Genomic DNA, 208,111 nt, shown 5'->3' on the forward strand with positions numbered 1-208,111 from the left:
CTACTCATGAGCCATGAATCTGATCATTAGCCTGCAGTGATGTGAAAGTAGAGATCTTTCTGCAAATCTCCCTTTCTGAGAGGATGAGCAGGAGGCAGAAAGCTGCATAGATGAGGTTGATTCTTTCTATACTTCTAGCTCAAAGGCAGAATCCCAAATCGCAGTGATTGCCTTGCACCTCATGCAGATATTTATGCTGGTGCAAAGCTGGTGTCAGAATCAGATGTAGTAGGAGTTATACTCGTGGGAAGTTCTCCTGTAAACAAGCACGAGACGATTAAAATCAGTCGAATGTGAATCACGTTTTAAAGAAACAATGCAGAGAACTCAAGTTTTCAACTCACTACACTGCAGTGCAGCTGGAAACATTTCTACAGCAAAGTGGAGACAGACAGGAAAGCTTTGAGGAGCCATTGCAGAGTGTTTGTGGGAGTCTCCATTCCCCCACTTCATTTGTAAAGTGCTGATCATGCCATTTAGCAAGGTTTTCGTAGTGACAGGGAATTCATCAGAAATTCATGAGCCTTTGTGACTTGCCTGCATTGTAATTCCCCATGACAGACCCACTCAAATCTAGCAGGAGCCAGCGGTGCTTCACAGCTCTGATAAGGAAGCATGGCCAAGCAGCAAGGTACAAGAGTGCAGGGATTCTGGATGCCCCAGCTCTGACAGCCCACCAAACCCTACTGCTGTCACCAGAGCTGCTGTGGGCATTTCAGCCAGCAGCATTACGGCTCCATCAGGACTAACTTATAGAGCTGATGAGCACAGACATTTGTTCATCTTGCAGCATGAGGGAAATAATGGGACTGCAATCATCTTTCTGCAAATGCATTGGGTGAAAAACAGATGTGTTTGAGCCAAAGAAAAAAGGCTTATTTTTGAGCAGTTGGTGTCCGGGATTCAAGTCCTGTCCTCAAAGAACAAATGAAAGAGGATGTGGCTCTTCTGGAGCTGCCTGCTACCCAAAGATAAAGGAAGATGGAATGCAGCACTCTGTCCATGCAGCACAGGGTGAGAGTCACTGAGATAACTGTGAGAATTACTGTGGTGAGGGCACCTTGTTTGATGTAAGGGGAGAAGAACTGGGAGCATGCTGTGGATTTCTGTGTATGTATGAGTTTTCCCAGTTCCGTTGAGAGAAGCCTCTCTGCGATCGTAATTGGAATGAACTCATGAATAGTGCATGTGAGCAGAAAGCAAATCCAAAGCTGCAAGCTGTTAGCTCACTCTGCTGCATGGCGAGTAAGGAGACGTGTTGCATACTCAAGATATAGGGCAGGGAAAGACATGTTCATCTTATCAAACAGGCAGAACACACACTAGAAAATTCCCAAGTTTTTTGAGACCCCACTTTCCCCAGGTAGCTCAGTCTTTCAGGCAGCTGGAGGTACCTACCTATTCATCGCTGGTTGGGAGGTAAATGTCTGCTGCAAGAAAGTGGTGGTGACCCATGGCAGCTATGTGCATGTCATTGTCAATGATATATGGACAGAGACAGCAGGGGAAAACTTACAGTTCTCCACTGGCCTATTTTACTTTGTGTTCTGAACTGAAAGGAACTTATTACTCTTTAGCGAATACCATTTTTTAGGAAGGTAGAGTGATATACCACAAAAGGACATGTGGTTGCAGCCAGTACCAACAAGGGATGCTAGAAGATGTCAAAGTGAGGCTCGGGGGCTGTCAAGAGGCATGTATTCCTGCTAGAAGAAGGAGGAACAAGTCAGTGTGAAAAGAGACCTCTCTCAAACACAGCTCTGGAGAGATGGAGGCAGAGCCTCGGTCCCATGTCTGCCCTGGGGACACAGCCCTGCATGCCTGCAGCTCCCAGGGAGAGGTGTCAAACAGATGTCATTCTGTCAGATCATTACTGGAACTTACAGAAATATTTTCTATTTGCTACAAAGACTGCTAGGTTAACTTGTCTGCAATACCGTGCTATTACTTGCTCTTTGTAATACACCAAAATTAAACACAGAGGGATTTTTTTAAGGGATAAATGTTTTAGAAGATTTAATGAACTGGTTATCCAGTGACTGTGGGCTTCTTCTGTGAATCATGAGCCACATCAGCACATTCCTCATGCACCCAAGCTCCACAACCCCCTACATACACTTTATATTCTTCCCCTTGTGCTTGCCTTTATGAGCTTCCCTGCTACCATCACTCATCTCCTATAACTCCATACCCAAACTTTGGGCATTAAAATACACCTATGGACAAGAATTGACAGGAGACAACTTTACCTGAAGTAACTGCTCTAGCTCACCCATGACCTTCCACCCCTGCTCCTCTTCCTGTAAGACAGACATCAAGAAGAATCTTCCTCTCAGAAAGAGCAGTGCAATGGCATAGGCTGCTCAGGGAGGTGATGGGATCACCGCCCCTTACAGTGTGTAAGAACCATGGAGATGTGTCAGTTAGGGACATGGGTTAGTTGACATAGGGGCAATGGATCTACAGCTGACCTAGATGACCTTCAAAATCTTTTGCAATCTTAATAATTCCATGGAGACAAGAGTTGTGGAGGTATGTCATATTTGCCCTAATTTTCTGCTCATGCCTGAGGCTGTGTTCATGCCCCATTTTCCTGGTTTACAGCGGCTCATCTTCTGCTTCCAAGCTCTTAACCCCAGGTTCTGCAGGCAGTGGTCATAGTCAAAGTGGACAGTTGGCTGGGAACAGAGTTAGCCAAAGCAGAAACACAAATGTCAGCATGTCTATGAGTGTAGGCTTCTCTCTGTGGGCTCCTAACTCTGCTGAACTTTGATGCACAGCTACAAGTCAGACCTCCCCCAGCCCATCTGCACTAAATCAGAATTTGTGACAGTTCAGTATGACACACAGAAATACTCTTTGGGATGGAGATGTAACGAAAGGTAGGTCTGGCCTTGTTTGTTTTATTTCTTTGGGGTTTTGTTCAAGAATATATTTACCTTTTAACTGACAGGAAATCATTTGTTGTGGACTAAAATAACTTGCCACTAATAAAAACAAGTTTCTTTCTCTGCTTTCTGTAGCAGGGAGAAGCTGAAGGAGTGATTCTGCATTTGGAGATCTCTGCTGAATTCATCGATCTCAGCTCAAACCAGTGTGCAGCACAGCCACTGTGGGAGAAGCAGAACAAGCAGTCAGACCATCTGTGAGGCTCACGGTGTGCCACCAGGGCGCTGCACAACATCTCCAGAAGAGTAGGCTTGGAAAGGCCACAACTGCGTCGTAATCTGCTCCATGTGAAGCATCCATCTGCTGTCAAACTTTGGGGAAATTCTTTGCCTGGATTGGCTTCAGACATTACAAACAGGGCCTCTTTTGAGGCATGACCTACTCTCCAGGGTAAGCTGCATGGTCTTTGAAAAATAGTAGATTTAGCAATGTATGCTTTTAGCTAGATTTAACTATCTGTGACTGAAGGTCACAGGGGCTCCTAGCCATCTTCCTCCCTTTGAGCCAATCTTCGGCAGTAAGGACTAATTGGATGGACCTCCTGGGGCCCCTTCCAGCTCTGTTTCCTGAGATATATTTGTATCCTGCAAGGGGGAAGGCTCAAGCTGATTGCTTTTACTACAGTTTCAACTGGAGAAATTTGCATTAGAAACAATAGGAAAAAAAGAGACCTGGCATCTAGAAAGGTCTCTTCTAATTCTGGCATATTGTTCACTTCATTCTCTGCCAGAAAAAGAACATTTTCCTGCTGTGTGTTTTCTGATGAAATGACCACTGCCCTCCATAAGTAGGCAGTGAAACTCACTGCGTAAGCATCTCTCAAGAAATTATAATAAAATAGCTATTTTGAATATATCTTTACTTTTTACTCATATTGGATAAATATTCATTCTAATGATTTGGACATGCCTTCTGAGCTGACAATCTTTGCTTCAAGAATGTTCCTTCGAACGTTTACTACTTGTAGGAGCCATTCTGAAGAAATATATTAGTGCAGTCCATTACTGTTGCTTAACCACATAGTACGTTAATCTGACCAGCCTCACCTCTGCTAAAGAGAGCTGAACAACTCCACTCTTCTCTTTATCTAGGAGATGAAACACTTCTGAAAAGTAGAAAAGGTTAAAAAGAATAATTATATGTAAAACAGAGAGATCAGCAAGTCAGACAAAATGTAGAGGACTGGCCTTTTGCCATGATCTACTGGAAATCTAGACTGGTTCTGTGAGAGCATACTACAGCTGTTCTTTTCTCTTACAAGTGATCTGTATGTCACTTCATGGGGCAGAATAGTTACATCTATAGCAGCAAATTGAGAGTTGGCAGCAGGACAGCTACAGCATCCAATGCAATAGTATCTGATCTGATACGGCAACAAAGCTGTAAATCGGGCCTGAGTAAGGACTCTAAGTGATAAATGAAACCATTTAGATGGTACAGGTTGGTGGCCAGAGCACTGAACATAGAGTGAAGATAACTGTAAAGTAGAGGAGTACCCCCTCACTCAGTGGTCATTCAGACAGAAGACATTTGCTATTCCTCTTCTGGTTTCTCAAACAGACACATTTTTAATGACACCCTCCCATTTCCAAGCGAGCTGCTACATTCACAGTTAAAAGACACCGAATATTTAATGACACCCCAACATTTTCAGGAATTCTCCTTGATTCATAAACAAAGACACTTACTGAACAGGGTCTCTAAGCGGATCATGCAGGCCACAAATCCATCAAAGTCAATGGTCATCTTGCTGCAGGCGTAGCGGATGGCAATGCTCTGCTGCACCTGGTTGTTGAGCACAAAACCTGAAGGCATAGGAAGAACACAAATCATTGACGCAGCTGTTACTAAGCCAAGTTCTCCCACAGCATTTTGTCAGGCTGCATATTTCACATTGTTTCACAACATAAGCAATCCTATATTCCCCAGATAAATCGCTAATTAGCGAGTCTCGGTGCTGTAGCTGAATAGCAGCAATTGCAGTAGAGCCAATTTCTCTCATAACATACTGGGCTGTATTCAGGCCCGTATCAGTGCTATTTCTGCCTCTGAATCATTCACATAGACTCCATCATGAAGAAGAGAGATTAAAAAAACCCACAGTGCTCCTGTAGATAGGCCTGAGCTGGCAAGCACTGCTTCAAAAGTGAATAGCACACAGCAGAGAGGATCTGGCTGGGGAATGTCTGGATCAGTTTTGCTCTTTCTCCACTGTAGAGATCAGTGGTAGAAGGAAATGCAGGAAAAAGAAGGTTTGGACATAACTCTGAAGGGAACAATTAGATTAGGAAATAATGAGGACAGAAATGCAGCAAGTAATAATCAGAAAAATAAGAAATAACCACAACATGGACAAAAATGTCAGTGGTTTTGAATGCAGAACATTTGAGTTTTGATGTGTATAACAGCATAAAGGACTGCTGGGGCAGGAGAACAGCACTTGCAATGCTCTGATTTAGGAGATGGGAGGGAAGCAAAGCCATGAAAAGTCCCTACTGCACTCCTGGTGCTTTTGAGTGGAGAACTGCACCAGTCCAATGGCAACCCTAAGTCTCACCTGCCTCGCTGAGAGCATTTCGCATCTCATGGGAGTCAATGGTACCCGAGTAGTCTCTGTCCACCTTCCTATAAATTACCTGCAGTAGAGGAAATTAGGAACATGGGAGCTCTTAAGTAACATGCACACAACCTACAACCTCAGGTTTCTGATGGCTGGGATACACTGCCTTTTCCAGCTGAAGCTCTTGAAACATTAATGAGTGAGGAAAGTGTTTCAAGTAGCTACTGGTAAGTAGGGTAAACTGGGATACACATTCCCGTGGGCTGGCAGCTTGCCTGCTTCTGTGTTATGTGATCACAGACAGGCCACTGAGGAAAATATCCTATCACTTGGCAAACACTGCAACAGATAAAGTCCATTTTTCTTCATATTTCAGATAAGATGACAGATGCTTCCTATTGCCAGCGGGTTTGTTATCCAGAATTAGAAATCACCCAGACCTACAGCACAGACTGAAATTGGCTCTCAGGTCTGCTCTGCCAACAGCAGCCCCAGCATGGAGGAGAGCTCTCCTTAAGGACCTCTGGGACAGATCCTCTGAGCTAACCAGCATCAATCAGAGTAGCAGCAGGTACCAACTTGACCTTCCTTTAGACTGCTTGATTCTGGGTGAAATTCTTGGGATACTGTATCTTCTGTCAGAAAGAAAATAATTCAGCATGTGTATAGAACTTAAAAATACAAAGACAGGTTTTTGATAGGTCCTAAAATACTTCTTCTGCATGCTGTTGCTCATAGTAAAGTTGCATACCTTAGTGGTGTGGAGACAAGCTCAAATGAGCTTTAATGCAGCAGGCAGCAGAGAGAGGTGCCTTTGCCAACAAGAAGACAGAGTTGATCTGGTTTTCCAGGTTTTGCGAATTATGGAGAATGGTGGGGCTAACGTGAAAGAGGATCTGCTTGTGCCCTTGTAAATCAGAGATATTTCTTTGGCCCCAGAACAAACTCCAACTATATGAGAAGGAAATCTTCCATGTATGTCTTTACCCCACCCATATTTCTGTATCTTTACTTTAGAGCTGTGAGAGAAGGAGAGACAGTCAGAAATATTACATTACCAAATACATCTGAATCTTCATCCAAAGCGTCTTGAATTCTGTAAGTCCCAAGGAGCCGGTCCCATTAGTCTTGAAATGTTAAGTAATGATTCAAAAATCAGGATTCCTCTATCCTCACCAAAACTGGAGAGTAACCAGTGATTAAAAATAGCTCACCCAACACAGTATGGTCTTGATGCAATAGAAGTTCTCATTTATAATGCATCTCCATCTCACACAGACATGCCTACAGCTTTATATTTGCTTAGCTAAATGTATGCCAAGAATTTCCAGGATACCTGCATTCTTGAGGAATGGTATATGGGATTGCCAAATACACAAACACAATTTTGTGCTGCTAAGAACAGGTTGAAGTCTTTTGGGAAACAAACAGTTGGCCTTGTGGTGGACAAGCATTAGAAACCAGAGGAAGGAACTGCAAGTGAACCGTAGCAATAAGCTACAGAGCACTCATCTGTGACCTTCAGGGTCCTGAACATCCCTTCCTATGGGAAATTATGGATAAATGAGGAGTTAGTCCCTATGATGCTGAACTTACCGAGCTGCTCTTACGGCTTTAGGAGGTTGCAGAGTGTAGGGCAAAGGCATAAGTTCTCCTAAGAGCCAGTGCACCACATTTAATCCCTTCTGACCTCAGCGTGACAATGTCATGAGACCAGCGCTAGTGCAACCCTGTCAACATGGCTCTTGGCCCTACTACTTGGCTCTCGGCCATCAGGGCAGTGCTGGCCAAAAGAGCTGACTACTTTCCCTTGGCTGTGCAAAGCTCATCAGCTCCCACATGTCCTACAAATTATACAGAATTGGGAAGGCCCTCCAGTTTGTTTCTGCTGCTTTGGGCTCTGTGTTCTAGGAGCAGTACCTGATTTAGAGGTGGAAGCTGAGCTGTGCTTAAAATCTGCCTCCTGCCAAGCATGCTGTACATGTATCTGAGACTGCACTGGTGGTGTGTCCAGGCAGAACGTTCCTGCTTCTCTTCCTTGCTGTTTTTAGGGAAAGGTTTAAACAAGGAAAGATACAGAGCAGGTGAGAGAAGCAGCTGACTATGAGATGATTCAGGTTTCTGCCACTCTAAGCTGATAGAGCAGCTTGGCTGAACTTTATGTGCCAGGACAACAGAAACGTAACCTTGGCCTTATCTGATCAAGAAGTTTTGCAAAGGAGTTCCAGAAACTTTAAAGGCGATGACATCCAAAGGATACATCTAAAAGGCTGATCATCTCCCTGCAAGTGTTAATGTTGAATCCATCACTTCTTATATCCTTTCCTGTTGAAAAGAGAAGAAAAAGTCAAAGTCGGGAATACTTCTTAGACAAAATTCTTTTCTGTAGACCATGCTGGAGTTGCTATTTGCCTTCAAATCTTGATAGCAAAGTGAATGTTCTGCAGTTTCTTCCACCATTTCCTTCCAGCTGATTAACATTACATTTTTAAGAGGGAATGCACTGGATTTTGGGACTGGTGAGCCTCTATCTGTCTACAGAAGATATACAGCAAAATAAAACTATTTTCATACAGTGAAAGCAGATGAAGATCTCCTGTGCTCAGGCTGAACACTGGTGGTACTTCTGAAAGGGCAGAAGGAACGTGGTGCCTCTGCAGGACAGTGGCAAGCAGCTGTTGGAAGTAGAGCACCAGGTGATGTTTTGCCCTTTGCTGTAGAGGTTCAACAAGCCAGGAGAAATTCAGCTGGGACAAAACTTCATTTTTCCATCACCCTTAGCTGACAGAGCTGGGTTTTGTCAGCACAGATCCTACTTGTGTGCTGAGAGATTGATGTGCAGGTGTCAGTTTGGACCAAAGGCAAACTTTGTGACTCATCATTTCAGCCCATACCTCTGAGCTGCATTCAGTGTGAATCAAATAATGGTACTTACTCTTCGCCAAGACCCTGTTTAGAATAGTTTGAAGTTCAGTTGCAGTCACTTCACAGTCCTGGACAGAAAACATGTTTAAAATGTTAAGATGAAAAGCATTTGAAGCAGACTATATTCATTCACTGTCACCCTACTCTAGGGCAAAATCTTTGATTTTTTCCTAACTCTGCATTTACCTGCTGACATCACATGAAGGAGATCCTCAGAAACCACAAATATTTCCTAGCATTTCAAGTGGGAAACAAGTGGTTTGTTGGGTGCCACGGGAACGTGGCCCAGTAAATGTTAACTTTTTTATCAGATTTGACTGAGTGGGATCATTGCTCTTGTTCCTTTCTCAGCTAAAAAGATTCAGGAGAGCATTTGATATTTTTTAGGCTTATGGATACTGCAGTCAAACAAGACTAAAATTGCCAACTCAAAACTCACAAATGCTTTTCTAACTAACAAGCTGTTTTCCCCCCCAGCTGCCACTGGCCACCTGTTTATTAAGAGCGCATCTGAAGAGGCAGCCACAGGCTGGCACAGCAGGTTTTGTAGATACAAAAATACAATAACAGAGAGAAAGTTCAGCCATCAGCTCTCTGTTTCCTGGGGCTTCTAAACAAAAAGGAAGCAATTGAACAAATAGCCAATTGTTGGATTTATATGCTAACTCCGCAGGCAATTTATTTCACCATGGAATAATATTTTCATAGTCCTCACTCCCATCACCCATTCAGTCATTCCATACCTAGTATTGCTGAGTGAACAAATCGCATTTTGCACCAATAAGAGGAAAAAAGGTAGTAGAACTGTTCTATTGTAAAATAAATTGAATTGAAGCTGTGAGTTAATAAAAGGGGAGAACTGCCTGTTTTTTGAAGACCAGGCAGAAAGAGGAATTGGCAGGCCAAATATTTGCATAATCATAACAGCTAAAGGTCCCATTTTTTTTCCTTTCATTTTAATCCACTTACCTCTCCAGAGAGCTTTTGAAAGAGAGTCTTGAACTCATCATCTATATCTTTGTTATCAACGTGAGGCTAGAGGAAAGAGATGACCGAGTTTGTGGTTTACAACATGGTTCTTAAAAGGGAGATGTGGATATCATAAAGGAGCTTTACGATGGATTTGTTAGAGAAAGGGGAAAAGAGAGCTTGCTCTACATAAATATCAAGAGAGAAGCATTCCATAAATCCTTAGATCACTCAGTGCCCTCCCCATCTTCTGCCTGTACTGGATGAAAGATCAGTTTCACGTGTTTCAACCAAGCCTGGATGTATGCAGTTTTTGTGCCACATGAGCCCAGGTACATGAAAATGGATGTGAAGCTAAGCCATAGGGGCAAGTAAAGAATCTCTGTAACCAAACTCCATTTTTCCTGAGCACAAAGTACACAGTAGGTATTTACCTACCATGATCTCAGCTCAGGAGAGAAACAAAAATCTCACATCTGTTTTTCCCCACTACGTGGAAGCAAAGTCTATTACAAAAATAAGTCTGTCTAGTTGGGGTGTTTACCTCATATGGTTTTGCAGCCACCATGTCACCAATCATCCTAAGAAAAACAAACAAATAAATTAAATAACTAGAAATTATGACTCTATTTCTTCAAACTGTTAGCAAAATAGGATTTTTTAATACAAACAATGTACTAAATGTACAGAACAAGCCTCTAGGTTCCCTGTTTCCTATGTTTGCAATCCCTCCTCTGTCTGTCCAACTTTGTCAATATTTTTCTTGGGAAATCCAGCCTTGTTCTTATCTTGTATCCAGACTCCCGGTTTTTCATTCAGTGGCTGCTGTTGATACCATCACTTTTAAAACCATTTTACTTTCAGAACATTAATCTGCAGTCTTTAATTGTGGGAACTTCTGCTACATCTCACGCACCTGAGGGATCTAGTTACTACTTAAGTGCTTGCTAGAGGCCACTTGAAGGGCTGTGTCTTTCTAACATGGATGTGCATGTCACATATGGTAGACTGTAGAAGAAAACAGGTCCTAGAAATCAGCCTATTTTGCTGATAAATTGCTTGTAGATAGAGCATAGAACTTTACCTGTATGGGTCTCACCAGCAGAAGAGAAAGCTTTACATAGAAGATACTCACTGAGTTTTAACCTTTTTCTCAGAAAAAACTCGAAGGCAGAACTCTCCATTTTTGTAAGGCTCAAATGTGGATGGCACAATGAGATACTCTCCTTTGGGCAATTTAATGCGGCTGGAGACTTCACGCAGGTTGATGTAAGTCTCAGATCGGGCTACTGGTTGGTTCCTTGTGAAGAAAGCACGGTTCAGATGAATGTCTCTGTTATTTTCCAGCTGTGGGAAACATGTTTTTGTTAGAAAACTTTTGACAATTCACTGTCAAGCCAGCACTTCTATTTAAATTTCAATGCTTAAAATCCATCTCAAGCTTTTCTTAGCATAAAATAATAAATGTGTGAGTGATGGCGTAAGAGGTAGCCACCAGGGTCCTGTCATGTGAGACAGGAAGGCAGGTATTTAGAAGGGGAAAGTACCCTTTTCTATAAATATTTTTCACATGCCTCTTTACAGTGATATAGAATACAAGTTACAGTGGTATGGAATAACTAAAAGGAACATAATGGTCACTCAAATCTGGTCAAACTATTAACTACTTGAGTTGTCCGTGTGATGAGTAATTTTTGGTTTCATAGGCTGCTCTTGGACTAATTTAAATTTCAGAATGCCTTTCAGCATTTGATGGCATGAGATAGACCTCCTAATTACACAGGAGTTACAGTTTCTGATTTCTTTAGACAAGCAGAAAAGAACAGCAAACAGAACAAAGTGGTAGTAGACAGAAGGGTAAGGCTTATGGGGCCAAATTAGATGATTTAACCAATTTCTGTCAGTAATACTAAAGCCGTTCCTTTGGAATATGGCAAAAATTGTACTTAATTTTTCCATCATATCAGTATTTCATTAAATATGAAATGTTGTATAGCTCACAAAACATAATACTGATATAACAAGAAACGGCAGTGTATGAATAACGTCTCTTCTTTAAACCTCCTCTTTGTGACTTTTGCTTCACAGAAATATGTTTCAAAACATATGATTCAGTGATCCATAATAACTGCTAAATAGTTGTCACGAGGTGTGGAACATCAGATGCAGATAAGATTTCTGCCTAAGACCGGAACATAAAATGATGTTATCAAAAGCCTTAAAGTAATTCGGTATTTTTGTCATAAACTGTAGAATAAAATGCTTTTTTCCCCCTACTTTGTTCAAAAGATAAGATTGGATTTGTTATTTATTCAACAACGGTGTTCTTTCTCCCCATCTATCTTAAGCTAGGATTAGACTGCAAAGATTAAGAAGTCAGATCCCATATCTTTTTCAACATATAAAGCGCATTTTCCCTTTGCATCTGCAAGGCTGTTAAAAGAACACAGTTAATTGCTACACGACCACACATTCATTAACTGAGGAGGAAGAAAAGGGCTAAAAAGCCTAGGAAAAATTGGCAGTGCAGAGTGCTGGGCCTCAGTAATGAGTATAGGCTATTCCTGCTGCCAGACACCCCTGGGGTCTCTTTCTTTAAGAATGAAATTCTCTTTAACTTGTTATTGACATCTAGGAGGATTTGGGAAGGCTGAGCTGTGTTGTTGTTGTTGTTGTTTTTCATTACCAGAAGCTGTAGCTCAGAACTATAAAAGGAATGGATCCACAGAGTCTGGCATTTCTTCTAAAAAATATTAGCTACATTTTCTAAGTTTTAGAGTGCAGAGACTCTGCCTCCAGCTGTACTAAGCAGACAAATTCTGACCTCTGTTGTACAAAATAAGTGGGAATCAAATTTCAAGAGGTATAAATAGGATTCAAACATCTGTAGTAAAGCTTTGTGCCCCAGTCCCTTGGAACTGGTTGTTTAGATGGTGAGATTGTTGTCCAGTGATAAAGATGAACTGTCATTAGCAAGCAGCAAATCCTCCTGGTAGCTAGACTGGCACAAGAAGTGCCCATCTGGAAGGAAGAAGTCTTCAGCAGCAATTACATACCTCCTGTGGAATCTGAAAGCAAAAAAAGAGCTGATGTCCAAGGGTTGCTACATAGGCATTTCTATCATTAGGTAAAAAGAGTAAGATAACGTCTTCTTTGGGCACTTAGTTTTCATTTCCACTTACTACCACACATTGTAGTATCAGTTAACATGAAGATCTAGCTTTTGCCAGAGCAGTACCAAAAGACAAATGGGACCTTCATCCAGAGGAATCAACACAATACAATTGCTTTTCTCCAGATATGGTGCTGTGAATGATACTATCAGTTGGAAATATTACAGTAAGCTTTGAAATGTTCAGCCAGGAAAGTCAACGGGTTGGCCCTACTTTGCTAAGATGAAAATGAACAGACCTAAATCTACCAGCCTGCTGTTACAGGAATGCTGATGAAAGTGCAAGGCTGCTGTCACCAGCAAGAAGCCTGAGGATGACTAGGCTGTTGTAAGGCACGTAAAATAAGTAGCTAATTTCAGTGTTTGGCCTTTCCTATATTAACTAAACATGTGTACATTTGTACCTCTGAATATAAGGTAGGTTTTTCAAGATCAAATAGCAGTCTCAGGGGTACAGTTCCCAGCAAAAGCCAAAGAGACTGTGCTCGCAAAGCCAGGAAAAGCTGTTTAAAGTACCACCTATACAATGCTTCTGAACTGCCCGAGATGGCCCTTTGGGTCTTGTTTGTTTTATCCAACATACTAGAGGGTCAGAAGCTCAGTGACAAGCTACACAACATAAAAAAGCTTTGCAAGGCAGGTAGGGCTGGGCACACACATTTTTACCCCATATAATACAGACAACGGCTATGTCCTTGGCTGCAGCATCAACTGCAGTGATATAAATCTACAGCAGTTCATGACCTGAGAACTTGGATCATAGCTGTGTGCCTACATGAGATGATTTAGCATCCATTTCTTTTAAAAGAAAAGCCTCATCTTGCTAAGAGTCACCAAGCCTACTCTATGAAAAAGATCACATAGGAGGCAGATGGCATGAAATATATATAAAGCAAAAATGCATTGCTATCTTCTACGGGGCTGTTCTCAGAGATAAGAACAGACAAACACCCTTCAGGTGGAAATCCTAGGATGCCAGTAGGCTAGGATACTTGACAATCAACAGCAACTCGAAAGTACAAGGCGAGAACAAATAATATATACAAACACTTCGGCCCTAGAGAATATCCTTCCTAGTTTTGAATCATCCCTTACCAAATATATTAACAAACATCAGTGACTCCCAGTCTGTGATGGCTAATAATCTTTATCCAGAGAAATCTATGGGACACTGAATTTCACCCAAATACGATGTTGGGAAGTATAACACTGGTTGGAAATTCTTGTATTTGCTTCTCTGCCCTTACACCACAAAAGTTAGAGACAGCACTACAGACTTTTTCCCTATGTTATATCTATGGAGACAGAAGCAATCCTGGGAGGAAAAAAAAAGACCAAAAAAAACCCCAAAGCTGAATCAGAACAATAACATTGTAGACAATGGATCAAAACAATTTTCAAATAAGAGGGCGAAAAATAAAGAAAATGGTACTGAGAACTGGTGATAAGCTGTAATCAGAACCACTTATCTGGAACTGCCAGGCACCCTGATCCTATCCCCATTCTGATTTTGAAAGAGAAGGCTCCCATTGAGCCTGTTGCTAAATTAATTGTCTCCAGTTTTACACCTGTTCCCTGTTAAAATAAGACAAATACTGAGCAATTTTTTTTTTCCTGAATCTTCCCATATTATGTTGGTCAGAAAGAGGAGAGAGAAGGTTTTCAGCCATCTTGCAAAATCTAGTTCTTACTGAAATGTAGTGTTGAATGTCAGGATGAGCACATGACTAATTTCTGCCAGGGTAACAGTGAATAAAACCTTCAATGAGGAACAAACTGTACCTGATAGAGTGAATAACCAATACTAAGCAGACCTTCTCCCATTCTCTTCTGTCTCCTGCGGTTCTTCTGCATCAAGCCCACCAATATAGTACAGCACGGCTCATTCAAACTCCCTTCATGATCATCATCCGGCTCATCCAGCTGGATTTTAAACTGGGGATTGATCCAGTATGTTGCTAAAAAGCCCCAAGGCAAAACAAAAAGGAGGAGATTTTGTTGTCATTGAAGCCAGAATGGTTGTCACTACAATTACAGAGAAAATCTCTTTGGATGGACAGTTGCCTGGAGTTTATCCAGACCTTTCCAGTACATTCCATGGTTTTTATGTGTTTCGTGGCAATGCTGTATATCAGTTGGAGCCACAGCAAATCAAAACACTGCAGTATTTCCTAGGGTGTAAGGACAAAGAGGGAGGAGCTGATACCATTCATTCCCGCTAGTCATTTATCTTCAGGAAATGTCCTTGGCTAAGGATAGTTTTGTTTCAAGAGGACCAAATATCAGGCATTCTCTCCAGAGGCCTAACCTGAAAATGAATGTGAGGCAGCGCTACTATTGATCTATGACACTTTCTGGCTTACCCAGCCCTTTGGGGAATTACTCCAGTAAGCAGCAAAAGCCATGTAAGTAGGGAAAGCACACAAAGGGAAAAAATATAAAAAGAATGTGGCCATGAATTAACTGCTCAGTGGGCTGATAATCCCTGACAAGGAAATGAGTGTAAATTAGGTCTTGGTTTAGACTGCCAAACTTTGGTTTACTCTCTAAACCACACAGAGAGATCTGTACCTCCAAACCCTTCCCAACTATGGCCACCCCCAGTTAACAGGCAGTTATTTTTGTGGTTTTGTAGTTTATTTCACCAAATGGCCACTTGGCTGGGTGTCCACCTGGGTAGTTCTGGCAACCTCCAGCTGTTGAACCCCGTATCCACTGTCCATTGAACATGGTCAGGTCCCACTTGTTGACCTGGTTGCTTGTCAGTGTGTCAGGAGTCAGGTTGCAGATCTCCAAGCGGGTGAACTGTCTTTGAAAATCAGAAAATGCCATCCTGGAGCACAGAAAGACCATGGTTAGTTCATCAGTCCATAACAGTCAAAGCAACTGCATGTGGGTGCCTCTCCCAATGAGGAAGTAAATGTTGGTACTAAAGAGATGCCCAAAGCTCTATTTAATCAAACTCTGAGTCTTAGGACTGGCTTTGGGGAAGCAAAATTTCCTGCTTCCTGAATGAATGCTATTTCATGAAGACAACTGTTCTCAAAAGCTGTTATGTATTATGGGATCAGTGGTAACATTTTCTGTCATCTTCAGTTATGTTCAGCCCCTCATGGGTTGTGCTTTCTAAGTAAACTCAATAAAAATGCTGTACCAAAACATGCAGCAAAATGCTATTAAGTGGGAGCAAGAATTGATCCTTAGGAAAGAGTCACTCTGCAGAAAAATCATCTCAGTTTGGTATATTGATTTAAAACTTTTGTATATGTTTATTTTTACCATTTCTAGTAGGTGTGTGTGAGTAACAGACCTCCATCACTTCATGCTGCAAGCAGAGGTCTGTTCTCAGCCCTCATCACTTTATGTCCCACACAGCTGATTGTCCTGAAAGATGGCAGGCATTTTTCTTTCTGCTCTAGGACAGTGATATGGCTTCAGCACTGATCCACAGAATCACCTAGCTTACACCGTATTTCCATCAGGTTTGGGTAAACAGATTCTTCCCCTGTTGACAATCTAAACCTTTTCATTAGTGAGTAGCATTCAGGCAAAAAACAAGACTCAAAATATAAAGTATGTGAGGCTCGTTCCTGCCACATCATTAATTTTATTACCATCTGGTCTCTATATTTTGAGTAAGCACTGAATTATTCAAGCTCTAATAAAAGGTAATATTTAAATGGGAAGGGAGATAAACAAGAGGCTAACCACCTACACGAGTTAACTCAGTGCTAGCAGTTTCTCTCCATCCAACTGAAAGCACTGCTTAAAAACCACATTTGCACATACAGCATCCAAACGATTGCACTAATTAATGATGCTCACCAAAATTCTCCATCATCTACTTGCTTATCCAGAGCCTGTTTTTGTTTGGGATCAATATAATTCCATTCAGGAGCACTGTAGACAAAGCACAAAAGCAACCTGCTCAGTTGTATTTCATTCTGCAATGAGGTCAGAGAGTGAGCTTCTGTCTTCAGTCACAGTTGGCAAACATCTATGTATTTCTACAACAGTTAGACCTTCTGCCCCTTCCAGCGGAGCTACACACTGCAACATAGCACATAGGACTGGAATCAGACTGCAACCAAAACTGCAACAAATAAGCCTTGAACTGAGGTGGCAGAAAATGTAAATATTGCAGGCTGGCTGGACTGAGTAACACGCAGCCCAAAAAGCAGGGGAAAAACTTTACAGGTATAAGAACAATAGAGAAGACTGATATTCTCCCTAGGGAAATGACATAAGCTCAGCTGCTGGGGTTATCAAAAATAAGAAAGCAATAAGGTGGAATTAGAACAAAATCCTGCAAAAAGCATCATTCCTTCATTCCCACTCCAATGTCACTGTGCAGCAAGCCAGATTCTGACTTCATCTGCTCCCATGTGGCTGTGCAGTTCAGTACCTGTCTCAGTAGGATTGTCCCATAGTAAAGCAGGTGCAGCAAGACCAGGATATGGTGTGTGGGGACAGAGACACATTATCTTAGGGCTGAGCAAAGCAGCTCTGATAAAGATAGGAATAATTACAACGTTTAACCATATCTTCTATATCAGCACCAGTACTGTGGTCAAGCAAGGAACCTGAGAACTCAAAAAAGTGCTCACAAAAGATACATCGAGGCCCAAATAAAAGTAGAACACATACCATTATGAAAATAAAAATAAGTGATTTGTTGTTTTTGCCATTCCTGTGAGAATCCAAGCACTGACAGCTTCTGACAGCTATTCAAGCTTCTGGTCCTCAGTTGAGTCATCATCTTTTTTATTAGAATTCTCCAGTGTGAATCACATACTGGTCAAATATAGAACTCCAAAACCTCAAAGCTGACATAGGGGCACAGCAGTGTAGCCTTGCTTTGTTTTCCAGCCATGGAATTGGTTTGCCTGTCCTGCTAAGGTCTTGGTAGCACCAGTGGGATCTTCTGAGAAAAGTCATCTTGAGAAATGGCATGAATAAAGCTTACTTTGGACTACCCATGGTTAAAACATGGCCTGTCCTCTCTTATTAGAAAGCTCCGCCTGAGGCAGGGAAGAATGTCCACTGGGCAGAACAGATCAATATCTAGCCTTGCTAACGAATTAATAGTGCTTACCGTCTTTCCTAAATGTGCTTTGTGATTTGATTAAACTGCATAATCTCAATTTAATTTTCAAAGGATACCAAAATACATAGAAGAGGGAAAGGCAGGGGCATATAGACACCTACTTATCACTCCACGCTCCAGTCCATTCTACTTCACCCCAGGGATTCCTAAGCCTCACAAGTTTCTCTGGCCGTCCTCGGTAATAGACCTAAAAGATCGACAACAAACAGAACTTCTGCACTCCCATTACTCCAGTCATCATGGAGCAATTACTTTTCAGTTGAGGATAAAACACAATTTGTACTTGAGTGATGCAGTCCATTACAATTTACAATAGTTAAAAGACATCTAGATGTCTTCCACTCTTATTTTTACATTATCCTGTGCCACCAAGTGAGCCATTAGCTGCAACACTCATCATTTCATATAATGAAAGCAACCTGCAAGGAAAAACATCAGCAATAGAACAGCAAAATATCTTCATCCTCAAAAGGCACTGCACTACACAGCAAGGTTGTAAAGAGATTATTTATCAGAGACATCTCTGTAATGATTCCAGTTCCAGAGAAGTATGAATATCTAGGGCAGGTTAGGCAGGTGAGACTGATGGAGCTGTTTACTAAAGAGGCTTTGAGTCCTTTTCCATTTGAGCTGATCAGCAAAGCACACACTCCCATCCCATGTGGCACAAGAATTTGCAACATTTTAATTTGGTCAGTCACAGAAAGACATCAGAAATCTGAAGCATTGCAGGTTGTTCTGTATAATGGCAGCTAGAAACTCTACAGACAAGCTAGATGAGTTGTGGAGAAGCTGGCTTACCTCTTCTGTCCCAGTCACAGAATAAGCATGTCCCTTCACCAGTTTCAGACTTGTGATTGCTTCTGTTTCAGATGCACGAGTTATCTGAGACAAGAAAAATATACTGACTTAAAGCTACATATTGTGTATTGACACAGCTTTCATGAGCAGATTAATATGGGAGTAGACACCTAAGGTGATAATGCACAATGAATATCAACATTCCCAATACAAAGTATATAAAATAGAGGTAGGAATCATGGCAAGAGTTCACCTCCAGAGATTCCTGCCTTGAACACACAGTCCTAGCACAGCAGAGACTCAAGGATGTACCATGAAACTTAAATCTAGAGCCAATTCCCAGCTTAGGTGACAGACCCAGTCACCTGCAGAGATGTGTTCACATCAACTCAGCTCCAACCTGCCTTGCTTGAACTGGGATTTGAAATGAGATTATACAATAGGATATGAAAGGTATCGAGTTTCCAAAACATATACAAACTGGTCAGTAACATAGGAGATCTTGTATGATAGGCGTCAATTATATTTTTAATTGGAAAACAAAGCCAAACCTTCACACCTATGCCTACATGAATCCAAGTATGATGTGGACAAAACCCTGGAGGAGCAAGGAAAGTAAAGCAGTGGCAGCCTCTTACATCAATGGAACAGCCAAGCAGTGATCCAGCCCTCAGGGCCTTCTGGACAATTTGGTACAGGTTTGCTGGAGCTCTCCGCAGGTCATAGGATTCAGAGATGCCTCCAGTAAAATCCTCAAACCCCTCTATAGTGGACCCTCCAGCTAGAGCTTCATAAGAACCATTCAGCCTGCAGGAGAGATAACAGAGCTGTGTGAGGCCATTTCCACTTGCAAGGATAGAATCACAGAAGCCTTAGAGTTGGAAAGGACCCTCAAATGTCATCTAGTCCAACTCACCTGCAATAAACAGGGACACCTACAGCAGATCAGGTTGCTCAGAGCCCTATCAGCCTGACCTTGAGTGTCTCCAGGAACAGGGCACCAACTACCTATCAGGACAACCTGTGCCACTAATTTTGTTGTGAAAATTTTTCCTTATAGCCAACCTAATTTTACCCTCTTTAAGTTCAAAACCATTTTGCCTTATTACCACAAACTCTTGCATCTGTCCAGATCTTTCCTGTAGCAGCCCTTTAAATACTGAAAGGAAAACATGCGTGCTGCAGAAATAAGGGCTTATAGTGTAATACCTATTGGTACATCTGATCAGTGTTGTGACCTGGGGCCCCTTGAAACAGAAGCTTGGCGATATCCTGTCTGAACCTAGAGGAAACTGTAAAAAAGGAATAGTGGAACAGGTAATGCTTTTAAGTGTTGTCTCTAATCCCATCCACTTCTGCACACTCAGGTTGGCTGTCTCCCATCTAGCCACATACTTGGCATAGGCCTTCTCCAGCAGTGCACTCCAAAACTCATTGCCTTCCTCTGAATGTACAAAGAGCAGCTCTCCATTCTTGGTGGGCAGCCGGTCGTCTACCACAACATCCACCCACTCTCCATACTGCCAGAACTGATGAGAAAAAGAGAGGAAGAGGTGGTCAGAGCTGGTGTGCACATTGCTACTTCATGCTACTACCTTCCTCTGCTGTGTCATTGAGGCAAGTTCTTCCTAGTCCTGTGAAATGCTGAGTAGGCTCCTTAACACTGTGTCATGCCACTCTAAAAATGTTGCAAGGAGAAATCACCCAAAAGAGGAAGAACTTGGTACTGCTGGTCCCTTCTGAAAGTACTGGGAAATGTATGAAACACTGCTAATAATCATTTTTGCCTGGGCATTTAAAGCATTTTCTCCAGAATTTGTTGCAGTCATGGAGGGAAAGGAAAGAGAATAATTTAGATGACATTCTCTCTGCCGAGGTGAGCACAAGAATGAGTGGGAAAATGCAGATCATGGCTTGAACAGGCATCTAGTCTATGAGAAAGAGCCTGTGTTAGCCTGGGAAAACAGGGAAACTGCCTCTAGCTGCTGCATGTAGAAGAAACTTTTGTGAGAACATGCTGTATACTCTGTTCTGCTTTTCTCCCCTCCATCAATGTCATTTACATGTTGTAATTATTAATACTCAGCTTGTGGGGGGGTGGGGGTAGGGAGAGGAGGAGGGAATACTATGGCTTTCCTCTTTTATTCTCAATACCCTGACCAGACAGTTACCTGGAAATGAAAGATCCCAGCATAGTCCTCCTGGAAACTCTGAGCCTTAGGAACAACACGGTGCAGAACATCTGGATTCAAAGTCAGAGATGCAATGGCAGCCAGGAGCCAGCAGTCACCTGCAAACACACATGATCCACAGTGGAAAAGTTTATTAATGAATAGCGTCTTGTTGAGCTGTTCCCTACACCAGTATATCATGCTCCCACACAGATCAAAGCACCAGCATTAAGTGCTCTGCAAGGTCCTACCAGATTCAGCATTGGTTCAGCAGTTCATTCTTGTTGTGTTGTTTCTCTTGCTCAGTTTCCACTCACCCAGACCACATAGGTATTGCAGGGCCTCTGACGGTGATCACAGTGGTAATTTTAGTGGTCTGAATTGAGCTTTGCCGTTTTGATTTTTTAATGAGCCTCTGAAAGCAGGCTCTTTTAGCTGAGATTTTTAATACCTTCAGGAGTCCAACAGCAGAGCCAAGACAAAGGAAATTTCAGTCTGTGGGTTGCAAAGCCTGGCTGAGAAGCACAGAGTTAATGACCTGTGCTACCTCAACTAGCCCCAAGCCAACGCACCTGGGGGAAGCAGATGCATACACGTGTGTGTGTGTTAGCCCTTTTTCTGGACTTGAACCAGCTCTTAGGATTATTACTTCAACTCTACTTGTGAGTCAGATGGAAACAGAAGTGCAGTGGGAACTCTAGAAGCAGGTGAGCCCTCAATTTGGCTCACTGCTTATCCTGGAAAGTAGGGGCATGGGCCCTTACTGGAGACTGGCTGTCTTACAGCTGTTTGCTGTGTAGCTTGCTTGTTGTGTTGGGTAGGTGAAAGCCTTCACTTGCTACTGGGAAACTCAGAGACCCATGGATTTCTTAGTATATTTGCTTATCACAAAGAGCAGGAAGCACTTTTGTGGCTTCGGTGTTAATTTCTGAGGCCTGCACAAAGCCTTGGAAAAAAAATTGCTCGGAGGTTGATAAATCTGTCCTGATTCCCCACTGGTTATCTGTGCTAAGACACAGTTTCTTTGCATAGATGCATAATATGCTGCAGAATGAACTGGCATAACAACTCTTACTTTATTGAAAGCAAACTAATCAAGAAACCAGAGAAAGTTTAATCTGTATAATGAATTAGTATCTTAAAGCAATAGTTAACTATTCATATTGACTTGGGCGTTTTGTTTTAATACCACAATTACTCTAAATCCTAAGATGATATTCTAGAACTTACCCAGTGCTGGATGGTTTTTGTTGCCTATGTACCCCGCTGGGAGATACACAGGTGCCTCCTATGAGCTGAACCAGAGGCAGCTGCTCCCAGTCAGAGACTGGAGAAACACCCATGAAGAAGTTCCCTCCTTCTGTAATGACCTGTAGCCACCTGAGCTGGCTAATTCAATAGAGGTGCAAAACCCTCAACCAACCAATATGTGTAGTACAGGCATTTCCAAAGGGAAATGTAGCATTAGTAGGTAAAAACTCCACAGTCTTCCCTGGCACGGCCCTGTGCCATCCTGGCTACCACTCAGGCAATAACATTTAAGCTGGAAGGGGTAGAAGATGGCTGGGCTGCTTGCTTATCCTAACCACCTGCATTTCCTATCAGAAGAGGCTAAAAAACCTGTGCTACTCCTCTTATGCAAGCAAAGTTTGAAGAAGAACTGAGAAAGAATAAATGCCACTTAGAGGGGAAAAAAGAGGAAGGCTAAATCAGAATAAAAAGGGTTATGAAATGTTTAAAGTGGAATTTGTAAAATGTGGCTGCTGTGCATATAGAAAAGTCCAATAGCATCAGCCTCTAAAATGACCACAGCCTAAAAACTTTTGACATTCCTTTTCAACCCAATTATTTTGCTTTCTGTAGGAGAGGACTCAATTCACTGGCTTGGGAGGTTCCCCCATAGCCCTAGGTACCCTCATATGAAACAAATAAAACTGTTGCTGTTTTAATTTCTACATTTCCCTGTAAATGTAGAAATAGCATTGTAAGTCTGAGGAGTGGGTCATCAAAGAAGGAAGATGAAAAGTCTTATAAGGTTAGGCCAGCAGACCTAATTTTTCCCGCTTCCTCAAGCTTCTTTTTCTGCACAGAAGGCTGCTACCAGGTAGAGTAGAGCAGGATTCCTGGTGTCCCCTGTTGTGTCCCTCTGCCCCATGTAAGACCAGAGGAGCTCTGTAGCAAGGAGTTGGTGCTTTCCCAAAATGTAACTGGAAGGCTTACTTCTTCCTGGTTTCAATTTTTTTCCAGCTGGTGGAAAGGGAACTGCCGTGGGCTTTGCTGAGGAGGGTGTATGTTTGATGCATAATTAGAAGAGTCAGTGAAATGAGAGGGGTTTCCTTAAATGCGTTATTTACTTCCCTGACTCAGAACTGAACACTTTTAGAATCTCATTCCTGTGAGATGCCAAATGCAGCATGAAATCCTTCACAGCTTTCCTACGGTATATGAATTAACTTCCTAGCATCTGAGAGGTTGAAAGACATTGGCCTGCCACAAACACACCATGCAATCTGACTTCCTGGGAAGCATTAGGGGCAAGCTGGCTTGGGAAGAATTCTAAGTGGGAAACATGGCCTTAAAAATTGCTTTACCTGCCCTGAGCAATTCAAAGTCCTATCTCTAAGCCTTACTCAGGGTCCTAATACCTTTTGCTAAGACTGTGGCAGAACAGCTATTAACTGTGTCCCCTGAAGGGAGTCAGCTGGGAATTAGCCGCTGTGCAGTAACTTGGTAAAACAGGAAGGGATGCTCCGATACAGATGGTTTGGAACCATTTTATACACAGGCAATGCATTACATTCAGGTTCCAGTGATGCTGGCTTTAACACAAATTAAAGAGGATAGAAGAAGCTGTCCATATTAAAGAGCAACCAAGATGAAACCTAAATTGCACAAACCGTTTCTTCTCATACACCTCAATGGGATTTGTCCTTATTAGTAAGTTTTCTCAGCCCTTCTCAATGACAAATCCACAGGTTTTTTGTTGTCTGGTGTTTTTTCATTGTTCTTGTTTTAAGTACAAGTTTCCATTAAGTGTTCCTTTTTTTCCCCAAAGTTCAGCATTGTTTTGCTGACAGCAGCTTTAATAGTTCAGTTTGCAGCTGTGCCTGCAGTGTAGCATGGCAGTACGGTGTCCCCAGAAAGGCAGATAATATAGGACAGCAAAAACCTGTCCTGGTAATAGCTACAGGTTATAAGTCATTTTATATAAGCCCAATTCCTGGATCCAAAGCCATCCGTAATGCTTGTGAAGTCCAATTTTATTTAATTTGAAACGAGCAATTATGACCTTGAATTTGTGGTATAGAGGTTGAATTTGAAAACCAGCTGTGCATGCCTAAACATATACATTTATATACACACAAACACATGCATATCCCACTTTGAAACACCACTTTGACTATTGGGGTAATTGAACTAGAACCTCTCCTTACTCACACATGCACTGCTTTGCCTCTCTTCTCAGCACTGCAAATGTGCTTTGTGGTTTACAGACAACCAAGTCACTGCAGTGGACATTGAATCCTTGCTGGCTTGGGAGCTGTGCAGCTCCTCTATGTTGATGTTTACCCAAGCACACTGCAAGCACAGGAGCCATAAAATTAATGAGGAATCTGATTAGTTTCAGTTGCTGCAGAGCAGCACTTGGTTTCTGTTTAGTTACTAACAAAGCATCCGCAATCAGAGCATTTGCACTCTTCATTTGAGTTACTGATAGAGTACGTTAAGCCAACAGTCTGGGTGCCTCCAAGATAGACCAGACAGCACAGGAGCATTTCTGGGCTGAATGTATTCTGGCTTGTTGCTGATTCATCAATTCCAGATTTCATATTGGTCTCCAGCCTACCTGTAACCTCCTCAATCTGCTTGTGAGATAAGACACGGACAAGGCACCCATGGGGGATCCTCAGCTGGAGTGCCTTGGTGGCAGCCATATTGGCTCTGCAGGATCTGTACTGGCAGTCCAGAACTATTGAGCTGGTTCAAAGACTTCAGAACAAGAGCTGCTCCATGAATGTAACTGGTCCAGATCTGGAAAACTATATTTAATGAAGAAGCTTTTGAATAAGCTTTATGTTAATTTAAGTTTATGCCACTTCCTTCTCAAGGGCTTCTGCAAATAGATCTGTGGTTAACTTATCCACATAGCTGCAAGGAAACTTCATAAGTCACCTCTAACAATGAAGTCTATGAGTGCATTTCAAGTTATTACTAGGCTATCACAAAGCTATGGTTCAAAGTACGTTTAAAATATTTCAGGTCTTTCAAGTTCCCATCAAACTTCCCAAGCTGATATTCATCTAGCCTATGCTGTTGTCAAAGAAATAAGTTTAATGGAGTGAGACTGACTCTGGGTTTTCTTGTTCCTTTTGTTCACATAAACCCAGACCTGCAGTGTTATTTTTAAAAGAAAAGGAACATGTCACAGAAAATTATTAAAAATAGGCTCTATTTCCCTAAAGGACTTGTTAACAGGTCACATACGAGGCTTATGTAAATATGTAATCAGGGTCTGTTTCAATAGAAGGGTTTCACATGACAGCTTTAATAACAAGCACTTTGATATTCGAGGTATTGGATCAAATTAAAAAAAAAAATAAAAAACCATAATATGCCTCTGAGATGTAAAGCAAACACCTGGCACTGCATTCAGACTGAGTTAAGTCCCATGCCTCTGTTCTGAAGTTTATTTTTGTAAAGGGTCAGCAGGCAGAAGTGACTGTAAACTGCCTTTCAGAACCAAAGGGGGGTTATATTTGCCCCCTCATTGCTTTTTCTGCCTTCATGAGAATATTATTTCTTAAAATGGTTTTCAGAGTCAAAAGGAAGCTCATAACAAAAGCAGAATCAGATTATGGGTCTTTTTGTCCAGGCTTGGGAGGTACGTTTCAGGACACACACTTGGGGTCAGGCAGCCAGCTCCCTCCTCAGGGGCATAGGAGCCACTCTGTCCCAGACCCACCACCACCATTATTTGGTGAGTTTGGTACTGCCTTGTGAAATGAAAGTCCATTTAGCACAGAGGGCTGGGAATCCACAGAGTCATTCAGGAGATGACGGATAAAAGGGTCAGAAGATATTTGCATCCAGTTTCCAGGCTTAACACAAATACTCATAGACTCATTAAGGTTGGAAAAGTCCTCCAAGATTATATAGTCTAACTGCTGGCCAATTGATCACCACCATGCCCATCAAAGCATGTCCCTAAACACCATGTCTACACACTCATCGAGCACCTCCAGGAACGACGACTCTACCACCTCCCTGGGCAGCCTGAGAGCAGGCAATGTTCTTCAGTCCTTTAGCTTGTAAGCTGTCAAGGTTTTATTTCAGGTGGATGGTTGTCGTGGAGATTTTTTCTGCTATTATAGGAACTTTCTAAATTAGAAGTGACACGAAATGTCACTTTTATTACTTATCTGAACAATTCCTCTAAAATACGGTGAGTGATTCCCTGTACTCTGCTCAGACATCCACCAAATAAATATCCTGAAGCACGTGTACAATTGGGCATCTTATTTCCAGCAGCTGGAATATAGACCAGGGAATTTCTTAGTGATCACTTTAATAGTGCTATGTTTACAGGACCAGCACTAGTATTATTTATTACCAGAAACTTGCAGAAATTGTTTGAATCTCATCTGCAAAGTGGATGGGATGGAAGAGCAGAGAGGTCAGGAGTGCTGCAGTAAGCAGCACAGAAGAGAGACAAGCTGATTTTTCCATGTCTCATCTATCAAATTCTCATTACAAGAGTTTCAGCCTTTTTGCCTCTAGATGCAGTCAGGAGAGGCTGCTGCTGCTGCCTTCTGCAGCTGGATCATATCAGCTGGGTGGACAGGGAAGAGGCCAATGCATCAGCTACCAGAGAGAGGACAAAAGATATTTGCATAGCAGCTTTGCTTAAATGATGGCAAGCACTAGAGAAAAATAGGTAGAAAGGAATATTCAGCAAGAAGGGCTTGGAGAAAGTTGCCTGTGATGGATTTTTTGCTATAAGTGTTGTGAGGTGCTGGCACAGTCTGCCCAGAACAGTTGTGGATGCCCTATCCACAACTGGTTCAAGGCCAGGTTGGACAAGGCCCTGGGCAGCCTGGTCTAGTGACTGATTTAGGGGCTGTCAACCCTGCCTGCAGTGGGGGCTTGGAACTAGATGATCTCTGAAGTCCTTTCCCACACAAGCTGTTCTATGATCACACGAATGATGCACATCAAGTTTGTAGTATTTTTTTCATGTATTCCTTACTCGTCTTGGCACAAAATGGCAAATCACAATCCCAGTCCCTGTGCCAAACCAGTTCCTACTCTGTTCCTTGGTATATGGCAAAAGATGATGATGACAGCTCCTCCAGATGGGACACAGGCACTGCAGAGCAATAATAGGTAATAAAAAAGGAAAATTGACTCACCTCTTCCAACAATAACTTAAGAGGAGTGCAGTCTATCCAGAAAGATACTGCTCCCTTGGCTGCTAGCCCTTAAATGAGGGTGAGAAGGGGTGGATCCAGGTTCTATCCATTCTGCTCACACAGGTGCACTGCTTGCACCTAACTTTCCTGTGTTAGGAATGCCTTCTCACCTGGTGCTCAACCACTGGCTCAGGCTGTGTGACCTGGCAATTGCTCTGCACTTGGGGACCAGGTATTTCCTTTGTGTGAAACTCAGTCTTGCTCAGCTTCCCAAGTAAAAGTCCTCTATGGTCAGGTTAGAGGATAAAACTTTGCTCAGTGTCCCTTGACTCTTAGGAGAGATTTTACTGGGATGAGGAATTTTTACATTAAGCTTCTTGTCTTGGAATAAAAATAAATAAATAAATAAATAAATAGGTGAAAAACAAAACGCAGAAGTGTTGTACTTACCCAGCTCTCCTTGGCAAACATCTGTCCGAGTAGCTCCTCCGACTATGAACTGAGGATTGTCACATAACTCCTGAAAAGAAATGTTTTCAAAGTGTGCATCACCCTTCATGGGAAAGTGCAAAAAATATTAAACATACGTAGATGTATTAAAGTTTTATTAAGGAGAAGCTTCCCCTTTCTCCCAAACATTCCCCAAGGGGCAGCAATAGGCAGCCTCTAGGGAGCCCAAAATTCATGCCTGCTTTCCCAGTAGCTGCCAGTTCTGAGCAGCCTGTGCCACTGGGCCATGGAAGCAGGGGCAGTCCAGGACTTCTCATGTGTGCATGAAGAAGAGTCAGACTGTCAATCTCTTCTTGCAGAAGGTGTTATTTCAGCAAGATACCTCTTGCTTCTGTGGTTTTCCAGCTGTTGGTTGCCTCACAGCTATCCTGGTAGTTTTTTGGGTAGATAGGGAGAAAAAAAATAGGCCATAAAATTTTCCCTCTTGTTGCCTTCCCCACATCAGAGGAAGGCAAGTTATTTGTGTGTTTTCATCTTCTTTTTCTCCTTTTTTTCCTTCTTTAGAATCATTAAGTTTGGAAAAGACCTCTATGAAGTCCAACCACTGATCGATCACCACCTTGATGTTTCAGGGGGAGGTAAAATAATGGAGGAGGAGTAAAACACTTACAGAAATAAACGACTGAAAAATGAAAGGACAGAAAAACCTCTGAAGCTGTGATTGATTTACATATTCTGGTTTTAAGGCTTTCAATGCCCTTTTTATTTTATTTTTTTTTTCCCTGATGAAAATGATTATTTTCAATGAAAGGCCATTTGTGCAATGTGTATATTTGAGCTTTAAGAAGAGCTTACGTAAGGCAGGATAGACTCAAAAGTGAACCAGACATAAAGGAATAGCAGGCATTCAGCACCGCCTTTTTAGCATGGATGTGCTCAGGTGAATGCTAACAACCCAGACCCAGCCAAGAATGCCATGACACAGTGTTCTTACCGTGGGCCTCTTCCAGACTACTCCCTGGGTTTTGAAGGAGTAAGGTCCCAGGTCCTGGTATCCCAGTGCAGATGGGCAGGCAGGGAACTCTTCATCCTTGAACAGAGTCCCAGCCTGAAGGCACTTCTGCCTCAGTGTCTCATAGTCCTGGCCCAAGTAGCTGAGGGCCTTCCTGCAGGAACCCAGCCCCTCAGCAGCCGCTCGCTCTTGGCACAGTCTGGTTGCCAGCCCAGCCATACTGCCTCTGTCTGTGGGGCTGAAGGAGGTGTATGGAGCAGGTAACCAGGGTGGGGCACGATGGGAGGAGGCTCAACAAGTGCAAATATGTACCTGGGACAGCAGGAGGCCAGTGAGTGTGGGCACTGGATTATGCCACTGCCGTCTTATTTGCTCAAAAGCTTGTGGACTCCAAGCTCATTTCTAAAGCACATTTCTAGTGGGGATGAGGGAAAGCAGTGGCTTTACAGCCACACCTGTTTGCACATGGAAACCCATTCTGTGCTGGGAGTCAGAATCAGGAGCCAGCTCCAAGTGACCAGGTAAAGATGCTTCAGACTTTTCCTTCCTTCCAAAATCCATCTTGACACTGCTGGAGGGCAGAGCATCCACAAAACCTAGAGATGATATCAGCTACATGATAAGGGAGTGCCAAAGGCGGGGAAAAGTTGAGCAGTATCAGCACTAGGAACTGGCTTCTGGCCTTGAGGATCTCCCTGGGGAAATTAATAATAATAACTATATATATTTAAACAGAAGTTGTCTTTGATACTCTTTGATACTTTGATACTGAAAACAGTGCATGCAAATGAATTAATTCATCAGCAACAAAGGGTGTGAAGCTGATAGAACTAGAGATAGTTGTTTGGCCAAACAACCTGCAGAGGGCAAGGATCCCATCCAGTTCATGTCCTTGGCCAAAAGTGGACAACTGTGTGGCACCATGCATCACCAAATGGAGGCAAGCTGGTGTCTTTCTCAGCAATAAAAAATTGGGTCTTCTCTACTGTACTTCCAAACTTTTGGTGCTTCCTTGATATAAAATGTTTAGAACAATAAATGAAAAAGCCTCAGGTGCAGAAGGCTTTTTGGACATTAAAAAGCAGTGATTTCTGTTCTCACTGTTCATCTTGTGCTGACACGTGTGTGCACACCTACCTGGTGCAGTGGCTGCAGAAGTTTGTAGGCTGGAGAAGAGAAGCAGGAGCAGCTTTGTGCAGAGCAGAGCCCAGCTGCTTTCCAGCTCAATAATCAGGTTTCCCAAGGAAGGGCCACTGCTTGCTTACCCAGAGCTGGGCAAACAGTTGCTTTGTTTGCAAGAGGACATGGCTGATGACTACCCCTTGGTACATTTAGACAGAAGGTGTGGGGAAGGGAAGAGAGAATTTCTAAGGAAAGAAGGCAGCTGAGATAAAGAACCCAAACAGAGGCTAGCCGGATTACTTGTCTGCAAATATTTGAAAAGCAAGAATGTAAAAGAGGAAATGAAATTACCCGGTCAGTCCCAGGTGGGTGCTGGTAGGGAAAGCTGAGCTGTGGGGATTAATATACTCTGTCTATACAAAAATGAAATTAGATACTGTTGTAATTGAGTAAAGAAGAGTGGTCAGAATTTCATCTCTGTGTATTGAATCAGAATGAAGGTTTGAATAATAAGGGGCTGAAGGGAGGAGTTTTTGCTTTCCAGAATGTCTTTTTTTTTCCTTAAAAATAGACCCATTCGGATGTACCCTCTTTCTCTGATGGTAGGGCAGAATACTTGTTTCATTCTCTCTGCAACATTCTTATGCAACATTCTTACCCCCTGTTCCTTTGGCCCTGAGCTTCTCTTTCTCAGTGACTGCCATAAGCTTTGGCAATGTTGTTCCTGAAAAGCAAGGTGCTTTGGCATTTGGGAGTTCCCAATTTGATCCAGAATCCTTTGTCTCCCGTGCATGGTTTTGGATGTACCTTTGATATGCTGTGTGCTCTATAACTCCAGTTGCCACTGGACATGAGCAGGAACTGAAGGGGTGAAACCTTGCGCATCCCCAGCATGCTGTAGTATGAAGTGGAGGAAATATGTTAACATTTTATCTCTGTAAATTGCAGTAAAATGTGCTATAGGATTTTTTCCTGTCCTTTGTCTTACGTTTGGGAAGAGGCTGAGGACATTTTCTCTGATGGAGGCCTGGACCAGGTAACCACCCAGTGTGCCCGCCACAAATCACTGCTCCCACTGATCTGTAGGAGAGCACTTGAAATCCATTTCCAAGCTTGATTAGCCTCAGCATGACCTGTTTTGTGTACAAAGTGATGCTCAAGCACCACCTAGAGGATATAAAGAAGAGGCTGTACGGTTCACTACACTGACATAATGCTATGGGGGGAAAGGGAGGCTAGGTTTTTCATAGCCTTCAAAATTGCTACTAGAGTGGTGTTATCCCCTAAGGGAAATACAAATAAGAAAAAAAAGAAAGATAAAACTGAATCTGATTTCTGTTGCTTCTGAGACTTACATATTTTTCTTCATCTCTTCATGATTTCTTCTGTCTTTCTTGATGATGGCAAGAGGGTGAGATAAATGGAGAAGAATAGAACCAACCTGGAAAAGGCATCGTCTTGGTTGAAAGGAAGATTCTTCCTATTATATGAAATCATAACTGCTCTATGTCTGTGGGAATCCTTAGAAGAAAACTGCCAGTAATCAAATGGCTCTGACCATTTTTGCTGTGCTGCATTAGAAGGAAATGAAATAGCCCTCCTGCACTGCAGCACTCTGCTAATGAGAATTAAAGCTGCTTATCTGTATTGTAGACCGTAAGCTGTGAAAAGGGATTAGCTTGACTTAAAGAGAGCTCACATTTTTGCTGTTCTGGATGTACAGGCTTCTAGGCACCCTATTATTCTGAAAATTGAGGAGCTATTACTATGCAGACCAGTGTGAGCTGTGACATGCCTTCAGTGTCTGTCCATAACATTATTCTTTAGAAGTCATTGCTCCAGATATGAAGCCTCACAATACAGTGGGGCTGGCCCAGGGGATGAGGAGCTGGGAAGAGCATTTCACAAGATGGCTGAGACCTTGCCAATACCCCTCACTGCCTTGGCTGGGCTTCGTGCTGGTGAGGAAACCTCCAGCCCCAAAGGGGAAAGCAAATCCCTTTGTTGTGTAACACCACCACTGCTGCCAGCCTTCTCCTTTAGGAAGCCATCTCTATCTGGGGGTGCTCTTGGGGAGGAGAGCAGCATGGCCCCCTGCTCCACTCCCTGGACCATTGGGCAGACTTTATCTTCCATCCCCACAATATGTGTGTGTTGTGTAGGGCAGAAAGAATATCAGGAAGGCAAATGAGAAGAGAATCATAGAATCATTTGGGTTGGAAGGGACCCCAAAGTTCATCTGGTCCAACTGCCCTGCAATGAATGGCGACAGCTACAGCTTAGTCAGGTGCTCAGAGCCCTGTCCAGCCTGACCTAGAGTGTTTCCAGGGATGGGGCACCCACCATCTCTCTGGGCAACTTGTGTCAGTGCCTCGCCACTCTCATTTGTTAAGAACTTCTTCCTTATACCACATCTAAATCTCCCATCTTTTGGTTTGAAACCATTTCCCCTTGTCCTATCACAACAATCCCTGCTAATGAGTCTGTCTCCTTCTATCTTATAGCCCCCCTTTAGAAGGGAGACAGATGCTGTGAGGTGTGTGGAGAAGCCCTCTTTTCTAGGCTAGTGAAAACCACTGCTTTAAACTGACATTAGTTTCCTTCTACTGTGGCTGTTGAAAATGAGGTTAGTCTGATGTGCGGCAGCTGTACAGCTCTGATCCACTGTGTGGAGCCAAACCAGTGCCTTTGGAGCAGCTCTGTGGTTACGTGGCTCCCCGCAGCTTACATTACAGGGCTAAGGCGGTGTTTATGAAAGGTTTCTCCCACTGATCAGCTGAAAATGTTTTTATTGCTTTTATTGCACCCAGTGCTGCTCACACACGTTGTCTGCAGACCCTTCACCGTCTTTGCTGCTCACTTTTGGATGCCCTATGACACAGTGATGTCTGTCTTATGTTGTGGCATAAGACCCAGTGCAGGAGGAGAGGCCGTGCAGCTCAGAGCAGTGGGACAAGCCCTCCCCTCCATCCAGCTGGAGGCATCCAGGCTGTGACTGGCCTCTGGGGGTCCCAGGGCACACTAGGAGTTCAGTCTAAACTAGGAGTCCAGTCCAACAGGACGGCTCCAAACGAGCCCTACGTGCTCTCAGAGCCCGAGATCCGCTACCCCAAACGCGGTGCCTCCCCGTTCTGCCGTGCAGTGCAGTGAGTCAGCCACGAAGCACGGCACGAACAGCCCGAGCTCTCGCAGTGCGGACAGCCCCGCTCGTAGCGATGCCAGCGGCGCCGGGGCAGGATAAGGAGGCACGGGGGGCTCCGCACGGACAGATGCCATCCTCGGACACGTGCGGGGCTTTGCTTCCCTGCAACCCCACGAGGGATTTTTGGTCGGGATGAGCCTCGCCGTTCCCCTCCCACGACCCGCGGGGTGCGGCACGCCCGGGGCGGCCCCGTGACGGAGAGGCGTGTCTGCGGGGCGGCGGGGCGATGGCGGGGATGGCGGCGGCGCTGGCGAAGGAGCGAGCGGCGGCGGCGGGTGCGGGGCGGCACGAGCAGGCGGTGCCGTACCTGGGGCAGAACTTTGGGGCGCTGCGCAGGGAGTGCCTGCAGGACGGCCGCCTCTTCCAGGACCCCTCCTTCCCCGCCTGCCCCGCCGCTCTCGGTTATCGCGAGCTGGGGCCCAACTCTTACAAAACGAAGGGCGTCGTCTGGCTTAGACCTACGGTAGGTGCCCAGCTCGGGGTGCCCGAGATGCGCGGTGCACGCCGGCTCCATCCCCGCCGTTGTGTCTCTCTCGGCTCCCTCCTCCTCCTCCCGTAACTCGGGCTCGTTCTGTTCCAGGAGCTGTGTTCCTCCCCCCGGTTCATCTCCGGCGGAGCCACGCGCACCGACATCTGCCAAGGAGCGCTGGGTAAGCGCTGCGCCGTGCGGGTTCGCACTGTGCTGTACCCTCCCTTTCCCATCGTATCGCCCTGTGTCATATTGGAGCAGGAAGGATGCGGGCAGGTTTTCCATTTCCCGATTGCTGCCTGCCTTTGTGCGCTCCTCAGCCTGACTCACGGTTGCCGTTAGCAGCACGGCAGCGCATAAAGGATGTGCATGTTTTGGAGCGGGTCCAGAGGAGGATGCTCAGAGAACTGGAGCACCGTTGCCATAGCTGAGCAGTCAGATGTTCTCCTCAGGTTATGTGGTACCTCCAAAGAGCATGAACTGAGTCACAGCCTGTATTCCTTTCCCTACCGAAATAATATTTGAATAGGAGGCTGTTAGCATTCAGGTTTGTTCTCAGCATGACTAACTGCTGCTGTGACTGGCCTCGCTATCTTCTTACCAATCTGTGTGAGGGAGTTGTCTTCTCTGTCACTTACTGATGAACTAATTCAATGCTATGGGGTTTTCTTCTGTAGCCGCTGAGTTACTAAGACCCTGCTTTGAATCTATGTTCTTTCTCACAGATGTCCTATATAAATGCTTCTTTTCTTTGCCTTTGCCTCCTCTGACACATTTGCACTGAGAGATTTACCTAAGCTTCCATTTACTTGAACTTTACTTGCTGACACTGATGTCACATCATGTTTTGTGAGGTTCCAAAAAACATTGCACTAGAATACATCAGGTGCTCTTGGAAATCTGCATTTTATATTACTATATTGCTGTTTGTCCATAGAAAACTAGTGGCCTATTTATCACCCAAAAAGCTTAATCAGAAAGCAACAGGCCTGTGCCCATGCAGAGTTTTACAGCTGGTGCTCACCCATTTGGAGTATCTTAGAGTAGGTATCCAAAGCACATGCACCTGTCACTGCTGGGACACACTTCTTGGCATGGATTGCTAGCACAGAAAAGCTCACTGGGTTCTCAGGACAACAAAGCTCTTCCCTTTTGGCTTTGGGTTAGCCATTATTCTGCTTTACAATTGTTATTCAGAAGCTTTTTAGGACAAGTATTCAGAATCAATTGCAGTATCAGGTCTGCAGTTAATTATGGGCTTTGGTACAGAGCTGTAGCAAATGGGATGTGGTGACTCATCACAGCAGAAGAACCAAAGCAAATACAGAGGAAGTTATTCACCCTTAACCACATTCTTTGGAGGGATGTCACCATGGTATCACAACACTGAGGTGTACAGGGCGCAGTATCTTTTATACGCTGTTTAATCATAGATGTATCCTCCTAGAATACAGAGTTGTGGAAAAGTGATAAAGTGAGTAGGATGAATGTAGAAAATGAGATGCATGGTTTTCCCACGCTGAAAACCACTCTATTATGAGTGAGTTGGCACAGCCTCTTGTCTCCAACCAGAAAATTTCTGGGGGGGTCACACATTATTAATATAAATACATTCAGCCACTGACATAGTTGGTTAGCCCAGCCTGGCTGTCAGCCCTTTCAAATATTCCCTATACAGAACCTATACAAGCCTGAGATGCCAGACTTGCTTTGTGCACATCTGCAAAGCCTTGCAGGGAGGGGGGATGTGTGTCAGCACTGCTCAGATGGGCAGGCTGTGGGCAGCCCAGCAGGGATGGAAAGGGAAGGGTGGGTGCTCTGTGGGACAGCGAGCTTCCTGCACACCCCTGCCACCATGACCAGCACTGCAGTTTCTGAGAGTGAATCTTTGTTTTACTGTGTTGGTTTAGTTGTCTGGTTATAAAGTTTGGAAATGGAAGCTCACATACGGCCAAACCAAATGTACAGTCCTACAGATAAACTCAGTCTTTTGACTCTGTGATCAATGATAGGTTATTTGGCCTATGTGCTGATGCCTGATAACCCACCAGCCTGTGATTTTTGCACGTCTCATGCCTGATCCTAGTGTTAAGGATGCTTTGAGATTGTTTCCTAGAAATTAAACATAACCCTAGTGGTCTTTTCCTACCATAATGATTCTATGATTCTTCTAAGGAGGAGTTCTGAAATGCCATTTCTTCCTATGGGTTGCAGGAGTCAGGGGGTCGCTGGGTCCTTACATCTGTAACCACTTAGTTAATGAGCTTAACTGGTAAGTGACCACTCTGTTAAAACAACATTTGTTTCTGAAAATAAATGCAATAGTTGCAGTCTCCTGCTTGGAGAGCGATGGTGTGGAAAAGTACTGTCCAAACAGCCTGGACCCAGCCTGGCATGGTGTGTGTTGGCTCCATCTCAGGAATAGTGAAGAGGTATGTAGGCCTGAAAAACAGTGCATGCCTTCAGGTCTTTTCTGCCTTTCTGGTGACCAGCTCCAGACTGGATGTTGCACAGGACAAAGAGGCCTCTAACAAGCCTCCAGAGGTGTATAAGGTCAAAGGAACTCCTGTTTGGCAGGAGATTGCAAGGGAACTTTAACAGGAACTCAGCCCTAGGTTAGACGTCTGGGTGGCAAGTCAATAAGCATTGGTGAAATGCAGAAGAGGGAAAAGAAAGCAGCCTATTCTTGAGAAACGTGAGCCCTTTGAGGAGAAATTGCACCCCAGGGAACCTATATGCTCTTTGACTTTTCTCCATGCTGTTTTCTAACCTCTGCTACATACTCAATTGAGTATTAATTTCTTCTTCAAATAGTCCCAGCATGGGTGATAATTATTGCTTTTACTTTTTTTTTTTTTTTTTTCACTTCTTCTATTTTTTTTAATGTTGGGAAAACACCACATCTGCTTGGAAATGGCACATGTTTGTGTACATACATTAGATGTGTCCTGGAGGTAAAGTGATGAGTGGCATCTTCTCATCACAGCTAAGGTGATTCATTTCTGAGCCGTGAGCTATCACCTCAGCAGGCACAGTGATCTCCATGCTGGTTATAATGCACAGTCCTTATTCAGTACAAAAGTTAAAGAATAACTCTGAGGAATGAGTGCTGCCTTCTTTTTACAGGGGACTGCTGGCTCTTGGCAGCTATTGCCTCCCTCACTCTGAATGAAGAAATTCTGGCCCGTGTTGTTCCCAGAGACCAGAGCTTCCAGGATGAATATGCAGGAATCTTCCACTTCCAGGTATGTGGAAATCTGGCTCTTGCCTTCTCCTGAGTGTTGTTTGCCAGGAAATCTGTGTGGTTGGCCATGTCTATGTGCGAGATGTCTCTTGGAACATCTTGGGGGACATCAAAAAAACAGGCTGAAATCCAAGGAGAGTGATGGCGATGGAGGGAAGAAGGCCAATGACCAAAGAGCCAGGAGCAGGGGCTCTCTTTGCTGGTGGACAAGGGCCAATGATGAGATATTTGTGTTCTCTCCCAGTTCTGGCAGTATGGAGAGTGGGTGGACGTCGTGGTGGATGACCGACTGCCCACCAAGAACGGGGAGCTGCTCTTTGTGCACTCGGCAGAGGGCAGCGAATTCTGGAGTGCACTGCTAGAGAAGGCCTACGCCAAGTGAGTACAGGCCTGGGTGGCCACCTGGGGCAAGAGAATTCTTGTTCTCTCTTTTTGCCTCTGTTTCCCCATAGCACCCCCCACAGTGCAGATACACATTAGAAATGTCAGTCTCATTATCACAGTGGCTGCCTTAGTGAAACTGTGCTGACAGGTGCTACTGACAGCAGCCAAAAGTACTGTTTTTGCTGCTAGCCAAGAAAAACATCCCCTGGCAAGCCTGTTCTTCAAGTGTCATCTCCTGTTACTAGGGTCTGGGAGCTCCATTTCATGTGCTCAGAGCACCTGTGAGGGTTTACAGCTGCAGTGCTGTGGTATGCGAAGCATGCCAGTCCACCTGCCTGGATCTGTCTTAAGGGTGAAGATGCTCAAAGGTGAATTTCCAGTTTGGGAGGGCATCAGAGAGGAATTCTGCCATATAACATTACCATTTTTAAATTGACTTAAGAAATGGAGCTATTTTAGAGCAGCTGAAAATCAGTCCCATGATTGTTCAAAGGAGTGAAAGACTATGAAGAACAAGTATGTGGTTGGTTCCTGGGGGTTGGTTTTTTTGTTTGAATAATGTCCAAGTTTTTTGGTGTTTTTTGGGTTTTTTTTTGTCATTGATATGACTGAACTTGCAAATGATCACATTCATCCTTACTCTAAAGAGGTGTAAGAAGGAAAGCTGAAGGAAGGAGACTACCTTTGTAGCTGCCATGGTGCTGTTGAAAGCAGAAGTGCTGTGACAGTTTGCACAACCGAGTGCCAGTCTCCAGGAGAAGAGAAGAATAGGGAACCTGATGGTTGTGTGGGTGTGTGCTTTCACGCAGGCTGAATGGATCATACGAGGCTCTCTCCAGTGGCACCACCACTGAAGGCTTTGAGGACTTCACTGGTGGGATTGCAGAATGGTATGAGCTGCAGAAGGCACCACCCAACCTCTTCAAAATCATTCAGAAAGCCCTGCAGAAAGGCTCTCTTCTTGGCTGCTCCATCGATGTGAGTTGGTGCTTGCTGCTGTATGCTTGGCTCTTGCTCTGCATGTGGGCACATAGGAAGCGGACCTGTGTTCAGAGGATGCTTCCCTCTGCCTCTTAAAGATCAGAAGGCAGTTCCTTCTGCCTGGAGAATCTGACCCAGGAGTGTGACACAGCAATAGAGAATAGGTTGAAACACAGATCTAATTTGTTCATGTGTTAAAGTTCATTGCCTCAGTTGTTTTTCTTCCTTGAGACCCAGGAGTTGGACTCAATGATCCTTGTTAGTCCCCTCCAATTCAGTTCATAGGCTCGTGGTGAAGAATCATATGGGTAACTTGTTAGAGATCCCAGTGTACATCTTTGTTCTTCAGAAAGTCTGCGGCTTTGCAGCAGATTGTCACAGGCTTTGGGCAGAGAGCTGCTGCTAATGGCTCCTCCATTGTGTGCTCTCCATCCTGTTTGTTGTACAGGTCATACCAAAAGGTTCAAAAAAAAAACCCAACCAAACAAAACCCAGAAGCAAAAAGAACTGGAATACACTGTCCAATCAGGGAGGCTGCTATTGGTCATTTTAAAGGCTTTATCAAACAACACATTGCCAAAATCTATATCTGTGCTATAAAAAACAACGAGGAGCTTATTGTCTCTGACTACAATTCAGCATTGCTTTTAGCCTCACTGAAATGAATCTGAGTATCATTACTACAGTAACCAACGTACTCCCAAAGGAGGTAGTTGTGTCTAAACAGAAGGTAAATTGTTGTTAAGAACTGCAAATGTAATTTAAACTTGAGTGTTTCCTCCCATTTTTTTGTTTTAAAGCCCAGTCACAAGAGAGGGAAGTTTCACAGCAGGAAGAATACTTTGTTAATGTTAATGTGCAGCTCCACAGCACTTTCCAGGCTTGTTCTAGTCTACATTTAGATAAGAATCTAACATTTGGATTTTTGCTCCGGAATGATACAAACCTCATGTTTGGGGTGGGGGGAAAAACATATATTCCTTTGTTGATGAGTGCTTTATACATTATAAAGTAGTTATTAGTGAGTTTGTTCTTTGAAAAATCCTGTAAACTCTTTTCTTCTGGTCTGTCAGAGATAAAATGGAACAGAAGTTAAGCAATATAATGCCCTGTAGTAACAACAGGGCATGAAACGGCAACAGGAATTCTGTCTGCTTGATCCCACCCCCTTCCTCTTTATTTTTCTATCTCTAAGCTTCAAGTATCCTTGTTTGAAGACCACATACCTTCTGAAAAGGAGGAAGGAGAGTGACAAACATGTTTAATGGAGGTTGAAGAAGCTCTAAATCAGGATGTCAAGCAGCCACTTTCTTGCGAGAAGTGATTTTCTTTGCAGTGTTCATAGGTCAGACTACTCAAGTGTTGTAACAGCTTCTTTGCTCTTACAGATCACCAGTGCAGCTGAGACGGAGGCAGTCACATCGCAGAAGCTGGTGAAGGGACACGCGTACTCCGTCACTGGGGCAGAGGAGGTAGGTGCTGTGCCCCAACACATACTAATGCAGACAGCCCCATATGTGGTCCTCCCTGAGCTGTGGCAGCAACATAGCCAAAAATTCTTCAGTCTCTGCAGAGCCAGCTTTTTGAGTCACTTCTGTCTGAAGAAATAGCGAGTTAATCTTTCTGTTTTGGGTAAACACAAACTTAACTTCTTGGGAAAGCTCTCTGCAGAGGGCACGCTGTCCTCTGGTGGATAGCACCTTGAGTGCATGGCAAGATGTGTGAGACACACCAGGCAAAAAAATATATATTATTACGTATTAAATAACAGCAATCAGCATCTTTCAGTAGAGCACCATGTGTGAAAGCCAGGTGCTTAGCCAAGAGTAGGTGATAACAAAGGCAAGGTGAGCAAAACCAAAAGGAAGCAGACAGGTCATGGTGTCCTTCATATGTGTAAAGGACATTTGTTGACTCCAGCAATTATTTCTGAAGTATCTCTAGAATGGCAGAGTAAGGTGTGGTGAGCCCCAGCCATAGGCATGTTGCAGGGAGGTGAGCAGTGCTTGCAGGCAGGTTGGGGTGCATGCACTTGGTCCTCCTCTCATAGAAGAAGAATCAGGAGGGATTTGACGTTAATTCACAAAAAGACATAGGCAAGCTTCTCCTTCAGAGATGTTTGCAGGCTTTGTATGAAGAGTTCATTGCAGAACCCCATCCTTGAACTTTGGTGCTCTGCTGTGCCTGCTCTCCTCTGTTTCCTTGGCTGTGGGCTCTAGTAATGCCCCAGCTCCTGCCTCCAGATCTGTGTGTTCGTCATAAACAATGGCTGTTCCCTCTGGCTGTCATAGAGCTTTGTTTGTGTCAGGTTCTATGTGCACAGCAATGGGCAAATTAAAAAGAAAAAAAATGGAAGAGAACACAGAGCTGAGTCCTTGGGTGACTGTCCATGCTCGTCTGATCCCACCAGGTGAACTTCCGTGGAAGCATCCAGAAGCTCATCAGAATCCGAAATCCCTGGGGAGAAGTGGAGTGGACAGGGAGATGGAATGACAAGTGAGTCAACGGTTTGCATGTTGCCTATAGGTGTTGACTGCGGGGAAATGGTTGCGTTCCCGTTTTCCTCTGTGGTCTCCCTATTTCCAGCTTCATGTCATGTCTGCATGTGATGTTCACTCTGAGCTGGTTAAAAGAGGTATCCCACCACTGTGTCTCCCATGCTTGTAGTGCCCTCTGCACAAACACCTGCTTTTGGGCTAGATTAAGTGATTTGGTTTGTGATTCCTACAAGTCTTTTTGTAGTTTCTGCTTTTTTAACAGCCCAGATTCAGGGGTGAACTTCTGAAAACCTACTTTATATAAAGGCCATAAAAGTGCATTTCTGTTGTTAGCAGTGGAAGCTGGAGTTTATGTACTATATTTACTCTGGGTCTTCCTGCTCTGTTTCAGTCGAGGCATCAGTACTTTGTGAAAATAAAACTTCTGCCTTGCATTTTAAGAGGCCAGGTACCTAATGTCTGAATGTCCCCAGATTTCAATTCTGCTGTTGTTTGAGAGCCCTAGAGCTGCTGGGTGTCATGGAGTATTGCAATTGTGTAGAGCTGGGAGAAAAACTGAGTGGTGCCAGACCAGCTACATTAAGATTTACCTTTTTAAACTGCAGTTAATGTAGTTTTGTCTTTCAGCTGCCCAAATTGGAATGGTGTTGACCCAGATGTGCGGGAGCGGCTGACGAGGAGACATGAAGATGGGGAGTTCTGGTAAGCGAATGAGCCTCTTTCCCACACAAAGTACCCTCTCCCACCGCACTCTCCAAGATGAGTGAGCAAATTCACCCCAAATCCCAGTGCTAAGTTGCTGCAGTAGAGGGAGTAGACAGACAATGGCTGTCTGGAAACTGTGCATCATAAAGAGATGGCATTGCTTCTCCCAGGATGGCCTTCAATGACTTCCTGAGGCACTACTCCCGCCTGGAAATCTGCAATCTGACTCCAGACACTCTGGCAAGTGACAGGTACAAGAAGTGGAGCCTGCTGAAGCTAGATGGGAACTGGCGACGAGGAGCTACTGCAGGGGGCTGCAGGAATTACCCAAGTAAGAGTGTGCTCATCCACTTGTTGCTCTGGATATTCTGCAGTGTAAAGGATTGGGTTGAAGCCACAGCCCCAGTGGCACAGTGGTGAGGAACATTTCTGAGTCTGGTGTTACGTTGACTTCAGTGTTGGCTTTGGTCAGCCCTGCATGCCTTGTCCTTGATGTTTACTGGTCTGGGGTGGCTTATGACTTTCTGGAAGTATCAGGGACTGATATCCAGGAAGTGTAAGTGCATGGAAGACACGGCTCTATAATGAGGGTCTACTTGTGGATGTGAGGCTGGGAGGGAAGCAGTGGTCACAGCTTAATTTGGAAGCTGTGTCTGTCCTAGTTGGCATGTGTTTATCAAAGAAGGCTCTGAGCAGTTTTCATAAATCCCTTTTGCAGACACTTTCTGGATGAATCCACAGTATTTAATCAAGCTGGAGGAAGAAGATGAGGATCCTGACGATCCTGAGGGGGGCTGCACATTTCTCATTGGCCTAATTCAGAAGCATCGGAGGAAGCAGAGGAAGATGGGAGAGGACATGCATACCATTGGCTTTGCAATTTATGAGGCAAGTAAGATAAATGGAAGGAAAAGGAAAGGTCTCTCACTCTATTAGCCCAGCAAAGTACCCAGTTCCTTCTGTGCCCTACCTGAGTAGAGTTGGGCTTCCAACCCAAACTCATCAGAGCTGAATCAGATACCAGTAGCCTGAGTGAAAATTCCATTCAGGTGTTTAGAAAATTGTCCTCTATCAAAGCAGTGGTCAAGCACATGGACAGCCATCCAGAGAGATTACAGAAGCCTTGTTCTTGGAGACATTCACACCCAGACTGGACAAGGTTCCAAGCAGCCCCATCTAACTTCAGTATTGGCCTTGATTTGAGTGGGGGGTCTGGACCCAATGACCCATAGGGGCTTCTACCAGCTATAGTATTCTATGGTTCTACATGGAACCAAAAAAAGCTGCAAAGATGGGGACTCAGGTCAGGACTGTAGCTGCAGCCAGTGAGCAGCACTGCAGCACACAACTAAATGTGCTTTTCTCCCTGCAGGTGCCCCCAGAGGTACGTAGCATGCGGTGGCGTTGAAGGGTTCAAGGTGCAGCTCTGAGGCTGAGCTCTGTGGGCAGAAACAGTTGAGAGGATCCTCCTTCCCTGAAGGACCATTTGGGCTATGCAGAATCTGAAGTTAGTGGCTGTTTATTCTGAGGTGGGCTTGAGCCTGTGTTGCATTATCAAGATGTCCTGGGTTCGGGTAAGAGCTCGCAGTACAGCAGAAACTCATAAGGGCAGTTCCTTCATGGCTCTTCTCCCAGCACAGGCCCACACCTGCTCCTGGCCTGCAGAGGTCATGCCTGACACCATTAATACTCCACAGAGGTGTCCATTCTCATACCACAGCTTCTCTGGGCATTGCCTGTGCCTTACCACCCTCTTTGTGAAAGATTTCCCCGTAACATGTAACTTCTTTCAGATTCTGCCTTGTCCTGTCACTATCAGATCATGTTGGTCTCCAAAAAGTTGTCAGAGTTCTTCAGTCTGCTGAACATAAGCATTAGCTGAATGCTGTAGTGAGATGGTCTGTAACACAGGAGTACTGCGGTGTGAGACACTCACTCCCTTTCTCTTTTCTCTTTCATTCTGGTGGAACATACATTTTTCTCTTCACACCTCGCTAATTGCCATCTCTATTGTGTCTGTAACTTAAAAGAGAACAAATACATGCAAATGATGGGTTTTCTCTGTTTTCTTGCTTTCCATAAGTTTTCTGGCCAGACGAATATTCATCTGAGCAAAAATTTTTTCCTGACTAACAAAGCGAGAGAAAAATCCAACACCTTCATCAACCTCCGGGAAGTGCTGAACCGGTTCAAGCTCCCCGCAGGAGAATACATCGTCGTGCCCTCTACCTTTGAACCCAACTTGAATGGAGACTTCTGCCTCCGAGTCTTCTCAGAAAAGAACGCAAACTCAAAGTATGTAGCTTTGTACCAAAGAGGATTGACTGGGAATGGGATGGTTTGTTACTATTGTTGTTTATTTTACAGCAGTTTCTGTCTGGATAGATGCTTTTAGTCTTTGGACTGTAGCCAGCTGGGTCCCACAGCCCAAGCTGATCCATGGAAACTAGAAAGTCACATAAAGACGTGCTTTGCATTGGTGGTGAGCACACCGACTATGAGAAAGAGCCCACACCTCTGAAATCATGCTGGGAAATAAGCCAAGAAAATTGTTCAGTCAGCGGCTGCCTTTAAGAACACTGAGCTGGGTTTTAGTAGAGCTGGCTCAAAGCACACCATTGGCTGCAGATGTGACTTATCCTATACAGCACATGGGCTGGGGCCTTGGGAAGGGGTGGGAGATCTTTTACAGCAACTTGCCTCCTTCACTGCAAGCACAAACCTTCCTCCCCTTGCGTATTCTTTACACCAATGAGAATACTGCTATGTCAGTCTGTGGTTCACTCCACCAACCTGTCAGCTTTGAACATGCATTGTTACTTCTGTAATTCAAAGAATCTGGATCTTAATGTAACTGAATCAGAGAAGTGGCTTATTTTGTTTTTAATATCAACTTCCTTATCTCTCTAGGGTTATAGATGATGAAATAGAGGCCAATTTTGAAGAGGTATGTTTTAAATATTTTAAATTGAGATAACTTTGTCATAAATAAATGGGATTGGACCATCTTTCTCCCCGCGCATCCCAAGTAGATGACATTTTGCTGCAGGCATTACCAAAAACTTATCCCAATTTGGATAATTTTGGATATGCATAATTGAATGTCCAAAATGTGAGCAGAAACATTATAAGCAATAATGGAAACAAACGTTGCCTCTTTTCTGAGGTGGGACCTTGGGCACTCCAGGTACCCAGGATCAGGTGCTTTCTTCCCATATTCTGTATTTCTCTCTCTCTCTTCTAGACTGAGATCAGTGAAGATGACATTGAACCAAGCTTCAAAAAGCTTTTTGGGCAGCTGGCAGGAAATGTGAGTATTTCATGGTTAAGTCTTACAGGGGTGGCAGGGGTGAGTGTGCAAGAGGGACTGCTCCCAGTCACTGGTGCCAGTGGATCCAGACTTACCAAATGGGTCTCATGGTGAGGGCACACCCACATCAGACAGAAACACTGAGGGAGGCTGATCTTGACCATCAATCCCAAAAGATGAGGAGGCTGCTTATGAGACAGTGCCTGTGTCTCCCACTGAAGAACTTATTTTCTTCTTTTCTGCAGGATGCAGAGATCTCTGCCTTCGAGCTGCGCAACATCCTGAATAAAATCTTGGCTAAACGTAAGTACCTGCCCCCAGCAGTGCTTCAGGACACAGACAGGCTCCCAGAGAGGCTGTGAGAGATTCTCTCTTCACATGGCCAGGGCCACATGCCCTGCAGGCTCAGAGAGCTGCAGAAACACTTGGGCTGTGCCCACATATCACAGGGTGCATTCTCTGGTGGGGTATGTTTGCATGCCTGCTGCATACAGGTGCCTTTTATTCCAGCGTTTGAGCCTGGAGAAAAAATCCTACTTAATTTCCAAAGTGAAATCTCAGCTAGGAAGCCAGGGCTGTGCTACATGCATCAGCCAGTTAGCAATGGTGTGTTACTGGTTACCAAGCTTGATAGGATGAACGAGGCTACCCAGTGTTGACCTCCACAAGTCAAATGTCCATGTTGTCCACTATCTTTGTAAGCAGATAAGTTCAGGAAGGCTTTATCTTTGTCTCTTGTTTCTGCAGCATACCTACAAACCAGACTAACTGGACTGTTTGCTTGAGGAAATATCACAGCAAACCTTCACCCTAAAGTCTCTCTGTCAGGAAAAAGAGGGCTGTTCATTAGCATCCATTTGCCTCCTTCAGTGCCATGTCCGTCTCTTGTACAACACCAGAACTATCTCTAAGGACTAGCTTACCTTAGAAGGGGTACTAATGCAATTGCTAGATCCCAAAGGCTGAGGATGCTGTTAATAAGTCTCAGAGCAGCAGGCAGGCATTCCTGTGCTGCTTTGGCCCAGACCATGGCAGCCATATGATAGAACTCCTCTTCACAAGGGCAGATTTGAAGGAGATGCCAGATTACCACTGAGTAACCAACCTGCCACAGACAAGGCAAAGTGCTAAGCACAAATTATGGAGAAACAAAAAATGCACTGAAAAGAAAAGGTCATTTTGCCAGTTTCAAAGTAAGTCTCTAAAGAGACATGTAGTTAAGGATGGAAGTGTGTATGCTGGTTACAGAGCTCCCAGGCAATGGAGGAAAGTCCTGTGGTACAGCGTGCAGCCGTAATCCCATCTCTTGCTCTTTCTTTACAGGTCAAGATATTAAATCTGATGGCTTTAGCATCGAGACATGCAAAATAATGGTTGATCTGCTAGATGTATCCTTTAGAGCTGTTTCAGGATGCTGTTTTTCTGCCTGAAGTAGGTGAGCTGCTGCCTTTGTGAGCTCAATGCCTCCTGAGGCAGATCAGTTGTTTTTTGCACTGGTCCCCCCATATAAAAGCTGCAGTTCTTGCTTTGGTCACTGACCACGGCACACACATTCTCTCAGGCAGTGGGGAACTCCATTTCCAGACAGGCCCATCTGCTTTAAAGTCTTGTTTATTATGGTTTAGCTGATGCCAAAGAAAGGTTTGCTGGCAACAGGGTGTGGACAGCCTTGGCTGGTAGTTAAGATGCACACAGCTGGCTGTACTTACACAATTTGTTGTCTGGCTCGTGCTGCGGAAGGCATTGTAAAGCCATAAGGACTTAGTAAACAAGAAATGAAGCAAGCAAATAACGGGAACCAGGCTGAGCTTTAGGAGTGTCTACATCCAAGAATAAGCACAAAAGTGTAGGATGAAGGACTGAGGTCTAAGAATAGTCACATCCAGCTTCTCTGTTCAGTGGGAGTCAAACTGTGTACTCAGAAACAAATGGAAAATTACCAAACAAAATGATTATCTGCTCAAATTTTGTGTTAGCAGTCCATATTACTTAGTGGCTTTGGGGAGGGAAGCAATGAATGGCCAGGTACTTTTGTTAGCTGTTTGTGCAAGAGTTCTCTAAATAGCAGGCTTGGTTGTGTCTTTTCCTGTTTATACCTAGACTTACAAACTCCTGTAACTGCAGGTGTTGAACCTATGGAGAACAAAATGGCATCACATCTGCTGCTTTATGCATGTATTGAAAAGGCAGAGGAGAAGCAAGAAGGGCTTGTGAGCTGATCACAGTTTAAACAAATCAGCCACTTTATTGATTAGAAAGACAAGAAGCCCTGGAGAATAGTTTGTGTATCCAACAGGATGGGCTTGTTTAAGCAAAGGAAACAAACAGAAACATAAACTCTAGAGAGGACTTATATCCTTTTCTTAATACTTATCAAAAAATGAAATTAAGTCACAAGTGCTCGTGTTAATTAGCCCAGCACAGAGAGGGAAAAACCTTTTTCTGACTTCCAAAGAAATTACCTTGACTCCAGCAAGAATGATGGGAGTGGAAAGCTGGGGCTGAAGGAGTTCCACACACTCTGGACAAAGATTCAGAAATATCAGGTAAGACATAACTTTTTTGGGGAGGACACATAATAAAACATGGATTGTTTTGCCTCATACAATATACAGCTATTAGAGATTTTAATTGTAAACTTTGACGTGCAGCTCCTTTGTGCATGATCACTGCAAATTGTGTTGTATTTAAGTGAAACTGGTAAATGTTTCCACTCTGAGGGAGGCGAAGCCTCTTCCCTGCTGGTGATCCTCTTAGTTTCAGAGAATCAGAACAGACTGGAAAGGGAAACCCAAGAACTGCAGCTGAACATATGTACTAGGCCCAGTTACTTAATGCCCACATCAGCACTAATTGAAGCTGGTCAACTGCCTGGCAAACCCAGAGAGCAACCAAACCCCCCCCCTCTAGAGTTCTACAGAACACAAAGTAGCAGGAAAACAATCTAGTTGGCTTGAAGTGTTTTGCTTGGAAGCCCTGTGCTGTCTGCTTGAGGCCACCAGGAGTTGGGTGACAGCCATGCATCCCAGTGCTGCGACACCAGTAGAAAGGTGCACGATGTGTCTCCTGCAGCCTCTGTACATCCTCAGTTCCCCAGTTTTAGCCCTCAGCATCCACAGCTGCCAGCTTCTCTTTACTCTCTTTCGGCTGTCCAAAGCCAAAAAGCACTCTGAACTGTTGACAAGTTTTGACTTTGGGTTTTGTGTCCTGTAGAAAATTTACAGGGAAATTGACGTGGATCGATCTGGAACTATGAATTCATATGAGATGAGGAGAGCGCTGGAAGCTGCAGGTATTTGTCCTTTAAGTATTATAGCACTTCCAAGCTGGGGTGGCAGATACTCACCACACTCCAGTACATGATTTCTAAGCTCTTTTTTCACCCAATCCTTGGTGTTATATAGGGTTCAAGTTGAACTGCCAGTTACATCAAATCATTGTGGCTCGGTTTGCTGATGAAGACCTCATCATTGACTTTGATAACTTTGTCCGGTGCTTGATTCGGCTGGAAACCTTGTTCAGTGAGTACAGGTTTAAAAACCAAACTCTGTTGCTTTGCCTTTTCACTATGAGGATACTGAATGCTGAAAGCTGTTTTAAATTAACATTTGTCAATATTACAGATAGAACCACTACAACTGTCCGGTCTCTTTTTCCGCCTATTTGGCAAGTAGTTCTTGTTGTATCTGTAAGCCAGTGTACATTTCTGTCTCTAGTGGGATGGTTTAACAGTAGCACTTTTTAACTTGGGGGTGAAGCCTGTTGTCATAAACTCATCTCTGAGCTGAAGCATGGGGAAGAGGAAATCTTTCCAGCTGGTCCCTATATTCATTCTTCTCTATCATCTGTCATTCCATAGAAATGTTTAGAAAACTGGATACTGAGAAAACTGGAACAATAGAACTGAACCTCATTAACGTAAGTGCATTCAGCTCTGGAAGATTCTTTTATTTAGAAGGTGGAGGGAGTTCACAGCAAAGAGCATTCCACTCTATTCTGACTAGTTATGGCTGGGTATCTGTTCTCATATATGTTAGATTTATATCGCTCGTGTAATTGTTTTGAGAAACATCCTTTTCTAAGCTGTACCTATAGCCAGTCCCAAATAAGATGTAATTTTTTAACCAAAAGTCGCACATTTACCAGAAGTAATTCTGGCTGAAACTTGTGTAGGTCTCTTCCCTGCCTCTTCTATCAATAACAGAATCAAATATAGGCTTATGAGTACTCACAGGATGGATTACACATGCTTTCTCCACCATTATGTGTGTCCTGTAGAGAACTAGGAGAAAACAAACTATCTAAAGTGTCTTCTATTTACACTCCTCACAGTGGAAATAGAAACACACATACTTTCTCTGGGTATTTTTCATTAAACTTCAGGCCATCTTTGTTTCTCATAGTGGCTCCTCTTCACTGTCATTTGAACTACTGCCATCAGTCCAAGATGCTTCAAAAAGATGAAGATCAGGTGAAGATAAACAGAATACAAAGCAAAAAATACATATATGCTAAATGACACGTGCCTTAACTTGCAAATGGGAACTTTGCACATGCTTACAAGGAGGAAAGAGCTAATTCCACAGCAGAAGAATCTGCAACCTTGTTTAATAGGTTTAACAGTCTTTATATAATCCTATATACCCTCTGTACAGCTTTATTACTGTATAAATCCTAAGTGCAACTTTTGAAAATATTTCTTTACCAATATCTTCCTATATAGTGTGGGAAGAAAGATTATTTTGCTTGATTAAGGGCTTCTGTAATATGCGGGACCTTGTGGTGCTGCTATCTGAAAGGGGATGGTATTGCAGCCCCTCAGAACACAGGTGTTCAGGTAAGACCTGGGACCCCGCATGCTTCCTGTTAAGCTATGGTATTATTCATTCAGGTTAAATAATTTTTGAAGGACTCGAGTAGCAAGTAACACGTTTAAACAATCTGAAGACTCTGCATCTTGACCATTGATATCCCTGGAGCAGGAAAAGGCTGTTGGTAACTCAGCTCTCACCAGATAAAGCACATGCTCCCAGCTCTTGAGTTCCTGTATCTTTTTAAATCTTCCTTTGAAATACAAGTATTTAAATAAAAAGATAACAGAGAAAACAAGGCTTGCAAGATCCTTATTGTTTCTGAAAACGAGCAACATTTCTTTTCTGGGAGAGAGTCTTGCAGAATACATGCAGAGCTTCAGTTGTCCAGAACAGAACCAGCTGCCTTTTAATATGGAAAAAAAAAACACAAACCACATTCTGGAGCTGATTAGGCACTAACAGACATTGAATGTCTCTCTCTTAATGCAGTATTAGATAGCCTGACACTTTAAAAGATTAATTCTTGAAAAACTATGGTTTCAAGAAAGATGATCACTCCTATATATACCCCATACCTGACCTATTAAAACAACAAGGCTGTGAATGCAAGCAGAGTTCTCACCACAGCTGACATAACTTCATCCACTTGAGAATCTGTTTCCTTTTTACAGCTTCTTTCTCAAGTAAAAGAAACAAGAACTTACCCTTAAGAAAGCACAAGCCTGAAGGTGAGGCAGAGGTACATCACTAATGTGTTACCTTTGAGGAAAGACTTGGTACTTCCTACTACATAGCATTTATTACCAAACGATTATTCCTGAACTGATAAGCTATAAACAATATTTCCACTGGAAATTTGTATTTGGGAAATATTTTGTTCAAGGATTTTTTTTCTTAAACATGTCCCTTACAAGGGTTGTATGCAACTATCAGTTAAGGCTTAAATATAGAAAGGCAATCTTTGATTGATTGGTGGGGGGGTGTGTGTGAATAGAGAAAGTAGGTGAAAGTGACCACAACGTAGAACAGCAGTGCGTCTTATTGTCAAGCATTTTCAGATGGTCCAATAGAAGCTTTACAGGAAAGCACCCAGAGGTAAAGCTTAAGAGGAGACAAAAGTTTAATGGTATCACAGTCAAATAAAAACAAGTAAGTTATCAAGGACTACAGAAAGTTTCTACATTTAGTTTTAAAAGTAAAAAAAAAAGGCAATAAATACATGAGACTCTTTGCAAAAAGAGGAATCTAAAACTACACTGTCTGTAATAGCACATAATATTTTGAATACATAGAATTGCTAAGATGCTACAGCATTTTAGAAGTTATTGCTTACTGGATTGGTCACATTTTCCACTGCTCAGATGCACTTCAATTTCCACTTCTTCAGCAAATGTTCTGCTTCCAACGATAAGCATTTGGGTGCTGCACACGTACTTTACTAATTTCTCCCATCTGGAAAAAGCCTCAGGACAGATTTAGACAAAGCTGGTTGTCTGCCTCACCATGATTCCTTCAATGGTAAACTGAAAAGGTTCTTGCACTTAGCACAGAAAAGTGTTAAGTCTTTTCTGCCATATTTGGAGACATCACTTGGTACCTCAACACTAGGCTTGCTTAGACCACAGGCAGAATAATTCTGTTTGCTCGCAAGCATTATTTCAGCTTGTAGAATGCCCTAATCCATTTGCTAATGTATCAATCCTTCATTTGTTTTCAAAGCACATTCTTCATCATTTCAAATTACATTGTCATTGAAATAAGTATCATGATACTGGAACCAACACAGAATGAATTTTTTCTTTGTAAGTCATCCACGATTAGCGAGTACTTCAAGAATCTGCCATCCCTTCTACTTCATGCCAAGCTTCTTTGTCTGGGCTTAATCCTCGGGTACAGCTGAGGGTAAAACAGAAATGGGATTTAAAATTTTAGTGCTTAGAAAGGTTACTTTCTTTTTTAATCTCTCTTTGGTAATACAATTCCAATATAATCCTGAGTAGGAAAAGCACACCACTTACAGAAAACACTCAAAGCACTAACAAAAGTTAATTCAGCATCCTCAGGCAAGCTTAAAAACTAGTAACCTTGTCAGTATAAAAGGAAGGCATTGAAAAGCACAGACCAGCTCTGCCCAGGTGGGTGGGCAAGGAGAACTGTGTGGTTTGTAAGTCAAGAGACTTTTGTGCTCAGTGTATTATTGGATTTGATTGTCTGTTTTATAAAGGGAAATAGAGAGGTACTGAAGTGTTTTGTTTTCAGTTTCTTTATGCATATCAGCCTCTACAGGCCTACAGCTTTGGGCCATCCAGAAGCGTCTGGCTGCATAAGGACCTCAGAAATGTAAAAGCTACAAGTCAGCTAGAAGACATTGAGTAGCCACTTAAATTCACCCAATTGTCTGGCTGTTAATCAGTGTCTGCCACCCCACAGACCTTCAGCTACGTGCCATTCGCCTGTTCTGGGTACACAAATGGAATACAGAGGTTGCTCCAGTCTCAGCTACAGCATAATGATGGATGGAATGCAGTACACAGAAGAGCTGAGTGTTTGGGAAGCTCTTAGACCTCACTTGAAAAGGGCTTTGGAACAACTCCTGCTCTGCAAAGCATGACTACTGGTGTACAGAAATAGAAAGATGCACTTTGTTCAGTTAGGAAGGATGCATCCTTCATGCTCTAAGCTGTAACACATCTACATTACTGCTGTTCAAGTAAAGTTCTTGAAGATACTCTTTACCCCATTCAGAGGAAGACTCCAGCTTTCTTCTTGCTCTTAATTGAGCAAAAAGCTCAATAAGCAAATAATTGATTAATGGAAGACCAGCAAATTCACCCAAAAGATTTGTTTCAGCCTGATAACTGTGGTTTTACCCCAGTAGAAATGAAGTCAGTCTTCAAAAGATTTTATTTGGTATTAAGCAGTCAGTGTTTTGACAGTATCACCCTATTCTAATTCCATTTTAGAGCTCTTGCACAGCTTAGCAAGCTACTGAGTCACTAAGGAGGGCAGGGTACTGAGGCAGATTAATTCATCCTAGCTTTTCTTCAGTGCACCCAACTGGAAAAGGATGAAGAAGCTGTGATAAAAGTATAGCTTAATATAGTGAACTACCAAACACTTTTATCTAGGCTTAACAGCTTAGCCTGGATTTCAGCTGCAATATTAAGAGTCCAAGAGATGTTTCTTTGAGAGTAACAAAAAGAATACTCAGGTGGTGATACTAAAACAACTGAACAGGGTAGTTATTCCAAAGGTTTTGCTGGGATTGTGCTGTATGAAGAAGGGAGGAGCGATCCCCAGTCTGAGTTGTGCTGCCTTTTACTTGTCATATTTTTCATTACAGAAGCACAGATGTTCTCATTCTTAATCCAAGTGTCTGTTCTGCAGGTCTATTGTGCCTACTCATGTATCACTTCTGAAAAGAGGGGAAGCCCTGTTCACATACTTAACAAAACTTTATGTGCACATCATGTTCAGATAAAAGTTATTTCTCTTTCCTTTCAGATAACGAGATAAGGTTAGTATTACAACCTGATATGTATAGCAGGGCAGTGACGTGTGTTCTGTGTACCCATTAATATCATATAGTGGGTATCTAAACAAAGAGTGTGACTTCACTCTCCTATGGAATAAATGGGGAACTTCAACCTTTACACTTTTTAAACCACACATAACTTAGACGTGTGAGAAGAATGTTGTGAAGATCCCACATGATGTTTTGTTGTTTGTTTTAAATGGACTCCAAAAAATAATGAGGACTCACCCCAAGCAGATTGCGGGGAACGTAGCCTTCCTTGTCATTCAGCCGTGCCCACCACCACTCAATCTCATCTTCATCCTCCCGGCGCAGGATTGTCATGCAGTCTCCTTCTTTCATTGAGAGCTCATCATCATTCTGAGCCTCATAATCCCACAGTCCATAAATCACTCCTTTGTTCATTATTCCCATTTTCTCCTGGACTCCTGCAATATGAAAAATACACAGCAGCTCAACATAAAAGATATCAAAAGGCAGCTGGAAAGACTGCTGTGTTCTTATTGCAGCTTTGGGCTTCCTCAGAGGCCTCATTGGTACAGTTCCATGAGATAAACCCCCGGATAGAAGAGGGGCCTGAGAAAGCTGGTTTATATTTAAGAATCACCTCCTGCAAGCTCATAAGCAACACATCCCAAAAGAGGAAGCCAGGTAAAAATGTCAGGAGGTCTACACAGATAACAAGGACAAACTCAAACACTGGAAGGAAGCCTGTGAAGGATGGAAGCCTGGGGCAATACAGAGAAACTGTCCAAGCAGATAGAAATCAGATTAGGAAAGCTAAATCCCAGACAGAACTGAATCTGGCTAGAAACATCAAGGGCACCCAGAAAAGCTTCCATAAGTACATCAGGAATAAAAGGAAGATGAGGGAATCCTCTATGGAAAAAAGCTGGAGACCCAGTTACCTGGTATGGTAGTCATCACCTACCGTATAGGAACTGGGAACACTGTGTGTAGCCGTCTTCCATTTCCTCACACTTGTCTGCAGCTGTCTGCATGTCACTGTAGGTCGTAGCAAATACAGCCGCGCCAGACTCCACCAGGAACTTGCACACCTGCACATTATTGCAAGATGCTGCACAGTGCAATGGGGTCCTGTAAGCCAAGATGAGAAAATTATTGTTCATAACAGTGCTTTCAGGTTCCTTGCAGTAAATCACCTTCATGCGTGACTGCCAGCAATCAGTACTATATATCACTAAAGACTTCCTACCCAAAGCACTTAACCCAGGGTGGCAAGAACAATTGCTTTTCACAGTTCAGGGGTTACCACCAGGAGCTGCCCGAGCCCTAAAGGTGCATATGAATCTCTACAGTTACATTACGCTTTTCTAATCCATCAACATTTTAAGGATGGTCACCAAGGCAATAAGAAAGCAAAAAAAACAACAAAAAAGGAATGACTCACACTCAGAAACACTCCTGAAATCACAGCCTATTAGAAAATTCACCATGACTTCAAAACACGCTCTGGTGACAAGTACAGGTAACTGGAATAACTGATGAGGCCAAGGGACAACAAGCACCTCTTTTTCAGTCTTGGGCATTAGACACTTCTGTTACATAGTCAGCTGTGGGCCTGCAGACAGAACCCATTAGGTACCACTTAAAGAATGCCTTACCATCCATCACTGTCTGCAGCATTCACGTTCACACCAAACTGCACCAGGAACTTCACAATTTCTGTGTGCCCAGCACACACAGCGTTGTGCAGTGCAGTAATCCCTTCATCATTGGGCATGCTTGGATCTTCAACCTAGCCAGTTAGAAAAAGGAAACATTCAGATTCTCTCTATATAATAAATGCCTGTGCGTGTACTAAAGTGAGCGATCCTCTTCTGAAATAGGATGTTGAGCCACAATTCTACAGAGGATATCAGCAACAGGAAGAAAACTACAGCAGTAACCCATCTCACTAGAAGATTCACATTTAAGTTTTCAGCCTCCATTTAACAGTGAGAACCTAAACTGGTTCAGAGAAACAGTAAAGAGATAACACAGTAAAAGGTTTTATTATAAATTTCAAAGCCTTGCCTATTTGACTATAAGCACAATTTATCTGAATAGGAGGCAAAAATACTATGTAAGAAAATAGGTGATAAATCCTCTCCTGCACATTCACAGTCTTGGTGCTAAATACCCAACGCGGATTTAACACAGACAAACCAGCCTCCAAGTGGCCATTTCCTGCTAGAACTGCTTTTAATCCTCTCAAGGGCAGATCTCTGTTTTGCACTATCTTAGCTTCTCAACCCCATCCAGAAAAGCAGTGACATCCCAATTTGAACTGGGATTGCTATTCTTTCCATTAGAAGGCAGCACTTGAGTTGGACTAGATGACTTCAGGAGTCCTTTCCAACTCCAACAAGTCTATGATTTGTACCTCATAAATGATCCTCTGCACGAGGTCAAACTCCCCCTCCAACGATGAATCCAGCAGCAATGCAAGGGGGTTGAACTTCACTCTCATTCCATGAGCAATTCTGTCAGAGCCAGCCTTACGCAGGTTTGTCCTCTTCCCCTGTGAGAAGGTAACACAGTTATGGGACATTTTTACTGGAAGAACAAGAATACAAAATCACGCACTTGAGAACAACAGCAGAAATAAACAATTAAGGCAGCACTCAATGTGAAATAGGCTTTTTTCTACCAGCAACCCAATACATAATGAACATAGCAGGTTATGACAGATCTCTGACTTTAGGTCCAGTTAAAGTTCCTATGTTCAACTCAAAAGACATCTCGATAAAACTCCAAGTCCCAAAACTTTCAGATCCCTAAAAATCAGGGGGGAAAAACCAACCTGTTCTCAGATAATGTTAGCATTAACTCTCAGGGCTGTTACACAAAGCTAGGAACTTCTTAAAAGACTTTATGAAGTAGCACAGAGTCTCTTTGGGTTTGGCTTTTTTTAAGTTGAGATGTTAAGTTAAACAGAGGTTAACAGGAATGGAAACAGTTAAGGAAAATGATACTGGAAAGACTGTAGAACCAAACATAGAAGAGCTATAGAGGCTCCCAATGATACTGGAAAGCAAGTATTTCTATAGCTTAATTTGTACTCTTTCCCATAGAGAATATGCATACATTAGATCAGCGTTCTCCCCAGCTGGCTGTGCAGCAGCAATAAACACTATTCATAAGGCCATGCAAATTTCCAACAGATGTCCAAGCAAAGATGAATAGAAATGACTCATGTTTCGCAAGAGTAAACATGCAAAGATGAAAGTTTTATAAGAAGAGATTCCCAGAAAATACTTGTGTGTATATCAAAAGCACAGGCTTTTTAAAGCAAGACCTAGTCAGCACAAACCAGAACTTAAATACGAAGCTGAGAAGTTGGGCTGGTTTCTTCTCATCATAGCAGAATTATTACAAAGCCAACCAGAACAGAGTTTGTATGATTTAGGAAATCTACTGCTCAAGTTCCCTTGCTAAAGGGAGGAAGGATGCAGTCTCAAAGGCATGAAAACTTGCAATGACTATTCCAAGGCTAAAAAAGCATGCTAAAGCTTTTAACTCCTCAGCATTGAAGTGACAGAGGAAAAAAATGCTTTCATGTACACGGTTACTAAAATTCGATTCATAATAAATTGGAAAGAAACTCTTTAAGGAAAAGTATTAAAAATTCCTGTTCTACAAGGGTGAGATAACACCACACTACACACACAAACGTATTTCCCAAACAAATGAGACTGTAAAATGCTGCCTAACCTTAGCCCAAAGGGGCTGCATTTAACTTGAGATCTAACTAATGTCAAATTAAAGTTCCTAAATAAATTAATTAATTGGACAACATTTCAGTAGAAGAAATGCAAGCAGCTGCCTCCAAATGAGTTATTAAAGCAGAAACTAAAGGAGTCCATTTCCCCATACTTTTCAAGCAATGCACTTAAAATAAACAAATGCAATCCAGGATTAGGGGAATTAGTTTCCATCCCATATGAGCAATGAAATACATATTGCCCCAAAACCAGTTCAATTTCAATATGAAGGAAGTATAGTTCGGATGTAAATAGCAGACTTCTATAAGGAATATTTTAGAAAGCTCAGAAGAGTTCTATTTGTGTAATCAAATTCCATTTAAACTTCATCATGTCACTCATTTCAGAGATTACAGAGGCTTTTCATTACTCTCATTCAATTTGGAGATAAAAAAAACTAATACCCACAGAGACACTTTTAGCCTGTTTGCACAACAGTTCTCCTACATCCACTTAATGTCTACGATAGGAAAGACAGAATTTACAGCAGAGCTTAGGGTGATTTACAGAGCACTCAAGTTATAGGCTAGCCAACACTTACAGGAGGCAAGGAGAACTGCCCTGTAACTTCAGGAGGGCGCATGTTGAATGAGTCCTCTCCCAAACTTTCTGGCTCCCCTGATGGATATGGAGGTGGTGGATATGGAGGATACTCCTCCATGTATACTTCCAGCGGTAGTGGAGCCTCATGGCTTGGTTCTTCCATTTTTGGCTGCATGGATTCATCACTATCTGATACCCCTTCAGGTACCGGGTCTAAAACAGTGGAGGGAAGAACAGCTTCGCTCTTATCTGCTGGTATGTTTTCTGCTTCCTCAGCAATGGTTGGTTCAGGCATAGAAGAAACAGTCTCTTTCTCTGATTCTGCACTTGCATAAGGATTTGGGATTTCCACTGGGCTTTCAGGACTGACAGCTGATGCTGTCTGTTTGGAGGGATGCGATGGAGCTGAGATAGTCTCCATAGCAGCCAGAGTCGTCCTCTGATACAGAAGCTTTTGAATATTGGGGCCGTTAGGTCCTTCTGGCTCAGTAATGGAGCTACGTTTCTTCAATGGCCTGGGCGCGTTGGACAGCTTCTTCCGTAGCGCTTCCAGATCAGCATCACTCTGGTTGCGGTACGGATTAGACAGAAAAGGCAGCAACTTGGTTGGACTGAGGGGACGGGGAATTCTCTCTGTTTCATGACTCTCATGAGCAGAGGCTGTTGTTTCCATCTCGGGCTCTGGACTGCCTGGCTTGCCTTGCAGGTTTGAGTAGATGTTCTCTGTCTGCGGCAGCTGATTCTGTACACCTGCTCCTGCCATCACAGGCTTGCCATACACTAGAGAGAAGTTAGAGAATGGTAGGGAGAAAACAACTGTCAAAACCTGATCAATAAGCCTATCAAGAACATGCAACTCAATTCATCTGCCCAAGGCAGAGAAGCACAACAGCAGAATCAACCAAACAGAACTCAACCAGGCTTACCATTATCATTTAATTAACTTAAAGATGGAAGACAGATACTTTGCACTCTTTGAAAATATTTATTTACACCACGCAAGACCCACCTGAGACTCTTGCAGCTGCACTAACTTGCTGAACTGCCCCCCAAAAACAGCTCTGTATCCACTACCCACAGATTAAGTGGAAAATAGCTCTCTCTGAGGTTTATGAGAACAGAAGAGAGGTAAAGAGCTACAGGCTTACCACTAGGGAAGTGTGGTGCTCTGGTCTGTGCCCTTGTCAAAGCACTCTGCACTGCTTGCTGGAAGTTCTTCCCAGGAGTCTGCTGTTGTGTGTACATACTATAAATTGAACTTGCAGCCACAGTTTGAGGCTTTCGAAACGGAGGCAGTGAGGTCTCTTTGGATGGCTGAGGGGTAAAAGGTCTTACAGCAGCTGCTGGAGGACTCTCTTGTTTGGAGGATGGAAGAATCTGGTCCTGGCTAGAGGAAGGACCTACAGGGGGTACAGAAATCCGTTGTATCTGCTGAGAATGGGAGGGCTGCTGTGCCACTGGTTTTTGTTTGCTCCCCATAGATGCGACAGCCAAAGGCAGCTTCTGTAGGTTTCCATCCAGCTTCGGGTCAGAAAGTTGCTGGTGATTGGCTTGACCAAAATAAGGCAAGTTAATCTGTTTTGGTTTTGTGGGGACAGGAGGTGGTACCTTTGTTACATTTTTATTGGCTGTCTGAAAGGGAAAAAAAAAAGCACATTAAGAAATCTGCTCAAGAACCAAAAAACCCAAAAAACAACATAACATTGAGCACTTGTACACTGCAAAACTGTTTGCAACCTTATTAGAAACACATAAAAACTTCTCCAAGCACTACGTCATCTTAGTTATAGAAAGGAGACCCTGTTCTCCTTAATTCCTCCTGTAGCAGCCATATTCAAAACTTCAAGTAATGACTGGGCACAGTAATTACTCTAAAAGTAGCAGAGAACTTATTAGAATCTGTAGGAAAGAAGTTGTTTCCAATGGAGCACCTGACATTCTCAGTTCCTTCATGTTACTCCGCACCTACACAATCAGATCATTTCCTTGTGCCAAGGAAACACCTAAACACTGCTATCTTATGTCATAAATCAAAACGTAGGAGAAATTTTTCTCCTTAGAAGTTCTTTTTTCCAAAGAAGACTTTTCAAAGAGCTTCCTGATAGCAGTTTTCATAAAGCTGTGCAGTAATCTCCATCTGATGAAATGCAGAAAACCTTGGCAAAGTTTAGACCTGCACAGCAGTTTGTGTCCCCTGCATACCTGAGCTTCTCGCAGAAGATCTTCACTGCTCTGGTTCTTCCTTAGCATGCCCAGCCCAGCAGACTGATCCACAGAATCAAACATTGAGAACGGACGTACTTTCTTCTCTTTGTCTCGTAAATAAGCGTCTCCTTCAGCTGTTGTTAAAGAGAAAGATTTATTTTTCTTAAATAGCAACACAACTGTAGGAGTAAGAAACCTGTTCTGTGCAAAATTCAAGACCACATATGCAAGGGATGCTTTTCTGCATCCAGCTTTCTTCTGTACTAAGGTCTCAAGGGCATGCCAGCTGCAGTCTAGCTAATCAAAAAGAAGCATTTCTGAGATGTTAATATCTATTGCACAACCTGAAATAAGGTATTTTTAATAAATCCCTGCAGTCTGTATGGCAACATTCTTCGACTTTTTGTGCTCTCAATTGTACCACTAAGTGAGGCATGTTTAGGGAAAACAGATACCATTAACTGGAGTATCCATATTTTAAGATTAGCCAAGCACATGAGAACCTACCTTGACCTTCACCAGCCATGGTTCCCTTTCCTGAAGTCAAAGCAGATCCTTGACTTAAATGGTTGTCTGTATTTAAGCTACTCCACTCAGCAGACGGGGAAGGTTTTGAACTGGGGACCACAGAACCTAGGAGGAAACAAATGAAATAGTTTAAGCTATATTTTGTTTTATTATTTATTGCAGAGTGCAGTTTGGATTTCTTTGTTTGTTTTTAGGAGACAGTAAACAAGCATCATACACAGACTAACTGCTGTGGAAAACCATCTCTTTGGGTTCTAGTTCATAGAGCTATTTAAGTTACATATCTTGTTTTCTAGTCCCTTCACCAGCTTCATTGCTCCTCTGAACACGTTCCAGTAACTCAACATCATCTTGCAATGAGAGGCCCAAAAATAAACACAGTACTCAAGGCACAGTTTCACCAGAGCCAAGTACAGAGAGAAAATCACTTCCCTTGTCCCGTACCACCTGGGCACGCTGCTGGCTCACATTCAGCTGATCGCTGACCAGCACCCCAGTAGGGGTGGAAAAGATCATGCAAAGAAAAAGCACAATACATTAAAGCAGAAATAAATCCTGGTAGTGATTCAGCCTAATCAACAGGTTATCTGCATGCATGCTAAAACTGCCTCTAAAACTTGAGCAAGTGTTTTTGTATATTTAAGAGATCATCAGGATAACAAGAAAAACACATAAGATGAATCCTCCTACGTTCTATGCTGTATAACATCTCAAGATTATTCACTAAGAGGATTACTTCATATTCAACACTTTTAATCCTACAGCCTCAGTGCTCGTAAGATTCATCCACTGGGTCAGGATAACTCCAAGAAGACTTCCAGATCAAATAATACTTCATTTAAAAAGCAAAAAGTCAGGGCTGTTAAATTAGCGTAAAACAGTTCTAGAGAATAAATACTGATTGCAAGCTATTACCTGCAGGAACTTTAGCTTGTGAACTGCTCCCAGCTCGCATGTTTGGCAAAGTTTGTGTTTTCAGTGGACCATCAGATGCCTGCAAAGCTTGGGTCCCATCTGAAAATGCTGGCTTCACCAACAGTTCAGGTCTGGAAGCAATACGTGGCATAGTAGAGGACTGGATATAAGGACCTACTGCTGCCACTCGGCTTGGAGCAGAACCCACTGCCTGTGGTAAATTCCCATCGGAAGAAACCTTAAAAACAATTAAGGAAAAATGTAATGAATTGTATGCTGCACAAAGAGTCTGAATTGGAAGCCAAAGTACAAAACAAATGAAAAGTTATATTCAAGGACTGAAACAGAAGCTTTCTTAGAAGCCTCAATTGATATAAATGATGCAGTAATAACAAAACCTGAAAAAAGACATTCCAAGACAGCATAAGATGTCCTCCTGTTCATAAACAGTAAGTAGGTTAACATCAACATTCCATGAGAAGTACTTTAATAATACAAGACTTCCACCATGAATGGATAAATACTACACATCTAGCATCTGAACAGACCTCCCCAAGCAAGTTTTTACTTCAGTCCATATGTGCTACAAATAAAAGCTATTTTATTTTGTTGTGATTGAAGCATTCACCACTTACTGGTACATTCTCTTTCTGTTGCAGAGCTGCCTTTTTCTTCCACAGGCGCTCCCTCAGCTCATTAACACGCTTGTCCATGACTGCCACCTCCGAGTTGCGCTTGTTCAAACACTCCCTCTGTTGCTGCAGTTTGGCATTCTGCTCCTGGTTCAGTTTGTTCCTCAGCTGAATAAATTCACAAGGGGAGGGGAGGCAGGAAGGGGGGTTGGGGGGGAAAGAAAGCAACAACAACATCAAAACAAATTAACTTTCAGGATAGGGATAGGGGACAGAAAACCACTACAAAGAGAGAAACTTTCTGAAAAGTCTTGCTTGACTCCCAAGACCATATGCTAAAACAGACTATATTCTCCCAATATTATATTCTGAAAAAAAATGCTGGGTCATGTGCAAACTGCCCTCAAGGACAAGGCACAGTCTGAGTGTTCTGCCTCTTCTCTGCCTTGAGCCCAACACAGCCAGCCCTGCGCTCACAACACTTGGAAACTATAGAGCTCTGCCTGGAGCAAGGGCACAGGGTTTCCTCCCCATCAGGCAAGAATCCACCCAGCCAATTTTCCCTCCCTCCACACTACCTGCAGCTCCTTGTACAGGCGATCAAGCTCAGCTACGGCCGACTGGTTGTCGTGGTAGCCATCAATCCGGCCGTTCTTCAGCATCTCCAGCTGCCTGGTGAGTTCTTCTACCTTTGAGACCGCCAGCACCAGCTCACGCTGCTTTTGCTGGAACAGGCTGTTCATCTGTTCAATCTCCTCCACTGAAGAGGGCGAGAGAGCACAATAGCTGCCCTGAGAAACTGCCCAGCGTGGGCTGCTTCCAAGGCAGCATGATGAGGGCACAGAGCAGCCAGCTGCTGCAAGCCTGTGGCCCTTAGAAAAACAGCTCTTTCTTGAGGGAGCTGAACAAGCAAACTCAACAGCAGAGCAGAGGAAAGTGTCTGCTCAGAGCACACGGGCAGAGCTGCTAAATTCACATAATGCTAGAATTCCACAGGGGGATGCTCACTCAAACAAGGCAAATATATGATGCTCAAAACTCCTGAGTTTACATCAGAGGAATGACAGATGACAACGACAAAACACTCTGTTACACTAAACAAAGCCTTTTTAGGGTTTACTACACGTGGTCATCAACAGCTGTTCTCATTATTCAGAACTGTAGTATTTTAGAACAAAACCTAAAGAACAGGGAATTGTTCAGCAAGTGCCAAGAGCAGACCTGCTGGGGGTGGTACAGGGAAGCAGATACACATGCTATGTAATCTCAACTCTCATTCCTTTGTGTTACTTTGCTGTTTTTCCTTTTCCTTTAAACTGAATTGCATTATATAAAATAAATATTGAACAGAACATGTATTTTTCCCCATAGAAAATCTTTTGCTTTCTTCCATAAAGAATTATGCTTTTTTTTTTCCCTAAAAAAATTTAAAAAAACCAAACTAACAGCAACTCTAATAAAGCAAAATGTTGTTTCTGTGTGCATTCAATGAAAACAAGTTCTACATGACATGAATATAGAGGAAAGAAAAGAGGGGCAGAATGTGTATTGACATGAAGTCTGAAACAAAACATTTAATACTACAGTTCAGCGAGTTGATGCAAACACTCAGTGCCATAGAAAGCCAGACATTAGCCTGATTTTTCTGATTGAAAGTATACAGCCACTTTGGCCATTAGGTTACCTCCTCCATAAGAGGAAATGTAGGTAACAAGCCAAGCAGCTCACAGTTTTGCTGGGGGGCAAGAGGAAAGTCACAGCCTAAACATGTGGGGTTTAAACATAAAGGACAGAAAAACTTACTGTGGTACACAGAAGTATTCAAAGTAAGGAAACAATCTACACTGAAATTGAAGAACAGAAATGCGAAGCTTAAAACTGAATGGAAATAAGCTTACGTGACATTTTGAAATACAAGATGAAAAATACTTTTATTTTTTCCCCTGGGTCATTCAGGAATTCATTTGGTAAATAAGAGATATGAGAATTAAGATTAACTTTTCTTGGAATACTGCAAGTACATCTTCTGAATCACTCAAATCCCCACAGATTTCAAAGTTCCAAGAACTATGGTCTACAAAAAAAAACCCACAGGCTACCTTCCACAAGCAACAACTCACCTAACTTCCCATTGCTGAGTCTCTTTTGCTCCACATGGCCTTTCAACGCTCTTACTTTCTTAAGTTTGGCTTCCTGATTCTCAGCAATTTCCTTTAATCGCTTCAGTTTTTCCTGTTCAGCAGCCTGCTGCTGCTGTCGCTGATCTTGCTGCTTCAGGAATTTCAGGCGCTGTTCCTGTAGGGAAGACAAGGAATTTATTTATTTAAAAAATGAACTAACAGTGAAATAATGACAGGAACAGTCTTAAAACTAATGTACAACTGCCACTGTATCTCTGGTGATCAGTTACTTCAGCTGAGCATTTCGACTTCTCAGAGCATCGAGAAAAGCTTTTGAGTCCAAGCCCTCCCAGTGCCCAGTACACGTGAGCCCCAGTACAGGCATCATTACATTGTAGTGCGAGAGCACTGAAACACGGGCAGTATCCACATCTAACAGTACATTTTTCTTATATGAAATTGCTTAAAAGCCTTCTAAGAAAAAATTCAGCATTCGTGTCCCATGCTATTTGCTAATTTCTGTTAGTGACTACCTGTTCTTCAGTTGCTATAAATAAGGATTATTTCCTCTCTACCTTCTATATTCTGTTTGTACTTTACAATCTCTACCATATGACACCTTTTAATATTTTCCAGTGTGATTTCTTGTCAATTAGACATTCTCTCTATATAAGGTATTTCATAAATTATAGATCATGTCTGTCACTCTTGTACTTCTCGTTCCATTAGAACCTCCTCAAGAACAGCAATCACAGAACAGCAAAGCTTTGAAATCTTACCCTTTCTAGGCAACAATCAACATCACAACTCAAAATAATTCAAGACATAGAAAAACTTTTATATTGACCTGGCTCCAGTCATACAATGGACAGTTTCACTGGAGAGAATACTTTCACTTCTCCAAGTCCATAAGAGTAGGGTGGTGCACCAACAGTTTCCATACACAGATATCCAAAGTTTAGAGCTAAAATAAACCACTACACAGAGACTTGCTTTAAGTCAGCAGCCATTACATACAGCTTTCAGTTCTTGAGATGATATGTTATTTCAGTGTTAGGAAAGCTGCTAAGACTTTCCCAAGCATCAAAAGCCAACCTGCATGACTACTAGTGGCGACTAACATTAGAATGCAACATTTTCTCCAAAGGAAAATATACCTTAAAATTAAAAAATAAAACTAAAAATAAAAAAAATCCCCAGTCATATTTAGAAACATGGACTCCTGTGTATTTTGACTATAAAAAGAAAGAGGAAAAAAGTGAGCTTGTTTTTCAGAGAAAAACCAGGCAACACCTGCAATACATACACTAGTTTAGAGACAGTTCCATAAAGGGAAATGTAAAAAAAAAAAAAACCATTAAAAAAACCAACCACAGGTATTACAAGCTGTGACTAAAAAGAAAAATGTCCTCTTCCCTTCCAAATCTATTTTTAATACTGCGCTTGATTTCAGAAGGCAAGAAAAGAGGCAACAGCCTCTCTTCAGAACAAAGACAGCTTTCTAAACACCTTTTTAGGGAGGGCATCTTAGATGATAAATCAGGATACAACAGGATACCCACAAGGTTACTCTGCCACCAACCACAGCAAGACACCTACCTGATGAGTGGGATACAGACAAACTCCTAATTTTGTAAGTCTTATATGACTCCCCTTACAGTATATACATGAATCTTTCCTATCCGGGGCTCTCTGTAGATAGTCACCACAGTGTCAATGCTATTTATAAGACCAACATCTGTTACCATTACTTGTTAGTGAGTCAGTCAAGTGAGGGAAGGCTCCTGATAGAGGAAGAGTAGTAAGACAGGAGCCTGAGAGCAGCCTCTCTCCTCATCAAAGCACACTCTACAAGGCCCAGGAACTAATCCACTTAGATAGTCAAACCCTCCTCAGATTGGATTCACGCACAAAGATTCTCTGCCAACAGCAGTGTTGTCAGTGGTATTTTCAAGAGCTGCGCGTAACAACAATGCTAAAGTCAAACAAAAAAAATCCATGCTGCCATTCTGCAGATGTATCCAGAATACTTTTTCCCTAAACAACTCACAAGCACCCAGTGTGCCATCATTAGCTTTTCTGAACTGTTGAGCAAACATTTTATAAATCACTGTCCCAGTTATTTTATCACATGAAGGCAATCTTTTTCAGACATCTGCCCCAGGAAGCCAGGCACACTGAACAGTATCAGTAGAAAGCAAGATATCATTACAGGACAGCATTATGTCTAGAGACAAAAGCATTGTTCACTGATCAAACCGGTGAATGGCTGGTCACCACATGGAGCATAAAGAGGGCTGGCACAGATGCCAGGATAAATGACAACATTAACACTATATGCTCTATCCTTACAGTAAGCTACAGGGTCACTGCGACCACTGGTATTATTTTAGTGTTTTACTATTAGAAATGTGTATAGGCAGACTTCACATTTAAGAAGTGGCAGCTGAAGAAAGGGAGTTCTCTGTTTATGAGATGAGGAATGAAATAAATAAAAGAAGAAAAACACACAAATCCTTAACACTTCTTCCACCACGTATAACTCCTACCATCTATGTTTGCAACCATAAACAACCTTCTTCCAAGCTCACCTTGTTAGCCAGCATTTGCTGTTGAGCCTCAATTTGTTGCTGCTGACGTGATGCCATTTCCTGAAGTTCAGCCAGTGTCATATCCATCCTTGGAGCACTGACCTGCCAATGAAAATCCAAAGCATTAGCATACTAGAATTTCTAATTTGGCTAGTGCGCTATTCAACAGAGCTACTGCAGAAAACTGGGATTAAAATCTTTAAAATTGATGAAAACAGAATATTCAATAAAATAATTAGGAAGAAATAACATTTTTCTGTGATAAAGGAAATAATTACTTGGAAGCCTGTACAGATGCCTACCCCAACACAGCAACACGTGCAACTAACATTTCTTGAGAAATTAATATTTCTAGCATAGATCACAGTGGCATTTTAAAGTGGCATTTCAGAGCCCTTAATTATTAAGCTCAGCATGGTTCAGCTTGGACTGACTGAGCCCAGAATGCCCAGCACATGTCAAAGTAGATCAGTGGTTGTGGGTATGTCATTGCTACTCAAAGTATTTCAACATAAACTGAAGAAAATATAAAGTTTAAAGAAAGAAGAAGACCAAAGGAAGCACTATTTAGTTAACTGTTTGCACCTTTCCTGAATCTAGACTTAATCCTATATTAATATTTACATCTTCTGAAGCAAGAAGACATGGCAGGCAATGGATTATATTCTGAGACATTAACTGGTCTCAACTTGAAAACTGGAACTAAAAGCAGGCTACTACTCCGACATCAAACTGAATGTGGAAAGGATTGATCAATGAGCTGAAGAAAAAGGAGAGAAAGTTTAGGATGGGAGCAGAGGAAAAAAAGTAACACTGATTTTTTTTCCTCTCTCTGTGATCCTTGGTACAAACACATATATGGCAAATAACAGGTCTTGTTGAAAACTTAGGAACTGAAACTAAGAGTGATAATTGTTAGAGGCTTTGTGTCTATTTTAGAGCAGTCATGAGAAATTACTCCAAAAATCATCTCTTTGCTTCCAAGGTAGGGTTTGCACAAGCTTCTCAGAAGAAGGGAAGCCTCTGTTTCTGCTATGCTGGCTGATACACCAAAAACTTACTCCATTCTCCATTCTTCGATCACCGGGCATTTTCACACCATTTCTTTTTAAGACTGGATCTTGAGACCTTGGTCCAGTCCCTAGACAGAAATACAGGATAACACAGACGGTAAGATATATGGGGATTTTTCTTACCTCTTCAGACATAACATCCAATACTAAACAAGAAATATAATTTTTGTTAATAACCTGAATGAATTCTACCTTTTCCAAAGTACTGCCCAGATGAAACATGCTAATCTAACATAATAAAAGACATCACCAGACAGCAATTTGGTTACTAAATGCAAAGGAAAAGATCACAGTCTCTGCCTTTTAGGAAACTAATCACACATCCCTAGATATTAAACTCTGGCTAATACATTTAGCACAGGATGCTCTTAGATGTTGTGGTCATGCTGATTTAATATTTTCACATCAGATACCACACCAGGAAGATAAAGTCTTCACTAAAAGAGAAAAATGAGAGAGAGTAGCAAGTGTAGTTTTCTGTTATTAGCATTCCCTCCACATAAGAAAGCAGAGATCAGACCAGAAAGATTTGCAACACCATACTGGTTACCAGTGGTAATATATGATATATGCATGTTGTTTCCTTAAACTTGAGGAATTAAAGAAAACCTCATTTTAGCAGCTCAAACCAACACCTACCTGATTCCCGGCAGGGAGAGCGTTCATGTCTAAGAAAGAAACGAACTTCACCTCTCTGCATCCCAAAGCGCTGCAAAATATCCAGCATCCGTTCATTATCAGCTATAGGACGTTCTGAAAAGTAAAAAGCCAGTTTACAGTCACATCACTATATAGCTCAGAGATGTAACAAAACTACTTAACCAGCATCTTTCAAATGCTGTTATCATTAAGGTACAGCATGCAGACGTAACCCTCACCCTCATCCAATGCCTTTCCACATTTTCCTTAAGCTCTGCACCACCCCTTGCTTCTGAATGTGAGCCAACACCTCAGAAAAGCTGACAGAGCCCTTCAGAAGTCAAACAGAAGGAAAAGCTGAGCCCAAGGAAACACAGTCAGTTTTGAGCTTTTAGCTGGAGCATCTTAGCTTTGTGTGTGCAAATCACTGTACCAACTTGCCATCACAGGAACAGAACTGCTGGATCTGTTCACCACTGCTGTGGTACCTCAGTATAACTCACTGACCTATCATTCCCACCCCTCAAAGCCTCTTTACCCCAATTCCTACAAGGATCCCTTCAGCTTACAAGAAAGTGAACACCAGCTCCAGTCAGAACCTGCTACTTGTTTTCTGACAGTCCAGATGAAGTTTCTTAAGAAGAAAAATGCACGTGTTCAACTGAATTGCTTTTCCTGCACCTGTTCCCATGTTCAGGATTCAGTCTTGTCTCTAATTTTTAACACTTATTCTTTGCCTTTTGATATTACAAAAGCCCACTGGAAGCCTAAGCCTGCTGCCTTATTTAGTTGCTTTTCCTTATCACTGTTCTTACAAATTCCACACACTTCATAGGTAGGCCTTCACAGGCTGAATATAATCAGAATTGCTCATTGTCCTCAATCTTTGCAGTAAAGCAGTTCATTTTGTTAATCTTGACACATTAACATACATTTTTATGCTTCAGTTAAAAGTGATTGCAGCTGTGAAGTTAATAGATTGTAATCAGTCGATTCTATGTGGTTAGGACACGACCACAGTATCTTATGACAACATCTGAGGCTCACAATCAGGTTAGATCCATTTGCATGCGGTGCCAGATGAACAAGAAGCATTGAGCATTGTACGCATCCAGAGGAAGGAGGCAAGCAGACAAAGACTGAAATTAAACACCATCAGTTTGGTTTATCCCAGCAATGGTTTTGTTGGGTGTTTCCTTTCATTGTTTAGACAAGGAAGGAAAAGAAAGAAGTCAGTAGTTCATTCACATTCACTGGAAAGTCTTTCAAAGTAACTGCTTTAATATGGAACAATCATTTTGGCAACAAAATTGATGGTGTTAAGAAAAAATGTTTTCAGATTGAGAAGAAGAGGAGCTACTAAAAATGTTCTCAGCACGTGAAAAGCCTTTTTCCAGTATGAAAGGGTTTCTTTAAAACGTGAATAATGCAGCTGTGCTCAAGCAATCTAGGAAGGAAAATTTCTGGAGTCACTGTCAAAAGAGATTAACTTTAGAGAATAAGCAAGTAGGTCACTGTTACAGAAAAAGCAGCCTCTTAGCAGTTACTTGTCTAGACAGCTAAAAAAGCTCTTCATCTGCTAAACCTTTATTCCAAAAAAAAACAACAACAGACCAAAACAGTATGACTGACAAATTTCCATCTTACAGAATATAACAGTCTTATGAGGCAGCTTCGTAGCAGCAAAGCAGTACTTTAACTGAAACTACCATCAAGGGAGATGCACTCTACCCAAGGATTCAGTACCACTCAGTGACTTCAAAGGAAGGTCAACGAGATCTCCAAACATCAAACAGAACTACATTTGAAAAGCTCAAGAAGTAAAAGCAAACTATCAGACCTCAGTTTTTATTCTTTCCACTTTAGAAGATGGGGAAGAAAAAAGGGGGGGAAGAAATTAAAAGACAGCCTTTACAAATACACTCACATTTTTGGCTGCTTTCTGTGCTCAAGGTAGCCATCTAACAGAATTTTGACAATAACAGAAAGATCAAGGAAGCTTGCCCTGATACTCATCAAATTTCAAGCAAAACTGAGAGGACAGGGAGAGCAGTAAGCTTGCCCCTGTTCAGGGAGCAGAGTGCCTCAAGCTCACTTGCGGCAATGTTTCAAAGTATGTTTAATATGGTCTGACAACAGAGGCTTAAATTCCTGAGCAAGCGTCAGGAAGGGAAAGAAAGACAAGCTATCTCAGAAGAATCTTAGTAACTGAAGTCCAAGCATTCATTTTCAACATCCATCTTCTGTTTCTACCTCAGAAGGATGGCTGGCATGTGCCATGTTTATTTTAAAATCAAGTTTAACTTGCCTGGTGTAATAGAAACCATGGGGTATCTTGGAAAACAAGACAGTGAACTTTACATTCTTTTGTTTTAGATGTTAGCAAAGTAAAGAGCACCCCAATCCCCTTAAAAAAAAAAAAATCCAAACTATGCATGAAAACATTATTTTGTAAAGGGTCACTACTGGATGGTATACAAATGCTTAAAAGAGGGATATACTTTCATTAAAACAACATGCATTTACTTCTCCCAGTACTCCAGTCACTGAATAGCATATGATTCAAGACAACTGCATATTTTGTTTAAAAGTACAATTTGAAACTGTAGGGTTTTGTGTGCGCACACACACCAGTGCTTGTATATATTAGAATATAATTAGTAACCATGACAGGGTCCATGAAGGGAACAATTTAGTTTCTCAAATGATTGCCAATATTTTTACCTTACCAACAAATAATAGGGTTTTTGGTCTTCTGACAGTAACTGCCACTAACCATGAGAATAAGCCCTGCAAATACTAATCTCAGAAGAAAATGGAAACAGGAGATAAGAGCTGCTTCCCATTTATGCCATCGAAAGTTAGCCATATTTTAGCTTTTGATCTGTTTGTTGACATGTTCTCCAGTCCCAACACAGTACTGGAAGGTTATGGAGATTTGAACTTTTCCCTGTCCCACCTCATTCCTCTCACCCACCATATACCTTTATTTAGAAGCATCTAGTATCAGATGGCTCCTGCTACTTCTGGTAACATTCCATGCCTCCCAGACTCAATGAATGACAAAGGCAATATCCAAACAAGAATTGGTCACTGCAACTGAAATTAACTAAGGGATTTAGAAGATTGTTCCTTAGAATTACTGATACTTATCACTTCAAAAACCCAATATAAACCACTTGGAGGAGAAGGAATAAAAAGCAACTTCCCTATGACCTTCCAAGGCTCATTTGAGTTGGAGAAGAGCTACAGATTCATAAGAAAACTTCCATGCTTTACTCTCCTTTCTTTTTTTTTCCCCTCCCACACTTTTAATCATTTGTTGAATGTATGCACCTTCCTATTGATGCATTTTTGTACAGCAATTCTGAATAAGAGACTTAACAAAAATGTAAGGCAGAAATTCCCAGGGGGAGGACTGCATCCGTCATGTCTTTGTGCTGAAGTTTAACCTACCTGAGCCACACCACACTTCAGCCAGGTGGCACTCACTCTCACCAGGCTCCTTGCACAGCTCCACCACATCCCTGCATGTTGTCTCAGGGGTGACCGGCACCTCGGTGAAGTGCTGTTCATTGTTACTGAGGTACACTGTCAGAAACATCTGGAAAAGACAAAGACAACAGGACACACTTTAGATCACAAAAGCAGACTGTACACAGGGGGCACAAATCTCATTCATCACATTATTTTCAACATAATAGCACCATTCGTCATTAACTACTGTGTATATTGACTTTCAAAACAAACACGGATTTCTTTTAAAGGTATAAGCCAGCAAGATGCTACAGAAGTAATCCTCTGAATTCTATTACTGGAGGATTGTTTTTCAAATCTGGACATACAGATCCTTCCTTCTCTCCTCAGGTGATGTGCCAGAACTCCTTACACCTTACCATACTTACACAGTGCACTCAGCTGACGCAGCAAAACAGCCACCTAGAATTCACAGATATTCTCTATCATGGAAAAACAAGGGAAGAAACATACGTTTCTGAAATTTACTACAAAGGAAGCAGAACATTTGCACACCCATCATACTTAACACTGTGGTTTCCCACACCATACAAGCTGACTTGCCATTGTGCAACTAGGATGCATGGATGAATGTAAGGTTCCAACCCCCACAGAACACCATCAGGAGGAAAGAAAAGCTATTTACTCTGCTTTTTTGTCACAGCTATAGATGGATCTTTTATTATCACTCTGCATGAAAACACCACACAGCTGTGCTGTCTCTCTAAAGCTATCTATGTTGGAACAGGCTGTCCAGAGAACATTTGGATGGCCCATCCCTGGAGGCATACAAGCTTATGTTGGATGGGGTCCTGGGCAGCCCAAGCTGGTGTGGGGCAGCCCTGCCCACAGAGCAGTCTGGGGCTAGATGATCTTCAAGGTCCCCTCCAACCTAAGCCATTCTATGATGCCATGTTGTGCATAGGCCAGAGCCACGCTGCAGGCCTGTAGGTAGGATCAGCTTACCGCACGTGCCTATTACATGGAGAAGGCTGACACAACTGCTGCGCTGTAAACAGCACAGCATGCTGAAGTACTGACCTAAATTAGGAGACAAAGCTTTCCAAACAGCACCTCCATATGCTGCTTAAGTCTTTCATCATTGCACACTTAGGTTTTACATGAAGCATTTCTCGAGGCTGACAGTGAGGGATGTCATACGCAACCAGGTAAAAATACTATTTAATCACAAAAACTGGGGCAGAAAAGTGTAAATAAAAAACAGGCTCTCAAATAGCTTTAGACCAAGGTTACACAGGAACACAAGACACAAACTACTCTTCACATTTAATGCTGCATAATCTTATATTCATAGAATTAAATTGCACAGGTGGTGTGTCAGCAGTAAGATTTGTTAGTTTTAAAAGATGAGATCATAGATGGGAATTAAGAGCAAGTGACACAAAAACATGGTATTGCACACAAAGCAGACCTAATTTGACCCTAGCAGGGCTGTTCACTCTTCAGCGTGCCTGTTTATCTCCAGTCGTTAATCCTCTGGATTTACAGACACAGACAGCTACACAGGAAGGATCACGAGTTGTGGTCTCTATCCACAATGCTCAAGATAATTACTAACACATTAGGCTGAGAGCACTCGAACCAGTTGTGCAGGGGTCATTTCTGAGGGTTAGTGGTATGTGCATTAACTCTGTCCCCTGTGTTTTAGGCACTGGGGATGGAGGGGAAACTTCACTCCCTGCAAATTACCTAAAAACATGTCCATGCAACTGAGGTGACCTTCACAGTTACCTCCCTCCTCTTTCCCAAAGCTCCAAGGACAATTTCAAGACCACTTGGAAGTCCTCCAAGCACCAGCACATGTTGTCCAGAGAAGCTGCGAAGTCTCCTTTCCTTGGAGATCTCCAGAAGCTGCCCAGATGTGGGCCTGGGCAGCCTGCACTGAGTGCGCCTGATTGAGCAAGGGTTGGACCTGATAGACCCAAAGATCCCCACCAGCCTCAACCACCTGTGCTAAAAGATGTCCTAAAATAAAGGGAATAAAAAAACCTCTGATCTTATACTTTCTGTTACAGACAGCGTCCAGAGAGTGAAATACCTGACAATTCCATATAGTCTTGGATTATGTCTGCTAAATATTGAAGGATTGAGTTTTAGGAATGCTCAGCCTATATAGCTGAGAACTTTTAGTTAGAGACCTTACTCTGGCTAAAATTCTGAACTAAGAATCCTCCCAACCCACTCTCCCCCTCAAGACATACTCACTGTTTGTATGTGCTGAAAAGCTTTACAATGTAGAAACATCCCAGTACTGCAGCATACTTGCAGGGACCAGAGGTGTGTTGCAAAGGAACAAAGCAGTTCCTTTTAAAGCCACATCACAGATTTCAGCTGACTCTGCTGCAGCTTAGAAAATAAAATTTTGCAGTTACAGAGCCACCAAATGAGGCAGTTCGATCGGGTGCACCAAGGGCACAGCCATGACCAAGGGCACACAAACTAAAGCAGGGGATCATTTTTGCAAGGAATGGCTGTGATGAATTACTTACAAAGTACCGAGCATAAAGGAGGTCTTAAAAAAAACCTGTCAGACAAATCTAAGAAAATCCAAAGTGGTATGAACTCAAACTTGCATCCTCCCAGCATGAAATATGTCATTTTGTTCCAACCTGTATTATCTGTGCATCACTACAAATATAACCACTAAGCCTGGACTGTAACACACCCAGGAAGAGGAAAAGAAAAGCAACCAAAATAAAGGAGGACATAAGAAGGCATCAATTAAAGCAAGTCACACCCCATCCTACTCCTCCTCTCCTGTATGTCAGTTCCAAATAGCCTTACAGCTGCCTGCACACCTGACCCACATGCTGCTAAACTCATCAAGAGGATCATCTCGTATAATTACGCCAACATCACATACAGCCTTATTTATTTGCAGGTGTTGAGGTCTGTTTTCAACCCGAACCAAAATACTTGATAGCTCTACAGAAACACTGGACTGTATTCTGGCTCCTACTTGGTCATATTAAAAACAACAAAGAAAAACAAGTTTCAAAACTATTTGGAATAACAAGTCAGAACAAACACAGTAGAATTTACAACCACCTAAAAAGACACCATTTTATATCAGCATCCACCTTTAGGCAGAAGAGCTCAACTATTGATTAAAATGGGGGAGAAACAGAAATATTACTTTTCTCTTCAGCTTTGACAGTGCTTCTGTAAGGAGCAGAGATCTCCTACAATAAAACTGATATCATTACATCTCAGGCTGTTAAATTGTACCCTCCCTAATTAATACAGTAATAATAATCAATTATACTAATAAGTTTTAGCCTCAGAAGTAAATCACAGGATGCATTCAGTGGAAAACTGGATTATTCTGCATGGCATAGTTTAAAACGCTGTGAGTTCCTGAAGCTACCTTAGGTTTAAGATTGAGAGGATAAGCACAATTTTTCTTTCAACCCCCCCACCCCCAGCAGTTTCTAGTTGAAGACCTAATTCACATCACTAAACTTCAACAACAGACAACAAACTTGCAAGGAAAGTAACTTATGAAATATTACATCCAAGTAGGGAGTTTCTTAAGAATAGTAACTTACCCCTATTTTTCACTATTACCTCAACTCCTAACCTCATGCAGTCCTTTCCTGCAGACCACACAACACACAATACGAACTGCAGCATCTATTCATGAACTACTTTTCATCTTCAAAGCATCCTACAACCAGGAAGTCCTGACAAAAGCAAGCAGTTTCCGACTTTACAGACCGGGAGACTGAAGCAAAGCAGGCAGTGATAGAAACAACACTACTCACCCGCCAAACAAGCAAACGGCCTCCTGAAATCATGATTCATTACCTTACATTAGAACTAATAATATAATCCCGTGCCACATTCTGTATTCTGTGTGCTTTAAAGTGAATGCTACTGTTCTCGGATCACATAATACTCATGTCCTTGGCTGTTTGGTTTGCTTCAAAAAGCACAGCTAAATAATGGTTTTGGCTTGCATAACAAATTTGCTCAGGTGCCATTTTTAAGGAAGTGTTTAAAGTCACCGTTAAGGTTAACAAAGCAATGCTTTGCAGTTATATTCCCTCTCTTGTTACTCAGTTACACCTACTGAATTAGGCCTCAAATGGTTCAAGATAGGCAATGTATTCTCCTGCCACACAGGCAGCACACACACCTGATCTGCTGTATCAACAAGCCTCCAAGAAGGAGCTTGCTGCACGCCCTTCAATGACTGCTCCCCAGCACACAGTTACACAGCAGCAGTAGGGTTCTGTTCCAAAAAGCCATTGTTTCAAATGAGAAATGGCCTATTTTCGGAACAGTGTGTGGGACAGAGAATTACAACAACACAGTTTTGATCCCAAACTAAAGCATATTTTTAGAAGATCATCTACTCTTCATAAAAATCACGCAGTGCTAAAATTAACTCTCAAATTTTAAGTACAGATGAAAGAAATGAGAAATAACTGATTCCACCCACGGACTCGATATCTAAAGTTTTAACAATGAATGATTTTTCACTCACTCAAGGCACTCAAACAAAGAGTTCTGAAAGGAAGCAGCTTACCTAGTGGGAGCACTGACGCTGCAGCTTCCTAGGCAGACACGAAGAAATCAGACACTAAAATAGATATTTTTGCTGACTTGATGCAACTCAAACAACAGAAGACAGTCTGCGCGATGGCAGATTTTCATCTTCTAATAAACAGCATTCGAAACCGCTACACGGTTACAATAAAAAATTAAGACCTGTAAAGTATACCTCAATAAAGTCAATTAGCAAGCCTGTCACATGAAGTCCCTCAGAACCTTAAAACAGTCCTTCCGTAGGCAACACACTCACTTACTGTACCTGCAGATTAAGGTAAGCAAAAGATTAAGGGAAGCAAAAGATTATATAATAGACTTACTGGGAGACAGGCGCACAGGATGATTACTAACCCTGATTTTCCTCATAACCAGCTGCTCAATAAAGCTGCATCCAACAGAAACACAGAGTGAAGTTTAATATTTACCTATAGCCACACCCAAATACACGGAGTTAGGTTCCTTCTGTCTCATCTGCAGAGCACACTACTCCGTTTATATTGTACTGGCTCTCTGCCATAAGTGTGAGAAAGGAAGTTATGATGCAAGGTAGGTGGAGTACTGTAGGAAGCACTGTAGAATTGTTCAAATTATTCCCAGTCTACATAAAGAACGGCCCTTTTTCCTTTCAATTGTATCACATGAGTAAACAGCACTTGGCCTCTACTCTCAAAGGCACGGCAGTTTCTCCCCGCATAGATCACTTTTAAATACACAATAAACTTATCTTTGGTAAAGATGTCAGTTTTTCCAGCATTTAAAACATCTGTAAGCACTTTTGGCCAGGAAAATGAGAACGGGAAACAGCAAAGAAGAAGCTTCTCCCCTCCCCCCCTTTTTTTAATCCTCAACAGAATGAAAGCCATCTGCTTTTGGAATACAATAAATAGTACACTGGATAACAGCTATAGCACAAACCTCAGACTCTGTCATATTTCAGCTTCCCATAGACACACATCTGAATCATCATTATGGGAATTTGAAGACTTGAAAGGAAAATAGACAGTTCTGGCCAAGCACTGCCACCATCTGCAGTTAATGGATGGTTTGCGATCCACCTACTTCACAGACAGCAGCGCCAAAGACAAAACTCAATGTTCTGGATCAGGCCTACGGATGAGGAAGGTGCAATTTCAACCTTCCTGCCAAACTTCACAGACTATCATCATCACCATCCTAGCTTAGCTGTATTGTTTTTGAAGAACCCATCAGACATAACTTATGACTGGTAAGCAGAAGGTTCCCAATCTACATCCTCCTCCCTCTGCAGGGTATTATACACAAGGTCGTTAAGAAAACATCTGTCTCAGCTAAGACTTCTACTCTGCATCCAAGGTACATTTTCCTGACTCTTTTTCCCCTGTCATCCTTGGACATGAGAACAGAGCAATAGGCCCCACACAGGCCAGACAGCCTAAAGGTTCTGGGCAAACAATTCCAATTGTATATTTCAGATGAACACCAAAACTCAGGAGGGTCAAGACACAACATATCACTGAAGGCAAAGAGCATCTCAGCTCAAAGGGAACTTTTAAAGCCACATTGACAGTGCAGGTATTTATCCCAACACCAGCATTCCATAGAAGGAAATGTTCTAACAAACTGGCCCATATGTTTTAAGAGAGAAGCAAAACTGCTTTCAATAAACTTACACAGGAAACCACAGCCTTTCACTGAGCACCCTCATTAACTAACACATGGTGTATAGCTGATTCTGTTCAGACCTGAATCCACACTTGGATTTACACCAGTTTAGTCAAACAACTCTAGGAATTCAGTGTAAACAAATCCCGACAATGTTCTTCACATTGTACCACACAGCAGCATGTTCACAGGCCTCTTCCCATTACTATCTAAGCTTTCAAGTTCCTCTCCCTCCTACATTCCCCTCAAGTATTCTTCCCCTTTCCCCACTCAAAGCTTTCTCCCTACACCCCACCCCCACAGCACCAGTCCCACACTGTTAGATACTTCACAAAATCCCTGTGTAAGCTGATTGAAGAGCCAGCCCCACTCAGCGATTCCATGGCCAGGTCCTGCTTGAAGCTGCTTCTCCTTCTGGAGTCAACGACAGGAGGATCAGGTCTTTGGAGATTTGCCCCTTCAGTCAGGCTCTCTCTGAACTATTCAACACTGATACAAACACTTGGGACACATAAAGAGTATCATTTCCAGGCACACACTACCACCTAATTGCTACAAAAGCTCATACATTCTGCCTGATCCCTGTCAGCACCACCGGCTTTACAGTCCAGCCCATTCTTCAGTGTCACGACACGTGCTACACCTCGCAGAAGAGCCTAAAGACAACATCCAAGCATAACGAGTGGGGTTATGAACTCAAGACTTAAGCCTGAATCATCTCAATTTTCTGTACTTGCGTCAAACCCCAGAGGCAGTCTTTGTACTAAATAAATAAATAAAAAGAAAAAGAAACTAAGCTGCTCTTGTTGCTCTAGATATGCCCGTGCTGGGAATAAGCAACCCTGTTCTCTGAGCCTCCTGGACAGCTAAGGACCCATGAGAAGCCATACCAAGTGCTACCTGTTGGGATACTTGAGAACTGCCCCTATCAAAACAGACCTTTAAAGAGCGAGTACATCCTTATGATGAAAAAAGCAAGCCTAGTTCTGCTGGTAGCCACAGAAGCGAGCTTTGTACAAACACAGAGATAAACAAAGTTGCACCTGCACCAGGGATGAAAGCATATTAAACAACCTACACCACAGCAGCCCAGGCTGTCACAGCAACCTGGCAGCTCTACCACCCACACCACACTGCCTGCAGGGTAAGGCACCAACGTGTGTTCTCGCACTTATAAATACCAGTTTTTGATTCTTTTAGCCAACACGTAATGATCTTGCTGATGAAAAGACACTCAGCGTTCACACCCAGGAGCACTGTGCCTCAGCCCACCAGGGCACACAGGTCAAACTTGATGTTTGTCACACAACACGTGCCCGACCCACACACCAAGCTCAGTTATTACCTCCTGCTTACCAGCAGCTCCGGGAGCACCCACGAGGGAGGCACGGTATCAAAGTAGAAAGGAGGAACATTTTTTTTTATGAGATTTTATCTCAAGCAGTTAAAAAACAAACAAAAAAGAGCGAGAAATTGAGCAAGAGAACTGAAGTGCTGTGATTTCCTGTTAAAGCAAATTACGTAGCAAGTTGAGAAAAAGGCATGGAATACCAGTTTACTTCAACTTCATCGAGATGAGTGCCAAACACTTTTGAAAACACCACTCCTTCCATCGCGTTAGTCATTCCTCTAAGAGAACAACTGCCAACACCCGAGTCCTCCCTCCATGAAAGATGCCTGACAAACCACGCCATGGCTCGCAGAGGTGGCTCAGCAGCCACACTGTTTCAGGCAACTGAAACAATGACACACGTTTAAGCACCTGGTAAACATCGCCTTTATGCTGCTGCTCCAATCCAGGCTGTTCAGCCATCTACCTCCAGGACAAGCAAAAAGGGAAACAAAGAAACTTCAGGCCCCACAGCACAGTAGTCTGCATGTTTTACTGCTTTGAGAGTGAACTCTGGCTCCCTGCATACATACCTCCAGGAAGCAAAGGCTTCCTGCTGCATGAACTTCTCACTCTCATCAGAAAAAAATACATCTGCGTTATTCCAACTTCATTCCTTGTAGTGAGTGAGGATACCTAAAAATGGTGGAGAAATCCTCCCAAGACAATGTGGAACTCAAGGAAAGCATTCAGCATCATCTGACTGCTACAGCTCAGCCCACCTAAATGGTGAATCTCCACAGACAACAGTCGTGCCCTTCCCCACCAGCTCAGATGACATACACAAGCGGCAAATCACCACCATTGCACGAGCTTTCTTGTTCCTTTTTTGCCTGTAGAGTAGGTGGTTATTCCTCCAATCAGTCATCACCCAACTCCTTGCTAAATTCATTGGGAAGCTATAAGGGCACGTGGCTTTGGGTGGAGGTGGGAATCAAAAGAACAAAGGCATCCATCTGAGCAGCATCCTACTATTAAATTAATTAGGTGTAACATCACACCATATCCTTACAGTAGGGCAGCCCTTTCCAATTTACCACCAGTTCTGGGTGTGAATGTGTTTCTGTTATGATGGAAGTGTGCTCTGAAGTTCACGTGTCCAACTCAGATGACTGACAGTGCACTGAAAACAATCTGCCCACGGTAATGGAGGCTGACAACACAGCCACCAGCAGTGTCAGAGACAACCACCAGGAAATGTCCATGCTTGGTGATCAGATCTGTTTGACAACAACTAAAGATACTGTTTAAAGCCAAAAAGAACTTTTGTCCTACCACTTCTGGGCTGCAAACACACAGGAAGTCATTAGGAATCGCACAGATACTGAATAACGTTGCACTACAGTGGCATACATTCAACTGGCACAGAAGACACACTGAACTCTTGCAGCACAACAGATGGATTGCTCTTACTTTGCAAGCAAAAAGAGAATGATTAGGGCTATTCCAGTATGGGAAACAATGGTTGGTCAGATGGTCTAGTCAATCACATCATAAGAAGATATGTGCAACTTCCCCACTACAGCAGAATCAGGAGGAGAAACCCAGCCCTGCCAATTCAACACCAAGTATCCTGCTTGAACTAACCCTTGTTCCTGTAAAAGCTTGACATGCTTTAACTTTCCTCAGCAACACTCAGTTCCTGTACCAGGAGCTGCAGAAGGCTGGCAGACTGTGCAGCTGATCACTGTCTGACAGGTTTTATTTGAGTACCACCTGCTCCCAGGGGCACTTCCTAGGCAGTACCAAGCTCTATAAAGACACCAGCTGAGAAGCCAAGGAAGGGAGTTCATCAGAGCAAAGCAGCTGGCCTGCTGAGTGGCTCTGCATGCTGCCATAACCAAAGTCACGACAGAGATCCGCACAGATGGCTGCGTGTAAAATGGTAGTCACCAAGGTGATGTCACAGCTACTGGTACTGATATAAACAAAGGAAAGAGAAGCTTCATTAAAATCAACGTTTGTATTAGGCAACAGGTTTCTTTTGCCTGAAGAATTCCACAAAATGCTCCTCTCAGCCCAGTTCTATTTGGTCAGTCACTCAGCTTCCCTGGAGGTAGAATACATTTTCTCTTTCCCAACATCACTATTGGCTGCTTGCAAGAGAAGCACCCTAAGTAATGCTGGTTTTGTGCAATAATAGGAAACCACACTGTAGAAAGGCCTCGTGGGCAGGACCTATGTATGATAGCACAGGAACAATGTTGCAGAGGCAGTAGGCATGCAGTGCTGTTTCTATAGCTTCCCTGCACAAACCTTACATGTAGCAAGATCTTTCCTCAGAAAGCTGCAAGACACACCATAGAGCCACACGTGAGAGAGGAAAGAGACGCAGGCCAGGCAGACAGTGCTCACAAATCAGACAAAACTAGAGTCCAAAGGAGAGCTATGAAGATGGAGAAGGGTCTGTAGGGCAGGGTGTGTGAGGGGTGGCTAAGGTCCCTGGGTTTGCTCAGCCCAGAGCAGGAGTTGAGTCAGTGCTGCTTTGCCATTTTTGGCATCTCACAAGAAGCTTCGTGGCATTCTCCAAGAGGCCTGGAGTGTTTCACCTGGCCCCTGTACAACCTGCCTTTCACCACTTAGGAACAGCTCTTTCTCCACCCAAGCTCTTCTTTTGCAAGCAGAAATCAGCCACGTTCCCTGCTAATTCAGACAGGCTCTCCTGCAGCACTTAATGATGCTGAGAGGCAAGCTGTGGGAATCCCATCCCTGTAAGGATTTTCCCAGCCTTGGGATGCTCCAAGACTTCCTCAGAGAAGGCAGGGCAGGAGCTACGGATCACTGCGTTGTGTGACCCTGATACCAGTCTGGGTAAGGCTCTGCATACGGGGGAGTACACTCACGTGGGATGAGAGCAGAGTGAAGAGAGAGGTCTGGACACAGACAAGTCACCACTTCCAAGCAGCAAGGAAATTATCACTAATATATAACTATACACAGATATACTAGGAGCAGCCAAAGAACAGTCCCAGCTACAGGTATTAAGATCCTTTTTTTGGATGTTTTTGTATGGTTTATTGGCCCAACCAGTTTGCTCAACTTCAGCTTTTGCAAGAGGGATGCTCTGCATCAGGAGCTGTGTGTGGCCTCCCAGCTCCTGATTCACCCTGCAGCACACTCAGTGCAGTGTAAGACTCAGACGGGATAACAACAACAGAATTAAGAAAACCTCTCTGAGACTTAAGAAAACATAATTTCCCTCTTTTATAGAGCAGAAGGAAACTCAAGAAAAATACACAGCTCCTGAGAATCTGCCTTAGCTTTCAGTTTTAGGGAACAGTGCAATTCAGCGCCTCATTACAATTGAGGGAAACCGGTAATCTAAGCCAAGATCTAAATTGCTCCTTAAGCAGTTAAACCTCACAAAATAAAAGTATAAAAAGACAAGGGTAGCCTCTTAGCTTAAGAAAAAACACCAAAAGAAAAAACAAGTATAACTCCTTACACCCAAGATAGGTCTTAATCAGTGAACAGCAAATATCCACTTCATACACACACAAAAGATGTATGAACAACCTTCTATTTTAGAGTCTCTTCTCAGCGAACCACCCTCAGGCTGACTCTACAGAACCACAGCACAGGAGATGAAGGTGCTGAGGAGATACAGTTACCCTACATTAGCTCATTTAACTCTTAAACTGGGCGTGACAGAGCTGTAGTGCAGCTGGAATACCACACCACAGCATACCAGCGGGTTTGACCCTATGGGAATCCCATCTCCCAGATTCCAGGTTGAATTCACTGAATGACCTTTAACAAGCTGCTTAACCTCCCTGCAGCTCCGGTTCCCTTCAATAAATGCTCTGATCTGGCATTTTAGAGACCAGATTTTGATATTAAACAACTCAAAATAGTTACATCAGAAGCTCTTAGGTGAGCCTGGGGACTATAAACAGAGAACAATGCAGAAATATGGATAACTGCAGCATGTTCGATACTGACATTCATATGCTTTATTTTGCAAAAGTATGATAAATATAAAGAATCTAAAAGTAGGATTTACATAAAAGTGAAGAAGTACAGAGGAGTTCCCCTCATCTCCCTTTTGCTTTTAAAATAGATGCCCACGCAAGCTGGAGTGCCATACACAGCCATGCAAAAGCTCAGAAGGAAGGAAGACATGGAAGCATCGTTGCAGTAAAGAAGGAACTACTACCAAAATAATGTTACCATCTCACCATTGAAATTCTTGGCATAGATGCCACAGCATTGAAACACAAAGGGCTCATCATTTATACGTAACAGAGATTGGCTTAAACACACACATAATGGTGTGTGAACTGTGGTGAAACTGGTGAGGATGCAGGCGTGACCAATTCTAAGCACTCAAAGCAGAATATTAATGATTAACAAAAAGCAAATAGAAAAAAGCAAGTGAGAAACCACTTTTTGCATGGCCGGCATTGTGATGGTATCATGATTATCGCTCTTTCCCCAGTTCACTTAACGTGCAATCTCCATGTCCCCGAACTACAGCAAAGAGTTACCTAACAATGCTTTAAACAGCCTCTCAGGCATTTCTGGGGAATGTGAAACTTCTGAGACAGTTGAGCAACGGTGACTAAGGTAATTAGGTGCACTTCCAGTGATATCCAGGATTTCTGGTGAACTTTATACACACTATCATCTGACTCTTTAAGAATCAGAGATCAGAAAAAGACAGTTGTCTGACTCAGAAGTGACTAAGCCAGGAGAAAGCAGGCCTGGAGATAATAAAACTGAGAGCAAGGAGAGGTTTCTTTGCTCATTCCCTTGTGAGCAGGATCAGTGTTCTTAGCTCCCAGAGCACTCAAGAAGAAAGAAGCCTCCCCACACCCACCATCCCAGCCACAACAGCACATGCTGGCCCTTAAAGCAGTAAAAGCAAGAGTCCCACTCACACTCCGCTCTGTTGAGCAGATCAGAAGCAGCTGAATGAACCACCTCCCCCAGCCCCACTGCTGGTAAGAGGTTGTAATGCTGCCCTTCCTTCCATTTCCGATAAAAGCCTCACACAGAAACAGAGGTAGCCAGCACCACTTGGCACTCGCATTTTAGACGGAAGGCCACCTCAGAAAACAACAGCTTTTTATACTGCTCGTGGAAAAGATCGTGCTGTAACAACATGAAAGGAAAAAAATCTGCACGGCAGAGAACTCGAGATAATGTTTTCCTATCAGGAATAACAATTAAGGTCACAAGGCGTAAGAGAAGTGCAAAGTGAGAGAAGCACAGAGGTCAGAAAGCTGCCCCAAACAGCCTTTTTCAGCATTCCAGACAACATACTTTGAACACTGAATGCCACACTAAATCATTTAAACACGGTCACAATGCTGGAACTTCTAAAACATTAACTAGGAAATCCTTTAGAATGATACACAGCTACTACTAAATACTTCATTTAAATGAGGAGGTAAGACATGCTCAGAAGCACCCAGCCTGAAGTCCCATCCGTGCACTAAATCCATGCAGGCAGATGAGAAAAGCAGTGCTATATGGCTGATAAACCTGATCAGAGCTTCAGTAATTAACAGGCTACAAGAAACAGGACTGAGATGCCACAGATCACTTATTGCCACCATAACAAGCCACTAAAACTCCACATGTGCTCTGCAAAGCTTTGCCCCGCTGCAAACTCCATAGAGCTCTAATTGCACCCCACAGACCCCACTGCAAACCCCTTTGCATCCATCACACCGTTATAAAGCAGTGCAACCCCCACAGCTCCCATAAGAACTACTGTAAATCCCACTGTATCCATCGCAGCATTATAACCCCAATTGCAAACTCCATTTCCTCACAGCCCCCTCTACACAATTGCAATGGATTACAGACCCCTTACAAAGGCCATAGCACCATCACACACATACACGCACACACACAGCACCCATTACCTTACTCAGAAAATAACACATGGTTATTGGGAAATTTCAGTTTCAGAAATTCTCCTTATTTGCAATGACGGATGGCAAAACTAATGTAGGAATGTAAGAACTCTTTGTTTTCCCAGTTTCTCCCTAACAATGTATCTGCTTGAACTCACCATCCTGATATCAAGGCACTGAGACAAACTGTAACATGGAGCCTTGCCCAGATCTTTGTGGGGGGAGGGGGTGATCTAAAAACTTCACTGGACACTAAAAGGTAACTCCATTTGTGCCACCTCCCACTAAATATATCCAGTATGTATAATGACGCAAATTATTTCCCAATGCATGCTCATCTTTAGGGTAATAGTGTAAAATTAGGAGAGAGACCAATTATGCTGCAGAAAAATAGGCTATTTTTGAAGGTGTTTCCAGCTCCTGTTCACCGCTTAACAGAACCAGTCACACTCCCACAAGCCTATGGCAGATGAAAGGTGAGAACTTCTCCCAGCTCATCAGCGTTAACCCTGTTATTACCTTCATCAGCACAGCTACAAGCAAGTTGTCTCTTATTACGTTCTTATGCACACTTCTAATCACATTGTCTTGACATACGGTTTGAGCAGCAGTTTTTAGTGCCTAGCTGCTATTACCAGCACAAAAACACTCCAATTTCAGGGAAGTCTCCAAAGAGTGTGAGCTGTCGTGCTGTTTCAGCAGTTTCCAAGCTTTTCATTGGCAACCAGTCCAAAGGTGAATTCCTGCTGGGCTCACAACCCTTGTGTTCCCTATCTGGGGTCACCAGCCCCACAAGTCCCATCTCAAAACTCAGTTTGAGTGGGTCTGTGTTTTCATTTTAAAGGTGGTAATTAGTAAGATTTGTAATGTTTGTATTTTTAGTTCTTCTTACCAACATTCAGCTCTCACTGATCTTCCATTACTTGCAGTAAGTGTGATGTGAAAAGGCTGCAGCCACCCCCTTGTTTATGAGTTAGAAAACAGATTTGTTACTAAGATCAGTCATCAAACAAAGGAAAGCCTAAGCCAGCAAGCAGAGTGCTCCTGCCACCTGCAAGGCCCATGAGACATGGCTGCTCCCCCCTCCATTTGAGCTCAGTGACGTGGAACAGACCAGCAATAGCACCTCTGGGAGATTTTACTGCTAATTAAAATTTACTGCTCATTAAAATTGGAAAAGATCACTAAGATCATCATGGCCAACTCATCCCCACTAACCCACATCCCTCAGTGCCACATCTCCATGGTTCTTGAACACCTCCAGGGATGGTGACTCCACAGCCTCCCTGGGCAGCCTGTGCCACTGCATCCTTCCTAATATCCAACCTGAACCTCCTTTAGTGCAACTTAAGGCCATTACCTCTCAGCCTGGTGCTATTACCTGGGAGCAAGAGACTCCTACCTCAACACAACTCCTCAGGCAGTTGTAGAGAGCAGTAGGGTCTCCCCTGAGACTTCTCCATACTGAATGAGCCCAAACACCTGGATATTACTTGGCTCAGTTAAGTAATGGATTGATCTATTTACCACTTCTTTCTGTTTTCACATGTATACAGTACCACAACTGCACAACACGTTGGCTGTTCCATCTGTAGTTAAGCTTGCACGTTGCCCATTCCTCCATCATTAGTTACAGCAATAAAGTCAACCAGCCCGCGCTAACATTGGGTGCGATTAAATTATTGCTCATTACTTCCTTCTAATTGCAGGGGAAGAGCCTCACGCTGATAGAAAACAAGGCAGTCACAGCACACTCCAGCACCATCAGCCTTCCAGCACAGATCCATCCCTGCTGCCTACCAGAGCTCAGCTGGAAACGCCCCTTAAGAATCACAGAATCGTTCAGGTTGGAAAAGACCACTAAGATCATAATGGCCAACCATTGACCCACCCCCACCACACCCAGAAATCACATCCTTCAGTGCCACATCTCCACAGTCCCTGATCATCTTTAGGGACGGCGATTCCACCACCTCCCTGGGCAGCCTGTCCCAATGCATCACTACTCTTTTCTTCCTAGTAACCAACCTGAACCCTTTCTGGCACGACTTGTGGCCATTCTATCTTGTCTTAAACTGTGCTCCGCCGGGGTTCCCCATTCCCACAATAGTCTGTGCGCAGTGGGACCATGTGGAAGCTCCCTCATTAAGAAATAAGCAGGCGCTAAACTTGCTGAGCCCCCGGCCCGAAGCGGTAGGGGCCCGGCCCTAAGACACCATTTTATCCCACAGCTCCGAACAAAACCACCCCCCGCACACACGCGGCACGTTTCGAGCCAACTTAAGAGAACTTTAAAGCCATAAATCGTCACAAAAGACACGTAAAGCGGGGAGCGGAGAGGGCGGCTCGCGGGGCGGCCCCAAAGGGGCGGGGGAACGTTCGGTGGCGGTGTGGGGCCCGATCCCCCCCCGGCGCTGGCTGAGATCCAGAGAGCCCGTCTGACGGGTTGGGCCCGAAGTGAGCGAGGGAAAGCTGGGAAAGGGAAGAAAAGAAAGGAAAAGGAAAGGAAAGAATTAAGAAAGAAAAAAGAAGAAAAAAAAAAAGACGAAAAGGGAAAATAAAGAAAAAGTAGAAGGAGTGAAGGGGGATGGGAAGCCCCCACCCGCAGCCCCGTGGCCAGAAGAGGGCAGAGGAAGGCAGGCTCGCCCCCCACCCCCTCCTCGGCTCCATTTTCTCTCCCTCCCGCTGCCCCGCTCCAACTTTCCTTCCCCGGCGCTCACCGGCATCATCTTGGAGCCGAACCGCATGGGGACGGTCAGTAGCGGCCCCGCCGCCCGCAGCGGCAGCGTGCCGGGCCGGGACCTGTTGCGGAAGCTCCCGACTCAGCCCAACCTCCTCCGCTTTGTCCCCGCCGGGCGCCGCTCTCCCGCCGACTCCGCTCCGAAAGCGGCCCCGGGTCGGCGGGGAGGAGCCGCCCCGCCCCGCCCCGCTCCGCCCCCCACCCCCGGGAGGGGCCGGCGCAGCTCCCCGGGCCTGGAGCGGGGTGCGGGGTTCGGTGGGGCCGGGTCGGGCTTTGCGCTGCTCCGAAGGCGTGACGGGGCTCGAGGGGAGCGGCCCCGGTGATGAAACGGGATGGAAGGGGATGAGGAGCTCCCGGCCGAAGGGAGAACGGAACCCCGGAGCTAATTTGGACGAACGCCTCTTTGCTAAAGGGGTGAAATAAAAGTTCAGCGGCGTGGTTGAAAAGCTAGATAACTTCCTTGGGAGATCATCGAGTCGGGGTTGACGCTACGGCAGTCGGGGGGAAGTAAAAGAAAGAATATGATGATATTTAAAGAGCTGGGCAGAGCTCCTAAAGCCGTTTTTGCCAGCAAAACAAAAGGCACGTTTCTCTGCCCGGTATGACATCACCGGCCCCGACGAGCATTGCATCCCGTGACGTCACAGCCCCTCCCAGGGTGACGTCATGATGCAAGTCCCACAGCGGCCCCCCCGCTGTACCCTCCGCTGTCCCGGCTCGTGTCCCCGTCCGGGAACAAAGAAGCACAACCTCTCAGTCCTAAGAGAGAAAGGGGTTTGCCACACACGGCAAAGGGCGTGATGCAGTGGTGTTAATGAAGGGCGAAGTGCCCTATGAGGGAGCTTTAAGTTCATCGTGGGCTGTTACGGTGAGATCTCTTAATGCATTTCCCCAAATACTGACTGGTACAAACCATTTATAGGCTGTTAAAAAAAACCACGGAAACTGATAGAGAAAGATTAAGTAGAGAACGGCTTTCTGACATGTGCATAATGACATTTTGCTATCACACGCTCCTTGCAGGTCAATCCGCAGGATTCTCCATCAGCACAGCTTCTCTGTGCTCCATTTCGCACACAAAGCTGCCACCCCATCCCTGCTAAGGAAATGAAGCTTCAGGGGGTGCCCGCATTGTCCCCGTGTCAGTGCCAGGCTCTGTGCTCCCCGTGCCAGCTGGCAGCAGGTTCGGAGCAGCCTCCCTCCCTCCACCTGGTCTGTGGGTGAAGCGGGGCCACTGCTGCCCGCACCTGTGCATCCATTAGCACCATTACTTACCTCCTCGTGATGGCAGGATTTTCCCGTGCCAGTTTCTTAATCATAGGAGAGTGTTATTATGATGAACAGCATTCGTTAAAGCTCTGGTTCCCCCCAGTGGGAAGAAGCATAAGAGTTTCTGCTCGCAGGTTCAGTCTCCGGGGTTCCAACAGTTGGTGATAATAACGTAACCCACAGAAGAACTGGCCGAGGCAATGGTTCCTACTACTGCACACGCAGAGATATCACAGAAAAGGAAAGATGAGATCACAGGAATGGGAGCCAACAGCACAAAGAGCTGAAGCTCTGTACATCTCTTCTGCTTCTTGGGGGTCAAGACCATGTGCCCATGTGCAGTGCCTGCAAATCTGTCACAGCAAGGGGCCAGCTGAAGTTAATATTCATGGAACTGCTTGAAAAGCATCTGAGGGAAGGAGGGGAAAAAAAAGACAAAAATGTACCAGAATGATTCTTCTTCTCTCCCTGCGAGAGAAATCTACTTGATCTAAATTGCAACAAGTCAAGAGAATTGTTCACCTAAACTCAGTGGGTTGGGGCTTCGGATCTCTAACGTTAACCCTAAACCAAACCCTAATCCTCACCCTAAACATAGCCCTAATGCTATCACTAACCCTAAACCCTAATGCTATCACTAACCCTAAACCCTAATGCTAGCTAGAACCAGAACTCCTATCCTCTAAAACCTGACACTAGCAAGGTCAATCCTAACACTCCAGCCCTAACACTTAACCTTAATGACCCTAATCCCAACTCTAAACCTAACCCACTCACTCTAATTCTAACACTAAAACTAGCATTAACTCATAACTCTATCTGGACACTGACTAGCCCTAACCCTAACGCAAAAAATAATCCTAATACTAACCTTAACCTTAGCCATAACTCCTAACCCAAACCCTAATTCTGACCCAAACGCTTTCTGACCTGTAACACTAACTTTGGGCAAGAGCTTGGCAAGTCAAACACTTCTTTACAGAAAGGGTAGTTAAGTACTGGAATGGGCTCCCCAGGGAGGTGGTTGAGTTGCCGTCCCTAGATGTGTTTAAGAGCTGTTTGGATGTGGTGCTCAGGGATATGGTTTAGCAGAGGGTTGTTAGAGTTAGGGTACTATGGTTGTGGTTGGACTTGATGATCTTCAAGGTTTTTTCCAACCTGGGTAATTCTATGATTCTATGGAGAGTATCCAATCTCCAGTACTTCATCAGTGCTGGGAACGATGCCATGGACAAGGTTCAGCAAACTCAGCCACAGGTTCCATACCAGGCAGTTAGCCCAGGAGAATGCCAATGCTGTGCTGCTGAGTATGGAATGGATAATACATGGTGCCTGGCTGCCCTCAAGGCAGACCCCTCTGCTTGCTATGGGCAGGCTGTGCACTGCCAGGCTGTCCAATTAATATCTCCACACATAAGCATCACTCACAGTAAACAAGTCTTCCACTCTTTCCATATCAGCCAGGAATTATTTAACTGTGGTCAACTAAAGGCTCTTCAAGTTATTTGCTAGAAGAAAATTCTAATTTCCACTCTAAATTATTTTCCGTGTAATATAAATTCTGATTTTTTCCCCCCCTCAACAGAAGGGTAACCAGCCATCTAAAGCAACCCTGAAATGTGCCTCAGAGACAGGAGAAATAAGCTTCCTCTTCTGTTAGTCTCCAGCATCTCTGAAACAGGGGTAGGCTGGCAGAAATCAGAGTTTTGCATGCATCATGCACAGTTGCTATTCTCCATAATTAAATCATATTCATCAGACTCACTCTGGATCTCTGTCAATTTATCTCAGCACAAATCCTGACTGAAGACCCTCTGCAGCAGAATGTCTGCTTAAGGCAATTACTGCAGTGCAAGAAAGTTGTGCCTGCCTCAAGCTGCCCCATAAGGGAGCTGGTCAATAATGAGGAGAGGGAAAGGAATTAAACAGTATGCTAATTAAGCACATACATATTCAGCTTTTGCAAACAGGAATTTTATGATTAAAATCCCATTCCTTGCCAGCAGCCTTGGGACACTGCTTGGCCATACAGTGGAGCTGGAGCTACATTCCAGCAGGAGGTTAAGAGCATGTGGAGAGTGAAATGAATGCTTCCATTTTATTGCTCCCTTGTCCCTGTTTCTCAGCTGCCAAGAAGCCAGCCTTAGCTTGTGCTAGCAGTTCCTCCGGAGTCAAGAGAGAATGAAATCAGAAAGGTTTCAGAAAACACAAAACGATTTCAAGATCAGGCCCAACACTTTCTTTTTTGTAAGTGGACTACAGGACTGAGGAGGCTGCATCCTTGTTACCTCTCCTGGTCACTGTACACATTTTCCTTTCTCATTCTCACACGAAGCTGTGCATCAGCAATTCTAACCCTGCCTTAGATAACACCAGACAGGGCTGTATGGTCTACAAAGGACAGCTGACACTTTAGAAGCTCTCATTTTCTTCCACATCAGCACTACTGGTGTCGTGCCAGCAGTGTTTCACTGAGCTGAAATGATGAGACACTGAGGGACACTACTGATGTCTCCACCGAATTCTCTTATCTAATCGTAGTTAAAGTGTATGATAACATGCAAAAATTCAAGCAAGTTCCTTGGAACTTAAACCAAGGAGAGCAGCAGAAAAACAGAGTATCTTCTGAATCCCTTCCATAGGGCTTCTGAAGAAGAAAATGTAATACAGAACAATAGCAAAAGTCATGTAATTAAAACTTCCTTACTTTCAATATAGGTTTTTCCACTGAGCTTATGCCCGAGTACAGCTGTGTGAGGACATGTAACGTGGCCAAGGCAATGTGCTAGCCAATACATGATTCCACAGCTTACCTAATCAACATATTACTTGTCCACAAACCCTCAGTCACTTCTGGATTTGAAAACACTTACTTAAACCTTTATATATATATATATTTTAATTTAAAAACAAAAATCCTATTTAATGAGAAGCTGACTGTGCAACATGCCCAGCCTACCAAAACTACTCAATGTTAGTTTGCTCCCTGCACTTCAGCTGAGAAAATCTGCAGAGAATGTTTTCTTTTATCCTCACTGTTCTGCCTCTGAGCTTCAGTTAAAGGTTACTATCAGATACCTTACGTAGGATAATCCATATAAATTAAAAGGTAAATGGAGGTCGTAGAGGTGATTTCTCACTTGTGTGGATGTGGACTTGCACCGAGCTTTTGCAATAGCTTTAAGCCTTAGACTTTACTCTGCCTCAGCATCCAGCAGCCTGTATGAAAATACGGCTACTCAAATACAACTGTCTGCTTTCAAATTTAGCACCTTTATTTAGCATCTATATATAAAATTCATAAAGTGAGCAAACCGCCACCACCCCAGAAAAGAAAACCTGCCTTGTGGGAAGGCATTTTCTATTTTTCTCTTGATTATACTAACTTAATAAAACAAATCTGTTCTCCTCCCACCCAGCTTCTGTTCTTATCTTGAATTTCTCAGCACGTTATTTCTCTTTGCTGCTATATTCCCCACTAACCTCACAGTTCTTGGCCTAGTTACACACCTTCCTTCAGCTTCAGCTGCTGGATTTCTTTCTTTTGCTCCTGTCTTTCCAGATGTCCACTTGTCAATTCCTACACTTGTCAGTTCCTATGTAAGCACAGTTACACTATACTACTAATGTAATAAACATATAGAAAATGCAGCTTATATATTATTGGGCATAAAGGTGTGTCTTAAAACATAAAGCAGTACCTTAAAACCTCAAACTGTTCAAATTACATGACAAAACAGAAAGCATTCTTGAAACTATTTTAAATTATATATATTTAGAGGGGGGAAAAAAAACCCCACCACTTGCTTTTACAACATTAGTGGACTATCAGCACAGCCTTCCCATGCCAAGTCACAGGTTTATAAAGAGTTCTCCCAAGTGTGTTTTAAACCACTGAGAGTGCATCTGAAAGGAGATCAGCTCCTAAAACCATACCCATAAAAAACCCCTTGTTCTCTAAGACAGCCAGATCATTTTACAGCAGCACTGATGAAATGGGATGGGGAGGAGGGGAAATACACAATGTGCTCTGCTCCTAAAAAGGAAATATTAATTTCAGTGCACATTTTTGGAGTGCCATTAGGATGACACACATAAAGTCTCACCCTTACATTTTCCATCTCTTTCCTTTACCATAGAGATTCCAGGCGGTTTCCAAGGGAGAAGCTGTACATTAAAAAGGTCATGATAAACCTTTGAAGATAAGAAGTTTAGCTGAAAAAAAAATTGTACCAGGGTGCTCCAGGCAGCTACTGCTTTAGTCCTATAGTAATTAAAGCTGTACTACCTTGGCACAGGTACTATAATGAGCAGTCCCATTCTCCCCAAACATTTTATGACTTTTTCCCATAGGCTTTGTTGCTGTCATTTCTCACATTCACTGCCTTCAGTAAGGCAGTTATAAGCAGCACCATTCCCTAAGATTATATGCACACTCAACACTACTAGCTTTCAACAACTGTGCCCACTCCTATCAGAGAAAAATGGCTGTGAAGCTACAGTGCAAGTGCCAGTGACCACACTCAGAAGCATCAGGAACGTTCTAGAAACAGTTTGTTCGTCCCATTGCTCTGCACTCCCACACCAGATACAGCTACCGTGACCAAGAAACATTACAAATGTATAGGCAAATAAAAGGGCAGAATTTGATTTATTGTTCATTTTGTCTCCTCAGTTACGCCTGGCTGTGCTGGGGGATCGCTGCAGCTTTGTGGCACAGCAACTATAGGGTGGTGAGGTACTGGAACAGGTTCCCTAGGGACATGATTGATGGCCCTTCCCTGGAGACTTTCAAGGTGAGGCTGGGCAACCTGATCTAGCTGTGGTGCCCCTGGTTCATTGCAGGGGAGTTGAACTAGATGGCTGTCAGAGGTCTCTTTCAACACCAGGGATTCTATGATTCTGTGGGTGTATGTCCTGAGGATCTGTCCTGTGGTGGTTGAGGACATATCTCCTACTAGAGATACTCAAGCCTTGTCTGGATGCCTAGCTGTGCAACTTGCAGCGGGGAGTAAAGAACAGAGTAAAGAACACGCCGGATCTAGAACGCACCGTGGAATTTCTGTTTCCAAGCAGCCGTCGAACCAACTGTCGTTCAAAAGCCCACTTACGCTTTTGTCCTGCTCTATACTCCCTGACAGCACCACTTCTGCCTCTCCCCCTGACCCCACATGGACCTGTGGGACTCAGGGCAGACCCCGCCCGCCTCGCAGCACAGCGGAAGTGCCGTCAGAGGAAGGCCGGCCGCCCGCCCTCAGCGGAGGAAGGCCGGGCTGTAAGATGGCGGCGGCGGAGGAGCGGCTCCTGTCGGAGGGGGAAGGCGGCGCCCCGGGCTCGGCGCGGCTCTCCCCGCCCCCGCTCTCGCAGTCTCCCGAGGCCCCGGCGCCCTTGGAGCAGCCGCCTCAGAGCAACACGCTGATGGGGCTGCCCATCGTGGCCATCGAGAGCATCCTCAGCTTCCTGTCCTACGACGAGACGAGCCAGCTCCGCCTGGTAGGGGCTGGGGAGGGGAGGGAAAGCGGGCGAGGGGCCGTGCCGCGGCCAGCACGGGGCCGCTGGAGCGGGAACGGCGCCGGGGAGGAGGAGGTGGGAAGGCGGTTGGGCCGGGCCGGGCCGGGGCTTCTCCCTTGTGCCTGCCCCACGCCTCCCGTACGGGCGTGCAGGTGTGCGCTGTGCCCGCCGTCCTAGCGGAGCCCTGCCGCCTCTTAACGCCCTTCATCCCATTTGTACACTGTGGGGCTGCTGGACACGTAAGACCCCGAGTAAAGGAGGAGGCGAGGCCGCTGCTCCGAGGACAGAATCACAGAATCACAGAATGACCCGGGTTGGAAGGGACCTCAAGGATCATGTAGCTCCAACCCCCCTGCCTGGCAGGGCCACCAAACATACACCTTTACTAGATCAGGTTGCCCAGGGCCCTGTTTTTCCATTAGAAATAATGAAATAATGAAAGGAAGACTAAAGCCCTCTCTGCCCGAGAGGCTGCCTGCCGGGCTAACGGATCTAATAAAAGATACGAGCTCCACCTGCGAACTTCATTGTGCCCAAAAAAGCTCAAAGGTCAGCAAGGAGATCAGAATTTATCAGTCTTCAACTGCCTGTCACAGGAGCCTCGTGTAAACTGTGCCATAATATGACAGGCTGCGATCTTGCTCAATTTTGTATGAGATCACATATGGAATAATAGTGAGGGAATTAATACGCAGCTTATGTAAACCTCAGTCAACTTCCCTGTGCCGTTTCTAGTTTAAGAGCTCATTAGCTTAAACCAGATAGTATTACATGTGTATTTCTGCAGAGAATTGGACTGCATTTGTCCCAGATCAGCAACCTGATTCTAAACTGGCAGCGCTTGAAGCAGAAGCTCTGCTTTTATTCATACTGCACAAAACACACCGTGCAGTCTTTTAACTCAAGAGGCAGCGAGGCCCTGGCACTGCCCAGAGAAGCTGTGGTGCCCCATCCATGGAGGGACTCCAGGCCAGGTTGGATGAGACCCTTATCAGCCTGTATTGGGGGTGGGGGCAGCCCTGCCCACGGCTGGGGGTTGGAACTGGGAGGGCTCCAAAGTCCCATCCAACCCAAGCTGTTTTCTGATATGATACTTAATATTTCTAGCATGCTGTCAGACCTGCAAAACAGACCAGCAAAAACAAAGTGGATAAATATCAGTAGAGATGCACGTATGAGGAATAGTACTAGATGTAAAATGATCTTCTCAATTGCTATGCAAAACTAAAGGTGTTATTTTGGGAATTCACTGGAGACTGAAACAGAGGTGAGGAGACTGGATGTAACAGTATGGATGGAGAATGATGGTAGCCTTTCAAAATAACATGGTTTAGACACAAGTTCATAACGGAAATTCATCACTGTCAGGTTTTTAAGGGCACATAACTTCAGGATTACAGAATCACACACAGAATCACAGAATGACCCGGGTTGGAAAGGACCTCAAAGATCATGTAGTTCCAACCCCCCTGCCTGGCAGGGCCACCAAACATACACCTTTACTAGATCAGGTTGCCCAGGGCCCCGTCCAACCTGGTCTTGAACACCTCCAAGGACGGGGCATCCACAACCTCCCTGGGCAGCCTGTTCCAGGGCCTAACCACTCTCCTAGTGAAGAACTTCCCCCTAACATCCAACCTAAATCTTCCCTCTTTTAACTTAAAACCATTTCCCCGTGTCCTGCTATTGTCAGCCCTTTCGAAGAGTTTACTCCCCTCCTGGGAGTAAGTTCCCTTCAGGTATTGAAAGGCTGCAATGAGGTCACCCCGCAACCTTCTCCAGGCTGAACAAACCCAACTCCCTCAGCCTGTCCTCATAGGGGAGGTGCTCCAGCCCCCTGATCATCTTTGTGGCCCTCCTCTGGACCCTTTCCAAAATCTCCATGTCTTTAGACTTCTCTTTGAGAACTTACTTGAGCTGCTTCTCATAATGCATTTCATAATGAGTAACGTTCTGCTAAGGATACGTTGTGGGACCAAGTTAATTGAACGGCGGTGATTAAATTCCTCAGGTCTCGTGCTCATTAAAAGTGTGCTCTTAAACAGCCTCATTATCCCATGGAATGCCACATTGTAAGGATTAAAGCACCTAGGGGAAGGCAGGACATCAATTGGCCTAAACAAAGCTTAAACGCACTGTACACACACTGACAAAAAGCACGGATTCCCTAAACTGATAGGTTTGAATGCTGCTGGAGGGGGAGGGAACAATATTTTTCTCCCTTCTCTAAGAAGCTTTAAATTGTGAATAGGAAAATGGCAAAGCAGGAATGAAAACCTAGGGTCATTTCCCAGGAACAAGTCATTTCACTTAATTATGCCTTATTTGTATGATGCTGTACTCACTTAATTGGAGCCTGCACTTTCCTGAATAAAATGGAGTAAAATTGAGCTAATATTGCTTTCTGAAATCACTTTGAATTTTACCACTAAATATATATGTGTACCATCTATTAAACGTGGTGACATCCACATCTGGAAGAAACAAGTCTTCATTTTGGGATGCATTGATGTGACATTTGGAATGGTGAGTAGTGCTCCTAGTCAAGAGTGGTTAGTTTAGAGCATGGATGTTACATAACAGTTTACAGAAGTGGTGTCACAGTTACAAACTTTGGTCAGTTGTCCTAAAACAGTAGGATGGGCTCGTGCTGCTCTAAGTTCTCTTCCCACATGTGGTCAGCCAAGAAGATGGGAGCTGAACACTTCTGAATTGGGATAACAATGACATTCTTAGTCTGAGCTTGGAAATCCATTTCCATTCAGGCTATTGCCACAGCAAACATGACTGCAAACAAACAATCCCGCAATGAAAAGCAATCAGTTAATAAATGCCTTCCATGAAGACTCTGAAGATAAGATTACCTTGGATTCAGTTACACATCAGAAGTGTCTGCAGTAACTTTGCACCAGTGCAGAGCACAAATAAGGACAGCTCAGCTTTAATCTTCCCACAGTTTCAATAGATCTGTATTTACAGGCATTTCTATTTTAAGGCTTGCTGAAGTCATCAGCATTTTGTCACTTATTCTTCAACCTATTCTTCAACAGCATTATGAAATACTGTGTCCGTGGAGCCTCTATTGATCTTAAAAAAGAACTCACAATGAATCTAAACACTTGGAATATATTTTTACCTCCAGTTTTGATACTAGTCATCTGATAGTGAAGATGGGAAGAATTATGTGGGCTCAGAACAACTTTCTAACACTGAAATTTGAACACAGACTTGTAGTTGGGCTGGCATTTGAGTGAACTTGGGCTGATGTAGCTTTATGATTAGAGTAAGGTAATAGCCACAAAACTTGGCAGATAGGAGCAGGTTTGAACTTCTGGCTGTTACAGTCTGTTGAGATAGGAAGTATCAGGAACTGTCATGGACCAATATGAGCACTGAAAATGGTGATAGTGCAATCTGTAAGAGACATATTGTTGGAACTTCAGGTGCCATGTTTTTAAATGGTATCATCAGGAACCAGCTGAGAACTAAGAGGTGACTGCTTAAATAAACTGCAGACAAACACTTTTGGTTTCTAATGGTATCAAATTAGTGTTTGGTTCTAGGCTGCTTGTTGTCACATACATGGACAATGTCCAGAAACCGGGGCAAATGAGTAAGATTAGAAAATCTTTATGCTTAAAAATCCAATGCAGTTCTTTTTAGCTGTTACAGCTTGCTGCCTTTCGGATATGGAAGGTATTTTCTGCCACCAGATGTCAGTATAAACATGATGAAAATTTCTCTTTGTGCTTCTCCACTGGTTTTCCCTAACAATGTATCCAGGATTTTGGAGTTCTTTGCTTGTTTGCTTTTCTCCTGCTGAATAAGTGTATAGTTAACGTAGCCCTTGTGCAAGTGTGACTTTCTGTATCAGGGGTTTGGTAGCATTAGAGCAGGTATTAATGTCATTATTACCTACCACTGTGAAAGAAAACAGCTGTTGGTATCCAGTGCAACCAGCAAATGAATCTGTTAAGCAGAGAATACTTTTATATGAAAAGGAATCTTGCTTCTTGTGCACTATAGTGCATAATTCTTTAATTTGAATGGCCTGTTTTCCAAAAGAACTGTATGCATTGAAGGAAAAACATCATTTCTTGTTTCTGAGGCATCTTTCTGAGACAATCTGAGGGAATCTTGTGCTACTCAGCAAGTATGTGTAAGATGACAGTAAAAGTGTCTTGTGACGTTTTTTGATACTCAAGAGATTTGTTTTGTTTTACTTAAATACAGGTTTGTAAACGAATGGATTTGGTTTGTCAACGAATGTTAAATCAGGGATTTCTAAAAGTGGAAAGATACCACAACTTGTGTCAAAAGCAAGTTAAAGCTCAGCTGCCAAGGTATGTACCAGCTAAAATTGGAGTTCAACTTCATTGTGCTAGATTCTTTTCAGTGATATATGGAAAGGGAGATTCTTGCTGCCTAATTTGGTTTACATATCTTGAAACTGGAATATCTTTGGCTTGGTTTTGTTTTGTTTTTTCCCAAAAAAGCATTATAACCTAAGATCTAATTACAAAAGAATGGTGTAGATGAATGTATTTTGTGTTATATTGTACTAGGAGCTGGAATATTGGAAATTGCCACTGGTGTTCTGAACAGATTAAAGAAGAGTCCTGTGTTCTTCAGCCTTTCTGGCAAATCCAGAAGGGGCTCTTAGGAATGAATAAATGCCATTGCTCTTCTAGGCAAACTGATGATTTGTCTATGGCTCTGCTTGGTTCCTCAGTGCCAAGGATTAAATTAGGAAAGGGTGGAGGCTTGACATGTGAGCTCTCATTAGTGGGAGCTTAAGGTTCTCTTTAAAGCAATGTCTTTTCTCCTCTTTCCAGTCTTATAAGTGCAGTTGCTGCTGCCATATCCTATCAGATTTCCCATTCAGAGTGAAGAAACTAAATCTCAGCTACTTACTGCTGAGATCATTTGCCAGAAGGTTGTACCTCAGCTTGAACTTTGTAGCAAGCAATAATGCTATAATAAATCCATGTGTTGCATTGAAATACTAAATGCAGGAATATGGGAGGATAAAAATAACCACCTTGACTCACTGTCTGCTACTAGTTAGTACTGAAAGCCTGTTTTTAGAGTCCCAAATGACATACAGAGTTTATGGGTAACAAAAGATGTAATTATTTAGAGAAAAAAATCGTCTTGAGAAATTGTGCTATGATATTATGAGCCCATATGTAATTTCTGCCATTTTTTGTCCATAAACAGAACAAATGTGGTGGTTCTGTTTTCAAACCTCTAAATTGTTTTAAGGATCATATTAACTTGAGCGATAGTTACAGTTTTGTTTTGTGGGCTCGTTGTTAAATTACTGTATGTAAATCACTTAATGGTCTGTCTCCTAGACGAGAGTCCGAAAGAAGAAACCATTCGTTAGCCCGTCATGCAGACATCCTTGCTGCTGTAGAAACAAGACTCTCTTTGCTAAATATGACTTTCATGAAGTACGTGGATTCCAATCTCTGTTGCTTCATACCTGGAAAGGTAAAATGTAGGCTCATTTATGTCAATGTGTATGTTGTAAAAAAAAACGTGACTGTGTAACATCAAGTACATTTGTCTCAGCTGCCCCAGACTGTGTAATGTATACACATACTGATGGAGATACTTTGAACACGCAAGTTAATGCTCCTCTGTAACAGGCAGTGTGAAATGAAAGAACCAGAATATATCTAAATACTATTTAAAATTTAATATCTACTTTCCCTCAGGATTTTTACAGCACAGGGTGTGTAGGGTTTAACTCTGACTTGTAACTGTACGAAATAGCTGGAGTCTAGGTCCTCAGAAGATACAGCAGAAGACTTCAAGTTCTTTTTGTACGGGTTTGATTGCTTCAAGTTAATTGAAGTGAGATGTATATAGTATGTGGGAACAGCTTTCAGTGTTGCTACAGATGCTGTATTTCTGTATATTAGGTGGAGTAAGTTTTACATTGTAGGCAAACTTTGTTCATTATTATTGCTACTAAACAGTTCTAGTATTTCAGACTGCTACCCCAGCATAAGGTATAAATTAAGCCAGTGAGATGTATGTCAGAGATGGAACTGTTTTATAAGCTGTGAAAACAGAGGTGTAGAGGGAATGGACAAAATCACCATGTGAGGAAGTGACCCAGATATAGTTTAGAATCAAAACAAGGTCTGTGACCATTAGCCTAACGTTCTGCTGCTCATGGGCAGATAACTGGGTTGCTCTAGGACGAAGCATGGCAGGCATTTCTGCATTCAGTTGAGCAGGGTAGGCTGTCAGCATGAAATAGTTTTTATCTTGAAGAAGTAATTTGATTTCCATATACTTTTATTGCCTTGATACTAAATTAATCTAAATTATTATAGTTTAATATACTTAGGTTTATTAAATTTATATTGTTTTTATATTTATATCTAATTTAAAATACAGTGTAATGTAACAAAGTCAAATGCATGTAATGCTGTGATACTCATGTACTGAATAGAATACCTAAAAGCAATGTTGCCTTATTTTCCTGAGGTGTAGGTGAAAAGGCAGTGCTGAAGCTAGACCTGGGGTGTGTAGGAGTTGTGCAAACAAGTTTGGCAGCCGTTTTCCTTCTGGGCAATGGGTCATAAAGATGTTATTTGTATTCTTGTGTAACAGCTAGAAAAGATTTTATTTACCTGCTTACTTGGTATATGAGCTTGATAAGCACTGCTGCTCTCTCACAGTGGTCATCAGTTCATCAGAAAATCAGGCTTTGGTCAAAGCCTATTCAAGGCTCAGCCTGTGGTTTCTCCCCACCTGCCCTGTTTCAACAGAACTTTTTTGTCTGAATGAAGCTGCTGCAGAACTTTCAGGAAATAAATATGTTCAAATATGTGAATCCGGGTTTGAGGTTGAGCGTATTGTGTTAAGGGTTCTTAACGCTGCAGAGTGAAGTGCCGCTGCAAGATTTATGTTGAGGATAGCAAAAGGATGCTTTGTGGATGTTGTTGCTGACAGGGTATAATGAGGATAAAATTAGAGAAAGAAGCCTTTGGGAGCTTGCTGTGAGCTGGGATGCTTTGGTGACATCCAGCTTTTGCAGCTTTTTAGCTAAGCTTCCTTTATGAAAACACAAGACTCAGCCCTGTTGATTCTAAGCTCTTAAGGCTCATATCCTTCAGTAGAGTCTGGAGCCATTCTTAGGCATGTGCAAAATACCTGGCTTGGTAGTTTCTATAGTAAGAAACTGAAATTGGCCTGCTCGGACTTAAATTCATAGATTAGCGAGGCATCTTTCATCTCCGTAGTCCTGCTAAACAAAAGGCTGCTTTTCAAGCCTGTTAAGAGGGTGCTTATGCTCTCTGCCAGTCCTGGATTGGTATTTCATAAATTAATACATTTTGGGTGTAATCCAAATTTGTAATATTTTGAGTGGGAGCAAGCGAATTCATCTAAATATTTACAGCTCTTCAGACTGACATAACAGTAATTCTTGTTATTCCATTCCTATGCTGCGTGTGTCTCGTGACTGGCTGTTGGAATGACTGCTTAGCTATATGGCTTCCATCTTGGTTCTCCAAAAAGAAATGATGGTACTTACTGAGCGCATTAAATGCCAGTGTGGATGCAGTAAAACAATCTCACAAAGATGTTATTTCATGAGTTTCAATAGAACTGTGATCCATCAAGTGAATGGGTTGTCTGGTATATCGCAAACTACTCCATTTCCAAATGCCAATAAAGAACTAACACACGTAGTGATATGCAAGAGTAATAGCTGTATAGTGAAAGCCTCTGATGTGCCGATGCTTTTAGAATGATCTGAAATAATCTTGTCTTTATCAGAAAAATCCTAATTCTTCTTAAATGTTTTAGGTAATAGATGAAATTTACCGTGTGCTAAGGTATGTAAACTCTACAAGAGCTCCTCAGAGAGCTCATGAAGTTCTTCAAGAACTAAGGGACATTTCTTCCATGGCTATGGAATATTTTGATGAGAAGATTGTTCCAATTCTGAAAAGGAAGCTTCCTGGGTCAGATGTATCAGGACGTCTGATAGGAGCTGCCCCAGGTATTAATTCCAATGTATAGTTAAGTGTTTTGGTTTTTTTTTGTTGAATTTTATTATTTTATTTTTTAAAAACTCAGAGCGACATCTTTTTAAAGCTCCCTCCCTTCCATAAGTGAGCTTTATCACATAAGAATTAATGATACTTGTTTCTTAAGAATGCCAACCGTGAAATTCATTTGCTTTGTAAGTTAAGGAGGCTTTGTATCGGCAAAAGAACGGTCACTTGAATGTATGTTATAATTATGCATAGTGTGTATTCATTAAACAAACGCTTTTGTGCCACCAATGAATGAGACTTTATCGTTGCATTTGGTTGAAATTTGGCACATGAGATGACAACTCAAGACGCCTTTTATATTTAGTAAGAATCAGCAGATGAATTGGCCTAAGCTTCTGTAGTACATAGAGAGCTAGAACACACAAGTATGTGCTTTCTTCACATTCCCAGAGCACTAAGGTATGTGTTAACAATCAAAAACTTGAGGTTAACACGGAAAAGGCAGCTAAAATAATAGTCTGTAAATAAACAAACCGGTGTTTTGCATAGCCTCTCAGGTCTTCCGTAATTCATTTGAGCCAAAGTGTTAAGGTAGTTGCCTCATAGAGTGGCCAGAAGCATAGGGTTAGTAGAACTATAGTGTTTTCCCTGTACTGAACACCACTGGAGAATTAGGGATTGCAAAATATACTCTCTGAAGGGGTAACTCAAAAGAAGTGTTACAGCTTAACTAAAAATGATAGGCTGAACCGAAGGAGCTGCTTGTGGTTTGTTGCATGTCCTGTCCATCCCTTTAACTGTAAGTCTGTATTCCACCTCTTAATTATATTTGGATATTATTCTATATTATTATATATTATACTTATTATTATATATTATATATACAGTTCTACTGAGTCTGTCAGCTGAGGAAGCATTGCCCAAAACCATAGTGGATGTCAATGTGCTCATCAAAGCCGAGGCTTAATGTGATGTGAATGTACCTACCCTGTGTTGAGGGAATAGTATATCCAGTGGCAACCCTTTAGTGTCAAATAACTGGATCTTAAAGAAAAAAAGAAGATAAATGTTCAAGGCTGTTCCAGATTTTCTGTCTTTATAGTGCTTAAAAGTTGCATTTTACTTGCACTGCGTTGCTAGAAGAGTACAATGGTAGAAAAAGTGGTGGCTACCTTTTTTTGTTAGAAAAAGTGAAAGAAATTATACAGTAGCTGTTAGTCTCCTTGATTTGCAGGAATTTTAATAAAAACAACATTCCCAAGCTCAAACTCCAGTATGATTTTAGGACTTAGGAAGAATGAGTATACATCATCATGGAAAATAAATCCCCTTCTAAAAAGTAAGTTAAACAGAAATATCTTTTTAAGCTCTGAATGAAAAACAGAATTGTAGCTGTCTATAGCTGTGACAGCAGAATAAGAGTGCCCTATTGAAATACATTTAGTGTAGCTGTTGTGTAATACATCTAATTTATAGCTGCAGGTTTTTGACTTCACATGTGTCACTAAGTCTAGCTGATCACATGTTGTCTTTGTAATTGTTGATCTGGCTGAACGAGGGGGGCTCGTACATGGAAAATGAGGAACGAGCAGTTTTCCATGCTACTGGAAATCCAAGCCTTTAAAATTGAACAGCTGCGCCCTGAAACGCCACGTGCTTGTTAGATACTTAAAAGAACAGTAAGTCTGTTTCCATGTTCACATAACCTGCAGCCAGTACTCAGTACTCAGATTTGTGTTTGGGGTGTAGGGCTAAGCAAAGCAGGAGAACCGGGACATGATTTTTGCTTTTGTTGAAAAGGTGCGGAGTACTAACCAGTGTTTTCTCTGAAGTTCCAGGGCCTTCTGCAGCACTAACAACAATGCAGCTGTTCTCCAAGCAGAATCCTTCGAGACAGGAAGTCACCAAACTCCAGCAGCAAGTGAAAGCAAACGGTGCGGGTGTGACAGTGCTAAAGCGGGAAATCTCAGAGCTCCGCACCAAAGTGCAAGAGCAACAGAAACAACTCCAAGATCAAGATCAGAAACTGCTAGAGCAAACCCAAATCATAGGTGAACAGAACGCCCGGTTGGCTGAGCTCGAACGCAAGCTGCGAGAGGTGATGGAGAGCGCGGTAGGAAGTTCTTCGGGTACTGGTTCAAATGAACAATCTCCTCGAAAACGGAGGAAGGCGGTTGAATCCACAGACTGTCCTAGGAAATCTAAACGCCTTCGAAACAGAAAATAACTTGGGGAGTCACCGACGCCTTCAGGAGGATACACTGCTTTAGTAGCCCAAGCAGGTCTGCTCATTTGGATACTGTGATTCGCTTCATGGTGTCCCGTAGGCTGCTGGCTCTTCAACACATCACTTAGACTTGAACATGAATTTTCTTTCATTGAGACTTTTCCCCTGCTTTCTGGATGGGTGGGCCTAATGCACAGGATCTTTAAGATTTGCAATAGATACATACTAACCAGTCCTGCTCTGTTACCATTTTGAAACAATAACCTATTTTTTGTTTTGTTTTTTTGTTTTTTTTTTCCTCCGTGCAGATGTGTTGAAAGTAAACTTATTTGTGTTTCTGCGTATGTTCACATGAAATCTGAAATAAATTCAGTCTTAACTGACTAAAAAGTTGAGCTTAAAAACAGCTGTCCTGTTCACTTGAAGAAAAGACACGCTTTTAAAATCATGTTTTAGAGAACCTGACTTTGTTTTTTTGTTACAAGTGACCTTGTCTGGAATGTCTGAAAAGCAGTGAATAATTTTTTGGGATCTCTGTAACAAGTAAAACTGACTTCTTAAGCTACGCTATTGCCTATATATTTTTGTAAACTTACAAGGAAAGGCCTTCTGTCCAGTTGTCACACGCCCTAGTTCTAGGTCTTGGGAGCCATATTTGCATGGATAGATGCACGTAGAGCTTAGCCTGCTAAAAGCACTCATCTCAAGTTGTCCTTCACTCTGAGTACAGACCTGTAGAGCGATGCCTTCATTCCTCAGCCATAGCTCCACACCTGCTTTCAGCACAGCTGCTTTCTTACAGCAAGGTGGTCTTGCAGAGCTAGTGGCAAGAGCTTGGGAGCCAGGCTACCTGCAGGTATTGTTGGCCAAAGCTGGAGAGCTGAGAAGCTGCCTATGCATCACTTGATACATAGGCAAACATGAGAATCAGACAACCTGTCCCTGTGGTAACCAAACTCATGGGGACACCATTTGAATGAAATGCTGTATCACAAAAAAATGTAAGCTATTCTGTGTGTATGTGTTGGGGTGGAGATTTCTCTGTAATGCTGAGGCCGATATTCCAGCCTTCTTTGTCCTGACAGGTAAATCACTTCAGACGAAGTTTTAACTTCTTTTGCACTTCTGTTTTGAGCTTGTAACTGGAAAAGCATGTCCCGCACTGTTCAATCTCCCTGCTCGCTTTAACAACCTCGGAGCTGTATACAGTGACTTTCTCATCTGTATATTTTTGGAACCTTATACAAATACCGTTGTCCTTGGTTTTGTTTTAATGTACTAAACTACATAGCTTTATTGTTTGACTTATGGTTTCCTTTTTTTTTATTATTATTTTTTGGGGGCTTTTGGCTTAGGTGGCACCCAGTTCAACTTGGCATGGCACTGAAAATGCAAGTCTGAAAAGGCCAGTTTGCCATTACTGGTCTTCCGCTGCTCATAAGCATAAACTCATGAATTGCATTTATTGAAAAGGCTCGTTAGTCCATCTCTTAATATCTCTTAATATCTTTCACCTTAGTTTCTTTGTTTGCTTCTCCAAGATGCAAAAGGACACTCCTCACATCACACGAGGACATTCCAGTTGATCAGCAGTGCCATTTTTTAATATGCTGGTGAACCTGTAGCCATGTGTAAAGTGAGATTCAAAGAACAACAGTGTATTGTTACGTGAAATATTCTCCATGAGTGGTGCCAAGTCGGAACCTCCAGCTCAAGGAAGTATCACGTGCTGCAGGCCAGCAGGTGCATCCTGACCCTCGGCATGCCGCCAAGCACGCTACAATTGAACCAAGGCCACTCAGCTGCGTGGGTAGAGGGGGGCAGTACAAGCAAGCTCTGAGAAATGCCACCAAGGACACAAGAAAAGCACCCAGCCTATTTTCTTCCCACTTCCTGGGGAGGGAGAGATCGGCACTGGATGGTCCCAAAAGGACTTGAATCCACATCAGTGGCACAGAATGTAGAAAACAGAGTGAATTAATAGCTTAGAGAAAATAGCTGGACGTTAACTTCTGGCCCTTATTAAATAAAAAAGGATGCGTTCTGCAATACACAAGTTGATACCTAGGCTGAAGTAAAACGAAATTAATTTTCATTTCATAGATTTCTGCGCAAGTTTACAAGGCTTACTGTGTAAACATGGTAAAGTACAGCAATTGTTGCAGTCTGCGACCGTATCATCTGTGCAAGGGAGAACCTCAAACCAGTCAGACTAAGGTGTCGTTTATGATGTAACGTGCATTTGATTTGCAGGCAGCTATCAGACTGTAGCTTTATGACTTGTAGTAAGGGCTGGGACTGAGCAGCTCAGGGTGGAAGGAAAATGACAATATAGATTGCTCAGATTCAAGAACTAGTAAATTCTTATATTCCTAACACCCCTTTCATTAATCACAGAAGTGACTGATATTTATGAAGATGTCTTTACATAGTTTCTTCACATAAAAGTTAAGGCTGTTTGGAAACAGAAATCCAGTTGCTCTTCTAACAGTTAACTATGGGAAGTGCTAAGACTGCCCAGGGAATTTTCAGCATCGTCAGCCTCTTGGAAATAGGATGGCACAGCATGTAGTTAAATCAGCCTTCAGGTAGGACTACCCAATCTCTTGGTATTCCTCATGGTTTGAAGAATGTAACTGGAAAACTGCAGCATCAGGCCATTCTTATGTTAATCAGTAATTGCACGTTGGAGTTCACTAGCTGTGAACTATTCTAAAGCAATCCAGTTCCATGCCTGTGGCACTTTGCACTGTATCTGGAGCAGCCTGCATGTCCTCTGCTATGGTGGAGCTGTGCTCACTGCATCACACCTTCCTGCTTGGGCAGGGATGTGCTGCCTGCTTTGGTTTATGTGTAACCAAACAGTGCAGGATTTTTGTCCTACCCTTGTGCCATCTGACGACACGCTACGTGCTGCATTTCTTTGTCTCCTAAAAGAGAAACTGTCATGTAGGAAACTTGTTAACTTGCTGAAAACCTAATAAATCTGGATTTGTTCTATGGACTGCTTAAACCAGAAAGACTCAGTGATTAAACAGAATAATAATAATAATAACAGTACTTTCCTATTTAATATCTTTCTCATGTGCTTAAGCTTTTTTGGCTGACATGAACTGTTCAGTTTATGAATCTTTATGGAATCCTGTATTTATTTTCCCACTGAAATTTATGGCTTTACAAACCTTCAGTGCAAGTACTCTGCCTCTGTGTACTGAACTCTAGTACTCCTTGAGTGCTCACAGCAACCAACAGAAACCTTTCTTATCAGCAGACCCATTCGTTCTTTGGCAGGATCATTCCAATGGATGAGGAGGCCTTTAGTGCCACGATGGATCGCGGTGCTAATATTTGAACTGCAGCCCTAAGGGGAAATCTTCAGAAACATTATGTACAAGGCTTAGAGTGCAGGTGAGCAGCAGCTTGTGTGTACTAACCTTGATTCATTATTATTAATACACCTTAAGTGAGTCACTATGAGCCCTTAGATATTCATGTGACACTGATAGATAAGGTCTTGCTTTCTTTGTGATAATGTTTTCCTGTTGTTTTTATAGCTGCTATGGATTATTTTAATTTCAGTGGGTTTGAGGACAACAGAAATTCCAGGCTTAAGCTTAAAAGTCATCCTGGTAAGCAAACTATTCATAGTATTGTACGAAACAGAGATGCAGGAGCAGATTAAATTGAGTTTGGTTCGTAGAGAGGAATTTGCCAAAACTGTTCCTAAAATAATAGAAAACATGAAGAAATCAGAGACCCTGGTTCAGGCATTTCTGATCACAGTTAGATATCTTTAAACACCTTTAGAAACATCTATTTTGGCCAGACAATGGCAAGTCCTTACAGCCACACACCCCTTACCTCTGGAGCAGAACATGTTCTGTTTACAGAACTGCTAGACTTTCTCATTATGTCTTTAATTCTCATTGTATTATTTTATCGTCCTATTTACTTCAGTATTTTAATGATCTAAAAATACATCACCTCTTTATTTATATCCTGAGTCCAGCAACCAACAGCTGCTGTAACACACTGTTATTTCCACTCTCACTGCCTAAGAACATGAGTCACAGGGAAGAGCATTGTCTGCCCTGTACCTCTGACTGCTTTTGGACACGCTGTTCAAACAGTCACAGAATCATACGGGTTGGAATGGAGCTCTGGAGATCATCCTGTCCAACCATTCCCTGCAGTAGGTCACACAGGAAAGTGGGTCTTGAATTTCATCTCCAAGAAGGAGACTCCACAACACCTCTGGGAGCGTGTTCCAGTGCTCCCTTGCACTCAGATGGATGCCCCGTCCTTGGAGGTGTTCAAGACCAGGTTGGACGGGGCCCTGGGCAACCTGATCTAGTAAAGGTGTATGTTTGGTGGCCCTGCCAGGCAGGGGGGTTGGAACTACATGATCCTTGAGGTCCCTTCCAACCCGGGTAATTCTGTGATTCTGTGATTTCTGCCATTTTGAGTTATGGGCTGGGGTCAGAGGGACCTTTGGTTTTTGTGACACTGCGGTTCCAGAGGGCTCCCAGAGGTAAAGCGAGAATTACAAGCCAAGGAGCGTCCTTAACTCCTAATTAATTACGCATACAGCACTATTACAAACTAATAACGCAGACAACGCTATTACCAGTTCGAAACCCAGCGTCCCGCTCCACGCTCCGGCCTCGTGACGTTACAGAGCCCTCCCGACAGCGGGGCTGAGCTCAGACGAGGCCGAGGAGAGCTGACCGGGCTATGGCGAAGGGGCGGCTTCTCCTCACGGCTCGACCGCGGCTCCGTTACCCTGAGGGCAGCGCCCGCCCCGCCCTGCGCGGCTGAGGCGCCGGCAGCCAAGTGAGCCCTGAGGGCTGAGCGAGGAGCGCGGGAGGCAGAGCCCGCCGCCCTGACAGCTGGAATAGCCAATCAGGGGAGAGAACGATGCCGGGGGGGCGGGGACTCCTCAGCCTTATAAAGGAGCCGTGCCGGTGGGCGCCCGCAGTCAGGCGGTTGAGGTTTGGGGCTGTCGCTTTATCGCCATGGGTAACACCGTCGCCAGGGAGGACTTCGAGTGGGTGTACACGGACCAGCCTCACGCCGACCGCCGCAAGGAGATCCTGGGTGAGGGGAGGAGGAGGAGGAGGAGGAGGAGGCGCTCCTTGGGACGGGCTGCGTGGCGAGGGGGCTCCCCGCAAAATGGCTGCCGGCCTCGCCGTCAAGGAGCCTTGGAGGCGGCTGGGCCGCTGGGACTGGGGTGGTGGGCGCGGAGATGGGGCTTAAAGCCGGGCCTTAAAGCCGGGCCTGAGGATGGGGGGTGGCGGCCCCAGCCTTGAGCGGGTGGGGCGGGGGGCGGAAGGAAGGAGGGACGGAGAGAGAGAGGGCAGACAGCGACGGTGTCGGATGGTGACCGGAAAGCTCGTAGCAGGGCTGTGCGTGCTGTGTGGGTTGTCGGCTCCACGCCATTTCCTTCCCTGATAGACTGAGGGAACGTTAGTACTTGCCACGTTACTGGCAAGCTGCTGAGCAACGGGAAAATGTAGAAATGGCTGAATTTTGGAAGACTTCCTATAGGTGTTATTAAGAATGTGTTTTTGTTCCCTTGGTTGGTGGGTCCCAGCTGAGCGGAGGGTGAGGGATGTATGTTTCTGTGGCTTTCTTAGGCTGGTTTTCTGTGAGGAGAGGTTTGTGGTGGTGCCCTGATGGTTGGATGCAATGATCTCATGTTCTGAGCTCAGTGGTTCTGTGATATCTGTATTCTATGTAACTCTTTCCCCTGTAGCCAAACACCCGGAGATCAAAGCGCTGATGAAGCCGGACTACAACCTGATCTGGGTGGTGCTGCTGATGGTGGCGGCGCAGCTGACTGCCTTCTATCTGGTTAGAGACCTGGACTGGAAGTGGGTGGTCTTCTGGGCCTACGTGTTTGGGAGCTGCATCAGCCACTCCATGACTCTGGCCATTCACGAGATCTCTCACAACAGTGCCTTTGGCAACGGCAGAGCAATGTGGAATCGATGGTATGGAATATTTGCCAACCTTCCCCTTGGTCTGCCCTATTCGATATCCTTCAAGAGATACCACATGGATCATCATCGATATCTGGGAGGTGATGGGATTGATGTGGACATTCCTACCAACTTTGAAGGCTGGTTTTTCTGCACTCGCTTTAGGAAATTCATCTGGATTGTTCTTCAGCCGTTTTTCTATGCCATTAGACCCCTCTGCATTAACCCCAAGCCAATTACTCGACTTGAAATCATCAACTTGTTGGCTCAACTTTCCTTTGATATTGTGATCTATTATCTGTGGGGAGCCAAATCTCTTTTTTACATGCTTGCTGGCTCAGTACTTGGGCTTGGGTTGCACCCGATTTCAGGACACTTCATAGCTGAACATTACATGTTTTTAAAGGGACACGAGACTTACTCCTATTATGGGCCACTTAATCTGCTCACTTTTAATGTTGGCTATCACAACGAGCACCACGACTTCCCCAATATTCCTGGCAAGAGCCTTCCACTGGTAAGTTTACTTCTGAGGCAGCTATTAAGCTCAAGAGTTGAATGAGGGGAAGAAAGCTGAACAGATTCCAAGATGCTGTTTCTTTAAAGGAGGGGAAAGTCCTGTCCTCATGCTGTCTTGGCTTTATGTTTTGCCTCTCTCCTAGGTTTCCATGATTACAGCAGGCCTCTGGAGTTCTTTTTCAGTTTGAAAGTTTGCAGAAATCTAGTAGGAAGTTGGAGGCACCTCCAAAACTTTGTCAGCTCCGTTCCTGGTATCTTAAGTAAAATAATGTGTATTTGTCCTTCAATCTCCTTTACCGATGACATTCTCTTTTAAGGAAAAGATAAGGCTGGAGATACTGCTAATGTGTGTTGTAATTCTACAAATGTTCAATAGCTTTCTGTTCTGGAGCAGTTTCAGTTTTGTCTAGTGAGAACCTTTGAACCCCTTGATAAGTGTCAGCTGTACACTGACAGTTAAGGCTTCAAAGCTGAGAATTAGACCTGTGGCGTTTGCACAAGTGGCAGATTCAGACTTTCAGATTAGGTTCCCTCCCCCTTCCAGCTCAAGATGCTGGGGCTTGCAGACTTGCTGTTCATACCTAGGTTTGTGCTGGTGAACCAGATTTCAGTTAATGCACAGATATCTAAGTTCTAAATAGGGAAATAGTTATTGCTTTAATAAGAAAATGAGGATTGTTTTTAAAGGAAGTGTAGTTAATTGGTATCTGCTATTTGGTGAGCTGAAGATAGCTGAAGTAATGGGGTACTGCTGAGCTGCAGCTGCTTAGATGACCTGTTTCATAGGTGTGCTGATAAATCAGATATCCCCAGCTCTGAGCCAAACGTGTAAACAATTTGGTTCTGTTTGTTGCTTATAGAGATTAACAATAATCCTCTGCCACTAAACTCTGTGGAATTCAGTGAAAGCTCAGTTTTGTTGTGTTCAAGCTTTTAAGGCTTCAGATGGTTAACCAGAAGTAAATGTTAAGGATATCTGACTGAAACTCCAGCATTTCTAGGCCTCCAGCTTAGAAAAGTGGCCTGGTCAGCCTCTACGTTGAAGAGTAAAATCTTCAGACGCTGCTTATATTCATCCTTAGAAACAAGATGTTCCTCAGAAATACAGTGTTTAGAGTGAGGTTTGAAACTCCACATTAAAACGGCTGTTAACTCTTTCAATTTCGCAACGTCCATTTTGCAGTGAGACTTGTACATACACAAGGCAGCTCTGAACTGAGTCACTTCAGCCAGCAAACCAACAGCTTCTGTGCTTTCTTGGGGTTGGTTCTGTTGGCAGCAGAGCAAACAGGCCTCAGGGGTAGGCTCAGCTTGTTCTGATCTCCTCTCCATGTATGAGCTTTTCAAGGCACTGAGTTGTTTCAAGACATTGCTACATTGACACTAATAGCTGTTCTTCTAGAGTCTAACTTCTAAACTGGTGCTTGTGGAAACAATAATGTAAATAGTAAATGAACCTTGTATCTCTCCTCAGGTGAAGAAAATAGCAGCTGAATACTATGACAACCTGCCACAGTATAACTCTTGGATAAAAGTGCTTTATGACTTCGTGATGGATGATACAATCAGCCCTTACTCTCGCATGAAAAGGCAATTGAAGGGTGAAGTGCATCAAGAATAAATTTCTGGCAACCAAAAAAAAAACTTTGCTTGCTTTAAAGTGACCGATACAAGGTCTCTTGCTAAAGATGTTAACTAGTGTCCTGAGTTAAGATCCACAGCAACGCAGCAGTGCATTCTTAAGGTTATTTTGTAGGAGGCTACTACCAGCTCTATAACATTCCAAGCAGTACTCAGAATCACTGGTTAAATGTGTTTGTTTGCCTAAGGATCAGTGTTATATGTATAATGCTAAATCACTTTGTTATAGGATTTACTTTGGCAGGTGTTAAATCTGTATGAAACATGTTTGGCTCTTGTATTTTAAAAGTTCTCAATGTAGTACACCGCCCCTACCATGCAGTTTAGATGATGGTAGTATATTAAGATGCTGTACTTATCTGTTAATTCCAAACTAACATATTTGGTCAACTTAAATCTTCTGTTGAACTTATTCCCCGATTTGTGGGTAGAAGAACTAAATATCTGCTCTTGGTTGAAGTAGGTAGTGTTATTTGAAGCATTGCTCAAAGTAAGCTACCTGCTGGACAGAAAGTACTCTGAAGGAGCAACCTGTCACTTAGAATGAAATAGCCATGTTCTAGATGGCGTCTGTGGTGGCCTTGTTAAAAGGTGGGGATTTTGATGGTATCACTGTTGGAGTGTCCCCACCTACTCCTTGAGCGACTCGTGCTAGTACGTAGCTTGATCAGCCAGTGCCTGAAGTTGTACATGCTGTGAGGGAACTCAATGTAATCAAAGTTCCTCATACTGCAAAAATCTTGCTATGGTTTGGAATTCTTCTCATCTGCAAAGGAAAATGAGAAGGTAGAACCTGGTTGGTTCTGCTGTTACCATGGATTTAAATGCTGGCTCTAATATTTACACTTGCTTGGAAAATTGGCTGGTATGAACAACGAAATCAGTTGAACTAGATACCATTCTGGCAAACAATGCTGGCTACAGCAACTGGCAACTTGACCTTTTCAGTGTGTTAGTCTTTTATGTGTGCGGAAAGCTGTTGCTAAACGTTCTTCCTATTTTTTTTAAACCTACCCTACATAAACACTGGTCTTACTTATATAATAAAATGTGGTGAGAACACAGGTGATGCTATTGAGTTACTTGAAGCATTTAAAGTGGGAAGGCAGAATGGATTTACTGAGCCTATATATATACCTCAACACAGTGTATTTCTTTTGTATCATTTAATTTGTTTGTGATGGTCTTCAGCTGTGGAAGGTTGATATTTGGGAGCAGTTTGTATCTGATGGCGATTCTATGACATGTTCTTATTTAAAAGATGGAATCTGATGAAGGCAGAAGGCTCAGGCTGCTGTCCATGCTGGTCTGCTAGAATTTCATGTTTAGATGCCTCTAATTCCTGCATATTTTTAGATGGAGTACCTGAGAACTATACATCCTTCTATCTTAACCCTCACTTGATTGCAGTTGTGTTTCTGATAGATCTTTGCTTTTTTTTTTTCATGTTAGCCTGAGCCCTTATCTGCAATTAAGTAACAGAAGTCATATGAAGGTGTGCCAACCAACCATTTACAACAAGACTTCACTGTGATGCTAATGATGTAATAGTTAGCCAGCATATTGCTCAGGGTACAGTGTAATGTCCAAATATACCATATTCAGTATTTTTACATGTAATTAAAAAGCAAAGATTAAAGTATTATTGGGTGAGTTTTTAACTGATCCCCTAACACTGAAGTTCTAGATCAAGCTAGTATTCAAATGGTTGCTGCAAGAGGAGCTGTGCTACTGGGTGCTGTTGTGGAATGAACCGTGCAGGACAGTGGAGAGTTCTGAGTAAGTTCCCTATGCCTGCCATAATCTTTGTGAAACATCTAGCATGATATGAGGAACTCTTACTGGCTCAGATTAGCCTAGTACAAGACTTAATGTCTGGATCTGAACTCATTAGATTTTTGCCAGCATGGTTAACTACCCTTCTGAGGTGTCTAACCTGCACTGCATAAGGGTTACCTGCATCTAACTTCATTAGCAGATGTTGTGCTAGAAGCAGATCATCTCAGAGCTGACTTGTATTGCAGCACTGCTCTATTCTTAAAAAGGAAGTTAAGAACCTTTCTGAACAATTGTGAGAAGAAATTAAGATCATCTGAGAGTACTGCATTTGTATTGGATATGTTCTTAGTAACTACTATATTTCTTCAGTCCAAAGGTGCAACACAAGAAATATTAACCAACTTCTTATTCACATGAGCAGTGTAGTTATTGTTAAGGAATTAAACAGCCTTCATTAATGCTATTAAAATATATCTTGCAGAAACAGCTTGGTATACTCCTTGAAAGACATAACCTGAAAGTTGGAGGCAGCATCAACTAGCCAGTGAAGATGAAAGTCAACCATAAAGAGCACCAAGGACCTTGACAGTTAGTTTTAATTCTATTCAGATAGAATTAATGAATTGTTTGAGTTTATTCTGTCCTGTATAACTACAATATTTTACTAGGTTGTCACTTAAACTATTCCTTTATATGAAATCAGCCTGGAGTTTAACTATCAAACACAGCTGGCCAAGGGTCAACTTTAAATGTCATCAAAGTATTGTAGCTGCAGTGAAATAGTGCAGAGCTCTGAATGCCCCTCAGGGCTTTCTGAGTGTCTTGCAGTTTTCAGAGTAAATTGCCTTTCGTGGTTCTCCACACTTCCTTCCCTTGCCCCCTATTTCAAGTTGCTTAAGTGGTGCAAGTAATGCATCCTGGAGTCTGATTGAAGGCAGTTTTCCCACAGGACAGGCGTGGATATATTCCTCTTTCGAAATGCCTTTTGCCTTTGGCGTTCTAGTTTTGCTGTGGAACCTGTCTGTTCCAGGATAGTAGCCAAATTATCCCAGATTGAATGGCTGCACCCTTCTGTCTGCATAACTCCATACTTTCAGATCCATGCAAGGCTTTACTTACAGCCACGTGTCAGTTCAAAAGTAGTTATGGTTTCTGGTTCTGTATCTATACTAAAACTTTTCTGTTAAGGCTTTAAACATAGCTTGTTAGTACATAATACATGCTTTAAATTCTATAAATGCAAGAAATGATCTCTTCTAGGTTAACAGGCACTGTTACATAATGAGCTCAGCAGTGTCTCCACCCCCTTGTCCTTTGTTCTCACACCAGATGAAGTGCAATGCTGCAGCGGAACTTTAATCTGTTCTCCAATGTATAACCAAGTTCCACAACCAGTAAGGTGGCCTTATGCTATTTACTCGTTTGGTCACTGGCACTTCTCCTTTGCTTAAAGTGCCAGTGCCATGGGTGACTCTGCAGGCTGCCTTACCCATAGGTTTCAGATTGTGTCCTTGCCTGCATGTGTTGTTCAAGACACAGCTTTAGGAAAGTGCATTCTTTTGTAACTTGAGTTTCAAGGCTTAGGGCAAAACAACTTCTGTTGTACTTTGCACAAAGCAAAGGTATTTCTACCACGTCGATATGTCTTTAACGTAGGAATCTGCAACTGTACATGTGTGATTCTGTTGAATTCTGTATTTCAATCAAGCCTGCAATGATAGACAAAGCTTTACAAGGACAAGAATGTTCAAAATTTTCCAATCGATCCTACACCAGCAAGTTTTGTGTTGAGGCTTCTCTGAACCACCTCTGCTCACTGTAACTATACATGCTTAAGCTACCACCAAACATGCCCTGGTGGAGAGTCATTGTGATTTAGATATGTGGCTAGCCTCAGGAAAAGGGAGGGAAGGATGGCACGATAAACTTTTTCTTGATCTTGTCCCAACAGAAATAAGATGACTAGAGGGAAAACTTCCTCTAGGTACATCTGCTATTAACTGAGCAGCCGCATATGCAGAACAAAGTAGTGGTCTCTGTGCTGTAAGAACAGGCTTGTTCTTGAAGCGATGCCTATTATGTATGGGCACAAGTGATCCTACATTTTCTCTTATCAACAGTGTTTCAGTGATGAATGCTGTAGCTTAAGCAGAACTTCTCACAAGAAGAAGCAACGTACGCGTACCACTTTCTTGTGTGAGCAGTCGAATAAAGTAGAGCTGAATGCTTTCCTGTTCCTTGACTAACAGGCAGCCCAGACATGGTAAGCAACTTCAGATTTTTGGTAACTTCAAATCTTCCTGCACTGAGTTTACTTTGCAAATGCCACACTTCAAGAGGAATGATCATCAGACACCTTGAGCATTACATGTACTTCAGCAAGACAACCTATATCTACCACTCATGTAGTATTTCTTTCTTGATCTTGTTTCTTACCCTGCTTTCTTGTTTTGTGTATACACATAGGAATGGTATCACGGTAAGAGAAAAGGAGGAAAAAATTCTTACTGTATATGCCAAGGCTTGAAGATCAGACTCATTCATAAGCTTGTTAACTATAGCTATACTTAAGTCTGGTAAGCAGGGTTTGCTTTTATGGCTTTATGGAGGAAAACATCCATGTGGTTATTTTCAGTTGTGAAAGAGTGTCTTGCTTGCCACACCTTTTTCCAGGAAAGGACGCCAGGAATTTCAGAATCGTATCACTGAAGTTCCATCACGAACTTTTCTTCTAAATTTCACACATAGTTTGTTTCTAGTTTGAAATTGATGTGTGTTACCAGTGAGTTAAAAAATAATGCTGGCTAGAATTATCATTCCTTAAAGCAGAACTGCTTGCAGTTTCAAAATTGCTGTTGGATTCAGCACATGCTCTTGAAACACAGGTTTCATTGTGAGCTTTCTGTGAAGTCTGCTAGCAGAAACATTTCCTTTTCTGATGCTTGACTGATAGTCGGACTGCTTTTAGGAAGAGTAAGATGGATTACAGGTAGCTAATGAGATTAATGTTCCTTTCATTACCTCCTTAAGGTTCCCTTAAGGAACTTTGTACAGTGATGGCAGCAGTGGGTTTCAGAACTCAGTTGCCTCACTTCCATGTTTTTTAACTTGGATACTTCCCAGCTGGCTGATGCTGAAAGTTACAGCCATCTTTCCAAGCTGACATTTTCTCATCACAAAAGATATAACTTTGTGTTAAGACCCTGCTGTGAGAACAGATGAAAGAGTCTGATGAAGAACACACTGAAAAATGCCATTAAACTGGATTTCCAGCATTTTTAGCTGGAAGAATGAAACTGATAAGCAGAAGTCTCTTTTACATCATTTAAAAGAAAGATCTTTTAAGTGTGTTTCTGCTGACTAAGGCTGTTTCTCAGCTGTGAATTAACAATCATTTAAGTTATAGTAAAAAATGCAGTTTGAGGCTCTTCCTTGGCCTGTTTCTTACAACAGCAATATCTTCTAGAGGGTATCAGAATGCTGAATGAAGAAAATCAAACTGGTAGGAATCCTCACAGTTGTGGTTTGTTTGTTAAGTAAATACTTGTTTATACTTAATTTGAAGTACTTCTTAAGTAGCTGTTCAATCATAACATCACAGCATTTCTGAGACTTGCAAGATTTCCTGGGTAACTTTTAAGCTATCTCTGGATAGCAGCTCATTTTCATAAGGCAGAAAAATGGTGTCAGAAGTGCTGAGTATCTGTGCTGGCACAATCAGTATGTCACTATTTCCAAACAGCAGGATTAATAGTGTTACACTCTGTGCTATATTCCTCATTCTCCTTTCACAACTCTTTCCTCCATGTAATTCTTCCAGAATCCTTGTTCTTAAGAAAAACATAGGTGTTTTAATATGGGAAGACGCCTCTTTGAGCAGTATGAACTTGGAAGAGTGAGCCTGTTTTGCTTCTGAGGGATTTCTGATTAAGGGCACCAAACATTAATGCAGAACAGCCTCAGATCCTTAGCACTAAAAGCATTTATCTTTTAAATTGTAAATGTGATGAGTAAAAAATGTACATTGCAGCTTCTATTCTAGAAATAGTTTAAAGATTGTTTACAACAGAAGATTACAGTGACCTTCTTTTAGGTGCACAATAACATGTTGAGGGAGTTTGGGTACAGCTTCTTTCCAACCCGTATCTTGGAATCTGGCACCGGTGTTATAAAATTCTCTGCAGAGTAAGTCTCTTCTAGGAGAAAATGTATCACCTGCACAGTGACTGGCGCAGTTCTTCATACATTATTTGGTCCTATAAGTGCAAAAGATAGTTCAAAATGTTTATTTTGATAAACACTCTTGGCTGTACAGAGACATCTGTTAACAAGCAATTTCTATATTCTCAATTATAGTGATTAAGATAATTGAGCGACTTTCATTTCAGAATAACTAGTCATAAGGTAACCTTTAAAATGAACTTCCTTGACAGATGCAAATCATTAAAAGACTGATTAAAAACAAAGAAGATAAGACAAAGTTTCATCTCAAAATGATGTATTTTGCACCTTAATAGAGATGGCTGAGCGCCTTTAGGTGTGTGTCCTTTTGGGGAAAAATAGCGGGGGCAAAGTCTAATGCCTTTACTTTTATGCCTGTGGAATATTCATTTAAGAGGTGAGGGTCAGGTGAATAACTAGTCTGGAAACAACAATTAAAAGTTCAAGGTATTATGCTAAACATGAACCCTGGCAATGTGGTAATCCGTTTACTACAAAGCATCATCTATCTGCAGATGGAGAGGGAGACTCATTTCTGAACTTCTGAAAAACATCTTGTTTATTGAATGCAGAAACAGGTAGTGTCAGTAGTTAGTGAAATACATGCAAATATTTTGTGACCTTGAGTACTACTACCAGTCTCTAGCAAATACAGAGAATCCTTTTCAGAAGGGTGGGCTGTCTCACACACCTGAAGCTGTTCTTACCTTTTTGGATACTGAAGATTTCACTTTTCTAAAAGCTTCTTCAAAGTGTTTATGGGAAATCTTGATTTCTCCTTAAAAATCAAAGTGAATATGTTATACAAGGAAACCGCTGGTAAGTGACAAGTGACTTTTTTTTTTCTGTGCTTTACTATCTAGACATGTTCAACATCGAGCTTCCCTATGGAATACTATTTAATAAACACCTAGAAATTTATATTTATGTATAAATCAGTATTTAGTTATGTTTATTTAAATATATTGTTATCCAGATTCTACCACAAGATGCTCAATTCCTAAATAATTCCCTTTATATCATTGTCTTATTTGACCTCAACCAGAACTGAAAGCTGTCTTTACTTTTTCAGTTGCTGTTTTTTTATGGGTATATAAATCCCCTTTCTGAGCCTAAAGCAGCTGCCTGGAGTAATTTTTCTTAACCACGCTTCTGGAACAGGTTTGTGGTTTGGTTTTTTTGGTCTGCTACCAGGTAAGCATAGCTCAAATAAATCATGGTTTCCTCTGTTCTCAGAAAGCAACTCTTCTTTATTCTATACGCTGCTACCACAGATTCAGTACAACGCTAACATGCATAGGTGTCAAAGGTAGAGTTAAACAAAAGTCTGCTTGGAGTTCATTTGGTTTGCTTTCCATGCATTTCATTAAGAAACCTTTTGCTTCCAGGGATCTATACTGCCACTGCCTCGGCAGACATCTTTGTCTGTGAATAGCATGTGCAGATGTGACAAAACTTTAAACGTTTTGATATGTTTGATATCAGAGTTCAGATAAATGCTCTGCTGTACAGCAGCTGGAGATGCCTAAACATGAGAACTTGTTCAAGATGGAGATCAAATTCAATGAACTCAACATATAACTTTGCTCTTAATTGCTAAAAACAAGACTCCTCATACATTCTTTGTTTAACAATATCAGCTTTATGGATGACTCCAAGCCTATTTTGTGGCCTGTAGTAGTAAGACTGAAGGAAGAAACTCCCATACTGTGTATGTAGGCTGCCCTTCTGAAGATGTAAATGAGCAAGGCTTCAAATCAAAGTCTACCTTACACACTTTCATACTGACAAGCTGGTATCCTGAAAATCCAAAACAGTGACACCCTAAACAAACAGTGCTGTACATCTGGATTAATCTGTCCTCTTTTGATGGACTTCCTAGTTGCCACCAATCAATACAATCAGTGGTCAGGCTGCAACCCCAGGCTTAAAGACTACACTGAAGTGACTAATAGCTTTGAATCAAACATGCTCTATTCAGGATAGTTATAAAACCAAACAAGATGAAGTTCAAGAATTTCCATCTAAGAGTCAAGAGCAAGCAAATGAGTATTTCTTTCATACATCAGTGTGAGTTCCTATGGGTTTTTCTTCTTCTCTCTCTAAGTTGAATTGCTTACTTACCCTTACAGCAAGGGGATCAAAAGGAATGACTCAAAACCATTAAAATGTGAGCATGACTCAGAAACTTAATGAAAAAATAAAAGCTTTCTTACCTTTCTTGCTGTTAGCATTGGGTAGGGCCATTTCCTGTCTCAGAGCACAAATCGAGGCCTCACGCACTAAAGCAGAAAGGTCTGCACCTCTACGTACAAAACCAGAACAAGTTATTTTAGAATGAGTTGATCAAATCTATAGATACAAAAGACACTATTATCTATAGGAGATTGGCAAAAGGCAAGAGAATTTGCAAAAGCTTCTTAAATTCCTTCCTTATAAATTATTACTTTAAAAAAAAATATGAAAAAGTAAATACTCACTACAGTTTCACTTTAAAACCTAGAATACCCTGCAGACTTAGAAAGTTATTTAGTTGGAGTGCTAAATGCATCAACATTTAGAATGCTGTCAGTAGGCTACATTCCCCTTTTCTCTCTTGTACATGGTTGCATTCTTCTCTCTACCTAACAGAAAGAGCACAGAAAAGCTATGGGGGTACCTTCAGAAGGAGGAAAGCACAATATAACAGAGAAGGGTCATTGTATGAACATCAAGAAAGAGGTTCAAGGACTGTCCAGCTCTGCAAGCTTTATTGTGGAATGAAATCCTCCAGATTTCAGCCTTGGATTTAAATCAAGAGAATGAGAATCAAGGGAAGAGGCAAAATCCACCCAGCATCATCAAAAATATCCAGGAATAGGTTAATGTTGTGCACTCAGTGGGAACATGATATATATCGTGTGTGTGTGTGTGTGTGTGTGTGTATTTAACTGGTCTTATGAAAGATCCAAATGAAATCAGCCATTATTACAACACAGAGATTGCCCAAAGCTGGATCTCCAGATAAATTAACATGCTCTTAAAATAACATCATCCACTAAATGTGGTCAGAATGGTCTTTTGAAATGTTTGTTCCCAGTTTCCAGCTGTTAAACTTTTCAGAAGCCTTCAAACTGGTGCAATCTGCTGAGCTAAATGAAATATGTGCAATTAACACCCCGTGTTTCCTTTGGTGATGGCAGGAATACTCCTGTATTTAAACACTCCCCACCTCTCTGCCCCAGGGTGGGGAGAGAACACAAGCTCAAACTCCTCTTTCCTAGATCTAAAATAGAGACCATCTATAAACCATTACTGGTGGTAGCCTCCACTTCTAGACAGAAAAGCAATACCGTGACATGCAGCATCTCATTATCTTTTGTGAACACCACAAAGTCATCAAGTATTAACACAAATACTACAACTTTCTGGAGTTCTGTAAAAAGCTGACTTTGCAAATTACTCTGACAGATGGCTATCAAGATTTCCTGAAAAACATACGTCAGTATTCACAAAGCATAGGTTGGAATAGGCCCTTGCTATTACTATGTCAAACACACTGCTTTCAGCTTGCGAGAGAACAAGTTAGTTGGGTTGTTTAACCTATTTGCTTTCATCATCACTGTATCACTTAAATAGGGCTCTTTTATCCTCAGATGATGCAAGAAATATAAGGCCGAGCAACGCTAAGATGAAAGACTAGTCTCTCCTGATCTATATTTACAAGATGAAGAAAGCTATTCCAGATGACAGAGATTTGAGCATCCCATAGACTCCCACCCAGTCCTTGGAAAAATGCTCAAATGAATGTAGGAAAAGCAGCACAAATCAATGTGCATCACTGCATACTAGAATTAAAGTCAAAATCAGGAAGTACTCACGTATAACAATCACACTGTTGGCTGTAAGCAATTTCTTCAAGGTTTACATCTGCATCTAGTGGAGGCCGGGTGCCATCCTAAATGAGTTGTGATAAAAAAGGTAAAAATAGAAGCTTTTGTTTTGATTATTATTATTATACACACATACTTATTTATTTTACACATGCCATCTCCTAATTGATCGATTTTACCAAACAGGGATAAAGGAGTCTGTGAAGCTCTCTGAGATATCCACAAATACTAGCACTGCTTCTATGTCAAACTGACTGGAAGGATCATCAGCCTTACAAGCATTTCATAATGAAATAATTTGTGATGTTAATTGTAACATCCCACCAGCAGATCACATTTTCTCTTGTCAAAACGTAGTTACACTGATATGGTTCCATACACGGACACGCTTATGTAGCTGGTTACATCAACAGCACTGTTTATCTGAACTTCCTCCAGTTTGATTAGATGTTGAAATGATATGGCTCAGCCATAGGCATGGAGATTTAGTCTTGCCTCATCACCTTTAAAACTTAATTACGGTACACCTCTTGCATTTTAGATAAACATACACTTTCAAACCCAGTAGTTTTCCATTCTGGATTCTGTGAGCTCATACAGCAAGTAGACTTGCTGACACTACGCTTGCATGTTAGTGCTGCTTTCTCCACAGAAGTGGCTTGTTTTTATTTTTGCATCTCCAATGACAAAAAATATCCAGTGTTATGTGTTCTATTTGAAACCAGCCGACAAAACCATTCCAAACGCTGCAAGCCCATAGATCTTACCTCTCTCAGACAACAGTAAAGTAATATCAAGGCAGTATAGAGATTCTAGATGTCTACGGTATGGAAGTAATGCCTCAGCTTAGATGTGGAAGGACATTTTTGATAGGACTGATTTAGTTCTGCAGTGAATTATAACTCATTTGACAGGAATACAGTAATTCATATAATCCTTTTCTGACTTGTTCAGGTGAATTAAAATACCGCATACCTAAAACTCCTTCAAGATAAAGAAATAAAGTGTAAAGTAACTGGCAAATTAAAAGTCCTGAACAGGAAACTGACATTGAATAATCAAGGAGGGAGGGTGGCCTAGGTAGACTAAGGGAGCAATTTCTAATGAGCCTTGGGTAGAATACCAACTTGGAAGGGAAGAAAGAGAGACAAGGGAACAGCCTCATGTTAAAACATCTTGAAAGGAGAAGAGACCCCAACACAGACACAAAGAAGCTCTGTACAATTGCATATGGGATACTTTAATAGTTGCTGTACAAGACTGCAAGGCAGTGAGACACCTCTGCTAACAAGAAACATTTTACCAATTACTTTGTGTAGAATACATTGAGCATTTTGTGAGTGGGATGATCTGCCTGCTCCAGAGATGAGCTCAGCACTACGTGTACCAGAGAAGCCGACGGAGCTTACAGGAATGTCAGTACACTGGGAATTTAGGCAGGCGAAGACATGCTCCTCTTGCATAAGCAATATGCAACTTGGAAATGACTGATTTGTACAAGTTATCTGAAATAAAACTCAGAGCTTCAAACTCCATCTGTGCTGTTTTCTTTGCAACCCATTGCTCCCATGACTCCCTTTTCTACTCCTCCCACTGCCTTTGTAAGCATCCAGGTTTTTCTTCAACAATACTGTCTGTGCAAGTATTCCTCTACTATCTATAACTCTATAAATGCAGTAGTAGTGAAGTAAGAACAGCACCATTCTCGTCACGGAAGTAAGCAAGAAGATTCACTCATGGAATGTATCTCATTTCTTTCTGCTGGCATCTTAAAAATCACAGAATCATGGAGTAGCTTGGGTTGGGAGATCATCCAGCCCTGACCCCAGTCATAGTGCAGGGCAAATGAGGGCAATGACAGAGCTTTCATTTGAGAATCAGGTGCTATAGGAACAGATATCAAAAAGAATCAACTCACCCCTCCTGGTAACAGTTTGGAGAAAGGGATGAGTAAGGAATGTGACCCTCCCCCATTTGTACAGCTGGGCTGCAGGAGAGAAGGGGTAGGCAGAAGTGGGAACCCATGGAGACTCAGACTGCATGGAAGTAGGGCGGCTCCAGACCCCCTTGCTGCTCCAGGCACTCACATAGCTCACTCACTGGTTCAGGCTGTGACCCTGCAATTCCACTACACATAGGCAGGTGCTGTACCCCACCAGCTCAGTCTGCCCAGGGCCTCATCCAACCTGGCCTTGAAATGCTCCAGGGATGTGGCACCACAGCTTCTCTGGATATCCTGTACCAGTTCCTCACCACTGAGTAAATAATGTCTCTCTCTAACACCTAAACTGAATCTTCCTTAAAACCTTTAACCTTCATTCCATCACTACGCTCCCTATAATGAGCCCTTCCCCATCACTGCTGTAGGCCCTCAAAAAGGCAACTTAAAAGGTCTCCCCCAAAGCCTTCTCTTCTCCAGGCTGAATAATCCATAGAAAAGGTGCAATAGCCCTCTAATTATCCTCATGGTCATTTACTTAAAAACTGAGAAAAAGAATCAATGACTTAACATCTTATTCACTTATTCACATAAAGACTTGTAGCCAAAACATCAACTAATATGAATTAAGTACGCACGGAAATGTCTGGCATTCCAAAAATAACATGCATCGATAACTAAAGACAGGAATCAAGCTGGTAAACACTGTGCAATGTGTTGTTTACGATAACAAGGAGGACTATAATCAGATAAGGTCACAGCAGAGATTATTTGTCAATAGAAAATCTGTGCTCTGATAACAGGATAATGACAAATCAGATGTACCACTCCTCTTGTGTCGTGCAGACTGTGTCCATAAAGTTATTCAGAAGAAGAGAAAAGTACAATGTGCAGCAACCTCACCAAGATTTATGGCAGCTGAACTAGGATTCTGAGAATCAAGACAACAGTTTTCTCTAACAGCAAGTCAAGAGGAAGCCAAGAGATGAAGTGAGGTCAAAACACTCAGAAGTCCTTAGCTTTGATCTTGTGATTCTGCCCTTTCCACTTGGATGCATGCATCTTGGTGACCATACACGGCTGTGAGAGTGATAAGTTTGAGAGCGACAGAAATAAGTCTTAATACCGTGTTCTCCTCCCACACAGTCCTGAACCAAGATTTGCTGGATCGTTTTCCTAAAATCATTAATTAGTGGTACACTAACTTGATTTGTGACTGATGGTTACAAAGAGCAGGTACACAATGACCCAATCGAAGAATACTTCCATTCTGTTCAGAAAGCCTAATGACTGACCATTGCCACCCACTTCTTCCAGAAGAAGGAAGTAGTTTAAGTCAAAACAATCTTATAAGCCCAAATTTTAAATAACTTTCAAAGCCTTTGAAATAAATTGCAAAATAAAACAGTGATTCCTTACAGTATGTTTGAAAAATGACTTGAATTTGTCCTAACTTCCTGAATTCTCATACAGCATTAACTACGGCCTATACCATCACTTTATGCTTATGGAAGTCTGAGAGTTATTATCTTTTTATAATATTTTTCTCCTCTTTAAGGAATATTTGGTCTCCTTCTAAGTGTCACAATGAAGTGTTGAATAAATACAGCTGGAGCCATTGAATCATATTACTGAATGTGAGGAAACCTCCTTCCTCCTTCAAAATGCTTACAAAACACTTACAGGCCCTTTACTCACATTGATAGGAATCTTTTAATTAAAAATCTCTTTTAAATTGTGACTATAAAAGCAGCAGCTTCTATGTTTAACAGGTTAGCGTTGCTCAAGATTTATCATCCCTTAGAGTACATTTAGCAGCAGATGTGGCTGATGGTGTATTTTCATGGCTTTGTGTAATATTTAAAAATGCTCCATGAGACAGGATCCTGCAATTCTTTTGTAAGGTTTAATTTGTTTTACATCATTCTACCAACGTTTGAGGTAAGAATTCATTTCCAAATACTCACCTTGGTGATTGTCTTTAAAATAGCAAATCTATCTTCAGGAGGTGGCAATCCAACGTAGAGTGTTTTATCCAGTCTACCGGGACGCAGGATAGCTGGGTCAATTATATCTTAGATAGGGGTTGAAAAAGACAAAAACAATCCAGAAATGAGATATACCCTTAGGAACATGTACGCATGAAAAGTAATATATGGAGGGAATTGTACAGAGATCCAAAAGTTTATGCCACAGTGTGAAGCTCTGAGTATTCAGACATCTGACTGAAATAGTTTCATTTCTGTTCAGGACGAGATGTTATCACCCAGTGCAGCTAAGCTACATCTGGTCAAATATGGCTCGTAAATACTAGTTTCATCTGGTCACAGACAAGGACAACCCTCCTTGAACAGTAGAAGAACATTTCTTCCTGTCAGACCTAGCAGAGTCAATTGAGGAATTTCACAACAGTGTATAAGAAGGAAAAGCTTTTCATTTTATTCTGCTAGAAAAAAAACAACACCTCTACCTATATTAAACTTGCAAATCTGCATGAAAGCCACTGTTTTATATTAATTCACAAGTATGTGGGGCCAATCATAATTACTCACATGTAAACTTAATTTTACTTTTTGTTTGCTTTTCTACTAGACATTAATTTCAGTAATTAATGGTAACATAAGATGACCATGAAAACATGCAATAGACCTCCAAAGTAGAAAATTTCTTTCCCAGGATGTACTACAGATATTATCATGTCTGAAGAAAAAAACAAATTATCACAAAAGTGTTTAGAAAAGCATCTAAAACTTAAATGTAATAGAAATCTCAAGCAGCCTTTCAGCACCACAGGTCTCCCTGCAGAACCTCTACAAACAGCAGATCGGGATATAAATACTAAGCACTGCTGGTACAACAAGAGACACAAACAGGACATATAATCTGGGAAAGACCTGAATTCCTGTCATTCCTGTCCATGTTTCAGCACAATCAGGTTGGATAATGCTTCTAAATGACTTAGCTTCTTGCTGCCCCATTTCCCCATCTACAAAAATGATGAAGGTATTACTTGCTCTTCTACTTGGAATGGTTTCAAGCTGCGGCAGGAGAGATTCAGGCTGGACATTAGGAAATTGCTTCACTACTTTTTTTCTTGAGCATAAACTATTTCCTGCCCCCCTTCCCCCCACCCCCTCCCTCACCCCAATAGATTCCTCTAGTCATAGATGCTCCATGCAGGTAAAAACCAGCTGTTGTGAATGTGACAAGAACGACAGGAAAAAAGAAAACAACTTTTACGATGAGGTACGAATTTAAACCATGTTTCATCTGGCTGGATTAAACACAAGACTGCCATGGCAGGCCCATACAAGAATATCTTTCCTGTACTTCTATACTTAGTGTTAAATAACACTTTGTCTTGCTATTGGCACAAATGCGCTTTCCTGCTTTTGTGTCTCTCTGCAGAAGGAAGTTTTCCTGGGTATTAAGATGAGATTATAAGGTTTACACAACAGATAAATTGTAATAATCAAAACAAAAACTCTCAATAGGGATTGTATTGCAGCACCACACACTTAAATTCTTCATTCAAAAGCTCTTTAACAATACTGGTATGGAAAATACTGTTTCTGTTTTACATGTTGAAGAAACAGCACTTGCCACATGTCCAACAATGTGAAGTTAGTAATCCAGGCTAAGGATGTGTCCATCCACTTTTTATGGAAACGAATGCATGACCTGCATTCAGAGAACTGATACAACTCTCACTAACTCAAAAGCTGCAGTAATGAGAGTTTGACAAAGCAAAGCTCATGTGGCAATTCACAACAGATCTATGCTTCCCATCTTATAAATAAATTCATGTCACTTTGTTAGTTGAAGAAAAGCCCAATTCTGAACTTCTGGGACTCGAATTCTCCAGAGAACTTGAAAAATTAAAACCATGTAGCCCAGATAGTAGTATTCACTCTTTGGTCAAATTCCCTGATTAGATGCACTTCATATTTGAATATATCGATCAGGAGATGTTTGAATTTGATGGCATATTGTAATTTTAAGTACAGAACAAGGCTAATTACTAAATTCGAAATCATAAAAGAACATGTCATTGCCAGACAAGAGAAGTAATGTTTGATTTCTTATGTCTCCTTTGCTTATGTTTTTGGGTCCTCACCTGGCCTGTTTGTGGCAGCCATAATGAAAACCTGCTGGCGATTCTCCAGACCATCCATCTCTGTGAGTAACTGGTTAACTACTCGAACACTGGCACCTGACTTCAGAAGGAGAAACATGGCAAAACAAACAGAACCCAAACAAAGAAACATACAAACAGAAAACAAAAACAGTGAGAATGTCAATATTTTAAAATAAAAGAAACAAAAGATGTACTCGTTCCCCACACAGAAATACTGCTCTAAAAAAGCTTCTACTTAGCATCTTTAATACAGACGCATTTCGAGTTTCTTCATATCCACAGCATAAATTTGGGGTAGAAACAAGTTATCTCCATGCTTGCTGTAAAGATTACCCTTGGCAAAGTTTTCTTCCCCATTAAAAATGAAGGACTTACTTAAATACATGTGGATAATTGTACTAACTATTCTCCCTCAACAAAAATGCCCCGAAGTTTTCATTATTGAGGCTTTGAAAAGTTCCTGCAGCTGTCTTCACTGGGAAGGAGCAACTCAGAGTTTAATATTAACTTCATAGTACTAAGATCCTATGACCAAAATCAATAGATTAACTTGAATTTCATCCTAGAGCTGGGAGACAAAAAAAAAAACCAACATAAACCCTGGAGTTGGAGAACAAGTTTTAGATATGCAGCAAAACTGCTTCAGGATTTTGAACAATGCTGTTCTAAGTATTCCTATTTTAAACATACAAAAATATAGATTTGCCTATAGATAAGTAGGAGAGATGATGAAAAGGCATACAGGCTTCAAGAAGTCAGTAGAAACACCCAACAGTTGGTGTTACAGTTACAGCTGGCAAAAGACAGCAGTTCTCTGTCCAGACAACACCTCAGCTTGTTCAGAGTGGCTGTGAAGAGCAGGACAAGGTGATCTACACAACCAGTTTTTGCCTGTTGCTGCTACAGAAAGGAAACATAGCAAGGCCAGATCATGCTTGTTCCACTCCTTGGCTATCACCTCTGCCTACTGTGCTAGCTAATACTTAACATTCTCTTTTAAGGCTTTGTGGAAACAGCCAGCTTAGGACTTTCTAGAAGTCAAGTCTTAACATTTCAGCTTGGCTGTCTTTTAGAGGAAAAAAAGTATGCAAATCTGTAAGATAAGTTATGACTCAACTCAAAACAGTTGATCAGACCTCGTCTCTCCTACAGACTGGAGATTTAACTTCTGTTAAAGTCATTGATGGCAATATCTGTACACACTTCATGCCAGCATTACAGTTGCATACAAGAGTCAGGATTTGATCAGAAATTAATTATGGTATTAAACTGCACTCATTCATTTTTTTCCTGTGGCTTTCTCAAGCTGGTAGACAGTCACATTCTCTATCTATTATTTTTTACAACATAGATGTTAACAGAAGTATTGAGCTTTATACAACTTCAAATAAATGCTTATAAGATATTGCTATCACAGTGCCTCAAGAAGATACAACTGAGAGTTTATTGATGGAAATATTTTAAGACTCACTTCACGGTCAGACCTCCGAGGACACAAAGCATCAACTTCATCAAAAAATATAACACACGGGGCTGAATTCCTGGCACGCTGGAATACTTGACGTACAGCACGTTCGCTTTCACCAACATACTAAAATGAGTGACAAATCGCAATGAAACAATGTAAGCCATGATGATCTTGCTTGGAAAAAAAATTCAGTTTTAAACACAATACTGGGCTAGATTTACATGGGAACTGGTTGTCATTAGCTCACTTTTGACAGTTCCCAGTACTCTAAGTGAATTTATACTTTCTAAGTAATTAATCTAACTTGACATCTTTCTAATGATGAGAAATAACAAGTACAATCTTCATTAAAGATCCTGTTGTTCTTTATCTGTTTTTAAATAATGGGAGTAAAACACAATGAATATCCAAAGTTCATAATAGAATAAAACAGCACTAATGCTTGTAGTTGGTCATTTAGAAATTCTCTTTCACCCAAGAAGGCTCCATCTGCCTACTAACACATTAAACAACAATTTAAACCAAGAAGTATTTAAGTTACCCAGATAACTTCTTCCATTTCACAAGAAAAACATCACTAATAAACATTTTAAGTAGAGGGTCAACAATGCAACTTCTGTTGCTTCTAACAAAAGCACAACGATCAGCACATACCATATTTAACAGTTCAGGACCCTTCACAGATATGAAGTTCAGCCCAGATTCATTTGCCACAGCCTATCAAAAGAGACGTATACAGAGAAAATCATTTTTTCACGTGTTCTTTGGTTCTGTCCAGAAAACCACAAAAACCTTGAGAAGGAAAATACCATAGCAGCCACCTATTGAAAACAGCATGAAGTATCACTGCATAGAGAGTCAGAGGTTGAAGGATTAAGGTGTTCTCTCTTTAAGGGGGCAGTAATACTTCTGCTTTAATGGACATGATACTTCTGGCAGTATCATCCAAACTCTCATTCCCACAAAAACTTCACCTATTATTTTTGAAGATGTTCAGAAAAATGTATTACCTTAGCCAATAGTGTTTTGCCACACCCAGGAGGCCCTGCAAGAAGAACACCAGCTGGAGTAGTCAGGCCCAGAGCTTTAAACTGCTCTGGGTTCCGCACAGGTGCCTATGAAATAAGTTATCATGGTCAAAAAGCCAACATCTCAGTTACAGCTGGAAGAAAATTCATTCACAAGCAAGTCCTTTATTCTAACTCTTTACAGGTTAAATGAATAAACTCAGCCACTCAACTGGCATCTTATTATCTTGCATTGATAGATACCCCCCAGAATGGGAGAAGCATCATTATTCAGAGATAAGAGTGGTGAGGCACTGGCACAGGCTGCCCAGGGAGGTGGTGAAGTCCCTGGAGGTGTTAACAAGCCATGGAGATGTGTCTTTGAGGGACATGGGTTAACAGGCTTGGTGGGGATGGGCTGACAGTTGGACTAGATGATCCTAGAGTCTTTTCCAGCCTTAAGGATTCTATGCTATGACCAGCAGCAAGGCTATTAAGCAGTCTCAGTGTTTTGGTATTTCGCCCCCACCCCCCAAATATTATAGCTTAAATACAAACAAACATACAAACATAAATAGTATCCTGCACAGGGGAGATGCAAAAAAACAAAAAACATCAAAAGCAACATTAACACATACCAATATTGCCATGGTCAGCTCCTCCCGAACATCCTCCAGGGCTCCAATATCTGCCCATGTCACATCAGGAATCGTGACAAAGCCTTCTCTCTTGGCAGAGGGTTGCACTGATGACAGTGCAACAATGAAATCATTCATCTCAATGCACAGCTTCTGTAGCTGTTCCTCGGGCAAAGGGTCTTGCTCCTTCAGCAAATCTAGAAGTCTCTGTAATTCTTCCTTAGGGTACAGAGAAATGCGGAGAAAACATTGCACAAGTTAAGATGCTTAGAACCTTTTCCAAGAGCTTTTTTTGAACAATACATTCTCCAGCTGTAATATTTATAATTGTAAAACAAACTATCATGTACATGTCACTTTTTATCAGTTGCAACTAAGATGGTCCAGAAACTCACTACAATGTATGTTTATAGAGCCCAATATTTTCTGTTAAGACCTCTCTCTTCTTTCTAACAGAAGCATTAAGAGAAACTATGAAATAGTTGAGACCAACAGATTTGTTTATTGAATTGTGCGAATTATTTTAAAAGGGTTTTAAATGTTTATTTTTCTATGATAAATATAATACTACTGTTTTAATGACAATACCCTGTATTAGACTATGTCAACCTCCCGCCAGCTATCAAAATATGGCTTTGTTATGATTAGACTTCCTTATCCTCAATAATTCCTTTGATCATAGTGCTGTTGATAAAAGCAGCCACTACGTGTCCCTCCCCCTTTTCTTGTAGTTACATCAGGCCCCAGGAAACGCTGGCAGGTATGCGGTACGGTCACATTGCTTTAACACAAAGGCTCTCTGCAGGATTTTACACTGCTTTTTGTTAATTTCATTAACAATATTCATTGACAGTCCTTCTAAACCAGAATCTGATGGCAGTGTGGACTTAAAAACACTAACTTCTCCAAGACAAATCTTTAGGAATCCTGCATGTAATGCATACAGCAAGCAATATACTCAAAATTTTGAGCAATAAAGCCAAAAACCTATACAGTTATTCTGGTTCACTGTCCCCAGCATGTCACAGGCCATTATGAGCTAAGTTTCTGGTTTCCAAACTGATGTACTTCAACCTAAATTTAACACTACACTGGCCACAGATGTTTAAGGATTTATGAGCAAAGGCTTTCACAGGTGTAAAACAGTTCAGTGTGAAGACAACAGAGACTGCCATTTTGAAGAACAAATACCTTAGAAGGAAGCTGTTTGGCGTTCTCTTTCACTGGGATCTCTGTTTCTATTCCCATGCTTTCTTCAGTTGCGTTTCCTCCAGCCTGCACGTATTTCCTTTGCTGCTTCTCAGTTTTTATCAGGACCCTGTTCACTGTGCACATAGCTGCCTCGCGACAAAGCGCCATCAGATCAGCACCCACGTAACCTGGAGTCAGATGTGCTAAATGAAGAAAGTCAAAGGACTCTGGGAGCTTCAGTTTTCGACACAGCGTCTGAAGAATTCTGATCAAGAAGGGAAAAAAAGAACAGCAAAATAAAGATGGAAGTGGTCTTTTGTAAGTTTTCTTATGAAAAAAATAGCAACAATTCAAGGTCTCCTTCAGCCCACATGAATTGAAGTAGTGCAGTGTGTACAGCTTACATACAGCTAGAAAGTAAGTGAACTGGAAGCCACAAAAGGATGCCATATATTTCCTTTTGGAGCGTAAATGAAGAACAGCTCTATCAACCAGCTAACATCATTCAGTGGGTAAAAGCTAGTGACCAAAAAACAGAACCAACCTGACTGTACAAGGCTTATTTATTTGGGAAAACAAGCTAAAAGGAGTTTCTACCTCATTCTTATGCCAAGAGCTAAAATTACTCAAGCCTACGTAGTTTCACCACTAATACAGAACAGCTCCATGTAACTGATAGCTAAGTGCTGTGCTTCCTTACACCTTTCCTTTGTTTCTATATGATCCTTTGCCTTAATACAGGGAACAAATCCACAAGCAAAAACACCCCAAAACAAAACAGAAAAGGAGGAAATAAGTAGTTCCTGTAAGGGTATAACTCAAGGAACATGAATAAATCAGCTGTACAAAACAAAAAAACATGTGAGAATGCAACTATGCTCCAACTTGTGCACAGTCTCTACTGCTCAAACACAACGTCTTATCTATTCACAACTCACACCCTCTGAAACAGAGAGGGATATCATATTTTTAACACAAATATTAGAAACACCATAGAATCAGAATTCTCATGAATCAGTTTCAACCTCTAACCACTTGCATGTTTTCCCACAACCAAGGAGAGGAACACAGATATTACAGAGCTATATATCTGCAGTGATGGGATGAAAACTGGGAAGAATGGCAGTAGTGCTGGCAATAACAAATGACATTATTGATGCTGCATGCAAAATGGTTTGCTTTCTCAACCCAGAAATAAGGTTATTTGAGCTAGCATAACTTATCCTTTAATTTTACTTTCATTCTGACAAGAAGATAAGCCATAGCTGCTTTTACACTTCTCTTTATGTGTTTTCTGCTGTTGTGGAAATCAGTAGCAACAAAAAAAGATGAAAAACAAATATACGTTTTAAAATCTAACCTAAGGGTCACAGATCTTTTGAGTAAAAAATGCCAGTAACACACAGCAGGATGACTGCAGCCTGGCTTAAAGCCTGGACTGCTCTATTTCCACAAGAACTAGAACAGAAGAATCTGGGCCTTCTTAAAATGTATCCTCAAGAGGACTAAAAAACGCGCTATACTTAGTTTGTGTTCCTAATTCAATAGTTATGCAGGGAGATACATAACCCATTAATATAATGCTAAAATGGAATTTGCATGTAAGAAAAGAAAACCACTGAAAATGTAGGCACAGCTACTAAGACACACAGTGTACTAAGACACACTAAAGATGCACGTGCTTTTTAGTTTGTGCTGATACATATGTACATGCAGGCACAAAAAGAACTAAGCACGATAAAAGCACTTTTCCTCAATTTGTTTGTAAACCTACTTTTTTTCTTAAATAATAATGAAGAAGCTTTATCACACATACTTTTCTCTTGCTGCTTCATCTGGTATCCCTAAGCAAATCTCTCGATCGAATCTCCCAGCTCGCCTCAGCGCAGGGTCCAGTGAATCAGGTCTGTTAGTTGCTCCAATAACAAGGACTTGAGCAGTGGCAGCTGCATTATTCAAGTCTAAAGGCAAGAAGGAAAGTTAGTACTCATAACCGTCTTCCCAACTTTATTCTTATATATATGTTACTCTGCTTCTGCCACATGCAGTAATACTCAGAACAGCACAAAGTATCCAATAATCACACTAGGATACTGTAAACCCTTATTTCTACTATCCAGAAGAAGTCTTTTACACAGTTCAGCAGAAATATGCATTTCAAACATTATCTGACAGATTCTCCCATCGAGTCTTTTTACACAACAGAGAGGATGTGAAAATAATGCAGTAAGATCCCCTTGGACTTATTAGAAGTTTCCCACCCCCCTCACACACAGGTAAACTGTGCCAAAACATGAAAAATTATTACCACCGTCTCCACTAAAGTAACCACGAGTCACTAATGAAGAAGATACTCAGACTGATAATTACAAAGATTTTAGTTCACTAGAGGTTTTTCAAACTGACCATCCAAACAAGTTAGGAGCTGGGCAACAATTCTCCGCTCCATGTCCTTTGAAGCAACTTCTCTTTTTGGGGTGATTGCATCAATCTCATCAATGAAAAGGACACACGGTGCATTGAGCTAGGAACAAGAATTATTAACCATTACAAAATTACACAGGTAACATTTCAAGTGCTTTGTATTCATAAAAAGCCAACACTAATATAAAACAATAACAGAACGGCATTTAACTGACACAAGATTATATTACGAAAAAGCACTTATAGCGCAAAGGAACACTTATGGAGAATACTTGAATCATCACCTAAAGAAGGCTGAACTCCCAGTCAGAAAAGCATTCAGTGTTATCAGGTACTAACTGCGCCATCTAGCTGCCATTCACCTTTTCTTCCTATCGACAAAGGACCAAAAAAAAGCAACTACATTACAAAGATTCCACAGTCCATGCGTAACACACAGTGGAACGGCCCTTTTCCCTACAGAAATATTAAGTAGAAAAGCCAAGTGGAAAATCCACTTAAATTAATACAGTAGAAAAGGCAACAGATTTTATTTTTAGCCTATTTTCTACAAGGCATTTCATCTATTAAAAATAACTTTTATAGCAACATTTTATGAACTATTATATATACACAAAAGGTATTGAATTTTAAATACTGTGATCACTTGTTTAATTTTGTTCTAAACAACATCTTAGTAAGGCTTTCTGAAATTCAAAATCTAGTAGAAACCTGAAATATAATCCAACAGCTTCAAAATTAAGCACTTCGCCCTATTTAGCACCGTTTTATATGTAGTTTAAGCATTTGCATGCAGTTATTGGGAAACACAGAATAAAGGAGCAGTTAGAAAACAAGAATATTCTCAGAGATCAGAAACAGAGAACTGTCCTCATGAAACAAAACATGAGCCATATTAACAGAAAATCTGCTTTCATTCAAATTACGATTATTTCATTCTGGTTCTCTTTGTTTCTCATGATGTCTGAAAGTTGCATCTTTATCACAAGAGTGTTTTATCATTACAAACCTGAATGTCTGATACACAGCGGCTCAGTTCTCTTGTGTGTTTAATATTCATATTAAGGCAGAGCAAGACTTCAAATGCAACTTCACTTCTGCTCTTTGGTACTTGTCCCAAACTTCTTACTTTATGCCTTAAGGCCCAAATCCTTAACTTGAATTCAAAGCCAGGCAAAAACAGCAATAAAAACTTGTAACAAAAAAAGCACAGTAAACTGCTTGCACAGCTTTTTTAATTTTTAGAAACCATTCCAAGCAGCTCCAAATAGGTGAATAATTTCCATTGCTCCCATTGCATTGATACTATGAACTATCTTTTGTCAAGAGTCTAGAATGGCAACCTTTGTGGTCTGTGACTGAATGACAGTACAGTGGAATTCTGGTCACAGAAATGAAGACTCTGTAGCTTGTGTGCAGCAGTATAAAGACTGCCACTAATAATGCACTCAAATTCAAGCCACAGCATCAAAGTGTGAACCTTTACAAAGAAAGAAGCAAACAACTTGATGTTATCTCCAACGAGTGTCTTACCACAGCCTGATCAAATAATTCTCTCAGTTTCTGCTCAGATTCTCCCGAAACTCCAGACACCATCTCTGTTGCTGCCACTTTCAGCATTGGGAGCTCAAGTTCCTGAAAGAGACAAGAAACATTGTACAGTGTTGCCAAAGGGAAGGAATGCTGGCTGTCCTAAAGGATAAGTATTCTCCAGTACAACTTCTTTTACACCTGAAGATTTTGTATTCAAGAATAAACCTGAAAGTGCCTTTTAAAAAGATAATTAATAACCTCAATTTAAAAACAGTTTTAAGACATGTTGCTGTATGAATAGTACTGGATACAAAAGCCAAGTTTGCTACGGTAATTTTAACTAAAAGTGCCTTCCATGTATAGCCTTCCCATTACCTGTGCCTATACTGCAATCCTGGGAATGCCTCAGCACAATTAATTTACACAAAACACTCTGTCCCTCTTCATAGGAGGTTCCATAAAGAACAGACGCAGATGGAATTTAAACTAAGGAAATGAAAATGAATGTAGCTTGGACTAAGAGAACAAGCAGAGGAAAAGAGATATCATAGAGGAAAAGACCTACTCTGTGATGGAAGAGAATTATTTCTTCTCTTTCTAAACATAATTAAGAAAGGAAAAAGCTAAATTTAGAGCTATCTTACCCCAGCAATTGCCTGTGCAAGTAGTGTCTTTCCACATCCTGGAGGTCCATGTAGAAGAAAACCACGAGGTGGAACCACACCTAAGTGGAGATAGACTTCAGGATGACGAACATGTATCAGCATCTTGCATATTTCCTAACAAAAACAAGAGAGATCACCATTTAAACTGAAAAAAAATAAAATAGTATTATAAAATGTTAATATTATACACAGACTAAAACAAAAAGAGCTTCGATTTATTAACGTAGTATTATTATATTAATGACTGCTCTCAGAAAAATTGATCAAAGGAAAAAAAAAAAGAACAGCAACTCTGTTGCTGTTGGCATAAGCAACTACTCTTAGTGCCACACAGATGAATTCTGATAAGACTTCTCATTTTTCATATGTTTTAATCAACACTTAAACTAACCTTCAAAGTTTCATCGTTGCCTCCTACATCCTCAAACTTCACTGATGGCCGGAACAGCTCTGGTCCCTTACTTTTAACTGTTCAGGAGAAAAAACGAAGTCACGCAAATTCAGAGAAGCATAATTGAAGTTACTAATATAAAATAAAAGAACCCAGCCTCAACAGTTAGCTAAGTACATTGAACAGTATTCTTTTTGGTAGCACATACAGGCCTGGAATATGTTTTAGTGCAACATAAAGGCTAAGCCTATTAACAACACACTCTAGATCACTTCTTTGTACATCAGAAATAGTTTTCTAGTAATGGGTTCCATGGTCACCTACCACCATCTTTCTGTCTACAGCAGCATGCCAAAAATAACTTCTTACCTTTCCTTTTAAGTAAGATGGATTCAATTTCTTCATCTACATCTGGAAATTCTTCTTTTTTCCTTTTTGCCCTTTTATCCTTTGTCTTCTTTTTTTCACTTTCCAAGACAGAAAATTCTGTTGATTTCTAGGGTATAAAAACAGAATAATATAGCAAGTCCGTGAATTCCTGCAAATATTTTAAAGACCAAAACATCACAATGTCTATGATGCTTAACATACACATTATTTAGATTTAGATTTTGCCTTCTGTTTTTTTTTAAATTAATCAAAAGGTAGCTGTAAACACAGTTATTCCTTCATTAAAATAAAATACAAAATAAAATTAAATGTTGCTTCCCCCAAATAAATAGAGCTTCCAAAAGCTAAACAAAGAGATTTTGGGGGAGAAAAAAACCGAAGAAACAAAAAAACCAACCAAACACATGGAGAAAAATCACATAGCAAGGAGTAGGTTTGGATAGGAAATACCAACTATTTTTAATTGCATTACACATCAATACATTTCCAAGCCTTCCAGCTTCCCCAGTACTCATCCACTCAAAAAACTTCTTCAAACTCAGTGAAATTAATCACTGACCAAGGGAGGCCACATGCTATGGCTACAGCAAGGAACATACTTGGTGACTAATAACACCGGTCGTTGGCAAGCGGAATAAATAACAATTAAGTTCCGCTTAACTTTCCCTCAGTAAGGGCACTAATTTGGGGTCTCCCTACTACTGACTACATCTTCCCCCAGAATTATAAAGAAAGTCATCAACTTTTGGACCAAAGTTTGCCAGAAGATTCAAAAATCACTTCTGACTTTACAGAACAACAGCCTAAGCCTCATCTGCTTTAGAAACCAGGCTAAAAATCTGTATTCTACTAGGCTCAAGCCAATCTTCCCTTCTATTTAAGATTTCTGCTACATTTAACAAAGTGTGTATATTTGTAATAGAAGTAACTTTAAAAATCCACAAAGACAGACAGTCCTTTTGGTCATAGTATCCATCTTTGGAAGCCTGTTAAATTACATAGGAATTTGTAGTCATGCTTGCTACCCAAATCACACTGGGTTTGTAAAATACAATACCTCAGAAATCGGTTTCTTCTCATCTCCTTCCCCATCCTCAGAAAGGTCAATGAAAAAGTCTTTCCCACTTGGAGTCTTATCAATGAACCAGCCACCTTTGGTGATGCGTGTTTCAACCTGAGATGCTGGTGAATGGGTGCTTGTTTGAGGTGCTGTTTGCCCAGGAGTGGAGGTTTCCATTGGTTCATTTTTTGGAGTAGCTGGAACAGAATCAGGATTTCCTTTCTTGTATAAGGTCATCAGGGAACTGTTCATATGATTTGTAGACTGCAAATTCATGTATTTTAAAAGAAAATAAACAGGTTATAATTTGGGCAATATATATTAAGAGGCCAATGAAACATATTCCATAAGCATCAGTCAGTATTAACCTCACTGGAAAAAGGAACCGTATACCTTCCATCCCACTCTATTCCAACTCAAACGGCTGCAGACAAAACTACACCTGCTGGTTGAACAGGTAACACCCTTTACAATTTACCCCCAGACAACCCATTAGTTTGCTGACAGTTATCATTTCAGTAATAGTCAGCTGTGTCAGTTCCATCAATCACTTCAATCATTTGATGGCCAACTCTTCTGGGCCTCCATCGTGCTTTCTTAAAGAGTGATTCCCCACCACAGCTTTTTCCTTTACTGTTGGAAATTAGCCACTTTTAAGCTCTATTTTTAATCTTTCACTGCCACTTTACAAAACACAATCACATGTTACATAAATACAAGCAATCATAATTTAATACAACTTACTAAATCTTCCGGATAATCATCATCCTCTGATTCCTCTGTGGAACTTCCTGTAGTCCTTTACATGGTAAGAAGACAAAAACGTAATGTATCAGAGAAAAACTGAAAGAGAGACACGTGCAAAACAGAACAAATGCAATTTTCAGAACATCGTTCCCTGCAATTAAGAAACGCAGGATAAGAGTGGAAACAAACTGTGTTCTAAATTTACTACTGGGAAAAGTCTAAAAACACGTTCTTTCCATTGCTGCAATGAGCTGGATCAACCCAGTATCCTGGCTGAAAGACAGTCCTACAGATAGGCAGGGATGTGGCACCAATGTGATCCAGTTCACCATGAAACCTCACAATCACCAAGGCTAGCACAAGGGAAGCTACTGTAAGTCACTGCTGAATTATATTAGTCCTTCTGATCACAATGTCTTAATTGCTCTTAAGATCCTTGATGTTTATCACAGGTTGGAAAACACAACCTTCCACGAGACCATGCATAAATTTAGGGGTTAGGAATCTTAATGCCAGCCTTAATGCTAGTGGTGGTTTACTCAGAATAGCTTCTCCTGTAGCCTTCTCCCACAGATTTTGATAATATATATAACACTCATTAAAGATTAAGAACAAAACAAAACAAAGGAACTTAACCACATAGAAAACTATCAGGAAGCCTTAAGGATTATCTAGTAATTCAGGGCCATACATTTACTACAGCAGAGAAATTATGATCTACTCTTTAACATATGCATGGAAGACAAGCCTAGAGGAATTTAAGGACTGATCTATAACCTGTGAACTACCAAACCTTAATAATAGAGACAAAAAGCTTTAAAGTGCTAAATATCAAGGGCAGTGCTACAGTTATCAAATGGTAAAAATTCTTCTTACTCATTTCTCTTGTGTTCATGCCTTGCTCTTTTTGCCAAATGTTCAGCTTCTAAAGCTGTTAAATCTTCTTTTTTCTTTTCATTGCTGATTATTCCAAACACTGAAGGAAAAGTTTAAATACGTTAACAGAACAGCCAAAGTATAACCAAAAACTCTGGCACAGTGGACGTAACACTGACAGAACTACCTTTTGCAACTTGTATTCTGAAAGCATTTCGTTTTCTTCGTCCGTATTCAGTACTGGAAAAGAAAAACAACAACACAATGCATGACATCTTGTTGTTTTAAGTCAACAGCCAAACTTTTACACAACTTCTTATTAAGAACCAACCTGAACTCACAATTATTTTTTCTTAAGCCCAGAACAGGACAACCACTGGGATGAAAAGAACACTGGAATATCTTGGTCTCTAAATGGATCTTTAGTAAAAATTACTTAACCTTCTTTAGCTATAGAGAGACAGAATATACAGGTGAGCACAATGGATTCTATATCACAGTAACACTAGTGGCCCTGGCCCTTGTAGGGCCCTGAAAGTCTCCGGGAATGTGCAACCACCAGCCCTCTGGGCAGGCTGTTCAGTGCCTTATCACCTTCAGTGTTAAAGATCCTCTTTAAGCTTGAAGCCATTTCCCCTTGTCCTATCACCCTTTCTCTAACAAGACATTAAAAAATAGATTGTGCAAACATAAATGAATATATGTAATAATATCCTTCTCCACCTCCCTTTAACTCCCACATCCATCCAGGACCTGCTGGAACACAACTTTTCTCCCTACAATGCAAACAGCTGACAAATAATTTGGTAGGACTGACTGTCCCGCTGTCCTACAGAACTCTCGCTGTCCTACAGCCTGCACCCAAGTGCTATTTTCTCTCATATTCCCAGCTCTGTATGGTGAGGATGCTGTATTGCATCTGCAGATCTTCAGTAACAGATGAATTACAGAACCAACATCATGAAACAATGGAAGTTAGTTGATATATCAGCAGAGGAAAACAATGAACTTCAACAACTGACAAAGTGACTTCAGATTAGAATTCTGACAGCACACAAATACAAAACGATACGTTTTACATCCTGAGCGTGGAATACCACCACACCGACCCTCTCACCTGTAGGTTTTCTGCAGATCAGAGGCCAGGATCCCGATATCCACATAATGGCCGCACTTACTGCTCGCGAGGTACTGAAACGAGACACAATGTGAGGCCAGTCAGACCCTGATCACTCACTTCACCACAGCGGCTGCTCCGAATCTGCCTGTTTGAGGCTCAGCACCACCCTAAGGCCAGAAGGGCGGCAGGAAGCCAGAACCGGCGGTACAACGACAAGACGAGGCCTCTACCCTCAGCCCCCGACCCGCTCCAAGGCGCGTACGAACCTGCTTCACGCGCTGCTTCAGCCGCAGGTCCACGAAGGAGCCCGGCCGGCTCCGCATCGCCGCCACGCGTGGAACGGCCGCCCTAAAGGCAGCCGGACTCCGGTACCCGGCGAGCCGTGCGGCGGGGCGGGGCCTGCGCGGCCCGGGCGGGGCGTACGGCGGCCGGGAGGTCGGCGGGATGGAGTCGGTGGTCTTCATCTTCTCGCTTATCGACTGCTGCGCGCTCATCTTCCTCTCCGTATACTTCGTATCCTTCTGCGGTGGGGTCGGGGCCGAGCCGCGAGGGTTTGGGGTCGCGGCCGACGGAGGCTGGGCTCTGTGGGGGAGGTTTGAGAGGGGCTGAGGGAGGAGCGGGCCCGGCATTGCGGAGGGTGAGGCCCGGGAATAGGGGGATCCTGAGCGGGGCCATAAGCTCCTGGAACACACACGGGGCACAGTGGGGCTGTGGGGCTGTGGAGGGCGACCTGCAGGGCGGGGTGTGTGCCCCGTTCTGCCCCTCGTGCTCCCAGGTCTTAATACTGAAATGGTCGGGTCTCCCTCCCTGCTCTGCTTGCGGCGTCGAGCTGAACTTTGTCCAGTAGGTACCGGTGGAAAACTGCCATAAAGTCATTTAGGTTGATAGCGAAGCGCGGCCTAACCCTCTGCCGCAAGGAGGGCTGAGCAGGGCTGATGGAAACGTGCCTGGGGCAGATCTGCTGCGGGAGGGTGATGTGCTCTGAGGGCACAGCGACCTGCATGGAAACGTGGGATCATAGAATATCCCGAGCTGAAAGGGACTCCTAAGCATTGCCGAGTCCAACACAGCTCCACGCGGCACCACCCAAAATCCCAGCCCTATGTCTGGGAGCAGTGTCCAAACTACCCTTGAACCCCAGCGTGTTCAGTGTCCACCGCCCTCTGGGGCAGAACTTATTGCTGATATCCAGCTTGAACCCGTCCTTTGAGTGTCTGAGTGTTCTGACTTACGGCACAGTTGTTCCTTATCGCTAACTTCAGATAATTACACTATCAGATTTGGAATGCGACTACATTAACGCGAGATCTTGCTGTTCAAAACTCAATAAAGTAAATGATTGTTCTTTGCATTTCGTAGGGTTTAACAAAGCTAGCTGTCATCTTCACGTCACAAATAACAAAAGCTGGTGTATACCTGAAGAACCTGGATTGGCAATACTTTTTCAAAGCATTTATCCTTTGTTTCAGTCTGCCTGTCTTTGTCAGGTCCTCATCTGACCCAATTTACCCTTGTCTGTTTTCATATTGGTCCACATTCTTATACCACACCTGAAGGTGTTTGTATATCCTGTGTCTGCAGACTTTAGCTATCTGCTTCTTTCATTCCTGCATCAAGTGTTCTCTGCAGTGATTTCATATCAGCACTGCATGCTTTCTTATTTTCTTTAATGTCCGTATAATATAGATGTGATTGAACAGCTGAAGTGTTTCATTCTAGAAATCACTATGTTAAATATAGAACCTCTCTTTTAGTACCTTAGGGCATGATTTCTGGCTTACTCATGTAGAATCTGATTGAAGGTGTTAATTTCCCCACACTGTGATGAAATCACATGTGAGTTTTCCCAGTTTGATATGGTTAGAATTGAATGATGCAGGTCTTTATTTCAGAAAGCAATTTATGTTTGTCCATGTAACTTAATTTTCCACCTTTTTCTTTATTTTTTTTCTACAGTGGGTCATCCCTGAGCTGATTGGCCATGCTGTTGTCACAGTATTAATGCTTATTTCATTGCACTGGTTCATCTTCCTCCTTAATTTGCCAATAGCAACATGGAATATATACCGGTAAGTACAAAGGATTTTGTGTGCTTTTCATTCAGTCTTAGTAGTTCAGCTTGTAGTAGGTCTTAATGAAATGCACTTAACAGTCTTGAGCACTTAAGAGTCTCCACAGATCTAACTAACAAGGCTCACCTCTCTTTGCAATTAACACTGGAAGAGACACAGCAGAGTAAAGCACATGAAGCTTTTGGCCTTTGTTTGCATTCCTTCTAATTAACAGGTTCTAAATCAACATCGACAAATGGTGATTTGTGAACAGTTCCTAAGTTTGTAGGACGTAACAGCGTTTTAATTGGGGTTATGAAGTACTGCTGCAGCCACAGCTGCTACTGTCTTTCATTCTGTACCTATGATACCAGCACGAAAGTACCATGGCCTGGCTGGTGGCTATAAAATCATCCAACTGGTTATCCCCAGCACCCACCTTTGTGTATAGTTCATTTTCTTCTCACTTGCTTTATCTAATAGAATTTTGGGGTCCAAAATCCTTTGGCTTGGAAAGGTTTCCAGATTGGTCTCTTTATAACAGCTGTCAGTGCTACAGGTCATTGCACGCTGAGCTGTCTGCTGCTTTGGAATGGTTTGCTTCCCAGTAGAGCTCTGCATGTGGCAACATTGGGCTGGCTGGTTCAAACGTGTTCTGTGTTGTATCATAGTGATACAGTGATATCAGTGTGATATCACTTGATGTGCAGAGAATTGAGTCCTAAGGGGTGTTTATGCTGATGAAACTGAATATGGGTTTGTGGCAAATCAATCCCTGTGCTGCAGGCTGTTAACGGACCAAAAGTGTAGGGCTGAAAAAGTTGGTTGTAATTCTTGTTTCCACACACCTGCTGGGATTGACTGTTTGCAGGGACAGTTTGGGTTGTTGGTTAAATAAAACACAGGGTTTTGTAGCTCTCACGAAAGAGAAGACTTCTTTCTCATTATCCTCATTGTGCTGTGGTACTCCAACTCCGTAATTGTCTTTTCTGCAAAGGGCTTCTAGGAAAGATTTCAAATGTTTCTCAGTTGCTTTGTGGTTAATTGCTGAGTGTTGCTTAAAGGCCCACATGGAGATAGTTTTGTTTGGCCACCTGTGTGTTCAGCTGTGTGCTTGTGCAAGGCTGTTGCACCAAATGACTGATGTTCCCTTTGGTATCTGCTGCTGAGCATAGTATTACTATGTGTCATGATCCTTGATGTGCCTTCCAGCCCAGGCCATTCTGTGATACTTTGCTTATCCCGACAGAGCATGTCAAAATGTTAGTTAGGCCTCTACTGTTAATCCTGCCTCCTTTCTAAGGATTGAGGATTTCATCCACGCTGACAGCCTGGATGGTCTCATCCATAGTGAAGGTGCTGCAGCTTGATTAAAAACAAGTATGTTTAGTATTAGAAAGGGAATCTGGTGACTTGGGGTAAAACTTCAGTTTGTTTAAAGGACAAATACTACAGTAGTCAGAAAAATAGCGGATTGTTAAATAGTTTGAACACAGTAAAAGGAGGGGGTGTCAATGACTAAGCTGGGATCAAGTGGGAACAGATGAAGTCTAAACCTGTTACCAAGAGGTAACAGCACCAGGTGGGTGTGTTTGAATCTTCTTTGTATGTTACAGTATTTCAAGAAGTAATTTCTGGAGTAAATGCTGCTGCACATGAATGTAGAAAGGCTTCAATTATTCTACTCCAGAATGAGGACACCAATCCAAATAACAGTGTTGACACTGAAGAAGTCTGTGCTGTATCTAAGTGCCTCCTTTTAAGTGAATGTTGTAATATTGGGAGAGTGTCCTAAGGAGGTTCTGTTGTTGTCATTCTTTAAGCTCATAAAGAAAACCTAAAAGTGAAAGCTGTGTCTTTGCTGAGATAACGCAGCACAGTTGTACCAGAGACAGAAATAATACGCAGATCCTTTGTCTTATCTTGTTTTGACTATTGGAATCTGTGATGACCTACATACATTTTGGGTTTTTTTTGGTAACTAAGGCATTTAATTCTTTTTTCCCCCCCCCCAGTCTCTTTCCTTTAATACATCTGTTCACCATGGATAGATGTTTTCTTCCTAACACTGAGTAATCACAAACAGCAATGAAAACGCACTGGCATTGGATATAACTGGAAACTCTCCCACTTATACAGAGGAAGCTGGGCCAATGCTTTAATGATATTTGTCCTCCAGTTCTTTGTGGATTGTAATGCCAGAATTATGTGCAATATCCTGAGACCGAAATAGAAATTAGAAAGAGCTCCCTTTTGCTTAACTGCAAAACAGCACTTTGGATGACAGTCCCTTCTGTGCAAAGCCTTCCTCTCTCATCCCCTGATACTCCCTAGTGCTTTAACAACTCTACTTTTCTGTTCTTGGTGGGTTTTTTTTTTCTTGCAGGTTCATTATGGTGCCAAGTGGAAACATGGGGGTATTTGATCCCACAGAGATCCATAACCGAGGACAACTGAAATCACACATGAAAGAAGCTATGATCAAGCTGGGCTTTCATCTGCTCTGTTTCTTCATGTACCTTTACAGGTTAGTTTCAAAAATTGCTCTCAGAGAACAAAGGAATTGTCTGCCAGCTATTTTTATCTCCTCTATTCTGCTCGTATAATTGCTGATGTTTGTAATTGTCTTATCTTCCTGCATCCTGCTAAGCTTCAGTGATGTATTTTGACTGCCAGCTGCGTGTGTATCACATACCTTTATTCTTTCTGATCGAACATTACTTGAAAAGTCAGACTAGTTCTTAATCTCAAAACAACGATAAACGCAACATAAAGACTTATGTGATTTTAGCACTTAGAGTAAGTGGCCTATTTAGAGTTGGACCAAGTTTATTTTATTAGCTGTGTTTGAGGAAATAAAGTTCATCGGGTTAAGTTAAAACCTGATGTGTTCTGTGATGGGGTTTCCTCCTATCAGAGAGAAGAACTGCTGTTCTTCTACTGCAGTCCTTCATAAATAAATCAAGTACCATAGCTGCCTTGACTTTCTATTACAGAATCAAGTGCTATTCCTACCTGCATGTGCTTCAGTAATACGCTGGTCTCATGTTTTCTGTTTTATCACAGTATGATTCTGGCTTTGATAAATGATTGAGAAGCTGAAAAAGAACCATTAGCTGCCAAATTGGGTCATCACTCCAGTGACTGGTTATGGAGCCACAGACACCTACCGAACATACCTAGACCAGTGGCATCATGCAGTATATTTTTCTTCTTCGAACAAGAAATATTTTCCTGTATTTTTAACATAAAATATTTTCAAAAGACATTGGATTTGTGTAGCAGTTTTTGTTTCTTTTTCTTTTTCAATAACTCGAATTGCTGTAGCTGTTGCTATTATAAGGTGAAATCCTTGCTTACAAAGCTTACAGGAATAAAACGGTGAGATGGGAACACAGTTGAACAGCTCAGGCAGGCAGCTCTACCAGTTCTAGAACAAATCTAAGTGCAGGTCTGATGTCTGCTGCTCGCTGGGAGGTGGCAGGATGTGCCTGTGGCTGTTAAGCTGTCTGAGTAGAGCCCAGGTTGAAGCATCCCTTGGACCACAGATCTCAAAGCGGAGCACTAGCACATCTTTGTGTCACTTTCTTTTGTTCCATTACCTTTTAGCTGGAAAAAGAAGTTGTGCTTTTTCTCACTTCCCATCCCTCTCCTCCCACCCCCCCAACTGTACGAAGTGTTTTGTTTGAAGGGATTAAGGTTGCTTTGTGACACCTGTGTGTATGAGTGAAGAACTTGTATTGCTGCAGATAAATGTAACACCTGTAAAACAAGTAACACTCGATTTTCCCCTTCAACTGTTGTTTTGTCATTGAATTACATCATGGCCTTCTGCATCAAGTAAACATTAGAATCAGAACACAAGGCAATCCAGAGGCCATGGCTGCTCTGTAAAACCTGCTGTAGCCAAATCCAGGTGAATCACAAACACATCCAGCTAGAGGAGGTGGTCTGGTAAACCATAACCCAGTTATTCTCCCAGTTCTGATGTGATTCTGCTACAAAGACACAAACTTTAAATTCTTTTTGTGCAGCTCTTACATCAGTGTTATGTACATAAAGCTGAGTCTGTACCCTCACTATCCAACAGCTGTCTTTGGTCTTTTCGTATATGCATAAAAAGATTTCCTGAAGCATGTCAAGTGTAGTATTTAAAAAATGTGGGTGTGTAATTAAGTCCTAAAATTCATGAGCCTTAAGTACTTGCCATTCTTTCTTGTACGGCTACAGTACAAGTGTATTGGCCTTAATCTTTGTGCAACAGCTTGGGTTTGGGCTGGTTGGTTTGTTGCGGTCAGGCAGCAAAAAGACAACACTGAAGCTCAGTTTCCGTAGCTAACTTGCATTCAGTGTTTGTTCTGGGCTAAGTTTGGCCCTTAGTTTACGACAGATGGAACCCAAGTTAAGCTGTTGCAAGTATCAAGAGCTACTGAAAAGCACGCTCATTAGAAAATAACGAGGGAAATAGCTAATCACAATTCATTTTACATATGCCAAGATTTTTCTCCTTCACTCTTCTCACCAGTGAGATGTAGGATGATGGGCACAACAGTGTGGTAAGGGGGGTGGGGGGGAGGGCAGCCAAAAAAATGGAATCTTCATCTGCTATATGGATAGTTTATGGCTGAATTGGGTCTGCAATCTAGCGACTCTTGTTAAACACTCGTACCCCAGGGAAGCAGCAAAAACAAGTGCCTGGAAAGGGATAAGGCATGTCCGTTCTGTTTGCAGCTGTGTTTAAGGCAACAGGCAAGGAGTGGGTTTAAGAGCCACAACAGCTGCTTAATTCAACTTCAGGTGAGATTTCCCTGGTGTGCAGTTGGTAAGAGAAGTCTAAGCAAGAAACAGAAGTACTTTAAGAGCACCTTCCTAATGTGGAAAAGAACTGTAGGTACAGATAGGATATGGTCAGCAACATGATTTGATACCTAAGCAAGCTCCAGCATTAAGGAAGAAGGCTCACATCCAGCCTCAAAGAGCAGGCGTTCAACAACATAGATAAGCACAGAATGGGATACAGGTGAGCAGCGTGCTGGACTGCTTCAGCGCACAGTGAGAAGGAAAAGGTGGGGGGAGATTAGAGCCGAGCATCAAAAACCAGAGAGCTGCACACAGCAGCAAGAGCATTTATCTTCAGCTGAACTGCCACAAGTGAGCTCTCCTGTCAAGAAACCAACATCCCAGTGACAGACACGTAAGTGAAGTTTAGGAAACTAAGAGCTATTCATTCCAGTTATTTATTCTGTTTATTGAATTGAAAGAAAGGGAATACAAACATTTCTGTTAAGTGCTGCGCACCAACATGGAAAAAGTGTATTGTTTGTTTGTTTGTTTAAAAATCCTAATAAAAACAAATCAGAAGCGGATGTAGTTCCAATCCAACCATTTGTAAAGATATGTTTAAAATACTACACGTTTCTAACATAAAAAAGTTAAAACGGTGTTCTGTAAATAATTAGTAAACCGAGTGAAAATAAATACGAGACCCAAAGTTCTTATGTTTTTAATGTAATATAGCAAAGAAATTTTAACTACTTAATATAATCCGAGGAGAGTAACAAAAAAAAAAAAAAATCCAGAAAGTTTAAGAACGCAATCCTTTGAAACATTTAATATCAGTCCATAGCAAATAGTCATTACATACCAAAAGCTCTAAGTGTTAACTAGTTCCACCACAACTCCATATAAACCTTGACAACTTAGAAATCTTGAGATCAACAATAGAGTTCTTTTCTTGATCTCTACAGCTTGGTTTGTAAGTACATACATGCTTTGAGGATCCATTTTGTCCCATATGTTTTCGAGGAGCCAATAACTTTTTCCATCTGTGCCTAATAATGTTAAGATTCAAGTCTAGCGCATAGACCCTAATGATGAAAGATGCTTAAGAAAAAGGTGGGGCACGACAAATTTCCAATTTATAAAAATATACTGATATTAACCAAAACCTTCAGGTCGGAGGACGCTTCACATACGCACGACTCAAAGTATGCAGTAAAACGTGACAGGTACCTAGAACATTCGGTTCTATGTCTGTATGTGGAACACACACGCACGCACACATTCATACCAGATGGGAGGAACACTCTCACGGACTCTTTATTGAATCCAGATAACCTGGATCCACACAAAGAAACTCGCCTACGGTTCATTTCAACGATAGAGGCAGCTACCGCAGCAGCAGTTCAACACTGCACGCTTCAATTCAGTCCACCCTGTTTAAGAAAGTGTCGGAGTTGAGGAGTCCTTTCTATGTATCTTTAAAAGGAACGGTTTTCAAAATTAAGTATGGCAGCTGGAAACAGTCTCCAGCCAACGTGGAAAAGACAGGAGGAGGTAAAAAAGGAAGGTGAGCTATTAATGGGAAGGATGTTCCTCAGTTATCTCAAAGAAAACAACAACAGCAACAAGAAAACCATTCAGCAAACACCACTGTGTTTTGTAGCTAAAAAAATACGGACAAACTATTGAAAGTGCATTTTTCCTCCTCCCCCTTGAGTTACAGTAGTTTGTCAGTACATCCAGCCTTTTAATCTTCATTCCTCTTTCTCTACCTCCCCACGTGGGTCTACGTTTCCCCTTCAAACTACAGCTAATCGTACAAGTCCTTGTTTCCTACTATGGAAGCCTTTGTAGCTGATTCTGGATGGGAGCGCTGCTTAGACAGCTAGACACAAACTCCCAAGCATACCGAGCTGTATTCAACGTTACCTGTTTGAAGCCAAGATGAGAAGTAACTGGCAAGATCAGGAGAGCTTTCTAGCTTGCACCTTTGCTCTAATCATAACAATGAAGTCAACTTTAAAGTTGAAGGACTTGAGAAAATAAGGAGAATTTGAAACAAAGGTGTCCCATCCCCCCACTACCCAACCCACCCAAACGAGGACCAATCTACCATCACTGCTTGTTTTCCCTTTTGTGCTCCATTGTGCCTTGAAAGTTACTTACCTGAACAGCTAGTGAGCATTCAGATAATAAAACACTTCAGCTTTTTTCCTCTTTTATGTTGTTGTTTAAAAGATAAGATCTGCCTTGACAGTTACCTGTGGCAGCTGCTGCAAAAATATTAAGCTGAGAGCTTACCAAAGGAAATAAGAATAGTGCACTCACAGTATTTTCCTCTCTAAAATCATAGGCCTGTTCATCAGAAACACAGTGTTTATTGCAGGTGTGTGGTTGTTCCAGCCTGACTCCAGCCTACAAACATTTTTAAGCACATGGAAATCAATGTGTTGCAAATGAGCAAGCTTGGTTCCCCCCTCCATCCCCCCCCCATAGTCTCACATTATCATCTGTGCACAAGAAGTATTGGTACTTTTCAGTCAACACACTGTGAATACGTGACGTGTTACAAACAGTCTGGGATTCTCTTGAATTGCCAGGTTAGATTGGTTCCCACTACAACTGGATCTGTAGTGTAACTTCACTGTGGGACCAAGTACTGTGGTAAAACAAACATTACTCTCACCTCCACACGCCACCTGGTATAAGCAGACATCTACGCAATATGGTGGGACTGACATGGAAAAGAACGAATGCCATCTGTACAACAAAGGAGCTTTCCTTTATGTTGCATAGTTGTGCCACAAAACTAAATTAAAGCAGAGATATCAGAACACGTTTGTCCCTAACTTCCTTCTAAATAGCTGCGGCGTTCTTTAGAGGTACATACCTATTCCAGAAGAGGTCAGATTTTGGAAGTAGTACTAGGTACCAATTTTTATTTACAATGCATTGCAGTAGAAAGAAATCGGCTCATACGTACCCACACATAGCTTGTACCAAGAAAGGAGTCTCACTTTGCTTTAGGTACTGCTAACCACATGAAAAATGCCTTTTGAAATGCATGTGAGACTTTCAGTCTAAACTTGAGACTTTGGTCCAGCCTTCAACACCTGCCTGAAGTTCCCACTGATGTCCAATGAGCATGAGGTAAGCAAGCAAGTAGTGCCAGATTGTTGCATGAGACATCCAAACCAGAACTGTTCTCCCTCCCCTTTACTCTCCCTAAGTAACACTTCATTTAAAAATCAGAGTATGACAGAACAGGGATAACCTCTAAAGATTCACATGCTAACATTGCTTATGAATTATACCATGTTTTGAAGATGTAAAACACTGTTTTTGGTGTGTGTGGGGGGGGTGTTTTTTTTAAACCAGAAGTTTGGTTTACTAGAAATTGACCTAAAGGAAACGTTCTGTTTTCCTGCAACACAAGTGCCACAGGAGCAAGGCTGACTAATCTCATGCTGTCCAACTAGCAACAGAAAGAGCTCCTCTAAAACGAGAGAGGAACTGACTTGTCTTCAGTTTACACACACACACTTCCCAGAATGCATGGGAATGGTAATTACTGTCTCAGCAACTTACCATAAGACAAATGAACTAAACTGAAGAATGTTAAGCTCCTACTTCATTTTGGAGATACTGAATGTGAGCATGTCAGCTTCAAAGCTGGTTTCAACGAGAATATCAGAATCTTAAATGGTCTAGCAGATTACACACGGGGCAAGGAAAAAAGGCAATCAATAAGTCAACCCACCCAATTACTGGAAACTAGAAGAAAAATCTGACCTGCTGAACTTCACTATATTTTTCTTGAGAAGAAAACAAAAAGACTATTTATGTCAAGCACCACATTCCCATTCATCAAAGTGGCTACATTGCTCTTCCCAGGAACTCAGGCAAACCTTCCTCGCCCTTCTTCCACACATGACTAATGTCACTAGATTACTGTGGATCTGTAAGTTCACACTTCCATTCACATTGCCCTTAGTGGCATGCCCCCTCCTGCTCCTTCCTTACTTCAGAGCACCAACAACGCTACCTTTCTACCCAAGGTGGGAAAGGGAATCCAGTGCCATCCCACAAGGGATTTGTGTGTAGTGCAGAACCATAGAGATGCCAGGCCATCTGTTTATTGGAAAAAAAAAGAAAGCTTCAATTATAGATGTCTCTTTTTGCTAAACATGGCACGTAAGTGGAACTGTTAGGAAAAGCATTAACGTGTTCACAGCACCAGCTTGCAACAAGGTCCAGGAGAGACTTTTAAGCCTGCAAACTCAGAAGTATATTCTCAAAGTCTAAACATCTTTGTTTACCAAACAATAAAGTTTTCCATTGCAAAACAAGTTATCTACGATTTGAATGTTAATTACTTCTACAAAAGGTTGACTTTGCAAAGAAAGGATTCAGCACATCCTTCTGTTGAGGTTTAGTTTACCTTTTATCAGCACTGTTGCATATATTTATATAATTAAAACAAAACAAAAAAAGACCTTGTCTTGTTTAAGCTCTTAATCTCCTGGCGTGCTCTGAACACTTCTTTGTTTCCCTAAATAATACAATTTATCTTTTCATACGGACAGTGAGCTTCCCTTCTGAAACAAGCTTCGCTGCCCAAGTAAAGCTCCTTCCAGCCACTGCTTTTGATTGGGTGTCAAGACACTCTGGAAGAGCATCAGTGATAGCACGTTCCACATTTCTTCTTGCATTGGTTTAATTCCAAATGTATACAAATGAAGTCATTTTAATCCTATAAATAATTTATTTTTAAAAAATTGTGCTGTTAACCCCTTTTGCAGGGCAACGAGCTATGTGAAAAGTACAAAACTTTTTGTCAAATGTGATACTGAGAGTGCTTTTGACATAGTTCATTGGTTTATCTCAATTTATATATACTGCGCAACGGGCAAGGCTAGAATCCATGAACCAAGCTGCAAAGATCTCAAGCTAAGTAAGGCGGAGAGATTTGAGAAACAAGAGAAGGAAATACTTTCCTATCCAATGTATACTCTTCAGACTAAAGCACTCTTTCTATCAAGCCTTCTAAACTCTTAAATAAAGTGTTCCAAACAAGCATTTAAACTTCATTACACAGAAGAGCAACAAGAACAGTAGCCTGCCAGACAAAAAGGCAGGAGGGAAAAATATATACTGAGTTCAATGGTTAGCCTGAATGTAGCACAGTTCTTCACAACCGATGGGGGGGTAATTTCAACACGGTGTCCAACAACGTTCTAACGACGTGCTTCATCTTGACTGGTTACTATGAAGCAAGGTGGTAAATGTTTGGCCCCAACCGGGCTTCAGAAATGGTTCTTTTTCATGACGAGCATGTCTGTCCAGCTATCAATCATGTTTGTTTGCACCAAATCCCAAGCCATTTAAAATACGACTAATTAAGTTAAACTGAAGTCGTCTGCTCCAAATTCGCCATCAACTATCCATGCTACTGCATTCCTCTGAGCAAAAACAAAAACACAAGAGAAAGAAATCAAACCTTCAAGATCTTATCAACAATTAGTATTTCTATAATTGCATTACATAGATGCACTGTGTTAAGTTTTACTAAGCATGCATAGTATTACTGGCACTTATAATGCAACTAAATCCCATACTAAAAATTAGCAGTTTTAGATATCGTTATTCATAATGACATCTAAACCTAGCACGTTAGCTGTTGGTGCATGAAAATTACCTCTTGCAAAAGAGACCATAGAATAGAATCACTAAAGTTGGAAGAGCTTTCTAAGACCAACCAGTCCAACCATCCAGCTCTCACCAATACTTTCCACTAACCCATGTTCCTCAGTACAGTATCTGAACACTTCTTGATTATTTCCAGGGACGGTGACTCCACCACCTCCCTGGGCAGCCTGTTCAATGCAGTACATGCATTTGCATTCAAGTTCCAGGGACTGTGCTAATTACAAAGCTGTCTGTCACCCATTTGAAGCTCCACAGTTGCTGGAGATACGTTCTGTGCACCTGTACTTCTTGTAGATGTACTGCTGTGAGAAATCCAGTTTTTAATTGCTTCTATTTTTAATAGACTTCACTAAACCATCATCTGGAGAAACTAAGAAAGTGAGTAGGCAGGTAACTGGGAGAAAGCAAAAATCCAAATACAAGTAAAGCAAGCTGGAGCACAGGCTCCAAATCCCCACGTGTTATGTGGCTTTCTCTGAGATACTGATAACGTCCGATGGTCAGAAAAGAATCAATCACGTACAGCTCGTAGGTTGCAACAGTTTCACTCTCCAGATTCTGAAGGATACTTCTGACTATAATAAGCACTGTAATACCACAACACAATTCTCAGTTTGCTCAGATTGCATTATTTAAAAACATTAATGACGTTGCATGCACTTCAAACATGAGGGGCAATGTTCAAGAAGTCTATATAAGTTAATTAATGTAATAGTGAGGTCTCAGTGACATCACAAGTTTCTGTACAGCCACGTGAGAAATGCGAGTATCATTTTGGAAGCGCTTCTTCACAGCACAGAAAACTCACTGAAGCAGTTCATAGCGATTAGAAAACAGGCATGCACACACAGACACGCTCACCTTCAATATCCTGGTTGTCTACAAAAGGCGCTGGTCCCCATATTCTAACAGTGCCATCATCAGAGGCGCTGGCCATCATGGATGGAATCTGCGGGTTCCAGCTCACACAGTTAACAGTACGTGTGTGCCCTGTCAGCTCCGCAATTGGTAGCTCACTACGCTTGTGCCAAATATATACTTTGTGATCTAAAGAAAATGTGCATTAAAGAAAAACATGAGAAACATTGCTCTACACAGATCAATTTGTCATGTCAAAGAGCACTTCCACGCAAGCTCTCAGCAATTACAATGACATAGGCTGCATCTGTTGAATGGGCAACAGCACTGAACTGTTTTCTTCTGAAAGCAATCAGAAGAGTACGGGCAAAGTCCTTCCACTGAGGGGCATGCTGCTTCCTTTTAAGACCCACAGGAAAAACAAGTGACTACAATGCAAATAAGCCAATACATAACTGAACAACAAGCTGAGCTACTTACTCTTAAGAATACATAGTTGTAAGTGTTCCCTTTGAGTAAGAATACATTACGACTAGTTTTTTAAAACAATCACATTCACAGCTTAGTATATGGTTATAAATCACAAGTACTAGAATATTTACAACCATCACATGTTAATATGCACTAGATAAGATCACAGCTCCGCAGCTAATGGAACAAATCTTGCTACTAGAGACATAGAAATACTCCACTTAATGTCTCAAATTACAAGCTATTTCTGCTTTTGCCAACAATTAATTCTTGAGTTGTATTCAAATGCAAATAGATGCAATAAACAATCCCACAGATCTTATTTTATGAAAGGAAGCTTTTAATTCTTTGTTGCAATATACAAGAACTGAAATAGTGAAATGGTCAGATGCTCCACTGCTATTTTTTTTTAATGTTGTGTTTTATAATCAACCATTTTAAGGACTAAGTAATTTATTTCACCCCCCCACAACAGTAGATCAGCAGCCTTTAACAAACCTGTGGGTTGATCTTGCTAGTTAAGGCTCTGGAATATTCCAAATAGAGCTATTTAAACTGAACAAGTGTGCATTATTGGCATTACAAAAACATTAAGTACTAACACATCGACTTGAGGTATTTTAATCTGTTTGGATGGTTTTAATGTATAAGTCATTCTGAAGACTTAACAAACAAAATAATCCTTCTCTACTCCTCATCCCAATCCCCTACAAAACAAACTTGCTTTCTGACCTACCTGCTAGAACAGCATCACGGAATCACCTGATAACTCAATTGTCTTCTGCTGAACCAGCCCATTTGAGTACAACACCTTTACATACACTTGTATTAATGCAAACGTTCTGGTTGATTTCTGGAGACTACACATCCACGCTATTCATCAAATAACACCATTCACTCTCTGCTTAAATACTGGACACGCAAGCCTCTGCTGTCAGGGAGAATCAAAGCCTAAACACAAACCAGTATTTTGGTGCTTGTCAGAATGCCTGTATTTTGTTTTAGGAAAAAATATGTTAGCTACAGTAAGGCAGCAGTCAATTTCCCTCTCAGAAAGAGACCTTCGTTTTCTCCCTAAAATGTTGGGAAAAAAAAGCCCACCTAGTTGACAGGGCATCCTCCTAAGTATAATTGGTTGTGATGATGTAATCCATTATGTTTTTGTTTCATTGTTTTGGTTTGTTTGTTTAAATAGAGTTTTTGTCAGTAGCCACAGTTGCAACAATTCCAAATTGTGCAGAGGCAATAGCCTCAGAAGGGCCATATCTAAATACGGTGCCATAAACTTCTACCAGCGCCGAGTAGTTTATAGCAATGAAAACAGGGAATTTGATCCATGGTTCACACTGGATTGGAGATGCTGAACTTCAGTCAGTATCCTCTACCAGCGGGCCTTGTCAAAGAGTAAGATTTTAGATGTATTTGTTGTTTTCTAAAAGACAATATTAGTGACACCCTCGTCCTATTTCCTAACACACACAAGTTACACAGTGATTGTATTTCAAGTTTAATCCTTAGCCCTGCATGTAACCTCAGTGGGAGGTGATGGCACTACATCAGCAACAGAACTGAATCAATTCAAGACACAAGCCATTAATAATTTCTTTTCTTACCACAGAAGAGTTGAATAAAAACACATCACACAAAGCCTTTGATTACTAAGGAACCCTTCTAGATTATGTCAACAACTGCTTAATTTGAGACTACTCCTTTGTAATGAAGCTGGCAACTGTGACTGAAATTAAATCACCTCACCACACCTGTACCTTCAGCAGGCAAATGAGGCTGTTACTCTGCAGTAGCATTTCTGATTCAGGCCATCAGTGCGTCATACCACAGAAAGAAAAAAAAGCCCTTAAGAACACCCCACCCACTTTTAATTAAAACTGTTCAGCTGCTTTAGAGGACAACATAATAAATTCACCAGTGCTTTCTCCTAGCACCATTCTCTCCAAAGATTCTGTTAGCACACAGTCATTTCTTGAAGTATGCTACAGTCTCAGTGCTCCTCAGACTTATTTAATGAACCATTTGCTTGTTTTTAGAGATTACAGCTGCTAACATTATAGAAGTAAGGTATAGGAAGGATACAGCATTCCAGTTTTCTGTACAAAAGGGATGATGTTACCTTCGCTGCCACTCGCAATGAAGTCTTCATTATGACCCCCAAAACATGAGTGAATTGTGTAAAATCCTTGTGTAACTCCTTGATACTTCCTCACTAAAACTCTGTCTTGTAAGTCCCATAAGTGAACTCCCTGCAAATCAGAAGTACAGAAGATTTTTTTTTTGTTTTAAAACCACTGGACATTACCCACTGCATTCTTGTGAAATGTTTTATAAAGAGTTAAATAGGATGTGATACTTCAGACAACTTTGGTAGTGCTACTAAATCAAGAGAGTAAAGATATTCCAAATTGCTAGCTTCAACTTCCCAACTGTAGCACTGTCCATTTTGAAAACCAAATTTAATCAAGGTCCCCAAACCAGAAATACACATATTTTCTCTGTTGTTGCCAGATAATAACATTTAATAATACATTTTTCATAGTATTAAAGCCTTGATGATAAATCAACTCAAAAAGTCATTCTCAAGGATAAGATTACCTTCTTGTCAGAGAATATTCATAAATGTAGTATAACATTAAGGTCTTCGTATTAAACTAAACACAACTGGTTAATATCAAATATTCCATCAAGATATTTAGAAGCAGTTGGTAGTTACAGACAGATTTATTTGCATTTCCATTTACTGTCACAAACTCACCTGAGTTGCTACATTTAACAAAGCTAAGCGGCCATTTTTTGAAATAGTAAACGACATTATAGGGTGATCTTCTTGTACTCTGAAATGGAAAGACATCACTGTTAAGAGTACAGTTAACCAAATGATAATGCAACACAATGGCAAAAAGTACATCCCATCTCTGCACTTCTATTAGTACAGAAAGACAGTGCTGAATTTGACTTTCTATTTGAAATTTAGTACATCGCTATGTCAATACTAGCCAGGTCTGCAACAGTTTGTGATTTTCCTTACACTTATGATAAATCCCAAGACTAAACGGACTTGAAGCCTCAAATACAGCTCCTAACTTCAATGCAGGACATATTATATACAACCAGGAATTCAAAGCCTGGTACTTACATGTTCCTGTCTGTGAGATCCTCAAAGTTATAACCCCGAATTCGCTGGTGTGTGTCCGACGCTAAAACAGTTTTTCCATCACTCAAGCACCAAAGGCATTGTACTCTTACCCCTTCCCAGGAGTCAAGGAGATTACCATCTAAGTCCTAATCAGAATGAATAAATAGATATACAAACTTTTAGGCTCAGATTTCAGGAGGAGTTATGCAACAAACATCTTTTTCACCTTCTGTTCACACAGCAGCTACAAAAAGCAGTCTTACCATTTAATGATGAGGACTTAAAGATTTAGGACTTGGATTGGATTAACTGAAGACTTTTGTAACTATCTGTCCTGGAGAGCTGTGAATCCCCTTCTTTGCACATACCAAACCAGAAAAGAAGCAAGCACGACATGTCAGGGAGAAATCTGCAAGCTCACTTGTGCAGTGAGCGAGGTTTGCATACAGCAGCATCATTCTGGACACCAACTCAGATGACAAATAAGAGTATGGGTGAGACTGCAGAACATTATCTAAAAATTAACACTAATTATGAAGTGAGGGCTTCAAATTTGTTTATACTAAGCAATGATAGCATGCAAAAACTAAAAATGGCACATAAAATTCTGAGGGATAAACAAAATACATGGACAAAAGCATTACTTTTTGATGGTCTGATTTCAAGAGAAGCTATGGCAAAAACTTCCAGCCCACAAATCCTCCCTTATGCAAGTTAATTGCTCTGTGAGTGTGTTTGAGCCCTTCTAACTACTACACAGAAATAGAAATGCTGCTGAAATAGTAGCATGTGTATTATTCATACAACTTGCAGTGGATTTGAAGGGGTTATTTTTAAAGCTTATCTGTGAAAATCCATTTTTAATTTATGCATAGAAGAAAATTAAAAACAAACAAAAAAAAAAGGATAAAAACTCACATTGGACTGCAACAAAATGTTTCTTTCTAGCTTTGTTTTCTGTGTGACAGGTACAGAGAACTTACACACTGATAGAACTGTCCACGCTGACCTCCTGTTACAAAACGCTTCCCATCAGGATTCCAGGCCACGCTTGTTAAACTGTCTTCATGAGATTGGCTCATCTTTGTCCTCAGCTCCCCAGTCTGGAAAATAAAGACAGTAATGCCTGATACTGGCCAGAGGTTGATAACTTTATCTGACTTGCACAGTGGCTGGAGGTACACACATTTCAACACTCACTTCAAAAACAAAACAAGCAAGCAAACAAAAAAACCCCTATGAATAACACAATAAAAAGAGAGTTACCACCGCATCTCCAGCATTTCCTCAGACTTGATTTGACAAAATGTATCATTTTGTCCCTCAAACCAAGAGGGGTGAAGCAGTGGGCGCAACAGACAACTGTAAGATTGCAGTTTAAAGAGGGAAATTCAACTCAGAAGAAAGCGTAAGAGCAAGATATGAAATCAAACTAAACAAAACATGGGGAGCGAGAAGGCTACAGTAGAACAAAGGAATACAGACAACAAAACTGTGTTTAGTAAAAACATACATATATTCATATATATTCAGAACGCTTTCCTCACTGAGCTGAAGCTCTCCATGCCAAACTTCAGCTTTCACGCCTAGCTCATAACACTGCTGTTTCACATGACAGAGAGCCAACAAATGGCTTACCATTGCCAAAGCAGTAAGGGTTTCTCTCTACACCCTTGTGCCAGCTCTAGTGCTCTTCACTGAGCCAATTTACTTCACTAAGCCAATTAAATAAATTGAAACAGAACAAAAGTATTCCAAGGGTGGAAAAAAACCAAAACACTTTTTTTTCTTTGTTGTTTCTAGGGAACTAAATTAGTTCAGAGTCTAAACAGTACAATGAAAACTATACAGCTCACAGCTGAAGCCAGGAAAGCTTTTGTATCAATTCAGCTGCCCATAAAAATCAACAGCAGAAAAGAGCTTTCAAAGTCATGGGACAAGTGGCCAAATTCCCTATTTTCTGACTGAAAGACAGAAGTTGGAGTCTCTGTGGGACCTTTCACTAGAACCACTGGGAGGGTGACACAAAACAACAAGAAACAAATTAAGAGATGCACACTATTTCTGAAATCTTCTGCAAATTATTTCCTTCCTTAGATTGTTATTTCTGTTCTGTTTCTTTTGACTTCTGCTGTAGCTTCTCTATGGTCATGTGGATTTGTGCAATCCCTTCTTAGAAATGATCAGTCATCAGATACATCAGAATTGCTACAAAGTCTCAAGCATTCAGACTTGAACTCTATTTTCAGTTCTGTACAAAAGGAGTACAGAATTTGTTGGCTGTTACCCAAAATAGAGAAAAAAAGTTGCCTGTTTTCTTTATGCTCACACTTTTGTATATAAAGTTTGAAGAACTGATATCCTTCATGCTTAATAGACATTCATATATATTTATATAAATATATATCTACATTAACATATACCCTCTTTTAAAAAAAACTGCAAGCTGACCACAGAGTTATTTTTCATACTCTCAGTCACCACTTACTTGTACATTCCAGAGCCAAAGCTCAGAACAATCATCTGGGCCACAGGCAACAAGATAGTTGTCATCTGGACTCCAAGCAATATAAGAGACTCCATATGCGTGACCTTCTAATGTCTTAAGTAGTTTTAGCTGGTGAGTATCCTGAAACAAGAGAGATTCTGTTGAGGCAACTTCTACTAAAGTTCATATGTACAACGTGTCCAAGTACAGCATGGACACTTTGCTTTATGCAACTTGGCAATGGCATTTTACAAGTCCACTTTACAAGTCATGTGAATAAGTTCTTACTGGAAAAGCAGCTGCTAGTTTATAGAGTATGACCATAAGGCAAAAGCTTGTGCAAAACAAAAACAAATGCCAAAAGTGAAAAACAAACAAAAACTTGTAGGTATGTGGTTCTAATCTTCCATGGTTCTGAATGTGGAACTCACAAAACGTCATTGTGTACAAAGTTTTATGTTACATGACACTTGATACTACAGAAACCTTACACATCAAAACAAATCCCTACCTCCATTGGAACACACAAGTACTGTTATCCATATTTTATGGAATTAGTTACTTTCTTAAAAGTAAAACATGAACGTGCTGGAAAACTGTTATGGTTAAGCAGAATTAATAACCAAAACCCATATTGTTAAGTGCTTTTTTTCCTTAAGTAACCTGAGTGTATTGCATGCGTTGCTCAATAAAAAGATTTCACAGAAAAATATGCTCACTTTTGAGGTATTCTTTTATTCAGAACTGCTGCCTACCAACAAGTTTTGCATCATTTCCATCAGACTTTGTGAATGAAGCACACTTTGCACATGCAGAGTTATTTTACATGAGCTTTTCTTACAACCGTTCTAATGCTGACTTGTCAAAGGAACCTGACTTTCAAGTATCTTCTTATGAGGATAAGTAGTACAACTAGATACTGTGAAAAAATCATGCAGTAGCTTCTGAATTACAGTAACATGCTGCATAGGACAGATCTTGCTGAACTGCTTACAACAATTTTTGTGAGGGTTTCTTTGCCTGGGTTTTTTTCTGGTTTTGTTTGACTGGGGGGGGTTGTTTTTGCCTCATACTTCTCTTCAAAATGACTCATTTGAAGGTGTCTGATTTCTCAAACTGTCTTATTTTCACTTGTTTTAGCATTAGGCAGCAGAGCACCTCCTGAGTTGGAATTCCAGAGAAAGAACATTATCAGAGAAAGAGCACAACATGGTCTGTTTTCTGGGATCAACTATGAGGGATTCAGCAACTCTGTCAGCCTGAACCTTTCCTCATTCTGCCAGCTGCAAAAGGTCTCAAAAGAAAATGGGCTAAGAACAATCTTCAAAGAACACAAATAACAGGAGCAAATACATGGACTTCCTCAAGGCCTCTCCTTCTTCATTCTGATCATTATTCCTGGTCTGTATTAGACAATGCTGGGTCTCTACCTGAACCAATCTTTAAAGGAACCGAGTCACATCTCACAACTCTCATCCTGGAGCTTGTCTGCAACTTTTGCTTTTTATTTTTATTTTTAAACTAATCCCAGTGTAAGGGTAGCTGCCACTTCCACAGCACCTTATTTGAGAGGCAAGAGGATGCGTAGCATTTTTCTCTTCTAATGATAGGAATTGTGGCTGTCACTCTCGTACTGTTCTCATCTTTCTCTACAAATACAACAGAACTGCTATAACTTGTCCTGCTCTCACTAAAACAGCAGTGAAAAGTATTTCAGGAAAGCATCCCCTAATTTTAGTCCGTTTGCTTCCCATCTGCCACCAAAACAAATCTTAGCATTTCTACCCCTTACATGTAAATTCCCAAATTTTTGTTATGAAGAAGACACAACTATTCAGCTATTAAGCCTGTAATGATTAAGGCCCTTGTCTGAGAAGTCAAACATCTGTCAATAGTTTTAAGAAAGTGTACTAAGAAACAAGTTTCAGTAAGAAACAAGTTGAAGGCAAGTTCTACCAAAGAAGATGCATTCCACACAAGGTGATGTCTAATGTTAGTGCTCTAGGGATTCCACCACTCCTTCTAAAAGAGAAATAATTTATTCCACACTCAAATCTAGCTTTACCCAAGGTATTATTTAATGCTACTGAAAGAACAGTGAAATGAGCAAATGAAAACAGAAGCACGGATTAAGACAGTTTAGATGACAAGTAGACAGGTCTTAAAAAGACATAATGCATCAGTATGGAAACAAAACACCTTTAGAACAGTGTGCCCCCATCACTGGCCCACAGTTGGATGGTTGTTTCCTTACAGCTTATACAGGCAGATTAGAATAATTTTATTTACCTAAAGGCTTGAGAACCTGATTAAATTTATGACTTAAAAGACACTGTCAGCTGCTACAGGAAACATGAAAAGTATGCTCTGCTAAATTTGATATCAGTTATGTGGCCTCATGTTATTAAGAAATCTACCACCTTGAAAGGTTTTAAGAGGTTTGTTTTGTTTAGCCTGGACTAAAATACAGGAAGCAGAATTCAACACAGCTTTTCTACTCTTTACTGGAGATTCTGTTCCTGTAACAACCCACAAATCAAAGTGTTAAGATAACCTATTTGGTTAGCTAGTAATTCACTATGAAATGTGCTATCAGAATGCTGTGAATTAAAAGCCATCAATACAAAGTCAAGTAACAAATCGACAGCAAAGCCATTTGATCCTCAGTTTACTTAGAATTGATTTTTTGTTACTGTTTTTTAATTCAAAAATCACATTAAGCATAAAAATCAGATGTTACTGTATACCTCTCAGCTCAGAGCACATTGGCTGCAGTTACATGGCAAAAGCCAAACAATAGTTCTACACCTGCAAATCTGCTCATTTATAAGAGTTGCATAATTATATACAATCAAAAGGTTGTAAGTTTTAGCATTATCCGAATATCAAAAAGGACTAAAGTTACATAGCTTCCTAACTAGTGGGAGATTGTAGAAAAGGATCAATTTCAGTTCTCAAATCCTACTGAAGTTTGTATGGGACCATAAGAACCTTTCATCTTCTGCTTAGCTTAGCAGTCTGTAAATGTGTTGTTAAGACCTGTAAGAATCTTAATTCTGATAGGGTTTCAAGAGCATCAACAACTTCAGCTCCTTGTGTGCATATGTTAAAGTCTTACTTGACAGCTTTCAGTTGTTATGAAAGAGACATTATTTCCATCCCATGTCTAAAATACCTTGGATCCACTTAACTTTTTATTTAGGTAAGAATACATACAGGTAGAAGATATAAATCTTGTATCTGTTGGATATTTGATACAAGAGGAAGGGTGGCTCACATTTGATACAAACTAAAGGTGTGGCCTGTAATGTGAAATGGACAGACTTACTTAAACTCAAATGTAGTAAAAGGTTAATTTAAGAGATTAAGTCACATATGTTAGCAAGCCACATAGATGAAAGTGACCATCTCTTAACACTGCCATGTTCCTTCCACTTTCTCCCAATGCTTCTCAAAGCCTTCAAGCTAGGAAGCACCTCTGGAGGGCACTAGCAGGCTCTACTCAGCAGTGCTGGTTAGGGGCAAAGCAGCCAACATTTCAGACCCTGAAGGCAATAGGTATTCAAGTGTCTTCAATAACTTAGACTGCGATCTTCAGCTTCCTAGACAAATACCCTACTCAGTGGGCTACAGTACATGCTAGCCTGTCTGAGGAAAAAAAATAAACATTCTAGCAAAACCATTATTTATATATATATATATATATATATATATGGAAAAAAAATAAATCACACACACATTTTAACATATGTTGCACACTTACTGGATCAACCTGCCAGATAATAACAGTTGTATCCTTGGATCCTGTTGCTAGTTTAGTGCCATCATTAGAGAATTTACAGAACCACACTTCGTTACAGTGCTCTGTTAGGATCTGCTGTGTATAGCAAGGGAACTGTTTCCTAGGGGAAAAAAGAAAGGGATGCATTAAACAAAAAAAAAAAAAATTAAGAAGAAAGCAGTAAGATTTATATGAACAACACTAGTCTAATAAAAATTAAGAAAGTATTTAAGTGCCAAACCAGGTAACTTAGACAAGTCTGAAAAACAGTATCAAGACCAGGTTTCCAAAATCCCATCTAACCTGGCTTTGCACGCTGCTTCTCTAGGCAGCCTTTATCAGGGCTTAACCACCCCCATCATGTTAATAACACTTCAAGTGTTCAACCCAACAGGCTTCCCCTAACCAAAGCCACACCATTTTATAATGTATTAAAGACTTACTAAACTAAATATTCTATGATAAACTACTGAAAGGGTTAAGCATTTCCTTAGAGCTAATATTTAATCTTCTAGTTACATTCTGAGGAGAGGCTAACAGTCAAAATATTAACATCAGGAGACACGTCCTGTTTCATTCACTGCCTGCCCATTACATAAGAAATTGGGAGCTAGTCTAAAGTCAACATAGGCTTTTAGAGCAGATGACTGCTTATGTAAGTAATACTCATGTTATGAAGTTCAGTGTTTGGATGCACTAAAAGTTAACACCTAACCATTAACACTTATTCCTGAAGTACTCCAGGTATCCTGAAGAGCATTCATCTTCCAGTGAGTTTTTATAGGGCCTGGCACAACAGGACAACACAACTTTAATGGGATATGAAGTTACTACCCTAAAAACAATATCCTATGTGAATGCACAGTTACACTTACTACAAGAAAATGCTGGCCTAAGAAAAGTTACTTCCTTACATTCATATTTTAATATACAGTCAGTGGTAGCCAGGCTGGCAGACATCCTGAAAAACTACTTTTTAAACCAGAAATTTCTGGTTAATATAATGACCACATACTCTTAGTCCACTTCCTTCTATTAGAAGATGCATCCCAGTCTGTGTTTAAAGACCATTGAGCAACACTTAACCACCACGCATGCCCTCATTTCCTGTATTATGACAGGGGAGGATAACCACATCATATATACACATACCTGTATCCATCTTCCTTTGGTATGTCTAGTCACTTCTAATAAACACAAGTCTATTCTGCTTTGTTCTGCCTTAAGCTGACCAGGAATTGTCTAATTATCACTTGAACAACCCTGAGCTCAAGGTTAAAAGCTCCAGCCGTGAAAGAAGACTTTGTTTCCTTAAAGCCTAAAGGGAGGTAGACAAGTCCTTACACAGACACCTGCACCTACAGCAAGAGCTAGGTCTCATTATTATTTAGCCATGCTGTATTAAGTTCCTAAGTTAAGTTCCTATTTTTCCTCAGAGCAGCAGTTTCTTCTTGAAAGTTAGAGATTCTTTATCCATATTTCATACAGAGTATCCCAGGAAATCCATTTCAGCATATGGCATTAAAAGAAACACTCTAAAAACTAAAATCTCGGGAGCTTTTCTTAAAGACACAAAGAACAAGCAGCGTAATGCTGGAGTACACATTTACATAGAAAGGGAACCTTGAGGTTACTAAAAGAAGCGAACAAGCACAGCCAATATCACCGCTGCAGACACAACCAGTGCTCAACTACACTATTCACAACTCGGTCAGATCAGAGCTCTCTCAGAAGTCCCAACAAAGGAAATAGAACCCAGCAAGATTTGCTTCATAGACAAACGATACATTAAATAATACCGCAGTTGTTCAATAGTTTCTTGTCTACATAATGAGATGCTATTGTAAATCAGAAGTGTTTTGCTCTTTGTTTCCTTACCAGTTGTTCTGTTCAGCACAACACTTGAGTCATGTTGCTCACATACTGAAATAAAGTATCTAATAAAGTTATCCACTGTTGCATGTACAGAATCCTAAACTTAACTACTAACAGCTACTTTCCACTGTATGTAGAATGAAAGATTTATTCCCCAGCTTTGATTCTCCAGAGTTCTTTTTCAAAACTGCTGCATTAGCCCAGTATAAGCACAAAGGAATTCAACAGCATTCATTTCTCACTTGGGTTTCATTGTGAATACAGACTTAAGTGTATTTACATGAAACCTAGAAAAATCCAGCTGAAAACAAAAACCACCTAAAGGCTTCCCAGGTAAAAGTAAGTAAAAGTAGTAAACAGAAGGACTGCTCCAAAAGTAATGCCTCCTGTTTTATTATGTTGGCTGAACATCAGAGACAGATGGTGGTGATATGGCAGCAGAGGTGGAACCTTCCCACCCATATTCCATTACGTTTTGTTGCTGTGCGACAGATGGCAGCAGAGGGACACAATGGCATCTGACACGGAAGTGCATATGGAGCAAAGGGGTGTGACTGATTTCCTCCATGCAGAATACACTGAGCCCACTGACATTCATCAATGCTTGCTGAACATTTATGGAGACCAAACAGTGAATGACAGCACAGTGAGGTGGTTGCACAGTGTGTTTCAGCAGTAGTAACAGCAACATGAAATACAAGCCATGTTCCTCACAAGCAGACTTCTACAAGCACGGCATGCAGGCTCTTGTTCAACACTGGCAAAAATCCACAGCTCATGGAGGTGACTGCGTTGACAAATAGTGTTTTGTAGCTGACAATTTGTTCTATCAAACAGCGTTACTGTGCTCTTTGTGTTTGTTGCAATAGAAGGCATTACTTTCAGAGCGACCCATGTACACAAGTGATCACCCCCCTCCAAGAGCATCTATTATCAAAATAGAATGCACAGTAAGATTCCATGTATAGCCTGCACTCCCAGCAGTTTCATCTCTCTCACCACCTGCTCCTGTGAAGTTATTAAGATTTAGTTGAACATTCTACCCATTCGTGCACTTTTAATCATGCTTACTTAAAATATTGCCAGAAGTCCAAAACATTAGTTCCAACTAAAAAGGGAAACTGCCCAAACTTTCATGCCAGCAAGCAGATTCAGATCAGCAGAACTGGAGTTCACATTTATGGTGTGGTACCTAGTTCTATCTAGTCTACCTTCACGCGTCCTTTACAGTTGACTTGAATGTTAAACACACCAAACTCTCCCTACAGAACTTCTACTGTTATTTATGGGTTTGTGGAAAGACTAAATTACTCTGTTAGTTTGTTTAAGACTCACTTCCGAAGTAGGGAAGCCACAATTCCTTTATCTGATCGTTTCCAATAGCTCTTAAAATAAGCAACAGTCAAAAGTCCATGCACATGAGAAACTACTAGAGCAATGTGATGCAGCAGATAGAAAGTGTAACAACAGTCTAAAAAAAAAAAAAGTTACTTGAATGAAGTAGCAGTTATATTAACTTTAAAACCTTAAGATGGTTACAGGCATGTACTGTGGAAATCTGTATCTTTCAAAACAGATTCCAAGCATTCGAAGCAGCTGAGTTCATAAAGTCACTAAAGGCAAGTTTATCAGATAGGATTTAGCTTTTCAGATGAACTAACCTTAACACAAAGAAAGTCTCACGTAAGCCCAAGTTTTAGCTCACTACATGAAAGAAAAAGAAAGGAAAAAGCAAAAACACAGAAGGGCATCGTACATAGCCTGCATTTTGCAGGTGCCTTACCCTCATTCCTGTATTACAGAAGTTTTCTATAAAAACTACACTGAATTTTTAGGTCCTTGGCAATGTTTTCAGAAAATAAAGAAGGCCAGGCAAATTAGGTGTTTGTTAAAATAAACTGAAACACACCACACCAACATCCTCCTGCTTGTCTAGAGTATGGCATTTTAAAGATTCAGAAGCAGCACCAATATGCACACAGAAGATATTCAGTTTTTACTACCTTATTAAGAACTATTTTCCCAAACTTCTTTTATTCATGCAGTATATGTTTGTTTAGTATCTAATATATTTCAACACCCTAATCCGTGAGTCTCAGAAGCACCTTATTGTTCACTATTAAAAGCTAAAAGTTGACTTTATTTAGTGTGTTTCAGTAGACTTTCTGCATTCCAGTCAGCTTGAAGACAGCCTGATTAACATTCTAGTGATAGCCTAGTTAAAACACACCAGTCACATACTGATTAATAAACAGAATGGCTGCTCTAAGTTGTGAAGCAACAAGCAGTTAAGGCTTAGCATAATAACATATCCTACTCATATCCACCCAAATACAATTTTAAAGTTTCAGTATGGCTCCACTGCTTGATATCCAGCTACCAAAGCCTTCCATACACACAATGCATGAATGGTTCCAGTTCCACCTTCTGCCACTCAATTCCTAAGATCTGTCTTTCCCCACAACTGTTAAACACATTAGAATCATGTTCACAATCCTGATAACAGTAGGCACAATTAAATTACTTTAAGAGAAGATACTGCCAGCCATCTTGCAAGTAGAAAGGGCTTCTTACCTACTACAAACATGATCTATAAGCAGCGAGACAGAATCTAGATTACTATCTAGTTTGGTATTATGGTATAGGCACCGGTCCCGTTGTAGTTCCACAGCCTGACGTAGCAGGTTCTGTAAACGCCTTGGAGGAAGCATCACTGATGGGGGTAGGTATGCTATTAAAAACAAAAAAAAATGTTGAAAAATACATATATCAGAAACAAGTGAAAAGCATTCATTGGTTTGAGTGATTTTTGGAAGAGACTTAGTGAATAAAGCTTAAAGCTGCTGAAAAAGAATGCACACAGCTTGTAATTCCAGATGTATACCAGTAATCATGGCAAGCGTGAGCCTCTGGAAAGCACAGCTATATGCAAGATATTTACAGCTATAGCATATACTGTCTTGGCAAGCAAGCATTTACACAAGCTCACTCACAACCCAGTACCTAAAAAAACCTGTCAGATTATAAAGGGTTCATCTGAGAAATTCTCAATTAATACTGCTAAAATGAAGAGTACAATGTATCAGATTTGCAAAATCCATGGTATTACAGAAGCCACAAGAAACCAGAAGAGAAACTGAAATCTACTGCACAGTCGGAGACCACTATTAACTACTACTGGTATTCACAGTGGTTCTAGGACACAATTTCAACCTCTCACTATAGTTGGCATTTACAAAACAAACTTCCCCCCAAACCAATAGAGGAATTCATCACTAAACTGCATTATTAATGCATGCAGCAGAACTAAGTAACGAGAGCTGAAGATTAGCTATAGAAGACCAAAAACTAGAGGCACATAAACAACAGCAAAGAAACCAACAACTGGTAAATGCAGTTGGAATAGATTTCCTGGTATATATGATTACATAATATGCATTTGATTTACAGAGGTGGAAATAAACTCTAAACATTCAAACATCTTACTCTGGAGTTTGTCCAAAAGTTTAGACCTGGAAGCTGTTCCTTTCCCTTCCCACTCTGCTTTTGCACGCAGGTCTTCTGCATGGCTACACATCAGATACCTGTTTAAAACAAACACAAGCAAACAAAACACACACACCAACAGACCTCTTTCTGGAATCATTCTTTCCACTTTTAAGCATGACAATATAGCATTCTTAATGTCACAATATATGAACTGGAATGAAGTTACTTCCGCTTAGACTGATAGGAACAAAGGCAAGGAATACAGACATTTTTCAGAACAGATATCTACAAATTGTCAATGCATAAGAAAATAAGAAGAGTCCCAAGAGGGCTGTTTTCAGAAAGGTAAAAATACCTTATTTTCACCTAAGAACAATCTAGACCAAATTCACCCATTTAAGCATATTTTAAGTTGTAAGATCACAGATCAATAATTCTCAAGATCAAATGAACATACATGCATATGTATTTACTTGGGATCCAAAACAAAAATGACATCAAGTTACTTGCATGCATCTAAAAATATAACATCATCTACTGAATGCTTTTTCTTTACTCACCGCTTTAGACAGTGCATCTCACTACAGATTATTTATCAAAGGGAGAATAGCTTTAATACAGTTTGAGCTTACAAAGTCAGTACAAGCTATCATAAAAGCTACAATATTTCTTCAAAAACTCCTCTCAAAGTCCAAGCACTTACCCACTGAGGACATGAATGCGTTCTGTATTATATTTCAGAGGCGTCAGTTCACAGCGTAGAACTTGAAGTGCCTCCAGGACCTTGCCATCCTCCAGGTACTCCAGGTACTTCTGCTGCAGCAGCAAAAACTTCATCCTCTGACATGACAGAAAGCAGCAGTCAGGGGAAAAAGGTTGACTGAAGTTTCAGAAAACGTTTGAGCCTAAACAGAACAGTAGAAACCATTCTACTATGCCCTTCAGAAATAAAGCTATATGTAATGTTTCATCACTCAATTTCTTTTTGCTAGATTTTCAACAACACCGCTGCAATTAAGTTATTGATATAGGCATCCTCCTACCTCCTTTCTCAGATCCCCCCTTCAACTTGCCTCCATTTCATATTCACATTCTTTTCAGGGTTGGAAGAACAGTGACTGAATTAGAAAGGCTTCCCAATCTTAAAAGCCCAAGAAAAAATCTCAAGAAAAAAAGCCCCAAAGCAACTAATCACAGACTACAGACCACATGACAGCACAGAACACAAGAAGCCAACTTGACAAGTTCTCATACTGCTTACATAGGAGCATGGATTGTTTGCATAGCTGCATAACGTATGGCAATAAAAAAAATTGGCACTGCCTGAGGTCTTGTTTTGCAGCACCACATTTAGTTGTTTTCCAAGGGTGTTTGATCATTTTTTAAGAGTACAGGATAAAAATAAACAACAATTTCCTAAATTTAGGAATCACTTTTTATTTCTTGTTCTTTCATCATTTCCCTTTCATCTCGTACAGGTTCGGTTTGTTTGGTTTTTTTTCCTGTTTTGTTTTTAAATAAACAATCAACTCTACTACTCTAACAAGTAATGTATATGGAGTTAAAAAAACAAAAACAAAAAAACAGCAGGCATTTCTCTTTAGAAACTTATACCAAATTCTTCGACAGCTTGACCAATTCTGGACAAAACGACTCAGTGTTTGCACATCTCAGTTACTGCCAGAGCTTATCAGAGGGAAAAAGAAGTCTCCAGTCATCAGGTTAAAGAGGAAAACTTACATTCCTACATATATCAGTGAAAAACAAAATAAAGATCACATGTAGCAAATCATACTTGCTTTTCTAAGGAATACACCACCAGTTCAACCACCAGTCTCCTTTGCTTTGTCAGATCTCGAGCACCACCTCACTATTTTCATGCACATATTTGGTCAATGTTTACTGGTTAGTTTCAGACGGACTGCTGGCCTCCTTAAGGAAAGGGATAATTGGGAAGTTTAAAACATCCCTATCCTACTAAGGCTTATGAAGAAGTTTAAGGTTTCAAATCTGTAAAATCTTAGCTAGAAAACAAAGCAGCTTTAACTTCCAGAGATTTTCAGTTCTTAAAAAAACAACAAAACATTTCCACATAGAGTGCTATATCATTATCAGAAAGCTTCGTGAAGCCTCAGCTGTCTATTGTCCTGTACTTGAAGGACATGCCTGTATTACATCCCCTGTAGAGCTCTTCAGTTTGTTTGGATTTGGAACTAAACATGAAAATAGAGCATTGCTTTACAGCTGTCTTTTTCCACCAGGTACAACAGCTTCTTTTTGTGTTTGGGTGATATGTAGAGAAACAACCAACAAAAACAAAAGCCAAAACCCAAACCCAACCTCAGTGGTTGCTCCCATGCACTAGGCCAGCAGGCCTCACTCTGTTTGCTTGCTCAGCAGCAGCAGAAGGGTTAGAAGGTTCCTCTCCCAGCTGCACACATGCTCAGAAGGAGGCATGGAGGAGCTTGGCTTGTAGTCATGTACCATTTTTTCAGCCCTCTTTGTTACCTTACAGCGATGATCACTAACAGGTAAAAATAATCTGATGTTTCCAGTTTATAACGAAGACTAATTCCTTCAACTCTTCGTCTCTAAGTCACTGCATGTAGTATTTACTCATTCCTTGTTATCTCTCTCAAATGTAATAACAGTACCTGCATTTAATTACTCTTTCCCTCTCTACTTTCAGAACTTAACATGTTAATTTCATTTCTTCAGAGGAAAGAAAACAGATTTTATACTGACAGACATGCGTGAAAACCCTAAAAACCAGTTTCTGCAATGCCAATTTCAACACCACCATAGAACCACTACGGGAACATCACCGTGCAGAATGCTGTTGCCAAGTCATCCACAGAAGTGTAACTTCAGTTTTGATGTAGAAAATACAATTCCTAAGAAAGGTCATCAGTGCCAGGTGCAAATTTGGGATATTGGGAATACAGACCATTCAGAACAATGTAGTGCCATAGACTTCCTGCTACTACTAACATGATGGAGAACCAGAATAAAAGATAAAGGGCTTTACATTATAAAATATTTACAGCATAAAGGAAGAGATTGAAGTGTTAATAGGAAAACTATTACATCTAAGCTATTACAATAAACACTCCAACTTACCCTACTGCGTATCTTTTTTCATGTGTGTGTGTGTCTGTGTGCACCCAACTTTTGTCTCTTGACTGACAAACATTTCACTGAATAACCAAGTTTTGTCTTCTCTTATTCTCAGCTACTTTCATATGCTCTACAAGAGCTAATTAAGTCCAATATAATCTTCTCAGGGTAGATAAGACCACTTTGAGCATAACAACTTTTCTAGAGCCTAAGCAACCACTTCCACGAAGAGAACATTGACAGCTGTAGCACAAAAGCAGAAATCCCACCATTTAACTCAATGAACATAAAACTGATCAGATGCAGTGAGCTCACAAGTACAACTTACTCATTTTCCATAGTCTTTAGCTGCCTTATGAAAAACGGAAATGAAAATTACTATGATTTGAGTTATACCACACAGAACATAATGGAAGCGCCTGGAATTTGTTGTTACCATTTCAGCATTTGCAATGGAAATTCGACATCATTACATTCTCTTCTATTGAAGAATTTCAATCCAGACACTACCACCACTTCAGATTACAGCAAATGATAGAAAAGTTTCTTCAGTCTACAAAAAACACCAGAGTCCCAATACAGCAGTTTCATCACAGCAGCCTGACTGTTGTCATTCAGTTTGCACCCTCCCACCCCGTCCTTCAGCTCTACAGTGAGGATGAGGATAAAGTACATTGCTTCTCTGTCTCTAGAGGTTACTATTTAAGCACAAGGTGCCAGATTCAATAGAACTAGAGCTGCTAGCTTTGTTTGTGTGCTTTGCTTTCTTCAGACTATGGCCTTTATTTACTAACACTAACATTTAGCAGAAAAGTCCCTTGCAGAATCTAAAGTACTAGGAAGTCTGACATACAGCATGATTCACCAGCAAAAACTAAAGGTAAAGACAATGGAAAATGACAGGACAAGTATCCTACTATAGTTGAGAAAATAAGTATTTCTGATCACTGGTTACAGTAGTAAATCTTCAGTAGTTTAAAGACTGGGATCATAAGAACATAATTTTAGGATTATTTTTGACCTGCATATCTTGACAAGTCCTGTTGCTGTACTAAGAGCCTATGATTCAAAATAAGCCAGCAAACACTGCTGAAACAAATCTTCTTTGAAATGAAAACAGGTAACCAGAAGACGTGCTGAAGTGATCACCTGATGTTTCAGCACATGCTCTCTACATAGCAGCTATCTACTTACAGGCCTGCAGCACTAAGCCCCTGGTTTCCGTGACTTTTATCTTTAGCACTTGGATAGTCTTGTAAAAGCAAAACCATGATAAATAAAAACATTTAACAACATCCAAAACTTGAACATAAGACCTGGTAATGTAAATATATGAATATTTCCTGCCCTACAGAATTGAACAAGGCATCCACTGTATCAAATCATGTCACTTAGACAGAAATCACCTCTCAGTGCAAGAGATGCCACACAGGCAGGTGGAGCACTTTACTGACACAAGTCAGTAACTTTCTGTGCTGTATTTCTAGGCTGTATACTTTCAGAACTTCAGGTAAACTCAAGTAAATGGGGAAAAAAGTGAAGTGTACAACTGTATAGCACATTCTAGATTAAAACTATAGATATAGGATATCTAGACTCCCTCCCACGTTCAGTTGGTTTCCCAAGATAGATGTTAAAATATGCCTGAATAGCTTGAAACTAAGCAAAACACTGGGCTAACTTGGAGCTGATATTTTTTAAGTGCTACCCAAGGAAAAAAATTAATTACCATGCTTGACTCAAGTCTGAAGTTTGTCTCAAGACAGCTGTATCGTACATGCTGGAAAAGTAAACACGGCTAATCGCATGCTATACTGCTAATATACAGCACTCAGTTGTGTTGATGCAAACAGAAATAAATAGCAGACTGTCTTCTCCCCATCCACCATCTACATGTAGATTTTAAAAACACATCCGAAGTTTACAAACGGAGAGCAGCCATTTCATCTTCAGTGTTTTCAACTGCAGAATCAACAGCACTTTAAAGAAATCAGTAATTAAAACAGAAGTTTTCAAAGTACATACATAACCCCTTTACTGAACAGACATTTCAAAAGCAGTTACATATCCCTGTTATTTTGACCAGGTTGTATTCAGAAACAAGAAAATACATCAAGGAAAAACAAAAGACACTCACACACACAGCACATCCTCATTTGTTAAATACTGTGTCATCTAAACTTCAGGTCCTCATTCTTCTTGTATGCATGCATTGAGTCATACAGTATGAGTAACAGATCAGAAGTCAAACCTAAAAATCTCATTTTCTCTTTTTGAATAGTTACTTGCAGTATCAACTTGTTTGCGCTATCCTTAATCAAGACATCTATTATCTTTATTAGCTCTGACTTTGCTGCAGTCAGGAATAGGTACAGAGCATAAAGCATCTTTCCTTACCTGTAACAGCCTTTTACTAGGTTGCCAGTCGCTGACTACCCTAACTACCCATCCCCTCACCCACATGAAAATAAAACATAAGAGATGGGGAAGGAAGGGAGTGAAGGTGGAAAGAATTGTACTTATCCTCACAAACTATCACCGTCTTGTGAAGAAGGACACAATATTTAGTTATCTGTTTTAAACCAGATGACATTTAAACACAGGAGAACAACTTAAATTATTTCATATTTTTTTCAAGTAAAGCTCAGTCTACATCAGTTACCTGTATTGTGACCAGTTTTATTCAAGCAGTTACACACCAACATTAAAGAACGGAGGCATGCTTTCAAAGATGATCAAAATAGCAGAAGACAAGCTTCCCCTTTTCCTCCCTCAAATGAATTTCTTCTGAAAAGTACAGTAATGACAGACACTTAAAAACCTCTCAACTCCTAGAGATGAGAAACATTTAATACTCCAAAGAAAGTTGATGACTTCCAAAGGGAGAAACGGGAGAAAATTTGCTTCAAATGATCTCAGATATATTTACATGCAGTGGTTTCAAACTTTCATCGCTTATAGACAATCAAAAACTACATGCAATGCTCCTAAGTATTTGAAGAATAAACTCCATTTTATCAAGTCTGAAAAAGTAGAAACTGAACTGGTCTAAGAACTTTCACATTTTGGCCAGATCAATAGAGCAGAACGTAAACTTCTCTCAAACATTCTCCAATGTTTTGCTAAACATCTGTTTTTCCTACTTCACTTCCTGTTCTCTCTTTCTTTCCCTCCCCCACTGGACAGGAAATAGTCTTGACAACAAATGAATCAGCTAGAAGTAGAGCTAAGCAGCCATCAGCTGATTCCTCACTGTTTACAGTCACCAGCACTTCAAAAAGCACTGCTACTTTTTTCTCCCTAAGAGACTTGTTAGTTGTCCTAACTTCATTTCATTAGAATAAACATTTAAGTGCAACAGAACAGGCAGTCTGCAGAGCTAAGTAGTCATTTTTGATCTCAAAATAGAAAAAGCAAGCCAAGAAACACTTTCCTCAAAGTAACTGAAATCATAACAACAGACATTGTAATTGTCAAGTCACAGGAACTGCAAACATCTATTTCTAGGTTCATCTTTGGAAAAAAAAAAAAGCCAGCCAAAGAGAAAAAGCTCCAAATAAAATCCCAAACAGCAATACAAATACATTTGCTCTTTAGAAGCCATCTGGAAAAGCAACAGTATTGTTCGTGTTCTATAGCAGCCTCTATATTCCCGGGATTACAATGCCAACTCTACATTTGCGTTACCGCATCTTTACTTCCAAATTGTTCTTTCCTTAAGAGAAACCTAACTCCAATAAGTACAACGATTGTGAGAAGGATTCCAAGTTTGAAATCAGTATTCAACACAGGCAATTTCCATGGAAACAGACCTATTTTAGGCCTGTTAGAAGATCTATATTTCATCGGTTAAGTATACTTAACAACGTATAAATATTCACTAAAACAAATACTGGGCTTAATACTTTGGTACTTCCCATCTCACATTCTAGAAAAGAGTGAAAAGATTAGTACCTTTTTGAGATAGCATGCAAACTGCTTAAACGGCAAAGAAAATAAGAACTATGGACAACTAACTCCATAGTGAAAGATCACGCTATTCAACTAGCCCGACTATACAACTCTGAAAGAGTTCAAGTGTGCCTCTTACCACAATTGCATGCGGAGAATGCACTAAGGCCTTAAGTTCATTCAGGTCGTTCTCTGCCTGCAGAAACCAGCATAAGAAAAAAAAAAAAAAAAGAAAGAAGTATATAAGGAGGGGGGGATTTTGAATTCTCTCATAGATACTATAAATTTAAACAGTGGTTAATACAGTCCTAGAAGCCCTACGTTACCTTATCCCATTCTCCTTCCATGACATGATTGCGGAATTTGGTAGCAGAAGGATGTTCTAAACGACATCCTGACTCTTGCATGAGAAGATCAACAGTCTGGCTGCAGGAGAGATACAGTGTAAAAAAACCCGACCAGTTTCACCCTCACAAATATACCGCCTGCTACGATAACAGTTAACCGCATTTATAAGTAACTTTATTAAAGTAAGAACACTACCACCAGATTCAGATGCTTGTCCAAAAGACTATCTCAGTTGCCCGAGACAACTGAAACAGCTGCCTATGTCTAAAACAAGCAGTCAATTAGCTTGAGAGCTTCAGTGAAGTACCATGAAGGATGTGACTTACCAGCCACCAAACAGCCAGCCCTGCATAGGAGATAGACTTCATGAAGGAAGAGACAGACTACAGCTGTTAGCCACTGGCTATCAACCCCTGCTCCCCCCTCCCTGCCTCCCATAGATGAGCACAGAGTTATCCACATCTGCAACAGGCCTGTATTAAAAGACTGGCTCCTTAAAATATAATAAACAAACTCACAGACCTGCAGCCCTCCCCCCTTTACTCTAAAAATAGCTTATTTACTGTGGTGCCATCTATGAACAGTCACGAGTTGTCTGTTGCTGTAAACTTGCCTCTTGTGTCAGGGGCAATTCATTTAGCGTGCTAAGTTCTTTATAATTGACCCGGCCCGCTGTGTTTTGAAGACTTGTTTTGCTGTAGCTACGTGAAGGCTTCACGGGGCTCCTGTTCCAGAATCACGATGCGGTGGTTTGAGCCTCGCTCACAAAGTGAACGTTGTGATAGAATTCTCAGATTCGCCTTCCTTCCATGTAAAATTATTTCCCCTATTCTGATTTTAAGAGAGAGTCAATGCGCTTGCTCCTAGTCTACGGGCTTGTCATCAAAACACGGGGCTGAGACCTTTGCCATTGGCGAGGATGAAGGTTTGGCAACACAACGCATCAGCCAGTTTCAGCCGAGTTCGGTTGCTGCCAGCAGACAAGTGAAATCTTGGAGCTCATCTGCGAGAAGCCTCCCCCCCACGCCCAGCTGCGGGCTCCATTACGCGTACCCGATAACTTCTCCCCTGCTAACACGTTGGTATCGATCCACCTTATCAGCGAGCAGCCCGGCTTCCATATTGCCGTCCCTTCCCGAACCACCCGTGCCCGCCGAGCGGAGCGGCACAGGGAACACGACGCGTTCCGGCTCCATTTTCGCGAGCCCTCGCCGCTGCCCTGGCACTCGTCTCCCTTCCCCACACCGCCCCGGTCCGCAGAGGGCCCCGTCCCCGGCCGCCTTCCCCTCCTTCCCCCGCCGCCACTTACTTGAGGCCCAGGCCGTGGAGGTGCTGCCCGATCAGCCGGATCACGTCCTCGTCGGACTGCGAGAGCCGCTTCTTCTTCTTCAGGGCGCTGCCGCCGCCGCCCCCCAGCTCCGCAGCGGCCGTACCGGGCCCCCCGGCGGCGGACACCCCGTTGTTGACGCTGAGGCCGCCGGGGCTGCCGCCGCCGCTGTTGGCCGAAGGCAGCAGCCCGTTGGCGTGGGCCAGCTGCTCGCCGGCGGCCGTGCCCGCCGAGGCCTCGCCGTTCTGGGCGCCCAGACAGCCCAGCTCGGGGCCCTGCGGCGGCTGTTGCTGCTGCTGTTGGCCCCCTCCTGCCCCGTTGGCCTGCATGGCGCTGCCGCCGCTGCTCGTGCTGCTGCTGCTGCCTCGGAGCGGGGCGGCGGCGGGGGCGAGCCCGGCGGGGAGCGAGGGGGACTGGGACAAGGTGAGGCCTGCTCTGCCCGCGGAAGCCCCGGGCTCTCCTGCTCCCTCCGCCGCCGCCGCCGGGGAGGCCCGGGCTTTCTTCCGCGGGGGCGGGGAGGCTCCGCCGGTGTCCGAGTCGGAGGAGGAGGAAGCGGAGGCCAGAGTTTCCTCGCCGAGAGCGGCCGTGGTGGGAAGCCGGGGGGGCGAGGAGGGGGAGGCGGGGGGCGGCAGGGGGTGAGGGGAGGCGGAGCGGGGCCCTGCGCCCCCGGGGGTCCCGGAGGCAGCGCCGCCGCCCGCTCGGGGCTCCCTCTGGCGATGGCGGCCGCCGCTGCCTCGAGCCCCCGCCCGGCAGCCCCGGGCGCCCGGCCTGCTCCGCTCGCTGCCCGCTGGGTTTGTCTTCTCTCAGCCCAGCTGCAGCCTAATGGAGTCCGGGCCGGGACGTCACAGGAAATTCCTATACTGCCCCCTACACACACTTCCGCCGCCCAGGGCTGGGGGTGGGGTACGGGCCCTATGGGGGACGGGGGTGCCGGTGGGGCAGACCTCGTCGCCGCCCTCTGGGCCTCTTGGGCGGCCGCTGAGGGGGTGGGGGTCGGGGTCCGGGTCCCTCAGCGCCCCTGTGAGGGCTGTAGGTGCCTGGAGGCACGTCGGGGGCCGTGCGTGTGCTGTGTGGGTTGTGCTCCCTGCTGTCAGCTCTGCAGTGCGTGTCCGGAGCTGAGAGGTGCGAAGGTGTGAAGGTGTGGGTGCTGGGTGTGAGGCTTTGATCCTGTCACGGTGGGCCATCCTTATCGCACGGTGGGATGGAGAAGGGCTGATGGAATTTCCTGAAGCAAATTTGGGATGGGGGTTTTGGGGGGTATTATTAGGTCCCATCTGGAGTACTGCGTCCAGGTCTGGGATCCCCAAACCTGGAAAGATGTGGAGCCATTGAAGAGGGCTCAAAGGAAGGCCACAAAGGTGATCAGAGAGCTGGAGAACCTCTCCTACAGACAGGCTGAGGGAGTTGGGCTTGAGCAGTCTGGAGAAGGCTGTAGAGGAGCCTCATTACAGCCTTCCAGTATTTAAATAGAGGTTATAAACAAGAAGGAAATCAGCTTTTTATATGAATAGACATGGTAGGACAAGGGGGGATGGTTTTAAACTAAAGGAGAGAAGATTTAGATTAGATATCAGGGAGAAGTTTTCACAGAGAATGTGGTGAGGCGTTGGCCTATGTTTTAACAGCTGCCTACATAAGTTATGGATGCCCCATCCCTGGAAGTAGATGGTCTTTGAGGTCCCTTCCAACACAAGCAGTTCTATGGTTCTGTGATTATGATTTTGGTTATTTGTTCTGTTTTTTAAAAAGGAGAGATACTCAGTGAAGTATCCTATTGTTGCCCAGCCTGGTCACTGGTAGGGTTCAAGTCTAGTCACAATATGCGTTAGCTCCAAAGAGGAAGAAAATGACATTTCTGCATACCTGTAAGTGGTGCAGAAATGTTGGGGCATGGGCCCATCTGTCAGGATAACCTGTCAGAGGAGAACGGGTGCTTTGGGCTTGTCTTTTTCCATCCCCCTCCCATGCAATGGAAACTGGAATCTGCAGCCAAGCCTCTGGTGAAAAATCATGAGACAAATAAAAGATTGGTGTTTGAAAATAGTCACTTGAAATAATACGTTTTCTGTTCTTTGGTTTTAGAGTCTAGAATTTTCAACTTCGATATTTTAAAATTTCACTCCAAATCCTGAAGCAAAATTAACTCTTTCATGAATAAAAGCTGAAGTGAACATGTAATGGTCATCTTTCAGAAGCCACGGTTTTAAGAACACTGAGTATTTCCAACTAACGTTAAAATGGTGAGACAACTGTGCTGTCTTTGGAGTGCAAATGTGAAGAAGCCTGACTGAGGGAAACCAGCCCAAGACAAGTGTAGAAGTCTGCAAACAGATAAAACTCTCTCAAAAAAAATATTAAACCAGATAAGGTGAGGGTGGCAAGGCACTGGCACAGCTGGCACATCCCTGGAGGCATTCGAGGTCAGGTTGGGTGGGGCCCTGGGCAGCCTGAGCTGGTAGGGGCAGCCCTGCCCGTGGTTGGGGTTTGGAACAGGGTGGGCTTTAAGGTTCCTTCCAACCCAAACCATTCTATGATTCTGTAAGAAAAGACTGCATGGTGGCAGTTGAAGTAGATAGTATAGCTAGGCCTTGATTAGAGCTCTCAAAAGCTGCTTAATTGGTAGCAGCTGGAGCACTCTTACACCAAAGGGAGAGGCTGGAAAAAGCTTTGTCACCCAGAGTCCAGCCCAGGTGTGGCTGTAGGATTAAATTCAATACTGAGAGGATTCTGGCTTTGTATCCTATAGCTCACCAGCCACTGCTGGAGAACACACTGCTTGTGTTTTAACTAGTTCAGCACTGCCATATCTTGTCTCATCTCCATTCCTTTCTTTCTTCATAATGCTTGAGGTGTTATTCTTTTATCACTCTCATTCTCTGGTTGTCACCGTTGAATCTATAATTGAAAGATTTGGGCAAACATTACAGGTGTAGCACAGAGCCCATGGAGACACCTTACAAAGCAGTATGAGTGTTTTCAAGAGGGTAAGGTTGCCCATCATTCCTTCCTGTTCACTGTTCTGGTGGTAGAAGCCCCTTCCCACCATATCAGTTTGTGCCACTGTTCCTCCAGCTGCTTTAATCTGCCATGCTGCTCTTGCACTGCCTATAAAGCCTGGCCTTTCCTCATCAGTCCTTGCTTTGATCACCTGCATGTAAGCCTGATGCTCCCACACACGGACTCCTGTACTATGCCAATCACATTGGAGGAGTTGGAGGGAGGAAGGAAACTGATGAGGCTGTGAAGAGTACATCTGTGATGACAGAAGTGAAGAATCCCTGTACTGTAGCTGCAGGTGATATATGGATAAGCAGCTCTATATGCCTATTTGTAGTAGGAAAAGATCTCAAGGAGTAGCAACATGCTTCACTCATTTCAATCAAGTATTCTCAGGTTGTAAGAGTAATATTTGAAGCTGAACATAAAATAGCGCTTTTAAAAGGTATATGTTGCTGCACTGGTCACAGTGAAGGTTCTTAACAGCACCTACCCTGCCACATTTCCTTCCTTGGGGGAAGAAATATCCCAGCAGAAACACAAAGAGCTGGAAGAAGAAGCTTGGTGTAGCTGGAATGGCACAGGCCCTTGGCTCCTCTGCCAGGGACGTAATATTTGAAAGTTTCTTGGTGCTCCAGATGACATAAAAGTATAGAAGGAGAATGATTCAGAGACCCTGGCGTGGAGAACGTGCCTCAGTCCTAGTGCACGTATAGAATGTTCCAAGAGAGAACAGTTCCTACTCTTTTCACCACCTATGGCTTTCCTGTTCAGTGGACCTTGCTTCCTACCTTATAACAAGGAATATGAGACCTGAGAAAGGGGCAATGACACTTTTCTTGGGAAATCTTTCATCAGCTGAACCTTGATTTGAAACTTTCTTTTATTCTACATCCTTGTGAGGCACAGCTGATTCACTGGAAATCCAAACAAGCCTGCAGCTTTTTGAGTAGTTAGACAAATCAGTGGTTAAATGCAACATCTCATTTGTGATAGAGGACTTTGCCGTAACAAGAGTCATCCATCATACTCAGACCATTCCAGATTTCCCCAAAAGTAGGAAATAAATGCAAAAGCTCAGCACTGAAAATAGACAAAGTTATAAACAACCAGAAGAGGGATTATAAAGAAAAAATGTAGTCAGCCTTAAAGGCAATTGTCACATTATCAACCATGTTACTGAAGTACGGTATGTTTTGCTTTTGTGGATGGGGCAGGAAGCCCAGATCTGAATAATAGGAAGGAACTCTTTCATTAAGGGGCAGTGTTTTTTTGATGGTAATCATAAAAATCTGCTTAGACAGAGCTGAAATACTACAGAATATTAGAGAAAACCTTGGAGAGATGGATTAGTAGTAAAGCTGTACGATGAAGGTAATGAACTGTTAGATCCCTCCTATCAGACGTATGTGTGTATACTTAGAATCATGAAATGATTTGGATTGGAAGGGATCTTAAAGATCATCTAGTTCTACAACTGCTGCCATCTGCCCCCTGCTTTATGCTTCCTTTTCTTCTGCACCAAATTTGAGGTTACTGGAAGCAAACCCACTAAAAGCAAAGAAAAAAAATGAAGGAAGAATTGTTTGAAACAATGGTATTTTCCATGGCACCAACAAAACAAATGCTTGAACAGCACCTATATGCTTGCAGTTTTCAAAAGAAGAGCTGCAGATGAAAAACAGCCACTTGTCTGAAATAACATTTCTAGAAAGCCTTCAGTAAACAGAGGATTTGTAACTAAACATCTCATAAGGTTCTGTGGCTGGTAGTGGAGCTTGAGTAGAAAGGGATGCTAGGATCCACTTGAAGTCCACTGCATCACACAGAGCACTGAGGGAACCGGCCTCTACTATTGTGTGCTCACTCCTTATGATATTTGAAAGGCTGTGGTATTTTGGAGAACACCACCAATGACTGAAAACGGGCAAACGTCATGTCTTAAAGTTCAGTTATATCTGGCCCAACCTCAGTGACTTCTGGATTAACGAACTGGGGGAGAACAGAAGCTGTCATCTAAGCTTGATTTTGTTAAATTTTTTTATAGGATCTCCCCCAGTAAACTTATTACTGGGGAGATATGGATGGGGTAGGTAGACTACAGCTGGGAAGAACTTGCTATATCACTAGGCTTGAAGAACTATCTTCTCAATAGTTTGAAGTCTCAATGATGCCATTTTAGGAAGAATTAGGGATCAATACTGGAATAAGTCCTGTTTCACAAGTTCATAATCGACTTCGAGGGTGGGGCAGAATGCACCCTTAGTAAGTATGTGACAGATCTCAACATCAGAACGTGGAGATCGGTTGACATACTGCAGACTGCAGCTGCCATTCAGAGTAGCAAGCTGGAAGAATGGGCCAGTAAGAGCCTCATGAAGGTTGAGATAGTTGTGTTGGAGCATGTGGTGTACAAGGAGAAGTTGAGGAAGTGAGTTTGACTGCAGCAGGACCTAATTACAAAGTCCACCTTCTGAGGGGAATTATAGAAAGGATAGCATCAGGCTTCTCTCTAGATGCACACCAAGAGGAGAAGAGACAAAAATCAGAAGCTGCACCCAAAGAAATTCCAACTGTGTATAAGAAAGACAATTTTCTGTGTGAGACTGGTCAAGTACTGGTACAGGTTCCCAGAAAGGCTGTGAAATTTCCAGCCTTGACATAATCAAAACTGGACTGGACAGGGCCCTGAACAACCTTGTCTAACTATGAATATTGCTGGAGGTCGAATGAGTGACCTGCAGAGGAGCTCCCTCAACTTTAATTAGATTCTACTGATACGATTCTAAATGTGCTCCTGGGAAGAAACCCTGTGGCATGGGGAGCAGTATCAGTGTCTCAATGATTGTATCTCAGGGTTGGTGATACTGTATCCTAAAGCTTCAGTGCTGGCAAAGATGAGGGGATTAGTGCTACTGTTGTAATCTATTATATATAAAGTAATCACACTGTCTCCTGTCCACCAAGCCATGTGTATTATACCGATGATGACCTCTGCATTCTAATGGGCATTCACACCATGACATGGTAACAAAAAAAGGACCAGAAAGTGCTGAGGATTCCATACAGTGTGGAATATCATGTTTAAGCCAGGGTCCACTGTATGGTCAATACAATTTATCATGTAAAGAACATACATGTCACAGATTTTCTTGTATTTCTGTTATCGTAGGTGTCTTTCTGGTTGCCCAGTATGCCTTGTATTGGGACAAGTCAGATTTAGCTGTATGAGCAGATGAAACATGCACATCTATGCAAGAGGTAGGAAACTACACTGGTATTTACTGTACAACTTCTCTGAGCGTATACAGAAAACAATATTGCATATGCTGTGAATCTGACACATCAGACTTGCTTTGCATGCATGATTGATGTGTCTGGGACTACCCTAGATATAATCCGCAAAATCTGGCTGTGTGTACTGTGGCATATCAGTCATTTTGAGATAAACCAGAAAGTTATTTGTAGCCTGGATTTGGAAAGACACTAGGCTACCACGTCACTGCCTCAAAGAGATGTTTCCATACTTGCCAAGCAGCATGCTTGGACATTTTTTTTTCAAGACACCTCTATATGCATAAATGTTAATTCTAACACTGACTGAATCCCATTCTGACTACTGTGTACAAGGGGACCTGGCATGTATTACATGGAAAAGCCTAGCAGTGGTTTTGTCCTGTGGAGCATTCTAGGCCCGTTGCTTAGGGAGTTTCCTGCAGTCTGTGTAGTGATTAACATTAGTGTGTAGATTTCACGTCCAGAACTCAGATGAGTTATTAGTGTTTTTGTGCAAGATTAGATTTATCATTCTATTGTTGCAGTTATTTTACTTTTCCTACTTGTGGGCCTCTCCCCTGCCTTTAACTTTGTACTGGCTCTCAAGACAATTGTTATTTCAGGCTTGTTATTTGTATCTGCCAACTCCCACATGACTCCTAGAGCCTAACCCTGAGTGGGGTAATGCCACACTTTCTACTGCCTTGCCATTGAATTATGCCCTGCCTCTCCTGGAATGACATGTATGGTAGTCCTTTCTCCTTTTTCTATAGGGTTATATTTGCAATGAGCTCTTACACCCGGAACTAAGAATTCAAGACCAGGCATGTTGACTGTAGTATCATATATCCACTCACAAATGAGCAGAGAAGGAAATTATTACATCATCATCAGCAGATTACATCTTAATGTTAAGATTGTGAGTAGCTCCTTGGAACCGAGGGATTACTTACTATTGCTATTATTTTCCTTCTTAATCAGAAATATAGTTTTCTCAACTTTATGTTTGGAAAAGAAAGTAAACCACCAGAGCCTCCTTACTTGTTTTGGACAAGAGGTTAAAGGTTATTGTCACAAGAATGTCATTGCACTACTATTCAACTACCCTTTGTTTTAGGGGAAGTCACTAGTTTTTGCTGCAGCTGTATCTTTGCTTAAAGGTAAGCTTTGTGCACAAGTTTCTACAACCTTATTGTTGCAGATTATTTACCTTAGAAATAAAGAGCCATGAAGTTACAGAACAGAATGATTTGTGACTTTACATGCCAAGAAACCTTCACCACTTCATCTAATTTTTAACTGCTCTCCACTGCATCTGCTCTGACAGTACTGCTCACACTTAAGGCCTCCTAATGTTTCAAATAGCAATGATAATAAAGAACACAAGACACCACTTACCCAGCACAAAAATTCTTCCTCTGTGTACTTGGAGAAGAGAGTCATTCTAGAACCACGCTAGCCTGAGCTGCAGGATAGGGAAGCAGAGTCATGATACAGAAGCATTGCACAGTGCTGAAGTCTGATCACTCAGCTCTCAGAAGGGTACTCACACAAGACCAAAGTTCTTTCTGCAGATAACAGCAGGCTGTAAGATATTAAACACATATGATCTGATGATCTGTGAACATTATATTATGTTTTCCAGAAGAGTTGGTTAACATCTTTGTCCAAAGGCTCCTAATACTTTACAGTTTTTATTTTTGTTTTGGTTTTGTTCAGTTTTGTTTGTTTGTTTGTCTTTGACAAATATATTTAAGATTTTGTTCCTAAAACAACCTCGTTTCTCAAAAAGCAAAGATAATGTTCCCTAAACTTTCTAGTTTACACATATCTTGTTTTGCTCTGTTTTCAGTAGTGTACAGTCTGTGGAACACAGGTAGACACACTTCTTACAGACTAAACTTTAAGGAGACTAATATTAAGTTATTTGAACGTTTACCTTATGAATAATATAGTCATTTCAAATATATGCAAATTAAATCTTTATGCTTTGGTGGCTTCTGTTTTGAAGAAGAGCACCATGAAGGTTTCTGAAGCACAGCATGGAACAAAGGCATGCTAACCAACATTCATTTGGCAGTATTGCTCATTACCAGTTTGACTATTAGGGAGGATACTCTATGTATTGCCATTTCTATTTTTATCTGTCACTGCATGATGATACAATATAGTCAATTATGCCTGCAGTATACTTGAATTCATTCCTAGTTTTCTATAAATATCAGTACTTTCTATTTAAGCATCTCCCATTCAACAGCACTTCTTCAGAATACCACATCTGAGAAAGCAGTGTGTCCTGCTGAATCCGTGCAGTGCTGGAGGTATGGAGGAAAGTGGTTCCAGCTGGAAGATTTTCAAAATAAGGATCAAAGGCTTGATCTTTTAAATATTGCAGTGCACATGTAGATATGCTTCCATGAGTTGTACTATTTGTCACATTTTCCCTGTTGGAACTTGGTGCTATGAATTGTAACAAACCTGTCACCTAGAAGTACTCAGCTATTGCTGTATTGCACACTGTGACTACTCAAAACTTCACAGTACATTCTGAAATAAGCTCAGAAAATAAAGGCTCTCATCCTTGAAGCTAAGAGAATCCCTATGTGCTCTTCCAAGTGTGGTGCCAAAGATATGTAGTGCCACTAACAAAGCTGAACTCATTGAGTTCCTTTTTGCCAGGAGCATTGACACAAATGCAAAGTAGGTAGTTTGATGAACTTGCTTTGCTGTTATTGTTTTAACAACATTAGCAGGAAAACTGATAGAACTTTGTTTTTTAAAAAAACATACTTCTTGATATTCATCTCATTTCATATTTCATATTTTATTGAAGCCTTCTAGCAGGCTTGGCCTACAGAATTTTATGTTTTGCATGGTAGTCCTTAGAAAAAAACACTACTCCACATTTCAAAAGGGAGAGTTTTCAGAAGCAAGGCACAATATAGGGGGAAATTTTGCTGCTTGCATAAACTTAATCAAAATGAGACATAGAAATCACAACTCCAGTGGTATTTCACCTATGCTGACCTATGTTTTCTCTTCTTGATCAGCAGACTTGTATCAGTCTTCTCATTTCTAAGGAGGTTTTCAAGTTCAACCATAGATTTCATTTGTCATTAGACTGGATTTTGGTTTGCACAGATCAGGGTGCAATTTTTTCTTTCAGTTGTTCTAGAGATTTTCAAAGGCAGGGAAGAGCATTGTATTGTTGTGAGTGACACTGACATGTAAATAAATAACACTGAAACTCAGCAGAGTGTTAATTAGAAATTATTGCTGTAACCTGACTGACCTGACTTGGTATTATGGTATCTTGCAAAACTGGCTTTTTATTCCTACACGTGCCTGATTTGTTTCTGTGATGAGAAGCTAATGATTTCATGGACTCTGTTGGCTTAATCCTGCTTTCATTCCACTATGGAAACTATATGTTAAGAAGAATAAGTAAAATCAGAATGAGAGGCACTGGGTGTGATCCAAGGTGACTACTCCAAATGATACTTTGTGTAGATTTCTATGTTATCATATATTATATATTGGGTCTGTTAATTATTTTCTTATTTAAGTTGGTTTTGCTCTGAAAGACTAGCTTGCACCTGTTTAATTCTTCATCACAGAAGGTCCATTGAAACAAGGGAGCATTTTCTTGAACAATGTAATTAAGTAGTAACAATGAGACCCAGTTTATTGCACCTTCTAATCGCATTGCCATTCTGATAACTCTGCTGGGAAGAGGGATGGCTGTGTCAAACTGGTTTGAAATCCCACTTAAAGAGGTTCCTCAGTTAGAAGAGGCAGATCTTTACATCTGAATGTCCTATGCAAGGATCAAAAAGCTACTACTTAAGAGTCTTAAAAGTGAGAGGGTCTAACATTTGGCATACTCCTCACTCCAGCTCCTCTGGCCTGTTGGCTGGTGCAGTCAGTGGGAGCAGTGGGAGCAGTTGGGAGCAGGGCTCTGGCACTCTCCTTCCTTCCCAGTGCTGGCTGCATTCATCTTATCCTTGATGATAAAGATACTCCACTGGGGTGGAGTGCCTTGGTGACACATCTATCCAGCATCTTGTTTTGGAGTTAGCTTGGTAGGAGTGTGGCGCTGAGCTGTGCTGCCATATCCTCCATTTAACTATAGGTTTGTGTGAGTAATTGGTCAGGTAGCTGAACCAAAGTTATTCAGAATATGGAGCATGCGTGATGCAAAAAGCAAACAGGTGCAGCATGACCCCACACTGTGGCCAGTGCTGTATTCAGTAGCTGTCAGAGTGGTTTGACATGTGTGGTTGTAAGCAGCACAAGAGCATTCCCAACACAATGTATCATATTGTCCTTCTTGTATTTCACCTTTTTCTTTTCTTTTCTTTTCTTTTCTTTTCTTTTCTTTTCTTTTCTTTTCTTTTCTTTTCTTTTCTTTTCTTTTCTTTTCTTTTCTTTTTTAATTCTACAGGAAGTGGTTTTTTTTGTTTGTTTGTTTGTTTGTTTTTTCCATTTCCACTGCAAGGTATTCAGCAGTAATAACCACAATCCAGCAACACATCACTTACAATACATAAACACAACACTTCAATATCCATTTGCCAGTAATCCCTAAAGGACTGGGCGAGATGAACCCTGTTTTTGTGGATTTTTAGTACAACACTGGCATCCATCTTTCAAACCATGGGAACCGAAGATATAATTGGGAAGGGATGGAAAGGAGAAAAAGGAAGAGAAATAAAGCCACTGTGGCATGAAAGAAAAGGGCAGAAAGGAATAGTATGGATCAGAGAAGCTTTTGGTAACCAGCTTTATTAAAATGATACCATAGAAAGAGAAAAAGAAGTTCACAGTTAAATCACCAGGAATCAGTCCCAAATCTCCAAATGTGTTGCTGGTACTTGCTGACAGGTTTTAACTTCAGCTGGAAGAAAGGAGCCTCTTTCTTGAAAGAATAAAAATAATAAAATCTGTAACATTTTCCTTCTCCAACTCAAGTGAGTGGTATTAAGGGAGCAGCTTTCAGCCAAGGACATTGGCCTGAGTCCTTTTTGGTTACAGTAGAGGATTTCCAGCTGTATTTTAAAACACCATTCGCCTCTTGTGTCTGAATTGTTAATTTGCAGTGGGGTCACTTCTGACTTTAACTACTGTGGGGACGTTAATGGTCTAAATAACTGCACCTGCTATGTTAATGAAAGCATGCATAATAGCTGCAGTAATTTAGAAAATCAGGCATTGTGTTGGGGTGGGGAGGAAGACAGAAGCGTATAAGTAGCCAGAACTCAGAAAATAGAAATATAGACTTAAGATCACTTGCTACTTTATTGCCGCAGAGTTATCAGTGCTGCTAGTACAAAGCTTTCAGTATTTTAATTGCTGTATTCAGCTTTGCAGCTGAGTATGTTGGAGGGTAGAAGGGCTTTTTGATCAAGGAGAGAAAGAATTGGGATTTTGTTAATGAAAAAAAATATATTCTTGATTTTTTAATTTTTAAATTTACTATTATTATTTATTTACTTATTTATTTCTGGTAATGTTTTAAGATTGTGAGATTAGTTCATGACTGATTTCTGGCAGAAGATGGGCAATCAGCTTTCCCTGAATCATAAAATAACTGGAAAACAGGACTGGACAATTCTCTCTCACAAATATATCAGTACGATTCTTGATAAATATTTATTCAACCTGTTTTATAAATCCTTCACAAACTCTTCAAGCAATCTATTCAAGTCCTTCACTATGCCTACTCTTAAAAAGCCATTTCCAACTTCTAACATAAAACTCCCACCTGCAGTTTACACCCATTACTTCTTACTGTGCTCTACTGGGCAAGAAGAACATCTTAATTTTCTTCCTCCCTGCATCCATCTTTTATGTATTAGCCAAAGCTTGCATTCTTCAAACTGAATCCAGTGTGGGCCTTTTTGTGTACATTTGGACTCAGATGAAAATAGGCTCAAGGAGAAAATAAGAAAAAATATGTTTCTTGCGGAAACAGTTGTTTTAAGCAATCAGGGATTGAGGGTTTGAGACAGAGCAGTACAGAGCTACAGGTTAGAAATGCCGGGCAGGACAGGCAGATCTACTTAAGACAATATGAGACCCCAAATACACTGCAAAAGATAGAGGCTGATGCTTGTTATGTGCTACTCATCTCTTATGACAGTGTTTGCTTGGCATTTTGGCTTCACCTGCCCATTCCTCAGTCTTGAACCTGTCACCTGTGCAGTTGAACCTGATTTTCAGGAATTAAATTAGATCTCTGCTTTCTTTCTGAGTTCTCTCAATTTCCAATACAGGAGATAGGTTAAAAAAAAACCAAACAACTAGGAAATGAGAAAACTTGAAACGTTGTAGCGTGTATTCCCAAGCTCCTTCTTTTAGCCAGCAAATGTTGAACTCCAGTATATTTCAGGAAAAACCTTCCTCCTTCTTTCTTTGTTCTTCCTTCTTGGCATTTTATGGGCCTTGGCAAAGATCCCCAAACTCTGTTGTCTAAGCAGATCCCAAACATAAGTCTCTGACTGATCTCATCACCCACCCCAGACCAATACCCATCAGCACACACACTGCTGGCACTCACCAAGCCATCCACCATATCTACTCCCAGGTGCCCACAGCCACGAGCCCTACTTGATGATATTTACTGAGAGAGTGCAGAGCTTGCACTGAAGCTCACATACTTTAAATTATGGTGTTAGTCTATATATTTGCAAATAATTTACTTTATATGTTGCCCACTGTGCCACCTACTCTTTGGATGTAGGAAACAACTCTTTAGCACTTCAAGGATAAGGTCTATACACTGGTGGGTGAAACCAGCCCAGCACATACACTCCCCATCCAGTGGGATCCTTGGTGGAGATGACTCATTTTTGTCCCTTTGGAGCTGACAGATGAACAAAGACATGAAGCAGTTCATGCTGTATGGTAAGATCTTACTGCTAGACTAAATTTAAAAGACAAATTTCCATTTTGCCGTATTTTCAGGAAGAACACTATTAATTCCAATGGATTTTTAATTTGATTGAAGAAACCATCTTCTAGTCTTGGAAGGGGGATAGTTATTTATATTATGGGTGCAGTAGTTGGTGTTATCTCTTATGATAAGGCTCAATTTTGAGTCTGATACTGGAGAAGTCTTCCAAGTGCTGAGTTTACTGTTGATAACTGTGACACCCAGTGGTCATCAGAAGAACCAAAAACCATTGCAGTGAGCCAAAAGGCTGCGCAACTAACTGAGGTTTGCATGATACATTTTTGCTTTTAAGAGTATTACTCTTCCTCAGTAACGTGTACACATAGTGAAAACAAACCACTTTAAGAGTAGTAAGATTTTAATCCATTTAGTTTTTGCTATACCATATTTAGCACATAGATATTTGCTTTTTAATATCTTGTGAGGATTGAGTTACAACTCAGGTAAAACATGCTTGATGACTTTTAAAAAGTTGTTTTATAAAATATTAAATGACTTCTAATTCTTACTGGCAAGAAAATAGTGCAGAACCCAGGAAGAAAATGGGACTTTGTTCCCCCTCCTTTGTTAGCCACTGACTCATTGTGTGACTTACAGCAAATTGCTTGTGTGAATGGTTGATGAATACCTCAGTCAGCATGTTCATAAAGGTATGAGGTATAATTAATATTAGTCTAGGAGGTATTCAGTTCCAATAATTTATGTCATTTATTCAGGATAGAATACATATTTATGCTCCAAACCATAGTACTACTTTATGTGCTGTGTCTTAATGCAGAGCACTGGATACAGATTTAGTCTTATGTATCCAATAAGCTAGATATTCAGTTCTATTGTTTCTGGATCGCTGAATATAAAACACTAACTATAGTGACATGTTTTAAGTAATACCATGGAAATTTGTAATCTCTAATTACAGTGTACCAACTGTACACTACATGTATTGCTATATCTGTTGTTTGGGAATGCTGTTTGGAAGCTTCTCCTTGCAGACAGGAAGAATTACATAGCAAGAGGAGCAACATCAGAAAGTACTCAGTTATACAACTGAAGATTAGATAGCTGGAAAGTCAGTTATTGCCTAAGGCCCTCTTCTTGGCTGCATTAGTTAAGTCTACAGTGTGTGCCTCAGAAGTGTTTTGCAGCTCCTGGAGTGCATGTGTCCTGTCTATAATCAGGATCTGGATGACATCTGAGTTCCCACCAGTTATTCATTTCTACCCTACTCAGTTTATGTGCAGAGAAACTCTGACCAAAGAGGGAACAGCAAAATAGTCTGGCAATATGAAATTTTTCACATCATTTTTTCATCATTGATGACCACAAATGTTTCACAGGTAGTGAGATCAGATGAAATAAAATGCATAACTGTAACCAGAGTGGTTAAATACTAAACCCGAGACAAAAAATACCTTAAAATGACACCACATATTGGAGCTTAAAATGAAAAATAGAGATTTTTTTGCATGTCATTACTTGGATTCCTGTAAAACTTCGCAGCCCCAGTTTCTGAACTCGCTGATCTGTGTTTACAAGCACACAAAGAAAAATTTCTCCCTTCTTTCAAGAACTTACAGTCTAGACACACCAAAGGCAGCAGCAGCTAGAAGAGAGAACTCCTGGAAAATAAAATATTGCTTTACAAAATGAAGTGTATACTGTATAGGCTAAGATTATCACCTGGTGTTCTTAACTGCACTATGAGTAAAAGGCAGAGTGATTTTGTCTTCCAGCTTCTGGTAAGAATAAAGGAATGTGACATAATGTTGTTATTACAAGAATATATGCTGATACTTACTGATGTATAATGTATATATATATATGCACTTGGTGCAGTGCTGGTTTAGTCTCCAGAAGCAGATGATGGATGGGTCTTTTGTTCTTTAAATTAATTCTAAAGCAGGGATGTTTGCTATCAAAATTTGTTTTTGCTCAGAACACCCCCTCCAACCATTCTATACTCAGATCTCCTGAATGCTGGCTCTGGGCTGCAGATAAGCCTTGTTCCATTATATTATATATATTATTTTATATAATATTAAATGATATTATTAGCTCCTGTTCCATTTGTATTACAGGTAGCTCAGTTTGACTATCATTTCTTTTTTGTACTTGACTAATAGGAACAAAAGCACACTGAGAGAAGCATGAAGTCTGACATGTATTGATATTTACCTAAGTTTGTGTGTTTGGGGGACCATCAGTGGTGATATATTTAACCCTTAGTGCATACCAGGTCTGGCTGTTCCCAGAAGCAGAATCTCCTGATAATTCTTCCTATTTACCATGATGTAGTAAGCCAGTGGCTGATGACACCTCCCTGTTGTCTAACTGAAGCCAAATGTTTCAGCTGCACACAAAAATATCATAAAATATACTTTCTTCCAATAAAGCTGCACCTCTACTGATTAGCTGGTGCCCTGAGGCCTAGTGATAGTATGGCTGTCTGCCTCAAAACTCATGTGTTCCTCTTCCACACCACCCTTCTGCTACAAACCAGTGTGCTGCAACTGATGTCTCCTGGATGCACACGTTCATTTATTATGTCTCTCAGAGAGCAGATAGAAAAGGTGAAAGAAGAGAGCTTAGGACTGAGAAAAGAAAGCTGAAAGGTGACTGCGGGAGCAGCCCTGAAGCTGAGAACAGGGTGAGCAACAGCTCTCTGCCAGGAGATCAAAACAAGTGGGTCCACCCTCTTAATCTGCTTCTTGCACAATGCCTGACATGGCTGCGTGTGGATGTTTCACTCTGAAAAGGGGTGAGGAGAGGACAGGCTGCTGACTTACACAACAGTCCAAGGAGATAGACGTAAACGTTGGACTCAGCCCCTGCAGAGAGTTCATGGAGTAAACAGCAAGTATGAGCTGATTTTGTATCAGAATGCAACACTTAACAATTTCCACGTCAAATTCATGCCTTCTGCTCTTTTAAACATTGATTTGTAAAAATATGATGTGTAAAATGCAAAACGAGATTTCTGGGTGCTAGGAGTGAGGAAAGTTTTTAACAATATGTTTATTTAAATGGTGCTACAGCAGACGTAATACAGATTGTACCATCTCACTGAGTCTCGGGAGTTCAAAAGTTGAAAATGTATTTTTAGGACTGGTATATATAAACAAATGTCAGAGGAGACGGATACATTATTTTTTTCTTTAAGCTCCAAACCCTCTCAGTGCCAGCAAATCACAGGAATTTCATCTTGTTCACCAGAAAGCCCTTCCAGATCATGCCATGACTTGTAGTGTGCATGTCAGTCTGAAAAGCTTTCCAGTGTAACCAAAGGGTGAGATTGTGATGTGTTCTCTGCCACACATCCACCTGAAGCACAGGGTAGTACCATCCTATCACCAATATTTTCCATGCCTCTATTTTGCCAAAAGACACCTCACCTTGTGTTCAAAATAAGTCTTAGTCACTGCGCCATGAATAGGAGTTCAATTAATTCAGTGCTGTACACAGGCTTGTCTGGAGCAGTACAGTGTTAGATTCAGGAAACTATGAGGAGAGTTATAATGCTCGCATGTGAGCATTACAAAACCCGACTGAGAAAACACAATACGTGTTTTTGACAGAACTTTGGAACTATCATTGTTAATCAAGAGAGGATCTTGTGAATTGTAAATAGTGCCAGAGTGGAAGCTGCCAGGGAATACAGGCATTGAGACGCCTGTGTCAGCAAGGCGGGATTGTCCCTTTTCTAAGCTATTTTTATGCCCTTTTTATTCTTTTTCCTTTTTGAGCACAGATACCGAAGGCAATAAATAAGCAATACACTGAATGATTAATCGCTGGGACTTCATTGAGCAGTCCTGTTTAAAGAGAAATCTTTGAGAATGAGCACACAGAGTTATTGATTGTTAGCCTGCAGCTGACTGAAAATAGAAAATCACATAAGTGGACATCCTTTCTTAAAAAGTCTGTCTGCTGCTCTGCAGTCTCCAATGAGGCACTGTAACTTTGATTCATCATCTCTTATGTTGCACAGTGTTCCAGAAGTACAGGGAAAGAGGGAAGAAACTAGTGGAGAAATATAAAATGATAGAGATATCAAATCTAAGTCATTGATCACTATGGGATTTCAGCCAGCTCTGCTAGAAATGTGCTGTATTACTTTGGTTAAATCATGCACTGGTTGGCACCTCACACCTTTATTTAATTTAGGTTTCATGATTAGCCAAAGCCAATCTAAGACTATACTGCTGCCAACAGGTACGTTTCTCCCCCTTCTTACATCACAGAATAAACTGACCCAGCAGAACACCAGACCTGGAGGAAAAGAAAGAGAGATTAGTTTTTAATTGAGTCTGGGAGTTAAACAAGACCCATGTGCCACCAGATGGTTGCTGCTGCTAACAGGCAATGAGTAGCAGGAGGGAAGGTTAGGCCCCAGTGACACCCTGTGGGCAGTCCCCATTCTAGGTCATAACATCTACTTTAGTACACTACAGCAGCTGAAGCTCCAGGTCTCTATGCTGTTCCCCGTGGTGCTCTTCGTAACTCCTGGAAACTTCACCCAAATAATGCTAGGGCTCCCGTTCTAGCTTCAATGTGTCTTCGTGCACGGCTTTCTTAATTTGCCCTTTGGGGGCCTTTTGTGTAGTTCATTAAAAATACTTTTCATCTGTCACTCTGACAATGGAAGAAGAGACAGCAGGGGGCACCAGATCTGCATAATTCCATTTAAATGACAGCATTCACTGAACTGCTAATAGCATTGACATTACTGCACATACTGTTTTAGACCTAGAACTCCTTTCTAACCCAGAGGTTTTTTAAGACGCCTCTTAGCATCTCAGAAGCTACAGCAGTGAAAGAGCAAGGTGAAAACTTGGCCATGAGCAGACCTTCTAACTGACATTTGTCACCCCTTCACCATCACCTGCTTCCTCTCCCTACTTCAGTGCTCCAAGCTGGAGATCACACCCAGAAAGTTGCTCTTTCTGATGATAAATTTGAGAGGGCCCTTGTGTTGGCATTTCTTACAACTTATTTTTTGGGGAAAAAAAATCCTCTAAAAATATTAATGAAATGCAAAATACATTCCCACACGTTTGTTTGAGAATTTGATTGAAATGTATACTACAAGATAATGATCAAATTCAACATCCTTCTTTATGTGACTGGATCACTCACTGAACATCTATGGGCAAACTCAGAAAAGCAGATCTATTTTTTTTGCATACATAATACACACTTACTCGTTGTATGCTGAAAGTATTTCAGGATTGAATCATTACTTGAAAATAGGTATGGACAAATAACAGCAGTTTGGCAAACTCTAAAAGAATTTTTTTTAACTGAAATACTCATAAAACCATTTACTTGAACCATGACTTGAGCTAGTTAGGTGCACAGCTAAGCAAGCAGTTTATTTCTTCCAGTTAGTCTCATATCTGCAGCTCAATTATGCCCAGCCTTTTGTCTTGCCTGGGCCACACTGAGTGAAGAGGAATTGCCTTGGGCCACATATATGTTGATTTCTCTGAACGTAATGCTTCCTATCTATTTCCATGGAAATGACAACAGATACAATGAGCACGGTAACCCTGCTTGATAGAGAAAATTCTCAGCTATGAAATAGTATTTTTCCACGTGGTCACCATCATTAGTTGTACACTGTTCAACAGTGAACAAAAGCTTTCATGCTGTGCTCATCAACACCTGCCCCAGTGGAGGTAACCCACTGTTGCTGTTGCCACCGATGAAACTCACTACCCACTGCCTCATTGTGCTCACATTCACTGTTTGGTTTCCATAAACGTTAGGCAAGCATCAATGAATGTTAATGAGTTCTATTTTTTTTCAGCATGGAAGAATTCAAGTCCACATTGCTTCATACACACTTGCAAGTCAGATGCCATTCTGTCAGACTATCCCTCTGCTGCCATCTGTCACGCAGCAACAAAATGCAGTGGAATGTGAGAGGGAAGGTTCAACCTCTACTGCTGTACTACCAACATCTGCCTCTGATATTGTGGGCCAGCATAAAAAAAATAGGAGGAGAATTTTTATAAAGAGAGCAAAAAATCCCATGAAACTAGTGGGATGTTTGACCTTGTTTTTGAGCATCAGTCTGGTTCGACAGCAGTAGCTGGATGACCAAAACTTGAACAATAGCAGCTGTACCTGTGCGTATCAACAACTTGATATCTGCTCAACAAGACTTTCATGATCTGTGTTCAGCTGCTGACACTTACTCAGCTGGTCTGTGCATGTGCAAGTTAGTCCTCATCCTAATTCGATTTTGTTCTTGTTACAGCTGATCTTCTATATTTCTCCCACTTCTCCCTCTCTAGACCATTCATAACATAATGCCAAGCAGCCAGAAAATACTGTAATAAAAATTAAAGTACGCAGAGCAAAGCTGGAGCCAGGTTCCTCTGAACAGAATGGCCATATCTGGGCTTCTGTTGCATACTCTTACAGTCCTCGAAGACTAACAGTTCAGCCTGTTCTCACTTATTCTTAGTCACGAAAATCTCCTGTATCTAGAATAAAATCTTAAGATAAATAAGAGAAGTCAATCAATTGAGCTTATATTCTCAGTAGGCAATGAGCCAATACAGTTTGTGAGTTTTAGAGTATCACACAATACTTCTAAATGTGGTTGTGTAGTGTGGTTGCCTGCCATAATGTTATATGTTACGGCTGTGCCATCCCCTGCTGTTTATTTACACCACTGCCTTTCCCTGCTTCTGCATGGTACTTACAATTCCAGGAGAAATTAGCATCTTTCTTTCTGCTTATGTGAATAAAATTTGACCCTTCATACATATTGACCCAGAAGGTTCTGGCTGGTAGTGGGGTTTAATCTTCTCTCTGAATTTGGCTCCTCTACTCAATGGATATAACACCAAAAGAAGCAGTCTGAATATAGGATCTTAAAAATAGAGAGGTTTTCTCCTTGTGCTTCCCCAAATTCCAATAAACTTTTTGAAGAGCCTTGAAGAAAAGGTAAGAAATCATGTAAGATAGTGTGTCTTGGGTTTCTTATTTTTTACTGAAGTCTAGGTAACCATTCAGCCTCAGACCTTAGCTGCAGTACAATTGAAAGTTATTGAGAATGTATCTTCCATATAAACCATTATTAAGGACATGGAGGAAATAGAACAAAGTAACTACATTGTTTGAAGTTTTCTTGTTTAAATAGACTGTACCACATACAGATCCTGCATATCTTTCTCTGCTAGATTTACCATCACAACTGGGTATTAAAGAGATGCCACTGAGCATAATTTTGGAAGCCGCAGCATTCTTAAACAGAAGTGAAATTATGTGTTCTCCTCCTGTTCCTATATTTCTTTGGAGATGTAAAAACAGTGTTTATTTTCCTATTCACATTCTGGTTTGAAGCCTACAGAATATTGTAATATTATGCCCTTATGCCTGGATATTATGTTACTTCCTTGATTTGAGGAAAAACAAAACACACAACTGAAAGAAGCTGATGTTTCTTTCAAAAATTGTTTCATAGAAGTCTTGTGACCTGCTGTTCAACACGAGTGACATCTCTGCTGTAATGTGGTTGCTGTGTATTTCATTTGTTAATGACTGTATGGGAGTTGTTGATCATGTCCTGAACCTCTGATTGACCACCTGAGGCAATCAATGAGTCAGCTGTGGGAACACAGGTGAAGGCAATTCAGCTGGGCTACCGGAAGGTGTGGAACCTGGCTGCACCTCCCCTAGACCCCATTTAAGGGCTGACTGCTAGTAACGAAGGATCTCTCTCTGGAGGTTTTTCCTTTGTGGGGTTTTACTGCAAGCCTTCAACGCTGGTGAGTATTTTCATTTATTATAGACCATCTTTCTTAACCAAACATCTGTTTGACCTTTGTTTATTTGTTGATTGTGCAATGACACTAATGCCTCTTTAGTTTGATGTAGCTACATTAAAGCTTGTGTGTAGTAAGTTAATGTTTTCCCATAGTTTTCTAATTAATGCAAATTAGAGCTTTCTATCTCTTGAAAATATTTTTAAATCATAGGTAACAAAGCTAGAAGGTGTTCTGAAATGCTTGACATAACTTTATGTAAGCTGCTTCTGAAATATTCCAATTCATGGAACCAGTCTCAGCAGGGAAATCTATTCCGTTGTTCCCTTGCCTTTACCGTTAGAAAACTCTTCCTAACTTCTTATTTTAAACGTTTTTGTTTTGTAACTTGAAACCATTGCATTTCACAGAATCACAGAATGGCTTGGGTTGGAAGAGAAAATGATGTAGTGTGAGATCAAGTCAGAGGTCTTGTGGGAGTTCAGATAGACAATTTCAATTGCCATTCCTTTTCTTATTCCATTGTAGAAGGTCACATTTAATTTTATCTGTAGTGAATGCAGAATGCAATATTTCCATCCTCTGTATTCCTTTATGCATTTGAACACAACTGTTATGTATGCCTTCAGAGTTTTCTTCAGGTGAAATAGGCTCAGTTCTTTCAGTCTTACCTCAGAGTTCACATGCTTTATGTCCCTAACATCCCCTGACTCGTATTCAACTGATTCACAAGCATTCTGCAAGCATAATGCCCCCAAATGGTGTTGCTTCATGTCTTGGCTTACTTTCCCCCTGTACAATTTCTATTTTCATGCCAGATTGAAGCTACTGACACACACTCAGTTTGTGATAAAATCTGTAGCTCTTTTTTGAGGGCTGCTATCTGATTGTGCTGTCTCATAATACTCTGTACGTATTCCTACCTAATAGCAGTACTTCTCTTAAGCCTTTGTTGAGTTGCTTGCACTTTTTATACCAAGTCTTTAAATTATCACTGATTCTAAATTTGCCTCCTCCCCTTTCACAAGCTGTTTAGAGAGTCTCTGCAGTTGCCTGCTGAATGGTATTTAATAATACTCTCCATTGTGTTATCCAAAATATTAATGGGAGTTTTGAGTAGTGCTAGACCTGAGATAGAGGAATTTTGCACTTGGGATTCTGTAGGATTCTATCTTGACAATGAATCATGAATTGTAAGGACACCTGTTTTCCCAACATATCACTGTAGTCACATAAGAACACCAACCAAACCTTTCTTTCTTAACCTACATTCAAGAATGTCATGTGAAATAGCACCAAAATCTAAGTCAGGACAAATGGCTGCTTGACATACCTTTCAGAAGGCAGTATCCACGTATGTATGTTAGTGACAGTATTAACTGATAGATCATTAACACAAGTTGTGAGCACCAGTACTGCTAAAATGTCATCTTCTGCTTTTGTTTCATGCTCCAATCTGCCAGCTTCATTAGCTTTGTTTAACAGAATAATATTGTTTGTGGTGATTGTTTCAATGGATACAGAATTAATGTCACTAAAATGAATGCTTCAGAAAACAACTCCCCATCTAGATATTTGCAAAAAGAATGTGCTTTATTTGATAACCATGTGGAAGCAAGTTTAGTCTTTAGTGTTGCTTGAATTGCAATAAAAGGAAATTCTTACCTGTTAGAGGGGGGGGGGGGGGGGGAAGGTTTATTCTTATTATGTGCTATTTCACATCAGTTTTTAGGTCAGCTATTTATGTAACTCGGTCAGCAAGAATCAGTGATAGCAGCATCTACTGTTCTTAATTGCTTGTCTGGCTGGTGACAGGGCAGTTACTAACTGCACTGAACTGAGGAACAGATTTTTTTTTTCTTTTTCTTTCTTTTACTGTTTTGCTCAGTATTTGTGAGTCATGCTAGTTTCTTAAGGGCTGTTTAACTTTATGAAGTTGACATGAGTCATTGTTCTCTTCCCAGGTACTGATTACTGGAGTTCACATTTAGATCTTCCATTTCTCTAGGAATCTCAAAGGCTGGTGTTTCATTGATCTTCCAGCAAACAACTACTTCAGAGTTCTGAGTGACAAGTCAAGTCTTTAAGAAATAACACAAGATAGCTCCATTTGGAGAGAGTAGATAACAAGAGCTGACACCTGTTACTGCTCATACGTTTTTTTGTCTATGAAATAAAACTGATGATTGGTTTAACAGAAGAAAGTGGATCTTGTCCTTTCTGAGTAATGATACGAAATATGTAGAACTTGACAAAAAGCAACTTTGAATGACATAGATATTTATATTTTCCAAAAACAAGCTGAATGAGGGAATGTTTTTCTTTATTGGCTACACTGCTATCAGTTTCTTGTAGCAATTCCTAGAGTTAAAATGAGTGTTTTAAAAAACATTCTAAATTTTTTTTTTTGTGAAGGTCTGGATTCAATCATTCATTATTTGATCTTGTGTTCTAGGCAAGTGTACTCTTCAAGACAACAGGAAGAAAAAGAAGATAACCTAAACAAAGAGCATATGTATGAGAGCTTCCAGCCATGATTCCCAATATTTTCTGTTCTCTTCTCCTAAGGGATGGATGAATTTCAAAGAATCACTTTGTCCTAATGTATTGAAGATTTATTTTTGGAATTGTGATGTTCTTTCAGCACTGCCAGTCTCATGAGACTTCTTACTACATGTTCCCACTCCTCCGTTGCCACCTCCAACCTTTTCTTCTGGTATTTTTCCAATTTACAGTATCAATTATTCAGCTGTTGCTGTTAAATACTGGAACGGTTTTTATAAGGGACTCTGGCTGAACTGATTTGAAATTCTAAGCAATGCAGTGCTACATCATTAGTATAACTCCCACAGTTTAGAAAAGTCCCCATTTATCAGCTTTTATTTTTCTCTCTGTTATAACTTGATGAATGTTTCAGAGTTGTAAAAGCTTAGGAGATTCATTTGGACAATCTTTAACTAAACTCAGTATTTCAATGAATGTGTTATTGTTGCTATGCTAATGGTACAGCTCTTGGTACCACTGTGTTTTTTTTTTGGTTTTTTTTCTTTCTTAAAATGAGATGTGTAAAAGCAGATATTAACCTAGTGGGTGCAGAGGACAATGATGAAGGTCCTGAGGTGATGGCAGCCAGTCCATTTGTTGTTCTGCCTCTTCAGTGTGCTGCTCATGTCTGTTCAGCCACACTTCCCTTTCATGTTGTGGATGCCCCCACCTCTCATTAACCTGTGTTGAGAGTGAATGCACTTAAAAAAAACCAAACCAACCCAACCAACAGTCGCAATTTAATGTTGATGTATTCATTAGTCAACACTGTTATTTATGCAGACCATGCTGAAGCTGCTTATCTATGCATGCAAATTGAGAATGAAGTCCATGAATTCAGTTAGAATACATATGTCATTTTGGTGAAACACTGAAAGTTCTTTTCTATGAAGACACCAGGTCTTGCTTTGCAATACAGATCCTTGTTTTCTGGGCAGAGGGGCTGATAATGCAGTAGAGCAATAGCAGTCTCAGTATAAGGAGATAAAGAGGAAGAACATATCATTTGATGCAAAAGAATGTAATCTGCTGAGAAGGACAATTGTTAAAGTACATCACATGTATGACTTTGTTAAAATCTTAGAATCATGGAATGGTTTGTGTTAGAAGGGACCTTTAAGATCGCTTCATTCCAACCCCTGCTATAGGCAGGGACAGCTCCTTCCAGACCAGGTTGCTCACAGCTCCATCCAGCCTGGCTTTGAATGCCTCGGGGGGGGGGGGGGGGGGGGCATCCAGGGGTCATTCTTGTACTGGCTTCTTTGTTCATAGCAATGGAGCAATGAAACTGAATCCTATAGCTCCTGCAGTAGGTAGGAGCAACCATCAAGTCTTGTAGACTAGCAGAATATTTCAGATTATGTGGTGGGGAAAAAACTGAAACACCAATAAAAACAAAATAATTTGGCCCAGAATTTCTGTGCTGGGGTGGAAACAAACCCTTATGTATTACTCACATTGTCTTAGTAGCATAGTAAGTATGTGGGATATCCAGGAACTGGTTTCTCATGGTTCACTTTCTCAGAAAACATATTATTCCATTTTCAGCTCTGAAGGAATAGAAGGAACGCAGTCAGAAGTGTTAAAGTTGGAGACCCCTCTCTCCCCAAACCAAGTGTAAATTACATTAAACCTGAGCAGGATTAATAAAGTGCAGCAAGAACCACATGAATAAAGATTTCAGGTATTGGTTAGAAGCACATAGACCGCATCAAATGTGGTTAAGTCTGTTGCAGTTATTTCATGTTGAGATATTACTTTTTGCTGCTCGGTGGGCTTCCATTTCTGTGATGTGCTTCCTCTGCAGTCTGAAGTTTTCAACAGTTCAGCAAATGATTCACAGAAAAAGATTTCAGTTTATTGGTGCTGAAAAATTCTTATGGGAGGCTGCTGCTTTCTCCGTATGTTAGAAGGAATTCGCATCTGGAAGGAGGTAACTATTGTGTGATAAATGTGACTTCTGCTGTTGCCAGAAATGGTCTTTGGATAATTTTAGGCATTCTTAAGCCTTTTTTTGCTATGTAGAAAGATTTCTATGGATTTTATTGAGTAAGCATGGAGATCATGATCTGATCGTGAGTCTTTGAAATTCCCAAGGTCTGGAATAGAGAACTTATTCTCCAGGTAGTAGGATGAGATTATTGTCATTGTGTTTGTGAACGATCATATTCTCGGTATCTAAAAAAGGGACTTCATTAAGTAAATGTCACTTACCTTGATGACTGCAGAGATAACCTTTCGAAAATGAACAGACCAGAAATGAAGGCAGGTATTTCATCTAAAATCTGCAGATAATCTGAAATAATAATGCATAATTGTACAAAATGCTTCCATGAATCTCTGCAGGATATTAACAGTGAAGCCCAAGGAAAGCAAATTTTACGTAAACATTGATAATTATTTAGTATTACTTAAAGTTCACCAAAGATAGTCACTTGTATTTTTTTAAATGTACTCAATCTAATGAGACAAATCTCTTGTATAATTAATAAATGCCTATTACTCCAATATGCATTCAGTAATATATTAAATTTCAAACTACAAGGGCTGCTCTGAAAGTAATGCCTCCTATTTTATTACATTGGCCCATGACTTCAGAGGCAGAAGTTGGTGGTAAGGCAGCAGAAGTCAAACCTTCCCACCAATATCCTATTACATTTTGTTGCTGTGTGACAGATGGCAGCAGAGGGGCAGTGTGAAATAAAATAGCATCTGACATGGGAGTCATCATCTGTTTGTGTATTTTCTTTTTATCAACCTGAACATAAACTTAGTCTGTTACTTTCTGCTTGGTCTGAAATTCATCTTCAAGCTTCTGCATTCTGAGCAATTATTGCTGTTGCATTCCTATGGTACAGATGTGTGCAGGGGGGTGCAGGAGTCAGGTGTGAATATTCTACCTGGAGGGAGTGTGAGCATTAGTGAAATTTAGAAGATGTTGGGATGGAAGGTGAGGTGCCAAATCTGAGACTGCAGCTGCTGAAGTCAACTGCTGGCCACCAGAGGCCAAGGATTGGTGCATTTGCTACTGGATTTCTGCAGAACCTCTGGGGCTTCTGTTTCCATTAGCTCAAATGAAACCCAGGTGTGTCTAGACATGTGGATGCCATTTTGTTTATTTTGGGAAGCATGAAAATGATTGTTTTGAAAATAATCCTTCTTTTCTTTCCCAGAGGTGTTGGTATTCTGTACATCTGCTATGCTTATTTCAGATCCCATCAGCTGGTGATGCAGCCTTGTCAGCTCTCATACCATCCATTCAGACCTATTTGGTATCCATTACACTGAAGGAGCACAGCTGGGTGCTGAGCTGTAATTTCTCGTGCAGCTGGGATCAGATTCATCAACTTATTTGAAGTTTAAGACCAAGACCTTAGAAGTGAATGAGGCACCAGAATACAGCCTGATCTTCCTGCTGTGTTCTCAGGGTTTAAGCCACTGAGAAAAGAATTGAGAATGTCTGTGTTATTTTCACCTTTTGACTCAGTTTGAATGATTTGCAGTAATTTAGTTCAGAGATGACAATGGTACAACTGCCTGCTGTGGTGTCCTTGTGCCACAGAAAGCTGTAATGAGTTTCTAATGACATGGAGATAAGGAAGATGTTTTTTAATGATTACAGTACAGCCTAGACCAATTTCAGTGAGGTACTGAGTGAAGGCTAAATCCTTCCACTGTTTTCCAACACTTAAATATCTCAGGGTACTTAAGATACTCTCATGGTGTATGGTAAAATGAGCGTGGTAGGACAAAAACAAACTAAAAGCAACTTGATGGATTTCCCTTTAACTTTGTATTGGAAAATTTTGCAATGAGACGGTCACTAAAAATGACTAGAATAAATCTATTGGGAAATGCATGTTTTGAAATAGACACCAGGAAAGATTGTGTGATATTGGAAGTATTTGATTGTAGGACTGTTTCCTTGCAAAATCAGAAGCATATTTTGCCTGTGTATTCTTCAAACAGCTCCAAATAGATGGTTGAAATGTAAAAGAAGATGAGGCAGTGGAAAACAGGAGAATATTTATCTTAGAGTCCAAACTGATATCTAATGATTGTTTTGATATATTTAATGATAAAAACAGAATATTTCTATACATAAATGTATGTATGCATGTGTATGGGAACTGTTGATCATGGCCTGAACCTCTGATTGACCACCTGAGGCAAGCAATGAGTCAGCTATGGGAGCACAGGTGAAGGCAAATTAGCTGGGCTATTGGAAGGGGTATAGCCTGGCTGCACCTCTCCTAGACCCCATTTAAGGGCTGACCGCTGCTAAGGAAGGATCTTTCTCTGGAGATCAGTCCTTTGTGGAGTTTTGCTGTGAGCCTTCAACATTGGTGAGTGCTTCCATTTATTATAGATTATCTTTCCATTGTGATATTTCTTAACCAAACAGTTAAGCAGCTCTGTTATAGAAGGTTGTTTCTCTGTTTATTCTTGTTTGGTGTATTAATTACTGACCCAGACACTCTGTTCAAGTTGGCACTCTTTTCTCATGATGAAAGTGCATATTATGTCTAAAATAAGATAATTTAAACAAAAAATTGAGAAGAAAGTTGATAGGAAACATGGGAGGTGATCACTGCCATGAGTTCTGCTGCTGAACTCACCTCCATCCATAAAGGTACAGGGAAAAAAATGCTATGGGCTGTGATTAAGTTGGTGAGGAAGATGTAGCTACATAGCTTTTGTTCATGGTTTTCAGGATATTTTTAAATGAGTCCTCTGGTGTTCCTGTGCTATTTTGTACTGATTTTGCTTGTTTACAAAGCTGTAGTGTTGTCAGCTGATGTGGTCCTACAGGAGAACTCCTGGTGCAAATTGAAAGCAAAATCCCTGAGGAAATGGCAGAGTGGTGTCTGGAGGCACCCTGTGTGCAGGCAATGGTGGACTAAGAGGGAAGGGACTTATTTAATATCAGGAAGGAAAACTATATACTTTGGCAATTTGGGTATTGTGAATACTCAGAAGTCAGGTTCCCAAACTATGTTATATGT

The 208,111-nt window shown here is 41.6% G+C and overlaps 8 protein-coding genes across 17 annotated transcripts; 4 read left to right on the plus strand and 4 right to left on the minus strand.

Moving 5' to 3' along the window:
• Window positions 1-2,871: 2,871 nt before the first annotated feature.
• On the minus strand, window positions 2,872-28,765 carry CAPN8 (calpain 8). Of its 2 annotated transcripts, none has more exons than XM_015857281.3 (21): window positions 28,509-28,765; window positions 27,515-27,584; window positions 20,655-20,773; window positions 19,879-20,012; window positions 19,122-19,290; window positions 18,484-18,567; window positions 17,784-17,869; window positions 16,401-16,475; window positions 15,248-15,408; window positions 14,358-14,533; window positions 12,460-12,471; window positions 10,539-10,750; window positions 9,948-9,984; window positions 9,404-9,469; window positions 8,445-8,502; window positions 7,770-7,834; window positions 6,568-6,636; window positions 5,507-5,585; window positions 4,638-4,754; window positions 3,996-4,054; window positions 2,872-3,110 (listed from the first exon to the last, which is right to left on the minus strand). In XM_015857281.3, exons 1-21 carry the CDS (start codon window positions 28,743-28,745, stop codon window positions 3,087-3,089), a joined length of 2,109 nt encoding a protein of 702 aa, XP_015712767.2. In that variant the 5' UTR covers window positions 28,746-28,765; the 3' UTR covers window positions 2,872-3,086. The 2 variants fall into 2 exon arrangements, with proteins under 2 accessions (XP_015712767.2, XP_085397312.1); XM_085541186.1 differs by lacking the exon at window positions 2,872-3,110 and adding an exon at window positions 3,139-3,353.
• A 4,254-nt stretch (window positions 28,766-33,019) lies between these two features.
• CAPN2 (calpain 2) lies at window positions 33,020-49,547 on the plus strand. Its single transcript, XM_015857230.3, has 21 exons — window positions 33,020-33,313; window positions 33,431-33,500; window positions 36,446-36,564; window positions 36,808-36,941; window positions 37,757-37,925; window positions 39,317-39,400; window positions 40,339-40,424; window positions 41,054-41,128; window positions 41,302-41,462; window positions 41,850-42,019; window positions 42,504-42,515; window positions 43,215-43,426; window positions 44,042-44,078; window positions 44,376-44,441; window positions 44,687-44,744; window positions 45,765-45,829; window positions 46,919-46,987; window positions 47,655-47,733; window positions 47,846-47,962; window positions 48,301-48,359; window positions 48,845-49,547. The coding sequence occupies exons 1-21, from the start codon at window positions 33,077-33,079 to the stop codon at window positions 48,866-48,868; spliced, it is 2,103 nt and encodes a 700-aa protein (XP_015712716.2). The 5' UTR covers window positions 33,020-33,076; the 3' UTR covers window positions 48,869-49,547.
• An 810-nt stretch (window positions 49,548-50,357) lies between these two features.
• TP53BP2 (tumor protein p53 binding protein 2) lies at window positions 50,358-87,677 on the minus strand. Of its 4 annotated transcripts, XM_085542951.1 has the most exons (19): window positions 76,246-76,489; window positions 76,067-76,156; window positions 71,260-71,407; window positions 67,804-67,917; window positions 67,153-67,232; window positions 66,092-66,193; window positions 63,501-63,675; window positions 61,959-62,140; window positions 61,384-61,548; window positions 60,749-60,986; window positions 59,813-59,938; window positions 59,303-59,439; window positions 58,249-58,732; window positions 57,099-57,880; window positions 55,177-55,314; window positions 54,416-54,549; window positions 53,722-53,888; window positions 53,019-53,218; window positions 50,358-51,151 (listed from the first exon to the last, which is right to left on the minus strand). In XM_085542951.1, exons 3-19 carry the CDS (start codon window positions 71,405-71,407, stop codon window positions 51,110-51,112), a joined length of 3,414 nt encoding a protein of 1,137 aa, XP_085399077.1. In that variant the 5' UTR covers window positions 76,067-76,156; window positions 76,246-76,489; the 3' UTR covers window positions 50,358-51,109. The 4 variants fall into 4 exon arrangements, with proteins under 4 accessions (XP_085399077.1, XP_015712715.2, XP_085399078.1 ...); XM_015857229.3 differs by lacking the exons at window positions 76,067-76,156; window positions 76,246-76,489 and adding an exon at window positions 87,510-87,677; XM_085542952.1 differs by lacking the exon at window positions 76,067-76,156 and having other exon boundaries at window positions 76,320-76,410.
• A 6,371-nt stretch (window positions 87,678-94,048) lies between these two features.
• On the plus strand, window positions 94,049-105,864 carry FBXO28 (F-box protein 28). Of its 2 annotated transcripts, XM_085542958.1 has the most exons (6): window positions 94,049-94,291; window positions 98,543-98,652; window positions 99,667-99,805; window positions 102,140-102,335; window positions 103,568-103,672; window positions 104,166-105,864. In XM_085542958.1, the coding sequence occupies exons 1-6, from the start codon at window positions 94,079-94,081 to the stop codon at window positions 104,558-104,560; spliced, it is 1,158 nt and encodes a 385-aa protein (XP_085399084.1). In that variant the 5' UTR covers window positions 94,049-94,078; the 3' UTR covers window positions 104,561-105,864. The 2 variants fall into 2 exon arrangements, with proteins under 2 accessions (XP_085399084.1, XP_015712651.1); XM_015857165.3 differs by lacking the exon at window positions 103,568-103,672.
• A 3,670-nt stretch (window positions 105,865-109,534) lies between these two features.
• On the plus strand, window positions 109,535-113,765 carry DEGS1 (delta 4-desaturase, sphingolipid 1). Its single transcript, XM_015857166.3, has 3 exons — window positions 109,535-109,657; window positions 110,316-111,058; window positions 112,535-113,765. Exons 1-3 carry the CDS (start codon window positions 109,576-109,578, stop codon window positions 112,679-112,681), a joined length of 972 nt encoding a protein of 323 aa, XP_015712652.1. The 5' UTR covers window positions 109,535-109,575; the 3' UTR covers window positions 112,682-113,765.
• A 4,679-nt stretch (window positions 113,766-118,444) lies between these two features.
• Window positions 118,445-142,527, minus strand: NVL (nuclear VCP like). Its single transcript, XM_015857163.3, has 23 exons — window positions 142,427-142,527; window positions 142,158-142,231; window positions 141,228-141,280; window positions 141,041-141,140; window positions 140,162-140,216; window positions 139,415-139,681; window positions 138,337-138,463; window positions 137,968-138,044; window positions 137,556-137,690; window positions 136,912-137,013; window positions 135,361-135,478; window positions 134,771-134,915; window positions 132,955-133,219; window positions 131,764-131,982; window positions 131,129-131,233; window positions 130,773-130,835; window positions 130,122-130,241; window positions 128,630-128,729; window positions 126,480-126,586; window positions 122,562-122,638; window positions 120,918-121,006; window positions 119,409-119,479; window positions 118,445-118,736 (listed from the first exon to the last, which is right to left on the minus strand). The coding sequence occupies exons 1-23, from the start codon at window positions 142,481-142,483 to the stop codon at window positions 118,692-118,694; spliced, it is 2,571 nt and encodes an 856-aa protein (XP_015712649.3). The 5' UTR covers window positions 142,484-142,527; the 3' UTR covers window positions 118,445-118,691.
• A 43-nt stretch (window positions 142,528-142,570) lies between these two features.
• On the plus strand, window positions 142,571-163,038 carry CNIH4 (cornichon family member 4). Of its 2 annotated transcripts, none has more exons than XM_085542959.1 (5): window positions 142,571-142,673; window positions 143,423-143,491; window positions 144,117-144,229; window positions 146,598-146,738; window positions 162,808-163,038. In XM_085542959.1, the coding sequence occupies exons 1-5, from the start codon at window positions 142,605-142,607 to the stop codon at window positions 162,830-162,832; spliced, it is 417 nt and encodes a 138-aa protein (XP_085399085.1). In that variant the 5' UTR covers window positions 142,571-142,604; the 3' UTR covers window positions 162,833-163,038. The 2 variants fall into 2 exon arrangements, with proteins under 2 accessions (XP_085399085.1, XP_015712653.1); XM_015857167.3 differs by lacking the exon at window positions 162,808-163,038 and adding an exon at window positions 147,278-147,479.
• WDR26 (WD repeat domain 26) lies at window positions 149,435-180,207 on the minus strand. Of its 4 annotated transcripts, XM_015857164.3 has the most exons (14): window positions 179,538-180,205; window positions 178,207-178,306; window positions 178,020-178,076; window positions 171,516-171,652; window positions 170,810-170,907; window positions 169,898-170,054; window positions 165,431-165,569; window positions 161,668-161,808; window positions 160,163-160,282; window positions 159,180-159,325; window positions 158,799-158,877; window positions 158,160-158,289; window positions 155,564-155,749; window positions 149,435-154,455 (listed from the first exon to the last, which is right to left on the minus strand). In XM_015857164.3, the coding sequence occupies exons 1-14, from the start codon at window positions 179,882-179,884 to the stop codon at window positions 154,430-154,432; spliced, it is 1,863 nt and encodes a 620-aa protein (XP_015712650.1). In that variant the 5' UTR covers window positions 179,885-180,205; the 3' UTR covers window positions 149,435-154,429. The 4 variants fall into 4 exon arrangements, with proteins under 4 accessions (XP_015712650.1, XP_085399083.1, XP_085399080.1 ...); XM_085542954.1 differs by lacking the exons at window positions 149,435-154,455; window positions 155,564-155,749 and adding an exon at window positions 156,824-157,020 and having other exon boundaries at window positions 158,123-158,289; window positions 179,538-180,207; XM_085542955.1 differs by lacking the exons at window positions 149,435-154,455; window positions 155,564-155,749 and adding an exon at window positions 156,825-156,982 and having other exon boundaries at window positions 179,538-180,207.
• Between the last annotated feature and the right edge of the window lie 27,904 nt (window positions 180,208-208,111).

Source organism: Coturnix japonica, chromosome 3, assembly GCF_054131305.1.
Source record: "Coturnix japonica strain WE chromosome 3, WE-NBRP24, whole genome shotgun sequence".
NCBI lineage: Eukaryota > Metazoa > Chordata > Aves > Galliformes > Phasianidae > Coturnix > Coturnix japonica.

Coding starts and splice junctions, on each gene's coding strand:
- WDR26 (XM_015857164.3), bottom strand. CDS start 179,884: ATGCAGGCCAACGGGGCAGGAGGGGGCCAACAGCAGCAGCAACAGCCG. Junction 170,055..170,809: donor ACTTTTGGACAAACTCCAGA/GTAAGATGTTTG, acceptor TGTTTTTAATAG/CATACCTACCCCCATCAGTG. Junction 154,456..155,563: donor AGACAACCAGGATATTGAAG/GTGAGCGTGTCT, acceptor GTTTTTGCTCAG/AGGAATGCAGTAGCATGGAT.
- FBXO28 (XM_085542958.1), top strand. CDS start 94,079: ATGGCGGCGGCGGAGGAGCGGCTCCTGTCGGAGGGGGAAGGCGGCGCC. Junction 99,806..102,139: donor GTTGCTTCATACCTGGAAAG/GTAAAATGTAGG, acceptor TAAATGTTTTAG/GTAATAGATGAAATTTACCG. Junction 103,673..104,165: donor AATAAATCCCCTTCTAAAAA/GTAAGTTAAACA, acceptor TTTTCTCTGAAG/TTCCAGGGCCTTCTGCAGCA.
- TP53BP2 (XM_015857229.3), bottom strand. CDS start 87,536: ATGCGGTTCGGCTCCAAGATGATGCCG. Junction 59,440..59,812: donor CATGGCTGGTGAAGGTCAAG/GTAGGTTCTCAT, acceptor CTTTAACAACAG/CTGAAGGAGACGCTTATTTA. Junction 54,550..55,176: donor TGCAGAGGATCATTTATGAG/GTACAAATCATA, acceptor CTAACTGGCTAG/GTTGAAGATCCAAGCATGCC.
- NVL (XM_015857163.3), bottom strand. CDS start 142,483: ATGCGGAGCCGGCCGGGCTCCTTCGTGGACCTGCGGCTGAAGCAGCGC. Junction 126,587..128,629: donor GGCTGCCACAAACAGGCCAG/GTGAGGACCCAA, acceptor CCCCTATCTAAG/ATATAATTGACCCAGCTATC. Junction 121,007..122,561: donor CAACAGTGTGATTGTTATAC/GTGAGTACTTCC, acceptor TTTTGTACGTAG/AGGTGCAGACCTTTCTGCTT.
- DEGS1 (XM_015857166.3), top strand. CDS start 109,576: ATGGGTAACACCGTCGCCAGGGAGGACTTCGAGTGGGTGTACACGGAC. Junction 109,658..110,315: donor CCGCCGCAAGGAGATCCTGG/GTGAGGGGAGGA, acceptor TTTCCCCTGTAG/CCAAACACCCGGAGATCAAA. Junction 111,059..112,534: donor CTGGCAAGAGCCTTCCACTG/GTAAGTTTACTT, acceptor ATCTCTCCTCAG/GTGAAGAAAATAGCAGCTGA.
- CNIH4 (XM_015857167.3), top strand. CDS start 142,605: ATGGAGTCGGTGGTCTTCATCTTCTCGCTTATCGACTGCTGCGCGCTC. Junction 143,492..144,116: donor GCTGTTCAAAACTCAATAAA/GTAAATGATTGT, acceptor TTTTTTCTACAG/TGGGTCATCCCTGAGCTGAT. Junction 146,739..147,277: donor TTCTTCATGTACCTTTACAG/GTTAGTTTCAAA, acceptor GTTTTATCACAG/TATGATTCTGGCTTTGATAA.
- CAPN8 (XM_085541186.1), bottom strand. CDS start 28,745: ATGGCTGGGCTGGCAACCAGACTGTGCCAAGAGCGAGCGGCTGCTGAG. Junction 7,835..8,444: donor AAACAGGGTCTTGGCGAAGA/GTAAGTACCATT, acceptor TCTTTTCAACAG/GAAAGGATATAAGAAGTGAT. Junction 3,354..3,995: donor TTCAGCTCTCTTTAGCAGAG/GTGAGGCTGGTC, acceptor TATTTTTCAAAG/ACCATGCAGCTTACCCTGGA.
- CAPN2 (XM_015857230.3), top strand. CDS start 33,077: ATGGCGGGGATGGCGGCGGCGCTGGCGAAGGAGCGAGCGGCGGCGGCG. Junction 33,501..36,445: donor CATCTGCCAAGGAGCGCTGG/GTAAGCGCTGCG, acceptor TTCTTTTTACAG/GGGACTGCTGGCTCTTGGCA. Junction 47,734..47,845: donor GAGAGCGCTGGAAGCTGCAG/GTATTTGTCCTT, acceptor GGTGTTATATAG/GGTTCAAGTTGAACTGCCAG.